The 227173-nt window shown below is 37.3% G+C and overlaps 1 long non-coding RNA gene across 1 annotated transcript; it reads right to left on the bottom strand.

The window, feature by feature from the left end:
- Window positions 1–35212: 35212 nt before the first annotated feature.
- On the bottom strand, window positions 35213–206182 carry LOC130543344 (uncharacterized). Its single transcript, XR_008958639.1, has 4 exons — window positions 205952–206182; window positions 182183–182354; window positions 39725–39818; window positions 35213–35300 (listed from the first exon to the last, which is right to left on the bottom strand). It is a non-coding gene; the product is annotated as an uncharacterized LOC130543344 (long non-coding RNA).
- Between the last annotated feature and the right edge of the window lie 20991 nt (window positions 206183–227173).

Here is a 227173-nt window from a genome sequence, read left to right as displayed (position 1 = left end):
AGACTCTTAATCTCAGGAAACAAACCGAGGGTTGCTGGAGTGTAGGGGGGGTGAGAGGGATGGGGTGTCTGGGTGATGGACAATGGGGAGGTTATGTGTTGTGGGGAGCGCTGTGTATTGTGTAAGACTGATGAATCACAGACCTGTACTCCTGGAACAAATAATACTTTATATGTTAATAATAAATAAATAAATAAACAAATTAATTAATTAAAAATGTCTGTTGATAAAGTCATAATCATAGCTATGACTCTCTATCCTTTCTATCTTTAAGTAGTACCCTTGTTTGTTCTTGCAAGTATTTCATTATACCATCCATTTTTTTAAAAGACTTTATTTATTTATTTGAGAGAGAGAGAGAGTGAGAGAGAGCACAAGCAGGGGGGAGGGCAGAGGGAGAAGGGGTTGGAGAAACAGATTCCTGCTGAGCAGGGAACCTGAGGCGGGGCTCCACCCCAGGACCCTGGGATCATGACCTGAGTTGAAGCAGATCTTAACTGACTGAGCCACCCAGATGCCCCTGTGCCATCCATTTTTAACATGTCTTTCAGGTTACTAACTGACCATCTATATTTAACACATCTTATAAATTTGCCTATGCCTCAAAGCTACTTATGTATTGTCTATATTTAACACACATCCTATGATTTTTGCCAATTTCTCGAAAGCTTCTAACCTACTTACTATCTATGATTAACACTTCTTAGGAGCTTTAGACATCTCATTGTTCTCTTGTATAGAAGAATCAAATATTCTTTAATAATACATATTTTAGTAATCTTTGTGATAATGTGTTTTATTTATTTGAGATTGGTATGGCTGGAGGCTTTTATCACATTTATAAATATTTGTCCTGCATCAGACATCGATGTCCTTAGCCAAAGGCCCTATTGACCTATGGCATCTGGCTGATTCTGAAGCTGTATCCTGCACACTTACACCATTCTATCCTGGATCTCAGTAACTCCATGGAATGAAGCCAAATCTGCTATCTTCCTTTGGGATATATAACAGTCTTACTGTTTTGGTACTCAGTAGAGGGGAGAAAGAGTTTAAATAGAACCAAGAGATGATTTAATGTACTAATAATACTATTCTCAACAATCTTTTAAGGTTGATCTTATCAGTCAAAATCTAGTTCAAAAACACATTAACTACCTTACTTTGATTTATAATATAAATGTATTTTATGTATATATTTATGGGAATATATAATATGAGATTGTATATGTATATATACCCCACTTCTGAAGCTATCTTCTACCCATGCTTTATATTCCAAGTGTCTTAGATGTAAAAAGAGTAGTATTTACCAGTTTCCCAGAATGGGTTTTGACAGTTTACCAAATTAAACAGCAAGCTTCTAAATAAACCATGGATTTAAAGAAGAAATCACAGAGGATATTGTAAGATACTTTGAACTGAATGATAATGAAAACAAAATATACCAAACTTTGAGGAAATACCTAAGAACTAACTTAGTTCTTAGATAAAAATTTATAATTATCAATACTTATATTGCAAGAAAAAAAGGTAAAATCAATAGAACAAGCTTCCACCTTAAGAAACTAGAAAAAAAGACAAAAATACAAAATTAAGAGAAGGAAGGAAACAATAAAGATAAGAGATGAAATGGGAAAAAAAATCAATGAAAACAATTATAAATGAAAAGATAGTGAAATTGGTAAATCTCAACCTAAATTGATCAAGAAAAAAGAGAGAAAATGCAAAATTATTAATATCAACACTGAAAGAGGAGATATCACTATGTACGCCACAGACATAAGAGAAAAATAAAGAATATTAAAAACAACTTATGGCAATAAATTTAACAACTTAAAAGAAAAAGATAAATTCCTTAAAAGCCACAGGTTATAAAGGCTGACATATCTAAATAAATAAACAAATAAATAAATAAATGGTTTAAATTATTTCTACTGCAGAAATTTAATTCATAATTAAAATTCTTCCCACAAAGAAGACTCCAGGTCCAAATGGCTTCACTGGCAAATTCTAACAAAAATTTAAGAAAAAATAATGCCAACCTTACACTAACTCTTTCAGAAAATACAAAAGGAAGAAACACCTCTCAACTTACCTTGTGAAACCAGAATTATCCTGTCCAAAACAAAGATACTACGTGAAAAGAAATCTACACAGAAATATCTTGGAAAGCCAATCAATATAATTCTCCATATTAATTGAATAAAGAGGAAAAAAACATTTATCAAAATTCAACACTTATGTGTAAGAAAACCTCCCAGCAAACTAGAAATAGAAGGAAACTTCTGGAACCTGAAAAAGGCTACAGCTAATATCTTACTTTACAATGAAAGATGAATGCTTTACTTCTAAAATCAGCTACAAGCAAATATGTCTGCTCTGTTCAATCAGTCCTGGAGATCCTAAGCAGTGTGATAAAATAAGAAAAAAAATCACAAATGTTAGAAAAAAATAGATAAACAGTATTATTTGCAGACAATAGAGTCCTGAGGAACCCATAAAAAATATTTCTAGAATTGAATTAAGCACGTCACAGGATATAAGATAACTATACAAACAAATTATAGTTTTGTATACAACAATGAGTAATTGGAAGTTTGAAGTTTTTAAATATAATTTACAAACGTATCCAACATAAAATATTTAGGCCTAAGTATGTAAAAACATGTACTCTGAAAACAGCAAAATACTGCTGAGGGAAACTGAAGATAGTCAATCACGGGTTGGCAAACTGGCCTACGGCTTGTGGCCTGTTTTTGTTTTAGAATATAGCTCCACCCACTTGATTACATGTGGCTAAGGCTGCATTTGCAGTTGAGAGATTGCAGCAGAGCTCATAAAATTTAGCACACCAGATATACGGTCAATTGGATTTGACAATTGTGCCAAAGTAAAACAAACAAACAAAAAAAAGGATAATCTTTCTAACGAATGACAGGAACAACTGGGTGTTTTAGGGTTTCAACTGAGTTGAAAAAAAAATTATTCACATACTCACATCATTCATAGAAATTGACACAAAATGGTTCATAGACCTAAATGTAAAAGCTAAAAATATAAACCTTCCAAAAGAAAGCATAGAAGAAGATCTTTGCAATTTTGAGATAGGTGAAGATTTCCTGCACAGAACACAAAAAGTCCTATGAAAGGAAAAAAAGTTATATAACTAGATTTCATTAAAATATAAAATGTTTCTCTCTTTAAGGTCCAAAATGACCATTAACATACTAAAATTTCTGGAGAATCCTGCAATAAAAGCCCTGGTTAATATTGCTTGACTTATTTCTCAAATTTATTGGTCAAAGAATCTTTTTAAAGTAGATCACCAATTAATCTTTTACAGAATTTGTATTCCAAAAAACACAGTAGCAAAATGCTATTGATGACACATTACTTTCTTCTGGAATAAACTCTACTATCAATGCTAATTGAGGGAGAAGGGCCATAACAGTAAAATAATTATTTTTTCTATAGGATATGCTCTGTGTTCCATCCAGTTACCTTTTGGTGTGATGCTTTTTATGTTTGGGAGTTATAAACATTTCCCTCTGGTGATAAACATTATTGAAAAACAGTATTTTTGTAATAGCTGTATAACTTAACTATTCACCCACTAATAGTCATTTACAACTTGATGTATTTTTTAATTAAAATTCAGAAGTCCTCGTATAAAATTTGGCTAGAGAATTTCAAATTTAAACTTAGGTCATACTTGCTCTGGTTCAAAGAGTCTAAAAAACATTGACAGGAAAAGGCTGTAGTCCTATAAAATCCTAAAAGGAAACTCACTGTATTTCTACTTTACTTTCAGAGAAACTGGGGCATAGAGAAACTGGGTGATTCACATCTCATATTATAGCCAATGTAATGGCAGGCCTCAGAAGAAATGCCTTCGGAAGTAACAGGAATATTACAAAATTCCTAAGCCTGCTGATCTTCAATTAAGAGACAATCTTGATTACATTCCAAAATATTCTGAATAAGGACCGATCAAAAATCAGCATTTGTCCAATGTAGGTAAGTACTGTCAATAACACTGCATTAATTAAATAAACCACAGAAGCAACCACTCTCATACAGCTGAAACAGCAAAGCAAATTTTAGCTGGGAGTGCTATGGTACCTATTTGGATTCTGAACCAATATAGCACACAGAAAGCGTGCTATGATCCAAGAAAGCATTTCAAAATTTACTATAGATTACGTAAAGTCAGAAACTCATGCAAACATGGAATGTCTATTTTCCTGAAAAATGGCTTTCAAAAGGAAGAGTTGGCATATTCTGCTTGAAACATGAATAAGAAATGAGGTTATAGATCAGGCAAAGGGAAATCTTACGTTTGCAAAGTTAACTTTTATGTTCAAAATAGTGAAAACAGAAGAAGCGTTGGAAATCGTTATATGTGGTGTTCGAAGGTACTTTCATCCACACACGAATAACTAATTCTGGGTATGTAAATTGTGTTGGAAGCCTTGCTGCTTCATTTGCTTATCTCACCCCAAAATGCACACCCTCCCTTTAAAATCTACATCTGTTTGCATTTATAATGAAACTTAGTTTGGGAAATCTAAGATTTGTGGATTTGAAAAAGGCTCTAAGAGACCTAAAACCAATGCTATCAAATCATCCCTTCACTAACATTTGTTGATTAACTGTGCGCTCAGAATCTACCACATGCCACAGATTAGGTAGAAGGAGTATATAGCCCTTCCTTTACAAAGGGAAAATATATGACATAATTGCTATCATTAAGTTTGCAATGTTTTGTGGTTGATTTTATAGATAACATAACTGCAAAGAGTGGTTTGCAGAAATCCCTATACAAAAAAACTTTGCGAGAATGTTCTCTTACAATTACTTTGAGATAAAAATTACAATATCATTTTTGATATTTTGATATTGATTTTGATTGGCTAGCTTTTTTTTCTGTGATTGTTTAGTGGGAATTTTCATGCTAGATGTGTGTTAATTCTTATGCGCTCAAGAATAGAGAGAAAAGGAATTGCAGGATTAAAGTCTCAAAGACTGATCTATTTAAGCAAGTACCATTAGTCATGCAAACTTATCTCACAGATGTGGACTCACTGAGGAAAGATATTGTTTTGCAATGTCAGCTTGATGGAACCTGAAAAATATAAAATTATGAAACAATCTAATGGGTGCCCACGTGGGTGCTTTATTCATTTCAACAAAAAAGTTTCAAGGTAAACAGTAAAACACAGACTTTACCAGGTAGCTTTTTGAATTAACATACAGAGAAATGGATGGTAAAGTGCTCTTTTGACTTGCAAAGGAAAAGAAAAGATCAAACATTAACTTTCCATACTGGATGTCAACCACAGCTGAACCTTAAGGTAATTGCTTATAAAATCAGATACTAACTCCTTAGGTCCTTATTTAAAAGGCCTCTCATTAGCTGAGCCACTGAGTTTCATCTTTCTTTATAATCTTGTGTAATTGTATTTATCCTAAAAAACACCTCACTTTGCTGCCTCTTACTCCTGTCACTTCAAATACACCTCGCTAGCTCCTTTTCTGGTTAATATTTGACACTTTAAGCCAAATCCTCTTTCAAAGCCCATCTCAAGAGGTTTCTCCTTCAAGGAGACTTTCCATATTCAATTCACATTCCTGTTCCTCTTCCCTTAGAATAATTCCTTTGTACTTGAACTTTGAACACACTTGTTTGTGTATGGGCATGTGTTTGTTCTCAAGCCTGTCAGGTGTTTATCTGTTTCCTCCTTGAGATGGTGGTACCAGCTTGGCGATGGTTGGCCTTCCAGAAATCAGATTAATACATGTCTCAGAGCTGGGACAGACTGAAGAGAACCTGCAGTTTTGTTTGTGTAATAATCCCTATCTTGGGGACACCTGGGTGGCTCAGTTGGTTAAGCTTCTGCCTTTGGCTCAGGTCATGATCCCAGGGTCCTGGAATGGAGTTCCACATCGGACTCCCCACTGAGCGGGGAGCCTGCTTCTCCCTCTCCCTCTGCACCTCTCCCTGCCTGTGCTCTCTGGCTCTTTAAAATAAAGCTTACATTTTTTATTAAAAAATAAAATCTTTTAAAAAGTAATAATAATCCCTATCTTGTGGTGCTAGTTTTAAGGTTAGAGATGAGGGCCTGGCACACGAGAGGCAGTATACACTGGGAACATGGGGCTTTGCTCAAAGAGAGGGGTGGGGGTTGGGGTACAGGTGGGGAGTTGGGGGGAGGGAGAGAGAGACCTGGTTTCAAATACTAGATTCACCATGCATTTCTGTGTGATCCTGGACAGGTCCATTTTTATCTGCAGTTTCCACAATTTATAAAATGATGACAAGCATACCACAGTTTATAAGTGTTGTGAGAATTAATTTCAGGTAATTTACATGATAAAGTTTTCATTAGTGTGAACAAGTTGAAGCTGGGCCCACAGAGGCCGGCTGTTTGGTTGTCAGGAGGCCTCGCCATATTAATTCAACAAATTTAATATGGTCCAGCCTTCTGTTATATGATTTGAATGTTTAATAATATTAGGATTATACATAACATCATGTGCTCAGATTCTCAATAGCCCAATCAAATAACTGTTATTTTATCAAAACACTCTTTTCTCCTGGAAGGTGTATAAATGGGCACCTGGTCTCTTCCACTCTGTTCCCACCACCCAGCAACCTTCCTTGATTCATACTTCGTTTCTTTCTGATGGTATGATTGTGATCAAATATAGCTCTGGCCTGGGAAACCCTTCTCCCCTCTCTCTCTCCCTTTTTTTCCCTCCCTCCCTCCTTCTTTCTCTCTCTCCACCCCCACCCTACCTCCTGTTTGAATTGAAAACGCACATACAATGAAATAGAACAGTACCCAGACTACTGAAGCTTCTGGTAAACTCTCTCCTATTACATGTCTTTCTACCCTCCCCTTTTTAAAATACATCTCAAACCTTCCTTCTAGCCTCTTTTTCCTTCGCTTTAAAGTATATCCTCCAGAGGTTGCTTCAGGGAGAAATCTGTTGTGATAGACCACTTATTACAGGAAAACGTTTTTAATTTGGTTTTCTCTGAAAGATGTCTTTGTCGGGCATGACTCTAGGTTGAAAGAAATTTGCGACGTGTTGAAGATGTTATTCTAGTGCCTTCTGGCATCTGTTAAGAGGTTGTTGAGAAGTGAAATGTTAGTGCAGTTGCCATGCCTTTGCTCATAATCCATCTTTTCTCTCTGCTTTTTCCAACAATTGCTATTTTATTTGGTTCTCTGCAGTTTTTCTAATTTCATACCCACATATGATAATTTATCTTATTTGGGATTTGTTGGTATTCCTCAGAATGAGCTCGCTGGGTCTCGTGAAAATGTCAGCCACTGTCCGTTTAAATGTTGCCCCTTCGGTCTATTATTTTTTTTCCAGAAATTTGATTAGTATGTGTTGCCCTAGCTCATTCTAGCTTCTCTGTCCCCCGACCTCTCTCTTATACTTTTGCATCAGGTTGTATCTGTGAGCACCAGCTGTATGATTTGTTAGCTTGTACCTTTGGGGTGCTTAATTCTCTTTTAAGCACTTATTTTACAAACAGCTTTAATTTCACTGACTATGTTTTTCATTTCTAAAAGTTTAATTTTGCTTTTTACCAACGATGCCTGTTCATCTTTGATAGATGTTTGATCCATACTCGTGTTTTTTATTCTACATTTTGTTTACATAAATTTATTAGTTACATTTGTACATTTTATATCTCTAATAATTCCAATATTTGTTCTGTGTTAGTCCTGTTGTCTCTCCCTCACAATTCCTTGCTGTATTTATGCATTTTATGATCCTTGATTATGAGCATACGTCTGTTAAAATTCTGTGGGGCTTTGTTGAGGCTTGATGCAGGGATGAATTCAGCAAGAAAGAACTTGCCTACTTTCTCTCTGTCCCAGAAAGCTACAAGCCCAGAGCTTCCTTATACCAAAATTCTTTAATTGAAAATAATGTGAATTCAAGTTCAAAACCCATTAAGGAGCAGGCCTATGGACAAAAACTATCGCTTTTTTTTTCCCTTTGCCCAAAGCCAGTCCTAGTCAGAGAAGTCTCCTATTTATTACTTCCTTGGTTTAGGTCATTATAAGTCTGGGCTTTACACAAGACTCTCCAGTCTAATTCCTCACCATACACCAGCCCTAATCTTTGTCTTCTCCTAGAGATATTTCCCTGGGTCAGTGGGCAGCTCCAACTTTCAGTTCCTCCTAGACTTGTGCTCTTGCTTCATTCCTGGCTTCAGAGGATTTTCATCCATCTCTTTAGATCCCATTTATTTATGTGATTGCTATTTTTAAAAATTTTATTCAGTATTTAAAAAGGTTTTGTTGACATGTCTTCCAGAAGTCTTCAGAATTTCCGGGAACTTGTAATGTTGCTTGAAACCGACGCCCTCATGTGACTATTTTAACATTGACAGTGTATTCACAATTGGTCAGGCTCAAAGAGAAATGCCCAGCTGTTCCTGTTTAGTTCCACCTTGGTCAGAAGTAGAGCTTTCCTTTCACGCCTTCATCCCTACTTAGGATACTTCTACATCAGATGGGAGTACAAAAGTCTGGGATTGTTGCAAAGGGAGCTGGACACAGACAATGGATTCCAGGGGAGGTGCAGAGAGACTGTTCCATGCTGCGTCTCTATCTGATGGCACCATCTCATCTACCCCTTACCTCCAGGCAGGTCCTTCCTTTCAGTTCTGTCTGCCTTCTCCCTCCCTCTGCCCCTGTCATATTTAGTTTCTACAAGCAAGAAGAAAACTATTCTGCAAGGGTATCTTTCTATGCCAATGGCTCCTCTGGGTCATTATTTTTGCTTCTGTGTTGTCCCATCATAGAGGTGGGAAGATAGGGAGGAAAAATGTCCCTTTAGAGTATCATCGAGAGAGCAGAGATAGAGACAAAAGCACAGAAAACATGTAGATACATTCTTCAAGATTTTAGAGAGGTTCTTAGATTCCTCTTGGGATATTATTGTTTTCCCTTTAGGTGAGTAGGTAGTTTTCTTTTTCTTGGATCTCATATCAATGATTTCGTGCCAACAATGTCATTTTATTCTAATGCATTACTATTGTTTCCCAGTTCCCTGCCCTTAAGTGTGCGGATTCATTTCGCTCAGTCCTACAGTGTCTTTTGCCTGCTGTACTGCGGTGGTCACTTCACCGTAATCATACAATGTCCGCCCCACCAGATCAACAGGAGCGCTGTTGCTTAGCACTGCGACAGCACTGGTGGCTGGATCTGTCCCAGCACTCCCTTGTTACCTTTACTGTCCCATGAAGTCAGAGTTTATAGGAGCACTACTGCTCCATAAATATCATGTACTTGAAGCCTGCAGTAAATTCACGTCCCACGGCCAGCCTCAATGGTACTCAAATGTGATACGACCTCTCCTTCAGGCAGATCTGAAGCTTATCTAGCAATTCTGATTTGACTGAGGATTATTTTGAAGTTTCTAATTAAATCAACTCTTCAACCACAGCACAACTATCACAACTGATTTGCAAATGGATAAGAAAGAAGGAGAAAAACCAGTATAACAAGTTTTCTCCTTGACTCCTCTGTATCTGCCCTACTGGGATCTATGGATTCCTTCTCCCTCTTTCTCACTCTCTCCCTCCCCCCCTCCCTGAGTTCTGCTCCACTTTCAGAAGGGAAATGAAAAATGCCAGAGTTTTCAAGATCTATTTTGTTTACACGGGGAAACATTTGTTTGAAGGCACAGAGTGAAAAGCTTCAGAAACTCGAAATAAGCTTAAGTGAGGAAAAAAAAAGATTCAGGACATTCTATCTTTTACCTTTTATATGGAGGAATGGGATGCTGGATTAAATACACATTTTTATTAAATAAAAATTCATGTGTAAATCATGTAATTAATCTTATTATTACGTTACCGATGTTGTTAATAATTTCCTAAGACTGCCATCTTTCAATTCTCTGGACAATCTGAAAGACAGAATGAATTTCATTTTTAGGTTATACTTTTATAAAATAAGTAGAAATTAATGTGTACTTACTTTTTTAAAAGTTGGTACGCTCTTAAACAAGATAGATGTACTCAGAAAAATGATTAAGATTTATTTAAGCTGGTTCATAAATCTTTATTTTTTAGTCTTACTCTCCTAATTTATTATTTTTTTCAAACAGATTCTGAGTTTTGAGGACCTAACAACCTTCTTACAAAGGAAAAATAAGATACTTTTTTTGGCCTAAAGGTGTCATGGAAAAATTACTGAGATACTAACACCACCACAAATGGAAAGAAGTTGGGAACCTCTGATCTAGTCCAATATTCCATATGATGCATAGGGTAGTTTCTGAACAGATTCAAAGACCTTATAGAGGAGACAGATCTGTAACAAAGACAGAAGTGAACTAAAAAATCAAAAACGACGTACTGATTATAGTACCTCTAAATGATGATTTTTTTAAATATTATGAAGCACAGCATGTACCAAACCCTTATGGATTCTTTAAATTTACCCTGCCCATATTTGCTCAACTCAGCATTAGAACATTTTACTATTCTCTTCACATTGAGAAAAATCTCCTGTTGTTGTGATCTCTTAACTGGATCCGAAGCCCATCCACAAACAAGCTTTGGGGGATTCATGGAAATACATATGTATAAAATATTGTAGATTCCCTTTTATAAGTGAGTCAGTTACAGTATCGATTTGTTGTCGTCATCACTGTTGTCTATGTAATCTCTAATTACTAAGGGCTTATTGTTCATTTAACAAATTTTTCTTGAGTCCACAATGGACAAGCATTATATTATACCAGCTAATGCGTGCTGCAGACTTTTCATTATGGCACACATGATAATCAAATTCAAATTTGTCCTTTAAAAAATATACATTTTACGTAAAATAAAAACTAAAACCTTATTTTTCTTTACATTATTAACTCATGGGTTGAGATGTCTTTAAAAATTAGATGACTGTAACTTGCAGACTGTTAGAATTATACTTTGATAAGTATTTAATAAATGAGTGGCTATAAAAATACTCAAACTACAGATGAATACAGAATAAAATGCACAAGTCCCATCTAGTATACTTCTTCATTCTCTACCATCCAAATCCCATTTTCTTCTTCAGAAGCCAACTTTACCTACATTGTGCAGTGCACCTTTTCATTATTTCATTATTTCAAGTATTTCATTATTTCAATTATTTCATATTTTTATAATTTTGCTGTCTCTTGCTAGTTTTCCCTCATTTGTAAGTTTTGAGGCATTAGATTTATATATATAAATATATATATGCAGATATTATATTATTTTCCCTATTTTTATTGAGAGATAACTGACCTATAACATTAAATTAGTTTAAGATGCACAACACAATTATTTGATATACTTCTATATTATGAAATTATTACCAAAATAAATTTAGTTAACATCTATCACCTCACACAGTTACTTATAAATTCATATATAGGCAAATTTATATATATAAAGACATATATATAGAAAAATATATTCATACTTTTCCACAGTATGAGTTTACCATAATGTAGCCAATCTCCTGATTGTGATTTTATCAGATTGTTTGCAGTTTTTAAATATTATAGTGCCTCACAAACATTCTTATTTATATATACTTGGGCACATATTGAGTAATTTTGTCATATATATTCCTAGAGGCAAAATCCTTTGGGACAAAATACATGTGCGTTTAAAATCTTGATAGAAATGAACAAATTGCTTTACAAAGTGGTTATAACCATTTGTATTATAAACAAAGTAGTAGCAGAGTGCTATTTTTCCTACCAACTGTCTTGGGCAAAAGTCTGCAATTTCATTTTTGGCCTATTACGTGATCAAATGTGTGACTATTCAACATAAGAAAATATTTTTAGGATTTTTTTTGGAGGGGGGTTAGTATATGAATCCATTTTATTGATTTTATTTTATTTTATTTTATTTTATTTTATTTTATTTTATTTTATTTTATTTTATTATGTTACATTAATCACCATACAGTACATCATTAGATTTTAATGTAGTGTTCCATGATTCATTGTTTGCATATAACACCCAATGCTCCATGCAATACATGCCCTCCTTAATAACCATCACCAGGCTAACCCATCCCCCTACCCTCCTCCCCTCTGAAACCCTGATTGTTTTCAGGAGTCCATAGTTTCTCATGGTTCATCTCCCCCTCTGACTTACCCCCCTTCAGTTTTCCCTATCTTCTCCTAATGTCCTCCATGCTATTCCTTATGTTCCACAGATAAGTGAAACTATATGATAATTGTCTTTCTCTGCCTGACTTATTTCACTTACCAGTATCTTCTCCAGTTCCATCCATGTTGATGCAAATGATGGGTATTCATCCTTTCTGATAGCTGAGTAATATTCCATTGTATATATGAACCACAACTTCTTTATCTATTTGTCTATTGAAGGGCATCTTAGTTCCTTCCACAGTTTGGCTATTGTGGACATTGCTGCTATGAACATTGGGGTGCATGTGCCCCTTCTTTTCACTACATCTGTATCTTTGGGGTAAATATCCAGTAGTGCAATTGCTGGATCATAGGGTAGCTCTACTTTTAACTTTTTGAGGAACCTCCACACTGTTTTCCAAAGTGGTGGCACCAACTTGCATTCCTACAAACAGTGTAAGAGGGTTCCCCTTTCTCCACATCCTCTCCAACATTTGTTGTTTCCTGCCTTGTTAGTTTTTGCCATTCTAACTGGTGTAAGGTGGTATCTCAATGTGGTTTTGATTTGAATTTCCCTGATGGCTAATGATGTTGAACATTTTTTTCATGTGTCTGTTAGCCATTCATACGTCTTCTTTGGAGAAATGTCTGTTCATGTTTTCTGCCCATTTTTTGACTTATTTGTTTTTTGGGTGTTGAGTTTGAGAAGTTCTTTGTAGATCTTGGATACCAGCCCTTTATCTGTAGTGTCATTTGCAAATATCTTCTTCCATTCCGTGGGCTGCCTCTTTGTTTTGTCCACGGCAACTTCTTTCAAGACATTTCTCCAAAGTCAAGGGAAACAAAAGCAAAAATGAACTTTTGGGACTTCATCAAGATAAAAAGCTTCTGTTTTTAGGTTTACTGTCTGATATTATTAAGAGAACTAGCCAGGTCATACATATACATTGTGTCTCTATTATCTACCAATTTTCAAGAGAACTGTGTTAAATGACCCAACTATAATTGTCAGGTACTTCTTAAATTTCTAACAGCTTTTCCTTTACTTTAAAGTTATTGTGTTAGGTGCATAAAAGATTCATAAGATATTACATGTTGGTAGATTGTACCTTATAACAATATATAAACATGTCACATTGAATTTCTTTTGTCTGACTGGGAATACATGTTTTCTGATAGTACCATAAAGTACTTCTTTCAGTTAGTTTTTTGCTTGTTATTTAATATTTGGTTCTTTAGCCTGAAGTCTTTTGGCTTCATATTGTTTTATGGGTGTTTCTTTCAAAGCATTAGTGACTAGAATTTTAACATTTGTCTTCAAAATTTATTTTATATAGCTTAATCTGCAAAATTCTGTCTTCTGTAAAGAACTAGCTGTGGTTATTTGTATATTTTTGACTAGCTCACCAACTATTTTGTGTTTTTTTCTGTTTTTTAAAAAATATTGAAGTATAGAGGACATACAATGTTACATTAGTTTCAGGTGTGCACATTATGATTCAAATTCTATGCATTACTCAACACTCACCAACGTAGGGGTAGTTACCATCTGTCACTAGACAATGTTAATATAATATTATTGACTATATTCCCTATGCTGTATTTTTCATCTCTGCACTGGATTTAGTTTCTTTTCTATTTACACATGTTCTTATTTTCTTCTTTATTTGTTCTTTTTTGTTAAATTGATAGCTTGAGTTAGGATTCTTTGGTTTAGAAATTTCACATCACATTTTTATTCATCTAGAAAATTTTTTTATTATTTCTTAAGGTATAATTCACCAACAAGTGAGGTACAAAGACCTTGCATGTACAGTTTGATCAGTTTTAAAACTGCAGCTGTATAAACTCCATTCCTCCCAAGATCTCCTTCCTCTAAGACATTTCCTTCTGTTACTATCCCAGTCAATCTCTGCTGCCCAGCAACAAGCACTGTTCTCATTTCTATGACCACAAATTGGTTATGCAAATTCTAGAATTTCACCTAAGTGGAGGCGTACTGCATGTGCGCTTTCATGTCTGCCTTACTTTAATCAGCAAGTGTCCTAGATTTCTCTCCGTGTTTTTGTGCTTATCAGCAATTCATTCCTTTATTTTGCCAAGTAGTAGTCCGTTGCATGAAATAGCGGAGTTTGTTTATCCAGTCACCTCTCGTTGGATGTTTTGTTTGTTTCCGAATGTGTGCTGTTAGGAATAAAGCTACAATAAACATTCTTGTGTAAGTCTTCCTTCATAGATATGCACCACTATCTTTGTCTGGGGACAGCTGTATTTGGTGACTAAGCTACTTACTAAGGTTTCTGCAGAAGGAGGAGATGACAGACATAAGTTAGAAATCTTTTTGAGCCTATTTCTGAGGAGCAATTTCAACACTCAAAAAATGCTAGATATCTATAGATGGTGGAAGTGTGGAAAGTCCATTGAATATCTTGACCATTACCCACTGTTGAATGGCCTTTGCGATAAAAGGTACATTATTTCCCAACTGCTAGTGGCCCAGAAAGTAAAGAACATGACAAAGATTATTTTTAAGGGACACAATAACGTGGCTAGAGATGGCTGATCAGACTAGAAGAGTAACACTGTAAGCTGAAAAATGTGTCAGTGTCAGCAAGGCATGACTGATAGCCCTGAAAGGGTTCAAAAGCCTAATATAGTCAATCTTCTAGGAACAACAGGGGCAATGTTCTGTGTGATGTGGTCTTCCCACTGCAAGACGAATAGGACAACTTTTGGTAGGAGTCATAGGTCTGAGAGTGGTACCCTCTAAATCAAAAAGCAAGAGTCCTTTACTTTATGCCAAGTCTCTGATGGTCAATGTGTTGCCATGCCTGGTACTATGGTAAATCAGATCGCAGTGGTGGCATCTGAGTGTAGAAGCCTCCATTAATAGTTTGATTCCACGCATTCTCATGAAAAAACAAGCTCTTATCATGGACACCTACTTATGTGATTCAGATAGTATCATCATTAATCATGATTTTTTTTCTATAGTTCATGGCCCCAAAAAGAACTATCTTTAACGCATCTGTAGTTTTCCAACTAACAAACTAAACAGCCAGTTCACTGACAAATGTTAAAGAGTGAATAAAACACAACAAAGTTCAATGAAGAGAGTATTGGACAGCGCTATGAGAAATGCCTTGAGTCCTGCAACTGAGCAAAGTAACCAGGTCCATTTTTAATCCTGCATAGCTAGGGCTGAGGCTGAATTGTGGCCGCAGTGGAATAGACACCATCAGATTTCAGCGTGACCAAGCTATAAGTGAAGTAGACATTTAGAGGAATCTTCCTGAATCAAGAAATTCCACTGGCTATGCTTTGCGCAGCAGAGTGGGGGACAAAGTTTCTCCCAACAAGACAGCTGCCACCTTTTCTTGTAATGTCAAGAAGCCTCTGGCTTCTCGAATATACCATTTCTATTTGACAGTAGAGACTCACAACCTTCCCACCTTGTCAGTTATGGAGTCTGAGTTGAACCACCCCAAAATGGGAATAGCAGGCCAGAGAGAAAAACAAGGGCTCCTTGAGTTTGAAGTTTATTTTTGAGAAAAAGCTAATACAAGAGAAGAAGCTAAAACAAGCTAATAGCTAGGTAGGATTGGGAGGTGACGAATCCAAATCCCAAGGTGCACCTGCCAGGAGTAGCTGCCTCCCTAGTCAGACTCTTCGACTGGCAAACTCATCAGTCACAGAGACCCACAGCTGAAAGGAAGCTTCACTATAAACTTTATGGATTTCCTTGTTCTTCACTCATATATTTTATTTTCCTTTGATCTAGATCTAACTTTATTAAGCCTTGCTTTAAAAAAAAAAGGTGGTAAATGTCTTTGTTTAATCCCCCTTTTCAATTAATACTATTAATACTATCTATATAATTTAAGATTTATAATTATTTTTCCCTGGAAGATTTACAAATATAATTAAAGACAAAAAAGCATATAATATTAAATCACAAATGGCAAGAATGTGCTTATGCTACAGTACTTTTCTAGAGAAGTATAAATAAATATGGAACTCTCATGTCATTTTTGCCTTCTCCACACCATTTAACAAAATAACATTTTGTCAATAAACATTTATTGATTTTTTTTCTGTGTGCAGAGGTATCACACAGCACTAGAGATTCCAAGATGAATGGGTAATACTTGCCCTCAATTCCTCTGGAAGTAAATGGATGATTACAATACGGAGTTACAGTGTGTTTGAGAGATACATTCGGGATGCAGTGCTTACAAATAGGAGATAAGGCAGAACCAGGCTGAATCAGCTTCCAGGGACGTAGCTTCTTAGCAGAGTCCTGATATAAATAATACTCGGTTCAAAAAAAAGAAAGGATGGTGATGTTTGTCCCAGGAAGTGGGAGCTGTAAATTCAAAGACCCAGAATCTAAGTGGAACAGGTGCGGGTCCCAGGTTCCGGGAGCCACAAGGCCTGCATTCCAGGTCTTATGTGGCATATACAGTAGGGCAGAGATTTAGAAGCAGTTTCAGACTCAGATGCCCCCAGAGACCCACAGTCATGAAGGTGGTCAGATCATCCTATATATACTCATATATATGTCAACTCAAGAATGTATGCACAGCCAGAAGTAACACAAAGAAAGTATCTTAAAATATTGAAGTAGCTAAAAATAGTAACATTAAGACAAGGTTGTGAGCTAAAGGTGAATCTGCAGGCCTGATGTAGAAGTACACACTGAAACCCTGTGTCAGAATCTTGTGGCTCAAGCACGTGACCATGGACAGAGCATTAAACTTCTCTGACACTGACTGCTCTCATCTACAGTCACTCCCAGTGCTAGATTCAATTCTAACAGTGAAGTTATAAAAATACTAAAAGCCTAAACCTAAAGTTACATGATGTCATTGAGGTTACAGGCAGCAACAAAATTCAACCTTAATTTCTATAATGTTTTGATGGCATTCATTCTATTTTACCTGATATTATATAATTTTGTGCCACAGTCTCTCCTACTAGCATGTAAGCCTCAAAAGGCCAGAAACTCATGCTTTTTTTTTTTTTTTCCATCTTGATATGTCCCACAGCATTCCATCAATGTCTCACAAATAGTTGGTAACCACGGTCCAAGAGAAGTTTTAACTTTAAAAAAGAGAAACATTTAATTTTCTTTTTTTAAATAAAGACTTTATTTATTTATTTGAGAGAGAGAGTGAGTGAGCACAAGCAGGGGAAGGGGCAGAGAGAGAGGGAGAAGTAGGCTCCCCACTGAGCAGGGAGGCCTACATGGCTGCCGGCTCCACTAGATCCCAGGACCCTGGGATCATGACCTGAGCCAAAGGCAGACACTTAACCAACTGAGCCACCCAGGTGCCCCGCGAAATATTTAATTTTCAAAGACAAAACTGCATGCCTCTATAACTAAATAATCTTAGGAAAGTGGAATTTTAGAAAGCAATCTTTTAATTAAAAAAAATAACAAGAAAAGGTAACAAACAAGCAAACAAGAAACAAAAGAGGCCAAAAATTGGTTTCTTTTTTCTCTCATATGTGACACCAGGTTAAACATCTTGAATTCAAGAAAATATTTTCCTTAAATAAAGAAAGGATATTGATGGGTTTGGTCCCATGATTACAATATAGCACAATACTTTCTCTAAATTATGGTTTTTGCCTTTTTTTCCCCCAGTACTATTTTAGCCTGCCTAAAGCACAGCTATTTCCTGAATACTTTCAGTTGAGCCTTTCTGTGTTCTCGTAATGCTTTGCTTAGATCATTATTACAGGGTTAATTATGTAAAATTGTGGTTAGTTCTATACACACCTGTCTCTGCCCTGAGGCTAGGAGCTCCGCTAGGGCAGAGATAATATTTTATTCGTTTTCATAGCTAAGATTATAAGACAATATTTGGCATATAGTTGGTGTAATTGGTGGTAATAAACAAGAAGTGTAAAATTTTCTAATGTGGTTAAACTGTAGACTGTGCTGCTCTGTGGGTCCCAACCTGTTTCTGGAGAAGAGGCAGACAATAAAGTCATTTCTCAGCTTTCACTGGTAAATAGGATTTTTGAATCGCAAGTAAAACAGTAGTCTTTAAAGACTTGGACAGACCCCAAAAAAGCCATTTTAAGTTCCCCCAATCCTTCTTAACACTTGGCCAAGCTCAAGTTCACAACCTTTAACTATGAGGCAAAGTAGAAGACCAATCAATATCTAACTGTAACTGAAAAGAGAACTGCTCCCCTCCATCTTCCCCAAATTCCTGACCCCTGGGGTCCAGAGCAAACAAAATGGTTGTCTTCTTATGCTAGTAAGCTTTGGGGTAATTTATTATACCTTGAAAGTAACTGTACTTAATCCTGATTTTTTTAAATGCATGGTTGGAATTAATAAACTAATATTTTATTAAGGAGATTTTAAACCATGTTTGTTAGTGAAATAAGAATATACTTTTCTGACTTCCAACTCGTTCTATGAGGCCAGCATTACCTGATCCCAAAACCAAAGACCCCGTGAAAAAGGAGAAGTACAAACCAATATCCCTGATGAACATGGATACCAAAATACTCAACAAGATTCTAGCTAATAGGATCCAACAGTACATTAAAAGGATTATTCACCAGACCAGGTGGGATTATTCCTGGGATGCAAGGGTGGTTCAACATCTGCAAATCAATCAACATGATAAAGCACATCAATAAAAATAAAGACAAGAACTATATGATCCTCTCAATCGATGCAGAGAAACCATTTGACAAAATACAGCATCTTTTCCTGATTAAAATTCTTCAAAGTACAAGGATAGAGGGAACATACCTCAATATCATAAAAGCCATCTATGAAAAGCCCACAGTGAATATCATTCTCAATAAGGAAAAATTAAGAGCTTTTTCCTTAAAGTCAGGAACATGACAAGGATGCCCACTCTCACCCACATTGTTCAACATAGTACTAGAAGTCCTAGCAGCAGCAATCAGACAACAAAAAGAAATATAAGCCATTCAAGTTGGCAAAGAAGAAGTCAAACTCTCTCTCTTCACAGATGGTGTGATACTTTATGTGGAAAACCCAAAAGACTCCACCCCCAAGTTATTAGAACTCATACAGCAATTCAGCACCATGGCAGGACACAAAATCAATGCACAGAAATCAGGTGCATTTCTATACACTAACAATGTAACTAAAAAAAGAGAAATTAAGGAATCAATTCCATTTACAACAGCTCCAAAAACCATAAGATACCTAGGGATAAACCTAACCAAAGAGGTTAAAGATCTATATTCTAGAAACTACAGAACATTTATGAACGAAATTGAGGAAGACACAAAGAGATGGAAAAACATTCTGTGCTCACAGACTGGAAGAATAAACATTGTTAAACTGTCTATGCTGCCCAGAGCAATCTACACTTTCAATGCCATCCTTATTAAAATACCACTGGCATTTTTCAAAGAGCTGGAACAAACAATCCTAAAATTTGTATGGAACCAGAAAAGACCCTGAATTGCTAGGGGAATGTTGAAAAAGAAAACCAAAGCTGTGGGCATCACAATGCATGACTTCAAGCTATACTACAAAGCCATGGTCATCAAGACAGTATGGTATTGGTGCAAAAACAGACACGTAGATCAATGGAACAGAATAGAGACCCCAGAAATGGACCCTCAACTCTATAGTCAATTAATCTTGACAAAGCAGGAAAGAACATCCAATGGAAAAAAAGACAGTCTCTTCAATAAATGGTGCTGGGAAAATTGGACAGCCACATTCAGAAGAATGAAACTCAAGCATTCTCTTACACCATACACAAAGATAAACTCAAAATGGATAAAGGATTTCAATGTGAGACAGGAATCCATCAAAATCCTAGAGAAGAACATAGGCAGCAACCTCTTTAACCTCAGCTGCAGCAACTTCTTCCAACACATGTCTCTAAGGCAAGGGAAACAAAAGTAAAAATGAACTTTGGGGACTTCATCAAGATAAAAAGCTTTTGCACAGCAAAGGAAACAGTCAACAAAACTAAGAGGCAATCCATGGAATGGGAGAAGATATTTGCAAATGACATTTCTGATGAAGGACTGATATGCAAATTTATAAAGAACTTATCAAACTCAACACCCAAAAAACAAATAATCAAGTCAAAAAATGGGCAGAAGACATGAACAGACACTTCTCCAAAGAAGACATACAAATGGCTAAAAGACACATGATAAAAAGTTCAACATCACTAGCCATCAGGGAAATACAAATCAAAACCACAGAGAGATACCACCTTACACCAGCTAGAATGGCCAAAATTAACAAGACAGGCAACAGATGTTGCGAGGTTGTGGAGAAAGGGGAACGCTCTTACTCTGTTGGTGGGAATGCAAACTGGAACAGCCCCTCTGGAAAACAGTATGGAGGTTCTTCAAGACTTTAAAAATAGAGCTACCCTACAATCCAGCGATTGCACTACTAAGTATTTACTCCAAAGATACAGATGTAGTAAAAAGGAGGGGCACAGGAACCCCAACATTCATAGCAGCAATGTCCACAATAGCCAAACTGTGGAAGGAACTAAGATGCCCTTCAATAGACAAATGGATAAAGAAGATATGGTACATATATACAATGGAATATTACTCAGCCATCAGAAAGGATGAATACCCATCATTTGCATCGACATGGATGGAACTGGAGAGAATTATGCTAAGTGAAAGAAGTCAAGCAGAGAAAGATGATTATCATATGGTTTCACTCATATGTGGAACATTAGGAATAGAGCAGAGGACCACAAGGGAAGGGAGGGAAAACTGAATGGAAAGAAATCAGAGAGGGAGACAAACCATGAGAGACTCGACTCCAGGAAACAAACTGAGGGTTACAGAAGGGAGGGGGGTGTGGGGTTGGAGTAACCATCTGATGGGTATTAAGGAGGGCACGTGTTGGGATGGGCACTGGGTGTTATATACAACTAATGAATTGTTGAACACTACAACAAAAACTTATGATATACTATATGTTGACTAACTGAACATAATAATAATTAAAAAAAGAATATACCTCTCTGTTCTTCATTTGTCCTCATCTTGAAGTATCCCTGGATTTTTCTTATTTGAAAACTCTAGTTGTTTTCAAGAAGGTATTTATGTGACAAGACGTCTGCATTCATTTTTATTGGTGTGTAACAATTTACTATATAGTTAGTACCCTAAACCCACACAAATTTATTATCTCATAGTTTCAATGGGTTAGGAGTCTGCACAGAGACCTGGGTGTCTGCTCAGTGTCTCCCATGGCTGAAAGCAAGATGGTGGCTAAGCTGAGTCCTTGTCTGAAGTTCAATGGGGGAAAATCCACTTTCAGGCTCACTTGGGTTATTGGGAAAATCTACTTCTTGCTGGCTGTTGACCAAAAGCCATTCTTGGCTCCTAGAGGCTGCTTGCCATTCCCTGCCCAGTCACCCTCTCCAAACATTGGCAGTTGCTTCAAGGCCAGGAGAGCGTCTGCTATTTCAGATCTGTGACTCTCCCTGTCTCTGACTTCTCCCACCTCTAGAAGTAGGACTTAAAAGGCTCATGTGTTTAGAAAAGTCTCAACTGGATAATCTCTTTCTCCAAGTCAACTGTGCCATTTAACATAATTTCACACCGGCATAAAATTCATCATATTTACGCTCCAGGGGGATTATGTGGGTGTGTACACATGGAGTTAGGGATCTTGGGGGGCATTTAGAATATTGCTCACCACAACTTCTAAGGCTCTTACGTTTTTAAATTTGAGTAGCAATTTGGCTAGGTATAAAATTCTAAGAACATAAGTATTTTATTCAATATCTTATCTTCTTACTTCCAGTGATGTTTTTGAGAAATGTGATGTAACTAATTAATTTTTTTTAAGTTTATCTGTTCTCTTGAAGCTTTTAGAATTTATGTTTGATTTTCTTCAGTATCATTCTAATGTGCATAGGTTTTGAGTTTTCTTTCTCTCTTCTCCTTCTCTATGAATCCTTTCAATCAGAGTCTCTCATCTTTAATTTTAAAGATTATCTCCATGATTTCCTGAGCTACATCCTCTTTTCAATTTTTTCTACTTCTGAGATTCCTATTATCCCAATATTAAGTCTTTTATTTCTGCTATCTATATTTTTAAAATTTTCTATTCATTATTACCTGGTGCTTTCTAGGAGAATTCCTAACATGTTATTCAACATACCATTTTCCTTTTCAGTTGATATTCACATACTTACCTGATTTATGGTGGATTTGTTTCAATAATTTTATTTTTCATAGTTTATATTTTCTGGGTTTTATTTCATTCTGATTCTTGTTTCATATTGTGAAGTTCTTTCTTTATATCTTTTCAGACATTATCAATGTTATTATAAAATATCAATCTATTCCAATATTTCTTTTTCACATGGCATGTTTTGTCGCTTGTTTTCTTCCCTTTGAAGTTGTTTTACTTATCAAGTGTCTAGTTGTTTTAGCCTGTGAGCTCACACTGCATATGTGTGGTGGGTGGTGGAATTAGAGAGAGGGGGGAGACAGAGAAGAGAGAAAGATTCACTACTTTGGCGATATAATTAGGTAGTTGCCACAGCTGAGTCCTGGTCTATGTCATTTCCAGCAATGGTTGTAAGAAGAAGGGAAGGCATGATTCTCAGGTCAGAGAGGAATCATACCACATGCACTAAAGAATCCAAATTCCTCTTGACTTCTCCCATTTTCTGATGCCCCCAAAGAAAAACTCTGCTAGTCAAAACTTTGACTCTGCTAGTCGAAGTTTTCTTTTTAAAACTTTAGAAAGAAGCATATGTAGAAAGTGTCCTCTTCTTTTGTTTTTCAGCTTGTCAAGTGTGATTTTTATTAGGAAGTAAAACTTATAATTTCCCTACAGGGTTTTTGTTGTCCAGGACTGAGTAATATCCCCATGCTCCAACTTCAGGGGAAGGTAGGAAAGCAATTACCTAGAATCATTCAGAATATTCACTCTCTATTATGGGAAGCAGGCTCTTCAAGCCAAGAAACTGAGGGCAAGAGACAAGAGTAGGATCCAAGAGTGTTTGGCAAGCAAAGTACTGGCAAGATTATATAGGCATATAAGGACTATTATCCTTGCTTTACAAGAGGGAAACTAAGACTCAGCATTTATAACACTGAAATGCCATGACTGCTAACAAATAAAGTTCTTTGCAGCCACTGAGCATGAAATCAGGCTGGATAGCTCCCAATGAGCCTCACAGAGTCATTTATGACTTTGGTGAGACTGTGTAGAGATTTGGATCTAACGCCAGTCTCCTATTAATGGAACACTCAAAACTGATAAAAGAGCTATTTATTTATTTAGAAAGTAAAATATAATTTTCACATAGACTGAAGCAACTGGACTTATAAGACCAGTGCATTCTTTCTCAATAGGTAAACCTAAAATGTGGTTAAGGATACATGAATACGTACATACAGACACATGAATCAGAAGATTGTGTGCACAGAATCAATACAGAGGATAAGTTCACGAATCAAATGACTGGCACTGACTGAACAATAGGACCAGGTAACTTACAGCTTGTTAACTAAGGCTTCTCCCTCTCTGGATAGTGCTTGGATGGGCACTAAAAATGCTGTGCTTCCAGCCTCCATCCTTAGACCTTAACAGCTGCAGACACCTCTTTAAGGAGTTTATACGTCCTATCAGGGAACATATCTTAAGAGTTCTGAGCTTTTGGATAATGTCAAGATCTTTGCGTTTATCCTGCAGTTGAATTATCGAGGAAGAATCTTATTTCTATCATTTCATGTTGATGGTAGTGAGTTGGCACCTCAGTGTTGCCTCCAAATTCTGAAAACTAGTATAGGTATTTTTCACTCATTTTTCCTTTGCTGAAATTCCTACAAGTGATATGGTTTTAAATTGCGCCTTTTCTCTCTTATTTTTGTTGCTCTTCATTAACAACACAGGGTAAGCTTAGTGAGATTAAAGTAACTATTAAACCTGAATAATAATTTTCTAGTAAAAAGAGTATGATAAAACTTTACTACAATACTTAATCTTTTCTAAAAGTTCCCCTCTAAAATCTGTTTATTTCAAATACGTTGTGTCTTATTTCTAAAAAGACCATTAGATAAGAAAAGTTTGTATTATTATGTTTATGGTTATACTTGACCAGATATTCAGAGATATTTTTCATTAAGATGAAGGTATTATTATTTGAAACAGGTATCTACTTTAAACTGGTGGCTGTAATTCTTTAAAAAGACATGGGGTTATGGCAAATGTATTCTCAAAGTCTTCATTTAGAGAAATTAATATTTGTGTGATATAAAAGCATATTCATTTAAGAAAAAGAATAGTTTGTATTTTTCCCCTAAAGAAACATTTATATGATCATTACACATAAAAAGCCAAGTAAATGTGGGGAAAATATACTTTTGTTCATATTATTTGTAAAAGTGAACACTTTACTAGAATCATCTACGAATTGTCTCAATGCAACATTTAACTTCATATTTGGGGCATAGTCTCTATTTTCCAAAATTTTATCAATTAATATTATCATTATAGGTTAATGATAAAATACTATACTATAGGTTAATGATAAAATAATATACATTGACTACAGAAACACCTTGATGTGTCTTCTACCTGTGAGCACCAGGTTTCCTTGATTAGCTAGCTTTGAAGAACACAGTACATGCCTTATTTGAAAGGTTTAATGACTTTTATAACATTGTTATACTAAAAATATCTGACATTGGTATATGAAATGATCTTAAGAATTATTTTACTTATCAATGAGCCTATGTAACAATGAAAACAATGTCACAGTGACATATAGTATGATTGGGAATTCTGTCACACTGTTCTCAGATGTGAAGAGGAAATGGAGTTTCTTTTTCTTCATGATTCATCTGTTGTTTTTATCAGACCTGTGAAACTGAGTGGAGGAGTTGGAGTGGGTGTGCGGTTACAAAGTGTAGTGTCATCTCATAAATTTTCCCCAGTGCAAACACTTAACGGGCAGGTCTTGAGCTATTACTCAGTTTTATCACCTCTTATATCAATTTCCATTCTATTGAAGTTTCTTCTCAGTTTTTTTTTTCATTCTGCAGCAAAGTATTATTGTTAATCATGGTATCAGAATAATCATGGATGAGTTTGGTAGACCTCTAATTTATACTTCCATATTCTGCTATGGTCTTGTGTAGAAGTGGTTGACGCACACATGGAAGGAACAGAGTTCTAATTTTAACTCGTGGTTAGCTCTGAAAGATGGCCAGCAATAGCCTGACTCTCTTTTCTCAATCTATTTCGGACTGAATAGAATTAATACTTTTTAAAGGGGCAATGCAAGGCATGCATGATAGAATGACTAGTACTCCCAAGAAGAGTGGCTAAGACAGCTTACTCAACTTTTTCAACTCAGTTGGCAACGTGAGAGATTGGGAAGAGGTGTCTACAATACTGCTGTCCCAAACAGCCGCTTGGTGTACCACCTAGTTGTGCTGGGCCAGTGCAAAAGCCTGAACCATGCACAAAACCTCCAGCCAGCACACCCCCCAATATGTGTGTGCTCTTGCAGAGGTCACTTTCATTCATACTTTTGAAAACCAGGATAATAAGGCTTATCTTGCCAGAGTATTTGTGAAGATTAGTGGAAAAATGAAAGTATGGTATCTGAAACACTGAAGTATAATAAGTTATAGTAATTAGTGATGAATAAACTTTGTATTTGTTGCCATTATTGCTATTTTATATGCCCTCGGTTGACCTTCCCTTCTACTTAAATGAATGCTCAATTTTCTTTTAGTCATTTAGTTGCTGTAGGTGCAATTAAGTTAGGTATTCCTGACTTGCTTCTTTAGAAAGTTGGCATTCTCTAGAATCTTTTGTTTTTATACAGGCAGTGTTTCAATCTCTAGCAGAACTGGCCTTAGAAGTTGTATTATGGTTCCATTCTCTGATTTGAACTGTACTGAAATGAGTCCTTTGTCTCTATTGGGGAGGAAAGATTTTCCTATTACTTTCAAGGTTCTTTTGGACGGTCTATGAATTAAATTGACATGCGACATAACAGGAAAAATCAAATTTAATCACATATGTACAGGGGATCCACAAAAATATGAGGCCCACTGGCAGTCAGGCAACTGACACATATATGCCATCGAGAGCTAAGGAGAACAGGCTAGGGTTCTGGGACTTCAAAGGGAGAAAAGACAATTCACAGGAAGATGAAAAAGAGTAAATGTTTGATAAACAAATGCTTGCTGGGCTATACAGAAACAGTGTAACATAGGGAAGAATTTTAATAAATACATTTTGCTAAGATTCTCCCTGTCTACAACCCCTAGTTCATATTATACTGTAGTTACATATGGTGGTAACTCCCCTCCCAGACCAAGTCCTCTAGCTAAATTGTTTTAGGCAATTAAGGGGAAGGTCAAAGTTTCCTCCTGAATCTTCTGTTCCTTAAAAATAATAAGCCAAAAATCCACATGTCAAAGAGACACATTTTGGGGTGACAAATTTTGCTCCCCTGCATTTCCAAATGTCTCCTTTCCCATTTGCACAGTATTGAAATTATTCTGCTGTTACAATTGGAGTCCTGAATCTAGATCTTGAAGGCGTTTGGAATTGCAAGGGATTCCTAATAGACTTTATTAGACAGATGAGGAAACTAAAACCCAGAAAACAAATAATTTCCCCAAGCTTATACATTTCAATTCTGTTAACTTTATTTTTATAGATAAGGAAATGGAAACCCAAAGAGGTGAAACAGCGTAGGTCCTGTATCAAAATGTAAATGTCCTCGGAACAAACTATGAAATCAAGCAATACAATCTGCTGCCTGAAGTAAAATCTGTAGCTAAAGTTAGAGGTAAAATGTAATGGGAGTGTATTTTGTAAATATTAAACGGATGCATTTTTATTTCTCTATTAAATCATCTTCACTGGTAGTCTGAAATTTCCAAAGCTAAGCTCAAGGCTTATTTCTCAAGGGTAGAAGAGAAGAATACTGCCTAAAGCAAAGCACCCAACAGTCAACCTGAGGTTCAAGCCTGAATTTGTCACTCACTGTAGCAATAATTTTGTCATGCAAATCAGGTGTCAAAAAAGAAAAGGATTTCTTAAGTTATTTTATTTCACTCTTTCATAACTAAAGAGGCTTGTTTCATGGGCTTGCTCCTACAATATTACATAAGGGAGATCTTATCCAGATCATAAGAAGAAAGGCAGGGACATGGCTCCTTAGGGTACTGGTGAATGGGACAAGATCGAGGCAAAGGAAGGGGAATGGGAAAGTCAAACACCAGGGCTCTGGTTTGTCCTTGCTCAGCTCCAAATGTGTCTGGTACCAAGACTACATTACTTCTTCTCTCCCTGTCTCTACCTTTGTGCCATGTAACTTTGCAGCACCTGCCCCTATGGACAGGGTGATCTGCCTTGCCACTTGATTCTGAATTCAGCCACCGACTTGCTCTAGCCAATATTGAAACAGAAGGGGCAGTAATGCAGTGTGAGCCTAAACTTCAAGCAGTCTTTCTGTCTCTGCTCGCTTTCTCGTGCCTCTGTCACTAGCATGAGCATATGCCAGGCCACTCAGCTGAAGGATGAGAAAAATACAGGGCATCGCTGAGTTGCCCTACGACTGTCAAAGCAGCTTAGAGAAGCGAACACCTGGCTAACCCCCACACAGGTGAGTGAGCTCAGCCAAGGTCAGCAGAAGTACTTAACTGACTCCAAACATGGGAGCAATAAATGTATAACTCTGGATGCCTTGAAGGCTTGTTGGTTATTTGTTACGTAGCTTTATTTTTAGCAAAAGCTAACTGGTATGGGGTTTTAAAAACATTAAAATAGGTATGATAGTGGTGGTGGTATGCTTTCCCGGAAATAATGGGGAGAGGTTGTTAGGCAGGATAAGTCACCCAACTCAGTTTGGAGCAGTAGCAGCAGCTGAACATAGTGATACAGGTGAGCCTGATTGCACCCTCCAGGTTCCTTAATGCCTGCCTGTGACATGAAAAAGCTGAGATGTGCCCATATGACACAGTGAGGGCGAGCAGAGGTGCTAAGGGAGCCAGTGGACCAGGGGAGTCTTCAGGTCTGGCAGGTGGAAACCAGCCCATGCTGTAGCCAGCCAGACCCATCCAGGTGCACGTGGCATCAGTGGTACCAGTCTTGGGAGCACAACAGAGATTAGTGCGGAGCCTTTGAAAATAGCTTGGAATTTGCTGGGTCTTTACCTCAAGGCAGCAGAAAATGATTATCAGATCGTTAATGAAAATGGCCTTTTTTTTTTTTTCTCATCTACAATTTTGGCTGGCAGAAGTAGCCTTAAACTCAGCCGGCTGACTGAACTCTTTCCAGGGCTCCCCATAGGGTGTTAGTGGTCCTGGTGTGGGCTCCCCTACACTCTACCTCAATTGCCCTTTCTTTTAAGATCCATCACAAGCGAGAGATTTTTATCCCATAATTAGAAATATGAAAACAAATAAAATACTCCTGAAAGCATAATTAAGATTGCAACAAGGGACAGCAGAAAAAGGAAATGAATGTACAGAAAACAAACTTCTAATTTATTTACAATTTTGCCTCTCATCCTTAGATTATCTTTTCCCAAATTGCATCCTTCGGAACACAAGTGCCTCATGAGGTAATACAAAAGAAGTACATTGTCCCTATAGCAGAACAATATGGAACTTGACCATGATAAAAGTGGGAAATATGTCTCTTGGAATTTATACATTAAAGACTATAAGATGCCTTGTTGTTAAAACGAAAATTTTGAAATTGTTTAACTTTAACCAGCTTATTTCAACCCAGAATTGTCTTTCCATGATATGCCCATTAAAAGTCCACAGAGCCTGTCTTGGGAACTCTGCTTTGGGAATTCTCCATTGTCCAGAGAGCCCAGACTATTTGCTGTGTACCTCACTAGTAAACCTACACTGCTTGTCTCCCAGGAAAAAGTGGAATTGTTTGCAATAATAAATTCTATCTCTTTTGCTCTAGGTCAGCAGGGGAATATTAATTTGTGAAACTGAATAAAGGAAACCTCATTTAAAATAGAGTCAGGAGGCCAGAAGGGGGAGGTCTCATACCCTACAGCCCTCTATCGCCTTTCACAGACCCCAGAGGAAGGGACATAGGTTGCATTCTCATCTGGAAGAAGCTTACTAGCCCAGCAGAAGGAAGGGAGATTTTCTCCTTGCCCGGCAACAGTTCAGCCAATGAAAAGCCACTAGACTTGGAACCCCCAGTTTACTCTGACTTTTTGTTTATAATAGCCCCTCCCAACTTCCCTTCTTTATAAAAGAGGTTCCTCTCCCTTGTTCCCTAGACTTGCCTAGGGCTTTTACTAGAGCTTGCTTGCCCTGAATTGTAATTTCTCTGCTATTCCCAAATAAACCCATTTTGCTGGTAAAATAACTAGTTGTTTTACTTTTTTTTTTTTAAAGATTTTATTTATTTATGTGACAGAGAGAGATCCAGTGAGAGAGGGAACACAGCAAGGGAATGGGAGAGGAAGAAGCAGGCTCCCAGCGGAGGAGCCCGATGTGGGACTTGATTCGGGAACGCTGGGATCACGCCCTGAGCTGAAGGGAGACGCTTAACGACTGCGCTACCGAGGCACCCCTAGTTGTTTTACTTTTAATGTCAACATTACATAATTTCATTTTTGGTCAAGGAGAAAAGAAAATAGGATTATAAGAATATGTTAAAATTTAAATTGTTTCTTGGCATTATTCCCACCATTCAAATTATTTCTGGTTTTTTAAAAAAGAATCAAGCTAACAAACAAAATAATAGAATTGATACTTTCCAGAATGGTCCTTTCTTGATCTTGTATCAATTAAACCTGCAGGCACTGCTTTATGAAGTTGCCATATGAAAACTCAGAGTTTGGGAATGCTGTCAATCTTCTATGGTGAGGAAATGATCTTTGTAGGGAAGAAGAATGAAGGGGAGGAAGAGCAGAAAAGGAGGAGGGGGATGGGGAAAATGAAGGAGGAAAAGGGGAAAAGGAGGAACACAGGGGAAGGGAAGGAGAAAAAAAAGGAAAAGAAAAAGAAGGCAGAAGAAGAGAAGAAGGCCCTGTAGTTTTCTAGTCTGAAATATTGACTTATTCTGTACCCAAGGAGCTCCTACAGCACACATTTCTGATTCCCTTTCCTAATGACGTCCTTTCCCATGAAGACCACAGGCTATACTTGGATAATGTAGGTGGAGGAGATATGGGGAATCTCTTCCAGTAACGTGAAGGAACTGAGCTCCACACTAGAGCCAGCCCCTCCCCGTCTGCACTCGGTGTCCTACCCACGCACCTACGAAAGGACATCCTTCACCAATTAGCTCTCTCTTCTATCATCAAGGTGTTGTTTTTCTCTTCTGAATATTTCCTTTCATTGTATAAAACATAACATACTTCCGCTACTGCAACAATCTCAGCAACGGATGTGTTAATAAACAGCTCGAGCAAAACCAAACAGCAAATATTTTATAGAGGTGAAAGTATTCAATACTCCACCACGAAGCATGATTCTAACTACATTTTTATAGATCCTCCTCCAGATCAAATAAGTTCTTTTAAATGCCTAGTTTTCTGAGTTTTTAAAAATCACAATAGAATTTTATGAAACATATTTTTTGCACTTATTGAGGAAGTAATTTTGTTTTTCTCCTTTATTCAGTTAATGTGGTGCTAAACGACATTGATTCGTTTTTAAATGCTATAGACAACCATGCATTTTTTAGATAAATTTCCCCAATCCACAATACACTATTTTTTAATAAGTTGGTGAACTTCATTTGCTAATATGTTGTTCAAGTTTTTTATGCCTATGTTTGTGAGAAATATGTAGCTTTAATTTGTTTTTCTTGTTTGCTTTTGTATTAGGGTGATACATCGGCCCCCAAAAAGAGTTTGGAAGTATTTTTCCTCCACTGAGCTGTATACAGTTGGTATTATTTCTTAAGTGTATGGTGGACCTGAAGCCTTCTTCACAAAAAGGTTTTAAGTAAGCTTTAGTTTCTTTAGTAGATGTATTTTGTTAGTAGGTGTATATTTTTCTGCTTCTTATTACGTCAGACTTGGAATTATGTGTTTTTCAGGGAATTTGTCCACTTCACCTAAATTGTCAAAATCATTGGCATAAAGCTGTTTATATTTCCTTATTACCCTTGAAATATCATACAATTTATAGGATTGTCTCTATTCTCAGAGTTGTTCTGAGATGTCTCCAAAACATTTTTTGGTAAATCGTATTTTTTCTCTCATTTCAGTCTTCCGAGGGTTTATGAATGATGATAGTCTGTTCAAAGAACAAATTGTTAGCTTCTTTGTCAACTTCCTTTATTCTTCAACTGACTCATATTTCATTGATTTCCGTTCTTATCTTGTTTCTTCTTTCTACTTTCTAGGGTTTAAAATTTGTTTTCCCCATCTTCTTGGGAAAGTGAATTTCTATTTGCATAAGTAAGGGTTATCAATGCAAATTTTAACAGAGGTCAAGATAGATAGATAGATGAAAGAGATAAATGATAGAGAGGATGAGGGGGAAAGAGATTGAAATTCTGGTACTTAATACCTCTCTGATTTGTATTTGACCCCCTGTGGTGATGCAGGAATGACATATTAATTCCCCAGTCCTTTGTTAAATAAACACTCAGAAAAATACGGATTTTCTAACAGATGTGTTTTAATGAACTAAGAGGCAGAGACTATTAGTTCTCTTTATAAATGTTTTCTTCTTTTTTTCATAATAGAATTTCCGGAGTTTTGGCTGGACACAAGGCCAAACTGAAACAGGTGCTACGTTTGCCAGCTTCCCTCACAACTGGTTTTTGCCACGTGTGATCAAGTTCTCTCCAACTTCTGGGAAGAGTTACTAAAGAAAGACGGCATACCTTCCTTCACGCCTCCTTCGCTCTGCTGGCTGGAAGGTGACCGTGACAGCTGATGGTCAGGACTGTGAGGTGAGCAAGGAGGGAACAGCAAGGTAAGAGAAGTCCGGGTCCTGATGGTATTGTAAAGCCTTGACCGCACTGTATAGCATCCCTAGTGACCAAAGGTTCTCTGAGCTTCTGCTTATGTGAAAGCAAAATGAACCTCTATCTTGTTTAAATCAGTCTTATTTGGGGGTTTCTGTAAGACACAGCTAAACCCAATCTTCTTATAAAATTTGATATTTGTGATCAAGTGGAAGAGAAAAAGTGTATTAATGAATCATCTGAGTAACATAATTTTTAAAACTTCGTTATATCACTTTCACAAATATAAAGTAATCCCCTATGTCTTCATTTTTAGCATACATATGGAAGTTTCATTCTTGTTGTATCTCTGTAATTAATTTCTCCCCTGCTGGATTATATGATTTGGTATCAGGAGCCGATTGACATAAAATATGTAAAAGAGCTTTCTCTACTATGTAAGATGGGATTTTATTATTTTATGTTGCCTATGTTCACCTTTTTCATATTTATTTGAAAGAATTCTTTTTAGTTTAGAGATATTTTTCTTTATTTGTTATATATAGTATGACTCTTTTAAACCATGATTTAAATTTAGTTTATGACATTTTTTGACTTAATAGTCTTTTAATTCATATCATAAATTAAATAACTAATTTTATCTATGAGTTCTCTTTACTTGCATACTTTAAAAAGCCTTCTGTACTCAAGATTTTTGTAATATTTGTGAATACTTTCTTCTAGATTTTGAGAAGGGCATATTATTCTTTAAATGTTAATCTTCAGCATATTGATTTGTTTTTTTATTAGATAATTTATTGCTGAGGTAATCTTTTTTATTTAGATATGACTGACGTAATATTATATTAGTTTCAGGGTGTAAACATAATGATTCGATATTTGCATATAATGCAAAATGATCACCACAGTAAGTATGGTGAACATTGTTTTTTGTTTTTTGTTTCTATTTCTTTTGTTGTTGTTTATGGTTGGAATACATTTTTTTCTAATAACAAACCAGTCAAATAACCCTATAATTGTTCATTAATTTCTCCCACTCATATAAAATGTCTATTTTCCTGTGTACTATATTCTGATATACCCTTGACTATTTTTTATATCTTTTATTCTGTTCCATTGACTGTTACTCTGATTCCTTTGGCAAGAATACTTTGCACTATCTGAATACTGCAAATTTAGAACTTTTTTATATTCTTTTAATTCTTTTAATTATACAGCTGGAGTCCCACTTTTGTGCAGTCTTTCTGCAACATTTCAACTCTCATTTGTTTTTATATTCTCCAATTTTCAAAAGCATTTAAATTTTTACTACGTAATTTAACACAATCGTTTTTCTCCCAAATTATCATACTTCAGAAAATATATATTAAGTACTTACTATCTGCCAAGCAGGTCTAATACAGTGTATAAACTATCATAATGGGTGTTATACAGAGTTGAATAGATACAGTTTGTATATTTCCCCAAAGAGCTTTTTAATTCCTTGAAATAATAATGGAAAAATACCTGAACTATGAATTTATTGTAGTAGATTGTCATGGCTCTGCAAATTTTTGGTTGTTTCGTTTTGAACAAATCAGTGAATCTCTTTACAGTTCTTTTTATTGATGTATCTCAATTGAGGGAAGTAAAGTCAATGAACTCCAAGTTCTAACATAGTTCATGATTATTATGAACATTGTCATCCTTAACTTCCACGAGAAGTGAAACTGGAATTTTCTGTGTGCCACAATAATAACAATACTTATTTTTTGTGGATTGATCAAATATGGCTGCTCTTCTCCAGGTGACCCTCCCAGTGTCTCTGTGTGATATTATTAGAATCATTTATTAGACATTTCTGCTTAATGAATTTTCACTGGCTTATCTAAAATGATGTAAAATGATGTAAAGATGAATATCTTCTTTATATTCTCATTTGATGTCTCTAAGGACTTTTGCTCTACACTGATAGATTCTTACTGAATGTTTAATCTATTAGCAGAAATTCCTGAGAGATCTGGAGTCATACTAAAACTTTCTGGAATCTGAAGCACTGGGAATATTGCATCAAATCATTAAAATTTTTTAAATCTGTTTCTTTTATAATAGGTAAGTTTGTATTTGAAACTTACAGTGTACTGATCAAGAACACAGACTGGAGCCAAACAGCTTCAGTTCAATTCCCTTCTCTGCTACTTATTGTCTGTGTGAACTTGGGTGTGTTGGTCTACTTGTCTCTACTTCGCGTTGTCTTTAAGAAGAGAATAATAACTCCTTCTCTACGACTGTTTTGAGGTTTAAATGAGTTGGTGTCTGGCACATAGTAAGAACTATACATAAACGGTTCCCTGTTTTGTTATCTCTAACTATTGACAATATAAGCTCTATGCAGGCAAGAATATTTTGGTCATTGACACATTCTGGCAGAGAGTAGGCCTTCAGTACATATGTGTTGAACAGACTAGTTGAATCAATAGCCTGTTAAGAGAATTGTTAGGTTAATCCATGTTTTTTTCAAACTCAATACCACTGAAATTTTGGACTAGATAATTCTTTGATCTGAGGGCTGTCTTGTGCATGGTAGAATGCTTACCAGTATCACTGGTCTCTACCCACTCTGTGCCAACAGCACTTCCCCATCAGTTATGACAATTAAAGTATCTTCAGGCAGTGCCACATACTTATTGAGTCATAAAAATCATGCTCCCTCCACGTACATACACACACTGAGAACCACTGGGATATACATATCTTTACCCTGAAAGTATAAAAGCTACATCTGAGAGGTGTTGATGGTCCCTATGTCATCAAATACATTTTTTGTTTTGTTGCTGCAGTTTTGAATTTGTACTGAGAAGATAGCAAAAATATTTCTTATTGTCGAAATGTTAAATGAAATCCTGAAAGAATAAATGGCCTAAAGTTAAATACCTTGAGACACTGGAAAAATTACTGCTAAATTAATCAACTTTTCCTTTCAAGAGATTCGTTGATTTATTCATTCAACACTTGGGATATGTGACTAAATAAAACAGTCAAAGATTCCTGTTCTCATGGGCCTGACATTTGGGAAGGGAGTAGATATTGTCAAATAACAAAAATTTCACCTGAGTAAATCTGAAGATCTAATTGGCTATATTAAATGATCCATGAGTCAGGCAGCATTCCATCTAGCAAAATAGAAAGGAGTTCCTTCAAGCTGTAGAAAAGGAAAAGTTTTTAAAGGCAGAGAAGCAGCAGAATAAAAGGAAATACTGGCAAAGAGGTATGGCTTTAGGCAAGGTTGCCCTCCTAAGGAGAACACAGGGCATCTATCAGTAAGTTTCACAGTGCTGAGCAGGAAATTCCACCTTGACTGGCTAAAAGTAACATTCTTGGGGACACTGAAACTGAAGTTAGGTGAGGTACTAAGTCTTAGTTTGCTTATGCGGGGCCTTAACATAAGTAATTCCATTTGGGGCCTGTGGTTTTCTTTTTAACAGTATATAGGATGAGACAGATAATAAACAATAAACTTAATACATAAGCAAATTAAATTGTGTGCTGCAGAATGATAAATTTTATAGATAAAGAAAAAGTAGTGCAGTGTAAGGGGAATTAGAAGTGTGGGGATGGGAGAGGGCAGTCTTAACATTGGCCACAATGGCCTCATTTGGAAGGTAAGATTTGAGAAAAATCTAAAAATGTACTGGTGGGGTTATAGGACCCCCCCGGAAGATTATTTAAAGTATGGGAAAACAGCTAAACACAGGCACCAAGGCAAGAATAAACCAACTGTATTCAAAAGGCTGTTAGCAAACCAGAGTCCCTGATGCAGAGTGAAATGGGGAGTGGGGGGTGGGGAGGTGGGGTTGGGGAGGAAGAAGGAATGGTAATAACAGATGGGTAAGAACACGGAATGGGAGAAGATATTTGCAAATGAAACTACAGAAAAAAGGCTGGTATCCAAGATCTATAAAGAACTTCTCAAACTCAATACATGAGAAACAATCAAACCAAAAAATGGGCAGAAGATAAGAACAGACACTTTTCTAAAGAAAACATACAAATGGCTAACAGACACATGAAAAAATGTTCAATGTCATTAGCCTTCAGGGAAATTCAAAGCAAAACCACACTGAGATACCACCTTATGCCAGTTAGAATGAAAAAAATTGACAAGGCAAGAAACAACAAATGTTGGAGAGGATGTGGAGAAAGGGGAACCCTCTTACACTGTTGGTGGGAATGCAGGTTGGTACAGCCACTTTGGAAAACAGTGTGGAGGTCCCTTAAAAAGTTAAAAATAGAACTACCCTATGACCCAGCAATTGCACTACTGGATATTTACCCCAAAGATACAGACGTAGCGAAGAGAAGGACCATGTGCACCCCAATGTTCATAGCAGCATTGTCCACAATAGCTAAACTGTGGAAGGAGCCGAGATGCTCTTCAACAGATGAATGGATAAAGAAGATGTGGTCCATATATACAATGGAATATTACTCAGCCATCAGAAAGAACTACTACCCAACATTTGCAGCAACATGGACGGGACTGGAGGGATTATGCTAAGTGAAATAAGTCAAACAGAGAAAGACAATTATCATATGGTTTCACTCATTTGTGGAACATAAGGAATAGCAGGGAGATCAGTAGGAGAAGGAAGGGAATAATGAAGGGGGTTAAACAGAAGGGGGAATGGGGGCGCCTGGGTGGCTCAGTCGTTAAGCATCTGCCTTTGGCTCAGGGCATGATCCCGGCATTCTGGGATCAAGCCCCTCATCGGGCTCCTCCGCTGGGAGCCTGCTTCTTCCTCCACTCCCCCTGCTTGTGTTCCCTCTCTCGCTTGCTGTCTCTCTCTCTCTCTCGAATAAATAAATAAAATCTTAAAAAAAAAATACAAACCTAAAAAATAGAAGGGGGAATGAACCACGAGAGACTATGGACTCTGGGAAACAAACTGAGGGCCTCAGAGGGGAGGGGGATGGAGGAAGGGCTAGCCTGGTGATGGGTAGTAAGGAGGGCACGTATGGCATGGAGCACTCGGTGTTATACGCAAACAAGGAATCATGGAACACTACATCAAAAACTAATGCTGTACTCTATGGTGACTAACATAACAGAATAAAAAATTTAAAAAAAAAGAGATGGAGTAAGAAATGCAGGGAGGGAAGAGTCTTGTGCTTTCACTCTATGGGACATAGGAGAGCTTTTGCCTAGTTTTGAGCAGTAGAGGGAATGATCATTATAAGCTTTAAAAACCTATCTCCAGTTTCTATGTTGAGAACAGACTGAAGTGGGGCAAGAATAGAAGCTGGGAGACCTGGTGAGAGGCTACTGAGGGGATTCAGGTGAGAAATGCCAATGGCTTGAATCAGGATGAGAGCAGTGGAAGTGGTAAGAAATGTTGGGATTCCGGATATATTTTTAAGCTGCAGCCAAGGCTTGCTGAGAAAAATACAAGAATCAAGAATTACTCCAAGGCTTTGGGCCTGGATACCTGGAAGGATGGCACTGCTATAAATGAAGTGGGGAATGCTCTTATTGGAGCAAATGTGGAGCAAATGAAAAAGGAGTTCAGTTTGACATCTTACATTTCCTATGACTATAGAACATCAAAGTGGAGATGCTGAGTACTCAGTTGTGTCTATCTATGTGTGTGACATTCAGAAGAGAAATTCATGGTGAAGACAGGATTTGCTAGTCATTGGCAGAGTCGGTATATAAAGCCCTGAGAGCCACTTATAGAGAAAGGAAGAGGACAAAGGAAGCCTCGTTCCAATGTAGAAGTGGGGAGAAGGAACAGAACCAAGGAAAGGGACTGAGAAAGAAGGACTAGTGATTTAGGAAAAAAGTCTAAAGGTGTGTTGAGCTAGAGTCAAAATAGAAAATGCTTCTAGGAGAAGGGAGTGAACAACTGTGTCAGATCCTACTGCATGGCCCAATTAAGAAGAAACCAGTGTTAGTTTGGGTTCCCCAGCAGCAGACCTTAGACAAGAGCTTGAGAGAAGGGGTTTATTTGGGAGGTACGGAGGTCAACAGTGGAGTGCGAATGACAGGAGAAAGAGAAGTGAAGGCAGCCAGTAGGTGCGTTAAACCCTAAGTGTGTTATTCAGCCACAGGTGACAACTGGAGCTTAATCGCACAAGAAAACTCTGGGAGGGTGTAAAACTTAGCTCAGAATTACCCAAAGGGCAAGGGAGCTATTTTCCCAAGAATTAGTTATGCTGTAAGGGAGGGCGTGGGTGATGTTCATTCCCTGATGTCTCTCACTTTCCTCTCACATGAATGTGACTTTCCAAAGGATCTAGAAAGAGCCCTCAGGTGGAGGTGCTGATCCTGGTACTTTCCAGGCTGAGCTGCAGTGCAGTGAAATGGTTTCGGTCTAAACAGTGTGGGTGGGCACTGCAGGGCAAATGGTGATTACGGTGAAGGCCAGACTGGAGCGGGTTTGGGGGGAGGGCAGGGAAGAAGCTGATGACATGAGAACACACCACTCTTTCATGAGTAATTCCGCCGAAAAGGGGGCAGAAAAATGGTGCAGCTGCTGATGAGGAAGGTGGGGCTGAGACAGGTCTATAACACAAAGACGGTAATGTAACAGTCTAACCGCTGGTACTGATCTTGTCGAAAGCAAGAAACTGATGTGTCAGAGGGAAGTGGGCAGAATTACAGGTGTGAGGCTTCAGTAAGGATGGACTCTGACCCGCACGTGAGGGAACTGTCTGCAGACAGGAGCAGATCGGGAGGTGGGACAGAGGACAGGTGGTTGGAAGTGTGTCCTGAGATAAAGGAAGTCTGTAGGGCTTCTTATCTGATTGCTTTATATGTTTCTTGGTAAAACACAGAGTGAGGCCATGAGCTGAGGGTGAAAATGGGCCAGGGATTATCTGCAGTTTGAAGAGAAAAGAGAAGGTACAGAAGAGTTATCTAGAACAGTGGAAGTGTAAACAGACTGGGAATATATAGTAAGACTGCCTGGCAGATTTACAGCCCATTTGGAATTCATGGTCATGAGCCACAAAGTACGCACAGTCAACATGATATATAAAAAAATTAAACAGTGGTACAAAACAACAAAACAACCCCATATATATAATTTTCCTAGTCATAATCAGCTGCCAGAATACAGGAGCAAAAATGGAAGCATTATAGCCAGTGATGTGCTAAAGTTGGCTCACACCTGAGCTGATGTTGAAAGCTTGAAATCAGCATGGTGAGATTATCTACAACAGGGAAATTGGCAAATACTACATATCAGAGTTTGGGTTTTTTTTCCCCGCGGGACACCTGGTTGTTAAATATTTACCAGCATGCTATGCTTTGAAGTTATATACGAAGCCTATGCTTTCTTTTTACTTCACCCTAAAGAAACAATGTCTTAAAGAATCAGTCCTCGAAGGTACAGATCGTTTGTACTCAACTGATGTCCATTCAGTGTTACACAACCAGATTCATCAAAAGTTTTATCAAAATTTTTCATATCTTAAAATTTCACATATCAGTTCCTATTCCCTGGGACCTCTATGCGCAGAGACAGAAACAGAAGATTCATGCAAGTATGGCTGGCAAGAAATGGCATTCTGTACTAGAACCCAAGAAGAATGGTATATTCCGGTGAACTCTTTGTTTTACTTCACCTTTCCTTAATCTTGTAGCTCTCCTCTTCATTCCACATTCTTGGGGATGCTTCTGGGCAGGAGATCTTCATGGATGAGAGTGACATTCCAGTGCCTGCAATTCAGAAATAACTCCCTCTGAAGAAAGCATGTAGTAAAATAAGGAAAAGGTCGATCCTATCATAGGGAAAACCTAGAATCTACTCCATTCTTTAATGAGAATGATTTCTATACTTTAGTAAATTTATTATTAACAATTTACTTGATCCCAAACCAAAAGTGTGTCCAGTGGAGTTGAGAACCGTTGCTTTAGTGTAATTCGCATGTCAAGATCATCAGTATGAGTTATTAAGTATCTTAAAGGGATCTTTGTTCATGGCAAAAACTATGCCTAATTACTTAGTTTTTAAATTAATATAACTTTTATTAAAGTTATAATTATAAAGGAAATTGATTATCTTAAGCTTTTAACTAACAAATCTTGTTCTAGTATTTATAAACCTAATAAGCAAAGAGCAATTATTTTCCACTTTTCCTTGATGAATATCCAATTAATTCAAGTTGAATAGACTAAATTACTTTAAATAATTCATCCCATTGACAAATTTAGTAAATTACATTTTCTAAAATATCTTAGACTACACTTAGAAATTTAATATATTTTATTCTTAAAACACTTAAAAAATCTTCCTAACAACTCAAAATCAAACCCTTAACAAAAACCCTGCCTATACACTGAAAATAGGCTTGTAAATACAATAAAGTATGATTTTAAATAGAGTGCATTGCCAATTCTTTTATTTTTACAAATTTACTCAAATTCTCAGGTATAGTTTTCGCTGAAAAACACAATTCCGAAATCCATGATATTATAATTTACACTGAGAGTCTTTCACTACATAATGAAGGGAAATCCATTTCACCATTTCAGAGGAGCAAGGTTGACAGTTCAAGGTAATGATATGATTCCATGAGGGTCGGAGCCCAGGAAGGAAACACAAGACCCATATCATACCGGGTGATCACATGACCCTCAACCTGAGTGCTTAGTCCTTCTTTAGAGTCACTAGGTGATCAAGGGCTTTCAATCCACACTCATATCCAATTCTTTCACCTGATTTGCATAGACTAAAATCTGTATTCTTAATGAAGTTTTACACAGCTTCCTTCAACTAAACTATTTACTGCTGTTTTGAATTCTAAAATCTTTCAAATTTGGGAGATATGTGCAACTAGAGATGTTAAATTATATTGATATGTTTATCTTGTCTTTTTCTGCCCAGTTTCTTCTTACCCCATAGAGCCCTCAGTATCTCTCACAACTTGATCTGATATTTTATATACAACTTTGTTGTCATGCAAATACCAAAGCTCAATTTCTTTTTTTTTTTTTTAAAGATTGTATTTATTTATTTGACAGAGAGAGACAGCCAGTGAGAGAGGGAACACAAGCAGGGGGAGTGGGAGAGGAAGAAGCAGGCTCCCAGGAGAGGAGCCTGATGTGGGGCTCGATCCCAGAACGCTGGGATCACGCCCTGAGCGGAAGGCAGATGCTTAAGGACTGCGCCACCCAGGCGCCCCCCAAAGCTCAATTTCTACCATATAGCAGAGAGATGGCTTCGTAAGCTCTAATTTTATAATTTTTCAATGATTATATTTCTTATTGTGGTAAAATATACATGGCATAATACTTAGCCATTTCAACTATTTTAAGTGTGCAGTTCAGTGTCATTAAGTACATTCACAACATTGTGCAACTGTCACCATTTCTAGAACTTTTTCTTATCCCATAGAGAAACTCAGTACCCCTTAAACAATTATCCTCTATTCCGCCCCCCCCAACCACTGGTAACATCTATTACACTTCCTATCTCCATGAATTTGCCTTTTCTAGGTACTTCATAAAGTGGAATCATACAATGTTTATTATTTGGTGACTGGCTTATTTTGCTTATTATTGTGTCTCCAATGTTCAGCCAGGTTGTAGTGTGTGTCAAAATTTCACTAATTTCTAAGGCTGAATAGTCTTCCATCGTTTGTATACAGCACATTTTGTTCATCCATTTATCTGTTGGTGGACATTTGGGTTGTTTCCACCTTTTGGCTAGTGTGAGTCATGCTGCTATGAACATCCATGAACAAGTCTCTGCTTGAGTCCTTACTTTCAATTTTTGGGGGTACATACCCAGAAGTGCTGGATCACATGGTAATTCTATGTTTAACTTTTTAAGGAGCCACCATACTATTTTCCACAGTGGCTGCTACCATTTTGCTTTTCACCAGCAACGCACAAGAGTTTAAACTTTTCCACATCTTTACCAGAGTTGTTCTCTTCTGGTTTGTTTTGTTTCTCTGTTTTGTTTTTTGTTTTTTGTTTTCATAATAGCCGTCCTAATGGGTTTGAAGTGGTATCTCATTGTGGTTTTAATTTGCATTTCCATAATGACATAGTGATGTTGAACATATTTTCATGTGCTTCAACAATTATACTTGACATAAAAGTGAACATGGTATACAGGAAAGAGCATGGAATTTGCATTTAGAAAGACTAGAATTCCAAACCAAACAATTACCACTACATGACCAAGACTAATTTATTTAAACTTCTTTGAGCCTCTGTGTCTTCATTTATAAAGTGAGGGAAGTAATACTATTTTTCCGAGTTTAAGGTACGCACCCAGATAATGGTCATAATTAATAACTTTGTAAAATAAGAAAACAAATTTAATGTTTTATTTCAGGACACTAGATATACTGCCAAAATTCCAAATGAGATTCCCGTTTTATCAATAGTGAAGAAACTCTGTATTCTGCAAGTCATTTAATATTACATTAGGGGAGAAATAAAGAAAATAGTCCTTTTAATGTATAAAAGTAAAAGTGAAACAAAATATTTTAATGCCCTTTTTCTTAAAAAAACACATCCCACATTTTTTTGCCCCTTCTCTACTCGCAAACCCTTTTGCATGGTAAAAGTTCTGAGTTAAACAACAGAAGAAATTTTAGATTTCTTGTAATGGGGGCTTGAACAAACTCATAAATCTTGAACCACTGGCAGACATTTTTCAAATGGCCGACACAGGGTGATGTTTTATTTGTTTAATAGAGAGAGAGAATTAGTTCTGGTTGTGCTGTCTGGGCACAGCGATAGATCTAACTCCCTTATCTAAATGAGAACCATTATTTTGAATAAATTCTTCTCCCATGTCAGAGAAAATGGAGTCCAAGACCCCATCATATAGACAAAGGATAGGAAGGACATGAGACTGCCCACTCCTTTTCAGGCAGCGATCTGTCACAGATGAAAGCAGGATTGATTAAAACATTCATTTTCTGACTTCCTGCCAAGTTATATCACTTGTGGATAAGAGGAGCGGCCTGAAAAGTAATAGGGCCTGCAGGCATTAGTCACACAGCCGCACTTCACCTCGGGTGATTGAAAACTCCCCTTTTGCAGAAGCAATTGATGACTACGCAGACCTTCATGTTCTGTCTTCTACAACAATCGAGTATCAGAAACATAAAAATCGTGTACTCAGGACACACTGAGCATGTAAGACATTCAGTGAACTAGTCCTGGAAGGAATTAAAAAATATTTTTCAGCTCTTTCGGTTGGTGATGATTCCTATGTCTCTTGAGAAAAATGTATGAATTTTCACAGCTTCCTTTGAAACGCTTCTGCTAATGACGATGGTCCACCCCTTCTGTGTTCTCCCCTTAGGCAGAAGCGACCATTTCTTATAAAAATGAGTCAGGTCTGGGGTTGACTCTTCAGCTACATCCTGTCTGTGGTTGACCTGAGACAGACACGTAATCTTGACGAGCTTCGGTTTCATCACCAAGATAGGGAGGCTAACCCCGCCTCACAGGACTGTGGGTAGAAGAGCCGCGGTGACATCGGAGAGTGTACCTAAGCCGTGCCAGACCAGCAGGGATTCAAAATAGGTCTACGTCATTCTTCTTTGTGTACTGTTGTATTTATTGTTATTAATTATGAGCTTTCCACAGATGTATGACTCCTCTCTTTACCTTTATGTAGAAACTCCTCAAGGGTAGAAAAATGATTTCTCCTTTTTCGTCTATACTCATGTAAGGCATTGCATGTAGTCATCAATATGATAGGGCTTTTTTCCTGATTATAAAGATATGTTCATTTTAGATAATTTAGAAAGTGCTTATACTCTGTAAAGAAAAAAATTAAAATTGCTTATAATACAACACCATAGAGAGAGCCAGTCACAACTCACTTTGGCTATTTCCTGCTAGTTTTCCCCCACGTGTGTTTTTAAAAACTAGGATCATGCAGTACTTAGAGATTTGTGCTTTGCTTTTTTCATTTAACTTTATACAATGAACATTTGTCGTATTCATATTTTTCAAAAATGTAAATTTAGTAATCCATCAACTGTTGATACTTTAGTTTGCCTTCCTTTTGAACATTCGTTTCCAAATTTCTACTATGATAAACAATGATCTATGAAACAATATTGTACATAAATCTCCACAAATTTCTTATTATTTCCTTAAAAAATTCCTACAAGTGAGATTAAAAGATCAAAGAAAGAGACTTTTTAGACTCACCCCCTCTTCCCTTTAATTAATACAACTTTATGATTTTTACTAATTTATAAAAGACTCATGTAAGATTCAGATATTAGAAATATCCTTATTCCTTATGGAAAGCAACCATATCTGTTTTGCCTACTGCTATATAGCCAGTGCTTTGCACATGATAGCAGCTCAATATATATTTATGAAATCAAATGAGCTTGAATGACCTCAATACCTTGGCACTACTGACATTTTGGGCTGGATAATTAGCAACATCCCTGTCTTCCACCTACTTGATGCCAGTAGTACTTTCCCAGTTGTGACAACCAAGAATGTCGCCCGAATTGACAAATGTCCCCTGAGGAAAAAAGCAAGTACTGCCTCTTCACCATACAAATGTCATTGAGAAACACTGCCTTAAGTTAAACTACATTTAAAATCACCTATAATTTCACTACATATAAATACATTCTGTTAACATGTGGTGCATATCTTTTGTCTATGCATTTATACATACATATTTTTTTAAATACAGTCATACTATTTTTGTGCTTTTTGTAGCATGTTGTTTGTTTTTAATTATCTAATGCATCTTGGACCACCTCTGATAGTAGTAAACATTTATATCCTTATCTTTGATGGCTGTGTAGAATTCCATTGTGTGAATACAGCAAAATTCCTATAATATTCCTATATGTATTACTGTTGTTCTCAATTTTTTTACTATTATAAATACCTATTTTAGTTAAGTACACACACACACACACACACACACACACACAATCTTTAAACACTCATCCAGTTTCTTCCTTGAGATAAATCTCCAGAAATGGAAGATATTGCCAAATTTTTTTTCGGGAGATTATTCTAATTTATATTTACAAAATTAAATTTGAGGATATATAAATGGTACCAATTTTTACTTGCTTTATTAATTGGAGAATGTGTAGGCTTCTTCTTATCTTTGTCAAGCTTAAATATTATCAGTATTTTTCATTTTTTTCAGACCTTTCACAACCTTCTTTCTGCTTGTTTAATGGGACACAGTTTTTACTAGAAACAATGACAGACAAAATATGGTTACTCATACTCAGGTACTTGACAGACATTTTACCCTCCAAAGAAAACAACTGTTTATTGCCAATGATAAAATTGCAGCTTTCAAGTGAAAACTAAAATTTTGGGAAGTTTGTGCCTTCCACCATGAACTTGACAACTTCACAATACTTATGGACTTTCTCATGAGATCTGCAGGGATGTGAATGAACAAGATTACTTGATGTTATATGATGGAATATATCCTTTATAAGTTCTTCATAACTTAATGCACTGCTATTTTCCAAATGTACACGTTTACAATGTAAAAGTAAATGACTGAGGGGCGCCTGGGTGGCACAGCGGTTAAGCGTCTGCCTTTGGCTCAGGGCGTGATCCCGGCGTTATGGGATCGAGCCCCACATCAGGCTCTTCCGCTATGAGCCTGCTTCTTCCTCTCCCACTCCCCCTGCTTGTGTTCCCTCTCTCGCTGGCTGTCTCTATCTCTGTCGAATAAATAAGTAAAATCTTTTAAAAAAAAAAGTAAATGACTGAAAATGCAAAAGGGACAATGGATTTTAATGTAAAATAATTCTTTTTATTAATTATTAACAGTGCTAATAATTTTATTAACATTTAATATTAACTTTTAAGTTAATAACTTTTATTAATTATTAAAAATGTAAGCAGTCCTTGAGATCAAAAAGTTTGGGAACCATTTTTCTAAAGGATACTTTTCAAAAGGAAAATGAAATATCCGTTTATGTTCTTTCTATAGCTTACATACTTTCTATTAGCCTATGTTATGCCTTGTGAAAAAAAAAAACTGTGCTTTGGAGTGAAAATTAGGATGACTTTTCCAAAGGGAAATCTGTCAGTGTGCTTAAACATGTTAAACTCCTGCATTGTTTAATCCAAGAATGCCTCTTCTAGGAATTTATGGTAAATAAAAAAAGGACATGTGCAAAAAAATTAAAAGTCTGTTCAAGCCATGAAAATTTAATACATTGCTGATAATCAGAACAAATGTAGAAATGACTTGTGTCCATCAACAAATATGTTCTTCAAGATTTTTCTCTTGATTTCTCTTTTTTCTGCCTACACTCCCATAACCATATTTCAAATGATTACCAAGCTGTTAATCTAGCCCAAATTCTAAGTATGTCAAAAATCTGGAGAATTTTCCATTTGAGTGTGGAATGAATGAGGAAACTACCAATATTTCAAATTCAATATCATAAAAAAAAAAAGAATGAATCTGTTGAGCCAAGTAAAATTGACAATACTGACAGTTTTTGCCTTACAAAAACAGGAATTTCACATGGTTCAACCAAATAAAACATAACATCTTCCTCCCAGAACCTCAGTCCCTGCATTTGAAATGTCTTATTTAATTCTTTCATTTGTTATATATAATTAGTATAAGTTGTCTAGTCCTATTGCTTCTATTTCTATAAAATCTGCTTCTATTTTATCTCAGTTCATAAAACTTACTACCCTAGTTCAAGTTATCATAACCCCTCACTTGAGTTATTGGGAAAATCTCCCTATGGCTTGCAATGACTCATTTAGTCGGCAAATTGTGTGCCTCCCCTATCCTATGCCCTGAACCCGGACGTGCAAAAATAATGTGACACGAATAATCCTCTTGAGTGATTCATGCTCTAGTGGACCCAGAAGAATTACAATACAATATGGTTTTAACAATAATGGTGCCAACAAAACCTTGATAGTAACTGAAGTCAAACATGGTGAAAGAAGTTCAGTGTACCCTCTACATGCCAAAGGGAATTTTAAAAATTATTTTCCTTTATTCTTTAAAAAAGCATTCACCTTTTACTACGAGCTAGGCCCTGTAGTCGGTCCTGATGGTATCATGAAAAACAGAACATTCTCCTCATGGATCTTATGGACTGGAGAAGAAAGCCATTAACAACAGCATAATTATAAGTAGTGGTGTAAGTGTTTTGAAAAAGAAGTAGTGGGGTTTTTTTTGTATTATGGTATGGCATACAAAAGGACAGAATTGAGAGTGGGGGAGAGTTGAAAGCATGCATGAGAAAGTGACATTTAAGCCAAGACTTGAAGGGTAAAAAGTACAATTAAGACATTCTGAGCAAAAGGAACGGTTTGAACAAACACATCATGTGAAAAGAAGCCCACATATTCACGTGGATACAAAGGGGATGTCAGGTGAGATAATATACACTAAAGCACTTTGTAACTTTGTAAACCGTAAAACGGTAAGTGCCAATTTTATTATTGGCAAAAACTATTCACAGTGATAACAACAATAATCATATATCTATATGGTGTTCTATAACTTATATATTGATCTCAGGAATATGCTATATAATCCCCGTCATAACTCATGAAGCACTAACATATGAATATGGTGTCCTATAATTTTTATTTTTAATTTTTATTTTTTTAAATAATTTTTTATTATGTTATGTTAGTCACCATACAGTATATCCTTAGTTTTTGATGTAGTGTTCCATGATTTATTATTTGTGTATAACACCCAGTGCACCATGCAATATGTGCCCTCCTTAATACCCATCACCGGCCTATCCCAGTCCCCCACTCCCTCCTCTCTGAAGCCCTCAGTTTGTTTCCCAGAGTCCACAGTCTCTCGTAGTACATTCCCCCTTCTGTTTACCTCCCTTTCATTCTTCCCTTCCTTCTCCTACCGATCTTCCTGCCATTTCTTATGTTCCATAAATGAGTGAAACCATATGATAATTGTCTTTCTCTGTTTGACTTATTTCACTTAGCACAATCTCCTCCAGTCCCATCCAAGTTGCTGCAAATGTTGAGTAATTGTTCTTTCTGATGGCTGAGTAATATTCCATTGTATATATGGACCACATCTTCTTAATCCAGTCATCTGTTGAAGGGTATCTCGGCTCCTTCCACAGTTTAGCTATTGTGGACAATGTTGCTATGAACATTGGGGTGCATATGGTCCTTCTCTTCACTACGTCTGTATCTTCGGGGTAAATACCTAATAGTGCAACTGCTGGGTCATAAGGTAGCTCCATTTTTAACTTTTTAAGGGACCTCCACACTGTTTTCCAAAGTGGCTGTACCAACTTGCATTCCCACCAAGAGTGTAAGAGGGATCCCCTTTCTCCACATCCTCTCCAACATTTGTTGTTTCCTGCCTTGTCAATTTTTGCCATTCCAACTGGCATAAGGTGGTATCTCAATGTGGTTTTGATTTGAATTTCCCTGATGGCTAATGATTTTGAACATTTTTTCATGTGTCTGTTAGCCATTTGTATGTCTTCATTGGAAAAGTGTCTATTCATATCTTCTGCCCATTTTTTGATTTGATTATTTGTTTCTCATGTATTGAGTTTGAGAAGTTCTTTGTAGATCTTGGATACAAGTCTTTTATCTTTTATCTTTCATTTGTCATTTGCAAATATCTTCTCCCATTCCGTGGGCTGCCTCCTAGTTTTTTGTTTCTCATGTATTGAGTTTCAGAAGTTCTTTGTAGATTTTGGATACAAGTCTTTTATCTTTTATCTTTTATTTGTCATTTGCAAATATCTTCTCCCATTCTGTGGGCTGCCTCTTAGTTTTTTTGACTGTTTCCTTGGCTGTGCAGAAGCTTTTTATCTTGATGAAGTCCCACAAGTTCATTTTTTCTTTTGTTTCTCTTGCCTTTGGAGATGTGTCATGAAAAAGTTGCTGTGGCTAATATCATAGAGGTTGCTGCCTATGCTCTCCTCTAGGATGTTGATGGATTCCTATCTCACATCGAGGTCTTTCATCCATTTAGAGTTTATCTTTGTGTATGGTGTGAGAAAGTGGTCAAGTTTCATTCTTTTGCATGTAGCTGTCCAATTTTCCCAGCACCATTTATTGAAGAGACTGTCTTTTTTCCACTGGATGTTTTTTCCTGCTTTGTCAAAGATTAGTTGCCCAAAGAGCCAAGGGTCCATTTCTGGGTTCTCTATTCTGTTCCATTGGTCTGTGTGTCTGTTTTTGTGCCAGTACCATGCTGTGTTTGTGATCACAGCTTTGTAGTATAGCTTGAAATCTGGCAACGTGATGCCCCCAGCTTTGTTTTTCCTTTTCAACAATTCCTTGGTGATTTGGGACCTTTTCTATTATTCAACATAGTACTAGAAGTCCTTGCAACAGCAATCAGGCAACAAAAAGGGATAAATGTATCCAAATCGGCAAAGAAGAAGTCAAACTGTCTTTCTTCACAGATGACATGATACTCTATATGGAAAACCCAAAAGACTCCACCCCCAAATTACTAGAACTTATAGAGCAATTCAGTAATGTGGCAGGATATAAAAATCAATGCACAGAAATCAGTTGCATTTCTATACACAAATAATGAGACTGAAGAAAGAGAAATTAGGGAATCAATTCCATTAACAATAGCACCAAAAATCATACGTTAACTGTGAATTAACTTAACCAGAGAGGTAAAGGATCTATATTCTAGAAACTACAAATCACTCATGAAAGACATTGAAGAAGACACAAAAAGATGGAAAAATATTCCATGCTCATGGATCAGAAGAATAAACATAGTTAAAATGTCTATGCTACCCGGAGCAATCTACACTTTCAGTGCCATCCCGATCAAAATACCAATGACATTTTTCAAAGAACTGGAACAAACAGCCCTTAAATTTGTGTGTCCTATTATTTTTTCTAATCTGAAGATTCTACAAAAGGAAATTTCAACATCTATTTGTATGATTTCCTGTTCACACTAGAGAAATGGAAGCGATATTATTGATAGGACAAAAATAAGATCCAAATTTGTCCCTGTGTCTCTATTTTTACCTTTATTGCCTAAATTTGAGCTGATAATCTCACCCCGGGACTCCAGGAGCCCCTTCTAACCCCCTTTGACCCTCAGCCATGATCCCCCAGTCTGTGTGGTCATGAAATAGCTGTGAAACAAGTTCGATTGTATTGCTCTCCTGTTTAAACATCAACAGATTTTGATCTATAGCACAACTGTGTTTGCCAATATTGTTTATACATACGACCTCTAACCCATTATCTGTCGGAGAAGCACTTCAGGTTTTCATTACACAAGTAAATGAGATGAAGAGAAGCAGTGGAAGCTCTAGGTTAAATGTGTGTGAGGGCAAGTATACACAGTGCATTACCCAGAGGCTAAGTTAAGTGCTTGAGAGATTTGCCTTTGGATGTTCAAACCTGATCGTAGTGGGTAGTTATTTTCATAAAAATGAACTCCATATTTATTTTTTACATTTATCTTTGCTTCAAATGGGAAAACAACATCCTCTTTAGAGTATTTGCTTAATGATATAGCATCAAGAAGTGTCTTCCTTATCATCAAATTTGTACATGTTACCATTGTTAATAAGACAGTTTTTCTTTCCCTGTGCTCATCTTAGGAACACAGAAGATAATTCTCCAAACACTTTCCTAGCCTTTCTTAAACACTTTAATCCCATTCAGCATTCATGTGACTTAATGTAACATCTATCAGCTTCACAAAGATCTCCCAAGCATCTTAAACCATACTTTACGTCAATAGGGATCTGCCTTCATATTGAAATTATTTCCAGAATGTTACATGGATTTGGCTACAGTTGGGGTGCAGACACTTGCATAGTTCCACTTCCCTGTATTTACTTGACTGCCCAGAAAGAACCACTGGAACCAAAGGGCCTAATTCCCTATATTCTACTTTCGTAGTTCCTGAAACCATGGACCAATATCCACTGGTACCAAACAGATATCAAATACTATCACCAATCTTCTTTTGAAAAAGCTTAGTGAGTAGGTAAGGAGGATTGGAACAGAAAAAGTGACACTTCTCCCCAAGACTAGAGAAATTTAGTTTCATCCCTACCGATGTGCATTAGGAAACCTTCCTCCTAGGGCAAGATGAAACAGATCTGAAAGCTTCCAAAGTCATTATCACTGCTTAGATTCAGAGAACATATGATGATCTTAGCAGCTTTCCTAACTTAAAGGTCTGTTGAAATCCTCATTTAACTTGTACAAGGACCAGGTACTTTCTTTCTTTCATATTTTAGGCATATAATCATGCCCAAATAATGGAGACAGCCATGTCGTAAAATCCACACTATCTTCCTGGTAGCTTGGTCCTCAGGTGGTTATACATCTTATCAATGGGCTGAAAGAAAGACTGTTATTCTCTCCTTTAAGAGCTTTGTCATACAATAACCGATCAAATAATGTTTTTGAAACTCTTAATAGCCCAAGATGGACAGTTAAAACAGTGTCTTGCTGTTATGTGTTTTTTTTTTTTTATCAATACCTTTCCTATCATTCTACCTCTCCATACCAATCAAACTACGATTTACCATAAACTGAACTGCAAGCTGGGAATCCAGCTGTATTCTGTAGACCCATATATCATCAACTATCTTGACTAACAGCATGTCTGAACTCAGGGGGCAATTCTGTTGATACATGAGACAGAATGGAACACAGCTTATTCTTTTGTTGCTTTATTGAGTTAGCTGTATGACAGTAGCCAGAGCACAGCATTTTTTACTTATAATTTTCTTGAACAGCCAGCTCTTGGAAAGCACACAAAAGAGGAAAAATGTAGTGACTTTCTTGACTAGCTTGTCATTTTAATATACCACCAGGAATAATAACTATGGAAATAGTTTTGTTGTTTAACTCTTAAAGATTGTATTTTAAGTAAACATTCATTCATTGCATTGTTACCAAAAAAAAAAAAAAAAAAAGTAAGTGAGCATTAATGACTGTAAGAGAGGAGCCACTAGATATTTAAGAAAATGAAGGTATAAAGCCTTAAAAGCAGTCTGAGGTTGAGAGGCAGATACTGGCAGTATTGAATGTTTAATATGTACTGCTTCATTCAAGTTTCCCAGAAACTCTATGAAATAAGGGTTATTGCTGTCCCATCCACATCCCCTTCCCTTTACCACTTCATTGCACACTGTCCAACTTCCAACCTCCAGCAACTGCATTTCTTGAACCTTTACCCAAGGGCTCTCTCTCTCATACTTGCTTGTGTGGTAGGCTAGTAGGCTAGAAGAGAATGAACTCCCTTGGAGCAGCCTCCTTCCAAAGACTGACAAGGGTTAGCATTTCTCTTCCACCTCCCTCCATCCCCATCGCCATTGGGGTAACTGAACTGACTCTCAAAATTTCCCCATGGGATTCAGCCCCAAGGTTCACATGTTAACTGCCTCCAAACACATTTTGCTGACTACCTCCCTATCTCACTTTTACTCATTTGTATTGGTTTTTTTCTCTACTTTACAAATAAAATACATATACTTAAATTCCTGTCTCAGAGTCAACTTCTGGGAAAACTCAATAAGACATCCTTCTTTTCATAGAAGGGGAAACTGTGGCCTAGAAAAGTTAAGTTACTTTCCGAAATTCACACAGCTTTTCCCAGGATGCAGGCCCAGAATATTGTCCTAAAGCCCCAGCACTAATCATTAATACACAACATTTGCTTGGTAAAGTAAAAAGTTCTCAACTTCCCCTTCAAGAAAACTGAGAAATATCATTTGGAAAACAAAATACATTCAAAATCATCCAAGTCCAAACTGATTCAAAAATAAGTCTTAAAAAGGCTGTACAAAGCAAACTACTTGGATTAGAAATGCAAGTGATTCTACCTTTTTTTTTTTTTAAGATAGAAGAACACAGGTCTTAATGCATGTTCTATCTCAACCAAGTCCTAACTAAGAGATAGGACATGTCCTGTCTAGTGCGCAGCTCACAACAGGCTCTTAACAAACGTGCATCAGTTTCTTTACCCTTCTCTTCCTCCACTGTAAGGGGAGTGGTTCCCCTTGCGATATATCAGAATTACAAGGAAGCTTTTAAGGACAGATGGCTGAACTCCTCTTCACAAAACTCGGACTTACCATATTTAGAAATGTGTATTTTAAAAAGCTCTAGAATAGACGTACAGAGTGGTCACCTGTGCGTCTGTCGTAGAGAGGGCTGACAGAAACTTGCTGTTGCAATCTACCTACCTAATAATCAGCATTCTTTCAGGGGAGTAGAGGAGTTAAAGAACAGACCGGTTTAAAGCCAACACACTCATCTCAGACTTTAAGAAATCAGCTCTTGAAAATTCTCAGAAATTTTAATATGCTTATCAGGAATCTTTGGGCCTCCTTGACTTTTCCCATAAAAATCTAAATATCCCAGCTATAATTTTGAATATAATCTTCTCTCTGCATGTAAGCAAATTTAAAATGTGACTTTATTAATAGGATTTTATTCAATGTGGTGGATTAGCAGGATTTGTATTAACAGATTTTTGGCTAAGAACGATTCATTTTCCAAAAGCTTAAAGCAGCTTTAAAGCATCCAGATACTTGTGTTTCTTAAGTTCCAAAATAATTTGCATTGTGATAAAAACGATGTGACATTTAGAGAAACAGGGAGAACATCACAGAATTAAATAATATTTGAGGATCTGTAAATTGTGATTTCTAAGGCAGAAGAGTGAATTTTAGTATTGTGCTGTGACTAATCAAGAATGATTTATTAAAATCCCAAGTCTAGCTGTAGCTCAGCCAAGGTTCAGGGTGAAATCAAATGCGAGGATGCAATTCCAGAGTTTGGATTTGATGTGAGCACTAGGCACTTATGATCTGGTCATGAAGTATTTGATTTTCTTGGTCAGGAGGTAGCCCGGAAACATGACACAGCCTAGGTTCAGCTTCAGAATTCAGAAGTCCTTAGAATCAAAGAATATGATTATTTCTGATTTCTTTGAAGGCTTCATATTGCCTATTTATGAAACAAATTCATAATACCAGAGATATGCTAGGTATGCTAAAAATCATGTCGATTCTAATCTATCAAAATTTCAGTGTAGATATAAGATAGAGGCACATTAAAGTTATTTTAAAAAGGAGAAACCTACCATAAAATTGCTGAAAGGGTACTAAATTTTTAAGTTTAGAGATGTCTATCTTAGGAAATCTCTGGTAAGATTTACAGGGAAGCTTAGAGTCAGTGATAAAGTAATTAGTTGCATTCCCTAATCTTCAAAACGCCCTAATCTTTCCAGAAAGTCACACTACAGACCTGAATGGTAGAAAATGCAAAGTATAGGAGGAACGGGGGGCTAGGGTGTTGAATGAAGAAAAAGTAAGACATTCTTTGACTGAAGAGTATTCTAAGTTCAATTCCACAGTAGAAAAAAATTTGTTTTGGTTTATATCCAGGTGTAATAGTCCAAATATCTAATGACTGCTGTGGCACAGAAACCAATTAATAAGAACTGAAACCAGAGGTTAGTCTACATTGGTACCCATGAGGTCAAATTAAGATTCCATGTTAATTAGCAACGAAATAAAAAATGATACAACAGATAGGCTGAAAGAGATTGCAAGCCAAAGAGAAGATGTAGAGTGTGGTCAATCTTTTTCAGCACGTGAAATGCGAAGGGAGAGATTTCTAATTAAGCATCGATTAAATGTACTAGAATCACCACACTCTACAGAACAACACCCACATTTCTTGACTTACGGCACCTGTACTGTATCTTCAAAGCTGGCAACATTACATCTCTTACTATTCCTGCATAGTTCCCTCTTTCTCTTTTTGCCTTCCTTTTCCACTTTTAAGGACCCTTGTGATTACACGGGGGCACCCTGATAATCCAAGATAACCTCCCTCGCTTAAATTCTTCCGATTTGTACCCTAATTCCCTTTGCCATATCACCCAATTTATTCACAGATTCCAAGGGTTAGGCTACAGAATTTTTTGGAAGACCAATTGTTCTCCCCACCTCAGACAGTAAAGGGAATTTTTAAAAAGGCCATCAATTCATAAATCCAAAGAGAAGAGGTGAAGAGATAATAGCACAAATACATAAACTGAGAATTGTGGTAACTGATTTGGCAGACCAGAGAATGCTAAAATCTTTGTCAGCATGTGGGAAAGTGCAGAAACAAGCCGATTCCTGTCTCATAACCATGAAAAGTAGGAGAGTTAAGTGGAATTCAATGTATTTATAGCATGAAACTTGCACCTCCAAATCCTCTTCTCGACTTTCAGCTTCCTGGCAACTGCTTTTCATAATTCCTTCAGAAACTAGATGCATCTCTAGAGAGGTTGATTCAGAAAGACTTAGATTCAGAGACTCTGAGCACAGCAGGATGATGAAACAGCATGCTGAGACAGGTGGATGGAGCACAAGTCTAAGTGTTACATACTGAAGACCCCGGTCTCCTTTCCCTACTAGACTTGGGAATTCTGGGGGAGTATAAATCCATTTCTGGAGAAATGAACTAAGCCCCAAAGAAAGACCCACAGATAATACTATTGGGAGCCAAATTCAAATTACCCAACCTCTCTACCTCATCTCCTACAATGAAGACCAGTAGTTACTACTAGTCAGAGTCCTGTGCATACTCACAGAACTTCCAATTAAGGGTTTTTTTTTTTCCTGCCATATAATTCACCCTTTCACGGAATACAATTCAGTAGTTTTAGTGCATTCACAATATTGTGCAACTATCATCACTTCCTAATTTCAAATATTTTCATCGCTCCAAAAAGAAACCCCATACTTATTAGCAGTCACTCCCCATTCCTCCCTACTCCTAGCCCCTGAAAAACATTAATCTATTTTCTGTCTCTATGGACTTGCCTATTCTGGACATTTCATGTAAATGGAATCATATAATATGTGGTTCTCTCTGTCTGACTCCTTCCATTTATCATAATGTTTTCAAGGGTCATCCCTTATGTAGCATGTATCCTACTACATTCCTTTTTGTAGTTGAATAACATTTTATTTTATGGATATACCACATTTCATTTATCTATTCATCATTTGATGGACATTCGGGTGCTTTCTACTTTTTGGCTATTGTGACTAGTGCTGCTTAATACAACCAAATACCAGATTTTATGTGAACTCATACAAATGGCTGCACCATTTTACATTCCCACCAGCCATATATGAAAGTTACAATTTCTCCACAACCTAACACTTTTACTGTCCATCCTTTTTTACTTAGACATCCTAATGGGTGAGTGGTTTCTCACTGTACTTTTTTCTTGGTCATTTCTCCGATGGCCAAGGATGTTGAGCATGTTTTCATGTGCTTATTGGCTATTTGAATATATTTTTTGAAGATATTAAAATCCTTTGCCCATTTTTTAAAATTAGGTTGTCTTTTTATTGTTTGGTTGTAATAATTCCTTATATATCCTGGATAATAGATTTTTACCAGATATATGATTTGCAAATATTTTCTCCCAATCTGTGCATTGTCTTTTTACTTTCTTAATAGTGTCCTGTGAAGCACATAAGTTTAGTTTTGATGCAGTCCAATTTATCTATTTTTTCTTTGGCTCCTTGTACCCAATTAACGTTTGTTCATGTCTTAAATATGAGCTGACAGCCACAGACCAACAGATGTTGGGAATGTTCTCTAATAAAAATGGAAGCAAAATGAACACACCACCACCACCAACAACAAAAAAAACCTCATAGGAACAGAGGCTATGCAGAGAGAAGAGGCAAATTTAAAAATTTACAATTAGTATTGCATACATTGAAAAAGAGGGTAGAAACCTTTAGTGTGGAACATCCCAAAAATATCTTAAAAATTGGAAATTTAAACTATGCTTGTAGAAATTAAATGTACTGGAATCACCATACTCTACAGAACAACAGCAACAAAATAGAAAAAATAAGGTAATAAATCTAGAGAGTCTATACACTAAGTTCTATACTGGATTAGTAAAAGTTCTAGAGATAGAAAATAGAGGAAAGAAAATTGGAGTAAAAAATCTTGAAATGTGTTCATAACTGAAGAATACAACCCTGGCTTCTGGATAAAGAAGTTCTATGATGAGCCAAGCACAATGGTTGAAAAAAAACCCTTACATTTCATTTAGCATGAACTTTCAGAACTTTCAAAACAAGGAGAACATATTAAAATATCTTAAAAGATTCCAGAGAGAAAAAAATGAATAAATCATATTCAAAAGATCAAAAAAATTATAATAGTACCAAACTGCTGAAACTTGGCCCAACTCTTTCATGGAATAGCCATGTTTATTGGAGTTATACCTTTACTTGTTCACATAGTGTATCAGATATGCTGAGGGAAAATAACAGATCTTTCAGTTTATGAAAGACCGTGAGAAACCACACCCTGACCCACTGGAAGGGAAAGGGCTGAACATGACCCAGACATCTTAGATTTCAACCTTGGGAGGTTTGAGTAAAGACTGCATGAGGCCAGGGATCATCCACTGTTTACTGATGTGTTCCAAAACTGTAGATGGTTCCTGGCCTTACATAAATTCTTGATAAATATTTTTAAAAGAATAAATGAGTGAATGAAAATTTGGATATAATTTTTAGGTTGTCTTCCTTGGAAAAAAGGAACATGTTTCATATATATATACATATATATATATGAAAGAGTGTTAAAAGTATTGAGTAATTCACTCAATACCCATTCCAATGGAATTTTCTTCATTCTACAAATTATAGAGGCTAGTAGAAGTAACAAACCATCTAACAGAATTCCTTCTTTTTTTTTTTTTTTTTTAAATTAATAATGATTTTTTATTATATTATGTTAGTCACCATACAGTACAGCCCTGGTTTTTGATGTAAAGTTCGATGATTCATTAGTTGTGTATAACACCCAGTGCACCATGCAATACGTGCCCTCCTTACTACCCATCACCAGCCTATCCCATTCCCCCACCCCCCTCCCCTCTGAAGCCCTCAGTTTGTTTCTCAGAGTCCATAGTCTCACATGCAAGAATTCTGACCAATGAAACATTACTCATCTATGTCATTTTTACCAGGAAAGCAAATATCTATGATTTTGCTTAGGTATTCTTTGTTTCCCTATCACTAAAAGACTTTTTTTTAATTACTCTTTTATAAAGTGGGTAGCTATCATGCATTGCAATATTATAGAAACAGAAGTACTACAAATATGGTTGAGAAAAACACTTGAAATTTATTTATTTTGGCTTTTCTTGACTAACCTCCTTAAATATTTAATAATTGTGAAATGCAGCTGGTTTTGTACTGCCTCATTTCTTTCTTCAGTGCTCTGAAAGTAAAAAAAAATAATCACCTCCAATTATTTAAAATTTTTTAAAGTCAGAAGCAAGTGCATACCTAAGTGTATTAACACCTGGGTAGGTACTTTTTTTATGTTCAGTTAGCCAACACGTAGTACATCATTAATTTTTGATGCAGTGTTCAACGATTCATTAGTTGTGTATAACACCTAGTAGGTATTCAAAAGCTCCCTCCCTTGTAAGTAACATTATTTTCATTAATGATCATGTAGCAATCAATAATGGTCATTATTTTCTTTATCTATTCTTTATTTTTAAAACAATTTAAAATAATACATGTTAAATTGAAAGTATTCAAACAATATTCCATGTGTGATAGAATATTTGTACTTAACAAGATATTACACTTTGAAATTCACATTCTGCAGAGAAGTCAGGCAGATTCTGAGATGGCATTTTCTTTCAATCGGAAAAATGAGAAGTCTGCCATGAAAAGAGCTCAGGAAGTCAGGTTTAGGCAGAGTAAAAGCCTATGTTAAGGTCCTGAGTTGGGAAAAGTTTAGTATATTTTAGAAACAAGGTGATGGGTATTAAGGAGGGCACATGCTGTGATGAGCACTGAGTGTTATGTGTAACTAATGAATCACTGAACACAACATCAAAAACTAATGATATATTCTACAGTGGCTAACTGAACATAATAAAAAATAAATGCATAAAAAATTTTTTAAAAATGGGGAAAAAATTGCTAGTGTGACTGGACTGTCCAGGAGAGGGGAAAATTGTATATTTTTAAATATCAAGCACATAGGAACTCCCAGTGGTCACAGGGAATGACAGAATTGAAATAACGTAAGTTCTCTATTCCTCTTGACAATTATTGTTCAATCAATACTTACTTCAAAATCGCTCTTTAAATGCAGGAGTCTGTAGTACTCCAGGGATGGGTGACTACAGGCGCCCAAAGAAAGCTCCAACTATTATAAACCATTATAAATTCAGGCTCAGAATGAACACGTGTAGCTGAGTCCACATGTACTGAAGTCCGATATGTAGTTGGGAGTTCTGAGAATTAACTTTCACATAAAATACAATATTTAGTAAAGAAGCAATAAAAATGTGCTAATTTGAAGCTTATGTATACATTATTAAACTCAACGTTAAGCACAGAAATTGTTTTGAACTTAGACCAATGAAAGATTTTTTTCAGGCATGAGGAGAAACAGTTAAGTTTTATTACTGTTAATGTTTAGAATTGCTGGTGCAAAGTGATAATAAAAAGCAAAGTGACTTTTACCTGTCATGAACCGTTTTTAAATTCATACCCATCTCCACCTCCAGTGCACCAACTTATTGCCTGTATCCAAGTAGAATATTCCACATCCAGCCCTTGATACACCACCAGTAAGAAGTGAAAGGTTTTGCCACTCAACTCCAATAAATTATTGTAATTTATCTCAGGGTTTCTTAAATTTATAGTAATAACTAAACTTGTTACAGCAGTTACTGTGTGCCTGCTACGAATTTTTTTCATAGTTGCAGAAGAGTATTTTATTAATATCCTCAAAATCAAGTGATTCTTTCACTCATAATCAGATACATGTGTTTGCCTGTTATTTTAAATGCTATTAATTTACTTAATCCTCATGATAAGCCTGCGATATAGATAGCATTTTAATCCATGTTTTTAGAGATTACAAAAACTGGTTATTGAGTGTTTTCAGTCCCTCAACACGGGAATGGGGGAGTCCAACCCAGGCAGTCTGCTTTCTCTAGAACAAGGACCTTACAGAACTGTACAAACCTCTACACTTCTTTCACTATTGACAGATTCTTTTTATTTTACTGGAAGGTCATTGTATGTGTGTGTTGGGGGGGGCAGTGGTTAGCTTAATTCATCAGGCAATTTTGTTTCAGCTTAGACAATGATCTAGTTTACTTTTTTTACTACCAAAAAGAAAAAAAGTAAACAAAACCCTTATGAAGACAGTATTTTAACAAAAGTAATACATGGTCATTTTAAAAGTTAAGTATCATATGTATTAAAAGCAAACCAACCTCTAATATAATATTGTATGTCAACTATATGTCAGTTAAAGAAATACCAACCTCTTAAAGTAGCTGATATTAACAGTGTGTGTACCATTATTCTTAATGTTTATAGGACATTTATAGACATGTACTATCCCTATGCATAAAATAAAAACAGAAATTTTGTTATACGTAATATTCTGCCATTTGTCCTTTCTCACTTAATGTTGTAGATATCTATTTACTTCCTTCATTTCAATGGCTACATCATATTTAATAAAATTGATATATAATAATTTATTCAATCATTTCATATTAATAAATATTCATGGTGTTTCCAATTTTTTTTGCCACATCAAACAATATAACAATTATCATCTTCTTACATATTTATTTATGTGTTTGTGTTTTTATTTTTATAAGCTACATTCCTGCAGGTAGGAATTTCTTATATCAGTCAAATAGCATGTTTGTTTTAGATTTTACTAAAATTGCTAAATTCACTCCCAAAATACTGTATCAATATGCATTCCTACCAACACTTGTGTGTGAGTACCCTGAGCAAAAATGGATATTACAGATATTTTTAATATTTGCTAATATAATGGATTTCATTTTAATTTGCATTTTCCTGTTAGTCAAATAGAACATCATGGCATATTTGGTGTTGAAATTTCTATTTCTTTTTTTTCTTTTAAGATTTTTATGTATTTGAGAGAGAGAGAGAGAAAGGGAGCATGAGCGATAGGGGGAGGGGCAGAGAGAGGGAGAAGCAGGCTCCCCACTGAGCAGAGAGCCCAACATGGCGTTCTATCCCAGAACCCTGGGATCATGACCTGAGTCAAAGGCAGACGCTCAATGGACTGAGCCACCCAGGAGCCTCTATTTCTTCTTTTTATTACCCACTGCTTTGCCTATTTTTTTCTTTTGGGTTGTCTTCTTTTTTATATAGAGTTCCTTCTTAATATTAGAATCATAAATGATTTTGATGTTATCTCTGTTGAAAAATTATATTCTCACAGTTTTCTCTTTGTTTCTCACTTAGGGTGTCCTTCTCCATATGTAAGGGTTTTGTTTTGTTTTGTTTTGTTTTGTTTTGTTTTGTTTTGTTTTGTTTTCTTCCCCTTCTCCTTCATTTCTGATTTTATCTATTTGAGTCCTCTTTCTCCCTCCCTCCCTCTCTCTTTTTATAAGTCTGGACAAAGGTTTGTCAATTTTGTTAATGTTTTTAAAGAACTAGTTCCTGGTTTCATTGATTCATTCTATTGCTGTTTTAGTCTCTATTTCATTTCTGCTCTAATCTTCATTATTTCCTTTTTCTACTGGCTTTGGGCCGTTCTTTTTCTCGCTCCTTTAGGTGTAAAGTTAGGTTGCTTATTTGAGAACTTTTCTTGCTTCTTGTATATTGATATGATTCTTCCCTCTTAGCTTTTGCTGCATCCCAAAGATTTTGGACCATAGAGTTTTCATTTTCATCCGTCTCCATGTATTCTTTTATTTCCTCTGATTTCTTGGTTGACCCTTTCATTGTTTAGTAGCAAGTTATGTATTTGTGTTCTTTCTAGACTTTTTCTTGTAACTGATTTACACATAAGTTTTTAATTTTAAGTAGTCAAATCTGTCAATAGCTCTCTTTATGGCTTCTGAGTTTCTCCTTTTACTTAGAAAGGCCCTTTGCAAGTATATAAACACATTTGCTTTTTACATTCAAACCTTTGTCCATCTGGGATTTACTTTTGTATCTGCTATGAAATGAGAACCTAACAAATTCTCCCAAATTTATTCACTTGTTCAATAATTATTAAATTTAAACCATGTACTATATAATATGTTAGGCAACGGGGGGTACACTCAATGTAAATAAAATAGATACAAATAAATTTAAATAAGTTTTAATATTTTTATTAAAATGTTTCACAATCTAGCAGGGGAAGCAAATACATATAAATCAGGCTGAAATAAATTTCGTATGAGGTAAAGGGTATCCGGGAAACCTTCATAGAGGTGATGAGAGTTGAACTTGGCTTTGAAGGGACATCTCAAGGAGGTAGGGTTAGAGTGGAAAAAGGAGAATAGGACATTCTAGGTGGACATGGTGCTTCAGCTTTGACATAGAAGCTTCAGAATCCATGTATTTGAAGTGTTTGGTTAGGGTACAAGTACATGAATAAAAAAGGGCATATGGATAGAATAAGATGTTGGACTTAAAAGTTAGATTTGGGAATGAATATATATATATTCAACAAATGTTGAGTTCCCTCTGCCATGATGTGCTGGTTCATGTTTAATAACAAGACTAAAAAAAAAAAGTTCTTGATTTGCAGCATTTACTGATTTTGAGACTGTAAATACTGCTATTATGGTCAATTTAAAGCTACAGACGCATCACTGAATGAAGAGCTGGGAAGAGATGCACACCATTCATAGGCTCTCGAGAGCTGCTAGGAGCTGGCTCCAGCTCACCACTGTCCCTTTGTTTGTGCCTACTTCTACTGTACAGGCTGAAGAAAATGACCGAAGAATGCAGGGAAGGGAATAATTATCATTACCACGATTTATAAATGAGGATTTTGGCAACAGTTAAAAAGGTGGAATGGGGAGGAATTGCAGGTAGGGAAATAAGAGGGTAATTTGGGTACTAGTTGAAAAATGATGATCTGATCAAGGACCGGAAGAGTGGAAGCAGCAAAGAAGGAGTCATCTAAAAAACACTGTGGGTGTAAATGCATGAGAGTGTGATGGAATAGATCGGGTGGAGGAGGGGAAGAGTGGGAGTAAAACCCAACCTGAGGTCTCCAGGCTGGAGCCTGGGTGGGGGTCTCAAATAAAACTGGCAATATCTAATGTGGAAAAGCAGGTCTGTTGGGAAAATGATTAGTTTCCATTTGGGCCATATTAGTTTTGAGAGATCTCTAGAATATCCAAGTGGACATACTCAGAATGCATTCAGAAATAAGAATTTGTATTTTGGTAGTAAGGTTTGCCTTGCATTCATCACTGAAAAGAGCATCACTGACAAAGCCTCTCTCCTTCTAAACTTCAGTCAGACTCCTCTAAGCCCTTTAGGCTTCAGCCTTGGGCTTCAGTGCCCACCTTTGTCAAGCCTGTACTGCCTAGTTATAGCAAGAATCTTCTAAAGCCTGTTTAGAGAGAATTCCCCCACCCTTGATATCTGCTCAAATTCTTCATCCCCATCCTTGATATCTGGTTACCCTGGCCTGCCTCCAGTAAGAATCCTAAGTCCATTTAGCTAGAATATCCCCTTACCCCTGATGTTTCTTCTTAGTAAGTTTCTATCCGCTGACCCCTACTCTGCTCCTTGGCTATAAAACCCCACTTGTCCATGCTGTATTCAGAATTCAGCCTAGCTCTGCACTGAAGTCTCTCTTCTTCTATTGTAGTAGTTCCTTAATAAAACTTGGCTTTACTGTTTCAACTACTGCTCAGTTCTGCGTTTTCTTTAACATCAGTTAAGGGAATAAGGTATAGAAGGGAAAGGACCAAGAATGAAACCCAGAGAAAGCCAACACTTAGGTATCCGAAGACACAGGAAGGGTCACCTGGCTGGTTCAGTCAGTAGAGCATGCAACTCTTGATCTCAGGGTTGTAAGTCCTACTCCCATGTTGGGTGTAAAGATTAGTTAAAAATAATATCTTTTTTTAAAAAAAGAAGGCACAGTAGAATGAAATGAGAGTGATCAAATAACAGGAGAAGAATGATGGAAGAGACATAGGAGTAATCAGATTCATAGAGGAGGAGAATTTCAAGAAGTAGAAGGTGGCTAACAGTTCCAAGTGTTGTAGAGACACCATGGAGAATGCCCAAGAAGAGAGTTTGGGATTTAGGACATCATCAGTGACCCTTAAGAGAGGAATTTCATCTGAGTGATGGCAGATGGGAACCAAATTAAGTTCCAGAGGCAATGCAGGATTACACAGAGAATAGATAAATTAATAGAAATATTAACAGAAGAACACAAGTATTGTGCGATAAGATGGCAAAACAGAGTGAAAGGCAACATTTGGTTGGATTGATAGTAATCGCCATGTCATGTAGGCCAGAGTATACAAAAAAAAAAAAAAAAGAATAAAATGTAAGTCCCCAAGCTTTGAAAAATTAGAACATTCTATTACCACTTTTATAAGTGAAATTTATTAAAAGTCTTTGCCAAGATATTGTATATTATATAGGACATGGATTTAGGAGTGAGACTTAATATTAAAATGAGCCATACAAGATCCTTGGGCATTTAATGCACCAAAGAGGACCCAAATTTCATAGTCATTCAATTCTAAGACAGACCTTTTAAATTTTCTAAGCTTCTACACATTAATTTACAGTGCTCTGGGGGGGGTGGATAGTAAACTTGAAGTATTCTGTTATTCTGCTGGCTTAAAATAATTGAAATTTTCTCCCAAAAGATTGAAAGGGAAGAAAAACTTACCAGAATAAATTTCTGCTTTCATCAATGCCAAGGTAATAAAAGTCTTTTTTTCTTTTCTTTTCTTTTTTCAATCTATGCTGGAGTTGAGTGCTTAAAAACAAGATATAGTCTATGGGTTAACCTCTCTTTGCTTCCAATCTAAGTGTGATTTTTCTGTGCTGTAATTCATTGCAGCCGATGTATGAAACAGGTTGACAAATGGTTTTGAAAATTAGAAAAAAATACATCTGCGGAAGGAGTCTGAGATTTATCTTTATTCTGAACTCTAAAATGTGACCTCCCTCCAAAATATGGAGCTATAATAATTACTGTCTCCACTTTTATTTTGATATGAATTTTACTGTCTGAACTAAATATCGGGTCCTCTCCAATTTCAAACATTTGCAATATTTTAAAATGTAGCTGTATTTTTCCATCACTGAGGAAGATATGGCTTTTTAATGGGAATTGTGAGAATTTGTGTAATTCTTGAAAGCCTTATGTTTTAACTCTATGTTCACATATCGGGAACATAAATGGATATGCTCCATTTCCATTTTATATTTCCCTTCTATTTAAAAGAATATTTTCTTATTGTTTGTAATGAAGAATTATTTGATATTTTGCTTTACTTAGACTCACTTATTTGTAAGGTTTAAGTGACCAGTTCAAAAGTTGAAATGTGGGTAAATAATTAAGTAGTCAGGTAATTGTCAAGTCCAAGGCAAAAACCTGGGCCTTTTTTTTCCCCTAAAAGAGAAACCGGAGGGAACTCACTGCTTTTGAGTATTTCCTTCTTTATCCCATCCCTCATCTCTTAAGAGTGCTACATGCAAGTAAGCATGAAAGGAGAGAATCACTCAAATGACAATCAACTCTTTCTTTTAATCCCAAAGATACATAATTTCCATCAACTATTCCATAAAATGCATTTTAAGATATTTTTACTAAAATTAATCTCTTATAGATACTGCCTTCACGGAGTTTATGGTTTTGTAAAGGAGTTAAGGCAGGTGTGAAAATAATTATAATTTAGTATAGAAAGTATTTATGATAGATAGGGTTTTGGAAGAAGAATTCTGTATGGAGAGAAGGATTCATAACAGAGTTGGCATTTGATTGAACCGTAAAAGTTATCTAGAGTTTGAACATGCAAATAATGGGTAGGAAAGAGTTATCTAGCTTTTGGCATGTAGAGGCGGGGAAGAAATTTTTGGCAGAGGGAGCAGTGTGGACAAAGACACAGAGGAGATGTTAAGGGGATAATGAAGTTTGGCTGGAGCATAAGGTGACAACTATGTGGTAAATCTTCAATCTTTACGAAAATGGAAAACCATTAAGATTTTTGAGCAAAAAATGGCATGACTAGAGCTGGGTTTTGAAAGAAGGTTAATTTTGCAGCTTTGTGTAGAATTGCCTGGAGTACATTATCTGTACTATATTATTCTCCTTTAACCAACTTTATTTTATTTATTTATTTATTTATTTAATTTTATTTTATTTTTCCCCCGTCTCCCCACAAAAATGTTCTAATTCCTGGAAGGTAGGGCTTCATTATCGCAATCCCAGGGACAAATGCACACAGGAGAATTAATGGCTGACACTTCAATCTCAGGGTTGAATCTGAATGCTGAGTCTACTGCCAAACTGTAGTTCAAGCCCAAGGAAATCTGTATCTCCATTTCTGAGTATTACTAGTTAAGGAAAAGAATCTGTCATGTTCAACTGAATCAATTTTATTCTCCAGTATAGCAATGTGTTTGGAGATAGCTGGAAAATATTTTTTCCGCCCCTCCACCACTCCTCCTTCCAGCACCTTTTAGTGCAAAGACCCCTCCACAACTCAAGATTCTTTCTAAAATATTTGACTAAGGTGCAGCGGTCCATTGGAGTCACCAACTCCACTTTAGAATGAATACAATTAAAAATATTATTCCAGAATTGAAATGTATAATAACAAACTAATCCTCTGAACCTTCAAAGTTTAATGGGCACTATTTTCAGATGAAGTACTTAATGTTAATTAAAGCCTTTAATGATATTTTACATTTTACCCACAAATTCTGGTTTTCCTTTTGTATTCCTCTTCTATGAGTAGTCATGTTTACTTTCAAGGCAAAATAGAAGACAATGTGATTTATTTTCACTGACTCCTTGGTTTATGGTCCTCTGTCAGTAGAATGATCTATGGCACATCATATTGTGATGGCATATGTTATAGTATGTTGATGAAATGAATTATTGAGCTTGATTAAAGATTTGAAGGAACACATCTTTCACGTAAGGAATAAAATATAAAAAAAAATCTTCTCCTGGAGAAATTGTGATTAGATGAATTAACTCTGTAAATGTGCTTCCTGTTTATTTTAACTCAGTATCAAAGGGTCACATTATTTCATCTACACACTTTTTTTTCTCAGTGTGACAAAAAAAATATACCAGTTTTAGTGGGTGGTTTGGTGGGTGGTTTTCATATTCCCTAAGTACCTTGACTTTGTATGACTTTTTACGACTTCATTTCTGTCTGTGGGAATAATTTTACTTTTTCTTAATTTTCCTCTTCTGTGTTTTTCATGCGTGCTGATACAAATAGTGACAATCTCAGCATATTACTGAATAGTTCAAACATTCTGTTTATTATAGATCATCACCTGTATTTCAGTTTCCAAAGGGTTGAAAAAACCCTCAAAATCTGAGAATGCAGTATAACCACTGACGTCCCCTTTCTGGAATGAAATGCTCCTCTTGCAAATGACCAGTTACCTCTAGAAGAGTACATTGCTATTGACCATAAAAGGGTTAAACATTTACTACTCTTAAACTGCTACAGTCTGTAGTTCGTGTAATAGTCACATAAAGAGCATCTGGCACCCAGACTAAAAGGGGCCTGCAGTTTGCTTTCAGCTTAAATCTCAACTGGGAAGCCACTGTTTCCAGCAAAGGACAAGGACATTGCCTTCCTGGCAGCAAATGCCAAACCCACCGGGCTCAGGTTGATGAGAAGTGAGGCAGCCTGGAGCGGACCTAGGACACTGTTTATTGCACAAGCTGCATCCAGAACCTTGCAGGCGATAACCCCATATATAAAGAACTTTTGGAGCAATCGCACACAGATGAACTAAGATTTTTTCCCCAAATGGAAATAAAGACCTTGATTCTAGGAAGTTGCATTCCAGAATATACCAATACAGGACAAGGCCAGTGAGGGACAAACCAGAAAAGAAACGCTTAGGTAAAACAAGAAAAATCCACACGACAGGGTAAGGGTTTCCACCAGCTTTTTCTATTCCATTCTGTTCATCCTTCAAAGAACTATGTATTTGGCATCTAATAGGCATTTATAATTTATGCTTATGTTACTGTATATTCCATAATGAGGATTCGGTCAGTTGTAATGAGCATTTCCTGTCCCAGTAAATATCCTTTCTTGGTATTGTTTAGAGAAATACGCGGATCAGACAATCTCCCCCTACCACAGCCATTGCACATGGTAGTTGACAACCTGTACAAATCAGGAACCCATTTCCCTTATTCAGTATTGCCTCACCAATGCTTATTTTGGCTTAATCAAGTAAATATCACGATAGATTAAGAGAACATAACTACAAACTTCTAGTGACCACTTTCCTTTTGTAGGGGCAGAAGGGAAGGAATTTTTTAAAGGACCGATAACTACAAACGAATTTCATAAAAATTCTATGGTAATAAATCCCAAATTTATGCATCTGTGTAAATATATACATTGGATCTTATAAACTCATTTAGTCTTTTCCATGCAACATCTGCTAAATTATGACATCCACAGTTATGACCCTAGGACCCATATTTATAATAACTACAAACACATATAGAGCTTATTAAATGCCAGGCACTATTCTAACTTAGTACATATAAGTCATTTCCTCTTCAAAATGATGTAAGCCTAAAGTGTAGATATTGCAATTATAGCCATTTTATAGACATGTATGTCAGGCCTGGCAGCTTGATTTCGGAGTCCATTATCTATACTATCTTATATACTATATACTCACTAGTATATATATTATATACTATATACTCACCAGCTATCCACACTGCCTGTCATTAGGATGGGTGTGCCAGAGTGGGCTTACAAAGGTTAGAGTGGGCTAGCAGGTCTTCCTCCTTACTCTGCTAACATGTACTAAGTCCCTACTAGGTGACAGATGCCATTTTAGGCAAGGAGGACACTAAGGAAAATCAACTCTGGCCTTGGACCACAAAGAATATTCAATAATATTTGGTGAATTCCAAAATACAAATTCCTTTGAGCACTCTGAAACAATGAAGTCCAATGTTATATTTCAGTTATTTCTATGAAAGTTAATCACAGTGTCTGTGTCTAAGAATGAGAGCTGCACTGAGTTTGTATTTCAACTCCTCTTCCCTTTTATAGATAGTTCTATATCTTGAAGGGCAAGTGCTCACAGTAGAAAACCCCAAAGGAAATTCATATTACTGAGATGACTGCCATTCTTCAGTCTCAATAAAGTTTCATACGTGTATTAAATGAAGTGTTTAAGACTGAGGCATTTTACTCCTCTGTGGAAGCATCTTGGTGTGGCGGAAGGGCCTAGGGCTTGATGTCTGAAAACCGGTCCTCCTCACTAGCTTCTAGACCTTGGGTTAATTCTTGCTAAGCCTGTTTCCTCATCTATAAAATGAACACATCTTCGAAGATACTTTTTACCGTGGGCTGTGTGTGTGTGTGTGTGTGTGTGTGTGTGCATGCATGTGGCAATTCTGATAACATGAGTGATTATTCTTTTTTTAAAAAAAGTAAAGTGTTCCTGGAGGAACTTTGAACTCTTATAATTGTGTCTTTCCATAGGGAATGTCTGAAGGTTTTGCAGGGACAATTAAACGAAATAAACAGTGATATTCAATCTTGTTTTCATCAGTCCTGGTTGAGTGACACTCTGGCTGCTATGACCAAGCCTTCAGAGAGTCTCTTGCTATAGCTATCAATCATGGACGTCTGGAGAAAACAAACTGGTGTATTTCTTTAGGAGGGGGTAGTGGTGGTGCAATATGGATGGGAAGAAGATATATAGACCTAATATTGCAAATGTCCTTTTCGAAGTTAGCCAGAAGGCATCTCTAAACCTTATAAGCACTTAACATTCAGAAAGGTGAATTGCTATAAGAAAGCTCGGCATCTTTAAAAAAAAAAAAATCACTGGAAGCTTGAAGAAGAAATTTTTCTTTATATAGCAGCAAATTCACTTGCAAACCATTTAGATATTTTCAAATGAATACAAAATGTATCAAATGTATTAAATTAATACTATTAGGCAGCCATTCTGTCAGGCGCCAGAGAGACAATTGTGAATAATATATGTCAATTTTCTGGTCTCAAATCTTGCATTGTGTTAGGCATATAAACAAGTAAAGGAATAATGGAGCATGATGAGTGATGTGAAAGAGGAGATAGAGCGTTACAAGGGAAACAGGAAGGACAACTAAGTCAGGAAGGGCTTTCCAGGGGAAGTAATATTTAAACTGAAAGGGGGCAGATGAAAATAAAATTCTCTACAAGTAAGTATTAGTGTCCTCATTTTATAAGTAAGGAAATTAAAGCACTACTAAGAGGTTAAATGGTTTGGTGGCAATAAGAGTGATAGCAAATCGAGGCAGCTTGTGTGTGTGTGTGTGTGTGTGTGTGTGTGTGTGTGTCTACATGCACATACATATGTGGCCGGGAGAGGCAAAGATAAGGACAGAGATTAGTTTTGATTTTAAAGATGGCATAGATTTAAATATATTTAAAAGCTAATGGGAGACAATCAGTCCCTGCGTGTCTGGAAGGGAGGGGGTTTTAGAGCTCCCAAGAGGGACTGGCCTGGGCACTACATTGTCGGAGAAATATAAATGGCTGAATGCATGTGCAAGCAACTGAATTTTAATCTATACTCTGGAGCTGGTTGGTTAACTTTTAAAGTGCCTTAATCAGAAATTCACACTCCAGATGCTGTTGCTTTCAAAATATTGTTCTCAAAACCTACATCAGAGGGTTTTTTAATTAGCCTGAAATATGTGATAGGATTTAACCTGAAATAATTTTCACTGGTGCAATGAATAGTGTTCAAGATATGTTTTTGTCAGAAAGACTGTCCAGGCCCCACCGTATTCGTCTGATTCAGGTTTAAGACTCTTACAAGTCCAACTTCATCGTATCTCTGTAACATGCTTCTATCTTCCTATACTTCTTGAAGAATTCTATCAGCTAATTCAACTGCATTTTAGGCTGGTCATAGAATATTTTTTAATGCCTAAGTGAAACTTTCACCGAAGAGTTGGCTACATAATTTGCAAAATCCAGTGCAAACTAAAAATGCAGGGCCACTTGATAAAAAACAGGAGTAAAATCCCATTACAGATATTAAAATACAGTGTATAATTTGCAAACATTTTCTCCCATCCTGTGAATTGCCTTTTTGCTCTGTTTATATGTTGATATTGTTTATGATGAACCTTTTTTAATTTTGTGAAGTCTGGTTTGTCTATTTTTTCTTTTGTTACCTGTGCCTCTGGTGTCATATGGAAGAAATCATTGCCAAATCCAATGTCTTGAAGACTTCACTCTTTGCTTTCTTCTAAGAGTTTTATATTTTTTATCCCTTACACTTAGGGCTTTGATCCACTCAGAGTTCATTTTTGTATGTGGTGTTAGGCAAGGGTCCAACTTCATTCTTTTACATATGGATGTCCAGTTTTCCCAGCACCATTTGTTGAAGAGACTATTCTTTCCCCCATTGAATGGTCTTGGCATCTTCGTCAAAAATTATTTTACCATGCATGTGAGTGCTAATTCTGGGCCCTTTATTCCATTCCATTGGCCTATATGTCTGTCTTTATGCCAGTACTACACTGTTTTGATTACTGTAGCTTTACATTAACTTTTGAAATCAGGTGTGAATTGTCCGGTTTTGTTTTTCTTCTTCAAGATTGCTTTGGCTATTCAGTATTCTTGAGATTCCATATGAATTTTAGGATAACTTTTTCTATTTCTGCAAAAGCATCATGGGGATTTTAATGAGGAGTGTACTGAATCTAAATCACTTTGGGTAGTACTGACATCTTAACAATATTAAGTCTTCAGTTCTATAAACATGGGATGTGTTTCCATTTATTTATGTCTTCTCTAATTTCTTTCAGCAGTATTTTATTGTTTTTATTGTGTAAGTTTTTCACCTCTTAGGCTAAGTTAATTTCTAAATATTTTATCCTTTTTGATGCTATTATAAATGGAATAGTTTTCATTATTGTCTTTTCAGATTGTTCATTATTAGTATATAGAAATGCAACTAATTTTTGTGTGTTCACCTTGTATCCTACTTTGTTGAACTTATTTATTACCTCTAACAGATTTTTGGTGCTGTCTTTAGGGTTTTCTACATATAAAATAATATTATCTATAAACAGATATCATTTTACTTCTTCCTTTCCAATATGGATGCCTTTTTTTTACCTTGTCTATTCTCTCTGGATAGAACTTCCAATACTGTTGAATAGAAGTGGTGAAGGATCACCTTTTTCTTGTTCCTGATGTTAGAGGAAATGTTTTCAGTCTTTCACCATTAGTGTAATGCTCTGTGCATTTTCCATATATGGTTTTTATTATGTTGAGGTAGATTTTTTTCTCTTCCTAGTTTGTTGATTGTTTTTATCATATAATTTCACTGCAACAATTGAGATGGTTGTGTGTTTCCCCCCCCTCTTCATTCTGTTAATACGATGTTTTGGATTGATCAATTTTCCTTTTTTTTTTTTTTTTAAGATTTTATTTATTTATTTGACAGAGAGACAGCCAGTGAGAGAGGGAACACAAGCAGGGGGAATGGGAGAGGAAGAAGCAGGCTCCCAAGGGAGGAGCCTGATGTGGGGCTCGATCCCAGAATGCCAGGATCACGCCCTGAGCCGAAAGCAGATGCTTTACGACTGAGCCACCCAGGCGCCCCCAAGGACTGCTCAATTTTCATATGCAAAAACATGCTTGCATTCCAGGAATAAATTCCTTTTGGTTATGGTATATAATCCTTTTAATATGATGTTAAATTTGGTTAGATAGTATTTTCTTGAGGAAGTTTGCATCAATGTTCATGAGGGATATTGGTCTGTAATTTTCTTTCCTTGTAATGTCTGTCTGGCTTTGATATCAGGGTAATGCTGGCCTCATAGAAGCCTTAGAGTTATGAAGTGTTCCCTTCTCTTCAATTTCCTGAAAAAAAATTGAGAAGGACTGATATTAGCTCTTCAGATGTTTCACAGAATTTATCAGTGAAGACATCTGATCCAGGGCTTTTCTTTGTCTGAAGATTTTTATCACTGATTCAATCTCTTTACTAGTTATAAATCTATTCATAGTTTCTATCTCCTGGTAGTTTTTGTGTTTCTAAGGGTGTGTCCATTTCATCCAGGGTACCCAATTTGTTGGTTTATAATTGTTTGTAGTACTTTCATGTAATCCTTATCATTTCTAGAATCGGTAGTAATGTCCCATTTTCATTTCTGATTAGTAAATTGAGTCTTCTATTCCATCTTGGTAATATTTATCAATTTTGTTGATCTTTTCAAAGAACCAACACTTTTTAAAAAGATTTTATTTATTTATTTATTTGAGAGAGAGCTCAAGCAGGGGGGAGAGGGAGAAGCAGGCTCCCCGCTGAGCAGGGAGTCCTACCTGGGGCTCGATCCCAGGACCCTAGGATTATGACCTGAGCTGAAGGCAGATGCTTAACCAACTGAGCTGCCCAAGCACCCCTCAAAGAACCAACTTTTTATTTAATTAATTTTCTCTATTTCTTTAATTTTCTATTTTATTTGTGTTTGAATCATTATTTCCTTTCTTGCAATAACTTTGCGTTTAGTTTGTTTTTGTTCTTCTAGTTCCTTAAGTTAGGTTGTTGATTTGAGATCTGTCTCGTTTTTTAATGTAAGTGTTACAGCTATAAGTTTCTCCTTTGCACCACTCTCACTGTATCTTATAATTTTGGTATGTTGTGTTTTCATTTTCATTTGTCTTTAACTATTTTCTAAGTTTCTCTTGTGACTTCTTCTTATACATTGGTTATTTTAAGAGTGTATTGTTTAATTTCCACAAGTTTCCGAATTTTTTCATTTTAACTGTGATTCATTTCTAATTTCATTCTGTTGTGGTCAGAGAAGATATTTTGCATGATATCTATCTTTTTAAATCTACTGAGACTTCCTTTGTAACTTAACATATGGTCTATCCTGGAAAATGTTCCATGTGCACTTGAGAAGAATGTGTGTGCTGTTGTTGTGTAGAATGTTCTGTATTCATCTGTTAGTTCTAGTTGTTGTTTTATTTTGTTGTTTAAGTCCCTGATTTCCTTATTTATCTTCACTGGTTCTATACACTATTGAGAATGAGATTTTGTAATATCCAAACATTATTGTAGAGCTGTCCATTTCTCCCTTCAATTCTGTCAGTTTTTGCTTTATATATTTTGAATACCTGTCATTAGGTTTGTAAATGCTTGTAATTGTTATATCTACTTGTTATATTGAACATTTTATTAATATATTATGTCCTTCTTTGTCTCATAACTTTTTTGATTTAAAGTCTATTTTGCCTGATATTAGTATAGCCACTCCTGCTCTCCTTAGATTACTATTTGTAAGGGATGATAACTTCTTCCATCTTTTCACTTTCAATCCATCTGTGTCTTTAGATCTAATGTTAGTCTCTTATAAACATCATATAGTTGGATTATGTGTTTTTATTCATCTTCCAATCTGTCTTTTGAATGAAGAGTTTAACCCATTTAAAGTAATTAATTATAAGAAAGCACTTACTTCTGTCATTTTTATTTGTTTTCTATTTACTTTATAGATTTTTTTTGTCCCTTATTTCCTGAATTACTGTTTTTGTTTTTGTTTCAAGTTTTTATAGTGAAATATTTAAATTCCTTTCTTATTTCCTAGTGTGTATATTCTATAGCTGTTTTCTTTGTGGTTACCATAAGTATTATATTTAATATCCTATAGTTGTAACTCTAATTTGAATTTATATCAGCTTAAGTTCAATAACATACAAAAAACTCTCCTCCATCATAGCTTTATCCCTACCCTTTTTGGTTGTTGATACCATAACATTACATCATTATACACTGTGTGTCTCAAAGCATAAGTTAATAATTTTTAAATGTATTAGTCCCTTAATTTATGTAGAACACAAATTTTGGAGTTACAAATCAAAGTTATACTAGATTTCATATAAATAATTAGTTTTTTAAATTAATCTCTTTAATCAAGTCAAGAACAAAAAGTGGAGTTACAAACTATTGTTACAGTAATACTAGCTTTTATAATTGCTCATGTGTTTATTTTTATTGAGATCTTTATTTCTTCATATGGCTTCAAGTTACTGTCTAGAGTCTTCGTTTCACCCTGCAGAACTCTCTATAGCATTTCTTTCAGGACAGATTTAATGGCAACAAATTCCCTCAGCTTTTGTTTATGTGGTAATATTTTAATCTCTCCATCGCTTTTGAAGGACACTTTTTCTGGATGTGGAATTCTTGATTTTGACATTTTTTAGCACTTTGATTATATCAGCCCACTGCCTTCTGGTCTCTAAAGTTTTTGATGAGAAATCTGCTGATAACTTATTGAGGATCCTTTCTGTGTGATTAGTCACTTCTTTCTTGCTGCTTTCAAGATTGTCCCTTCGTCTTTATCTTTCAAAAGTTTAAGTATAATATGTCTTGGAGTGGGTCTCTTTAAGTTTATCCTACTTGGAGTTCTTTAAGCTTCTTGGATGTGTGTATTCATGTCCTTGGGTAGTTTCCAGCCCAAATAATCTCTCTACCCCTTTCTCTCTCTCTTCACCTTCTGGAATTCTCACAATTTAATAGTATCCCCCAGATTCCTTAGACTCTGTTTACTTTTCTTCAGTTGTTTTTATTTCTATTCCTTGGACTTGATCACCTCCATTGTCCTGTCTTCAAGTTCACTGATTACTACTTCTGCTTGCTCAAACATGCTTTTGTATCCTAATGAATTTTTCATTTCGGTTATTATACATTTCAGCTCCAGAAATTTTTAAGTTTTTTAAAAATTTTCTCTCGATACTTTCATTTTGTTCATCCATCATTTTCTTGACTTTCCTCACATCTTCCTTTATTTCTCTGAGTAGTTTTCAAACCGTTGTTTTAGAGTTTTTTCCTAGGAGATCTGCCATCAGATTTTTCTTAGGGAAGGTTTCTGTTGATATAATTTTTCCTTTGACTGGGCCATACTTTTTTGTTTCTTTGTATGCTTCGTGATTGTTTGGTTGAAAATTAGGCAGCTGAATCTCACAATGTGGTAACTTGGAAATAAGATTCTCCTCCTTCCCTTTCCCCAGTATTTGCTATATATTGTTATTATTTTTGTTCATTTATTTATTTTTGATTGTTGTAGACTATCTCAATACTGAGGATCAGCCTGGTGTAAATTTAAGACCTCTTAGGTCTTTTGTAAGATCTTCCTGGGCATGCAATCATTTCCTTATTTTCCCTATGCAGTTGTTTTTGATTGTTCTAGTCTTCAAGTCTTTAATATATTTCTCCCAAAAGGGGAAAAAGAGGAAAATGAAGAAGAAAGAAAAGGGCCCTGGCTCTTTAAATTTCCTGGAAGTCACTTCAGCCAGTGGAGGGGTTTGCAGCAATAGTGGGAAGTGCAACAACCCAGACTTCCCACCTCTTTCCATCTCTGTGATCAGAAGCAGCAATCAGTGATCAGATCCCTAGTATTTGAAGAGCAAGGTCTTTTATGCTTATTTGCTAATAGATGCCTTTCTAAGTAAAAAAAAAAAAATTAAAAGTTTAAATAGCATCTTTGTGTATTGCAATGTAGTTTTTTTTTTTTTTTTTAGAGATTTTTATTTATTTATTTATTTGAGAGAGAGAGAGGAAATGAGTAGGGGGGGGGAGAGGCAGAAGGAGTAGCAGACTCCTTCCTCCCTGCTGAGCAGGGAGCCAGATGTGGGGCTCAATTCCAGGACCCAAAGATCATGACCTGAGCCAAAGGTAGATGCTTAACCAACTGAGCCATCCAGGCACCCCTATATAGTGCAATGTAGTTTTAAATAAAAATATAAAAGCATACAACTTGTATGCAGAATCACCGAAATTACATAATTTGTATTTTATAGTCCATAACTGCATATGTATTTCATTCTTAACAGAATGGAAATTCTGCACAAAAGCAACTCAACAATTTTTATTTCACTTCTTGATACACGCACATTCTATTAACATGCTCTACCTTCAGCTTACTGATGAGTCATACAGAACTAAAAAGAAAATAAATATGAGCTGCTCTTTCTTCCTATTTCTCTCTATGTCATTATTTTTAGCATAAGTGGTTGGCTAATACGAGAAAGTAATATTAGTAAGAAAGGATATGACAAAGTTCCTTGATCATGTGTGCTTTTTTAAAATACAATTGCCTTCTTTTAAGCAAGTTTTAAATTAAAAGGAAGGATGGCCTCTCAAGGCTGTCAGAGACCTGCTTATCCAACAGAGATGGAATATTCTTACCTTATACTCATTTTGAATCCCACTGACTCCTACACATAGTGGTTCCACCAGGTGCTCATTGAGCATGATGAACATTATTTGTGACTAACAGCAAGGAACAGTGGTGGACACACACATTGTATGGGTCTTCTCCAATCACACAAACTCCATTGTCTCACTATTTTTTTATTTTCTTCTCAACACCTTATACCTTAGCAATGATCTCCCTTCTCATCTCATTATAGACTACTTTGTATAAAAAGCTCAAGGAACTCCTAAGGAGAAGTCCTAGATCTCAGTCTTCTCCCCATATTGATAATAGGTTAGTACAGACCACAGTGACACTGACTGGGTCTGCCTCCAGATTTCTTGCACAAGTCACCACATCAGAGATGAGAATAATGGTGAGGAAGATCTCAAAAGACAGAGAATGGATTTACCATTAATAAAGTTTGACAGATGCTAATGCAATTAATTGGAAAAATTACAGAGATCAATTTTATTATAGGCATCACAAATAATATTAGTAATATAATCCAATATCCACTCTGCCCAACAATCAGATGTCTTGGGTTTGGATTGATAATAAAATCCATGTGATAAAACAGTTTTTCCCTAGTATCAAGTTCACTTAGCTGGCAGGAAGAATAAGGGATAGAAAACCCACAGCCTGACTGGTAATGGCATAGGGGAGGTCTCTTTACTCCCACTAGATACAGTTCCCAAATATCCTCCAAACTCTCCTCATTTAGGAGCCTGAGGTCACAAGAGAATAGGCTAACATGGACCACTTCAACCTAGAGAAGCCATCAGCTCTGGGATCTCTTGAGCTTTTTTTTTTTTTTTTTTTTTTTTTAAAGATTTTATTTATTCGACAGAGATAGAGACAGCCAGCGAGAGAGGGAACACAAGCAGGGGGAGTGGGAGAGGAAGAAGCAGGCTCATAGCAGAGGAGCCTGATGTGGGGCTCGATCCCATAATGCCGGGATCACGCCCTGAGCCGAAGGCAGACGCTTAACCGCTGTGCCACCCAGGCGCCCCTCTCTTGAGCTTTTTTATCTGGCTTCAGTGCAGCTCTATCTCATCTGTAGCAGCTACAATTACTTGATGCACAATCCCAACAATGAGGAACATAACAACTTCAACCAATGCTGATTTATCTGAGATATAGTGAAAGTAGTCTCAAAATAGTAAAGACAGTGTACATAGATAGTATATGCATATATATATATGTGTATATATATATATATATATATATATATATACACACACACACACACACAATAAAGGGTTAACTTTATCCCTGGCTCCCAGCTCCTAGAAGGTAATCTCTAAGCCCTTGAAATGTTCTGTCTAATCAGAATGTCTGTTTAACTGCAGGTCTTAGGCCACCTCTGGTCTATGCAAATAATTTGACTTATGGTGAAGGCCTTGGGCCATGCTGGTATTAGCTTGATCTATGGACAGGCTGGAGAATAAGGTCAACCACAGATGGTTAACCACATCTACATGGCTGATCCCCAATAAAGATTTCTGAACCCCTTAGCAAATTTCAATTACATAACAAAGTGTTATCAACTACAGTCACCATGTTATACATTTAATCCTCAAAATTTTTTATCTTATAGCTGAAAGTTTATACCATTTTACCAACCTCTCCCTATAACATTTTACTGTATAACTGAAATTCGCTGAGACAGTAGAACTTAAATGTCCTCACACGCACACACAAAGACAAACATGTGAGGTGATAGATGTATTAATTAACAAGATGGGAAAAATCCTTTCACAATGTATACATATATCAAATAATCACAATGTACACCTTAAATATCTTACAATTTTATTTGTCAATTATACCTCAATAAAGCTAGAAAAAGAAATCTCCAAGACTTGGGGGAGCTTTTCTGATTGACAATACACATAGTGTATTGCTGGGAGAAGTAAGTACTGTTCGCAAGACTCTACTGGGAGAGAACAACCGGAAGCTCATGCTTGGAACTCTCCCCGGACCTGCCCTATGTGCCTCTTCCCTTTGCTGATTTTGCTATAATAAACTGTAGCTGTGAGTATAACAGCCTTTCTGACTTCTGCGAGTCCTTCCAGCAAATCCTTGCACATAAGGGCGGTGTTGTAAAACCTCCATAACTTGCAATATCCTTCTATGAATTTCCTAAGTTAATGTTTCAAGGAATCCCAGAGGCTACAGGAAAGATCACAGACCTGCTGTTGGCCATCTCCTTCCTTGTAACATGCATTAGAGGGGTACAGCTCTGGGGCAAGTGCACACCGAGTAACTGCATCCAAGGCTGTGGTGGCCTACAATGGATAGGATATGGTTTTTAACTCAAGGAGTAACTAGCTTATTAAGAAAAAAAGACATGGGGGAAAGATACACAAAATGTAAAATGATAAGGACGCTGATATTCTTCAATTTCTCTTTATCTCAGTTTTCCTATTTGTAAAATGAAAGGAAAAGTCACATTACATGGAAAATGAAGACAGACTAACAGACTTCTTTCAATAACTTAGGGCTAAAGAGGGAACAAAAAGAGAAAAAAAAAAAAGAGAGAGAGAGAGAGAGAGAGCGAGAAGCTTTTGTCATATTCCAGCAAAGAATCTTGCTTCTTAAGAAAGTTGTTTGCACTGCCATGAAGCAGGCCATCTCATTCACTTGCAACTACAGTTAAAAGCCTAGAAGTTTTTATCATTCTCTCTTCTTAGAGGAGTACATTATACACCAATTAAAAATAAAATATATAATTGATTTGTGTTTTATTTCATGTGCTTAGAACTGCTATATTCCAAACTAAAACTAGTCTCTCCTTATATGTTTGCTAATTTTCATGTTAATAACAAGATGTCTGTGGCATTTATTAGCCTATAAATTATAACTCTATTTAGAAGTCTCTGCTTCCAATTAGCCTTAAAGACAATTAAGGACCAATTTTTCATTGTTTCCTTTTCTACACAATACTTACCAATTTTAATTGCCTACTCTTTTGTCCTAATCAAATTTAATAACAGCAAAAGTTTATCCGTGACTCTGGTCTCATTTGGTCTATCCTTTATATAGCTATGAGGTAGTACAGTCTGAAAATTCACATGTTCTTATGGGTAAAGGGGAAAAAATTATGAAAGAAACCCTCTATTTATAGAACCTAGGGGGAAGTAGGTAAACTTCATATGAATTTAACAACTTGGCAAAAAAAAAAAGTCTATGTTTCTTTTTTCTTTTAATGACAGAGGCTACAGTACTCACAATTACCATTTACTTTGTATGTCCAAAACCTATATTCACTAATGGCTAAAAATTAGAAATAAATATTAATGAATCACTTCTGTGACCTGTTAGCTCAGTTAGCTTAGCTGTTTCAACTCGCCACTGATGAAGCCAAGGTCATGGAAGTGATAGTAATAACTGGATCTAGAGTGTTAATGACTACAAAGGTCTTTTACAAGTATTACACCATTTGGTCCTCACAACACCCCTGTGAGATCCTTAGAACAAGCATGATTATTGCCACTTTATGAAAAAATAAACAGATTCATAAAGGCTAAGTGACTTGTGTAAGGCCACATAATTAATAAACAGGGTTAAAAACTCGACTCTGGCATTTTCTGACACTGGCATCCTTTCCACTCAATAACACTGCTTCAAATTGAATGTGTTAACTATTTCCTTGTAAATAATAAAATGACTATGACATTCATTAGCCTGTTGATTATACGTGCATTTAGGAGCCCCTGACTTCTGGGTTGAGAGCATGATTTCGACTTGTAAATGAATTACAAGCAAAATCATAAGGAAAGGCAATAATTAACAATAGCTTAAAACATAAGAACAGGAATCAAATGTATATGCCGACATTGATAGATAGTTCCATTGACTTTAATGTTGCAGCAGTTGGATGGAGCAGTATTACCAGTGGCCTGCCTGCAATCCACTCTCTGAACTAGAATGACATAACTGGAAATAAAGAGGAGAGAAGGAGGCTTTGACTCATTTTTACTGCTTGCTTTCAAAGCAGCAAATATCACATTAATCAAAAAACTGCTGGCTCAGTCAGATAAGTGTTGGACTCTTGATTTCAGCTCAGGTAGTGATCTTAGGGTGGTGAGATGGAGCCCCATGTGGGGTTCTGCCCTCAGTGAGAAGTCTGCTGCTCTCCTTCTCCCTCTCCCTCTGCCCCACCCCAACTCATGCTCTCCCTCTCTTTCTTTCTCTCTCTCTCAAATAAATAAATCTTAAAAAAAAGAAAGAAAGAAAGAAAGAAAGAAAGAAAGAAAGAAAGAAAGAAAGAAAACTAAGTAGCCACCCTTTACTGTCTTTTGAGTCAGCTGAGACCTTGTACCTCCCTTGTCAATTGCCCTCATCTTGTCAAATGTGTTTGTAGAACAAGGCCAGGAGTAGAGAGTAATGGAAAGTGGCCCTTGTAATCCTAGGAGGATGACCTTTCAAGTAAAGTTAAATAAATAGTAGCAGAGACAGGAGGAGCCCTGGCAGTGGTGTTGGCTGGGAAGAACAATCTTTCATGGACTGCACGTGATTAAATAATGGAGGGCTGTTTTAGGGTATATGCTAGCTATCTTACAGTAAAGAAACTGAGAAGTAAAAACAGAATTTTCCATTTCAGTGCCAGATGAATATTTCTGAGATATTATAAGTTGAGCTAAGGTTGTGCATAAGTTGAGAGGATGGTTTTTACCAATACACAAGTGATGGTAAGGATGGCCATGGACAATCTATACCAGCAATGTGTCTGCAAACCCAAGGCCTAGATATAGTTCACTTCATACCAGAATGAAAAAAAAGCAGAGAATAAGATAAGAACAGATGAGATCAAAAACAAACAAACACTTCAAAGAAATTCTAAAAATTGTAATAGCGGGATTAAAACTTTCATTGAAGTCATGGAGAACAAAACTGATGCCAAACAAATCGAGTCAGTGATGTGAGCAAAGAACTTCAAAATTTCTCACAGGAAAGAGGGAGAAATCATAAAAATGTTAACTGTGACAACATATGAGGAACAGAGAAGAGATCCAATATACTGATAAAAAGATATTCTAAAATAGGAAACAAAACAAGTAAAAGAGAAACTATAATCCAAGTTAAAACAGAAGAATCTTTCCTAGGCAGGAAAGACCAGAATCTGTTGTGTTCCACAAAAAATTAAGAAAACATTTTTAACTACAAGAGTAGAATGCTCTCTTAAATATTAAATTTCAGTAAAGAATAGAATAATGTCTATAGAGGTCTGAGGTTTAAAGGCGAACACAGAATCCCAAATCAAGCCAAATGTCGTTCATGTGTGATAGTAACAGAAAACATTCTTATACATGCAAAAGCTCCAAAAAATATAACACCCACTTCCCTACCATGAATGAGAGAAATGAAACAAAACCTCAGAGATGTACTCCACCCACTTGGAAGTTTAATCATCATCAAGATCTCTAAAATGGGGAAGTACTTGTGAATTGTTAGTACTGAACAATGAACCTAGCTACAATTGTGCAAAGACATTTTAATGTGTCTTCTGAAAATTCTCAAAATTAAAGTGAAAACTCAAAAATATTCCTATAGTTAAACTTTGATGTTGAAAATTCATAATCATGGTCTATAATTATAATCTCAGGAAAAGGTAACACAAGAATAGGAAGTGGGTGTATAGTAAAGGAAATGAGTATTTGTTAAATTCCTGATTTTAAAACAATTACACAAATGTTGTTTTACTCTTGGTTTAATAATTAAATATAGGGTCAAGTGGGTTTATTTTTTAAAAAAATATTTAGAATGATTATTTATGTTATTAAGCACAGGCTACCTCCTGAATTTCTATAGAAAATGAAAGCAAATTAAAGTTGAAGTGCCAGAATTTTCCTAGACTGTTTTTTTGTTTGTTTGTTTTTTGTTTTGTTTTGTTTTTTTTTGTTGTTGTTGTTTTTTAAATTATATTAGTCACCATACAGTACATCATTAGTTTTTGATGTAGTGTTCCATGATTCATTGTTTGATTATAACACCCAGTGCTCCATACAATACGTGCTTGTTTTGTTTTTAATTTTCCAACTGTGTTTCAGGGAGTATTTGGTGCTTCCTGGGCCACAGGTGGGGTTGGAGGGATGAGGCAGGAGAGTGAGACTGGGAGGACCTACAGCTGGGTCTCCTGTCTCTGTCTGATTAAGCAGAGCAGTCTTATGTGGTTTACATATGGGGCTTCTAAGTTGGATGTCCATTGTTCTATTAGTAAAAATGCTCAAGAAACATGCTCTAAATTACAATTCCGCTGTGTTGTCTTAGGCCCAGTGTGGTCTTTGGCCCAGTTAACAGAAAGACCATTTGTTCATAGGGTGGTCTTCATGCAGGTTGGACCAGTGTGGTCACACAGAGCCCCTACCTCAGAAGGGCCCTGTGCTTCTCTTTGGTCACCATCTTAAAATTTTCAATAATTGTATATTTGAATTTGCATGCTGTAAGTGAAATCAGTAAAACAATGGAGCATGTGTTGGGGGCTTGGAGCCTTGGCTCATAGGCAGTCCTGCTTATGTGCAGCCTTGATTTCCACCACTTTCTGCCCTTCCTGGAGAGGAGCTCCAAGGCCACCCTTGCCCAGTGCACCCTGCCTCACCGCTTCTCTTACTCCCTTCTCTGCCCAGCAAGCACTGCTACACTTAGTGTCTTTTGCAGGCCTGAGTATGGATATGGGGAGGTTCCAGATGAGATAGATACCTGAGACAGCATCTTAGGGCAGACATGGCAGTGGCTGACCCTGCCATGGGCAAGCAGTGCATCCATACATTCAACTGTCACTACACAAAGGTGAGCTTCTAAACTTCTTATCCACTCCACCCTGAGAATGGGCTCATCCAGGTATTGAGGTTTTTCTCTCGGGCCATCTCCAGTCCACTGTGAATTGGGGTGGCAGATCACGGGAAGGGGAGATTTATTTCCCTGCCTCCAGTTGGGACATGGTGCTGTGTAGTGATGGGTGGCAGAGGAAGGGAGGAAGCCCTGCTGCTAGTGGGCTGTGCACTAGACAAAACAGGGGGCACCTGTGAGCACCTATACCCAATGAGTATCTCCACCCCAAGGGCTCAAAATTAAATAGGAAATAATACACTATGACAGGTCAAGAGAGACCCAGGAAGAAAGGGGAAAGCTTTATATTTTAGTACCTTTAATGGCACTTATTTTTCCTGTCTTTTGAATGAGGAGCATGTCTTTTCATTTCACACTGGGCCCTTGTGAATCACATAGCTGACTCCATAGAGGTTTTCCTTTTCAGATATTTCTGTGAGTGCTTAGACACTTAGTGATTTCTCAGACATTTGCTGAGTAATATTGCATTGTATATATGGACCACATCTTCTTAATCCAGTCATCTGTTGAAGGGCATCTCGGCTCCTTCACGATTTAGCTATTGTGGACATCGCTGCTATGAACATTTGGGCGCATATGGCCCTTCTCTTCACTATGTCTGTATCTGTGGGGTAAATACCCAGTAGTGCAATTGCTGGATCATGGGGTAGCTCAATTTTTAACTTTTTGAGGGACCTCCACACTGTTTTCCAGAGTGGCTGTACCAACTTGCATTCCCACCAACAATGTAGGAGGGATCCCCTTTCTCCACATCCTCTCCAACATTTGTTGTTTTTTGCCTTGTCAAGTTTTGCCATTCTAACTGGCGTAAGGTGGTATCTCAATGTGGTTTTGATTTGAATTTCCCTCTACACTTTCAATGCCATCCTGATCAAAATACCAATGACATTTTTTCAAAGAAGTGGAACAAACAGCCCTTAAATTTATGTGGAACCAGAAAAGGCCCCGAATCGCCAAGGAATTGTTGAAAAGGAAAAACAAAGCTGGGGGCATCACGTTGCCAGATTTCAAGCTATACTACAAAGCTGTGATCACAAAGACAGCATGGTACTGGCACAAAAACAGACACATAGACCAATGGAACAGAATAGAGAACCCAGAAATGGACCCTTGGCTCTTTGGGCAACTAATCTTTGACAAAGCAGGAAAAAACATCCGGTGGAAAAAAGACAGTCTCTTCAATAAATGGTGCTGGGAAAATTGGACAGCTACATGCAAAAGAATGAAACTTGACCACTTTTTCACACCATACACAAAGATAAACTCCAAATGGATGAAAGAACTCGATGTGAGATAGGAATCCATCAAAATCCTAGAGGAGAACATAGGCAGCAACCTCTTTGACATTGGCCACAGCAACTTTTTTCATGACACATCTCCAAAGGCAAGAGAAACAAAAGAAAAAATGAACTTGTGGGACTTCATCAAGATAAAAATCTTCTGCACAGCCAAGGAAACAGTGAAAAAAACTAAGAGGCAGCCCATGGAATGGAGAAGATATTTGCAAATGACACTACAGATAAAAGACTGGTATCCAAGATCTACAAAGAACTTCTCAAACTCAATACACAAGAAACAAATAAACGAATCAAAAAATGGGCAGAAGATATGAATAGACACTTTTCCAATGAAGACATACAAATGGCTAACAGACACATGAAAAAATGTTCAAAATCATTTGTTCTGTTTCTTAAGTGTAATAACTCCAGGGGCGCCTGGGTGGCTCAGTCAGTTAAGGGTCTGCCTGCGGCTCAGGTCATGATCCCAGGGTCCTGGGATCGAGCCCTACATTGGGCTCCCTGCTCGCTGGGGAGCCTGCTTCTCCCTCTGCCCCTCCCCCATGCTTGTGTGTGCACATGCTCTCTCCTTCTCTCTCTCTGATAAACTCTTTTTTAAAAAAGAGTGATAATTCCATTCACTGATTATCTGTAGACTCTCCATTCTTATTTTTTGCTTCATTATAAATTGTGCAATTTTTTATTGTCAGCTCTTCTTCAGAAATTGTTTTTAACTATGGGAATACTTTGTGCCCTGGGTTTTAAAAGTGTCCTATTGAGAGAGTTTGATATTGCTGGATCATTGTTTTTTATTAGTTGTCAACCATGCAGGTAGTCTGAGTCCAGATGTCTCTGGAGCAACGTTGTGTTTCTTTGATTGCTCTATAGGAACAGCAAATTTCCTTATTGCTTTCTCATCCAGTTGTACCCAGCTTTCTTACTTTTTTTTTTTTTAAAAGACAGGGCACCCTTTGAGGGCCTACCTGCCTGAGGCTCTGCCTCAAGACCTGCATGGGTATTGAAAACCCACGCTCCAATCCCTGAGCCAATATAGGTCTGAGCACTCAAACGCCCAACACAATATTAGTTTCTACTTCCCATTGAGTATTTGAGTTCAGTCTTCTTTTTGGTATTTTGGAACCCTTACCCTTTCTTTTGAGCTCAGCTTTGTATTTAAAAATATTTTAGGGGACACCTGGATGACACAGTCAGTTAAATGTCTGAATCTTGGTTTGGGCTTGGGTTCAGATCTCAGGGTCCTGAGATAGAGCCCCTTGTCTGGCCCTGTGCTCAACAGGGACTCTGCTTGAGCTTCTCTCTCTTTCTCCCTCTGCCTCTTTCACCAAAATAAATAAATAAATCTTTAAAAAAATATTTTTGATTAGCTTTTTCCATCATTTCTGTGTGTTTTTAACGTGTTAAATGCTTAACTACATTAACTTAGTTCACCATGTTGCAAGAATACTTACTCTTCAAATCGTATGGTCCTTTTTCAGTTCTTAGCTCACTGATTCCTTATACCTTGGCTTTTGTGACATCATTTGCTCTCATTTTTTCTACTACTCACAGAAAGCAGTATAAACTGTTGGAAGAGCATGAACTTTGTCATCAGATAGACTCAAATTCAAATACTGATTCTTCTTCTTACATATTGTGTGATCTTCAAGTTCATAATTTAACTTTGTTTTTCCATTATACTCTTTTGTGACTTGAATCATGGTTCAAGTTTGAGAATCCATAATTAATAGTAACAGGATTCTTGGCAGCAGGGAACAGTAGTGATGGGCTATTTTTTTCTTGCCTTTTTAAAATTTTCACTTTGCAATGAGTTACTATATTTTAAAAATTAAAAATTGAGATAATAATTGACATAAAACATTATATTAGTTTCAGGTGTACAAACCCGATGATCTATATGTGTGTATTGAGAAATGATCACCCCAGTGACTGGTCAACATCCATCACCACACATACTTACAATCTTTTTTCTTTGTGATAAGAACTTTAAGATGTATTCTCTTAGCAACTTCTGTTGGGGTACCTGGACCCCTTTGGGCAGAACTGGGACTGCCAGGTGCTCCAGTTACGGGATTTGGAGGGGGCTCTTCTTTAGGGAGATGACAGCACTGCCCCCCAGGTTAATTATTTAACTTTAAGATATTTATCTGTAAATGGAAAAAAATGTGTTCTTTAAAGTTATAATGAAGAATAAACTAAATAATGCGTATAAAGGACACAGAGCACCCGACAAAGATTAAGTGCCTTAATATTAGTAGTAGCAGCAGGTATTTATGATGCTCTTGCTTTCCATGTAGAAGTGATAATTCTTCACATTGCTTATTTTTCCAGATTCTTCAAACTGGATCACTTCATATAGTTTTTGAGGGGGAAAAAACCAAACAAATGGAGGGGATGCCCATTACTTGCTGACAAACTTCTAACATTACATCACTGACCATTCAGTGATGGATTTTTTTTTTTAATCCTTGTAATTGCTTTCCTAAAGACAGGGATTGTGGACAGTTAATAACATCCAATTGAAAATCTCTTGGGTCATTTGAGGTGAGCTCAGTGGTGATATCAATAATAAATCCTTTGCCTCATTGGAGACATAGGTGAATAGATTTTTCTTTATTTTCCAATAAAAGCAGACTGAGTCAATGTACCATACTAACATACAGGCTTTGCCCAAGAGGACTTATCTTCATATTCTTGCTCAGTAGTTTGTGTCTATCATTTAGGAAATGAGCACATAGATGTTGGATTCACAGTGTTTTAGTACCACCAATTACCATTTACAAGAAGGATAAAGTCCCTAGCTGCTCTCTTTCTTTCTCATTCTATACTTTTTCCCCCTAGAATAAGCCTTGCTACTCCCATGATTCCCAACATCACTCACAAACTATCTACTCTCAAAATGATAATTCTAGACTTCATCTCTCACCTCTCTCCTGAGTTCTATATCTAGATGCAGTTAGAAGCTCATGGTTCCTAAATAATCTCAACTATGATTATTTTCCTTTCTAATTTCCTGCAAGAAAGGAAACTTACAAGGGTAATAACCAAACTGGAAAGTACCACTTTGACAATAATTCGGTAATTATCCTGTAACTTTGTAAAAATCTCTAGTAAAAGTTGCATGGAAAGATTTAATTTGAGAAAGGTCTTAGGTTAAAGCAAGATTTCTTGCTTCCTTTACCCTTAAACAATGTATATTTCACTTTCAACCTCCATCCAAGTATGGCTCCCGCAACTGCACTGAGAGAGATCCCAATCCAAAGTACATTACCAAGTCAGGGGAAAAAGAGAAAAATGAATAGCCAAAAAGATCTTTTTGCCTCTAATATCTCCTCCTGAGGAGAGCTGGACTGCACAGCCTTGGGCAGAGCAATCTGGAGGTCACTGTGTGGGAACAGAATGAACAGAGAGACTTCCCAGTGTACTTCCTACACAGGGTATTGGAGGTCCCAGTTTTCTCATTATACCTGCTACTTGGATCCAGGAAGTAGAAGACAGTCTTCTGATGTTTAAAAATGTATCCACCCCCGTCTGGACATTTCACAGTAATTTATAGTCAGCACCTAATGCTTAGTCTGCACACTCATCTTTCTTCTGGTACTAGTAGCTTCTTCCACTGCAGAGCTACTTCTCTGCCTCTCCTTGTGCTTCCAAGGATGCCAATTCCAGAATCTCCGATATACAACCCAGAACTGGGCAATCATAGTGTCCATCTAATTGGCAGTAGTGTTTGGCCTGAGCATGAACATATTAACCAAGGCAATCAGTCCTTTTCTTCAATTTCACCTTAGGAGGGGAAAAAAAATCTCTTTATTTCTGGATCGTGAGCTGTAAAGATAGACCCCAAAGCTAGATCATCTGTATAGCTGCAGTGTGGCAACACCTGAAAGGAATAAGCCTACAATTAGAGAGCCGTGGTGAAAAGCAAGGCAAAGGACATTGATGATGCATTTGGATTCCTCTACTACCCTTCTTCTTTTTATATAAGCCAGTGGTTTCTGTTTGATGTGCTTTGAGTTAGATTTCTGTAATTTGCAAGTAAAATATTCCAATATACATCTTAGCGTATCTAAAGTAGAACTCAGCATTATATAACTCCCAAATCTCTTCTCCCTCCAGTCTGTACTGGTTGGTGAAATCTCCAGCTACCTGATCTCCCAAGTCAGAAACAAAGAAGTCACGGTAATCCTGTTACTGCTGCTGCTGCTGCCTTTTCTTGTGAATGGTGGTGTTCCAGACTCAGTCCCATTGTTCTCTGATGGTGGCAGCCCTGAATTCCTTACACAATTAGCATTCAAGTGGATGACTTTGAATCTAGCTTCCAGGATAACCAGAACTGTCTGAGAAATCACTAAGTGTCTAAGCACTCACAGAAATATCTGAAAAGGAAAACCTCTATGGAGTCAGCTATGTGATTCACAAGGGTCCAGTGTGAAATGAAAAGACATGTTCCTCATTCAAAAGACAGGAAAAATAAGTGCCATTAAAGGTACTTCTCAACATTTGCTGCAACATGGACGGGCCTGGAGGAGATAATGCTAAGCGAAATAAGTCAAGCAGAGAAAGACAATTATCATATGGTTTCACTCATTTATGGAACATAAGAAATAGCAGGAAGATCGGTAGGAGAAGAAAGGGAAGAAGAAAGGGGGGGGTAAACCGAAGGGGGAATGAACCATGAGAGACTATGGACTCTGGGAAACAAACTGAGGGCTTCAGAGGGGAGGGGGTGGGGGAATGGGATAGGCTGGTGATGGGTATTAAGGAGGGCACGTATTGCATGGAGCACTCGGTGTTATACATAAGTAATGAATCATGGAACTTTACATCAAAAACTAGGGATGTACTGTATGGTGACTAACATAATAAAATAAAAAAATATTATTAAAAAAAACAGAACAAATGAAATAATTAGAAAGAGATCATCAGGCAAATATACTAAAATGCTTAAGAGGTTAAGAGAAAGGAAAAGAAATTATTAGGTAAATATGAAAGATTTAAAAACAGAACCAAATAAAATTTCTAAAAGGAAATAAATAGTTATTAAATTTTTATAACAATGTTATTAGCTTTATCAAGGTATAATTTACATACAAGAAAATTAATCCTTTGTAAGGACATAGCTCAATAATTTTTAGTAAATGTATAGAGGCATACATCCATTACTGCAATCTTGTTTTGGAACATGTCCATTGCCCCAAATAGTGATTACATTTTAATACTAATAGGAAGTCAAATAAAACTCCAAGAAAGAAGCATAACCTATATTAGAGATAGTAAGCAAATGAGTGGTTGCCTGTGGTCAAGGGCTGGAGAGGGTTGATAGAGATGAATATAAAGGAACTCTCTAGGGTAATGCAGTGTTCTATATCTTGGTTGTGGTAGAAGTTGCAGAGTATATAAAATTGCACATCTTATGGAAATGTATACATACATTTGTCTATCTTAGTCCATTCTGGTTGCTGTAACCAAATACCACAGACTGGGTGGCTTCTAAACAATAGAAACTTATTTCTCAGAATTCTGAAGCCTGGAAATCCAAGATCAGAGTGCCAGCATGGTTGGGTAAGGGTCCTCTTCTGGACTGCAGAATTCTTTCTGCATCCTCAAGTGAAGAAGGTGAAAGGGAACTCTCTGAGGTCTCTTTTATAAGGGTATAATCCCATCAGGAGGGTTGTACCCTGATGACCCAATCTCTTCCTAAAGGGCTCATCTCCAAAGACCCTCTCATTGGGGATTAGGTTTCAACATATGAATTTAGGGATGGTAGGGGAACACAAACATTCAGTCTATAGCAAGGATTTTCCAGATAAAAGAAAAAGACATGTCTTCAGCTTGAAGAAATGCAATAAGCACCGAAAAGGATAAACAGAAACAAATTCACAATGGTGGCATGATGAAACACAGAACACCACATATTAAAAATTAAAAGCAACCAAGGACAAAATATTACCTTGAAAACAGCAACAGTTTGATTGATAGCAAAGTCCTTTTCAGCATCAATGGGAATCAGAAGAAATAAAATAATATCTTCAGCATACTAAAATAATATGTCACCTAGAATTGTACATTTAGCTAAATCATCAATCAGGAGTAAGGAATAGAAAGCCATTTTCAGAGGAAAATAGAAAGCTTACTATTCATAAACTAAAGAATGTATTTCAGAAATCAAAGCCTTTGTATAGGAATGAAGGCTCTTCCTAGGGCCCATTCAATAGAGCGGTAATGGTGCAACCTCATAGTGATGGCTCAAAAGTGAGCAGGAAGAAGGAATTTAGGAGAATCCTGGAAGATGAGGCTTGTGTCTTTTTCTTTCTAGTTGCAGTACATCAGGTGAAAATATTATTGAAGGAGAGTGGAATGCAGTTGCGGACCCAGCAGTAAAGCTCAGCATAGTTGTGGGCTAACTAAAACACAAGAAAAAGTGTTATTGAAGAAATGCTGACTTATTTCACTTAGCATATTTGTGGAACATAAGGAATAGCGTGGAGGACATTAGGAGAAGGAAGGGAAGAATGAAGGGGGGGAATCGGAGGAGGAAACAGAACTATGAGAGACTATGAACTCTGGGAAACAGACTGAGGGCTTGGGGGGGGGATGGGTTAGCCCGGTGATGAGTATTAAGGAGGGCACATACTGTATTGCATGGAGCACTGGGTGTTATACTCAAACAATGAATCATGGAACACTACATCAAAAACTAATGATGTACTGTATGGTGACTAACATAATTAAAAAAAAAAAAAGAAAAATATTGATTGTCCAGCTGAGAATGGAAACTAAGCATTACTACCAAGAATCCATAACAAATTATTTGGGCAGAAATATATTGCTCCTTTAATTCAATACAGAATGGAGTTTTAGAGAGAGATGTTAATAGGTCTTTGGTGATAGAATCTTTCAATTCCAGGTTTTGAAAGATAATTCAAAATGATTAACCATCATGGCAAGCAAGATTTGCAGTAGGTATGTCAGAATCAAGGAGGTAGGGGGAAAGGCAACAGGGAGTTGTCATAAATACTGATTTTCTTACCATTCCCTATGGGGTGTTTCTTTTCAAAAGATTTCTTGAATATATTCTGGGTAGAAGAATTTTAAAGATTTAAAATATATATCTTCGTATATATATAATATATATTTATGTAAATATATATTTTATTATTTATTATAATACATAACTATATATTATTTATCTATTATATTTTTATTTTTACATATTATATATTATTTATTATAATTATATATTACATATATATTATATATATTATATGTATAGGCTCCTGCTCTGTTAGAGGAGACTATTCTAGGTGTAGCAGTGAACGCAAATTTGAAAACAAAACGTTTACTATCTAACATGAAAAGGTACATCCCCAGGATTTTAGTAAAACAATGCTGAATGTGCATTTTTCAAAGTCTACAACATTTTGGGCCTCCGCTATCTCTGAACAGGACCATACCTGTATTCTTACAGTGATGAGACTGATATTTCACGACAACAAGACATACCAATAAATTAAAGGGTCCACCAGTTTCCATATTCCTCACTCATCTTCCCAACCATCTTCTTAAGATAGGAATCTCTGGGTATCTGACTCTTATAGGACCCCTGATCTGACTTTGCTCCCTTAGGGAGAGAGGGGTTGCCCTCATCTTACAGCCCAGATTTTGTGGAATGAACTAGTTCAGCAAATGTTAAGAGTACTCTCCTGCTTTTCATTACTCTCTCTCAGGCAGAAATTGTGGGTCCACAGTGAAACCCAATTGCAATTTCATTTTGTTTTATTTGGCATACAAAAATGAAAATTTCTCCTTAACTTCCCTTCAGAGCAAGCATGTGGGTTTCCTAAATAAGAGGACAATTGGCCAAGGAATCAGCTCATTTTACCTCAATGTAAACAATATCTTAAATAAAAATTCAGTGGATTTAGTTCATCTTAAGAATGCTAATCATAATTTATTATTTTTCTATGATCCCATAAGAAGGGAAAACATGACACATATGAGCAATGTCCCGTTACAGGGTGACTTCCCTGAGGCTCCCCACCAAGGGCCCAAGGCAACAATACAAAGGGATGCAGAAAAGCTAAGCTAAACGTTCAGTGACTCATAAAAGTGACCAAGTATTTGTTTACCTGATTGATAGATGAAATACTAAGAGGTATGATTTCTTTTCAGAGGCATGTGGTTACAATATTCAGACTTAATACTAGGCAAATGTAGTTATATTTAAGAATCAATTAATCCAGGGGTGCCTGGGTGGCTCAGTCGGTTTAAGCGGCTGACTCTTGATTTCAGCTCGGGTCATATCTCAGAGTTGTGGGATGGAGCCCCATGTAGGGCTCCACGCTCAGTGTGGAGTCTGCTTGAAATTCTCTCTCTTCCTCTGCTCCTCCCCCTTTTCGCACGTGTGTGTGTGTGTGTGTGTGTATGTGTTCTCTCTCTCTCAAACAAATAAATCTTTTTTAAAAAAAGAATCAATTGATCTGAACATTTGGATTCTAACAGTGAAGAAATAATTGATTTTATACTAATCGTGTTTTATTTGGAAATACTATCATTCATTTAAATGTTTGTTCTATTTTGCCTGGACATAATATATGCGTAGGTACACTTAGATGTCAAGAAATAAGAAGTGGAACTGGGTAGAGAACACCAGTAAAGAAATAGAGGACATCATTTACATATAAGGAAGGATTATGTATTCCATAGACAAAATCCAGAGACATGAAAACCGGGCATAAACTAGACTAGAAACTCAAATTGGGATGTAAATCCCAGCAAAGGCTAAGCCAAAAAGGTAAGACAGGAAAGTGTAACAGTTACCATTTATCAAGGTCATTTTGAAGGTGAAGAAACAGGCTCAGACAGGTTAAATGACTAGCTCAAGTTCACACAGCTATTAAGGTAGCAGAGCCAGAATTCAAAACATCAAGTCTGCCTAACACCAGATGTGCTTTCCGCTCTCCCTCCCTGCCTTCCCGCTTGAATATCACAGAGCCAGATGGAGATGGAAGTGGATGGTCAGCTGGCTCCAGGCCTCTAGATAGGGAGGGGCCCCAGGGGCCAAGTGCCAGATAGGACTTAACCTTTTCCTCTTCCAGGCAATGTCAGGCTGTCTAAGATATTCTGGGAAAGGAAACCACAGCGATACATGTACACTTTCCGGTCAACGGAAATTTAGTGGGTTTTTTTTTTTTTTTTTTAAGATTTTATTTATTTGTCAGAGAAAGAGAGCGCACAAGCAGGGGGAGCAGCAGGTAGAAGGAGAAGCAGACTCCCCCCGAGCAAGAAGCCCAATGCAGGACTTGATCCCAGGACCCTAGGATCATGACCCAAGTCGATGGCAGATGCTTACTCAACTGAGCCACCCAGGCGTCCCAGAAATTTAGCTTCTTCAATCAACTCAGCTCATACACAGTTGGAACTCAGCTCTTCACGCTCCCAGAAAGTCAAATATTGCACTTGAGAATCATCCATAAGTGTTCTCAGCATTCACCCCCAGACCCCTCTTTTATTACCCATAGTATTCAAGTAAATTCTGTTAAGCTATTAATAGGTTTTATTCTTGTGTCTCTGAATGTACTAAGTCAATTTTGATTTAATGGCTATTTTCATTCTACAACTACTGTAAATTTCCAGCAAGAGAAGGCCCACTGCCACTAACTTAAGACTTTCTGTTCTTTTGCTTTGATTTTTAGTAACTTTAATTCAAAAAACATGTTAGATGATCTATTTTCCCAGAAAATGCCATATAGCTCCTCAAACATTTGTTTTGTTTTTGATTACCATGCTGGGATTTCTCTGAATCTTAGAATTAGAAAGGAATTTAGAAATCATCCATCTCTGTCTGCACTTCACATGAAGAGGAGTGGAGTATTAGAGCAGTTCAACAATGTGGCCAAGGTCCCACTGTAGTAGCTCGGATGAACCCAGGACTTGTGATTACAGACCAGGGCTCCAACCCATCATGCCCCTTATGCTGCCAAAGAGCAAGTGATAACATTAGAGAAACTGCCAATAATGAGTTAATGCATTTTAGAAATATATTTTAGTCATACCCAGACTACACTTTAAAAGAGAATTTTTTTTAATTAGGGGAAAGACCTAAAAAAATGATAATTCATAACCACGTAGTATAAAAAAGACTCAATCCTATTCCAATCAGTCAGATTCACTGCCAAAATTGTTCACAGCATGAGCATGTGAGAAGTTCTGAAAGGCCTATTCTGCTATCGCTCTCTGTTGCAGCTGTGTTGAAGATGGTGGATCCCATTTGCAGGATGATGAAATGAATCTACTGACTACCTGAGAGGCATTACGCTACACAATGGACATTAAATACTATTTCTATGTACAGCAATGCTACAAAATACCTATTTTATAATTTCCATTTCACAGATAAGGAAATGGAAGTCCTCGATTCTGTAACAGGTGGAGTCACCAAAAGAGTTGAGGGAACAGGGGCCCCCTGGTGGAGTGAAAAATCACTGAATGGACAGTTAGGAGAGTTTCCTCTGAGGTTACTGAGTTGGGTGCCCTTGGGTAAGTCACCTCTCCTCTCGTGCCTTCCTTTCAGTGGCTGTTAAAGAACAGTGTGTGCCTAAATAAATGTTAAATGTCATTCCAAGGTAACAGACCCGATTCCAAGTCTCTTGGTGCCTCGTCTCTAACTACACAACACTGAATGTAGTCAATACAAAGTGAGAAGAAGCCTCTTCTTGAACAAATCTAAGCTGACTGCTGAAGGAAACGATGTGCTTTGAATCCAAAGGATAAGGAAAAGACAGAAACTGCGGGAGGATGCTTTGCCATCAGTACGCTAAATTTGAGGGCTGTGTGGAAGACCAGTTAATTCTCTGAAGATTTAAGACAACATTGCCTGAATTTACGTATTTACATATATTATTAGCGGTCACAACTAGGATGAGAGCAGTGCGAGGCATGAAATAACTTAATGTGTGTTAGATCATTACTATGCTACTTGAGACATTTTCCCCCCAAATCTTGGCTAAATCTTCCTTAAATCAGCTATGCTATCCAAGTTTCTTCAAATGGCATCTCTGCAAATCCATCTTAACTACTAAACAAGGATTGAACATTAGCTGCTGCAACTGCACCTGGATATAGTTCTCAGAGGTTTAACTGGACAGCAAATGAGGTAAAGAAGCCACTCAGTCATTTGTGGGAAGTGGTACATTTTTTCCTATCAGTTTTAATTGGATCAAATCTCAACATTTCCCCTTTTTCCCGTTCCCTTTCACTGCTGTGCTACTGTCAGAGACTGTTGGCTGGATTGGGTGGCATGGGTGACTGTTTTGGGAAATGAAGGGAGAAAGCCCAAGCCTAAAACAATTCATTTTTTCTCGTCTTTTTTTCCACTCTCAGTATCAACAAGTCATGAAGAAGCACAGATTTTTATAGCCATTTAGGGTCAACATGTTTTCACTTATTTATGTTTTGTTTAAAGAAAACAGAACACAGAGAGACTCTGTGTGTGTGTGTGTGTGTGTGTGTGTGTGTGTGCTGCCCTCTATAAGTTTTGCACTTCTTACCAAATCCTATTTCCTAATGACATAATGTTAAAATCCAAATAATAAGAACATTCCCAGAGTTTAAATTCAGCATATATTATAATGTCTCACATAAAAGTTAGTTTCTAATAATTATGTATTATTTGAGTAAATAAATAATCATAAAATATATTATGCCTCATTCTCTCATTAACTTTTAAGAGATTTGAAAAAAAAGGACAAAATTGACATCTTTTAATTTAAAAATTATTAAATGCTTCCCCCCCTTTTTGTCCTATTCTCATTTGGTTATAAAAACAGAAAAAGAATAACTGAGTAAGGGGTCAAGAGGTCAAGTGTGAGGAACAGAAAGGAAACAGAAGCTGACTTGCCAAAGAAGGGAGTGAGGATGACAGTGCACGAAGGAGGAACATTCAGAAGTCATTCGCCTCTGGGAGAACAAAGCAATAAAGCTTAACGCCAGTGAGCACAGGCCCATCAAGAACTGCACAGCTTCCAAACTGTCTAAACTGAGCTCCATCTCAACAATGTGTGGGTAATTCCATTATAGCAAGATATGGTCAGTTATTGTTTTTCAATTTGAAATGTTTCAAAAAGAAGTTATGACTTCCTAATGCAGACCATCCTTATTACCCCGATAAGCACAGGTTAGAAACTCAGATCATAGGTCTGCAGTGCAAAACATGGGCTTTAAAGTGTTCAGACTGGGGGTGCCTGGGTGGTTCAGTCGGCTAAGCATCTGCCTTTGGCTCAGGTCATGATCCCAGGGTCCTGGGATCAAGCCCTGTGTCGGGCTCCCTGCTCAGCAGTGAGTGTGTTTCTCGCTCTCCCTCTGCCCCTCCACCTGCTTGTGCTTGCTCTCTTTCTTTCAAATAAATAAATAAAATCTTTAAAAAAAAAAAAAAAGTGTTCAGACTGAGGGTTTTCAACACCTTAACAGCCAAGTTAGATTAACTAAAGAACCAATCTATTTGTACACAAGCAAGTCAAGAAAGGAAACAGAACAGTGGGTATGACATCTGTTGGCCCTTCTTGCTGCACAGGAGCCCTTGAGATTGATTCAAAGTGAAGTGAAGTGTTCATTTACCCCTGTCCCTTCTGGAATCTTCTACTGCACTGGAGCGTGTGTGTAAAGACCGTGAAGGAAGGGAAGAAAAGAAAATAACGCTGTCAAGAATTTACTGTATGCCCAAGAGCTGTAATAACCTGAGAAAAATTCAAATGCTTTCACTTTACTAGTAACTCTAGCACAGATTTTACATGAAAATTTAAACGCCCAGCTATGTGGTAGAGTTTCCTAAATGGTTTACATTTCCCACGTTCCCAGATATGCTGACCAATGAAGATCTCTACAAATACTTGTTGGCTTTTCATAACAGATTTCTATTCCAAAGTTTCATCCAGTCATAAGTATGTTGCCCACATCTGAAGGAGCAACATAGAAATTTCTGAGATTTTTTTGCCTCTCATTTTTTCCCTCCATTCCAAGAACATCCTTTTTAAGGAGAATTCTCTACACTTTAATGAGGTAGTCAAATTGTTCCTAAGTCGGTTACTCAACTCCACATTTCTGTGCTAATGCTTTAGGAATGTTCAGTTCGCACAGATCAATTTTATTTCTTTTTATCAGTAACATCCTCTTTTCTAAGAAACGGAAGGAGATTGAGGTGAACAGTAATCCGTTACATCCTGTGATGAACATACTATGGATGGTTTTCAAGTGGTTCTGAGACATTTTGATTGCTCGGTGTCCCAGGACATATTATAAGCTTTGTGTTTCTGTTGCTGTCAGTGGTGGTGGTAGTTGGTTGGCAGGATAGTTTTAGTAAAGGTGTGCCTCTATTTTGTTTTTAAGGTCTGTTTGAAATACAGAGAATAGCAAAACTCATAACCATGGTTACAGATTATTAATAAAAATTCCCACTGATTTTAACTCCAATCTAATGTTTCCCTATCCCTTAGAGAAAATACTTCAAATAATAATAATAATAATAATAATAATAATAATAATAACAACAACAACAACGACAACCAGGTACTCTACTACCACTTTGCATATATGTCTCATGTTATCCTTGGAAATAACCTGATAAGGTGGGTGTGTCATCCCATTTGGCACACATTGTTTTGTTCACTGGTGTATCTCCACAGCTTTCTTTGTACCTAGCTGATACTGTTTGATAAATAGTTGTTTCATGATCAAATGATTAAACTAAGGTATGGAGACTTCAATTTTCCCAAGAGTAGCCCACCTTGTAAATCCAGGAGTACGGATTCAAGCTCAACTCTGACTTTAGAGCCTGAGGCAGAACTGGCTCCAATTAGCGAGAACAAATAACAAGATGCCACAACACGCCTTTGTTAGCCATTCCAGAATTTTGCATACCAAGCTCTGAGGAAGTGTTTTCTTCTTTCTCAATTAAAATACCTTTACTACTGTTGAAACATTGTTTCTTTTGTTCTGTTTAGAGTGAAAATGCGGACAGCCCATCTTCTAGTATTCTCTACTTCATGGTATTTCTGAAGTGCCAGAACAGTTGTACTTAACTAAAGTATTACAAATTGTCATTGCACTGTAGGAATTTGCTTCCTAAAGTAATTTTATAGTGAATAATGTCCTGCACCATAGGATCACATGGAGAGTGTTTTAAAAATTCTGATGCCTAAGTCATATCCCAGACCAATTAACTTAGAAGTCCCAGGGAAGGAACTGAGGCATTAGTATATTTTTAAAGTTTCCCTGGTGATTATAATATGAGGTTAAATTGGAGAACTATTGTCTTAGAAGAGGAAACAATCCACTGCTAATGTCTCTTCTCAAATGAATGTTATCTTTCTCTCAGCCACCTCTTTCCTCAAATAACTCCTAGTTTCCTTAACCTTTTCCCCTGAGTTGTAATTTTTTACTTCAATTATTTTACTAGCTCTTTTGCAGCTCTTTGCCAAATTCTTTATATGTAGAAATGAATTAAGAATAAAACTATAAGGGTCAAATATGTTCCATTACTACCAAAAGCTTCTTTCTGATAGTATAAACTACTATATGTAATAGCACTTATGAAATGACTATATTCTAAATTACATTATCCAAAAGGATTGAATGATACAGATTTCCATGCAACCATCATTTAAGGTGGATCCTTTTCTTACTCTGAGATCATGACAATAACACTGCCATCAGAGTGGCAGAGCTCACTAATCACTTGGATCTCAAATGTATATATTCAGTGTTAGAGTGAACAGTGGCTTTTGGTTCTAAAGAGTTATTTGCATATTTACACTTATTTATGAATTCCATGCCAGACAAGAACATATTGAAAAGGATATCTTGTTTTTGTTTTCAGTCGTACCTTAGATTTTTCAGACTCTCTTCCTTTTCACTATGGTTATAATTTAAAAATGTCCCCCAAAATTCATCTTAAAGGAAAGTAAGTGCATCATCAATTTACAGTGTAGAATGACAGCTTAGAAGCATATGATAGCAAATCTGCATGAAAAGTTTCATTTCTCCCTAAACCCAAATTTACCATGCTTAAAAGAAGACTTTAGATTTCCATTGTTTAGTCATGGCAGGCTAGACTATTGAGACACACACACACACACACACACACACCCTAAAAACAAGGAAAAATACTGGATAAAATAGTCTCCTAATATTGAAAAATCTGCAACATTGTAAAGAATTATCAGCTCGAAGCATTTTAGAAAACAAGAACCCAGAAAACCATAAGCAGGATACTCAAAGCCTGCTTTGGCCAGAAGTCCTTTACCCATCCAGGACAAAAATGAACTGTAAAACTGAACTGGAGACTGCCCACCTTAAAGGCAGAACCCCAAAGGACCATCCTTTATGGTAAGGGAGAACTCCAAGTGACTATACCTTCAGGGTAAGGAGGACCAAGCTTACTTCTACTCCCACTACCACAAATCTCAGGACTTTCAAAATATTTACATGGCACTGGGCAGATTAGGGAGAACGTATGTTAAGAAAACAATCTTGAGTTGAGATATTATAATCATGGCTCGTGTATTTGTATCTGCAATCTACATTTTTTTTTACCATCAAAGCGTTCCAAGAAGCTATAAGCAATAAATTTGAAGTACTATTGAACTAATAGTGCTCCTAAACACCTGAAAGGAACAAATGTAACTTACTCCAGAGGAAAACACATATATCCTAAGTCTCAGGGAATTTCCATAAATAATGTTTTCAAGGACAATGTGCAGTGTACAATTAAAGATAACTAAGCATAAAAGTAAATAAGTTGTCACAAGCAATAAACAGCAGAAATAACAGGCAGAAGATGACTACAGACACTGCCATTATCAGATAGCTTATAAAAAATGAATGCTCACTGTGCATAAAAGAAACAAAAGAGAATCTGAAGTTATATGAATGAAAGAGGAAAATATAAGTAGTGTTGCAGAAGATTTGGAAAAGAACCGAGAGAACTTTAAAAACTGAAAAACAAACTGAAGTGAAAAACTCAATGGGTAAGTATGGTAGCAAATTACACAAAACAGAAAAGTCAATTATTAGTGAACTACAAGGTAGGTTAAAAGAAATCATCCATAATTTAGAATGAAGATATCCAAAAAATAGAAATAACAGTTGTTTAGTAGACAAGAAAGATAGACTCAGAAAGTCTTACATGCATCTTATCATAGTTTCTGAAAGAAGAAAATGGAGTAGAAGCAATATTTGAAGGAATAATGGCCTACTGGTATCCATAAAACAGGTCATCCTATTTACTTGATCATGAAAATCCTCCTCTCCAAAGGTCCTGCTTTGGTGAACATTCGTGTAGTACATACATGCTTGTGTGTTTTTCACCCACTCAGAGAGGTCTATCCACATACCTCTTCCCTGGATCTCTTTGTCATCAGTTTTCCAATCATAGTCCTTCCAACTTCCTGATTATCCAGGCAAACTACTAACTGCAGCCCATGAATTAATATAGAGTCACACTTCTGGCCATTTCACCTTTCAGGCGAAATGAACAACCAGATACACTGCTTGAAGTTCTGTTCTTCACCACTGTCCTTCACAGATGTCCCAAGAAGGGGCTATGGTACTGCAGCTATCCACTTCTGGGTGGTGTCTACATATCACACAGAACCATCTATAAACCGGGCCCTAGTTGTCTTTTCCTCAGTCAACTGATTGTAGGGAGCTTCTCCTGAGGCCATAGATAGAGACAGGGTGAGGGAAAGTAATGTAGCAGGAATAGGGACCAGAGGCATTTGGGCCACTTTCTTATGCAACTTATTTGTGGCTTTAGATCCTGCTCAAGCTCAATCTCATATGTACCACTTCCATTTGATGAAGTACTGCTGTACGTATCCAAATTGGATACAAATGGCTTGGTGGGTCAGACATCACCAGTACATGATAGGTAGCTAAGGTCCTATGGTTAGACATTCAGCTAGTAAGCCCAGTAGCAAGCCAAAAGCTTTTCTTCAAAAGAAGAGTAAGTATCCAAAGAGGATGGCAGATCTTTGCTCCAAATTCTGAAGTATTAATGCTGTGGTTCACTACAGAATCCTGCCAAAGGCTCCAAACAGCATTTCTACCTGCCAATATTACTTCAAGAACCATTAGGTCTGCTGATCATATGGTCCAAGGGGCAGAGCAGCATGCAGGTCAGGTGATTTGTTGCAGAGCCTTCTCTTGATCTCATTTTCACTTGGTAAATGGGACTGAGTGGCACACCCAAATGAGGACTATGTTGCCTCCAAAATCCAAAAAAATGTCCCTAGGTATTGTGCCTCTTTTTTTGACTGTAGAAGGGCAGCATGTAACAACTTATTCTTCATCCTATCTTCACTAAGAAGGGATATCTTGACATGCCCCACACTGCTAGACCCCTAGAAATTTCACTGAGGTAGGCCTCTCAATTTTCCTGGTTCCTACTGACTAACACGCAAGTATCTTACCAATATGTCAGAGTAGTCGCTACTTTTCCCCCACTTGAGCCAATAAGCATAATGTCATCAATGTAATGGACTAGTGTGGTATTTTATAGAAAGGAAAGGTGATCAAGTTCCCTGCAGATTAAATTATGACATAGGCCTTGAGAGCTGATGTAGCAAGGTAAACAATGACGGTGTATTGCTGACCTTGCCAATTGAAAGCAAACTGCCTCTGGTCATCTTTACTAAAAGGAGTAGAGAAAAACTATTTGCAAAATCAATAGCTGCATGCTAGGCACCAAGGGGATGTGTTAATTTGCTCAAACAATATAATCTGAAAGAGTAGCTGCAATTGGAGTCACCACCTGGTTACGTTTACAAGGATCCATGGTTATTCTCTAAAATCCATCTGTTTCGTGCAAAGCCAATTAAGTAAACTGAGGATGATGTGGTGGGAATCACCAGCCCTGGACCCTTCAAGTCCTAGTTATCACCAACCTTTCCAGGAATAGTGCTTTTGGGTTACTATTTTCCTATGTAGAGGCAGGTCTTTTGGTTTACGCTTAGCTTTTCCTACCATAATAGTACTGACTCCAGAGAACTAATGTGAGGATTCTGCCAGTTGCTGAGTATAGACATTCTGATCCTGGGAAAATAACTACTTTGGCAGGATGGATTTGGAATATACTTGACCCATGGTGGAACAACCCTGAGGAAAATTCCACTGGTCACCTGACATTTGTTAAGTCACTACTCTGACTGGTGGACACAGTGACATTTTGGGGTCTCCTGAAATTAGTACCACTTTAAAGCCAGGGTCCAATAATCCCTGAAAAATCTGATTATTTATATTTCCCCCTTTCACCCTGGTAAATGGTCATGAATCTTTTGGGATGGCTGGGAGTAAGACCAATAGTGTAAAGTTTTGGGAAGTTAGTGAGATTCTTCCTTGAGAACACCCAGCTACCCCTTTATTTTGAGAGGTTCTGAGCCTATAAATTGGCTCAAATATGGGAACTGATTGAGAGAACATGACTTTATGTTTTGATGATTCAAGTCAGAGATATGTTCAATCAACCTAGAACTCTTCTGCTTAGATCAAGTAAAAATTTAGTAGACTATTTATTTCACCTGTAGGAACACCATGATCAGTTAACTAATGCCACAGATCTGTGAATCAGACTGTTCTAATTATTGCTTTGACTCTACTGTCCATTATGGTAACCATGTCAACCTTGTCTTTGGTCACTAAGTGCCACCACTTGGCTCCTGCCACTCCAGGATCCAATTATACCCATTGCATTTAAGAATCCCAGTTCAATGTAAGCAGTTCCCACTGTAATTCCTGACCTACAGAGAAGACTGACCACAGAGTTCTTTAAAGGTGTAGGACCTTCTCAAAATTCATTTTCCACATTCTTGAAAGCTGTGACCTTCTGGGGAGGGTGAGAGGGTCTTATGTGATAAATCTACTCTAACATTCCAATTCCTTAAGGCTTTAGATACCATACTGTATGGTTTACCAATGCACTTCTGGCATTTCAATTTATTTAGTACAGGCCATTTTTTGGTCCATGCTTCAACCAACCAATCAAACTGTTAGAGCCCTTTCTAACTCCTCAAATTACAATACTGACTCCAGAACATCTGTTTAGAGGACCAATTCCAATAAATTCTACCTGATCTGACTTTATACTCCTTCCTCCAATTTCCAAACCCTTAATATCCATTCTTACACATATTTCCCAGATTTCTATGTATACAAACTGGAAAAATCAAGTACTTATTTGGAGCATAACGCATCTTCTTACATGCCAGATTGTATGCCTCACCTTTTGGGACCTGCTGGGACTTGAGTCTACTGATGGGGCTAGAAGCAAAGACAGGTGGTTGGAGAGGAGGTCCTGAGGAGAATCAGTGGTATCTTGTGAGGCAACTACTTTAGGGGAGGTCATTACAAGTTCCTCAGGTGAAGCACGGTGAGCCTCCTCAAATGGAGATAGAGCAGCTGCTTCCATTGGCAAAGAAGATGCATCAGAATTTAGAAGTTCAATGCCATGCAAAAAGGGATCAAAGGTATTCAAATCGGCAAAGAAGAAGTCAAACTGTCTCTCTTCGCAGATGACATGATACTCTATATGGAAAACCCAAAAGAAGCCACTCCCAAACTATTAGAAGTTATAGAGCAATTCAGTAACGTGGCGGGATACAAAATCAATGCTCAGAAATCAGTTGCATTTCTATACACGAATAACGAGACCGAAGAAAGAGAAATTAGGGAATCCATCCCATTTACAATAGCACCAAAAACCATACGTTACCTTGGAATTAACTTAACCAGAGACGTAAAGGACCTATATTCTAGAAACTATAAATCACTCTTGAAAGACATTGAGGAAGACATAAAAAGATGGAAAGATATTCCATGCTCATGGATCGGAAGAATTAACATAGTTAAAATGTCCATGCTACCCAGAGCAATCTACACTTTCAATGCTATCCCGATCAAAATACCGAGGACATTTTTCGAAGAACTGGAACAAATAGTCCTTAAATTTGTATGGAAACAGAAAAGGCCCCGAATCTCCAAGGAACTGTTGAAAAGGAAAAACAAAGCTAGGGGCATCACAATGCCGGATTTCGAGCTGTACTACAAAGCTGTGATCACAAAGACAGCATGGTACTGGCACAAAAACAGACACACAGACCAATGGAACAGAATAGAGAATCCAGAAATGGACCCTCGGCTCTTTGGGCAACTAATCTTTGATAAAGCAGGAAAAAACATCTGGTGGGAAAAAGACAGTCTCTTCAATAAATGGTGCTGGGAAAATTGGACAGCTACATGCAAAAGAATGAAACTTGACCACGATCTCACACCATACACAAAGATAAACTCCAAATGGATGAAAGACCTCGATGTGAGACAGGAATCCATCAAAATTCTAGAGGAGAACATAGGCAGCAACCTGTACGACATCGGCCAAAGCAACCTTTTTCATGACACATCCCCAAAGGCAAGAGAAACAAAAGATAAAATGAATTTATGGGACTTCATCAAGATTAAAAGTTTCTGCACAGCCAAGGAAACAGTCAGAAAAACTAAGAGGCAGCCCACGGAATGGGAGAATATATTTGCAAATGACACTACAGATAAAGGACTGGTATCCAAGACCTACAAAAAACTTCTCAAACTCAATACACGAGAAACAAATAAACAAATCAAAAAATGGGCAGAAGATATGAACAGACACTTTTCCAATGAAGACATACAAATGGCTAACAGACACATGAAAAAATGTTCAAAATCATTAGCCATCAAGGAAACTCAAATCAAAACCACACTGAGATACCACCTTATGCCAGTTAGAATGGCAAAAATAGACAAGGCAAGAAACAACAATTGTTGGAGAGGATGTGGAGAAAGGGGATCCCTCCTACATTGTTGGTGGGAATGCAAGTTGGTACAGCCACTCTGGAAAACAGTGTGGAGGTCCCTTAAAAAGTTAAAAATTGAGCTACCCTATGATCCAGCCATTGCACTACTGGGTGTTTACCCCAAAGATACAGACGTAGTGAAGAGAAGGGCCATATGCACCCCAATGTTCATAGCAGCAATGTCCACAATAGCTAAATCGTGGAAGGAGCCAAGATGCCCTTCAACAGATGACTGGATTAAGAAGTTGTGGTCCATATATACAATGGAATATTACTCAGCTATCAGAAAGAACGAGTTCTCAACATTTGCTGCAACATGGATGGCACTGGAGGAGATAATGCCAAGTGAAATAAGTCAAGCAGAGAAAGACAACTATCATATGATTTCTCTCATCTATGGAACATAAGAACTAGGATGATCAGTAGGGGAAGAAAGGGATAAAGAAAGGGGGGGTAATCAGAAGGGGGAATGAAACATGAGAGACTATGGACTATGAGAAACAAACTGAGGGCCTCAGAGGGGACGGGGGTGGCGGAATGGGATAGAGTGGTGATGGGTAGTAAGAAGGGCACGTGTTGCATGGTGCACTGGGTGTTATACACAACTAATGAATCATCGAGCCCTACATCGGAAACCGGGGATGTACTGTATGGTGACTAACATAATAAAAAATCATTAAAAGAAAAAAAAAAAGTTCAATGCCATGTCCCCAACTTCATCATGAATTGCCCATATGCTTCCATGCCAACTCTCAGGATCCCATTCTTTCATAATCAATACACTTACTTTAACAGCAAATATCTTGTGAGCTTGGGAATTCAATTTATGCTGTAATTCAGCCATTCACAGGACAAAACTGGGTTTAGTTCAGAAATTCTGTCTCTGCAGCTACAGGAGATAAGGCAGACATAGAAACAGTGAGACTTCTCCAGGCAAACAAAAACAATGGATTATATAGAAAGTATAAAGAACAATTGAGTATGTGTATATATCTATGTGTATATATGTGTGTATATATATGTATATTATGTATATATGTAGACACACACAGACACTTATTTTAAGGAATTGGCTCATGTGATTGTGGGTCTGGCAAATCTGAAATTTGGATGTGAGGTCAGAGGGCCAGAAACTCAGGTAAGAGTTGAAGCTACAGTCTTGAATCTGAAACCCATAGGATATGTTGGAGACTGGAAACTCAGGCAGGATTTCTATGTCACAGTCTTGAGACAGAATTTCTTTTTCTCTGGGAAACCTCAGTTTTTGCTTGTAAGGTCTTCAACTGATTGAATGAGGCCAAGACACGTTATTGAAGGTAGTATCCTTTACTTAAAGTCAACTGACTATAAATGTTAATCATACCTACACAACACCTTCACAGCAACATCCAGACTAGTGTTTCACAAAACACCTAGGCATCATAGCCTAGCCAAGTGACATATAAAAGTAATAATTAAGAATACCATTTACAAATATGAATTTGCAAAATTTTAGAGATCTCAACAGAAATAAAATATACCTAGAAGAATATGGGTAGCGGGGCACCTGGATGGCTCAGGTGGCTGAGCCTCCAAATCTTGATTTCAGCTCGGGTCATGATCTCAGGGTCCTGGGCTCAAGCCCAGCATCAGGCTCCTTGCTCAGCAGGGACTGTGCTTCTCCTTCCTCCTTTGCCCCTCTCGCCCACTCATGCCATGCTTACTCTCTCTCTCTCTCTCCCTCAAATTAAAAAAAAAAAAAAAAAACCTTAAAAAAAAAGATACGAAAAGCTGTTCAATCTCATTTATATTGAAGTAAATGCAAATTAAATCACTATTAAAAATACTATTACAGACCTACAAAGCTAGCACAAAGACTATTAAAACAGATGAGAGAGTGAAGGAGAGGCATCACAGCAGAATGGTCTAATCTCTTCAGCTGGACTCTCCACCACATTCATTCAAATGTGTGCATAGGGGCCAGTTGTTCCTCCTCTCTGTGCCTTTATTTCATTATCTGGAAAGTATAAATAGCAATACTACCTAATCTTGATGATATTATAAAATTTAAATCAATGTGCTTAGAATATGGCCTGGCACACAGTAAATATTATTGGACTTATTCTTTAATAAAATAAAATGTGGTAAAACAGAAACCTTACTACTCTGCTGGTGGGTGTGAAGATTGAAACCACCACTTTGGAAAACAGTTGACATGATCTATTATCATTAAAGATGCATAGACTCTGTAATACATCGAATCTGCTTCTAGATATATAACCAAAGTACATACAGTAGAACCCATTTATAAGAGTGTTTATAGCAATATTGCTTAATATTACAGAAATGGAAACAATCATCTACAAAAGAATAGGAAAATAAATTGTAGAAGACGTATAATAAAATACTATACAAAATGAAAAGGAACAAAGGAACAAACTATAGCAGTAAACTTCAGGTATACCCAAGAATATAGATAAATATCACAAACATATTGAGTGAAAGAAGCAGACACAGAAGAATACAAATTATTATTCTATTTTCATAAAACTCAAAAACAGGAAAGATTAGGTTAAGTCTAGAGACTAATAACAAGATTACTGTCACTTAAGCAAGGACAGCGGCTATCTATAGAAGGAGCGAGTTTTTCCAGAGAGGGTTATGAGGGAGTATAATAGGTATACCCATTCTGCACATGGTTATTTCACTCTGTAAGACAGAGTACGATTGTTACACACATTCTTGTACATGTTTCCTTGTTCATGTACTCTAGGTTATGTATCTAGGACTAGAATTACTGGGTCATGGGTAACAATATTGTTCTGTCTCTAGACTCGGTGGAGGTTACACAGTTACTTATTAAACTGTACATATGTGATTTGTGCACATTTTCCGTATTTATATTTTGTAATAAAAATCAGTGAATGGATTACAAGTAAATGGGGGAACCAAGCATAAAACCCCTTAAGAAACTGGGCTGGGGAGAAGAAAGTACAGCAGTGAGTAGAGGGAGATAAGAAGTAGAATAAGGTGGGCTTTTGCTTTTTCCTTTTTCCCCTCAACTTTATGGAGATATAATGACCTATAATACAGTGTGAGTTTAAGGTGTGTCATGTGATGGTTTGATATATGTACATGTTGTGCAATGATTATCAACTTCTCCCCCTTTCTTCTACTACCTAGTCTCTGACAACCACCAATCAACTCTCTGTTTCTATGAATTTGGCTTTTTCATACTCCACATATAAGTGAGCATACAGTAATTGACTTTCTCTGCCTTCCTTATTTCACTTAGTAAAATACCTTCAACTTTCAGTCAGGTTGTCACAAATGGCAGGATTTCCTTCTTTTTTATGGGCTAAATTGTATCCCATTATTTATACACACACCGCATTTTCTTTTTTTTTAAGATTTTTTTTCATCTTGTGTGTTCAATTTTTTTGGCAATTATCTTTTTAATATGACATCAAAAGTAAAAGAAATGGGACTACGTATATCATCATTATTTACATACATGAAAACAGGATTCATATTTATTTTTTTTCAATAAAAAAGCAATTCCCTTAACATGCACATTATGGTACCATGTCCACGTTTCAATTTATGTATTTGGCAGAGAGAGCAAGTGAGCACAAGCAGGGGGAGGGGCAGAGGGAGAGGGAAAAACAGCTCCCCACTGAGCAAGGAGTCCATGTGGGACTTGATCCCAGGGCCCTGGGATCATGACCTGAGTTGAAGGCAGACACTTAACTGACTGAGCCACCCAGGTGCCCCCACACCACATTTTCTTTATCCGTTCATCTGTTGACAATTAGGTTGTTTCCATGTCATGACTGTTGTAAATATTGCTGCAATGAACACAGGGGCTCAGATATCTTTTCAAGATAATGATACCATTTCCTTTGGATAAATACCAGAAGTGGGATTGCTGGATTATATGGTAGTTTTATTTTTAATTTTTTAAGGATCCTCCATAATGTTTCGCTAAGATCAGGAGCAAGACAAGGGTGTTTACTCTTGCCACCTCTATTCAACATAGTACTGGACATCGTAGTCAAAGCAATTAGGCAAAAATTAGAAATGAAAGGCATCCGAATCTGAAAGGAAAAAAATAAAGTTGTCTTTGTTTGCAGATGACATGATCTTATATAGAAAATCCTAAAGAATCCACCAAAGATCATTAGAGCTAATAAATGAATTTAATAAAGTTGCAGGATACAAAATCAATATACAAAAACTAGTTGTGCTTCTATACTCTAACAATGAACTATCCAAAAAAAGAAAGAAAGAAAGAAAGAAAGAAAGAAAGAAAGAAAGAAAGAAAGAAAACAATCCCATTTATAATATTATCAGAAAAATAAAATACTTAGGAATAAATTTAACCAAGGAAGTGAAAGACCTGTAGTCTGAAAACTGAGACATTGATGAAAGAATATGAAGAAGACACAAATAAATGGAAATGGATACCCCATGTTCATGAATTGAAAGAATTAATATTGTTAAAATGTCCATACTACCCAAATCCATCTACAGATTCAATGCAATCCCTATTAAAATTCCAATGGCATTTATTTGCACAGGAATAGAAAACAATCCTAAAAATTGTGTGGAACCACAAAAGACCCCAAATAGCCAAAGCAATCCTGAGAAAAAACAAAGCTGGAGTCATCGTATGTACTAATTTCAAATATATTACAAAACTACAGTAATTAAAATAGCATGGTATTGGCATAAAAACTGTTACAAAGACTAATGGAACATAATCAAGAACCCAGAAATTGGGGCGCCTGGGTGGCACAGCAGTTAAGCATCTGCCTTCGGCTCAGGGCGTGATCCCGGCGTTATGGGATCGAGCCCCATATCAGGCTCTTCCGCTATGAGCCTGCTTATTCCTCTCCCACTCCCCCTGCTTGTGTTCCCTCTCTCACTGGCTGTCTCTATCTCTGTCGAATAAATTAAAAAAAAATCTTTAAAGAAAAAACAACAGAAATAAACCCACGATATTCAATCAACTAATATTTGACAAGGGAGCCAAGAATACTCAATGTGAAAACTACAGTCTTTTCGATAAATAGTGTTGAGAAAAATGGATTTTCACATGATTTTTCTCCTCTTCAGGAAGATAACTATCCAAGACGTTCTCAATGTTTATGGGAAAGATTTAGTATCTACAGGAAGAATTCAACTGTACAGCAGAAAGGGAGCCATCAATTGAGTACAGATTCTCTAAAGTAGGGAGTGTTGCTCTGTGTGATACTATAACGATAGATACATGTCATTATACATTTGTCCAAACCCAGAGAATGTACAACACCAAGGTAGACTATGCAATTTGGATGACTACAATGTATCAATATTGGCTCCTTGTCAATGGTAACAAATGTATCACTCTGGTGAAGGATGTTGATAATGGGGAGGCTTTGCGTGTGTCAGAGCAGGAGATAATATGAGAAGTATCTGTACCCGCCTCTCAATTTTGTTGTGAACCTAAAATGTTAAGAAAAATAAAGTCTTAATTTTTTTTTTTTTTTTTTTTTTTAAGTAGAGATTGTTGGGACGCCACTCTCCATGGACCTCTAGTGCACCTGTTCTTGGGACAGAGGCACTAACTTTGTTCTGGATCATCTTTTCAAAGAGGTGTGTGTGGGAAACAGCCTTGAAAGACAGAGATAGTGTCAGCCTCTCTAGCAAAGGGCAAGTATACTTTGTGTAATAAAGATGTACTCTCCATGCCAAATGTCAGTCAGGTTTACTACCCATTGTAAAATATTCTGGTTCCTAAGTTTAGGGTTCATCTATCTATCTATCCATCTATCTATCTTTTTTTTTTTTTTTTTTAAGGATTCCTCTCTTGAACATAGCCGACTGTGTTTTCCAAGACTCTCCTGGCCCTCATAACTTCACTCTGCAGACACTGGGGCCCAAGAACAGATACAAACGCTGATGCTCTGGCTACTGCTCTTGCTCTGAGTAATTAACTATAACCTCTGCGCCTGATCCAAGAGTCTTGTATCTTCTGTGAGCATCCACGAAAGAGCATCAGACTAATTAGTTAGCTTGGAAGTTACGTAAACTCTCAGACTCTTCAGTTTTTGATGGGTAGGGCAGGGGCATAAAATTCAAAGCACGGGCATTTGGATCACCTAAAACGACGTTAGGCGTGTTGCCACAGTAGCTGTTAGTTTTGTATCTATGTAAGACACTGTGTAGTTTTTTCTATATGGGCTATATACAATTTAACCCTACAAATTCTATTAGAATTCTCACCTTACAACTGAACAACATAAAGGCAAGTTGACCAAGATCCAACATTGGTAAGTGTCTGAGACTAGATTCAGACAAGGGCCTCCTGGCTGATCCCAGAGTAGCAGCTCTTGCATTTTCTGCCACTGCTTCCCGAAGCGTAGTTTATAGGCTGGTGCCACTGCCTGAGGAGTGTTTACAAAGTGAAATAGCACAAGTTTTCATGAAGGGAATTAAGAAGAAAAAAACACAATAGAAGGAGTTTTTCATTCAGCTAAATATAACCAATTGCAAGGTCTAACTTTATTCTGAGAACTACCCCTTCCTTTGTTGGGGTGGAGGGTGTTTTCATAGGCTTTTGTTAAAGGAATGAAAGTTATAGTAAATCGTAGTTTTGTTTGGGGATGTCTTTAATATCCTTCCTTGACAACATAAATGGCTGGCAACCCTCTATGGGTTCTTTCATCTTTTTTTTCCTTTCCATGTCTATGAAATCCTAAATTCTTAGAACCACTAGCTATAGTTCATCTTCTAAGTAAGTGCTGTTGAGCACTATCACTTCCTAAATGGGTTAATAGCCTAGATCACACCTCCAGTGTGGTTAATTATGTCCAGGTGCTGGTGCATAAGCGTGGTGATAGTTGTGGAATGCAGGCACATTTGCATCAAACTGTCTTTGGAAAACTAAACATATTTGAGAACTCAATGCCAGCCCAGGGCCTGACATATGCTGGGCACTGAGTAAATATTTGTCAAGTGAATGAATATGTGAATAAATGTATGAAAGGATGCACTGATGAACTTTGAGGTTCTTGATTGTTTTGGAAATTCAGTGGTGCATACGATTGACTATCCTTTCTCCTTTCATACCAACAGGCTTGATTAATCCAGAACCATTCCACTCTTTAAAGAGAAAATAAGAAATAAGTGGTATACATTACCTGACATGGAGCTTAATGACATTAGATTTTTTTTTTTTTACACGTGATAATCTGTTCAGGGTAACAAGACATCAGTCTTCTGAAAGATTTCCAAACATACGCAGATAACGGCATTGCAAACAAACAAGCTTGTACCTGAACTACGTTTGTCTCATTCGTAAGCAGTGGCTGCATGCTAACCTCTAAGAAAAGACAAGGACTTTGTTTTGTGATTGTTGCTGATGATTTACCTTTTTTTTTTTTTTTTCATATTTGGCTTGGAACATCTTTAACACATTTTCTATTTGTTAGTCATTTAAAAATAACACAGAATTTATTATCTCTCAAAGTATGCAAATTAAAAAGATCATGTTTAGCGTGTTGAGAATTGGTTGTTAAATTTCCTGAATTTGAGAACTGGACTATTCTGTTACTGCATCTAAGACCTTTGCTGAGTCGAATGATTAGAATTTCCTTTTGTTTGAATTAGGTGCAATCATCAAACTTCCCTTTACAGTATTCTTTCATTTTCCTTTAAACTGCCTCAGAACTGGTAATTAACTGATTATCTTTGTGTAAACAGGAAGTCCTTTGTCCTCTGCTCTTCTTCCTCCAGTCTGATATTGTTAGTGTTTGCAATATCATAGTTCATCACCATGGAAATACTGTAATATGACAAATATTCAAGCAACTAAAATAGGACAGGGTTGATGAGAATGGAAGAAGGCGTGTGTCTGGGAATAGATCTCAGTTTCTAATCTTCCACTCCACCTTCCAGGGGGTTCTCCCTGGAACACATGCCTTTCAGCCCTACACAGATATATGCTTGGGCAGCCCTTCCACTTCAGAATCACTTTCATGATTTCCTCTCCTCATCATCACAGACAGATCCCTCTTTCTCACATTTCATGACTTTGTTTAATTACTTTCTCCCATTTTTATGTAAATTGGATTCAAAGCAACTACTGAGCATTCAGGAAGAAAACAGGAAATATGTCACAGTCTGCGGAGTCAATGAGGTAAATGGGGAAAGGGACAGACGAGAAGGTAGATGACATGAATTCTTATCTTGGCTCCACCACTTATAGCTCTAAATGTCTTTAACAGAGATGCACAAGAACCAACTGAGATGATATATGGTGAAAAAAAACAAAACAAAACACCTTAATAAACAAAATCCCATACAAAATGCTGTATAGTAATCTTAATAGACTACAAAACATGATTAAGCTATATTGTTCTCATTCACATACACTGGTCCGTAATGAGTCCTAATAAACCTGTGCTTTAGCATCATCACCCTAAACTATATTGAGAGACCAGGTTTTCCAGAGACTGTATGACCTTGATGCTTTAAAACATGAACTATGCAAAGTCCTGGAAAGAAAATTGCTAAAATTAATTTGGCTTTGGCAGAAAGATAAACTTACTGGATGAATGAATAGGGAATTTTTAATCTCTACTTTCTGAGGTAGCAGAAACAACAGCATCCCAGCACCAGGAGATCATATGCCTTATAATGTCCTACTGAGCTAATTTACATCAGGAGTGGGCACATTGTGACTTCTGCTATGGGTCCTACAAAGGAACCAAAAAAGAAAAAAACAAAACAATTCTCTTTACTAGGAAACAAATGGTCTGAATTAAAAACTCCTGTAGGTTTAAAACAGAAAAAGCAATTTAATTTTAAAGGGACTCTAAAGACACATTTTTCTTCAGTGAGTGGACATAAGATGTGAGTAATTATTAAACTCATAAACTAGCTATAATTGGGAAGATAGTTCAGCAGATCAGAGCTCTGTGGTCAAGGTCGGTCCAGACCTGCAGATAGAACCAGGAGGATTTGAACAGGTCTACGAATGAAGCTCACTGGTTGATGTGATCTTCCTTCTGGTCCCCCTTCCCTCTCCTGCCCTCTCTTTCTTTATATAGCCCCTTGATCTTCCTTCCTTTCTTTCTCTTCCTTTCTTCACTTACTTTACTCTTTTTTCTTTTTTTTGTCCTGCCTCACCCAAATTGATCATCTAGGCTCTTGCAGGTGTAATTATGCAAAAAATCATGCTATTTGTTTTGTTCTAAATTGTTGGTGTTTTCTTTCTAACCTGACCAAAATTCAACAGGTAATTTTGCCACACCATTTCACTTTTACTTTTTAGAGCTTGTTACGGGTTGAATTCCCCGCCCCCCCGCAAAAAAAGCTATGTTAACGCCCTAACTCCCAGTACCTCAGAATGTGACTGAATTCGGGAACAGGGCCATCATAGATGTAATTAGTTATCAGAGGAATGCCATGTGAATGGGCACTGACATGCACAGATGAAAACTATGTGGAAACACAGGGAAAATACCATGTGAAGATAAAGGCAAAGACTGGAGTTATGTTGCCACAAACCAAGGAAAGGAGATGATGGCCGGCAAACTTGCAGAAGCTCAGGAAGAGATTCTCTGTCACAGTCCTTGAAGGAACCAACCCTGTCAACACCTTGATTTCCAACATCTAGCCTTCAGAACTATGAGACAATAAATTCCTGTCATCCTAAGTTACCCACAAAGTGTGGGACTTCATTACCACAGTCCCAGTAAATTCAGATCTGGACCATAATCTTCCTTTATTTCTCTTTTTTTGAAAAATATATTTATATCCTCACACTTCCTTCTCTAGGACCTGAACGTTTGTTTATAGCCTAATCCATAAACGCCTGGAATCTCTTCTGCCCTTCCTAAGCCACATTCTAACTGCTTTATCATGCTAACATAGAAGCAACTAGACTCAAATTTATTTGAAAACCTAATTTTTTAAGAACAAGAGCAATAAATTTATAGCTCACAAACTCATAAGCCAAGAGTAATGAAAAAAATCAATACTGGCATTTTAATTCTAACTATACAATGACTGCTTAGTTCTGAATGCAGCATATTCAGGTTGAATTATGAACTTATATGTAGGAAAGGGAGCCACAAAAAGGGTTGATTTGGAAACAACTGGTAAACAGAAATGAGCATTGGTTTGGGAATCAGATGTCAATTTTTTTTTTTTAAACCTCCACTTAGCTTATAGGACTTTAGTCACATAACTTAATCCTCTGAAGAGTTGGTTTTCTCTAGCAAGGTATCTACCTGGCACATAGGCAGACTCCCTGAAGTTTGCCTATTATTTAATAAAGTTTCTTTTTCCTGGATACTATGGCATTTATACCTAGCAGGGCCTAGCTATATCCCAACCCTTTTCAGCTAGCTGTTTGCAATAAAAAATGTTCAACTTTTTACTAAGCTGAAAAATCTCTATTTACTTAATGACAAACACCCCAACCATGGCACTTAGAAAACCTTAGAAAAGGTTGATAATTCACAGCCAAAAAGTAAATAACACCAGTCAGGACTTTAAAACTAAACTGAAGGGTATGTTATCACCTCAGATAATTTAAACTTCAATGCCAAATCTAAAATAAAGCTCACAACCTCTTGAAAATCACTGTGAGTTTGTATGTCAGAGTTTGGAAAGATAAATCCAAGTCAACATGAATGGTAAAAGCATAATTTACATTGCTTAGTAAAGATCAAATTTTTAAAGTTCTGGTGCTTACAGAAACCTATAAATATAGACAGAAATCTTATCTTATAAAGGATTAACCAGTGTGAAGTTGAAAGAATACTTAACAGGAACATTTGCTTCTCAGTGTTATCCTGCAAAGAGCCTAGGAGAAAAGGAAAGTCATGCTTGCTGAGTGTTCCAGGCAATAACTGGGCACTTATTGTATACTACCTCATTAGATCAATCTGCGTGATGCTCTGTATGGTAGATCATTTAATCCACCTTATGGATGAGGAATTGAAGTAATCTAGGTCATTTGTCAAAATCAGAAATCAGATCTGGGATTGGCTAAGCCAATAGCCCATGGACCCTACCAACCAGACCCAAGAGTTTGGGTTCTGAATCTATCCCTGCCAAGCTGGGTGAACTTGAATAATTTGCTGAATCCATCTGGATCTCAGTATCCCCCAGTATAAAGCTGATATTTTATAGTAGATGATTTTGAAGGCTCCTTCTAGCTAGAGAATTACTACTTAAAAAAGAAAAAAAAGAAGAAGTTCAGTGCAAGCCAGAATCGTAGGAGTAATTGTTGACTCCGCTGTGATATTCCACTATGATTCCATCATGACTGTTTACACTTGTTTACATATTCAGTAGAACCTGTAGTACTGTTTTGCCTTTAAACATGGGTTTTAGCTATGTATCAGAAGACTATATGCATCACTTGAGTTAATTTTCTTGCTTAAAACTGTAAATGAACAAACTGAAAAGCACTGTAGAAAGGTGTAAGTATAATATTAAGTCCATCAGTTTTTATTTTGCAATAATTTTAGAATGAGATATTATTTCATCAAATCCATTCTTTATAAGTCAGTCCCCAGAAATATATATGCTTTAATTACAGGTTACTTTAAGAAAGGTGTCAAAGAGACAAAGATAAGTGAGTAATCTGTTCAAAAAGTCTTCTACAAACGGAGTAAAATATTGTCCTAAGACAACATAGATAAAATCATGTACAGCTTTGGATATAGCAAAACAAGATCCTGCCACAACCCTTATTTTATGTAACTATTAAAGTAAAACTTGCTTGATGACACGTTTATACAATATACCTAGGAAAACAGTTTGGATGTATAGAGTATCCTTTTGGCAGACGAGTATAGTGTTTATCTCCTTGGCTACTGTTCATTTAACCAAGAGGCAAAAATATGTTGCAATGGCTACAAACAAGCAATTTATTGTTCAGTGTTGATTGACAGAGAATTAACACATTACTGTGAGGGTGAATCTTGATGAAATGGGCCCTTCCAAGATGAACTGAAAGAATGCCATAATCACAGGCCAAGAAATCTTGGCCGGCATCTTTGGATCCTGTCATCCCACTCAGTAAAAATGTTGCAAAAACCTGCCCAAGACAAACATGTATGTGCCACTTGCAGAGGATCTAAAGCAAATGTGGAAATGGAGATTCGTCAAGAAGAGCCAACTGCCATAAAAACTGGAGGATTTTCACATGTTGTGGAACTAGACAGTTACCGTGCCCTGACAATATACAAAACAGTACCGAAGAGCGTGAACGTTTGTAGGGATTTATACCACACTGCATGATCTCTTAGACATTTTGTTTCAGATTAGAGACAGCACCTCCCACAATCGCTGTGTGTTAAGTGTTCGGTATTTGTGTTCTGTACTTGGCAAAGCTTTTCCAATATGCAGTTGTCTGAGTTTTGAACTGGCCATTGGCCCAGCCATACTAATTCTGATTTAATCTCGCATTTGTAAGCCATCAATAATACAAACAATGATGGTGATGATTAAAAACACCTATCTATTCAATATATTAAACAAATCTTTAAAAAAAAAAACACACAACTATTTAACCAGAAGACATGAGCATTCTTCTTTGACCTCCCTAGGAAAGTTTTTTTATTTATTCTGATTAGACGTGAACTTTCTTGCACTGTAATTTTGCAATCGCAGTCAGAAAAAGGTGCCATAAAAAACTACACACTGAGCTTGTTTGCTTAATTGACTAGAAGCTTCTCTTCCTTTTTAATAGTGAAATTGGATGCCAAAGAATGATAAATTGGTCTTAGAAAGCTATGGTACATACAACTACATAATGGAAATAACTCATTTTAATTATCTTAATAATTATCATGATAATTTCTAAAACATGCCATGTCTTCAGAGTCTTAACTAAATGAAGAGGGTATAAAATCACCCATACAGAAAGAAATGTGCTCTAAAAACACTGCTTTGTCTCTAGTATATATTGAGAAAGGAACAATCTAGATACCTTGTGTAGGCATTCTAATTTAAAAGAAGGTTGTGGAATTAGGACTAGCTTTCTTCCACCACTCTTTGCCATGGAATAGGGACCCTTTCCCTGTCATCTGCACTGCCTTTCTTGGTAGATGGTTCTGTGAAAACAACTCAAGGAGCTTGTTGCCTAAAATATCTGATAATATGAGAGATCAGACAGCTCTAAGGCCGAATGCAAATTTTATTAGGTGAATTAACCAAAGATGAAGCTTTGAATTTAAACACAGAAATAAGGGGAGGAGTTGGGGACCCCTTTTTCAGCCAGTCCCCTGAGTCGAGCTGGATAGGTACCAGACCATCCTGAACATCCACGGAATCAGCCTGAGATGCAGGAAGATACATCTGGATCTCTACAAATGAACATCTCCAGCGCTTAGTATTGAGGTACAAAGCAGGGAGCCATGAAACTGCGCAAAGATATTGGAAGATAAACGGAAGGGGGAGGGAGCTGCCACGTTAGGGTGCCGCGAAACGGTAGCCACCTGCACGGGGGAGCGGGCGGACTCGCAGACGGCACCCACGAGAGAGCGGACTGAGACCGTGAGCCGGGAACACGCGACCAGACTGAAACGGAGCTCCAGTGTGCTCACTGGAACCAGACTGAGACCGGGAGCTCCGGGAGCGTGTGGGGACGGCTGGCGGCTGGCGGTGTTAGAAACACAAAGGACATGGGGCGCCTGGGTGGCGCAGCGGTTAAGCGTCTGCCTTCGGCTCAGGGCGTGATCCCGGCGTTATGGGATCGAGCCCCACATCAGGCTCCTCCGCTATGAGCCTGCTTCTTCCTCTCCCACTCCCCCTGCTTGTGTTCCCTCTCTCGCTGGCTGTCTCTCTCTCTGTCAAATAAATAAATAAAATCTTTAAAAAAAAAAAAAAAAAAAAAAGAAACACAAAGGACAGAGACGCGCTGGCCCTGGAAGTGAGGGCTGGGACGCCAGGTGTGGGGCGCACATCCCGGGACGCTGCAGGGTTGAGCAGCACCAACAGAAACAGAGTTAAAGTGGACAGAACATCAGTGGAGAACAGTCCGCGATCCCTCTGTTCTGAGACAGAGGCTGAGATTTGGCCACTGCTGCTCTGACTCTCAGAAGAGGCACAGCAAACCGCCAGGGAAAGACGCCAGAGAACAAAAGCCTGGAAATACCGGCTCACAGTGTGCCCATCCCCATCCCCCCTCACAGGGGACACGGAGACTCTACCCAAACAGAGTTGCCTGAGTATGGGTGCGGCAGGCCCCTCCCCCAGAAGGCAGGCTGAAAAATCAAGAAGCCCACATCTCTAAGATCCCTATAAAACAAGGGCGCATGGCCTGGGTCCTGGCCAATAATTTGGGCTCTGGACAACCCTGCAACCTCTCCTCATCAGAATGACGAGAAGGAGAAATTCCCCCCCAGCAAAGACAAGACAATGAACTAATGGATACGGATATAACCAAATTATCAGAAATGGAATTCAGAGTAACAATGGTCAAGATGATGTGTAGACTTGAAAAAAGTATTAACGAAAACGTTAATGAGAATAATGAATCTCTAAGGGCGGAAATGAGAGCGAATATGGCAGAAATTAAAAATTCTATGAATCAAATGCAGTCAAAACTAGATGCTCTGACAGCCAGGGTGAATGAGGCAGAAGAACGTATCGGCGAATTGGAGGATGGGTTAGTAGAAGAGAAAGTTAGAATAGAAAATTGGATCAAAAAAATCCAATCTCAAGAATGTAGGTTATGGGAGATTACTGACTCAATGAAACGTTTCAATGTCAGAATCATCGGCATCCCCGAGGGGGTGGAGAAAAACAGAGGTCTAGAAGAGATATTTGAACAAATTGTAGCTGAGAACTTCCCTAATCTAGCAAGGAAAACAAACATCCGTGTCCAAGAGGCAGAGAGGACCCCTCCCAAGCTCAACCACGACAAACCTACGCCACGTCACGTCATAGTGCATTTCGCAAATATTATATCCAAGGATACAGTATTGAAAGCGGCCAGGGCAAAGAAATTTCTCACATACCAAGGCAAAGGTATCAGAATTACGTCAGACCTGTCTACACAGACCTGGAATGAGAGAAAGGGTTGGGGGGGGCATTTTTAAAGCTCTTTCAGAGAAAAACATGCAGCCAAGGATCCTTTATCCAGCAAGTCTGTCATTCAGAATTGATGGCGAGATAAAGACCTTCCAGAATCACCAGTCATTGACTACTTTCGTAACCACGAAACCAGCCCTACAGGAAATATTAAGGGGGGTTCTATAAAGGTAAAAAGGCCCCAAGAGTGATACAGAACAGAAAGTCACAATCTATAGAAACAAAGACTTTACAGGCAACATGGCAGCATTAAAATCTTTTCTCTCAATAATCAGTCTCAATGTAAATGGCCTAAATGCTCCCATAAAACACCAGAGGATTGCAGATTGGATTAAAAGACATGACCCATCCATTTGCTGTCTACAAGAGACTCATTTTGAACCTAAAGATACATTCAGACTGAAAGTAAAGGGATGGAATACCATCTTTCATGCCAATGGACCTCAAAAGAAAGCTGGGGTAGCAATTCTCATATCAGACAGATTGGATTTCAAACTAAAGACTATAGTTAGAGACACAGAAGGGCACTATATTATTCTTAAAGGATGTATCCAACAAGTGGATATGACAATTATAAATATATATGCCCCCAACAGGGGAGCAGCAAGATACACAAGCCAACTCTTAACCACAATAAAGAGACATATAGATAAAAATACGTTAATAGTAGGGGATCTCAACACTCTGCTATCAGAAATAGAACACATAAGCAGAAAATCGACAAACAAGAGCCTTGAATGCCATACTCGACGAGTTGGACCTCATAGATATATATAGAACACTACACCCCAGAACCAAAGAATACTCATTCTATTCTAATGCCCATGGAACATTCTCAAGAATAGACCATGTTCTGGGACACAAAACAGGTCTCAACCAAATACCAAAAGACTGAAATTATTCCCTGCATATTCTCAGACCACAACGCTTTGAAATTGGAACTCAACCACAAGGAAAAATTTGGAAGAAACTCAAACACTTGGAGACTAAGAACCATCCTGCTCAAGAATGATTTGATAAACCAGGAAATCAAAAATCAATTTAAACAATTTATGGAGATCAAAGAGAATGAAAACACAACGATCCAAAACCTATGGGATACTGCAAAGGCAGTCCTAAGGGGGAAATACATACCCATCCAAGCCTCACTCAAAAGAATAGAAAAATCTAAAATGCAGTTTTTATATTCTCACCTCAAGAAGCTGGAACAGCAACAGAGGGACAGGCCTAATCCACACACGAGAAAGCAGTTGATCAAGATTAGAGCAGAAATCAATGAATTAGAAACCAGGAGTACAGTAGAGCAGATCAACAGAACTAGAAGCTGGTTCTTTGAAAGAATAAATAAAATTGACAGACCACTGGCAAGACTTATCCAAAAGAATAGAGAAAGGACCCAAATTAATAAAATTATGAATGAAAAGGGAGAGGTCACAACCAACACCAATGAAATAGGAAGGATTATTAGAAATTTTTATCAACAGCTTTATGCCAATAAATTAAGCAATCTGGTAGAGATGGAGGACTTTCTAGAAACCTATAAACTACAAAGACTGAAACAGGAAGAAATTGATTTTTTAAACAGGCCAATTAATTATGAAGAGATTGAAACAGTGATAAAAACCTGCCAAAACACAAAACTCCAGGACTGGACTGTTTTCCTGGGGAATTCTACCAAACATTCAAAGAAGAAATAATACCTATTCTCCTAAAGGTATTTCAAAAAATAGAAACAGAAGGAAAGCTACCAAACTCATTCTATGAGGTCAATATTACCTTGATCCCCAAACCAGGCAAAGACCCCATCAAAAAGGAGAATTACAGACCGATTTCCCTAATGAATATGGACGCCAAAATTCTCAAGAAGATCCTGGCTAACAGAATCCAACAGTACATTAAAAGGATTATCCATTATGACCAAGTGTGATTCATCCCTGGGATGCAAGCATGGTTCAACATTCGCAAAACTATCAGTGTCACAGTGTCATAAATTCTATCAGCAAGAAAAAAGCCATAAATCATATGATTCTCTCAATAGATGCAGAAAAAGCATTTGACAAAATATAGCATCCTTTCCTGATTAAAACCCTTCAGAGTGTAGGGATAGAGGGTACATTCCTCAATCTCATAAAAACCATCTATGAAAAGCCGACAGCAAATATCATTCTCAATGGGGAAAAGCTGGAAGCCTTTCCCTTAAGATCAGGAACACGACAAGGATGCCCACTCTCGCCACTATTATTCAACATAGTACTAGAAGTCCTTGCAACAGCAATCAGACAACAAAAAGGGATCAAAGGTATCCAAATCGGCAAAGAAGAAGTCAAACTGTCTCTCTTCGCAGATGACATGATACTCTATATGGAAAACCCAAAAGAAGCCGCTCCCAAACTATTAGAAGTTATAGAGCAATTCAGTAATGTGGCGGGATACAAAATCAATGCTCAGAAATCATTTGCATTTCTATACACAAATAATGAGACTGAAGAAAGAGAAATTAGGGAATCCATCCCATTTACAATACCACCAAAAATCATACGTTACCTTGGCATTAACTTAACCAGAGATGTAAAGGACCTATATTCTAGAAACTACAAATCACTCTTGAAAGACATTGAAGAAGACACAAAAAGATGGAAAAATATTCCATGCTCATGGATCGGAAGAATTAACATAGTTAAAATGTCCATGCTACCCAGAGCAATCTACACTTTCAATGCTATCCCGATCAAAATACCGAGGGCATTTTTCGAAGAACTGGAACAAATAGTCCTTAAATTTGTATGGAACCAGAAGAGGCCCTGAATCACCAAGGAATTGCTGAAAAGGAAAAACAAAGCTGGGGGCATCACAATGCCAGATTTCAAGCTGTACTACAAAGATGTGATCACAAAGACAGCATGGTACTGGCACAAAAACAGACACATAGACCAATGGAACAGAATAGAGAATCCAGAAATGGACCCTCGGCTGTTTGGGCAACTAATTTTTGACAAAGCAGGAAAAAACATCCAGTGGAAAAAAGACAGTCTCTTCAATAAGTGGTGCTGGGAAAATTGGACAGCTACATGCAAAAGAATGAAACTTGACCACTCTCTCACACCATACACAAAAATAAACTCTAAATGGATGAAAGACCTTCATGTGAGACAGGAATCCATCAAAATCCTAGAGGACAACATAGGCTGCAACCTCTACAACATCAGCCACAGAAACCTTTTTCATGACACATCTCCAAAGGCAAGAGAAACAAAAGAAAAAATGAACTTGTGGGACTTCATCAAGATAAAAAGCTTCTGCACATCCAAGGAAACAGTCAAGAAAAGTAAGAGGCAGCCCACAGAATGGGAGAATATATTTGCAAATGATACTACAGATAAAAGACTGGTATCCAAGATCTATAAAGAACTTCTCAAACTCAATACAGGTGAAACAAATAAACAAATCATAAAATGCGCAGAAGATATGAACGGACACTTTTCCAATGAAGACATACAAATGGCTAACAGACACATGAAAAAATGTTCAAAATCATTAGCCATCAGGGAAATTCAAATCAAAACCACACTGAGATACCACCTTATGCCAGTTAGAATGGCAAAAATAGACAAGGCAAGAAACAACAATTGTTGGAGAGGATGTGGAGAAAGGGGATCCCTCCTACATTGTTGGTGGGAATGCAAGTTGGTACAGCCACTCTGGAAAACAGTGTGGAGGTCCCTTAAAAAGTTAAAAATTGAGCTCCCCTATGATCCAGCCATTGCACTACTGGGTGTTTACCCCAAAGATACAGACGTAGTGAAGAGAAGGGCCATATGCACCCCAATGTTCATAGCAGCATTGTCCACAATAGCTAAATCATGGAAGGAGCCATGATGCCCTTCAACAGATGACTGGATTAAGAAATTGTGGTCCATATACACAATGGAATATTATTCAGCTATCAAAAAGAACGATTTCTCAACATTTGCTGCAACATGGACGGCACTGGAGGAGATAATGCTAAGTGAAATAAGTCAAGCAGAGAAAGACAATTATCATATGGTTTCTCTCATCTATGGAGCATAAGAACTAGGAAGATCGGTAGGAGAAGAAAGGGATAAAGAAAGGGGGGGTAATCAGAAGGGGGAATGAAGCATGAGAGACTATGGACTCTGAGAAACAAACTGAGGGCTTCAGAGGGGAGGGGGATGGGGGAATGGGATAGACTGGTGATGGGTAGTAAGGAGGGCACGTATTGGATAGTCCACTGGGTGTTATATGCAACTAATGAATCATCGAACTTTACATCAAAAACCAGGGGTGTACTGTATGGTGACTAACATAATATAATAAAAAATATTTAAAAAAATAAACACAGAAATAAGAATTGACTGACATGAAGTTATTTAGAAAGCAATCAAAACAGGAAATTATTTTTTTTTCTCTGAGTAGTTCAGATTAACAAGTGAAAGAACATTTCATTCTCTCTAGTCTGAGTTCAGATTCTGACTTTTTATTTATTTGGTCATCAGGACTGAGGAAAGTTTCTTCGAAATTTAAGATTTATAATACAGAATTGTTCAAATTACAGGTGCAAAGCTGGTCCATCATACTAGACATGACTGGATCTCTGTCTTTCTGTCTCTGTCTCCCTATCTGTAATTCTGTCTCTCTGTCCACCTAAAAGTTTTTAAAAGTAACAATATTTTTTATTGGCACTAATAGAAATCACAGGATATAAAGTCTTTTTCACACACACAAAAATAAGGAATTGTTTTCTTTGCAGCTGATTTTCCTCCTTCCTAGAATGTAATGACAATTAGAAAAAAAAATTGGCTGTAGCTTGTTTTTCATAAAAGGTATTTAAGAATTAGGGGGAAATTTTAAAGAATAAAAATATTATATTTTCATTTTCTCAAGAAATGCTCGAGGTTTTATTTTCCAAACTTTAGTTATTTTCTCACCACCTTTAAAATATTGGGCACTTCCATGTATCGTTTATATTCTTATTTTTATGTTAAAATGTCTAATTTAGATTCATAAGTACATTTATTAGAGATTGAAATACATTATTACTATACATGAAATGCCAGTTATCACTTGTCAGAAATTATAAAAGAAAACTGTAAGAAGAAAAACAATTCTTGAAAGTGGTTGTCACACTCTGAAATAATGTTGCTATACTTTAGATCTACACAATAAATGGAAACATGAGCCTATTGGAAAAGAAAAATCCACCTGGATAATGCAGAGGTGTGCACATACATACACACTCACTAACACAGACACTCCACCTGTGGGTTGGAACTGCTGACTCCATCCAGACTAGTTAACTGTAGGTCACGTTTACCCTGCTCTTCCCACTTACCCAGATTTACTCAATAAATTAACAGACGTCAATATCTCTCCTACCAGAGTACAGATCTCTCTGCTGGTCACAAAAGCCTTTAAAAACTTTATCCTGCCAGAGTTTTCTCCCCCCAGTGTCTTAAATATCCGAGTCTTTCCCTAACTCTCAACAAAATATGTATCATGTGCTTGCTCTATGAAAAGCACTGGGCTCCGTGTTGGGAATTCAGGGGAAACATCAAAGAGCACCTCCTTTCAAGAAGTTTGTGGTTTGTGATAAGTAAAGAAGAGTAAACAGAAAAGACAGATTAATATGATGTATAAATTGTATGTGGAACCCAGGCTTGAGGCTTATATTCACCACTGTTTGGAAGATAATAGAAAATCAGGGGCACCTGGGTGGCTCAGATGGTTAAGTGTCTGCCTTTGGCTCAGGTCATGATCCCAGGGTCCTGGGATTGAGTACTGCATCAGACTCTCTGTTCAGCAGGAAGCATGTTTATTCCTCTCCCTCTACTGTTCCCCACGCTTGTGTTCTCTTGCTCTCTCTGTCAAATAAATAAAGTCTTAAAAAAAAAAAAGATAACAGAAAATCAGGAAGCTAAACTCAGATATCACAAGAGCCAAGCAAAACATAACAAGCTAAGATGACTTTATGACAATATAGAACTTGGATGAAAAAGGCCTGTGTTCAGGATTATTTCCACTAATAGACATATCTGGTCACTTTGTCCATAGTATTAAAAATAGTTACAGTTTGCGGGGGCATCTGGGTGGTTTAGTCAGTTAAGCATCCAACTCTTGGTTTCTGTTCAGGTCATGATCTTAGGGCCGTGGGATCGAGCCCCAAGGCTGGCTCCACCCTCAACATGGAGTCTGCTTGAGATTCTGCCTCTCCCTCTCACTCCCCCTCTACACATGTGCTTGCTTGCTCTCTCTTAAATAAATAAATAAATAAATAAATAAATCTTAAAAAAAAATAGTTTCCTAATCAATTACTGTGTACCAGGCACTTAGCTAAGTCCTACCTTACAGTCATTTTCTACTATTCCTCAGACATGAGGTACAAACACGTTTTCACCCCAGAGTCTTTGAACTTTTTCTTGTCTCTTCCTGGCAAGCTCTTTTCAGACTGTACATGGCATCATTCCAGCACTTGATTCAGGCCTCTGCTTCCCTAAAAGACTTTCATGTCACCCAACTTAAACCAGTACTCCGTGTCCCTCTTTATCCTTTGGTCCTGATTATTTTTCTATACAGAGCTTTAACACTATTCCAAATCTTTTGTTTTTGTATTTATTTGTTTATTCTCTGCCTCCTTAGATAATGTGTAAGCTCCCTCAGGAGAGACATGCTGCTGTTGTTTCAGCCATACTGTCACTAAGACCTGGCCATTGTTTATCATGTCATATCTAAGGTTCTCAATAAATGTTGATTTAACAAATAAATTTTATTTAATCTTAAAACAACGCAGGGGTGCCTGGGTGGCACAACGGTTAAGCGTCTGCCTTTGGCTCAGGGCATGATCCCGGCGTTCTGGGTTCGAGCCCCACATCAGGCTCCTCTGCTATGAGCCTGCTTCTTCCTCTCCCACTCCCCCTGCTTGTGTTCCCTCTCTCGCTGGCTGTCTCTGTCTCTGTCAAATAAATAAATAAAATCTTTAAAAACAAAACAAAACAAAACAAAAAAACAACCCAAAGAAGTTGAGAAAACGGAGGATTCAGTGGATGAGCACAGTCATATGTCTCACAGGTAGTAAATGAAAGAAGTGGAATTTGAATCCACATGAGTCTGTGGATTTAAACAATTATACTATTGCCTTTGGGATCAGTGTGCGTAATTAATACAAAGAGAGGTGTTCAGGTTGAAGAAAGCAAGAATGTAGAATAAGTTAAAAAATGGTCTGTGTGTGCATAGACCATTGCAAGAATGGGTTAAATTTTGTCAAAAGTTGAAAAGAAAAATAAAGTGTGATTGTGAGGTAAATGGGTAAATATGAGTCTCTAACTGCCTAAACATTAGGGAAAAATAAAACAACAATGATGAACACAAGAGCCATCGATCTTCTATCTTCTTTAAATTTCATAAATTATCAATTTTCACCTTTTAGAAGAAGAACTATTTCACAGTTTGGTAAGTCACCATGAGCAGTTTTTCTCATGCTTAGATAAAGAAACATTTCCAATGTACCTCAGAGACACAGTGAGCAAAACCACTTTCCTATTAAACACACAGAGCCGTTCTTACAAGGCCTCAGGCCACCGTCCCCTCACCCATAGGTTCATGGAGTGTGGGCCGGCCACACAACCACCACCGCATCCCCAGGGACCAAGGAGTCAGTGTGCCTTTTTCCCCACATCCTAACTATAGCCAGAGAGACTTGGGCACCAGACAGAAATGAAGGCCATTAGGTGCCTGCGAGCACAGACCAGGTATTCAATCATGTTAAACGAAGGCCATAAAAACAGGCAGCAGAGAATAATAGAGATTTTGCACCCATCCTCCGCTAGCAGGCTGCCAAGAACATTGTTATCCAAATAAATCATTGAGGTATCATTCTATTTTAAATTCTCTCCGTCTTGGCTCCCATCTCCTTTTTTCAAAGACTATTGAATGCTGTCTTAATTTATATTTTCAAGAGGACATCACTTCACCGTACAATACAAACACGATAGTATTGGTGACTGCATCTCAAGCACTATTAGAGCAGGCTTCTAAAATGCAGGTGGTACATTACAGAGGGATAAGCCATTTTTCCTGGAGGTGTTAACACCTCCAATTTTTCACTCTCTCCAGTTAAGAAAAAATGTCATCCTAGACTCCTAAAGATAGTGGTCACAGACTTGAGTCCCAGGCCTAAGGGAGCACTGTGATGAATGAGCTGCTGTCACCGTGTGAAATGAGTATGAGGTTATCTGATTGGTAGAACTACAAAGCAATTTGACCTTAGTATATTTCACTTAATTTCAGTTGAACAAACCTTTATTGAGTCTGTGCTGGACACTCTGCTAGGCACTTTCACATTGTCATTATTTTTCAACCTCTATAAAGGTTGGTATCATATCACCATGAGGGAGGTATCATTTATCCCACTCTTATGGAATAAAGTCAAGTTTCAGAAATGTTAAATAATTTGCCCACAGGGAAGAACTGAAATTTAAACTTCCAACCTCTGAAGTCACACATGAAAATTTTGCCACAAGGTGGATTCCAATGTCTCGTCACATACAAAACTAGACAAAAACATTTTTCTTGAGTTTCACAACTGACTTCTACTTCATAGAGGGGCTCTTTTAATTGAGAATTTGACACACATCCCAACACATATCTGCATCCCAAACTGGTCTTTCTTCTCTATATGAGTAGTTATTTCCACCTTAGCATTTTTTCCAGTCTTTAAGCATAGACACCTGAAGTACTCTTTGATTCTTAGCCTCTCTTCCATCTTTACCAATCTACTACCAAATTTTATTTTCTCTTTAAAATATTTCTCAGTTTCATTCCCTTCTCTTCATTTCAGATTCCTCACTCCATCATTTCTGTACTGTGCTACTGCCACAGCCTTCAAACACATCTTCTTTTCTATAGCTTCTCACTCTTTCCACTGACCTCACCATCTAGGGCCATCATAGGATGTGCAGAATCCTGGGCAAATATTTTTTTTGTGAGATCCCTATCTATCTAAAACCAGTTGATTAAAAAATGTGTTATAGAATTCATTACTCCAGGTGAAATAATAATGATTTATCAATGGTGATTTAGAATAATTAGTAGAAAAGAGATAATTACATATTTATTTTATAATCAGTGCACACGAAGATTCTTCATAGTGTCTAGGCACCCTTTCTTCCTATTCAAGTCCAGGAAACAACTTTTCATATTCTTTATTTTCCTGACTAATTTTGAATCTCCCACCATGAAAAAAAGGTAGTAATGTTGTTACTACTCATAATACCATTGCTGTTTAGAATGTATTTCTATTGAAATATTATAGATCTTCTTGCTTCTGAATTTCCCTAATACCATTTATTTAATCCTGGTTACATTATTACTCAAGATGCTCCATCATTCATTATGCCACCTACAAATACTGACTTTCAAGGACTCTCACAGGTTATTACTGTGCATCACTGATGATACTCATTAATGCAAGTCTTACCCAGAGCATGTAGAAAAACAAAAATGATAATAATTTCCTGGTGATGTTAATTTACTATTCAGAATTTATAGTATTAACATAAAACAATACATCTTCCAACCATGTGTTTTCTTGACTTTTTGGGCCCTAAATATTGTATTGCTAATGTTAATTACTTTTTCAGCTTTATTGAAGTGTATTTAATATACAAAATATTATACACATTTAGTGCATGCATTTTGAAGAATTTCGACATATGCATACACCCAATATCATCAGCACAATCAAGGTAATAAACATGTCCATCATCTCCAAGAAATTTCTTATAAACCATTTTTCCTTCCTTCTTTTCCTCCCTCCTTTCCTCCTCCCTCTTTCTTTCTTCCTTCCTCCCTCTTCTTTCTTTCTTTCTTTCCTTCCTTCCTTCCATCCTTCCTTCCTTCCTTCCTTCCTTCCTTCCTTCCTTCCTTCCTTCCTTCCTTCCATGGTAAGAACACCTAGCATGAGATTTATCCTCTTAAGTTTTTGAGTGCACGACACCATCATGTTAACTCTTGGCATTGTGTTTATAAGCAGACCTCCAGAATTTATTCATCTTGTATAACTGTATTTATACACACTGAACAAAAACTCCCCATTTCCCTCCTTCCCAATCCCCTGGCAATCACCATTCCATTCTCAGCTTGTATGAGTTTGACTATTTTAGGTACCTCATGTAAGTGGAATCATTCAATATTTGGCCTTCTGGGATAAACTTCTTTCACTTAACATAGTGTTTTCCAGGTCCATCAATTTGTACAAGATGGAATTTCCTTCTTTTTTAAGGCTGAATAATATTGCATAATACCAGAAGTCCTAACCAGAGCAAGAGGCAATACAAAGAAATAAAAGGGATCCAAAATAGAAAGGAAGAAGTAAAATTGTTTCTGCAGGTATTGCCCTATATATCGAAAACCCTAAAGATTCCACAAAAAGTTGTTAGAATTAATAAAACAAGTACAATAAAGTTTCAGGATGCAGAAATCAATGCAAAAAAAAAATCTCCATATCTATACACTAACAACAACCTCTCTAAAAAGGAAATTATAAAAACAATTCCATTTATAATAGTATCAAAAGAATAAAATATAGAGGAATAAACTTAACCAAGTAGGTGAAAGATGTGTACACTGAAAATTAAAATACATTGATGAAAGAAATTAATGAAGACACAAATAAGTGGAAAGACATTCCTTGTTCACTGATTAGAGGATAATATTGTTAAAATGCCCATACTACCCAAAAGAATCTACAGATTCAATGTAGTCCCCATCAAAACTCCAATTGCATTTTTTATAGAAATAGGAAAAATAATCCTAAAATTAATATAAAACAATGGAATATACTAAAAAGCCAAAGGAACTGAGAACTAGAACAAAGCTGAAGGTATTATGTTCCTGGATTTCAAACTATACTACAAAGCCAGAGTAATCAAAGCAGTATGGTACTAGCCTAAAAATAGACAGGTCAATGGAACAGAATAGAGATGCCCAAAATAAACACATGCCTCTCTGGGCAATTAATCTGTGACAAAGAAAGCAAGAGTGTACAATGGGGAAAAGACAGTCTCTTCAATTAATAGTGTTGGGAAAACTGGACAGCTACATGTGAAAGAATGAAACTGAACCACTTTCTTATACCATATCAAAACAAGCTCAAAATGGGATTAAAGACTTAAAAATTAAGAACTGAAACTGTAAAAAGACAGTAAGTTCTTTGATATCAGTCTTAGCAACATTTTTTGGATCTGTCTCCTTAGGTAAGGACAACAAAAGCAAAAATACACAAATGGGACATAATCAAACTAAAAAGCTTTTGGACAATGAAAGAAACCATCAACAAAATGAAAAGGTAACCTACTGAATGAGGAAGGATATTCGCAAATAATACATTCAGTAAGGGGTTAACATCCAAAATATATAAGGAACTCATACAGCTCAATATAAAAACAACAACAACAACAAAAACCAACAACAACAACAAAAAACCCAAAACCCAATCTGATTTAAAAAATGGGCAAAGGATCTGAACTGGCATTTTTCCAAAGAAGACTTAAAGATGCTAACAGGCATGAAGAGATACTCAATATCACTGATTATCAGGGAAATGTAAAACAAAACCATAACAAGATATCACCTCATACTTAACAGAATGGCTAGTATCAAAAGCACAAAAAATATCAAGTGCTGGCCAGGGTGTGGAGAAAAGGTTACCCTTGTGCATTGTTTATGGGGATGTAAGTTGGTGCAGCTACTGTGAAAAACAGTTGGAGCTTCCTCAAATTAAAAACAGAACTACTATATGATCCAAAAATTCTACTTCTAGATATTTATCCAGAAAAAATGAAAATACGAATTCAGAAAGACATATGGCATCCCTATGTCCTCTGCAGCATCTTTACAACAGCCAAGAAATGGAAGCAATCTAAGTGTCCATCAACAGATGAATGGATAAAGATGTGATATACACACACAATGAAATATTAGCCATACAAAGAATGAAATCTTGCCATTTGTGACAACACAGATGGACTTAAAGGGTATTATGCTAAGTGAAATAAGTCAGAAAGAGAAAGACAAACGCCATATGATTTCACTTATACGTGGAATCTAAAAAACAAAACAAACGAGCAACTGGGTGGTGCAGTTGGTTAAGCATCCAACTTAGTTTCAGCTCACATCCTGATCTCAGGGTTGTGAGATGTAGCCCTGCACTGGACCCCGTGCTCAGTCACTTGAGATTCTCTCTCCTTCCCCCTCTGCTCCTATCCCCCACTCATTCTCTCTCTCTCTCAAAAATAAATAAATAAATATATATTTAAAATTAACAAACAAAACAGAGAAAGACTCATAGATACAGAGAACAAATTGATGGCTTCCAGAGGGGAGAGGGATAGGGGGATGGACATAATAGGTGAAAGGAATTAAGATGTACAATCTTTAATTTATAAAATAAATAAGGTATAGAGACATAATGTACAGCATAAGAAATATAGTCAATAATATTGTTACAACTTTGTATGGTGACGGTTGGTAACTAGATATTGTGGTGAACATTTCATAATGTATACAAACATCGAATCACTGAGTTGTACACCTGAAACAAATATAATACCGTACGTCAATTATTCTTGAATTTAAAAGAAACAGAAACTGTAAAATTCTTCAGAGAAAACATAGGGAGAAACTTCATGACATTGGTCTTGGCAATGATTTCATGGCTATGACACCAAAAGCAGAGGCAACAAAAGTAAAAATAGACAAGTGGGATTATATTAAATTAAAAGGCTCTGTACAGCAAAGCAAACAGAGTGAAAAGGCAACCTACAAAATGGAAGAAAATATTTGCAAATCATAAATCTGATAACAGATTCCAAAATATGAAAGACGCTCCTACAACTCCATAGGAGAAAGACAAATTGCTGGATTTAAAAATGAGCATTGCACTTAAACGGACATTTCTACAAAAAGGATATACAAATGGCAAAGTATATGAAAAGATGCTCAACATCACTTATCACCAGGGAAATGCAAATCAAAACTACAATGAGATATCACCCCACACCTGTCAGAATGGCTATAATCAAAAAGCAGAAGATAACAAGAGTTGGCAAAGATGCGGAGAAAGTGGAATCTTTGTGCACTGTTTGTGGAAATGTAAAATGATGCAGCCACTAGGGAAAACAGTATGAATTTTCCTCAAAAGTTAAAAATAGAACTACCTTATGATCCAAAAAGCTTACTTCTGGGTATATATCCAAAAGAATGGAAATCAGGATCTCAAAGAAATATCTGTATTCCCAGGTTTATGGCAGCATTATTCACAACAGCTAAACTGTGGAAACAACACAAATCTATCTACAGAGGAATGGATCACATTAAAATCTGATGGCATACCTGCCTTCTACATATCACTACTCTTATATCTTCATATCTGCTTTACCTGATCCAGCATAATCTGACCTCTACAATCTTACAGCCCAATTTCTGTTTTCAACTTACATCCTTAAGCGAGTTTTAACTACCTCTTACATGTTCATTTCAACCCAAGTATCTTTGCTCACATTCTTCTCCCTTACTTTTTTCATTCCAACTATATAAATTCTATCCATTTAAAAAGATTCAACTCCCAAGTCATCTATGAGTACCTTATTTTGTACTGTTTTCTCCATTTTTATCATCATGCTGTGTTTCAAGTCACTACTAGTCCATTAAGGATAAAACTGCTTGCTTTTTCTTTTCTTTGTGAAAGTATTAGTTATCTCTCTTCAATTGAACTATAGATTTCTTGATATCTGGAAATATGTAATTTACTTTCTGGGATCCCATCAGTGTTTTGAATAATATGTGTTGACGGAGTAATTCAATAAAGCCACAAATCATCAACCCAAAGCTGAACTTGCTCACCTGGTTAAAAATAAGGCATTTCTTGTTGCTTAGGAATCGTGGTGAAAATGAATGATTAAGAAAAAGGCAAGACAATAGCACATGATATAAGGAGAAGGTGAAATTTAGATAATGATACAGAGAAAAGAGAACAGTAAAGAAAAAAATGGGTTTTATGCCCACTTCCTCAAAATATATTTTATCTAAGAAGTCGGCCAGGTCTTTATTTTTCTTTTGTGATATGTGAAATGAAACTACTTAACTGTGATTTCCTGAAGACATGTAATGCCACAGAGAGCACTTTAAAGTGAAGAAAATAAGGTCAAGTCCTTATTAACTGTGTAAAAAAAAAAAAAATGAATGGGAGATCTGCAGGTTATGGAAGGGAAAGCTAAAAGCAAACACAAAAATCCTGAAAATTTCTCTATCCATCTTTATTCTACAAATTGCATTTTAAAACAGAAACTGAAAGATAAAATACTATCATTTATTTTTAAAGTCATTATACCTGTTCTGTCCTTGTAACTTGTTATGGAAAATTTCAAACATATAAAAAAGGAGTAATAAAGCAAATCACATGTACTGCTCATTCAGGTTGCAATTATCAGCTCATAACTATTCTTATATCATCTCTACCTCCTACCTCTCCATCCAAATAATTTCTAAGCAAATTCCTGACATCATACAATTTCAAATAAATATTTTAGTATATATCTCTAAATGACACACATTCGAATGTGTCATCAAATACCAAAAAATAGCAATACTTTTATTAAATGCACACACAAACACATTTCCCTATTATCAAAGAGCCTATATTCACATTTTCCAAACTGTGCTATGATTTTTAACATTTTGTGTATTTGAATTAAGATCAAAACCAGGCCCATACATTGGATTGGTTAATATGTCACTTATATTAATGTATAGGTTCCTACCGCTCATGTTGCATTTTTTCCTTGCAATTATTTCCTTACAATAACTTATATGTAGTCTAGAAGTTCCCACAGTGCATTTTCCTGATTTCATTCCCCATTGTATCATTTAACATGTTCCCACGGCTCTCCTCTTTTCTCTAACTTAACAGAGCTAAGTGCTTGACTATTTCAAGGGGGGTACAAATTCCTTCATAGGTGATATTATAAGTAGATGCTTACTGATTTACTGTCTGGTTCTTTTTTTTGTAATGTTAGCAGCCATTGATGAATATGGTTTAGATCTATCAGTTCCTTAAAGTAGGAAAGGGATGATTTGTTAACTTCATCATTCTCTCCTTGTTAGTTTTTAGAAATAGGAATTTCATCTCATCAACTACACCAAGGTAATAGTTTTATTAACAAAACTTAGATAAATATTTATTTCCTAATATTTATTGATCCATTTTTTAAGTGAAATATATCCTTCATGAATACAGATGCAAAAATTCTCAACAAAATACTAGCAAACTGAATCCAATAATACATTTAAAAAAATCATTCACTATATGATTTCTCTCATCTATGGAACATAGGAACTAGGAAGATCGGTAGGGGAAGAAAGGGATAAAGAAAGGGGGGGTAATCAGAAGGGGGAATGAAACATGAGAGACTATGGACTATGAGAAACAAACTGAGGGCCTCAGAGGGGAGGGGGGTGGGGGAATGGGATAGGCCGGTGATGGGTAGTAAGGAGGGCATGTATTGCATGGTGCACTGGGTGTTATACACAACTAATGAATCATCGAGCCTTACATCGGAAACAGGGGATGTACTGTATGGTGACTAACATAATATAATAAAAAATCATTATAAAAAAAAAATCATTCACTGCGATCAAATGGGATTTATTCCTGGGTTGTAAGGGTGGTTCAATATTTACAAATCACTTAACATGATATATCACATTAATAAAAGAAAGGATAATAACCATATGATCATTTCAATAGGTGTAGAAAAAGCATTTGACAAAATACAACACCCATTAATGATTAAAAACCTCAACAAAGTAGGTCAGAGGGAACACAACTCAACATAATAAAGACAATATACAAAAAAACCCCACAATGAATAATCATTCTAAGTGGGAAAAAAACTGAGAGCTTTTCCTCTATGGTCAGGAATAAGACAGGTTGTCCACTGTCACCACTTTTATTCAACATAGTACTAGAAGTACTAGCCTCAGCAATCAGACAACAAAAAGAAATAAAAGGCATCCAAATCATCAAAGAAGAAATAAAACTCTCACTATTCACAGATGACATGATACTATATATAGAAAATCCAAAAGATTCCACCAAAAAACTGCTAGAACTTATAAAAGAACTCAGTAAAGTTGCAGAATACAAAATGAACATAGAGAGATCTGTTGCATTTCTACACACTGAAAGTGAAGCACCAGAAAGAGAAATTAAGAATCAATCTCATTTACAATTGTACCCAAAACAATAAGGTACCTAGGAATAAACCTAAACAAAGAGATGCAAGATCTGTACTCTGAACGCTACAAAACACTGATGAAAGAAATCGAAGATGACACAAAGAAATGGAAAGACATTCCAAGCTCATGGATTGGAAGAACAAATATTGTTAAAATGTTTATACTACCCGAAGCAATCTACACATTCAATGCAATCCCTATCAAAATACCAATGGCATTTTCTACAGAGCTAGAACAAATAATCCTTAAATTTGTATGAAACCATGAAAGATCCTGAATAGTCAAAGCAACCTCGAAAATGAAAAGCAAAGCTGGATACATCATAGTTCCAGACTTCAAGTTATATTATAAAGCTGTGGTAATCAAAACAGTATGGTACTAGCACAAAGACAGACATACAGATCAATAGAACAGATTAGAAAAAAAACCAGAAATGAACCCACAACTATATGGTCAATTAATTTTCGACAAAGCAGGCAAGAATATCCATTGGGAAAAAGAATGCCTTTTCAACAAATGGCCCTGGGAAAACTGGACAGTAACACATAAAAGAATGAAACTGGACCACTTCCTTATACCATACACAAAAATAAACTCAAAGTGGATTAAGACCTAAATGTGGGATCTGAAACCATAAAAATCCTAGAGGAGAGCACAAGCAATAACTTCTTTAACAACGACCATAGCAACTTCTTTCTAGATATGTTGCATGAGACAAGGGAAACAAAAGCAAAAATAAATTACTGGGACTATATCAAAATAAAAAGCTTCTGCAGAGCAAAGGAAACAATCAACAAAACTCAAAGGCAACCTACTGAATGGGAGAAGATATTTACAAATGACATATCTGATTAAGGGTTAGTATCCAAAATATATTAAAAAAACTTATAAAACTCAACACCCTAAAAATGAATAATCTGATTCAAAATGGGCAGAGGATATGAACAGACATTTTTCCAAAGAAGACATCCAAATGTCCAACAGACACATGTAAAGATGCTCAACATCACTGATTACCAAAGAAATGCAATCAAAACTACAAAGAGACATCACCTCACACCTGTCAGACTGGCTAAAATCAACAACACAAGAAACAACAGGTGTTGACAAGGATGTGGGGAAAAGTGGACCCTCTTCCACTATTGGTGGGAATGCAAACTGGTTCAGCCACTCTGGAAGAGAGTATGGAGGTTCCTCAAAAAGTCAAAAATAAAAAACTACCCTATGATCCAGCAATTGCACTACTACATATTATCCAAATACAAAAATACTAATTCAAAGGGATCCATGCACCCTGATGTTTATAGCAGCATTATCTACAATAGCCAAATTATGGAAATAGCCCAAGTGTCCATCAACTAATAAAAGGATAAAGAAGAGGTGATATATATATATAGAGAGAGAGAAAGAGAGAGAGAGAGAGATACACACACATATATATATATATAGAGAGAGAGAGAGAGAGAGATACACACATCTATATATATAGATATATATATCTATATATATATATATATAGATATATATATATATAGATATATATAGATAGATAGATACACACACACACACACACACACACACACACAATGGAATAATACTTAGCCGTAAAACAGAATGAAATCTTGCCACTTGCAAAGACCTGGATGGATCTAGAGAGTATTATGCTAAGTGAAATAAGTCAGTCAGAGAAAGACAAACATGATTTCACTTATATGAAATTTAGAAACAAAACAAGCAAAGGGAAAAAGAAAGAGAGAGAGGCAAACCAAGAAACAGATACTTAACTATAAAGAACAAACTGATGGTTACAAGAAGGGCAGTGAGTGGGGGGATGGGTGAAATAGATGATGAGGATTAAGGAGTGCACTTGTTGTGATGAGCACTGAGTGATGTATGGAAGTGCTGAATCACTATATTGTACACCTGAAACTAATATTACATTCTATGTTAACTAACTGGAATTTAAATAAAAACGTAACTAAAACCTGTTTCCTTAGTATTTCCCATTATGATCAAAGAGATATCTTAAGTATCATTGTACACTCATGAATTTAGATATATTTAATGTATTTCAAGCTGTTCTAGTTATTATCTTTATTGTCTCAATTTTGGTGAGTGGGAACCTGTTCAAGTTGGCTATTGTACCCTTTTGATAGAATTCTGGTAGTCTTGGGGCATCTGGGTGGCTCAGTTGTTAAGCTTCTGCCTTCGGCTCAGGGCGTGATCCCAGCGTTCTGGGATCGAGCCCCATATCAGGCCCCTCTGCTGGGAGCCTGCTTCTTCCTCTCCCAGTACCCCTGCTTGTCTCTCTCTCACTGGCTGTCTCTATGTCAAATAAATAAATAAAATCTTTAAAAAAAAAAAGAATTCTGGTAGTCTTTAACAGTATCCTTGCTTTCTAGCATAAGATATTCCTGAACAACTTGCTTATTACTACCCCCAGACCTAAAAGCAGCCATTTCTCCAGTGAGGATATATATACGTATATATATATATATATATATATATATACGTATATATATACACACACACACACACATATATATATATATATACACACACACAATTATACATATATATTATATAGTATAATATATAGTCATATATTATAAATTTATGTTATCATACATTATATACTATATATAAGTATACTATAATATGTATAAGATATATAAAATTATATATATGTGATCTTTTTAAAGACAAAGATCATCATAAGATCATACTGATACTTCTCATTCAAATCAGAATACATATTTTGGCTTAACCTCAGCAACCTTATATGCATGTCTTTCTTTATTCCATGCCAAACACCCTGAGTCTAAGTCTTACCAAAGATGCTTTATCTTACCCCACACACAAATAGTTTGAGAATAGCAATAACAATGAAACCACCAAAGACGTGACTACGAAAACATAATTATACAATCAAATAACTGTGATTTATAGTTATTTGGAATAGTTTCTATCTTTACGGTTGTTGCATAACCTGGATGTACATTTATGTTCATCTGTCTTACGCTGCATTACAATTTTTAAGAAAACATTTATACATTTACAAAGTCAAACATAAAACAAAGCATACTCAAAAAAGTATCACTTATATCCCTTATCCCTTCCAAACTAATTTCTCCTTCCTTTTAAATGAAAACTTTTGTTTTAATATTGTGGTTTATCATCCTGTTTAATGGTAGCATACATACAAACACACCTTTATGTACCTTGCTGCTTTCACTCATATTGGAGGCTACTCCAGAGTACTATATTTACTATATTTTTAAATTAATAATAAATAAGTACTAAATGTAAATTAATTAATTTTGAGTAAAATAAAAAATTCAGTTTCTCAGTTTTACTGGTCTCACCAAGTCTGCTCTAGCTACTGCTGCTACAGAATATTCAACTTTATCCAAAATAAAAACTAATGCTGAAGCCCCTGATATGATATCATCCCTTAAAGAAATCACAATTAATCTCAGCCACTTGATGGCAACTTGATTGAATTCAACCCCTTTCTCCCTAGAAATACAAAATTCACTCTGGCCAAGATTGATAGGTCCTTTAGGTATGGTTCTGCCTTTCTTTCCTACAGTTTCTCAGCTATTCAAAGACTCACACAGTGTCTTGAGCTACTGACATGGGATCCTACTAAATAAGTCCCTACTAAATAAGCCAAAAAAACCTGTTTTTCATCCAATGAACGGGCAGCTGTGCACAACAACTATGGGTTCCACTATGGCCTACCACATACTACACTGTCCAGAAGCTACTTGCCTGATAGACCAGTGGAATGTTTTTTTTGGAAGCATATCTGAGACACCAGCTTATAGATTATACCCTGTGAGAACAGAATACAATCCTTCAGGATGAAGGTCATCTTAAATTAAAGGCCATTATATGTCACCATGTCTGCAACAATTAGAATACTTAAGTCTAGGAATCAAGGTGGAGGAAATAGAATGACTATGCTCTCTATCTATCATGGGGACCCACTTGAGGATTTTGTGCTTCACATTTCCACAGTTTTTGGTTCTCTAAGTCTAGGGTTCCAACAATTGCCTGGCCACATTGGATTCCTTCTTCCAAGAGACCACCTGTCAAATAGTGATTCTGTACTGACAAGGTTAAATGACCGTGATCATCAGGAGGATACTGCATTACCACTGAATATAGGGGTGGGGGGTGCAGAGAATATTTTTGGCACTCAGCTGATTTACTGGGCATCTCTTTGTATTTGCAGGCCGAATATTAATTGTAAATGGATAAGTAAATTAACCACAAGCTGATAAGGGCATAATAAGCAGAGGCTCAGGCACAAGGGTCTGGGTAATTCTACTAGGCAAGCCACCTACACCATCAGAAGTGCTGGATGAGAATGACAGGAATGTAGAACAAGTGGCAGAGGGAAAAGATGAGAACATCAACAATTTCCTTGGAAATAAGTGTAGAAGTGGTATTGGAGGAGGTTATCGAGCGGACATGACTGCTGGTTGACCCTTGAGTTGAACCTGGGCATATGGAGGCTCCTTACCCCCTCATCTGTCCTTAGAATGTTGTCTGGCCCACTGTTCTCACACAGGATCCACTTCAAGGACACTACCTTCAGAGAGCAATGTGCTGTTGAGACCATGTGTACTGTACATGTGACTAAACCCCATTAAGGTTCCATATAAAATCTTAAGATTCTGGCAGGCAGGTGCAGGAATCTAGTCATCTTGTGGCTGCCCAAGACAAGCCTCATATGTAAGCTCCCTTGCTTATTAAAACTACCACCTACCAATCTGCAGTGCTCACCTCTTTCTTCAGTCTTCATCCTCTGTGTATGGGGGCTGGTTTCCAATTTTACCTAGGGAACACCCAAGGTTGTGAACCAACAAGTGGACAGTGCATATCATAGTAACTTTCCTTTTGTAAAGTTCCCCCAAAACTGGAGCTAACCAAAAACATAGAGAAGCTGTCAGTGAACAGAGAAAACGTAATGGGAGAAGGAAGTAGATTTCAGTGGTGCAAGTGGTACACTCTACAGATACTGTTAGCACGCCCCTGGAATCTCATTTAGTAGGCAGTATACCCATCTCCCAGTTGGTCTGAGTATAGGCTTTTAATGGTTCATGCTTCTGGCTTTCTGCAAAGGATTGCTCTAGGCTGATGGGAGGCACCTTGCCCAGAAATGTCTTAGACTTTATGCACCCATCCCCATTAGAGTTGGTCTATAGCCAATGACTATGGTATCATAGTTTAATTCCCTTGTCTCCATCTGGTTGAGACAACCTCTGTTGTGCACATCATGCTCCCAAGTACTCCACAGAATCAGGCTAAGGCCAGACTACCCATGGTTCCTTCCCTGACACTGTTCTGTTTTCCTTATTCTCTTGCCTTTTTCCTAAATAAATTTTCAATCACTTGCAAAAAAAAAAAATTCTCATCTCAGAAACCCAACCAAAAATCACATTATCTGCAGTGGTCTTGGTATTACTACCCTGAATCTGTTGTGTTTCTTTGTGTCCATGTATGTTTGTGGTTGTGTAGATAAGAATGAAGCTAGTGAATAATTTTATGATATTCTAATTCTACCATTCCCAGTGTCACTGGAAATGAGCATTTTGTGGTAAGAGAAAGTAAATACAAATGTAAGGTGATAGAGATTTAAAAAAAAAACTCTTAAAAAATAAAAATTAAAAAAACCTCTTTCTATCTAAATTTTGATTGGAAGCTCATCTTCATGAGATATTTTTTCTTAAGATACTTTTTTAAAAGACATAGATCTTAGTTCTGTACATTAAAAAGAACTAGAAATTATGACAGATTCAGTGGCAAAATGCTCAGATTATCTTGAAAATACTATTTCCCACTGAAAATAACCAGGGATCCTTGAAGTTATGGCTGATTCTAAGTTCATGACAAGGTATATACCAGATGAACTTGAAATATCTTATATCATAACTGATAGTAAGGTGTTTATCAAACACTATTTGGAACCAACTTAAAGAGGCTTGCACTGGCCATAGATAGGGTAATTTATAGGGATAACAACTGTAACAAATTGAAATAAAGCCAATATGCTTAAACCCATAAGTTAATAATAATACTAAAAGAACAAAAACAAAACAAATTGTACACTGCTACAAAACAAATTATAGACAATGCTAGCGAATTCAATTCAATTAAGGATAGTAGAAATGGCCAAATCTCTCAAATTAGATCATAGACTTCACAAAGCTAGAAATGTTCTATCACGAAGTACTGCTTCCAATTTCTTAGCCAATTTCAGAGCCTTTTTTTTTAATTTCTAAGGTTATATAATTCAATCAGTTAAAAAAAATCAAATGCATGCATATTGTTAATTTATATAACAACATAACTAATTAAAATACATTTCATTGGTGTTCCCATGAACCATATTTCTAATATTTAAGGGTATAAAGTATAGTTTTTGAGTAATAGAATATTAGAATGACCTTAGAGATCATAAGCCAATATCTCATTTTACAGATCAGGTAGTTGAGGATTTTCTATTTCTAAGACTTCATCCACATAGCTATGGTAAGAGAACGTTTCCATTAGAGAGTTGAATGTTGGTTCTGAAGAGCATTGCATGTGGGATGTCTGTTCCTCCCTTTGTCCAACATCGCAGAAGGTTTGCTTTTATTATTAGTGCTGCAAGCTGAGTTCTTGTCCTAGCCTTTGGGTGTGTTGGAAAAACATTTTATTTTCCTTCTGCTCATAAATTTATAGGCTTTGCTTTAGCAATTATTTTTATGGCTCATATTTGTTACAATGAGGAAGTTACTGTGCTGGGACGCAGATGCATAAACTCCTGCCCAAACCTGTTTGTGGCTCTATGGAAGAAAAGAAAGAGTCTGCTAAACTAGAGAAAGGAAGTAGTCAGCAGGGCTCATATAGAAGCAATCTTGGAGGGAGCTGCCAGAGAGAGTTCTGGAGACCGCTGTGGCCAGGACAGGCTGGGGGTGGATGGGGAAGGGAGGGGAGTGGTGCGTGATGATCACAGGTTGAAAGTTCACAGATGATCTTCCATTTTACTGTAAACATATTTCTTTGATGAATGAGTACACAAGCACGCCAGGCAGGACAGGAACAGGGACGGGAAGGTGAAACATACAAAACTCACTCTGCAGAAGCAGAAACACTTAACGGAATTAAGCTGATAAAAGGCCTTTAAACTCATAAGTGAAATCCAGTGAGCTACTAACAAGAAAGACCTTTATAATCTTAAACATGTTAGGTAAATTTTAAGTAATCTATACTAAAAAGAAGTCAAGAAATTAGTTTTTTCCTTGAGAGAACACAGTGTTTTCTATGAGATGACTATTGTTGGCCAGACCCCTATTAGAATGAGGGGTACAATTCTTAATCTCATAATGAATGTGGAAAGATATTCACCAAAGAAAACAGAGTTAAGTAAGATCCAGCTGTAATGAGTTCCGTAGGAGTGTTTAAACTCCTTTACTGCTCTGGAGATTTCTGGTGCTCTGTTTCCTCGTATATAAAATGGTGTATCGTCATATAGATCTCTTAAGTTTACCATCAGAGCCAAACAAATAATATATGCACAGCAGAGTCCTCTGTTGTCTCTCGACACCTTCCTTCTGCTAAAATGGCAGAGTTGAATAGTTGCAACAGGGGCATATAGTCCACAAAGCCTAAAATATTTACTATCTGGCTTTTCTTCAGAGAGACAGAGCGTATGCATGTATGTGCAAGGGGGGATGGGAAGGGAGGGGCAAATGGAGAGTGAGGGAGAGAATCTTTTTTTTTTTCTTTTTCTTTTTTAAGAGACAGAGAGAGCACAGGGGGAAGGGGCAGAGGGAGAAGGAGAGACAGAATCCCAAGCAGGTTCCATGCTCAGCACAGAGCCCCAGGCAGGGCTCGATGTCACAACCGTGAGATCATGACCTGAGCTGAAATCAAGAGTCTGACACTTGGGGCACCCGGGTGGCTCAGCTGGTTAAGCATCTGATTCTTGGTTTCAGCTCAGGTGATCTCATGGTCATAACACTGAGTCACATTTCCAGCTCCAGGCTCAACATAGAGTCTGCTTCAGATTTTCTCTTCCTCTCCCTCTGCTTCTCCAACTGCTCGTGCTGCGCGCTTACTCTGTCTCTTTCTCTCTCTGTCTCAGATAAATAAAATCTTAAAAAAAAAAAAAGAAGAAGAAGAAGAAGAAGGAAGTCAGACGCTTACCCGAGCCACCCAGGTGCCCCTACTATCTGACTTCTTACAGAAAAGTTTGCTGACCCTAATCTAAATCAATAGTACTAAACAAGTATTTGCACGTTAGGGACTCATCCAGCACCCAAAATTCTCAACTGCTTCCTACTGAATCTCAGCAAGAATATCGGGCTAAAAGAAAATAGAAGCTCACTGAATTAGTCTAGAACCTATATTCTTTTGGAAACCACAATTAGCATTTGAAATGAGTAATCTCAAGGATGTGCTATTTCTTTTTTTTTTTTTTTAAGATTTTATTTGTCAGAGAGAGAGCATGCGCACAAGCAGGGGGAGCGGCAGGCAGAGGGAGAAGCAGTCTCCCCACTGAGTAAGGAGCCTGATGTGGGACTCGATCCCAGGACCCTGGGATCATGACCTGGGCTGAAGGCAGAGGCTTAACTGACTGAACCACCCAGGCATCCCAGGGATGTGCTATTTCTAAGGTCCTCCAGGTTCTAGCATGTAAGAAGTCACAGACCAGAAAGCTACACTCTTTGATTACTTCACTTCATTTCTTCATGGCAATTTCTTACTGGACTGTAATTTTAAATGTTGACCTTAATCTCATGAAGAGAAATTCTATATCTTAAATAGACCTCAAGTTCAAGTACTTGTCCATTTTTCTATAACATATGCTTTGGGGAATCAATGTTAAAGGGACATTTTAATTAATTCCACCTACACTGGGAGTATAAGACCATGTTATCACCTCAAAAAGTATGCGTTGTATTGCTACTTGTAAAAAAAGTAGCCTTGCTTTCAATATTAGGGACAACTTAGTTTTACCTGGTAAAAGCTCATATTTTCATTTTTAGTGTGATATGGACTACATAATTTAATTCCTTACACTTCCCTATTTAATTCTGGCCTATGGAGAGACAGAAGTATCAATGACTTGGAAGCAGTGAGGTAGCTGGACCTGAAGCTTCCCTTCCCCTCAGAAGTTCAAATGCCCAAAAGGCTGTCAGGTGCTAGCTACTGGCAAACTGATTTTTCTCCACCCACAAAGCTGCCCTTATGTTCATCGCATAAAGAGAGACAGCAGTAATGAGGCAGGTCCCTTGCCCGGAGCAAAGCCCATGAGTGTCCAGCTAGACTCAGCCCACTGCACAGGATTCAGAGACGCCAGGAGCCCTCCTGACCATTTTGCCCATGAGTTACAGCCAGCACATACTGACAATACTTGCTCCCCTGAACTCTTTTACTAGAAAACTCAGAGATAAATCTCGAGGTGAAATGCCCTAGGCCTTATGATATACACATTTCAATATTTATTATGATTCTGGTTTTTGTTTTTTATAAATTGTTACTTTAATGGTCGTATTACGTCTATTATTATAGCCAGTTCAAATCTTTTTTGGAAGTAAATAGAGTATAAATAATAAATAAGTGAAATAAATAAATCTCTTTTCTTTGCCCAGCATGTGCTATGTTCTTTGGAGGACATGAGAAAACATCATCACCCCAGATTTCAATATCAATTGGGGGAAGAGAAATACGCTTGTTAAACAACTACAGAATATTCTAAGACTATCATTTTTTACTGCTCAGTTGTCTGATACAGACTGTATCTATGAATAGAGATTCAGAAAGAGGTGGTTCAATATAAACAGAATTGGTCAGAGAAAGCTTCATATATGGGATGAGATACATTCTATTTCATGTCACTATCCTAGCCCAGAGCTCCCCAACCAGTGTGCCAAGTAGATATTGATCCCCTCTTCTCCCAGGGTAGTTGGGCGGGGCAGGAGGCAGCAAGAGCAGCATCTGGCTGGGAGCAGCCTGTTCTAAGTTTTGAACTGCCCTCAATTTTACTCTAGTGGGTCACATAAACATTATCATTTTCTTTGTGTGAAAAACAGTCTCATGATTGGGTCCAGGGAAAATGAAACTATTTTACTGTATTAATTTCAGCTTCCCATATTGGATTGCATTCAGTAAAATTTCCCTTAAACAAAATCCAGCTTATCTGAATCTTTCTGGCTGAGCTGTTGGCTTTGCAAACAGTTTTCAAAAATTTACAGTCTCATAAAATCAGTCGCTGTGCCTGCTTGCTGGAAGCAATTTTGGCCAACTAAATAGTTCATTCACTCATTCCCTCTAGGTATTCAATAGTTTCTTGTTAGCTGATTGTTGCTTCCATAAAAAATAATCTCTTTCCTTTCCACAACTATTTAGGCAAGCTTACTTTCCATCATACTTGACACAAGATATATATATATATATTATGTAAATATATATATAAATATATATAATTATATATAAATATATATTATATATATTATATATATAATTCAGATATATATTCAGATTCGCATATATAATCTGTATTGGTGTATGTATCTGAGAATAACATCTTACATCACAAAAAAGAGGAAAATACACTTTGATTTATTACCAGCCATCAGGCTTCTACCTTCACATTTCTAGTTCAGCCAAAAGTTTAAGTTCTTTCAGTGAACGGATTTCTCTAACCACTTTCATAACCCAAACAGTATCTTTACATTAAAGAGCTACAAGGCATTGAGAACCAAAATAAAGAGAAAACTTCCAGATGTTATGTTTGGCAATGTAAAGAATCTACAGATACAAATGTAAAAAAAAACAAAAAACAAACAACAACTTGAAAAAAGAAAATACAAAAATAAGGGAAAGAAAATGAAAAAAAATATACATATATAGAGTGTTCTGAGAACCCAAGCCTTCATTGTCAATCAAGAGGCCCTAGACATAGTTCTCTAGAATATCATTCAGCCCTTCAGGGATGTACCAAAGACCCTTCAAAAGAGAACCCAGTAGTAGCTTCCAGATGGAGGTGCCCGGCTAAGCATCCTTATGCACCCACTGGGAATGCTTCCAAAGTTCATGTCCTATACAATTGCAAAAATGCTTTTATTTTTTTCTTTAATATGAATCTTCCATATCTTAAAAAGATAAAAAAACTAAAAAACATCCTGCAATTACTCTGACTTCTTGTAAGTGAATTTTCTATAGTCAATAGAAAACATCAACTCCCAATTATTCAGATGTTATGTGTTTTTATGCCTACAATGAAGCCTAAATCAGGATTGGCACACTTTTTCTCTGTCAGATAGTAAATACTCAGGCGTGTGGACCATACCTTCTTTGCTGCAACTAGTCAACTTTGCTGTTGTAGGGGCTAGCAGCCATAGACGCTACATTATCAAATGGCCATAGCTCTATTCCTATGAAACTTGATTTATAAACACTGACATTTGAATTTCATGTAATTTCCAAATCATAAAATACTCTTCTTCTGATTTTTTTTCAATAACTTAAAAATATAAAAATATATTTTTATCTTGTGGGCTGTACTAAAAACAACCTGTTTTTGGCCCTCTGGATATACTGTCCTGACCCCTGGCCTAGATTATCAGTTTGCAATTTGTGGCTCATAAACTCTATGTTGGTGGGTGGGAGAGGGGAGTTTTGAGCAAAGAGTTATTACAAGGAATCTTCAAATGAAGCACTGTCTCTAAACTAAATAAATAACCTGTCTCATGTATATGCTATTTATTTTTCAAATGTATGTAGATATAATTGAAAGTAGTAAAATAAAAAAATCACAGTACCTTCAAGGAGTTTAACAAGATAGTACAAGATAGTCAAAAAGATTGTAATCCACCTACTCCTAAAGAGTTGTTTTATTTTGTGTTTGTTCACTAAGAGTGTACCAGCTTTAATCTTTAGAATGAAATTAGACACAAACAATAAGAGTGAATGAAAGGAGAAAGAAAGGGGGGAAGGAAGGAAGGAAGGAAGGAAGGAAGGAAGGAAGGAAGGGAGGAAGGGAGGAAGGGAGGAAGGGAGGAAGGGAGGAAGGGAGGAAGGAAGGAAGGAAGGGAGGAAGGGAGGAAGGGAGGGAGGGAACAAGGGAGGGAATGACAAAGGGAGGGGAAAAAGATCTGAACAAGGCAAGACCAAGCAAGACAATGAAAAATTGTTTGCTTTTTCACTGGGAAAAAGCAAACAATTAAGTGAGACAGAGAGATAGGCACTGTTCTCAGTAAAGCTCTCATGTTTCAAGTGATGATTTCTAATCCTTCCATGACAGATCAAACCATAACATGAAAACAATTAAATATCGGAGTCACAAATACGGAGTCACAAAAGTAACCAACAAAAAGGACTTGGGGTGCTGGGAAGATTATAATTATGTTAATAATATGGTGATAATAAATGAATAGGAGTAATAGGAGTAAGAAATAACATATATAGAAGTCCATTCTGGTATCTAATAGAACAGATGCAGTTAATTTGGCAAGTTGACAAAGAGAAAAAAACATTCGTGGATACTTGAGAAAATAAAAAATATTATTTTTACAAAGAAACTTAATTACAGATATGCTTGATTATGGCCACTGCAGTTTATTATATAACTAAATTGTTAACTTAAATCCAGCTGTGAGTAAATATGCTAAAATTTAAGTATGTATCATATCATACAATTTATTAAAGGTTACCCCATAATGAGATCCTAATAACTTAATCTTTAAATATATCTGACTATAAGTTGTATTTTATGGTTTCTGTATATTAAAAGGATATATATGGATGTGTATGTATCTTTATTGGTTTTCATGTTTTAACAAAATCTAATATTGTAAAAATGAAAACTAATATTTTTAGGAATAAAGAAATTGACAACATGAAAAGGTTAGAACGAAAAAAAGAGAGAAGACAAACTTGAGAGGTGAGGAAGAGGGAAAAAGAAAAAAAGAAGAGGACAAGCAGAGGAGAAAGGAAAAGAAGCGACAGTGGATGTTTGGGGCCCATGCATGGAGAAGTGTTGTGTTTTCTTCTCTCAAGCTAATACTCTGGAGAAGAGGTATGGCAAACATTATCCATGAAGAATTAAAGAGGGTTTGAACACAAATAAGAGTTTAAGACATTTAAGCTCCATAAACTTAAATCGATAGCTTCGATTAAGTTTCCCTTAAAGTGGAGGGAAGGGAGAATTTCTGATTGGAGTGATTTACCTTATGATATGATGAAGAGGTGGGAGGGATGCTGTCATATTATTTATAAATGATGCTTCGAGACTTCTGGTATGGAGTTAATAAGTAAACAATATGGATCTTACCCCTTTCTTCAGAATATCCTGCTTCAAAGTAGCGCAGGTAATATGTATGTTGTTAACACACATGTTTATTTCTTTTCCTTCCCCATCCTTGTCTGTGGAGGGGTTTACTGACAACAGCACAGACCGAGAGATGTCCCCTCAGTGTCTAGTCTCCCTTCCTTCTTCGGTGACAGAAGTTCCAGCAGGGGACACAGCACTCCACTGAAGACTCTATTTCCCAGCTGTTCTTACTACCACAGGTGACCGTGTGACTAGGGTCTGTCAGTAAAAAGCAAGTGGAAGGGACTTTGTGATTTCCAGGGTCCACCTTTCAAAAGAACAGAGTATGCTCCCCTCTCCTCCTTCACTTCTTTCAATATCTTCCCTTTTCTTGAAGGCCATGGGATGGCAGAAGCTAGAGTATCAATACCGTATCCTACCTCTATCTCCATGACTTACTCTACATCGTTTCTCATAGCATATACTACCTTCTAATAACATAATGCACATTAGTTATTCATTACACTCATGTTGTCACTCTTCTGTAGGAAAAGTTAGGGTTTTTTGGTTTTTTGGGGGAGGGTTCCTGTTTTGTTTCCCTGGCACCTAAAACACCTCAAGATACATAGAATGTGCTCAATAAATAATTATTGGATAAATGAATATTCATACAAACAGAATTAGGAAAGCTTGAAAAATTAGAAATTTATAAATAATCTTGAAATCTCTAGGAGCGACATTTAGTTTGGATTATGACCGCTAAACAAATTGTCCTAGATATTTGCTTAAATACTCTTTCTTAACATGACCACTCTGTTTAATTTCTGTTTCTGAATTTTTGTTTGCTTGTTGTTTATGTGTAGCATAAAGAAGAAAGAGGGGGGAAAGGTATAAATCATTTATAGAATTTTTTTCTTTCAATCAATATCCAAAGGAGAAAGAGGGTCAGAATTTGGACATTAAAAAAAAAAAAAAAAAAAAGGAGAGGGGATCCTGGGTGGCTCAGTCGGTTAGGTACCTAACTCATGATTTCAGCTCAGGTCATGATCTTGTGGTGGTGGGATGGAGCCACTTGGGGCTCCAGGCTCAGTGCAGAGTTAAAAAAAAAAAAAATGGAAAAAACGAAAAAAAATGGAAGAAAATGAGAGAGAAGAGAAATATATATGGATTAGGCAACCAAACAATAATATTAGACAAATTCATACACATATACAAACCAAAAGGTATTTCTAGTTATTTCAGCTTGTGTGTGTGTATATATATATATATATATTCACACCACCTTCATTTTAAATGGCTGCATTGTATTCTATATGTGGTAATTCTATCATTTCTTTGGTCATCACCTGACAATACTGTGGTGAAAATCCTTTCTATATGGCTCCCAGTGTTTTCTACAGCAGTTGCCAAGAATTGAAGACACTGAGTCACAGAATACAAACAATTTCAAAATTTTAGTAAATACTAACAAATAACCCTTCACTGTCAGTAACCTTTATTGGAACAATAATTTAAAAGCATGTAAATATTAAGCATTGCACATGTCTAGACATTATTATGCTTCTAAATGATGGAAAACATACAACAATTAGCTCCACCTCATCAAGAGAAAATAAGCCAGAAAGAAGTAATTGACTTCATTATATCTTCTAGGATTAGGAATAAGCAAGCTTCAACCATTCATTGAAAAAAAAAAAAAATTCATCTAGCCTATTATTGGCCAAGCACTCTTCTAATTATTGAGAATAAGATAGTGAAAAAAACACAGTCCTTGCTAACAAGGTATTTACACTCTAGCTGGGACAGTCAATACACAAATAAAAGAGTGAAAATAGACTATGACTTATGGTGGCAGGTGTTATGGAGAAATAGAACCCTGGATAAAGGGGTAAAGGTTAGGGGGATGAGAGACTGGTATTTACACACAATGATCAGAGAGGGAGTTTTGATAAGGTGTACTTAGATAAAAACTGAAGGATGTAAGAGAGTAAGTCATGTGGGTATCTGCGGGAATGGTACTGCAGGCAGCAGAAACAGCAACATAGCCAGCGTGGCTAAAGGGAGGGAATGAGGGGGAATAAGTATGAGAGAGGTCAGGAGTTGCAGGGGCACAACTGGTATGGTCTTTGAGTTTTACTCTGAGTTACAATGAGAGATTGTGAGCAGGGAAGTGACATGATCTACCTTTCAAGGCAGCTCCATTAAGAACAGAGTCTAAAGGGGAAGTTAGAAGGAGGGGCCAAATGTCCCAATTACTGTAACAATCCTGGCCATAGGTGGCAATGGCTGGAATTGGGAGGTAGCAGTAGGCAGGATGGGCATGGACAGGTTTTTAATTCCAATCAGATTCTCTCCTTTCCTTCTCTTTGTGCATTTTTCATTATAAATGCACATATTCATTATAAATGCATATGTTTTTCATTATAAATGCACAAGATTATTTTCACACATGCCAAAGATACACATCAAAATATAAGCAATATTCAATGAAAGATGAACAACTGAAACTAAGTTTTCCATAGAGTATCCTTCTATTGTTTTAGAGCAGACAAATGCAAAGATCAATCATGTCAATTTCTTAAACTCGAAGACAGGTTGTTTTCTGCCTGCAAAAGCCCAAGTAATCATCCTTTTATTTCCTTACAAGACTTTTAGTCCCTTTAGCATACAACCAAGAGAAGTGTTTATGGATGGTAGCTACTAATGACAAAGTGGGTCTTTGGACACTGATTTATTAATTCTGTAGTGCCAAAAGTCCCATAAATAATGACCATAGAAACACAAATAAGTTTTTACTTTTATTAGAAGGTCTGGCCAAGGATCAACATCTCCCCTGAAGAGAGCTTTTACATTTACAGCTGAATCCAATTACCCCTCTGCAGGACACTATAAAAGGAATAAGTGTGGTAGTGTGTGTGTGTGTGTGTGTGTGTGTGTGTGCACATGTGTATGTTTACACATGTACGTGTTTAAATAACCACCCCCAGGCACGAAAAATACTCCCCAAATGACAGGTGTTGTTTTTACTATCACAGTAAGCAGATATATTTTGAAAAGCAATTTATCTTCAGTAAATTACAGTACTTTCTTTTTTCTTTTTTTCAAATAAACCACAAAAGTGGGCACATTCTGAAGGACTGATAGGCTTAATACACTGAGCCATCAACCATTTAGATCTCTTTATTTTCAATCTATGCTGTGACTCTGGAGGGGAAAGGAAAAACAACAACAAAACAAAACAAAACAACACAACAGGACCATGCAAATTCAGCAGCTCTAGGGGGAGGCTTTTCCCTGCCTGTTAATTTCTCAGGAAAAGGCAAGTCCTATTTTCTCCTGGACTATTTCCTCCTGACCTTACCAAAAAATGGCTAATATTCATTGAACATTTATTATATGCCTGGCAATATTTGTTAAGTCCTAAGACTCAACATAAATTAGCTCGTTTGATTATCACAATAATCATGATTCATCCCATTTTAGATGAGGACATTGCAGCCAGAAATGTTAAGCAACATTCCCAAGGTCTCCTAACAGGCAACAGGCTGACTGTGACTGGCAGTGTGACACAGAGACCCCTCGCCCGTTACGCCACACTCCTCCCTATCTATTTTTACAAGATTGCTCCGTGATGCTCTTGTGACCTATAGCATACCTTCCTCTATCGTCTCGTATCTTCTGTTCAACTTAATCCTTCACGTTTTGGATTCATTGAAAGAGTCCTTCTGCCCTTACTCTAACAGGCTGTCATTCAATTTCTTTCCTTTTTTGAAACATCATAATTTACTTTTAACAGAACATATTAAAAATCAGCATGTAACTGACAAAGGGCTGTAGACCTTGAAGGGGCTTTATCTTTCTATTTGTTATACCATCTGAGCTACTCTGGCAACAAAATTGATAGAGCACAACTAATCTCATTTTTTGCAATGGCCCTTCCAATAAAAACAAAAACGTAATTTTGATATGTGTGGATATGCGCATAAATAGAAATTTCCTACCCCCCACCTCCACCCAGCCATCCTCTTCACCATCGTGACAGCTGCTAAGTTTGCCCCATAACATGTGATATTCATTTTTACCAGGTCTATTTCTCTTTGAACTTGTCTTTCATGGATAAGGACCTAATTACCTTTAGATCCTGTTATTCTCTTGTCTTGTCTATGTCAGCTGCTCTAATGAACCCATGGTGATAGGAAAAAGATAATTCAGATCACTGGAGAGAAGGCAAATAAATAGGAAGATGAAAAAACTCTTGTGGACATTATAAAGCTGAAAGTCAGATGTTTTAAGGGAATTACTTTTTGTTTATCAGGACCTGCTTTTCCGAGTACTCATAATTTTATTTTCTTGTGTGTTTCTTTTCAGTTCACATCTACATTTTTTGGCCTCCTAAAAGGGACATAGACTCAGGAAGCAGAAACACTTTTAACAAAGTCTCTGCCACTCCCCAGACATGTGATCCTAAGCAACTTATTCATCTTATTTCAGTCCCAGTTTCTTCATCTATAAAATGGAGGTAAACACGCATACAAAAAAAGTTGTCATAGTTAACCAAAATATGTATAAAAAGAACCTAGGAGAGAGAACAGAACGCAGTATACATACATGTAAACATATACATGCTTAGTTGGTATAAATGATAGCTCCCCTTCCATGTTCATTCATAGTAACCTAGCATTTAATACGGATTATATACATAAATCAGGGCACACTGTATAGAGAAAAAATAAATTTTATTAGCAAAGACTATATATATCCATAGACAGAATAATTTGAAAGATTAGTTCACTTCTTGTTTAATAAAGAGAGATTTTTAAAAAAGCAAGCCTGAAAATGCCATACTTGAAAATGAGAAGTTTTAATATTATTTCAGAAGAATTTAAGTTCTGATAATTAAAAAATATAAATTAATATATATGGATGTCAAATCTAGGTCTAGACAAGTTGAAGAAGACAATATTAGCTCTAATAAAGTTTTCACATCCTGAATTGATTTCCAATAAAATATGTATTTTAGCATCTTTTATTCATGTTTCTCACTATTCACTCAGTGATATTTCCATTTGGTAAAAGATCGTTCAAGAAATATTGCTAGTGAATGCTAAAATAAGGGAAGGCTCTTTGCTTTAGATATAAACTCTTTCATGCCAACAGCTACTTTATCTGGCTATTAAAGGTCCTGTATGCATGGGAATACTTAGTACATATACCACATAACAGTGAAAGGTCTCCAACTTATGTCATCCAAAGCTATCGCTTTGTTTCTTTTTAGAAATGAAATATATTCTTTGCTAAGTCTTCTAGGACTGTGTGATGGTGGGAAAGTTACTCAACAACAAACCACTCATGATCCTCATCAGCAAAACATGATCAAATACTAGATTTTTCTCTATGCTTCTCCCAACTTTATTTACATTTATTAAACAGACATTAAACAATTATTTACTCTGTAAATATTTTACTCTGTAAAAAAAGCAAACAAACAGTATTGAACAGGGAGTCAGAAGAGGGAGAGAGAAGATGAATATTCATGGCCCTTCCACAAAGGATTTAAAATCAGTGAGGTACATCATTGAGGCAACTATGCTCCACCTTTGGTTCAGTCTTCTTCCCATAAAAGAATAAAGTTGTGTCCCAGAGCCCCAGCACTTTCACTGACCATGCTGACCATGTATGATCATCTCATAAATTGACAACAGATGAGAAAGTGGGCATAACTTACTTTCTGTAATCACTATTACCAGGAAAGAAGAGCAGTGCCCTTTTCCTACTAAAAGACATCTTTGGTTTCTTTGTGAAACAGAGATCACAACACTTCTGACATATAATTATTGCTTCAGATGATTCTGAATCCAGTTTAAATAATCACATTTAAATTGCTTGATTCTCCTGCTGGACCGGCTTCCCTGGGTGATATCCTGCTTCTAAGTCTCTAATTTCAGCAGTTTTGAGTAGAGGAACACACTGACTTTGAGGTGGACGCCTACCCTCATAGTCCTATTATTCAGTTGCAGTGTTGGGCTGCAGTTTAATTTCACCTTTCTTATTTCTGAAGTTGATGATAAACTTGCTTTTCTTTTTGATTCATTGCTTAACACATTTTAAATAACGAAAGGGGAAAGCTATCCTTTCATTCCCCAATCTTTAATTTCTCCAACTTTTAAAGTTATGTTTCAAAATTAAAGTGTCTTGTGATTTTTCTATCTCATAATGCAGAGTTCTTTTCATTCACAGCTTTAGAGAAGTTACCATTATTTTACTTTCCTTACTTCTGTCTTTGAAATCCCCTAAATGCCTTTGCAATTTCACATGGGCACAAGAACAAAGTAAAATTTGAGACGTAAGCATCCTCTCTGCTGATCTTGAATATCCAGTGGGAGTTTCCATTGTGTGATACAAAATCTTAATTCATAGCAAATTTCTATTTCTGGGAGAATGCTGGTTCTAATAGAAGAACATAGAAACATCATGTAAATATTTAGGGACGGGGAAGGGTATATCATGAATATTCCTCCAACACATTTTACATTTGTCAGTTTATTTAAAATTGGAATTAATGCAATTATAACAAAGATAAAGAGTTTCAAAAGGAAAAGAATCAAGCTGCCTATTAATGTCATAGAAACTTGATGACTCCTTATGTAACCAAACACAAAATGTTGTTTTACAAATTTAATGGTGTCTAATATGTTCATTGAATTTCTGTAATTTCCTCTTTTAAAAAGTCTGTTTTATCATTGTCCTTGTTTCATTATACACACACACACACACACACACACACACACACACAAACACACACAAACACACACACACACACATATTTCTACCGTTGTTATTTACCATTCACTCATCCTACTCTCACCAAGCTCAAGATTTGGAGATACGTTCTAGCTCTAAAATGGCTCATATCTCAGCCAAGATAATTTGTTGGTGAAACACAGACATACACTTGACATTAGCTTTCAATCAGTTAGGCTACAAAAAAGTAATATTGACCTATTTATAGAAACACAAAACAATGCACAAACTTTCATTATCCTGACTATTCAATTGTCACCAAAGATTCAAATACAGAGAAAAGTGCTGCTGGAGATAAAAAGACAGATGAATGGAAGATTGCAAACTAAGAACTGGCAGAATGTTTCTCTCTTTTTTTGCAAGTCACTTCTTTCTGACCTCTTACCCTGTAATTCTCAAACCATCTGCCTTCTCCCATCAGTTTTTTTTTTCCCCACATAGGAAGAAATAAATTAGTTCCACATTCTTCTTCTTTTAAATTTGCCTGCTGGAATTAAATTGAAATCATAATTGGAGTTCAGACTTCTCTTAAAATATAGAACAAAACCACTGTTTGAAATATGATTATAAAATAATATTCTAGATTTTAAACTTTAATTTTATTTATTTATTGCATTGTAAAATTAGTTCCATACTCTATAATATTTAAACTTGGGTTGTAACAAATAGAAAGAGGTAGCTCAAATTTAAAAAATAGCGCATCTTTTATTTTTGTAAAATTTACAGTCTCAAATTTCTGCCAAAACATTCCATAATGAGTTCAACGATTCCATGTAAATCACAGAGTTAAAATAGTCATGCTCTAATATTGATAATTAACTAAACTGATATACAGATTTTCAGTATCAATCAACTTATGAAATACAGATGTGACATTTTTGTTTTCAGAATCTCCAGGGGGCAAAATTAAGTTACACCTGAGACCACCAAGGGGCCACAACATAGTGACAAGTGTACTTCATCACTGATAAGCCACAAAGGCAGATGGACCACGTTATCCTCCTGCGAGTTTACCTCAGCACTATATGCCCTTCTCTAAGGCTCTAAACCTGCAAACTCCCCCTTTCTCAGCCAATTAATGCCTAATCTAATTTGGTCAAACAAAGAATAATTCCAAAACACATTATATAAGTAAAGTATCAGGCCACACCACACAAAAATAATAAAGAAAAATTTAAATGGAGAAAACATCCATATCCTTCTTTAATACAGACACTAGAGATCAGACCAGGAGTCCATCTAAAGATCATACAAAACCAAGATAAAGGATTTGTCTACAGAGCCCAGTCACCATAAAAATTTCACATCACTACTATGCCTCTATGCTGGCCCAGAATATGTAGAAATTTCTATTCTCTGATGTTACACCTACAAAGAGATTGCAGTCATTTAAATGACATTGTATGGAACATTGGCCTGCAAGTTTCCTCACCAACAATTTCATACATGGTCCTGAATGGACACATATCACTTCAACTCAGGGTCCAGAATTTCTCAACCTTGGCACTGTTAACATTTCAGCCAGATAATTTTTCATTTTGCATTTTAGGATGCTTAGCAGTATCCCTGGCTTCTACCCATTAGTGCCAGTAGCACCTCCCTAAACCCCAGTGTGCCAACCAAAAATGTTTTCAGACATTGCCAAATGTACCCAGGATTGGGGTAGAGAGTGTGCACCAAATTGCCCTTGGATGATAACCACTACATTAGCTAAACTGGTTACATTTAGGTCTAACCTAAACCTTTGAGGTAAAGAGAAGTGCAATTCTGCCATATATCTGGAAGGCAAGGAAGCGGAAGTACTTCATGACTATTTCAAGAACTATTTCAATACAGCAATGATTCTCAAATTTTAGCGCTCATAGGGACGCGTGGGTAGTTCAGTCAGTTAGGGTCCAACTCTTGATTTCAGCTTAGGTCATGGTCTCAGGGCTGTGAGATCAAGCCCCACATCAGGCTCTGTGCTACTCAGGGAGTCAGCTGGTCCCTCTCCCTCTGCTCCCCCCACCCACTTGTTCTCTCTCTGTCTCCCTCAAATGAATAAAATCTTTTAAAAATTTTTGGTGCTCACAGAATCACTCTGGCAACTTTTTTTATTTCAAATGCTTGAGCACCAATCTTAGAGATTTTAATTCTCGAGACCCCGTAACTGCTTTTCAAGCACTGAGGATGACATCATCAGATGGAAGCAGGCAGAGGACCTCACTCTGACACTGTGCTTAGAGGACCTGTTAAGGACAGTCAGCTGCTTTTCAAGGAGAAGGAACTGGATATTGATATCAGCATTTACTGCATAGCTTTTAGAAATTTTGTTGTGTATATTGCTTATTCGTTTAACAAATATTTATTATGTATTTCAGTCTAGAAACAATGCAGCAAACAAAACCCACAAATATCTCTACCTTCATCAATTTGTTAGTAAGTTCAACAATTCTCAACAATTTCTTCCTTCCTTCTCTACTTCCTTTTTTCCATGGTCTCTCATTTTTTTCTTTTGCTTTTTCCCTAATTTTATAAAGTCCTAAATAATAGATTCTCTTGAGAGATTAGTCCATGTAAATACCAGATAACTGGATTTAAGTAACTGTGATTTTCTTTTCCTTATTTATTTTGTATATTCCTGCATTTTCTTCATGTCCTAATTTAATTAAGAACTGCCTTTTTAATTGTTTTTCCTTTCTTTGAAAGAGCAAGCAAGCTTTTGGATAAGTTAACATTTCTTTAATTTTCTTTTAAGGGCATTGACTTTCTTCTGAACTGTTTTGGCTATATCCCATTTGTGTTCACAAATTTAAATGATATTATTTTATATACTTTTTTGTAATCTTCATTTTAATTCTCCCTTCTTTCTAGGAATTGTTTAAGAAATATACATTTAATTCTCAGGTCATTATATCTATTATTTATTTTTTAATGTTGTGAAGAATTTCTACCTAATTGCTTTGAGACCAGAAAATATTGTCTGTAAAATTTCTAGTTTTTAAATTTATTACCATCTATGGCCAAAACTATGGTCATTTTTGTAAATGTCCAATGGGTAGTTGAATTGATGGCATAGTCAACAAACTTTATCGTGGTTCATGTAATTTCTTTAGTTTCTGATATTAATCTCCGTTGACATTTGTATCTGTGTGCATGCATATGTATATTTGAGATTTCTCCCTTTATCAGGGTTAACCAGTGATTTGGCTAATTTTAAGAGACAGCTTTTGATCAAGAGAGGAGGCTGAGAAGATGGTTAGTGAGAGGACTCTCAACTCACCTCCTCCCACAGATACAAATAGATAATCTCACATCAGGATAAATAACCCAAAAAATGCCCCAAACACTGGCAGAACAAACTCCACAACTAAAGGTAGAGAAGAGACCACATCAAAGAGGGTAAGAAGGGCAGGGACTGTGGTGCAGAGCAAAACCAACCACAACAGTCTGTGGAGGGGGAGGGAGCCTCGGGCATGAAGAGGGGAGAGAAACAGACTATCACACCAGAAACCCATATGGGGAACATGGAGCCCTGTAACACTTAGCTTTGAATGCAAGAGAGGCTGGATTTCATGAGTTCTTACTACCAGCAGGACCTAAGGCCTGGAATTTTAAAAATCAGCAGGTTAGGTCCTAGGAGAGCCCAGTAGGGCATAGGAACCTGAGTTCTGCCCTTAAAGAGACAGCAGACAAATAGCCCATGCAGTTAAACCATAGAAGCAGCAGTTTGAAAAATGCATGGGCCATATGGCAGAAAGAGCTATTTACTTACCTTAGAGCATGTCCCAAAGGAGCAGAGATCACAGGAAGACCCCCCTTCAGGAACAAAGGAGCTGACCAGTGCCATTTCCCACCCTGACTCTCAGCATACACACAGGTGACCTGCAGGAACCAGCGCAGTAGCAACGTTCACTACCTAACTTGCCTAAACCAAGCCCCACCCTCTGCTCTTCAGCTACTGTGCTCTTTACAGTCACACCTGCCTCAGTTCCAGCACTGCAGGTCCCCTCCCCCAAAAGACTAGCACAAACCTTGCCAACACTGCATCTCTCAATTACAGTGCTTTGCGGGGCTCAGTCCCAGCAGGAGCCACTGTAGCAGTGGTGGTGGACACTGCAGAAGCCTAAGGTGCACCTTATTAAAACTGTGCACCCTACCCATGCAGCTCTGGTCCTTAAAGCACCAGCTGTAGGTCTCATTTCCCAAACAGACCAGAACATACCATATTAAAACTGCACATCCCACCCTAGCCAGGGACCAAACACTGCTCATAACAGGCAAGGAGAGCCTGTATAGACAACTGGACTGAAGGAAAAAGCAGCCAGGACACAACAGTAGAGCACACGCAACACATATAGGAGACACCCCTTGAAACACCAGGTTCTAGGGAAAAAGGAAACTTCACTGCAGGGCAGTATAGGACCTCTTCTTCATAAGGCCATTACTTTCAAGAGCAAGAGACATAGCCAACTTTCCTAACACACAGAAACAGACACATAGAGACAAAATGAGAAGACAGGAATATGTCCCAAATGAAAGAACAGGACAAAACCACAGCAAAAGACCTAACTGAAACATATATAATATGCTGGATAGAGAATTTAAAGTAATGATCATAAAGATACTCACTGGACTTGAGAAAAGAGTGGAGGACATCAGTGAGACCCTTAACAAAGAGATGGGGGAAAAAACAATCAGTGATGAAGAACAAAATAAATGAAATTTAAAGTACACTTCATGGAATAAACAGCAGGCTAGAAGAAGGAGAGGAACAAATTAGTGACCTGGAAGACAGAGTAACAGAAAGGAATAAAATTGAGCAGGGGAGAAGAAAAGAAATTATGCAAAATAAGAACAGACTTAGAGAACACAGTGACTCCATCAAGCATAATAATATTCACATGATAGGGATTCCAGAAGAAGAAGAGACAGAAAACGGGGCAGAAAATTTATTTGAAAAATAATTGCTGAAGACTTCCCTAATTTCAGGAAGGAAATAGATCCAGATCCAATAGGCGCAGAGATTCCCTCAACAAAATCAACCCAAGGAGGTCCACACCAAGACATATAGTAATTAAAATGGTAAAAAGTAGTGAAAAAGAAAGATTTTTTAAAGCAGCAAAAGAAAAGAAGACAGTTACATATAAGGGAAAGCCCATAAGGCTATCAGTGGATTCTTCAGGAGAACCTTTGCAGGCTAGAAGGAAGGGACATGACACATTCAAAGCATTGAAAGGGAAAACTGCAGCCAAGAATACTCTATCCAGCAGGGCTATCATTCAGAATAGGAAAGATACAAATTTTCTCAGACAAAAGCTAAAGGAGTTCATGACACTAAACTAATCCCACAAAAAAAAAGATTAAAGGGAACTATTTGAGTAGAAAAACCGTAAGTAAGAATATGAAAAGTGGGAAACAAAAAAGCAGTAACAATAAATATATCTGTAAAAATGAGCCAAGGGATTCAGAAAATAAAAGGCTGTAAAATATCACACCATATACCTAAAACATGAGGGGAGTGGGGAGAGAGAGCAAAGAATGGGGTCAAACGTAAGCGACTATCAACTTAACATACACTGCTATATGCAGAAGATATTATATACAAACCTAACGGTAACCACAAATCAAAAATCAGTAATAGATATGCAAAGAACAAAAAGAAAGGCATCCGACACTAAAGAAAGCCAGCAAGCAATGAAAGAGAACAAGAGAAAAAAGGTTCAGAGGAAAACTACAAAAACAACCACTAACAAGAAACAAAATAACAGGGACGCCTGGGTGGCACAGCGGTTAAGCGTCTGCCTTCGGCTCAGGGCGTGATCCTGGCGTTATGGGATCGAGCCCCACATCAGGCTCCTCTGCTATGAGCCTGCTTCTTCCTCTCCCACTCCCCCTGCTTGTGTTCCCTCTCTCGCTGGCTGTCTCTATCTCTGTCAAATAAATAAATAAATAAATAAATATCAAAAAAAAAAAAAAAAGAAACAAAATAACAGTAAATACATCTCTATCAATAATTACTTTGAATGTAAATGGACTAAATGTTCCAATCAAAAGACATTGGGTGATGGAAAGGATTAAAAAACAAGACCCATCTATACGCTGCCTACAAGAGATTCATTTCAGATCTAAAGATACATGCAGATTGAAAGTGAAGGGATGGAGAAACATTTATCATGCAAATGGATGCCAAAAGAAAGCCAGGTAGCAATACTTAACGTTGGAAAAAATAGACTTTAAAACAAAGACTGTAAAAAGAGACAAAGAATGACATTATATAATAATAAAAAAAGCAATTCGACAAGGAGGTGTAACAATTGTAAATATTTATGTACCCAACATGGAAGCAGCTAAACACATAAACAGTTAATAACAAACATAAAGGGACCAATTGATAGTAATACAATAATAGTAGAGGACTTTAACACCCCACTTACATCAATGCACAGATCATCCAAACAGAAAATCAACAAAAAAACAATAACTTTGAATGACAGACTTGATCGGATGGATTTAACAAATACATTCAGAACATTCCATCCTAAAACAGCAGAATACACATTCTTTCCAAGTGCACACAGAACATTCTCCAGAATAGATCATATATTAGGCCAAAAAACAAGTCTCAACAAATTCAAAAAGATCAAAGTCATACCATGTATCTTTTATGAACACAATGTTGTAAAACTAGAAATGAATCACAAGAAAAATATGGAAAGAACACAAATACAAGAGAGGTTAAAAAACATGCTACTAAAAAATTAATGGGTTGACCAAAAATCAAAGAAGAAATAAAAAATTACATGAGGAGAAATAAAAATCAAAATGCAATGGTCCAAAATCTCTGGGATGCAGCAAAAGTTGTTTTAAGAGAGAAGTTTATAGCAATGAAGGCCTACCCTAAGAAGCAAGAAAAATCTCAAATAAATTAACCTTACAGAAAAAGAACAAATAAAACCCCAAATCAGCAGAAGGAAGGAAATAATAAAGAAGAAATGAGAAGAGGAAATGAATGATATAGAAACTAAAAAAACAATAGAACAGATCAATGAAACTAGCAGCTGGTTCTTTGAAAAGATCAACAAAATTGGTAAACCTCTAGCCAGACATATTTAAAAAAGGTGTGTGTGTGTGGAGGGGGCAACTGAGATAAACAGAATCACAAATGAAAGAGATGTAACAACTGACATCATAGACATACAAATGATTGTAAAAGAATATTATGAAAAATTATATGCCAACAACTTGGACAACCTAGGAGAAATGGATAAATTCCTAGAAACGTACAGCCTACCAAAACTGAACCAGCAATGAAATCGAGTCAGTAATAAAAAAAACCTCCCAACAGGGGCACCTGAGTAGTGCAGTCGTTAAGCCTCTGCCTTCAGCTCAGGGCGTGATCCCGGTGTTATGGGATCGAGCCCCACATCAGGCTCCTCTGCTGGAAGCCTGCTTCTTCCTCTCCCACTCCCCCTGCTTGTGTTCCCTATCTGGCTGGCTGTCTCTCTGTCAAATAAATAAATAAAATCTTAAACAAAACAAAACAAAACAAAACTCCCAACAAACAGAAGTCCAGGACCAGATAGCTAAAGTGAAAACTATATTTAAAGTACCTATTCTTCTCAAACTACTGCAAAAAATAGAAGAGGAAGGAAAACTTCCAAATTCATTCTATGAGCCCAACATTACCCTGACACCAAAAAAAAAAAAAAAAAAAAAAAAGAGAGAGAGAGAGAGAGAGAACTACAGGCCAGTATCTCTGATGAACATAGATGCAAAAATCCTCAACAATGTTAGCAAACCAAATCCAACAATACATTTAAAACTCATTCACCACAATCACGTGGTATTTAGTCTAGGGATTCAAGGGTGAATCAATATTCATAAATCAATCAACACGATACATCACATCAATAAGAGAAAGGATAAGAATCACATGAGCATTTCACTAGATGCAGAAAAAACATTTGATGAAGTATAACATCTATTCATGATTAAAACCCTCAATAAGGTAGGTCTAGAGGGAACATACCTCAACATAATAAAAGCCTCATATGAAAACCCACAGTGAACTTCATACTCAATGGGGAAAAACTGAGTGCTCTTCTCCTAAGGTCAGGAACAAGACAGAGATGTCCACTCTCACCACTTTTATTCAACATAGTAGAAGTCCTAGCCATAACAATCAGACAACAAAAGGAAATAAAAGGCATCCAAATTGGTAAGGAAGAAATAAAGCTTTCACTGTTTGACATGATATTATATAAAGAAAACCTGACTCTACCAAAAAATTACTAGAACGAATAGTTCAGTAAGATCACAGGATACAAAATTAATATACAGAAATCCATTGCATTTCTGGGGCGCCTGGGTGGCATAGCGGTTAAGCGTCTGCCTTCGGCTCAGGGCGTGATCCCGGCGATCTGGGATCGAGCCCCGCATCGGGCTCTTCTGCTGTGAGCCTGCTTCTTCCTCTCCCACTCCCCCTGCTTGTGTTCCCTCTCTCGCTGGCTGTCTCTATCTCTGTCGAATAAATAAATAAAATCTTAAAAAAAAAAAAAAGAAATCCATTGCATTTCTACACACTAATAATGAAGCAGCAGAAAGAGAAATTAAGAAAGCAATCCCATTTACAATTGCACTAAAAATAACAAAATACTTAGGAATAAACCTAACCAAAGAGGCAAAAAACCTGTACTCTGAAAACTATAAAGATTGATCAAAGAAATTAAAGATGACATAATGAAATGGAAAGATATCCCATGCTCATGGGTTGAAAGAACAAATGTCATTAAAATGTCTCTATTATCCAAAGCAATCTACACATTTAATGCACTCCGTATCAAAATACCAATAGCGTTTTTCACAGAACTAGAACAAACAATCCTAAAATTTGTATGGAACCAAAGACCCGAAATAGCCAAAGCAATCCTGAAAAGAAAAACAAAACTGGAGGTATTACAGGGCACCTCTCTCTCTCTCAAATAAATAAATAAAATCTTTAAAAAAAAAATTGGAGGTATCAAAATTCCAGGCTTCAAGTTATATTTCAAAGCTGTAGTAATCAAAACAGTATGGTACTGGCACAAAAATAGACACAGAGATCAACAGAACAGAACTGCAAGCCCAGAAATAACGTACAATTATATGGTCAATTATTTTTTAATACAGGAGATAAGAATAAGAAATGGGGGGAAAACAGTCTCTTCAACAAACACTGCTAGGAAACTGGACAGCTACATGCAAAAGAATGAAACTGAATCACTTTCTTACACCATACACAGAAATAAATTCAAAATGGATTAAGGACCTAAACGTGAGACCTGAAACCATAAAAATCCTAGAAGAGAGCACAGGCAGTAATTTCTCTGATGTTGGTCATAGCAACAACTTTTTAGATATGTTGAATGAGGCAAGGGAAACAAAAGTAAAAATCAACTACTGGAACTACATAAAAATAAAAAGCTTCTGCACAGCAAAGGAAATAACCAACAAAACTAAAGGATAACCTACTGAATAGGAGAAGGTATCTGCAAATGACATATCTGATAAAGGGTCAGGTTAGGCTCCAAAATATATGAAGAATTTTTACAACTCAACACCAAAAAACAAAATCCAATCTAAAAATGGGCAGAAGACATGAATAGACATTTTTCCAAAGAAGACATCCAGATGTCCAAAAGACACATGAAAAGATGCTCAACATCATTGATCATCAGGGAAATGCAAATCAAAACTACAATGAGATATCACTTCACACCTGTCATAATGGCTAAAACAAAACAACTCAAGAAACGAGTGTTGGCAAGGATGTGGAGAAAAAGGAATCCTCATGTACTGTTGGTGCGAACGTAATCTGGTGTAGCCAGTGTATAAGACAGTATGGAGGTTCCTCAAAAAATTAAAAATAAAATTACCTTATGATCCAGAATACAAAAATACTAACTTAAAGGGATACGTGCATCCCTATGTTTATTGCAACATTATTTACAACAGCCGAATTATAGAAGCATCCCAATTGTCCCTTGATAGATGAATGGAGAAAGAAGTGGTACACACACACACACACACACACACACACACACACACACACAGGATGGAATATTATTTGACCATAAAAAAAGAACAAAATCTTGCCATTTGCAATAATGTGGATGGATCTAGGGAGTACAGTGCTTAGCAAAATAAGCCAGTAAAAGAAAGACAAATACCATATGATTTCACTCATAAATGGAATTTAAGAAACAAAATAAACAAAGGGAAAAAGAGAAACAAACCAAAAAACAGACTCTTAACTATGTAGAACAGATTGTTCTTAGATGGGAAGTGGGTGGCGGGATGGGTGAAATAGGAAGATTAAGAGCACACTTATGTTAATGAGTACTTAGCAAAGTACAGAACGGTTTAATCACTATATTGCACACTTAAAACCTAATTACACTGAAATTAAAATTGAAAAAATTAAGAAATAAATTTTAAAAAGAGACAACTTTTGATTTTACATATTACTTCTGTTTTTACCATTTTTATCTCCATCACTTTTTGCTCTGATTCATTTTATTGGTCCTATCACACTTCTTGAGTCAGATCATCTTTTTGTTATTTTATTTTTTTATTTACTAATATTAGCAGTCCATAGAATTTCCTTTGAATACAGTTTTGTAATATTTAAATTATTATTATTTTCCGTACATTTTTGTCTTTCCTTTTTAAGAGTTAAGAGACTTTTTTTTAAATTTTCCACAGCAAAATGAACTGTCGTTTTATAATTTTGTTGCTAAGTTCTAGTTTTATGGGAATGTGACTGCTGAATGTCATCCCTTCCATTGCTACCTTTTTGAGTTTAATAAGTTTTTCTTTATGACCAGGTATATAGTTACTTTTTGTGAATGTTATTTAGGTACGTAAATACTTTCTATATTTAGGTAACAGAGATTGATATTCTCTGGGTTGTTTCCTTTATTTTTTTTCTTAGCAAGATTGAAATATTTTTATTGTCTTTATATTGAAATAACAGTTTATCAAGTATAAAAGTATTGGGAAACACTTATTTCCTTGACGACATTGTTCTAATACTTCTAGATCCAAACAGTATTACAAAAACTTTGAAAACTAAACACACATTGAGACCATGATCCCCAAAGGAGAGAAAAAACTTAAAATGCAAACCTAAAGAGAATAGTTATGTATCATATAAAAGATCAACAGTCTCCAAAGTATGTTAACAGGCCGAAGTTTCACAACATATTACTCAAAGGGTCCAGAGTATAATCCAAAATTATCTAACATACAAAAAACCATGAAAATATGACCAACTCCCCAGGAAAAACAAAATTAACAGATGTCAATACCAAGATAACACAAAATGTTGGAACTATCAGAAAAACATTTTTAGTTATTTGTTTATTTAAAGATTTTATTTTTTTAGTAATCTCTACACCCAACATGGGGCTTGAATTTACAACACTGAGATCAAGAGTCCCATGCTCTCCTAATTGAGCCAGCCAGGCACCCCTTGGAAAACATTTTAAAACAGCCATTACAGCCATGGTCATTATAGAAATGTTAAATTCTATTGAAAAATAAAATAGAAGCTTTCTTCAGAGAAAAAGAAATTATAATGAGTAGCATAGGAAATTTGAGAAGTAAAAACCACAATATCTGAAATAAATATTTTACTACATCGCTCAATAACCAAATGAAAATAACAGAAGAAGGAATAAGTGAACATCAACACAGACCAACAGGACTTTTGTCCCATGTAAAAAATACTAAGAAAAAAAAAGAAAAGAAAAGAAACTAAGAGAATCAATGGCCTCTAGAACTGCTATAAAAGGAAGGCTGAAAAAAATTCTTCAGACTAAAGGAAAATGATATCAGAGGGAAAAATTAAACTTCAGGAATGAAAGAAGAGTAACAGAAATCTGAGTAACTATAATAGACTGTTTTTATCCTCCTAAATATTTTAAATATGTACAAGTATTCAAAACAAGATTTATAACATTGTCTGGTTGGCTTTTCAATGTTACAATATGTAATATTCAACTCTAACATATGTAGGAAAGGGGGCCTAAATGATTTAAGATTTTAGGAGAATGGGGGAAAGGGCAAAATGGGTGAAGGGGAGTAAGAGCTACAGGCTTCCAGTTATGGAATGAAGAAGTCACAGGGATGTAAGGTACAGCATAGGGAATATAGTCAATGCTACTATAATATTGTTCTATGGTCACGGACAGCAGCTACACGTGTGGTGAGCACAGCATAATGTATAGAGTTGTCAAATCACTAAGCTGTACTCCTAAAACTAATGTACCATTGTGTCAACTATACTTCAATATGCAAGCAAGCAAACAAATAATTTTAGATGTCAGCAGGAATTAGTATATTTTATTATATCTTTTATGTAAATAAATTATAATCAATAAAAATATCTATGTAATATAAAAACAGAAAGGTTTTTACATTTAACACAGGTGTTAAATATTCCTATGTTTAATAGAGATCTTAATAGACTGTAAAATGTTAGGTATGATTAATGTAAAACCTAAAGCAGCTTCTTACAAAACTTACAATATTTAGTCAGAAATTCAAGAGATTAATTCAAATAGAATACAGTAAATAGTCTAATAATCCAAAAGAATGAAAGAAAAGGGAACAGAGAAACATAAAACAATGGGTGTAAACAGAAAACAAATAATAAAATATAATACCTAAATGTGATTTTTATCAATAATCATATAAAGGTATGTAAAAGGTAGAAATAAACGAATTAAAAGAGATTGTCAAAGTAAATAAAAATACAAGATCCAAGTATATGTTGACTATAAGAACTTACAAGTTGTAATGATACAGATAGGTTAAAAATACAAGAAAGGAAAATAGATACCATGCAAATGCTAATTCATGTATTAATATCAGAGCTAAGAAAATTACCAGGAAAAGAAATAGAGATATTACATAATGATAAAGAGGCTAATTCACCCTAAAGACACACAATTCTATATGTGTAGTCGCCTAACAATGGAGCTACCAAATACATGAAATAAAAACTGACAGAAATGATTAAAAAAAAAGAAAATGAAAACTCCACGATTATAACTGGAAATATTAACACTTCTTTCTCTATAATTATAAGAACAAGAAGACAAAAAGTGAGCAAGGATATAGAAAACCTGAACAATAGTGATGAGGGAATGGAAGGCAAGCTGAGGACAAAGCAGAAGCTGACACCCTGCAACCCCCCCCCCCATGGGATGTATGCAACATTCCTCAGGCAGTCCTGGCTGCCCTAAAGGACAAAGAAACAGTCCTTACTACCTACAGCCCATTGAGGAGTCCTTGAAACAGTCATGGTGACACTCCTCTAGGAATTCAGCTGCCTAGATGTTAATACTTTGCTGGGGGCAAAAGGCAGTCCTAGCCTGACCCCCTCCCCTCCACCAAGATCCTGTAAGTCTACTTTAACATATAAAAATTCCTTTGGAAACTTCCTTTATCTCTAACCGCCCCCCCACCCCCTGCCAAGATACGTGTTGGCAATCATCCCCAAGCATATGGCCCACCGATATACATCTGAAGGGTCTCATGACTAAGGTTTTATTAGATGGTAATAAATGACCCTTTCCCAACAGTAGCTAGCCCCTCAAGGTCCTGGAGACCTTGCTTCCAAAATTCCTTAGAGACTTACGCTATCCCTAGCCCCCTCCCCACTTGAGGGTATAAAAATAGGCCATTCCTCATAACCCCAGGGCAGCAGCTCTTTCTGCCCACGGGTCCTGTCCCCGTGCTTTAATAAACCACCATTTTGCACCAAAGACGTCTCAAGAATTCTTTCTCGGTCGTTGGCTCCGGACCCCACCCCACTGAACCTCACGTATATTCCCCAACCTCATCAATAGTATCAATCAACTTGGCCTATAGGGTATGTATAAAAAATTCTGCCAAATGACAAGAAAATAAACATTATTTTCTATTGCAGTTATTTAACAACATCAGCCACATTTTGACACAATAAAAAAGCAAATGAATGAATGAATGAATATTTGCATGAATAAAGCCTTAAAAAATTTAAAAGAATTTAAATGATTCCAAATATGTATCATTTTGTACCTAAATTTGTTTGAACAGAAAAAATTAAACAAATATTAAAAACAGAAAGATATTTAGAAAATACTCACATATTTGAAAATTTTAAAACAATTCTAAATGACTCATTGATAAAGCAAGTCTCAAAGGAATTAGAAAATATTTTGGAGTGAATAAAAATGAAAATAAAATACATCAAAATTTGTGTGGTACAGCTAGATAAAACATTCATAGTATTAAATTCTCACATTAGAAATAACAACAGTCTCAAAAAACAATCTAAGTTTATACCAAACTAGAAAAATAAGAAGAAAAACGAGCACAATAAGCAGAATGAGTATTAACCCTCTCTGTTGCCACAAGATTGTTCTCATATTATTAATGTTCTTACTTCCTATCTGGAACTTACTGATACTATCCTGTGTTCATTATTAACCCATAAACAGAAAACAGCATGAGTTCATTATAAAGGATAACAGAGTTTACTTTTGTTGGGGAGGAAAACTTTTCTCTCTACCCTTCTAGAAACTTTTGACTTTTATTTATTACGTTCACATAAGACAGATTAACAGGAGAAAACAAATTTCATTACAAATACTCAGGGAACTCATAAAATAGGACACCCACAGGCAGTCAAGCAATTGAGGCTTCTATGCCATCCTGAGATACAGAGAAGGGAATAGGGTTCTAATAAGGAAGGATAGTGGAAGAAAGGTAGGCAGGGACAAGGGGCCCACCATAAGAGGAAACCACCTTTGAAAGGATTTGACACTACCGTGGAAGGAGCTCTCCACCCTTTGCCACATGAACAACTACCTGATAGGTAGATGAGTGCGTGGACAGAATACTGATTGGATGACAGGAGCATGGATGGTTAATCAGATTAAAATAGCCCACACCAAAGAGCCCATAAAAACCCCTAGATTTCAATGACAAAATGGCAACATCTTGGGTCCCCTCCTCCTTCTTCAGGAGTCTTGTACTATCACTCAATAAACTTTGCTTTGCTGCCCACCACTCTTAGTTTGGTCTACCTCTTTATTCTTTGAAGCAGCGTGACCAAGAACCACGGGCAGAGAAGGCAAAGAAATCCTGTAACAGTAAGACTTCTAAAGGAAGGAAGACAATTTACAGAAAGATGGGAAGAGCAACTGTTTGGTAAATAAACGTCTGCCATGTTCTATAAAGACAATGAGACACTGAGAGGAATTTGATCCCTAGGCTTTGCTGAGCTTCCCCTGACCCCCAGCTCACCACACCTAGCCCATATTCTTTGTAGATCTCTCTGGTGTTAGTTCTCTTCCTAAACCAGGCCCTCTCTCTAAATTTGTTTAGGCAATTAAGGAGGAAGAAAAGCTCTTCCTGAGTCTTTGGACCTTGACTGACTTAGGCTCAAAGTAATCTACATGCCAAAGTGGCACATTGAGAGGGGCTCATTCTGAACCCTTTCATTTTGAAAGAGTAAAACTCATTCTGCCAGGGTAAGAAGTTTTCAAGACAATCAACCATTCACAAAAGGGAGTGTCCCAGTGGCTTAAAATTTGAGTGATTTAATAAGTCTTCAAATATTCAGAGCAAGACAACAAATAAAGCATATGGTTGCCCTATACCTGGCTACGTTGAATGATCCAAACTTGAAAAAAAAATCTAAGCCATAAAATTTTATTTTATCCAAAACCAGGAATATGGAAGAAAAATAGATTTTATTATGAAATTCTGCCTGTGTGGTTTTTGTACTTTAAGGACTTTCCAAAACTTGACATCTTGGGATGATCTGCCTTAATCCCATGACATATATATATATAAGCCACCTCAAGGGATAAAAATCTATCAGCGTTTTAAAATCTGTTTTCATTAAAAGAAACCTTGTTGTTTTTTTAAAAAATATATAAAGAATTATAATCCCGAGTTTTAACCCTCACAGTTGAGAATTCTACTTCACTATACAGCAAAAACATTCCATAACCAGGCTCTGTTTTTAAGAGAAATCATAAATTTATTATTAAATTTCAACTCAGTTTTTTTATTTCTTTTCATTATGTGTTTATTTTTGTATTCATTCGAGCAATAAATGTGTCTTTAATAACTGCGGTACACTAAGTGATCTGGCTTTGGAATACAGGTGAGGTTCAGTGGGGTGGAGTCTGGAGCCTACAACCAAGAAAGAATTCTTGAGATGTCTTTGGTGCAAAATGGTGGTTTATTAAAGCACAGGGACAGGACCCGGGCAGAAAGAGCTGCTGCCCCGTTGTGAGGGGTGGCTGATTGTATACTTTGGGGTTGGAGGAAGTAAGGAAAAAGGGAATTTAAGAAAGTACTTTCATATGTTAAAGAAGACTCACAGGATACCTGAGGCCTTGCCATTGTCAAGTTAAGGTTGTTTTTCCCTCTAGCAATACATTAGCGCTGAGATGGTTGGGGGCTTCCTGGAAGAATGTTACACATGTCCCACATGTCCCAGGAGAGGGGGTTAGGAGGAGGTTGCAGGGTGTCAGCTTATGCTTTGTCTTCAGCCAGCCTTCTGGTCCCTCATCACTAAGCACTGTTTCTGATCAGTAACACAGTAAAGAAGGTATCAGTTTAGTGAAGAAGATTGATCAATGCATACTTACAACAAAGTATGGCAAGTGTTCTGCTATGTGCAGGCGTGATGGTACTTGGAAGCTTGTGAAAATAACTTCTATCTCAGATTGGGTGGGTTGGGGAAATCTCAGAAGAGATATTTAAGTTGACTTTGTATATGATGAAAAGGATTCAGCAAGGTGAAGATGGTCAGGCAGGACATCTTGGGAAGGCAGAGAACTGCATGCAAAAGGCACTGAGGCTTAAGAGCATGACTTTGAGCCCTGAGTAACGTAGAGAAGTGTCGAATCACTATGTTTTACACCTGAAGCTAATATAATACTGTGTGTTAACTATACTGGAATTAAAATACAAATAAATAAATGTGCAAAAAAATCCACAAAAAATGAAAAACAAACAAGAAAAGAAGACAGGGGTGCCTGGGTGGCTCAGTTGGTTGAGTGTCTGACTCCTGACATTGGCTCACATCATGATTTCACTGTCAGGGGACTGAAGCCCCGCATCTGGCTCCACACTCCATGCGGAGTCTGCTTCAGAGTCTTTCTCCCTCTCCCTCCCCCTCTGGACCTCCCCGCTAGTGTTTTCTCTCTCTAAATAAATAAATAGATAAATAAAATCTTTAAAAAAAAAAAGGAAAAAAGGAAAGAAGACATGACCTTGGGAGAACTATCTGCACACAGTTCAGCAACACTAGAGCATAGTATGAATTAAGGAACAGTAAAACAAACAAACAAACAGAAAACTGGGCGGGACAGATGGACAAAGCTCAAATCAAAAGATTTTATCCTGTAGGTCATGGGAGACAATGAAAAACTATAAGAAGGTGGATGTTCTAATCAGATTTATATTATTGGAAGATCACTCAAGAGTTAACAGAAAGGGTAAGCCTGGTGGGCAAGAGACTATTAAAAAGAATTTTACAGTGTTTCAAGTGATAAATGATTAAAGCCTAAAGGAAGACAATGGCAGGGAGAATGGAGATGAGATAGATACTAGAGTTATTTAAGGTGTGTAACTAATAGGACTTAGGGCCTAGCTGCATATGACTGGAGGTAAGATAGGAAGAAAGGTTGAGAAATGATTCAGGGAGGATTTCTAGGCTTCTGACCTGAGTATCTGGTTGATTATAGTCCTATTAACAGAGTAAATATGTTCTGGAGTGGTTGAAAGAAAACATAATGAATTCAATTTTGTGTATATTGAGTTGTGTTGTCTGTGTGGTACCAAAGGGAAATGTCTAAGAGACATCTGGGTATTTGGATATATGGAAGCACAAGAAAGAAACCTATATGCAATCAGCCGATTCATACTAGTTGTAGCAACCTGAGTTGGTGTGATACTGTAATTTATAATAAGAAATGTATATTTGGTTTTTGTCCCAGTTCCAGCACACTGCTTCTAAAACCCTTGGAATTTCCTAAGTGTCGAGAGCAATAGAAGTGTTTTTTGTTGTGTTAGTAAGGTGACTTTTGGAAAGCACCTAAAGATAATGCTGTTTGCCCCAAGAACCAACCATGTGATTAAAGAGTTAGAAATTTCAGTTCCACCCCCCACTTCCAACCTTCAGGGAGGTGAGAGAGGCTGGGGGTTAAGAATAATTAAAGTATTATTGAAATAACCCCATCAATGCGTTCTTTCCCCACAAATTCCCCTAAATAATTTGCTGGAATTCCCTAAATAATTATTAATAATTAAATAAATAATTAAATAATTAACACTGAAATCTTATCTATCCCTTTCTCAGCATACTTGAAATGTCAGACAAGCTTTCTAACCACAGAACTATGTTAGGAAATTCAACGGACACAAATATGAAATTTAACGTTAGCTCTGGGCTGATGCACACAGTGAACAAGTCCGCATCCCCATTTCCTTATAAACACATTTATAATGAAGGATAGTCGGAAGAAAGGCTGGCAGGAACAAGGGGCCCCTACCCTAGGAGGAAGCCCTCTTGAAAGGATTTTACATCTGCCTGGAAGGAGCCCTCCACCCTTTCCCTCACGTGATAGGTAGATGACAAAGAACTGATTAGATGACAGGCACGTGGAGGGTTAATCAGATTAAAACTATCACTTAGTAAACTTCGCTTTACTATCCCTCAATGAACTTCGCTTCGCTGCCCACCACTCTTAACTTAGTCTGGTCTACCTCTTAATTCTTCGAACCATGGGCCCTGAAGGCAAAGAAATCCTGCAACATATAGACAATTCAGAGGCTTCAGATGGTGCGTCAGTCTTAATGATGATAGCCATTCGTGGGTTTTGAGAGTTTCAAAAAAAAAGTGAGAATTCGTTTTGGAGCCTTTGTAAAAACTCTAGTCCAGGATGATGGGGGATTGGATTCTCAAAGCTACCCTTTGTGATAGCAGAGCAGACAGTTAAAGAATCAGAAATCCTGGGCCCATCTAAGGATTCCAGCTCTGACTTTAATGACCCCAGACTCAGGTATACAAGCAATAGGACTCGTCGGTTTTAAGGCCTCTACCCTCATTTAACATTTCTTCTTGTGTCCTCAATCAAAAGGAACAATGGTGACATCTCACTCTAAAAAGAATCTAAACACTGAGGAATATAAATCAAATTATCCCCTTCAAAATTTCTCACTTTCTGAACTACCTGTGATTCCAGTATTTGGTCTATGCTTTATGAAGACATAGCAGCCTCATTGGGTCTGTTCTGCCATTTTTTATCATTTAATTAGCAGTAGCCTTCCTTGCAGACATCTAACTAAGCTTGGATGATCTGTGACTGCCCTGAGGCTCCAGTTTACCACTGTCAATTAGAAAGTTGAACCCATCTTCCAAGCATCAGACACACCCAAGACTAGGGATCTACAAAAGAAATCTACACTTTTTTGTTTGTTGCCAGTGTGTGTGGGTGGGGCTTTTTGCTGTGAGATTTGTAATTCAGAAGGCTTTGGTTTATACTCATGTGCAGTTGCTTCTTAATTAAAATTATAGGGGAAGAATCACAATGCCTTAGAAGTCTTAAAAGTATCACTGCTTTATTTTCACTTTTACTCTTACCTACTTTTTTTTCTAAATAATCAGAACAGGAAAAAGCTGAACTTGAATGCCTTTTTAGTCTCTCTCAAATGTTTGATCTCTCTTTGGTTTACCAACCCCTCTGTGCCTACAGACTTGAATACTAGGCTTTTAAGAAAGAATTCTAATCTAACGAAAATGCCACAGGATGGCATCACTGATAAAAGATCCTCTGCCCCTCAGGAAAACTCTTTTTTTAATCCAAAATCATCTCAGCCATCCAGATTGTTTAAAGGGGAAGGACAACCAGAAATTGTAAGAAGTCAAATCATGAGGATTTTATTAAGAATTTTTTGTTGTTGTTGTTTTTGAGAGGATAGAATGATTTAGAATTCATACCAAGTGTTTTCATGTTGTTAGAAGGTCTGTTAAATTAAGTCATTTCTATTATTAGACAAATTATTCAATGCAAAAAGGTGCTACTGAAGTTTTGAAATTAGCTTTTTCTCCAAGGTAGTGGAAATCTTGGCTCTGTTTAGCTCAAACCATGCTGTGGCCCATGTCCATGCCGATAGGTCAACAATCGTGCCACATCAATTTTCAATATTCCAGTTATTATCCCTAGATGGATATATATACTTCTGTGAATACAAACGGTTTGCAACATAGCTTTTGCCATTAATTTCCGTAATATGAAGACAATTTACAAAACTAACAAGTTGCTTTTTTCCAGCATGATAAGATTACACTCCCACCACCTTCCTAACACATTTGAAGGACCTCTCCTCTGTGTCACAAGCTTCTGCATCAAACTCTGGAGCAGGTTCATATGACTCTCAGAATGTGTACCTTGTGCCTGGGCTATAGCTGCAAGGTGGGCTGGGAGAGCCATGGTCTGAGATTTTCAACTTCAGCTGCAGGGGACAGACTCTGCCATATAAAGGATGTTTTCCAAACACAGAAAAAGGGTACAAAGTCTGGCCAAGAAGATAGACAAATGCCCGAAATGGTTGTTTTGAGGATTAAATTAGTTTCTGTATGTAAAGTGCTTGGTGTAGTACCTGGTACATCAGGAAATGTTAGTTATCAGATATCATAAAATTATATATACATATATATGAATAAAATTAACATTGTAATATACCCCAAATATAAAGAACGGCATTATTGACATTTTCATAAGATCTGATATTACAAATGTTGTGTTCTCTTTTTCAGGTATGAACCTCATTAACATCTTGAATGGGCAAAAATCTGATGCAGAGAGAAAATCGGCCTTCTTGGTGGAACTAATGGTTTGAGCTAAACAGCAGTTTTCAAACTTTAAACTGCACAAGACTCACTCAGACAACTCGTTTAAAATTCAGTAAGTGAAGGACTGGCTCAAGTATCTGCTTGCATTTGTATATTATTCTTACATACATTGCATATTATTCTTACATACATTGCATATTATTCTTACATACATCTTACATACATTATGTATGTAAGAATAATAATGCATACATATTATTCTTACAAACATTAAAGATTTCAAAAATCAATGTTAGAAATCCTAAGACAAGACCTATCTACACATTTAAGGTAAAGACCTTTGAAAGCCTTTTGTCTCATCCTCTGGGAGTCATTAAGGCAGATCAGCTAATATATTGGCTATCTTGTATTCATATGTTAGATAAAAAAAAGAGGACAGAATGATGACCCCAAAGGGCAGAAACACTCACACAGAAATGGAAAGGAACTGAGTCAAGTTACGCCTCTTTCATGGTTTGGCGGAGGGAGGGTTCTGCTGATTCATAGCCCTGCCCTATCTCTACCTTGACAGATGTTCCAAAGAGGGCTGGGGACACCACGCAGAAGAGAGATTTAAACTCTAGATGGCTGTCATGGTAGAATATAGGGAAAGGGATATGATACACTGATTCCAGAATCAAGAATGGATAAATTCTAGATCCTGGCATTGTCTTCTCTTGTTAGAACCATTTTCATTGTGGTTTGTTGGAAAGAATTGCTTTGACTCTGGTCTCATCCCACTCTAATTCATCCAACACTGTGGTCAGAGATCCCTTGTGATATATGATTTTGATCACACCTTGTTTCTGCTTAAGACATCCTCTTTTTGATGTCTAACCAAAAAAGATTCTAACTCACCACACCCAAGCACTTTATTTTTTAGATTCTCTCCAAACTTCCACATAAAGTATATATTGCATGACCATCGTGACATGGGTACCCCACTAATTCTTATATATTGGCCATATCTTCCAGCTAAGACCAGACATTTTCAAAGGAAATTTTCATTTATCTTCCACTTATTTGATAAACTTTCATCACCTATTTTATATCTCTATGCACTAGTTTGGTTCTGTGAACACAGGAAGAAAAAAAGGAAAATGAGAGACTCACCCAAACCATAGCTGTCATAGACTCCAGGCTGATGGGCAGCTTGTTCATACCAGCTGGTTATTCCTATTATTAGCCACTGTCCCAAGCCTCTGCATAGTTCCATGCAACCCAGACTTCCTAGTCCCACTCCCCAAAGACTCTCCTTTACTTCCTCATGATCCAACAAATAAAAATTAATCCCTCACCTAGGACGAGGGTCTCATGGGCCCTACACTATTGCTGTGGCCCATGTCCATGCTGATGGGTCAACAATTGTGCCACATCAATTTTTAATATTTTAATTATTATCTCTAGATACATACACTACTGTGAATACAAACAGTTTTATTTTTTCTTTTCTAATATGTATGCATGTTATTTTTTTCTCTTGACTTATTATACTGGGCAGTATCCTCAGAATGATGCTCCATAGTAGTGATAGAACATATCCTTAACTTGCTCTTCACCTTAGGAAGAGAAAATAGTGGATACTTTTTATCAGTTAGAGGTCATTTCCTCCTGTTCCTCCTTTGCTAAGGGTTTTTATCATGCATAAATGCTAAATTTTGTCAAACACTCCTTACACATTTATTGAGATAATCATATGGGTTTTCTTCTTTAGTCTGTGTGGTAACTTCGTAATGTGCCGGACTGGCCAGGCTAAACTATGTTTCCCAAAAATACATTCTCTGTGTTTCCAGTTAGGATGAGACACATAAAAATTTTTTGCATGACCTTTGGAAGGTAGAAGTGAAACTGCGGTAATTTTGTTTCTTTGTTTGGAAGTTTAAGATGGGTGCTTTTGTCCTCATACATTATCTATGGGCTCACTGCACTGGCATGGGACAGCAAGCAGGTCTGCAACTCTATGTACTTCCACCTGGTTCCTCTTCCCACTTCTCTGACTCCTGGGCCAGGTGTATGTTAAGCTCCATGATGAAAGATGCTAGATTCTCCTGCAAGATACCCGTGTGATAAGGCTAGAGACAGCAAGAACTAACATGAATTCTAAGCCATCTGCTTGAGTTCCAGCTTCTAATTGTGGGCTACCCCTTCTCCTTGCTCTTCCCTGCTTTGCAGAAATCACTCCTTCCTGATTTTTTGATATGGCCTGCCCTGAAGGCTTCAGATTCCAGCACCAGACAAAAAGGAAGTCTTACGATACTATTTAACTAGCTCCCACAATTGTAGAAAGTCAAATTTATTAGTGTGTGTGTGTGTGTGTGTGTGTGTGTGTGTGTGTGTGTGTATGAATTGGTTCCTTTTTTCTGGGCTTTCTGGAATTGGTCTGTAATCTGATTACGTGTGAAAGCATTAATGACCTTGTTTCTAGTATTGAAAATGACACTGGTAGCCTACAGCATATATAGCATGAACATTTATTCAAATTATCACCATAATTACATGTAGTTAAGAGCTTATAGAAGGTAAGATGGCCAATTATTTGCTGCCACATAACATTTTGGTGAAAATAAGGAGTATGATGGGAATTGGTTGGTTGACTTCAAATGAACTAAAGAACTTGAAGAAAAAAATAAGGAGCTCAGTGCTTTAAATTCATAGTTCACATAAGGGACCTGAAATACGTATGTTTGCCCTAAAAGAAATGCTTATATCCTATAGCCCAATCCCTACAGAAATCTCAATCTAGGGCCAAGTTTTCTAAAAACAAAACTCGAAGTCTGTCTGTGCTTGGCTAACTTACGACACAAACTGATTTCTGATGTCATATGGTCTCTTGTTAAAGTTAGAACATTATTTGGGAAGGAATGAGTCACTGAAAATTGGGATGGGAACTTACAGGCAGATTGCAGTGAAGTTGCATAACTTGAACCTTAAAAGCCTAAATTTTGCTGAGCTTTCTTTGCTTTCAGAAGCAGCCTTTTCATTCCTGGTCTCAGATGCTTATTCTCTCCTTGACTGAACAAACTGTAAAGGCCACCCCCGAGGTAGACGTCTTGCACGGGACCACTGATCTTCCTCATAATCGACTCCCACCACCTCTCTTCACTTCTGCGACCTGTAACTAGACTCACGTCTCAGAAGGTCTCAAAGAATAAGATTCAAAGTTGACTCATTTAGAGATGTGATACACACCAAAAGAATGACATGATTTTGTCAATTTATACTGGTAGAAGCCTGACGAATATGTACAGTAATATATCTTAAGGGTGTGGGATCAGGGTGAGAGGAACATAAAGACGGATGAGGCTGAATTGATTAATGTCTCACTAGGCAAAGATTCCATATTTACTTACTTGGACTGTGCAGAAGATGGATGGATCTAGACAGTGACAGTGGATTATCACAAACGTTATTCAGCAATTGCAAGTGCTGTTCCAAATGCAATTTCATTGCTGGATCAAATCAACACAGTTCCTCGTCCCTGCGATGCAGCTATCGCTCTGGCAAATGCTGCTTCTCGTATACCTGTCAGTAAAGATCATGAGAAATAGTTTGTTTTCAGCCAGCATGACCAGCAGTATATTTTCACTGTCCTATCTCAGAGCTATATCAACTCTCAGCACTATGTCATGATCTAGTCTGCAGGGAACTTGATTGCCTTCATTCTAATGGAACCGTGCTGGCCCATTACATTGATGAAACTGTGTTGACTGGACCTGCTTAGCAGGAGGTAGTGACTACTCTATACACATTAGTAAGACACTCACATGCCAGAGAGTGGGAAAGAAATCCCCAAAGATCTCAGGAGTTTTCCACCTCAGTGAAATTCCTTCCAGGATGAAGAAAAGTTGCTGCATCTGCCCCTCCTACTACTAAGGAAAAAAGGCACAATATCTAGTGGACCCCTTTGGATTTGGAGGCCACATGTATTTCTTTTGGGCAAGCTACTCTGACCCATTTACCGAGGGACCTGAAAGCCCCTGCTTTTGAATGGGGCCCTGAATAACAGAAGCCTCTACAATAGAAACACTTTCACCATTTGAGTTACGTGACTTAACAGATTTGATGATGCTTGAAGTGTCACTAGTGGAGAAGGATGCTATACGGGGCCTTCGGCAGACTCATAAGTAAATATGGCACAGATCTTTACTGATTAAAGAACACCACACCATTCTTTGCATATAATTATTCTCCTTTTGAGAAACAGATCTTTGGCTTGTGACTGATTTTTAATAGAAACTAACCAGAGGCCATCAAGCTACCATGTGATCTGAACCACTAATCATGACCTGAGTGTTGTCTAACCCACCAAGATTTAAAGTTGAGCATGAACTCCATCATAACAAGTGATCTAGGGGAAACTGGGCTAAAGCAGGCCCAGAAGCCACAAGTAAGTCCCATAGGCCTTATGCCTATTATTTGCTAGTTTCTCTCAACACACACTTATGGCTCATGAAGTTCTTTATGATGACCTGCCTGAAGAAGAAGAAAATCCAGGCTTGGTTTATATATAGATTATCGTCCACAATATATAGACATCAGCTGAAAGAGGACAGCTGTAACCTTACAACCCCATTCTGGGACAGCTCTGCAGAAATGTGGTAAAGGGAAAACCACCTCCAGTAGGCAGAATTTTGAGGAGTAAACCCATTAATTCATTTTGCCTAGGGGAGGCAAACCATAGGCTATGTGACTAATGGTTTGGCAGAAAGGTCAGGGACTTGGAAAAAACAACTGGAAAACTGGCAACGAGAAGCTCTGGTAAGAGGTACGTGGCTAGATCTCTGTGAACAGGCAAAGAATGTGAAGATATTTGTGTCTTGTGTGATGTTCACCAGAGGATGACCTCAACAGAAGAGAATTTCAATAATCAGGTGGATCGGATGACTGCTCTCTGTGGGTAGCAGTTGGTCTCCTTCTCCAGCCCCCTTTATCATTGTCTAGTGGGTTTATAAACAAAGCAACCATGACAGCAGAAATGCAGGTTATGCATGGGCTCAGTAACCTGGAATCTATTCAATTTGGAAATTGGCCGTCCTGAAAATTTGCCATTTACAGAGTGAAATTTGGCATATTAGCTTCTGGAAACTTGCTTTTGGCAAACTTGTATTTAGCTAATGGACCCATAGCCAATAAAATGTGATTCACAAAAGCCACAGAGAATATCAAATGTGTTATTTATCACCTGAAAGCCATAGCTATTAAATTTATTTGACTTAAGAGCTTTATAACCCAAAGTCAAGGTTTGCCAAAATACCAATTCCCAGAACTTAACCTAAAATTATTTGTTTATCTTTTGACATTGGGGGAAAATGTACAATTCACTTGTTAAAATAATTAGAAAAGCCAAGTTTGAGACTGTGATAGTATATGTATTTAAATTTTTGTGGAGGTGAAATTTTTATTTGGGGTCAAGAAAAGTTCTGTTTCACTATCTACAATCTCTTTTATTGGTTTTCCATAGACCCATACACAGGAAAACATTCACAACTCAAATTATCCATATATCCAGTAGGGAATTTTATTTTTATTTCATATAATAAAATGTCTCCTGTTGACAAAGATTAATTGTGAGGGGGTTCATTACTCTCAAGGGATTGAGTTCTGACCCAAAATAACAAAGCCTCTCACCCGCCTACCAAGATGAGAGAACATCTGCTCCAACTTTTCTGGCCATAATGTGTATGGGTTCTCAAGTTCCCTAGTCAAGATAAAATAGTTTAGTGCTTCCAGGAGGAGGGAATCAGACCCAGCAGTGATCAAGAGTATTGTGAAGGAAAAGGAGCGTTGCCCTGAAAGTGTTTCTGTCATGTAACTATCAAACAAGTGTCAGAAGTACAAAATGTTGAGAGAAATCCCTTTTGTATGTAGTAGAAGATATCTCTTTTCTTGTCATAGTCGTTTGTTTACCCCTGGCATTATATGGTAACTTTTCTTCCTAAAGGGACATTTAATTGTTATTTTCTTTAAAATATTACCTTTGCCTTCTCCAAGTTTTCTAAATTAAGTAATCATCTGCTCTTGAATCTTCTAGGGAAAACCCAAAGCTCAAATAAGCAGGCTTCCTTGGGTTTTAGAGCATGTTAGAACAAAGGGTATTAGATTTTCTGGATTCCGTTATAACAGTTATTTGTGAAAATTCATATGTGACTTATAAACAATTTCTAGAATTCCCCTTCCAGTTAAAAAAGGAAATTTGGAAAAAAGCATGAGTAATGACTGTGATAGTCCAACTTTTCTCATTTATGTAAGGCTGATGAGTATTTTTCACTACTTGTCCAACTAGACATAGGGCTTCCTAGTTGTAAGTTCATATTCAGTAATGATGAATGTTTTCTATGATATACTCTCAAGTTTTCTCTGGTTTTCCCTCATGAGAAGTACCAAAAATTTGTAAAAGAACTAGACAGAATTAGTCAGGTATGGTAGATTTTTTTAAATGATTACAAATTCTTCCCTTCCCTGGATTCACAGCTTTTTAATGTAACATGTTTGCAATGTGATGCCCTTGGAAAAAGGTGCTGCAGATTCTTCTAGAGCGAAGGGTCTATTTCTTCATTCTTTGCATCTGGGTTGGTCACGTGATTAGTTTTGACCAACAGGACACCAGTGAACATGACACAAGCAGAGATATAAAAAGTGCTTGCACATTCTGGCTTCTCTTCCCAAGATGCTCTTAAAACCCATCTGCCACTATGTGAACAAGCTCAGGCTAGCTGACTGAGGGATGATAGATGCATGGAAGGAGTTCATTCCTATAGTTGAAGCTGAGGTCCCAGACATGTGAGAGAATTTAGCCAAGCAGAGTTGAACCTGACCCTGATCACAAGGACATCCCAGCAAGTCTAAGCAAATTGCCAACATGTAGAATCACAAACAAAATAAATGTTTTTTTTAAGCCACTATGTTATGGTGTTCACTATATAGCAAAAGTTAACTGACACAGCAAACCACTGGTTGTCTCAGTTAGTTAGAACGTAATGCTTATTAAGGCTAGGGACAGAGTCTAGAATTTCTAATGAGCCAAACTTTTGAACAGAGCCATGGTCTGTGACCTTAAATAAAATGGTGGGACATGGGATGCCTGGGTGGCTCAGTTGGTTAAGCATCTGCCTTGGGCTCAGGTCATGCTTCCAGGGTCCTGGGATCAAGTCCCCCATCAGGCTCCAGACTCAACTGGGAGCATGCTTCTCCCTCTGTTTGCTGCTCCCCCTGTTTGTGTGCATGCTCTCTCTCTCTGGCAAGCAAGAAGCAACCAAGCAAGTAAGTAAATAAATAAATAAAATCTTAAAAAAAAAAAATGGTGGGCCACAGTTGGAGGAACTGTTGCATACTACCTCTATGAATAAAGTATAGTCTTTGACATCAATCAAATCCTGGCTCTGCTGTGCAAATTCGAGCTAATATTTCATTTCACTCTCTATGATCAGATTCTTCACCTATGAAATAGGGATATGTAGGTGATAACACCTACCTCATAGGAATGTTAAATGGATTAAATGAAATCATATCTATCATCTCTTTGTATGGTGCCTGGTAAATGACAATGAATTAAATTGTAGGTACATCATCACACAAATAAAACAAAAGTGAGGAGCCGAGAATAACATATACCGTAAGGCCACTTCGTAGGCAATACAACTGCAAGGACTTCGCTGTGCTCCCTGGAAATTGCTAACCCACTTGGCTCTTGTAGAGAATGGCAGCCACATCAAAGCGAACTTTCCTCCACAAGGATTTCAAAGGAATCCTTGGCTCTATGCCCCAATCCACCCCCTTTCCCTGCTTCCTCCATAGGTGTTCAGTGACTTCCTGCTATTCAGAGTTCCCCAATCAGGCACCTGGCAAGCTTATCACCACCTAAGTAGGTCCCCACCATGTGGAACAATTTTCCTGCTCTGCTCTGCTCTCCTCCAGTGGCCCGTTCACCATTACCCCCCTCACCAACTCCTTGTTCCACCACTGAAATTTAGAAAACGAATCTATTGTAGCACTTGGTAATAAAACATGGGTTACTCCAACCCCTCTCCCAGAGAACATATTTGTATCTTTTAAGCGTTTTCAGGTGCCCATGTTTTCAGTCTGGGAAGCTAGAGGCCTCAGGCAAGGTTGTGTAGGGTGGCCTTGGGCACTCCATCTTTGGACAGCCCATATTTTGTTTTAGGGTCACTTTGCCATTGCTTCTGCGGCTCTAAATTCTGAAATTTAATTCAGCAAGGAAATATATGTGAAGAGTTACACTGCAGAACAACCTATAACAAATCCTGCCAGATAAAATGTTTTTGTGTGATTTTCACTTAATTATAACAAATACATTTTATAAAGGACTTCCCCACTGAATTTGAAGATTGCTTTTAGTAATTGTTTTTGTTAAAAGACCACAGGCCAAAACAACTTTCATGCAGTTGTTCCTAATTTTCCAAAGCATACTGAAAAAATAGATGTTTATGGAAATAAAAACAAACAAAATGTACATATATACCATGAATGACAGTAACCCCTTGACTGGTAAAGTTCCTCACGGATTTTTACTTCTTGTCTGAAAGCATTTCTACTATATTTAACAGAGACCTGTATTACAGCAAGTGACAAGCTGATCAAAAGGAAATGCAGGAGACAGACTACATGGAAGAGTACCAAAGCAGAGAAAGATAACCAACCTTTCCCCAGCATCCCAAGGTTATTTCACATTGGAGTCCAAATGAAATATCTAATTAGAAACAGCATGAGCAAAGGAGAAACTAGACTCAGGTGCTTTTTAATTCAGCTGGCATGGTACCTGTGTTCCCAAGCCTGCCCTTTTGTTCTCCTTCAGTGGCAAAAGCCAAAGCCAAAGTCTCACGCCCAGCTGGGCCGCACAGCTCCCCAGTGCAGTGTGAGCCCAGGATAGCAGTTTGTCCTAAGGCTCCCATACCTGTCAGCCTGCCACACAAGTGCAGTACCTAGAGCTCGAGCCAAAACTCACAGTTACAACATGAAGCCTCAGGAGAGACACTTTGAGGATGAAAATTTCTTTCCATGGAAATGCAAGCACATTGTTAAAGCATTACAACGCATTAATTAGGTTCATGTGAATTCCTATTCATATTAATTTAGAGTACAGATGTTTGAACCCTGTGGGAATGAAAGAGATTTTCAAATTTGGGCCAAAAACTCAAAGCATGAAGTGAATTCAAGGGAAACAATAACAGCACTATTGCTGCCTGAGTTCAAATAGCTGAAGGGGTAGTCGTTGGTCTCCAGGGCTGAGACAGGGGACCGTACAATAATGGGCCTGTATCTTAGTCTATTCGGGCTCCTGTAACAAAATATCATAGACTGGGTGGCTTAAACAACTGAATTTTATTTCTCACATTTCTAGAAGCTGGGAAGTCCCATGATCTAAGTGCAGGCCAACTCACATTCTGGTGAGAGTCCTCTTCCCAGCCTGTAGATAGCTATCTTTCTGTTATGTCCTTACAGGACACAGAAAAAGAGTTAAGAGTGAGCAAGCTTTCTGGTCTCTTCTTATAAGAGCCCTAATCCCATCATGAGAACACTACCCAAAGGCCCCCTCTGCAATATCATCACAGTGGGGGCTAGAACTTCAATAGATGAATTTTGGGAGTACACAATTCAGTTCACAGAAGCCTACAACATATTGTGCCAGAAAACAAGGACTTGCTCAAAGAAGGACAGGGATATGTCAAAAGAATACAAAAGACAACTTGACTAGGTGCCCACAGACCAATCAGGGATAAACTGAGCATATAAATAAATAATCATAATGGATTATAATCCACTGAATAAGATATCATAGTCCACATAATTTGAAATAGATAAATTGAAAGTTGACTAAACGATGAGATACTTACACTTTCAAAGTACTTGCCCACAGAATCCTTATAGTGAGTAACTGTAATATGGAGGCATCACCTATACCCAGTGATCAAAGCAAATCTTTATTAGTGATGGGACAGATTGAAACCATGCACTATCTGAAAGGAGGCCAGGAAAGTGAAGACAGCACCATTTCTGTGATATTCCTGCCAAAAGAGGTATAATTCCGTTTTTTTTTTAAGATTTATTTGTTTATTTTAGAGAGAGAGAGAGCACAAGCAGGAGGGGCAGAAGGAGAGCTCCCTCAAGAAGACTCCAAACTGAGCACGGAGCCCAATGTGGGGCTCAATCTCACAACCCTGAGATCACGACCTGAGCCAAAACCAAGTCAGAGGCTTAACCGACTGAGACACTCAGGTGCCCCTAAAAGAGGCATAATTCTAATCTGATTATAAGGAAACATCAAACAAACCCAGATTGAGAGACATCTTAAAAAATAAACCAGCCTATAATTTTCAAAAGTGCCACAGTATAAAATCAAGGAAAGACTGGGGCTGTTCCAGACTGAAGGAGACTAGAGAGACATGACAAATCAGTACTAGGGATTCTGACCTGGATCTTTTTGCTATGAAGGACGGTATTGGTCAACTGGCAAAATGTGAATGGAATCTGTGAATTAGAGTCATAGTGTACTGCTGTTAATTTCCTGATCTTGATCATCGTACTGTGGTTCTATAAGAGAAAGTCCCTGCTTTTAGGAAACACTACCAAAGTCCTTGCAGCTTACTCTCATATGGTCCCAGCTCTGTCAGATGTCTCTGAGGGTTTGGGCCTAGGGGGCAACATAGTCTCCAGTTGAGAACTATTGGAATAATCCAACTGGAACAGATATTAGCTGGGCCACTTAAATGCCCTTGAACCTCTGCTGTAAAACTACCAGCAAAATACCCACTTTGCAAGAAGTCATGTAACAGTCAATATAAAGACAGATGTAACAGAAAATCCTCTAATATCATCCAACTGCTAATTTCTTCTCCTTGATACATATAATAACAAACCCTGGGGATGTGGTATCCAGTCTAACTTCTACAGCTTACATATGAAGAAGGATCTGGGTTTTTTTCTTACTTTTTGACAGCACCTATCAGGCCCAAATGTGCTCACAGCAGAGCATCTGGCTCAGTTAGACTTCTACTATGACTTTTTCAAATACTCCTCCTGGAACATTTGCATAGGATAAACACGTTAGTTTTAGCTTTAGTTCTGATATTTTTCAGTGTAACATTTTGCTGTTGTCCTACCAGAGACGGCATTCCTTATATGTTTTCTGCATGCTTACCACCCACTCTTATTTCATCAACTGGAAGTGTTAAAAATTGGATGACACGCTGAAATGCTTACCCGTGCCTCTCCTTCCCTAGCTCCATGATTACCCATGAGAGAGCCATAACGGATAACGCAATTTTAAAAGGTCAAATACTTATTCTGATAAAAAGCAAGAGCAATTATATTCTCTCTGAAGCTAAACATGTATGTACCCAAGGATGAAGTGGTATGGGAAATGCTGATCAGATGCTGTGATTAAAAAGAAATACTGTAGTCCTGTACCTTCTAAGAAGCGTTAGGTGGGTCCTTGTAAATCAACAGTCTCATCTGAATCAGAACCTGAATTTCTAACAGCCAAGAAGTATGCCAGGAACAATTTATCTGATTTATCTGACCAGGACGTTTATCTGATCAGGCTGTTTTCTCCTTCTCAAAGGGGAAAATACCATTCCAGGCAGAGTCATCTGTCATAATGGATACCAGGGATTTCCCTCTTCATTTACTCATCTAAGAGTTATTTACCCCACAATACACCCCTTTGCCCAACATTGTGCTAGTGCTACAAAGAAGTATGAGCAGGAGTTTTCACATTTTAGTTGGCTTCACCTAAAAAGCTAAGCAAGATCCCCCCCAAACCCCGGTGCTGATGGCAAGTATCTAGGACTATAAAGCAATAACAACAACAACAATAAAGGTTTGGACATAGTTTGGATAAAAGAAAAAGATTAAGAAAGAGGAACATGTACTAGAAAAGCTTAAGTGTCATGAAAACAGGCTGTTACACACTGAATGCTTGTGTCCCCCCATAATTCATATACTGAAGCCCTAAACTCCAGTGTGATGGTATTTGGAGGTGGAGCCTTTGGCAAATAATTAGGCTTACATTAGATCACGAGGGGGAACCTCATGATGGGATTAGTGTCCTTAATAAGAAAAAAATAATACCTATCCATCTATCTCTATCTTTATCCCTATCTCTATCCTTCTTTCTCTGTCCCTCCATGGACAGGCACCAAGGAAAGGCTGTATGGGCATACAGCGAAAGGGCGACTATCTACAAGCCAGGAAATGGGTCTTCACCAGGAACCAAATGTATTGGTACCTTGATCTTGGACATCCAGCCTCCAGAACTATGAGACATAAATGTTTGCTCTATAAGTCACTCAGTCCACTGTATTCTGTTATAACAGCCAAGTTCACTAAAACACTTTCCCTCCACAGTGTTGAAATTCTATGTATCTTCTGTCCTTGTCGCTGTGATCCTTGTAGCATCTTATATGTCTTCTGTACTCTTGTAGAATGAGAAAGGCCATCTGGCCACCTTTATTCTTATATTAACATTACTAGCTTTAAAATCGGGTGAACTTTCCTTGGATCACAATGTGGAATACACATGGTACAAACAGTTTATAATCCCCCATTAACAAAGCTAATGAAGTTAAGGTTGGTCTCTTAATTTTATTTGCCTTTTCATTTTCTCAACATCAAGGAAAAGAAAATTAGATCAAAATTAATGTTTAGGCTCAAGAGACATTGGACTTCATGCCTACTCTCTTTATTACTCCAAATGTAATTAAGTATGTTGACTTCAATAAATGTACCTTCTGCTATGCATGCATTGATTTCAACAGTAATGAGTTTGCATTCATTATAATTTATTTTAGCCAGATAATTAATACCACTCTTGTTTATTTCTTCGATCATGAAAAAGAAGGAGTGTTTGCTTATTTGTTTGCACTTGTTGATGATTCAATGGTCTATTGTATGCTGCTAGATTGCAGCATAAAATAAGGTGCAGGCTAAATGGGAGCTTCAAATCTTCCACCATTGATCTACTGCTCAGGCCCAAAAGCACAGAAAGCATTTCTTACGAAGACTCAGTACATCCATTTTCATTCTAACCAATGTAGTGGGATTCTTAAAACATTAAGCCACTAGGTGGGCAACTTAAGAAGAATTAATCATATTTTAAATGCCCAAGATTCACCTTGAATTATGATCTTATTTCTTAATTTTATTTTGCTACCTGGAAATCCAGTTTTTACCAAACTTATAATTTATTATATGGTTCTCATATCTCCCCCATCTCTGAATAGTTACTCTATCTTATTGCTTCTGGTGTTTTTGCCCGTTTCACTTTTCCCTGCTTCACAAATAAACATTGTTTCCCTTAGTGGATTACTTCCCTGCTGGATCTTGATAAGTTAGTATATAAAAGAAAGAAAATCCAAGGGATGAACTTTACTTTTCAACTATTTACCAAAGCTTTCCTTCCCTTTCTTTCATGGTATATTAGTCAGGGTTCTCCACAGAAAAAGAATAGATACATACACACACACACATATATATTACATATCACACATAATATGACATAAAATATCACATATAAAATATCATATATATTTTATTATATATATTATGATGATGATGATGATGATGATGATGGTGCAGCAATACACCTATTTGCCCAACATTGTGCTAGGTGCTGTCAAGAGATTTATTGTAAAAAAAATGGCTCACATGATTGTGGAGGCTGAGAGGTCCCAAGATCTTTAATTAGGAAGGTAGAGACCCAAGAGAGCCAATGTATAGTTCTAGTCCAAGTTTGAAGGCCTGAGAACCTAAAGAGCAATTGGTGTAAGTTCTAGTCTAAAATCCAGCAGCCTTGAGACCCAACAAGACTTGAAATTTCAGGGCTGGAAAAGATCAATGTCCCAGTTCAAGTGGTCATGAAGGAGGAGTTCCCTCTTATTCAGCTCTACTCAATTCTATTCAGACCTTTAACAGATTGGGTGGCAACAAAAGCAAAAATAACAAGTGAGACCACATCAAAGAAAAAAGCTTCTATACACCAAAAGAAATCATTGACAAAATGAAAAGGCAACCTATGAAACTGAAGAAAGTATCTGCAAATCATACAACTGATGAGAGGTTATTATCCACTCACATCGGGGAGGGCCTTACTTAGTCTATCAATTCAAATGTTAATCTCATCCAGAAACACCCTCACTGACACGTACAGAATAATGTTTGGCCAAACGTCTAGGTACCCCATGTCCCAGTCAGGTTGAGACATAACATTAACCTTCACATTTGGGTTCTTTCTCACAAAAATACATAGCAACATCATTTTGATAGACTTACACTAAACATCTTTAGAAACTCATACAAATAATGAAAGGAGACATTTTCTGAATGTCTACATTTGAGTGACTTTTGCCAACAATAGTTTGTTCCAGATCATCAACACTGTCCAACAAAAACATCTGCAATCAGAAAAATGCTCTAAAATTCCCTAGTCCAAAAGAATAGCCACTAAGCACATGTGGCAGTTATCACGCCCTGGTAACATGACTAGTACAACTGAGAGCGTGAAATTTTTATTTTTATTTTTATTTTATTTTTATTTTGTTTTAATTAATTTAAAAAAATAGTCACTGTGTTTAGGGGTACCATATTGGACATCACAACTCTAGATATTATTTTAAAAGAGAATTCAACTCTCAAATATCTAATACTCAGATGAGTGAACACTTCCTACTGACCTTTCTGTATAGGAAGAAAAAAAAGGGAAATTTGAATGATGGATATCTTGATGATTTATACCTCAAGCTTAGGTTTGGGCTTCAGAGTACTGACTTTTTTTTTTTTTTTAAGATTTATTTGTTTATTTGAGGTGGGGAGAGTCTGTGGGAGAGACAGAATCTCAAGCAGACTCCCTACTGAGCAGGGAGCCCAACTCGATGCTTGATCTCACCACCCCGAGATCATGACCTGAGCCGATCAAGAGTCAGATGCTTAACCAACTGAGCCATCTAGGTGCCCCCATAATATACAATTCTTGAGAGTTTCTAAAAAAAATGCAATAATTCTTGGAATGCTGATAGAAGCCTCAACAAATTTCCAATACAAAAGAAATAGACTAATGGCACTACATAAGGCCAAAGAAGAACAACTCTGCTGCTACCAGACCTTCAGTTCAAAGTCCTGTTTTAGGAACACAAGGGACTACATGCTTTCCCCACTACATGAAAACCAGCAATGACTCTCATCTTCGTTATAAAGTTCTGTCAATATTAGCTAGAAATTTGTACTCTCACATCCTTAAATAATATCCAAATAAATATTCAGGGAACACCAATTTTGACCCAGGGCCAGAATTCTCTATTAAACATCATGCAAACAGGGTGTTTTTTGGTGGAATCCATTTTATTGACTTTGTTTTTTGTTTAAGATCTAAGTAATATTTTCTTCTGAAAGTTTTCAGAGTGATGACAATAGTCCTTGATTTAAATGATTCTCTAAATATGTTTACGTAATTTTTCACTCTCAAACATATCAAGAACGTAAAAATTCTGCTATTGGCCAAGCCAAATTCAACTGTCAGATGCACAGATAGGGATGTCCATTTTAGACATTCCATTTTGGAATGTCTTGTGATGTTTCACAAGAATAATATTATAAATGCCTTTGTTTGTTTTAGCAAAAAGCTCACCTTTTGCCTGAGAATCAGAGGTATCTGCTACTAACTAAAGTTTTTGTAAAGGCACCGATATGTGCTAGAATGCTATGAATTAGGCTATGGAGTAAGCATATGTGCACTTATGCAATATCAATAGTAACTGTCTGCTCTGTAGACTCTATGTTTTTATCTATAGTGGTAGTTTTACCCCATTCTTGGAAAAACTATCCTTTTTCTCTATTTGATACTCTATTTCTCTAGTTTTCTCTATTTGATCTACTTGGTATCTCCGTTTTTCTCTATTTTCTCTATTTGTTGCAGTATTAAGTTTTGGTCTGGCCAGGGTTTCTCGATCTCAGCCTTATTCATATTTTAGACCGGATAATTCTTTATTGTGAGGGGCTGCCCTGTGCATTGCAGGATGTTCAGCAGCATCCTTTCTTCTGCCCACTACATGCCACTAGCACCTCCACCCCAAAGTTCTGACATCCAAAAATGGGTCCAGACATCTTTACCCAAAGTCCCCTGGGAGGCAACTCTTTCCAGTTGAGAGTCACAGTCTAGGCCTATTAGATAAACCCAGGCACGAATACCGTGCCCAGAAAGCCTGATAAAGATGTTACCAGCGATATCTAGGCGAAGTCAGTTGAGATCTTTGTGATATACTTACATGTATATACATTACAAATGGAGAGCTAGCTAGGAACCTTGAGTATGCTTTTAGAAAGAAGATCCATTATATTTAGGAAAGGCTCTAACTTTATCATTGTTCACTCTCTTTTGGCCCATGCAATGTTTTATAAATTTCTGATACTCTTGAGCTTCATTCCAAGTGCTAAAACCTTCCAGGGGCATGCAGTTTCCTTTTGAGAAGAATTTAGTCAACCATTTCTACTTCTTAATGACTGAAGTAAAAGATTCTATCAACATGGGCTGAAAAACTCTTACTCACATGAGGAGAAAATCTTCGTTAATTTATTTGGGCTTTCCCTTCAGTTGTTTCAAGTAATTTAGGTGTTCACATCCACTCTTCACAAGCTTGAATCATTTTTATAAGCCAAGCTTCTCAGAGAATTTGTGGTCAAAATAAACATTTTACATGATCTGGATGAGATGTTTAAGCAAACAAATCATTAATCAGTTTTCACTATTTATGCATTCTGAATTTCTTGACTACAACAACTAGAGATTGCAACATCATTGATGGAACAAAGGGTTTTGGAAAACTTGTCTCAGAAGTGCTAAAACAAGCAAACCAGTGATGCGGTTTCCTCCCCTGCCTCTTCTTTCCCCCTCTTCAAATGGTCACCTGAGCAAAGGGTAGAGAGTCAGTATCTTCCTGCAACTTCTGTCTTATAGACCAATAATTCAGATCATTCAATGCGGAAAAAGTCTTCAGTAAGAGGTGACTGACACTCTTCACTGGAGGTTATGACCCTGGAAGTTCACCAATGTTGGAAAAGTGCAATAAACCTAAACAAAAGCTGGTTGCATATCAAAACACTAAAATTTAAGCATCATTCTTTTTGCTTTCTTCCAATTGCATAAAAGGACAAATCCAAATCCACATTTTTCTTTGTACTTTTTAGAGATTTGTTTGAACTTTCTTTGAACTAACTGGATTCTAGTAACAGGCTCTATTCAACAGTTCACAGCCAGAAAGCAATTAGTAGTTAGAAAAATAATTCCATTTAAAAAGTAAAACACCCTGTAATCTTTAGTTACAATCTATAAAGTAACAAATACTTAGTTTTAATTATTTTAAATCAACAGTTGGCTTTATCTTCTAAACTGATTTCTTTCTCCCTTTTCTGTTCAAACCATCTTTTTTAAAACCGTATTCTTTTGTTAATATTCTATTCAATATCTTATTTTGAATTATTTTTAAGCATCTGGGAAAATGGTTTGTTCTATTCCTCTTCAATGTAAAGTGTGATGGGACATTCAGCTTTCTGTGTTTTGTTTTGTTAGTAGTGGACTTCAAAAAAAGAACAGCATTTTTACAAAGTGATCTAAGTCTTCTATGATAGCTTCAATATTTGCTTGAATAGGCCCACATTTTCTAATACCACTTAACCCTCCCAATTCTCCATATTCCTGCTGCTAACAATTTCACAAGACTAAAATATAAGGTAAGTATCAATTTATACGGGAAACTCTCCCTATAACAAAATGTGTCTGGGAACTGATTCATATTCTATTAGAAAGTTAAATCCAAATTCTTAAATGAGTTTTAGACTTTCTTGCTTTTACCTAAACTTGACATTATTTCTAATTTTGAATTTGTGGCAAATGTTAGTTTGAAGTAACTTTTAAAAGTTCATATTAATCAAAATTATACAGTAAGGTGTTGCCAAAAGAAATTTAGTGTTATATCTGAAAGAAAAAACTTCCAAGTTGCAAAACTAGTATGCCTTTCAACATGGGCAGCTGGATGGTGGAGGGTTACCAGTGCACAGCCAATTTGATAACAGTGTGATGGACTTTCACAGGAAAGCTAGAGGCAATCTTAAAGGACCAGCAGGTATTAGAGAACAAAACGTGGTAAGCAATCATAGTATCACCAAAGAATGAGAATGAGGATTAAAATAGAGGATCAGTATATAAATAGAAAAGAGCCTGGAAGATCAAGTATCAGAAGGCAAAGTAATAATCCAGCCATGACATTTTGAGGAAACCGCACAAGTTGAAATCAACAGACCTGGATTCAAATGGGCACCTCCATTTAGAAGTTATCAGACCTTGGCTAGGCTTTAGTTTCCTTGCCAGCATTCTAAAGGAATCAGTGTCACAGGATAAAACAAGTGGAAGATCAGAATCAAGGTAACTAGCTTTGTCCCCAGACCCATTCATTTTAAATGGTTCCTATAATGTAGAGGCCAATACTCACATAGTTTACAAAGACGTGCAGGCAGGAAGTCTTTTTTTTTTTTTTTTTTTTTTTTTTTTTTTTAAAGATTTTATTTATTTATTCGACAGAGAGAGAGAGACAGCCAGCGAGAGAGGGAACACAAGCAGGGGGAGTGGGAGAGGAAGAAGCAGGCTCATAGCAGAGGAGCCTGATGTGGGGCTCGATCCCATAATGCCAGGATCACGCCCTGAGCCGAAGGCAGACGCTTAACCGCTGCGCCACCCAGGCGCCCCAGGCAGGAAGTCTTTGAAGAAGAAATTGAGAACACTGGCACAAAACAATAAAGGCAAGAGTCCCTGGGGGGGGGGCAGTAAGAGGTAAATCTCAAAAAGGACTCTGGAAGGGAAAGCCTTAAGTCATTTGAGATTCTTCATTCTACAATCCTAGACTTCTACAAAGCTATGGACCCTTTAAGGCTTTAGTAATATCCAAAAAAAGCAATGAAATTTTAGAGACCTTTGTGGTATGAAGCCAGATTCCATTGGCTTGATTCTGCAAAGGATCGCTTTCCTGGAGTTTTCTGTTAGACTTATAATAGCCCTCTGCCTGGAGCACACTAACAACAGCCACCAAAAGGTACCATATAGTACCATATAAACATGGATTACAGTAGACCAAGTTCATAGTAGCCCACTAGAGATACCTTTTCTCAGGTACTCCTACACTGACCTTGCAAAAAACATGTTTTATTATTTGTACCCAGGAGAAGGCACTAAGGCATATAGATGACATCATTTGTTCAAGGCCACACCAATCACAAAAGGCAGAGACAATGTCCCAACCCTGGTCTGTCTGATTAGCTCCCAAGAAAAAAAAGAAGGAAAAGAAAGGAAAGAGGAGCAGGGGGAGGGTTAGCATGAAGGAGACAGGGTTTCTGTTGAGCCCGTGCAGTTCTTACAAGTGCCACTATATCCTTTCAAATTGAGACGTTACTATCTATGCCTTCTGCTGAAATAAACCCTTCACTTGGAGCTTGGGTCTATAATCCTACCATTCCTAATCAGGGCTTGAGACAGACCTGCTTTCCTTATTTCCAAGCTGTTCTTTCAATGGGCATAGCTCTCTAAATGCTTGGGGTTTTTTGCTGTTGTTGAGGTTTTTTTAGTTTTTGTTTTGTTTTGTTTTGTTTTGTTTGGCATTAACAGAACAATTTGGGAGCCTGATCCAGCCAGTGATCATCTTGGCAGTAAAGTCCCTGCCCTCAGCACCAAGCTGCCAAAATAATTGGTTTTGTGCCTTTAATCATCCTACCTGGCTAACAAGCTCTGGGCATTCCAAAATAAAAGGGGGAGAGGGGTTAGCCCTCCACATGGAGAAACAGACCTTCTACCAGTTATGAAACATAAATCAAATAAAATTAAGTTAGTAATTATTCTCGTAAGAATGACCCTCTATCACCTCGAGAATAGGGTAGTGTGACCCACAAGATATTACGCCTTACTGTACAGAGATTACTACCTATCCCAATTATTCTGTAATTTATTTGCAATAACCCCAGGAAGCTCAAAAGGAAACTAGCTGATTACACCAATGATGTGGATTGGATGTCACGTAAATTCTTCCCCTTGCCCATTGCATAAGAAGGAAAGCAAAATTTCAGGCTCATCCCTAGACTTAAATGGCTTAAATGATGTCTCAAGCTTCTTTTCCATAGAAAAGAGTGACCTTATCCAGTGCTCCTCTAAGTGTCACCTATGGATGGATGGTGGTCCACAGACTGGTTATTAAGAATCCAGGTGAAGGGGCGCCTGGGTGGCTCAGTCGTTAAGCATCTGCCTTCAGCTCACGGCATGATACTGGGGTCCTGGGATTGAGCCCTGCATCAAGCCCCACATCGGGCTCCCTGCTCCACTGGGAGCCTGCTTCTTCCTCTCCCACTCCCCCTGCTTGTGCTCCCTCTCTCGCTGGTTGTCTCTCTCTCTGTGTCAAATAAATAAATAAATAAAATCTTAAAAAAAAAAAAAAGAGTCCAGGTGAAGTAAGTACAGAAATTGAGAGTAAGCACTTAGAAACTTTTATGGCTATTTGACATTATCACAACATCCAAATGTGCGATCAGTAGATTCCCCGTTTGAAGAAGGTATACACCAATTTGGAGGTTCCAATTTGGGTACTGAGTTGTATGTCATATGAACTGCATTCTAGGAAAGGTTAACAACAATAACAACAACAGGGGGGAAAAAATTCATCCTTCGGGGCACCTGGGTGGCTCAGTCGTAAAGTGTCTGCCTTTGGCTCAGGTCATGATCCCAGGGTCCTGGGATCAAGCCCCGCATCAGGCTCCCTGCTCAGCGGGAAGCCTGCTTCTCCCTCTCTCACTCCCCCTGCTTGTGTTCCCTCTCGCTGTGTCTCTCTCTGTCAAATAAATAAAATCTTTAAAAAAGAAAAATCATCCTTCACTACAAACAGGGTGAGATGCACTGGCATACGCTATCCATAAGGAGACCAAAACAGGTCCAGGGACATCTCAGTGGGTTCAAGAATGACTATCAATAGCAAAAGTCCATACAGGATACCTGACATGGCAGGGAATCCATACAGCAGCATCAATAGCCCAGTGCCCCCAAAGCCATAAACACCACCTAACATGGGGGGCCTGAAATGACTAAGAAAACACTGATGTGAGTGGGTTTACACAACTGACCAGATTCAGTTTTTCTGATACTAGGAATAGTAAGAGCTCAGATTAAATTCAGTTATAGAAAATTTTGAAAAATAACACACTCATTACACTAAGTTTTGCGGCAAAAGAAAATATGACACCTGCTTTGCTGTAACATTTCCTAACAGAACATTCCAACAGAAACTTCCCTAACAGCCTGAAGTAGCTGAGATGTTCCCATTTTAAAATAGTGAAAAAACATTTCTCAATAAGAACATAATTTCTGTGGCCTTGCTCACTTATGCATAAAAGGAAGCACATATTTGCCACTAATGGTAAACGGGGGAAGGCTGAGGGAACAGCTGACAGTGAACATGTGTTATTTCATTTTGTGTTGAAAATATCATTTGACAGTTTGGATTTAAGGAACAGATACTCACTCAACTAACTCTAAGGAAAATAAGACTTCTTGAAAGGAGACCCAGGGAAAGGAATGGGCACATTACTAGCATGTCATCAACAACTGCTGGGACTCTCAGGCCTGGGCAATCTCGCAGTTTCCTCTATCTCTAGTGGTGTCTTTCTCAACGCGTCCAAAGTGAGCGCCTTTCTCTGTTTCTCTTTGTGAATCTGTTCCATCTCTACAACAGGCTTCTTCTGAGTATTCACAGCATTCACAGCAACTGTATTCACAGTTGTTATCCATTATGACCACATGTCCCAACTTTCAACCTCAAACAACACTGCCAACTGAAACTTAAATTCAAATTCCTGAAATAGAGGATTAGATTGGCTCCCCCACCCCCACCCCTTAGAGTAGACCACACATATAACAGCACTTTGGCTAGGCTTAGACAGATGGCCCTTGGCTCAGTTACTCTCCCTATATCTAACCAACTGTGTCCCATTAGAATGAGGGTAAGAATCATTAGAGGCACACAGCCGTTCTTCCATCAGGGTCAAAGGCAAAAGAGTTTGCTCAAAAAGGGACAGTAGGTTTGCCAGGTATTCTGAGGCTGGGCACGTTCATTACACCTGAGAGTAAGTGCTGCCCAGAGATCCAACTATTTTCTCTGCCAAGAATCTCTAGACGATGCTAACAGGAACGCCTCAGCAGCGTGGAGCATGGATGGTAAACACGCATTTTTTTTCATATTCTACAGAATGTCTAGACTTGCTTCTCAAGTGTGTCCACAATTTCTATTTTCTATCACCATTTCAAAGGGGGGGATTAATAAAGCAATGCATAATTATTCTTTCTAAGACTGACTGCTAAGGTTGGAAAATGTCGTGATCTTCACTTGACTCATGTGGCTCTTTATACACACAACTCTGGTTTTGGCCCAAAGCACCTTACATAATGACATTGCAAAGATAATAGAATAAAAAATAGGACCAAAAACTCAGTGTCAACACTATGCCTTCATTCTAATTGATATTACAGAGTGACAAGCACAATTTGAGAGTGAGCCCCTTCACTCTAAAGAATATTTTAAAGTCTACAGCAACAAAGAAAATACACGTGTGATGCAACATCTCTTCTTCTATCGTCTTGAAACAATTAACCTCATTTACTCAGGACCCCTTGAGTTAATCCATCAGTTCCCAGCCTTTCTGCTCTATCTTTCAACAATGCTAACTCCCTTACCACCTTCTACACAGGATCCAAAACGACTCTCCTCATAAAAGGACTTCCTTCCACTTTTCTCTCCTATCTTGACTCACGTACAGTCAGCATCACCAGCTCTTTTCCGTTGGAGTAAAGGACAGAGCTACGGGATGTTATCACACCCAGGAGACAACTCGCCCAGTCTAAGGCAACCACTTCCACCCTATATTTCCACATACATCTTTGAGCAGGGGGTAGATGGGGAGGAAAGAAGTTAGAAAATGAGGTTTCACTCAACCTCACTGCCATTGATTAGGCCACAGAGTTTTGCTCTTACTGCTTTAGGTATTACCTAGAGTCATAGATAATGTGTCAGAAAAAGACGTCTATTTTCTTTATAAGATCTGACAGTTTATAAGTACACTCTTAGATCAGAAACAGTTTTAAATAGTTTGAGGGAGAAAATAGTCATCTGAAGCTTATAAAGACGGCTATCAATGACAGGCACAGTGAAGGCAAGACAGTGCTCACTGGGGAGCAGGGACTTCACCACTAAGCATACTGGATGGCCGAGATAGCAAAGGGCACATGGTTCCTGGAGAGTTCAGTCAGGAGGAAGAAAAGAGGAAGAGGGAGAGTAATACACGTGCACCCCCACTTCCCACATTCATCATCGGGTGAATCCTCGGAGCCCAAGGGAGTGAGGGTGTGAGGACAGGCCAGAGCCATTACAACAATGGATTCTCTCCACCCAGAAGGGAACATCAGGGATGTGAAGAAATGTATCTTCCCAACACTGAAGTTTCCAAACTGTTCAGTCAAAAGAACCCAATAACTAAAAAATTCTCTCACCTGTTGTTAGCATCCTGACATTTGAGAATTACTTCAAAGATTGCCTCTAGTTGAGAATTAGCTTCAACATTCAAAAAAGTAAACAAAATTTTTTAATGATGGCAAAATGTCACACGTGATACAGAGGTTAGCAGAACAATGAAAACTGTAATTGTCCTAAAGATACAGTTTAAATAATCTAGGAGTGAACGTTTTAATTTTAACATGCAGCTACACAGAAACCTAAACGATACCAGGAACTCAAGCTAACCGCCACTTTTTCTTTATAATTGTGGAATTTAATAATGACATCGGTTTGAAAAAGAATGTAATGAGAAGGAAATGACTCATTTTAGAGCTTACAGGTTCTCAAGACAAATGGTAATTAAAAAAAAATAAAAGGAAAGAAAATATGCATAAGGGAGTGGGGTGAGGTAACAGTTCAATGATTTTCAGTCTGCTCCAATGTATTATTAAAGACAAATACAGTATTTTATTTTCTAGTGGTGTGAATTAAAAATTATCCTGTCAACATGAAATGTCTACTTAGTTTTAACACAAAAGAAATGCTAGTATTAGGATATAATTCTCAATAGATTAAAGGTTAACCTTTGGTCTACCGAAATCTGTGGAATTAAAGGATATTATCCTAATGGGTATGTTGCATTCCAGTGCCTCGGGATCATAAATTTAATAAAATCCTGTTAAACCTAGGTGGGTAAAGGACATGGAACAAAACAGGCTGAAGCAAAGTAGGAAAATCACTGGGTCACAATGGAAATGTTCATGGGGAGATATGAGCAGAGCCAGGTGCTCAGATAATATCAGAAAGTATCTCTACCCCTCTTTTGCCCGACCTTTCCTTGTGTTACATCTTTCTCATGCAGACTTTCCCTGCGATTAGACTTACATCATCACAGCTGTAAGGTCAGCAGGAAGAAAATTTCTCCTTTCCACTTACTCCAGAAGAAGTCCTAAAACTTGGACTGATCTGGGCCACATGTCTCTCACAGAACCAGCAGCCATAGCTCAAGGAGAATGGTTGTGTTAGTTAGTCAGGGTCAATGAATGCAGCCATCACTCCAATGGGCTGGCTCAACTCCACTGAACTACGTGCACTAGGAGTGCAAAAAGGGTGATTTACAGAGGAAAATATGGATGCAATTGCTAAACACAGGAAGTACAGATGTTGAGTATTTCAAAAAAATGGTATTGGTGGGAGTCAGGTTTCTCCCTGTTGGAGTAGGAGGTTACAGATAGGAGAGGGGAGTAGGCTAGAATGATCCAGATGGTGATGGAATAGAGTTGGGTACATTAGTATAAACTCATCTTTAGTTAATATAAATACAGATGATTACCTATAAAAATATGTATAGATATGTGTATATATAGTGATCAGTATGTACCACATATTCCCCTGTTCTGTCAGCTGAAAGGGCCAAGAAGCAACAACACACCAGTAGTAATGAGCACACTTAGTGCAAAGATCTTGGTTTCGCATACCATTCTCCAATAAAAGGAACCACGGCTTTTTAGATGAGTGGCTGATTCTAGGTCTGGAGCAAGAAGTACACAAGATAAGCTTGTAGCATCACATGGTGCGAGAAAGGAAGGAAACATTCAAAAAAAAAAAAAAAAAAAGCAAGCAAGCAAACAAATAAAACCCCACAATGGTGGGAATTGATACAGGGACACAGGAGCTGACCGAAAGGGCTCCAAATGGCCAAAGGTGAAAAACGTTGCATAACCAAATAAAGTAACATTGAATCATAACACAGAGTATAAAATATATATCCATCAGGCCATACAGATAGAAATAAATGATTGAGTAAATACATAAATAGGGGAAAAGAAACTCCCTTGCAGAAAAATTCCAGATAACTTAGGCAGAAACTTCACCCTCAAGAAGGTGAAGCAGAACTCCTCACTCTTTAAGTAGGGACAGCACATAAGAGGACAGTACGGAAGGAGGGGGAAAGAGGAATCTTAAAGTGGAAAAACCTGTCAAAAACCACCTCATCCGGATGAGCAAGGTTAACGTCAACAATGGTAAGTCATGTTGGTAGTACATATTCTTGATATGATGTGACGGGCCTTCTTCCCAAAATTCTATGACTCCAGTCTCATCATGAGAAAAACATCTGGTAAATCCCATCCCAACTGAGGTGCTTCTACAAAATATCTATTACTCCTCAAAACTTTCAAGGTCATTCAAAACAAGGAAAGTGTGAAAAACTGTCATAGCCAAGAAGAGCTTAAGAAAGCATGATGACTAAGTGTAATTTGGTTATTCTGGACAGGACTCAGGAACAACAACAACAACAACAAAAAGGACATTAGCAAAAAATCAGAAAAATCAGGGAAATCCAAATAAAGTATGGACTTTAGTTAATGATAATATATCAATATTGGCTCATTAATGTTAACAAGTACACCATATTTATTTAAAATATTAATAATAATGTGCAGAGCATAGGGAACTGCTATAATATTTTCACCATTTTGGTGTAAATCTTTTTCTAAAATAAAAATTTAATTTAAAAAATGGACAAGGCACAAAACAATCAAAATGTCAAAGACAATGAAAATATGACAGAACAATCAAGGGATATAGAAGACTAGTGTCCTCCCACCAAGATCTCTAGAAGAGGAAATGGAGAAGAAAAATATTGCCATCCCTGTTCCCTAAAAATGTTCATGTTCTAATCCCCAGGCTAAGTTGGACCCAAAGTAACGACTGTCGTATGATCATCATGACTGGATGTCTGAAAAAAGAGGGAAGTAGAGGAAATCTATACTAGGCACCGTGCTAGATGACTTACCAAATGTGCATTTAGTCTTCGTGAAAAATAACCAAGATTTATTGTACCTATGCAATTTTCTTTTTTAACATTTCTATTTCTAGGGTGAGATTTCATATCTCTTAATTCACTGTGAGCATATTTTAGTTTTACCTTATTAAGGATAGTTTTAATAGCTCCTTGAAAATCTTTGTCTGCTAGTTCTAAAATCTGATTCACCTCAGAACTGGACACATTTGATTCTTTTTCTCTTGCAAATGTGTTCCATTTTCTTGGCTTTTCATAGATAACGTTGGACTTTATGCTGGATATTTTCAGTGTTACATTGTGGAGATTCTGAACTTTGGGTTTTTTGTTTGTATTTTGTTTGTTTGTTTTTCCCAACCCATGTTGCTTCTTTCCTCATAGCAGTCATTATTTGCACTGGGTTTACATCGAGATCCTAATTTGGGGGCAGCATCTCCACTGTCTCTTCAGACTTGTCCTCTGTACTGGGTTGCTCTGAGTCTGTTGAACATAAATGCATGGACCATATAAGTCAGATATGTGGGTAGACAGAATTTTTGGATCCCTTCTCTGGCTCTTCCCTTTCTGGGATTCCCCTGCTCCCTCCAGCAGCCATATTTTCCTGGCTTCGGTCTTCTGGTTCCCTTGGCGAGAAAACTGCTGTTTTCCCACCGCGGCTCTTGCCTCCACTGTAGGAGCGGTACAGACTGAACTTAGTCCTATGCCAAAAAAAAGAAAGAAAAGAAGGAACTTACTAGAAACCCCATAGTTCCCTCCTCTGAGCATGTATACAAGAATGCTTCTGTTCAGTCTCCATGTAATTGCTTTGTATTATATCCAAGTTTCGTAGTTGTTTTCTGCAATGGAGTCATCCACTAGCACCTTGGTCCATCATTGTCAGAAGCAAAAGCTTCCCAGATCATTTGATGCTATGGAAAAAAAATTCCTATCACTGTTCTTCAAAAGTCGAAAGATAGATTTTCTTAATGTAGAAAGAAATCATTTTTCCTGAGAAGAATTAAATACCTACAAATCTTCATTGTTACATCTTAAAAAATGGATAATGGACATCAAAGAAAGAAGTTTCTAGTTAAAGTATTTATTACATGCCTACTAACATAGTGCAAAAGCCTTTCTTGTTATCTCATTTATTTTTCCCACTAACCCAGTCAGACGTATTATACCACTATTTAAGAGTTAAGAAAACCATTTCAGAAAGTTTAAGGAAATAGCAAGACTAAGCTTTGATTTCATATTTTCTGAATCCAAGCCCATGGTTCTTTCTACTAAGCCTGGTTTCCTAAGGAATATATAACTTTAAATAATGTTACCAAAATTGAAAAAGGCAAGAATGTTCAACAGGAATAGTACCTTAATTCCAAATTTAAAACATTTTTCATTGACGTCTTCAATTATTTGAGTATTTAAGGAGGAGCAAGTTTATTTCAGGCACGTTGTTAGGAATAAAAATGAGTAAGAGTAGCCCATGCCCTAAAAGGAACACACAATGTAGTGAAAGACACATAGATAATCATCTCATGAGATATTTATTCTGTCATTAAATCCATACTCTCATAAGAAAGTTTCAGGATAGAAAAGAGAAAATATATAGCAAATCGTTTATTTTATTAGTTATAAACACACAGAACCTGACAGTTCTCAAGTGAAAGGAATTAATATTTGTTCTGTAAAACATATTATAAATGTCAGCCTAAACATTACTAGCACTGGCTCATGATTGATCTGGTCTAGATCTTTCATGAGATGGAAAGATTAAAAAATGTTTATGAAGAATTTTAACCATCAAAGACAAACTAACAGAATATTTTTCTAAATATATGGGAAAGAGTCAGTGCCAAACCGGAGACTTATCACTACTACTATCCTTTCTAAAAGATGTAATGCAAAGGTCAGGCATGCATAGAATCTGTCATCTTGGTACTATGAGGCAGGAGTAATGACTACTAATGAATTCTTAAGAGACTAGATAGAAAAATAAAAAGATTCTAAATGACAAAGCTAGTAAACAATAACGGGCAAGGGAGGTAGACAGAGAGGATTAAAACATGTTTTGTTAAAATTCAAACTGTATTTATTTGAAATGACCGAACTGAGATTCTGTATAATGTACGTAATGTTTTAAATTACAGTGTACTAAATATATATTAGAATTACTATTTTTCCCATTTCCCCATATACTCATAAAGCAATAGTAAAAGAGTTCTTAATTTTTGAAAAAAACGGTTAAAGATCCCATAAGGAAACAATCACAATTTTTCCCACCGATTATTAAGATTACTTTGCACAATTTCAACTTGCACAATCATTTTTATGGTCCCACACCACCGTACAAAGCAAAGACTACCAGTATATACAAATCTGGTGTTCGTGTTGCACTCATTTCTCAGAAAAAAGTGGCAAATACTCTGCATTTTCCTGGACTAAAGAAAAAAGTTTTAGGAGTCTTCCACAGACTTTTATTTTTTTATTTATTTATTTTTTTAACTGGCTGCTTGGAGTTTATTTTGTACTTGATGCAAGGCACACAGTTACAGGGTGTCAGGAAGGCCTGTGTGCGGCTTGGATAGTACAGATCGGGATTCTCTCAACTTCCCTTTTGGTGTTTTTGCTGTTTTGATATAAAAGAACCCATCTGCTTCTGTTTGCTGCAGACTGCCAAGTTTGAGGGGAGGGGGCCTCTGATGAGCCTAGTGCCTCCTGAAGCCTAGTGGTGGCCACGCAGGATTGGGGCCCAGTGTTGGCTTTGCCCGGCTGGCCACCATACTGCTTCCTCATGGCTTTTGGAGCCAAGTCACCGGTGATCGTGGCCAAGAGGCCCGAGAAGATTCTGAGCATTCTGGAGACTCCAACACTAGCCATGAATGGGAGAGTGGACGTCTCAAAATATAAGCTTGCCCAGAAGGGGCATAGATTGGCCTTGCAGAGACCTGGGTGATGAGGATGACTTCCCCAGGATACTCTGTACTTCCTCAGGGGCTCTTCCTAGAAGTGGAACCCTGGCGGCACTGGTAATAGTCATGGGTGGCCACGAGCAAGCTGCTAGAGGGGATGGCTGCCTTGCCGTCGCTTGTGGGATGCTGGAAACCTCAGGGCAACCCCTCATGGGCCTCATTGCACAATCTTGGGTGGCAGGGACGGTTGCTAGGCCCCAGAGCCAAGCCCATCTGCAGATACTGCGGGGGCCCCTTATCGAAACGGGCACTAGGTCAACAAACTGTCTTGACCTGGAACTTCAACAAGTCGTATAAGCTCATTAATTTGCTTTAATCTTCTCTTTTCCAGCTTATAACATCTCACTCAGTGTCCAGAAAAAATATGCAAAAATGTTGAGTGCATCCATGCATGTCTAGGAGTATGCACATGTTATATTTTAATCACTAATGTAAAACTTTCTGACATCTACCAATTAGGGAAGGATAGTTTGACATAAAGTACTTTAAGATGTATAATTTTACTACTTTCTTGTATAGAAAATAATTCAAATGTAGTGAAAGAAGTTTGGCCAAGTGGAGTTCTTTCAAGAATATGTTTTTATCAATAGTTGATAATCTTTAATTATTAGCTCGTAACTGGAATATCTGTATCTATATCTCTCTTAACAGAGTTAAGACTTCTATTCCAATCAGATTTTGAATGTTAATTAGCTTAATTATACTCTTGATTTTCAGCAATGTGACAAAATTGGATTTCTACAAAACAAAAATCTTTTTAAAATCTTCCAAAACATCTGAGTCTGAAATATTTTCCTCATTTCTATTCAATCTTTTAGCTCTTGCACTTGATTCATATCTATTTTACATAGACAAAATTCTAGTTTTCCATACAAATTACTGCAATGCTTATTTCACAGTTGGTGTTGTTATGAATACAGTCTTTTCCAACAGATTTCACAAACCTCTGCAAAATCCTGTAAACCATGATGGCTGCATTCGTCCTTTGAGCAAACGCAAAGAAATCCTCTTTTGTTACTAAAGCAGAATACTTGAAGCATCAGAAACAAACACATTTAGACATATCTGTCTCTGAGCCATGTACTGGCCACACACAATCACATCAAACCACAAAAAAAGAATGGCACTCTGGGTTTTCTATGAACAGTTAGCTCTTATCACAGCTGGGAAAAATTCAAGTCGTCCCTAAATTCCCTTATTCTCCTTGTAGATAGGAATTTCCAGAAATGTGATGCAATGGGGAAAAACACAGAACTTGAAGATAGGGGACGGGAATTCAGACTCTGATGCTTTCACTTCCTCTCACGGGAACTTTTCTCAGCCACCAACTTGACTTCTTGCTCTCCCTACCTCATCACTTATCTTAAACCCCATCTTTTCTATCAATAAGAATATGGATTTAGACTATTCCCCCTTTTCTCTTCCTCCTGCACCCCACCCACATATACACAAAACCATCTCACTAATGCTATGCTCTGGTGTAGTTTCCCTATCTGTAAAATAGCAGAAGAAAGGAACGGGGAATATCTTAATCTCTCTTAATGTTGAAATTGTTTCTTTATCCAAATTTTAATACATATTACATCTTATATGTATATGTTATAGTACATATATTATATAATATAGATTTTTATAAATATATATTACATGTATTATAATATATATCATATTCAATTTTATCTTGTAATCTAATGTTGTTTGTCAAAGCTCTATGGGGTATTATTCACTGATATAACCCAATGAAGACATACTAAAGATTAAACCCCTGGAAATGGGAAGATGTATGTCAAAGTGTACAAACTTTCAGTTAAAAGAAGATTAAGTTCTGAGGATCTAATGTATAGCATGGTGGCTATAGTTAAAAATACAGTCGTGCATACTTCAGAAGTGTCAAAAGTAGATCTTAAGAACTCCCACCACACATGCGTACACACAAATAGTTAACTATGCGAGGTAATAGATGTGTTTATTGTTTTGATCTTGGCAATCATTCCACAGTGTGATATGTATATCAAATCATCACACTGTATACTTTAAATGTTTACAATTATATTTGCCAATTATTCCAATAAAATTGGAGGGAGAAAAGATTAACCCATCATTGGCATATGCATTTCTTATGTCAGTTAAATGGGTGATTTGAGACAGGAATTTTGTACATATAAATTTATGTCATCATTCTGAAAGATCAAATGATGCTTCTATGAACGATCTCAGAAAAAAAAATCAGTCATGTGCCCTCTGCTTCCTCAATAATTGTTGCACATGTTGTATATGTCATAAGTTTCCAAGTGAATTGTAACTCCCTTAAGGAAAGATGAAACGTCTTATTATTTTTTCAACCCATCATTCCTACGAAACACAGAAGCCACTTAATATATGCATGTTGATGAATGGACATAGGATATTTTGTCACTGAATTTTAATATCCTCATTTTGATTGAACATCCAACTGTTATACTCTTTAGTTCACGTTCATGCTTACCAAGTGTACCAGCTAAGCATGCACATGAATTAGGAAAGGACAACTGGGTCTTGATCAAACTGTCACACACATTTTCACTGGAAATCAGAGGCATCCATGTTACACATTACGGTTGACCCCTGAGCAACACAGGTTTGAACTGTGCAGATCCACTTATATACAGCATTTTTTTTAAATAAATACAGTACAGTGTAAATGTATTTTCTCTACCTTATGACCTTCTTAATCACATTTTCTTCTAGCTTACTTTATTATAAGAATACAGCATATAATACATATACCATACAAAGTATGGGTTAATCGGCTATGTATATTATCAGTAAAGCTTCCGGTCAACAGTTGGCTATTAGTAGTTAAGTTTTGGAGGAGTCAAAAGTTATATGTGGATTTTAGACTGTGCGAAGGGTTGGTGCCCCTAACCCCCGGGTTGTTCAGGGTCCAACTGCACTCAATACACTGAATTATTGTTTTGGTGTTGGTTATACTACAAGGTGTCTACACCTCAAAGATGTATGGTTTGTTGACTGGAGCTATGAAATAGAAATGAAAACCTTTGGTATTTTCTCCTCTTGTCAAAGTCTCAATTACATTTTATACTTTGCATGACAGTCAGTATCCATGTATTAATCTGGTTGTCCCAATATTTAAAATCATCACTAATCTGAAAACTTGTAGAAGTTATACAATTAACAGAGCAGACCTTAAAATTGGCTTAAGACACTGAGATAGTATAATTCAACAAAAGGACCAAATCATTAAATTCTCAGAGAGATTTTTTCCCGAGGCAAAAAAATCATCTAATATTTCATGTCCGTTCTTTTTTGTGTTTTCATATAGTAAAAAAGGAAAGAACTAAAGTAGCTTCAAGACTAACAATTTGGCAGTCTCTGCGCTCAGCACGGAGTCTGCTTGAGATTCTCTGTCTCTCCCTCCCCCTCTGCCCCTCCCCACCCCTCTATCTCTCTCTCAAACAAATAAATAAAATCTTTAAAAAGAAAACAAATGAGTAAGAGTTTGAAATTATGTCCAGGAGGAAAAGACATTTCAGAATAATAATATTTACATGAAATGTTATAAGTGGAAGACTGGATAGCATGTTTAAATTGGGCTTTTGGGAAAACCAAAGTCTGCATACATAAATAAAAAAGGACAAGATTTGAAATAAATTATAAATGAAAGCAAGTGGGTAGGATGATGACTGAAAATGAAAATCAGTCACAAGCATGCCATGTAATGAGTCCAAAAAAGTTACCATAGAATATACAAGGAAAAAGGTAGCATGCTGAAAACAGTGAGGTTCCTTAGGTGGGAAAAAGGATACAGGCTGGAAAAAAAGAAAGCGACGTGTTAGGTCTGAGTAGTAGAGGTTGAAGTGACATCCTTGGAAGCAGAGACTAAGTGGTAAAAATAGAAGATGAGAAAGACGAAGACAGTATTGAGAGAAAACAACTCCTACCACAGTAACTTAGAAGATACAGAGAGGAAGGGGCATTGTAAGAAAAATAATGAATTAAAATTCTGTCTTCATTTCTCTACATTTCCACCTTTAACATGTATTTTAAGTAGCCCTCTTTAGAAGAAACCTAACTCAGCAGGAGAGAGGGTTTGCTGGGGCTGCCAGAAAAAAGTACCACAGCTTCCAGTGGTTTACTTGAAATCTCTGTCATTCTCTGACTTGTAGAAATAGCACCCCGATCTCTGCCTCCATTTTCACATGGTGTACTTCGTGTGTATCTGTCTGTGTCCAAATTTCCCCTTTTTATAGGGACTCCATTCGTACTGGAGTAGGACCGACCCTGATGACCTCATCTTCACTAATCTGCAATAATCCTATTTCCAAATAAGGTCACATTCTGAGGCACTGGGGGTTAGAACTTAACGTTGAGTTAGGTATGGAGTTAGCATATGAGCTCAGCAATGAACTAGGGTGACCTGGGTGGCTCAGTCGGTTTAGCGGCTGACTCCTGATTTCTGCGCAGGTCATGATCTCAAGGTCCTGGGATGGTGCCCACCTCCGGCTCCACATTCAGTGGGGAATCTGAGGATTTTCTACCTCCCTCTCCCTCCGTCTCTCCCCCCTCTCATGCATGCTCTCAAGGAGTAGCAAGTTTTATAACTTTGTACATATTCCACGGAACCATGATGGACAATTCAAGTTGGAAAAGAGAATATACAATGGGATCCCTTTTGAAGTATTTCCGCAGGAAAAAAAATATCTCTGACATACACAAAACTTCTTCTTGGGGGGGGGGGGGCGAGATAATGGATAACTTTCCACAGTGACTAGAGTTTAACTCTGGGAAATGATGTAAAACATTGGCCTCAAAACTCTCCCACCCTTGAGACATGGGAACTGGGAGGTTTACACTGGGACTCCCGAGTCGCTACTTGTGGTTTACTCCTGGAGGTGGGAGGTATTCATTCTCCTGCAATGGTAACTCTGGCCTGTCATGCACATGCTGGAGCTGGCTTCTGTGGTGCTGGAGAAAGCCCTCAGCCACATGAAAGCTGATACTGGCAGATGGAAGCCAGCTGAGCGTACTGAAATAGAGGTACCATAGGACGTGGGGGCATGGACAGTGTCTGTTACAGTTGCACACAAATATCAAAAGTACCTCAAACCAATTTTTATTGTTATTTAACTTTATATGCCTTTTTTATTGCAAACGTATTATCATCAGAGGCACAGAAAAATTACCTTTATCAAATTTAACAATAAAAATTTATAAGGTTATTGACTGATTCAGGAACCTGTCAGGAACACTTGAGAAGCTTATTAAAAATTAGTCTCAATTAAATGAAATAATTTTAAATGATCAAGACACTGTTGAGATTTGAAATGGATGCAAACTTAAAAATAAAATGAATTATTGATTTTTTTTTGTGGTGATTAATGAGACTGGAGATGTGTCATTAGATGTTTATTGAAGAGGAACAATTTTCCTTGAGCATTTTTTCCTTTAGTTCAGTTTCAGTTGACCAGATTTCATTTTGTTTTTAAAAAAATCATTTCAAGTAATATTCAATTCATCTCTGTCAAACTTCTGGAAATTGGGCATGGAGGAGGCAGGCAATTTTCTTAAAGGATTCTACACAAAATAATGACTATGGGAGTAAAAGTATACTTAGGCAGACATATCTTTGTCGTACACCTTCCCCAAGCCACTAAATCAGAATTCTCCAAGGCTAAAGTTTTAGAGCTCTACTGTTCTCACTGCCTTATTAGAAGAATAAGTACTTGACATTAACTTCTCCCTGCAATGCAAATTGCAATGCTTTCTAGCCAGTGGATGTTGGGACAGAGATTTGAATATAGGAGAGAGCCCAGGAGGAAAATGGCCTTGGGGATGGATGGGGTAAGCAGGCATCCTCTGCCTTTCTCTGCCTCTCTGCTTAGGTTTTTACTGAGCCTGCATCCTTTGATCTCCTTTGCCTAATTGGGTATGTCAAGCTTCCTCACCTCTCCTCTCCCTATAAATGCTAAAGTCAGGACTTCAGTAGGCCTGAGGAAAGGAGTTTTTTATTTCTATCATCTCATTAGAGAACGCTTACTGCCCCTGAGGCAATAAACACCCTCTAATCCTTCTGCATGGATGACCCTCTATTTCATCTATTTATCTGTTTGATATAGTGGAAAGAGGACTGGGCCCCTGATTATTGTACTTGGTTCTCACCCTAACTTTTCCAGTGAAATTGAGAAAATAATGACCCTGGGTCTCAGTTTCCTAACTTGAATAGTAAAGAAGGATTAAACAAGATCTCTTAAAGTCTAAAAATTTCTTCAATCCTTAAAAAAGGTATACTTGTGTTAGTCCAAAGAAGGTGTTTTGAGAGCTTTCACTTGAGAGATTTAAGGAGTGAAAACGGGCCTCTTGGTGGAGCCCTCCTATCCTTCACAACATCCCTCTACCCCTATAATATGCCTAAGGACCAATCAGGACTAATCCCATCTCGCACCTTTTCCAAGTTTATGGCACTATTCACAAGTCGCTCAAGATTTCTAGGTCATTCCTTATCATCTAGCCTCATCTCCACACAATTCTGTATTTCGCTGAATATAATCCTATCTCCTACCCTCCCCAATTCAGAAGCCCTCTCGTCTTCAGAGTCCATCATCAATAATATCCCCCAAATCTCCACCTTACCTTTAAATAGCTCACTCATTGTCTACTGTACACTTGATAAATATATATTGAATAAGTAAGTGAAGGAATGAATTTAACTGAATGAGGTCTCACACTCAGAGGACCTTTGCACTACTAAGATCCCACAGAATCTCAGAACTGAATAAAAGGCAGCCTGCACAACACCAGTGTCTCACCGTTTGAACTGTGGTTCTACTACACACTCTAAACTTTAAGATTTAATTATGAGTTAGTGTCATAAGCAGTATGGTGAACATGCACATAATGAAATGTAGACAGAATTTTCCAGGTAATTTGTTACCTACTAAAGTCCACTAAACATCTTGACTAGATCCAACCTAACTGGATTCTTTACTTGTTTATATGGTAATCATGAAGTTTGTGCATGTAACAGAACTTAATTTTGCAAAAGCTTAACTTTCCACTAAGTTGTTAGTGACTTTCACTGCAAATCAAATGAATAATTGGCCTGCCTCTAACTGGGCCAATCTTTACTAAGAGAAGACAGAGCAACACTGATATCTTTGAAGCAGGTAGCAGATAGGCTAAATCTAGTCCATGTTCTGGACAAGTTGAAAGCTGTCACATCAACCAAACAAAAGTAAACGGCCTGCCAGATCAAACCACACCTGCTTCAGAAGCTTTTGATCAAGGCTATAGTGGGTTCCTCAGAAAGACCTTAGTCCTCTACACAGGGTCTCACAGAGTTGCAATCAAGGCAGGGACCAAGCTGTGTTCTAAACCGGAGGCTTGACTGGCAGAAAAAAATGCTCTCAAACTTACTCGGGTTGTTAGCAGAATTTAATTCCAGGAGGTTGTACACCTGAAATCCTTGCTTTCTTGCTGGCTATTGGGCAAGCATCTTTCTCAGCTCCTAGAGACTGCCTACAGTTTCTTGCCATGTGGCCCACTCTGTAGGCCCTCTCAAAACATGAAAACGTACTTCTTCAAAGCCAAAAACAAAAACAAAAAAAGACTCGGGGCACTTGGGTGGCTCAGCTGGCTGGGCATCTGCCTTCAGCATGGGTCATGATCTCCAGATCCTGGGACCAAGCCCTGCATCCTAGGAAGTCTGTTTCTACCTCTCCCTCTCCCCCTCCCCCCCCCCACTTGTGCTTACTCTCTCTCAAATAAATAAAATCTTAAAAAAAAAAAAAAGACTCTTCCCTCAGTCTGTCAAAGATGCATCTTATTTAATGCAACCTCATCTTATCACTTCTGCCATATTCCATTGATTAGAAGAAGGTCACAGGGTCCATCCACACTCAAGAGAAGGGATTAAATAAAGACACAGATAACAGGAGAAAAAATTATTGGTATTGGAGATGACCTAAGGTCTGCCAGCCAGAGTTACTATTAAACTTTTTGTCAGCAATGTGATATTCCTGAATAAAATGGCAAAACATATTTAAGATACTAAAGAAGATGTAATCCAAGAATTTTTAAGTAGCAAAATTTAATTTTCAAAATAAAAGATACAAACCACTATCAATATGCAAGAACTAAGAAGATATTGGCCTTTCATGCTCATTCTGAGAAATCTCAGAGAAAAATATTAAGACAACCAAAATTAGTAGAGTATAATTGTGATGATTATTACTTAGAGATTACTTAGAGATTAAGACTAAGTGAGGGTTAAAATATAAGGAATAGACTTCTGGTTCCCAGTCGAGCATGTAAGGAGCTTGCAAGTCATCACTCTGTCCTAGCAACAAGTGAATACTGAACTAAGTGAAAAGCAAACAACTCTTCTTATATCCATCAAAGAAGTGATGTCACAGGGAAAACTGCTATCCCCGAAACCGAAGTATAAAATGGGAGCTACAGAGAGTCACACTTACCAGAATAGAAAGCCCCAAGCAGGAGCCTCTGTGGGAACAAGTACCAGGTAGGAACCCTGAACTGCAACTGATGAATTTACTGGGGGTTCAGAGTGGACAATCTGAGAGTTAAAAACTTCAGGGGTGGGATGCCTGGGTGGCTCAGTCAGTTAAGTGACTGCCTTTGGCTCAGGTTATGACCCCAAGGTCCTGGGATGGAGTGCTACACTGGGCTCCTTGCTCAGCAAAGGGCCTGCTTCTCCCTCTGCCTGCTGTGCTGCTCCCCCTGCTTGTGCTCTCTCTGACAAATAAATAAATAAAATCTTTAAAAAAAAATTTAGGGGTTTCCAGTCAGGAGAGGCCACCATACTATTATGAGTTTTACCTCTAGGAGCTCAACCAGGTTCTTACCATGAATATCAGAGAAAAATCCCCTTGTGCTTCTAGCAGGAGGAAGGTAAAAGGAACCATTTTGAAATAGTCCAGAGCATTTGGTTCCTAAAATGGTCTGTCCTCAGAAGAAGCTATTTGACCAGAGCCTAAACTATTGGGGCTTCATCAAAGCCTCTAGCCATCCTGTCCCACCCAAAAGGGAGAAAAAAACTGAGAAGCACATGGGAAGTTTACATTTCAGAGGCACAGGCTCAAAAAAGACTAAGACCTAATCATAGGACTATAGAGCACTGCCCCTTCCCCCACACGTAACCACCACATTAGTAAAGGCCTATTTACAACAGTTCCTTTTACCCAGTGTATCATGGATGGCTATCAACAAAGAATTATAAGGCATATTAAAAGGAAAATAAACACAGTTTAAAGAGACAGAACAAGCATCACAACCAGACCCACCTGGCAGGCATGTTGGAACTATCAGACCAAGAATTTAAAACAACTATAATTAATATGCTCAGGGCTCTAATGAATAAAGTGGACAGACACTGTAAGCAGAGAGATGACGTTCTAAGAAAGAATCAGAAAGAAATGCTAGAGATAAAAAATACTATAACAGAAATGAAGAATGTCTTCATTAGGCCCATTAGCAAACTGGACATGGCTGAGGAAAGAATTTCTGAGCTTGAGGGTATCTCAATAGAACTTTCAAAAATAGAAACGCAAGGAGAAAAAAAAAGACTGAGAAAAATGGAACAGAATAGCCAAGAAATGTGGGAGAACTACAGAAGGTGTAACAGACACTTAATGGAAATACCAGAAGGAGAGGAAAAAGAGCAAGAATGAACTGTGGCTGAGAATTTCCCCTAGATTGAAGTCAGACACCAAACCACAGATCCAGAAAGCTCTGAGAACTCAAAGGAGGATGAATGCCCCCCATGTTATATTCAAAGAGTAAAAAAAAACAAAGGTAAAGAAATAATCCTCAGATGGTGACCACACTCGTCGTGGTGAGCACCAATTAGAGAGCTGTTGAATCACTGTGTTGTACACCTGAAATTAATATAACACTTTATGTCAATATTGCTTCAGTGGAAGAGGAGGAGGGAGATGGAAAAGGAGGGGAGGTGGAGGAGGAGGAGAAAGGAGAAAGAAATAATCCTGATGGAAGCCAGAGGGAAAAAAATATCTTACCTGTAGAGGAGCAAAGATATGTTTTCTTAGAAACCAGGCAAGGAAGAAGAAAGTGGAGTGAAATATTTAAAGTGTCAAGAGAAACAAAAAACACAAACCTGGAATTCTGTACCCTGTGACTTTACCTTTCAAAAGAGGGAAAAATAGAGACTTTCTCAGATGAACAAAAATACTGTAGCCAATAGACCTGCCTTGCAGTAAATGTTAGAAGTTCTTCAGAGAGAAGGAAAATGATATAGGTCGGAAACTTGAGTCTACATAAAGAAAGGAAAAACATCAGAGAAGGAATAAGTCAAGGTAGAATAAAAACTTTTATTTTGCTTGTTCTCAATTGATCTAACGGATAAAATAGTAATAGCAGGGGCACCAGGGTGGCTCAGTTCATTAAGCATCTGCCTCTTGGTTTCCGCTCAGGTCATGATCTCAGGGTCCTGAAATCGAGCTCTATTTCAGGCTCTGCACTCAGCCAGGAGTCTGCTTGAGGATTTTCTCTTTCTCTCCTTCTGCCCTAACACCCCCTTTTATTTTTTATTTTATTTTTATTTTTTTTAATATTTTATTTATTTGACAGAGATAAAGACAGCCAGTGAGAGAGGGAACACAAGCAGAGGGAGTGGGAGAGGAAGAAGCAGGCTCATAGCGGAGGAGCCTGATGTGGGGCTCGATCCCACAACGCCGGCATCACGCCCTGAGCTGAAGGCAGACGCTTAACTGCTGTGCCACCCAGGCGCCCCCTAACACCCCCTTTTAAATGAATAAATAAATCTTTTAAAAAAATAGTAATAACAAAAATGTATTTGACTATGTATGTATACAAACTTACATGTAAGTGAAATGGACAATAGCAATGATAAAAGAGATGGAATTTTTCTAATTGTAATTAGAAAGTTGTTGCAGTGCCCATGAAGCAGTACAGTGGTATTTGAAAATGGACTTGGATTAGTTGTAAATGTATACTGCAAATGCTAGGACAACCACTAAAAAGCCTTTTTTAAAAAAGTATAGTTGATAAGCTAAGCAATGAGAAAAAAAATGGAATCATATAATATGCTCAATTGAAATCACAGAAGTCAGAAAAGGAGAGGAAGACAAAAATAAGAACAAAGAACAGGGGCAACTACAAGAACAGTAACAAATATGGTCGATATTAATCCAACAATATATAGTCACTTTAAATGTCGGTGGTCTAAATACACCAATTTTTCAATCAACAGAGATTGTCAGAGTAAGAGTAGACCAAAATACAAGACCCAATTATATGGTGCCCATAAGGTGCCTCTTCGAAAACTCATACAGATTAAAGTGAATGGATGGAGAAAAATAAACCATGCTAAAACCAATTTAAAAAAATGGCAAAAGCAGCTCTATTAATTTCAAATAATGCAGACTTCAAAGAAAGCAAAGTTAATCAGGGAAAAAATGGGCATTACGTAATGATAAAGGCATCAATTCTCCAAAAAGACACAACAACCCTCAAAGTGTACACAACAAACAACAGAATGTCAAAATATATGAGGCAACAACTGATAGAAGTGCAAGGAGCAGAAGTAGATGAATCCGCTATTATAGTTGGAGAATTCAACACCCTCCATCAGAAATGGACAGGTCCAGCAGGCAGAAAACCAGTAAGGACACAGTCAAACTCAAAAGGTAGAGAATAAAGTATGTTACAAGAATGTAGATACTATATAAACGAATGTTGTCATTTTGTTTTTCGTAATCATATTTGTTGGTGATAGATTTATTATTATTAATCACCAACTATTTATTATTGATTTTTTTCTATTATATATCTAGTACATTAATTTATTAATAAATTATTATTAAAAGTAATTACTAAACTATAATATAATATTGGATTAAGTAGATGAGTAATTATGAAATGTTAAAATTTAATCATTCCTCAAAAAATATCTTAAAAAATAAAAGCTGATAATTACAGAGAACAGATTGGTGACTGCCAGAGGGGGCTGGATGGGGGATGAGCAAAATGGGTAAAGGGAGTCAAAAGGTACAAACTTTCAATTATAAAATAAACAAGTCATGGGGATGTAATGTACAGTGTGGCAACTATAGTTAATACTACTGTATAGCAAATTTCAAAGTTGCTAAGGGAGTCAGTCTCAAAAGTTATAAAAAAATTCTCTGTGTGGTGATAGATGTTAACTAGGCTTTTTATGGTGATCATTTTGCACTACTATATACAAGTATTAAATCGTTACATTGTACATCTGAAATTAATACAACGTTGCATGTCGATTATACCTCAATTAAAAAAAAATAAAGACACATTCCCAGGTGAAAAAAATCCAATCATCCCTGTGTTTTTGAGAACCAGAGTTCTTGATGTTTAAAAAAGGATATAAAAATATAAAAGAGTTTAAGTAAAAAATCCTGTCATCCTATACTAGAATTGGAAGTATCAGTGTGAATTCTGGAGGTATTTTGTGTTTTTAAAAGATCACGCGCGCGCACACACACACACACACACACACACAGAATAGCATTATCGCCACTTTGAAACCACTAATGAATGAATTAGACTAATGAATGAATTAGTCCAGGGATCAGCAAGCTGTTCTGTAAAGAGGTTGATAATAAATATTGTAGGCTTTGCAGGGCCCTTGGCCACAATCACAAGGACTCAATTCTGTTAGTAGAGAAAAAGCAGCCACGGACAACATATATACAAATGCCCACGGCTGCATTCTGATATCCTACTTACAGAAGCAGGCGTTGGACCCGATTTGGCTCACAGAGGTATGCTGACCTCTGAATTAGGCAATGATCGTGAATGAATGCTAACATCACAAAATGACCATCTAGACAGTATTTGCCTTGATGAAAGACAGCAACACCACCTATAGTCTGATCAGGTTTTGGGACCCAGCTGCCAAATTACAAAAGATACACAAGACAGAAGTACATGTTAACCAAAGTAAATGTAAGAAACTCTACAGGTCACCCTACACAAGTTCTTCAACAGAAATTGTAAAGGAAAGATAAGGTTGGAGATGGGAATTTTGAATACATATTACATTATTTTAAAAGGGTAAGATTCTAAGCAATCAAAACATTAACCCTTTTTTTTTTTTTTTAGGAGAAAAGAAAAAAGTTCCTGAGGCCTTGGTAGTGTTTTGAAATTTGTATTGGCTCTTTCAGCATAGAGAATGAGGAAGCATTTGTCTCTTCATTAAAGCAGTTGAGCAACAAACCTTCCGTTGGCCTCGCACCACCTGCAAGGTGACTAGTCTCATGCCAAACATTGGCGCAGGCACCAGTGGAAGGTGGAAGGAGTTTGCCTTTGGTGGCCTCAGGATTTCCCTTTTCAAGACTCTCTGTTTCATTATCTCCATCACACCCACCAAATCCTGCCTCACTTCCTGTTTGCAATGGACGATAAGTTTTTTGAGGTTTTGGACTTCTAAATCATACTTCTATTACATAAGTATAGGAATTTTGGAGAAGGAAAACCCTAGGTGACATAAAGATATAGTGTCATTTACACTACATTGAGAGTGAGGGTGGCTGAATAATGTATTGTCTAACCAGGGACACCTTTTAAAGCGAAACTTGATCATGCCAGGACAACAGGGATCAAACAATTACCCCAGGCAAACTGGGAAGCATGGCCACCGTAGTAAAGGTGGAAATGTGTTTGGACTGTGCAGAGCTACTCATGGTCTAAATTATAGATACACATATATAACACAAGCTGTGCCTCCGCCTTCCGTTGGCTCTGCCTCAATGTCATGTGCCTCTGTGCACTTGGCTGGGACATAGCATAGCTTCCAACAAACTACAGTACAAGAGATAACCCTCCTTCCACCTCAGATAACTGCCTCAGGGTAACTCACAAGGTGCACCCCTTCCGATGCCGGCTTCCACGAGCAGAGTGTAGGTCTTTCTCAAAGTAAAGTGCCGTCTTTCTTTAACAACAAGAGAACACTACAGTGCAAGCTTCTGGATGATGACTCCACCACTTGTAAGCCATCCCATGTATAAGAGCAAGTTTCTATAAACTGTGCAGTGCGAATGCACTGAGGGTCAGGCCACCTCTCACACAGCTGGCAACTGGCTAGATATTGTGCAAAATGTTTTTTCTATTATCTGATTCTGTTTACTCGCCTGTAAAATAAATGGTTTCAACCAGAGGTTTTCAGAATAAATTTTAGCTTTGTTTCTTACTCTGAGAGTCCTATGTACGTATGTACACAAATTCACGCACACCCTTTGTTAAGTGGACTTTAGTTAAGATGAGTGTGTCAAAAGCAAGGAAGAAAGGAAAATTGATAATCTCAAAAAATATTTTCTGATACATGGTATCACAGAACTCATCTAGTCTAGCAAATATGAGTTCATCTACCTTATTTATTTTATTTTAATCTTTTTTTAAAGATTTTATTTATTTATTTGACAGAGAGAGAGCACAAGCAGGGGAGTGGCAGGCAGGGGAGAGGGAAAAGCAGACTCACCACCAAGCAGGGAGTCTGACGCCAGGACCCGGGATCATGACCTGAGCCAAAGGCAAACGCTTAACCGACTGAGCCACCCAGACCACCTTCATCTACCTTATTTTTAAATATTTCTAGAGAAAATGCTGCTGTTGCACCATTCCAGGACATGATACCCTGAGAGCCAGAAAGTTCTAATCCTCTTCAATTTATTTCTTCTGAAAATAAGATAGTGTTAGAAGTTCAAAACGGGACAAGCAGATTGTAACCTAAGAGTTTCAAACACCTCTTTGAGGTTAGCTAGTTCCCTCAACCATGCAATTGCTCCCCTCGCTTCTTCATTTTCCAGTGCTGAGGGCTATAGGGATGTCCACAGGGACTGCAGTGGAGAGGTACTAACTGGCTCTTTTCCTGTAACAACACCCGAAGGTAAATAGCAATTGACTTTTTGAGAGGTTATTGGTATAATGCAGAAAGTTCGGGTTGCAGGATAAGTAAGTATAAGATTCATTGATTTCAATCCATAGCTAACATTTCCTAAGTTCTGTAAAATATAGCAGGCAACCATCTCTGCCTTGGGAGTTGACAGGAGTCTAAATCAGACAGACAAGTGAGACCCAGAAATCTAATGAGACCAAGTGACAAATGCAGAATGAGAAACTGAAATGAAGCTTAGCATCTGATAGGGGCTCCAAAAACAAAAAGTAACTCAGAAAAGCCTTCCCTGAAGACCCAGGAAAGTACCTGAGGTTTTCAATAAGAGCTTAGCTTCCAAATAGCATCTTCTTCGCTGGAGAAACAATACAGGGATTCACGCTACCTCGGCAGGCAGGATCTGACTTCCAAACTGCTCAGTACATGTCTGTGGAGTGGCTGCCCCAGGCAAGTCTTGAACACCACTGAGATCTCCCACAGTAAGTGTCTTTGTATATATTATGGAAAAGGGGAGGAAAAGAAGAGCTGAAACTGGCCTCTTTCCTACACTCTTCTTCCTCTTGTTCTTTTAAAAACAATCTAATGAATGTAGAACATTGTAAAAAAAAAATATTTTTTCCACTGTACACATGCTCCTTTTGTAGTCCTTATCACGTTATATTCTGTGAAGTCTGCCTGTCTCCTTGCGGTAGACTGGCTATGTGGGTGGCCCCAATGACTTCTCTGAACCCACATCCTTCACATATGACTGTGCAGCTCTTCCCTTAAAGAGATTGAGTTTATTCCCCATAGGCTCCACCCCTACTTCGAATCTGAGCTGTATTTTAGACTTACTTTTGGCCAACAGAACATGATAAAAATGATTTTGTGCCAGTTCTGAGGCTATGTCTCAAGAGGTCTTATTCAATCCCCTTGATGTCTGACATCCTCACCATCATGTGATCAAAGCTAGGGTGAGCTGCCAGAAGATAAGAGACCGCATGAGAGAAATCCAAGTAGTCTCATTTGTCCTAGCCAAAGCCCTCCCAGACTTGCCAATCGTCTATGGAACTGCCAGCTGATAACAGATGAATGAGCAAGCTTAGCTAACATCAGTCAAGCCTGTCTTAGACAAGAAAAACTACCCATTTGATTCAGACTCATGAATTAAATAAATGTGTGTTGTTGTATGCTACTGAAGTCTGGTTATTTGCTATGCAGCATTATTAGGGCAATAGATAACAGCTACGCCTCCCTACTAAATTTATTCCCACAGAACAGATCTTAATATATGACAGGTGAATTAATAAATAAATAATGAGTGAATACATGAAATTGATACCATAAACTAGATGACACGGTGTTTGAATGGATTCTGCCTCATTAAATACAGAAGGATTTTGAATTATCATCTTATGTTTCCCTAACTAGAAATTCTTCCTCTGCCCCAGCCCATCGTAGAATGCCTGACACTGACTGAGTATGTAGATCATTCTACTGACCTCAGGCAACCACTGAGCCAGCTGTGCTCACCCGGTTTCTGAGCCAAAGTTATGCAAGCAGATGAGCAGCACAGAGAGATGGTGCAAGACTGTAGGGTGTCTGCCCATTCTAGCCCCAGATGTGGCAAGGGGATTGGTAGTGGTTGTTCACTGATGTTTCTGCCAAGAGTGGAGGAAAGAATGAATAAACAAATGTGCTTTGGAATGAAAGAAAAGAAAAAAGGAAACTTCTCTTCCCTCTCCCATTGTGTGTACGTGTGCACGCTCACGTGCACGCGCACGTGCACACACACACACACACACACTGTCAGCACAGATGTTGCCATACAACATGTAAGAATTCCATAAAAATGAACAAAACTTTGTGATGAATATGATGGAATCCACAGCCAAAGGGACTGGAAAATACTTGAGAAAGCCTCCAGTAACCAGGGAGGACACATACAGCTGTCTCAGAGGGCAGCATGGAAGCCCCAGATTTAGAGAACAGGGCCGTCTGTGTGAGCTGGAGAGCTCAGGAAAGCTAGTGAAGGGTGACCTGACCCAAACTTCAGAGGCCTGGCTCAATGTGGCCAGATCTTGAGGTAGCTGAAATGAAGACACCTTACAAAGCAAAGGCTTGAAGGTGAGACAACCATGGGAAATTTTTCAGAGTAAGCAAGTGGCTACAGAAGAAAACTTACAAGAGTTACGATAAGATTAGATTGCATGGTGCAGTCATATCTTTTTGTGCAGATTTGGAGAAGTACTGGTAAAGAAAGAGGAGGATGCTGATGGACAACAACTATGAAGTGTTAAGGCTTCATTCTAAGGGCAAGGCATGGGATGAATTAAAATGAAGTTAAGCAAGTCAAAAACAGGAAGCATTTGGGCAGAGGTTAAAATGGGCATGCTATACTGTACTCAGCAAGTATTCAATAAACATGGACTCATAAAAATATACTTTCCCCTTGAGATCTTAGATTTATAGTGCACTTCCCTGGTTTTTGAACTTTCTAGAGTTGGTGAGACTTTTAAAACAGTATTTACAAGGGATCTCACACTTTACACTCCGTAACTTTTAGGGCTGGCAGAGGTGAGGGAGAAGGGGACATTCTCTTTTCATCCCATCCCGACACAATAACTGCTATATTCCTGCGGGAGTCTTTGAGCCAACAGCTGTGTTTGGACTCACATTTCCTTCTGTCGTAGCCTGATGATTCACATTTCATTCCTACTCCTACCCCTCTGCTTGAAACCGTAGTTCACAAGCTCACTGCTCCTGCCCACGTCCCTCCTTTTTTTTTTTTTTTTTTTTAAAGTAAGTTCTATGCCCAGCATGAAGCTTGAACTTACGACCCTCAGGTCAAGAGTCACATGCTCTATATGGACTGAGCCAGCCAGGCACCCCTGCCCCTGCCCTCTTGTTTTCCCAAAGGGAGGTGGATAGCTGGTTCATAAGAAAGTTCTTCTTAATATTGCTCCATTCATGGGTTGGAAGCAAAAACTTCCTCTTATTGCTCCTGTCTCCTCAATGAGAGGAGCTAATGTTGTTTTAGGGATCCCTAACCCCAAGAATCCAGTGCTGCTTGGAGAGTCTGCTTTAATGCCTCTCCCTCTATAGCCTACGAAAGAGCTTCTTCACCAGATTTAAGGTATGCTATGTCACTCAGTGAGCCAAACAAAAGCACGACACAACTCACATTGACATTTATGGTATTTTGTACTTAATGACTCTTATACTACACTTCCTAAAATACTCTCATAAAAAAAACTGAATTTGAAAAGCTATTTTTCTCAACTGCCACTAATACGCTCATCTCATTTTGTTCTGTTATACAATTAAGCATGACAGATTTAGTCAGTTTTGATATGCTAAAACTTTTCTTTTACTCCTGTTTTGAGGGCTAAAGTGTGTTTTTTTGTTTGTTTGTTTGTTTGTTTTTAAGATTTTATTTATTTATTTGACACAGAGAGAGAGACAGCCAGCAAGAGACGGAACACAGCAGGGGCAGAGGGAGAGGAAGAAGCAGGCTCCCAGCAGAGCAGGGAGCCCGATGCGGGGCTTGATCCCAGGGCCCTGGGATCATGACCTGAGCTGAAGGCAGACACGTAATGACTGAGCCACCCGGGCACCCCATAAAGTGTCTTTGGTTTTCATGTGTCTTTTTTTTTTTTTTAAGCTGGGGGTAAACTAGATTTTCAACTACCTGTAACAATCTGATTTTTTAAAACATATCCTTCCAGTGGCTTTTGTCTTTTATACAGAAAAACAGACCATAGGCCTGAGAGTGGTTTCAGAGCTTGCAATATAGAGCTGATCTTTGGATACTCCCATCTGTCTTGTGAACAAGGAAAAGCAATTTGTTCCTTTTGCCCAAAAAGGAAGATTTGGTGTACTTCTGATGTTGAGCAGTGCTAAGCCAGGGTTAAAACAAGAGCAGGGCACTTGTGTGGATATAAGATTAGGGCTTTGAAAATGCTAGTACTTTATCTATTTTTACTTAGTGCTAGGGACATTCTACAATAAGTATTATTCAGGAAGGAAGCCCATGTAATAACCTAGCTCTTTTATCTGTAAGCCTCAGGCATTTTCATTAAGTCATCCAATATCAACAGGAC

Source organism: Ursus arctos, unplaced genomic scaffold (genome assembly GCF_023065955.2).
Source record: "Ursus arctos isolate Adak ecotype North America unplaced genomic scaffold, UrsArc2.0 scaffold_11, whole genome shotgun sequence".
Classification (NCBI taxonomy): domain Eukaryota; kingdom Metazoa; phylum Chordata; class Mammalia; order Carnivora; family Ursidae; genus Ursus; species Ursus arctos.
The sequence above is the reverse complement of the archived record's forward strand: the minus strand, read 5'-3'. Positions and strand labels throughout refer to the sequence as shown.